This window comes from Orcinus orca, chromosome 9, assembly GCF_937001465.1.
Source record: "Orcinus orca chromosome 9, mOrcOrc1.1, whole genome shotgun sequence".
Taxonomy (NCBI): domain Eukaryota; kingdom Metazoa; phylum Chordata; class Mammalia; order Artiodactyla; family Delphinidae; genus Orcinus; species Orcinus orca.
Window position 1 is genome coordinate 24,144,163 of NC_064567.1, and position 207,115 is coordinate 24,351,277.

The 207,115-nt window shown below is 39.4% G+C and overlaps 2 protein-coding genes, 2 long non-coding RNA genes, 1 other non-coding gene and 1 pseudogene across 9 annotated transcripts; all 6 read left to right on the top strand.

Moving 5' to 3' along the window:
- The first annotated feature begins 322 nt into the window (after positions 1 to 322).
- On the top strand, positions 323 to 5,746 carry GCC1 (GRIP and coiled-coil domain containing 1). Its single transcript, XM_004265479.4, has 2 exons — positions 323 to 1,752; positions 2,929 to 5,746. The coding sequence occupies exons 1-2, from the start codon at positions 721 to 723 to the stop codon at positions 4,222 to 4,224; spliced, it is 2,328 nt and encodes a 775-aa protein (XP_004265527.1). The 5' UTR covers positions 323 to 720; the 3' UTR covers positions 4,225 to 5,746.
- A 23,830-nt stretch (positions 5,747 to 29,576) lies between these two features.
- Positions 29,577 to 126,426, top strand: LOC117199768 (uncharacterized). 2 transcript variants are annotated; one of them, XR_004481100.2, is made up of 3 exons: positions 29,611 to 32,359; positions 32,566 to 32,865; positions 122,061 to 126,426. It is a non-coding gene; the product is annotated as an uncharacterized LOC117199768 (long non-coding RNA). The 2 variants fall into 2 exon arrangements; XR_007479065.1 differs by lacking the exon at positions 122,061 to 126,426 and having other exon boundaries at positions 29,577 to 32,359; positions 32,566 to 37,744.
- LOC125965322 (uncharacterized) lies at positions 75,611 to 79,309 on the top strand. Its single transcript, XR_007479067.1, has 2 exons — positions 75,611 to 77,506; positions 77,561 to 79,309. It is a non-coding gene; the product is annotated as an uncharacterized LOC125965322 (long non-coding RNA).
- On the top strand, positions 114,636 to 114,742 carry LOC117199778 (U6 spliceosomal RNA). Its single transcript, XR_004481117.1, has one exon. It is a non-coding gene; the product is annotated as a U6 spliceosomal RNA (small nuclear RNA).
- A 13,501-nt stretch (positions 126,427 to 139,927) lies between the features above and the next one.
- Positions 139,928 to 192,412, top strand: ZNF800 (zinc finger protein 800). 4 transcript variants are annotated; one of them, XR_007479057.1, is made up of 8 exons: positions 139,928 to 140,610; positions 141,100 to 141,218; positions 146,286 to 146,381; positions 159,610 to 159,753; positions 161,942 to 163,634; positions 164,863 to 164,952; positions 172,019 to 172,096; positions 189,017 to 189,128. XR_007479057.1 is itself a non-coding variant. In XM_049714483.1 (6 exons), the coding sequence occupies exons 2-6, from the start codon at positions 141,158 to 141,160 to the stop codon at positions 189,201 to 189,203; spliced, it is 2,181 nt and encodes a 726-aa protein (XP_049570440.1). In that variant the 5' UTR covers positions 139,928 to 140,610; positions 141,100 to 141,157; the 3' UTR covers positions 189,204 to 192,412. The 4 variants fall into 4 exon arrangements, 2 of the variants coding, with proteins under 2 accessions (XP_049570440.1, XP_004265529.1); XR_007479058.1 differs by lacking the exons at positions 172,019 to 172,096; positions 189,017 to 189,128 and adding an exon at positions 171,980 to 171,998; XM_049714483.1 differs by lacking the exons at positions 164,863 to 164,952; positions 172,019 to 172,096 and having other exon boundaries at positions 189,017 to 192,412.
- Positions 149,422 to 156,242, top strand: LOC125965319 (tubulin alpha-1A chain-like; annotated as a pseudogene).
- Positions 192,413 to 207,115: the final 14,703 nt, after the last annotated feature.

Below are 207,115 nucleotides of genomic sequence, written 5' to 3' on the forward strand. Positions count from 1 at the left end.
GTCTTAATTGTTGCTCTTTAGGGACACAAATGCACTGAGCCCCCAAACAGTGGGGTCGTGTCGCTCACCTGGGTCTTTGGTAAGGACACAGTGCGACGTCACCCCCGTCCCTCGCTGATCGTAGCGCTAGGGCAAGATCAGGCGCCCTCACCAAACCAGCATTACTTCCGTGTACTCGACTTTGCTTGCTCTGCTCTGGTGGAGAGTGACCGACTCGTGGCCCAGCGGGGCTCGCAACAGGCTGCTTCTCACCCTTCGACTGAAGTAGCTCCGCCCACCTCGCGCCCACGGGGGGCGGGGCCTGAGGCGTCGTGCTGTCGTCACTTCCAGTGGCCCCGGAAGCGCGGTTGTCTAACCGCTAGAGTTAGGAAGTCGGAATGGGGCTAAGCTCAGCTTGAAGCTTTGGCCGGGGGGCCGGCCGGTGCTGCTGTGGCCCGGGCGAGCTGGGAGCGCGGAGCGGCTTTTGGGACAGTGCGGGCGAGCCCTGGCAGTGTGCTCCTCTCGTGCCAGCGTCGCTCCGCCATAGGACCCGCCCCTGCCCTGCTGCCTGGGACCTGGCGGGCGCTTCTGTCAGGCTGCCCCGCTGCCCTGCATCCGGTCACGAATAGCTGTGAGGAGCGGGTGTGCGGCCTTAGGGACAACTCTCTCCCCGCCAGCATCTTCGTGACCCTCTCCCAGGCTGTCCGAACACTGACGTGGAACAACCCGTTCTGAACCCTCATGGAGAAGTTTGGGATGAATTTCGGGGGCGGCCCAAGCAAGAAGGACCTGCTGGAGACCATTGAGACCCAGAAGAAGCAGCTCCTCCAGTACCAGGCACGTCTCAAGGATGTAGTCCGCGCCTATAAAAGTCTGCTGAAAGAGAAAGAGGCGCTGGAGGCCAGCATTAAGGTGCTGTCGGTATCCCACGAGGCGGATGTGGGCCTTGCAGGTGTCCATCCTCAAGGCCTCACCTTTCCTGACTCTGTGGATGACCTATGCTCCACTCACAGCGAGGATAGCACTGGGACCGCCACCAGCTTAGAGACTGCGGCCAGTCTCACCAGCACCAAGGGTGAGTTTGGGGTAGAAGATGACAGACTGGCCCGTGGACCACCACCTCTAAAGTCCGAAGAGGCCAGTGGATCGGAGAGCGGCGTTAGCAGTAGTAGTGGGGATGGACCGTCTGGGAGTGGGGAGGTGGACAAACGACTGCACCAGCTGAAGACTCAGTTGGCGACTTTGACCAGCTCTTTGGCTACAGTCACCCAGGAGAAGTCCCGCATGGAAGCTTCTTACCTGGCTGACAAAAAGAAGATGAAACAGGACTTAGATAATGCCAGTAAAAAAGCAGAGGAGGAGAGGGGCCGGCTGGAGGGAGAATTGAAGGGGCTGCAGGAGCAGATAGCAGAAACCAAAGCCCGACTTATCACGCAGCAGCACGATCGGGCCCAAGAGCAGAGTGACCATGCCTTGATGCTGCGTGAGCTCCAGAAGCTGCTGCAGGAGGAGAGGACCCAGCGCCAGGACTTGGAGCTTCGATTGGAAGAGACCCGAGAAGCTCTGGCTGGGCGGGCCTATGCAGCTGGTCAGATGGAAGGGTTTGAACTGCAAACCAAGCAGCTGACCCGTGAGGTAGAGGAGCTGAAAGGTGAGCTGCAGGCTCTTCGAGATGAGAAGAATCGGCCTGACCCCCGGCTGCAGGAGCTTCAGGAAGAGGCCGCCTGCCTTAAAAGCCATTTCCAGGCTCAGCTGCAGCAGGAAATGAGGAAGGTAATTATCTTCATCTCCTTCAAACATTAGTCATTTAACCTGAAATGGGGAAATATTAGGGCTTTTTTTTCTCTTTTGATAGTTAGAACTAAGTGGCTGCACTGTCAATTTTATTTTTAAATTATTTATTTATTTATTTATTCTTTATTTTTGGTTGCATTGGGTCTTTGTTGCTGTGCGCGGGCTTTCTCTAGTTGCGGCCAGTGGGGGCTACTCTTCGTTGTGGTGCGCAGGCTTCTCATTGCGGTGGCTTCTCTTGTTGTGGAGCATGGGCTCTAGGTGCTCGGGCTTCAGTAGTTGTGGCTCACAGGCTTAGTTGCTCCGCGGCATGTGGGATCTTCCCGGACCAGGGCTCGAACCCGTGTCCCCTGCATTGGCAGGCAGGTTCTTAACCACTGTGCCACCAGGGAAGCCCTGCACTGTCGATTTTTGATGCTATTCAAAAAGTTTCATTTGTGAGTCCTGGGAAATCCTTTTCTGTGTGGTGTTGACAGTATCCACAGAGTGTGCTTCCAATAGGATGTGGAGTTTCTGAGTGTAGGCCGGGTTGGAGCCAGACAGCTCTGAGCATCTGGGCATTGGCATCTTCCTAGCTGTGCTCTGTGAAGCAGTGTAGTGGCGGCTGTGCAGTGAAAGGTGGAGTGTATGCTTGTAGGAATATGCCTATATATAGGTAACAGTGTATTCCTATAGGTAGTGTGGCTGAAGGGGGCAAAGGGAATTTTCTCAGAAGAAATAACCTGTTGTATTGCTTGCAGTCAACATTTGCCTTGTGTGGAAAGGTATGCTATTTTACAGCGCCACCTTTCAGTGTGGGGAGAGATCCAAGTCAATTTTGAACTTCCAGGAATATTGGAAGTGGAAAAGAATGTCATATGGTTAAGAGCACACTTCACATGTGAGGTTGGCGTATGAGAACAGAGCGCAGAAACGCTAAAGCCGAACAACAGCAGATCTACAGAGGTTCTTAATGTTGTTTGGTGTAATGTGTGTCTGGGAGCAGGTTACAGGAGCTTGGGTTAGCTCCCAAACGAACAGAAAAATTCCCAGTTCCCGTTTTTGCCAGGCCACCTCCGTCCCGTAACCCTGTTGCTCCCCTCTCTTGCTTTCTCAAAGTTTGCCATCGGGCCTTGTGGCTTTTCTGGATGCATCTCCACCTGTTCCCTTGTTTTCCAGACAGCCGTTGCCGAAGATCAGCTACGACAGCAATCGCAGTTGGAAGAGCAGAGGGTGGCGGCCCTGGAGAATCAAATATCTGAGGTGTCGGAACTGCTGGGCACCTATGAGAAAGCCAAGCAGAAGGACCAGCTGGCCATCCAGAAGCTGAAGGAGCGCATTCTTCAGCTGGACCTGGAGAACAAGACACTGGCACTAGCGGCCTCTAGCCGGTCCCCTCTGGACAGCCATGGAGAGGAGTCCAGTCTGGATGTCAATGTCCTGAAGGACAAGATGGAGAAGCTGAAGAGGCTGCTTCAGGTTGCGGCCAGGAAGAGCCAGGTGACCTTGGATGTGGAGAAGCTCTGCAACCTGGAGATAATGCCCAGCTCAGAGGCTGCTGACGGGGAGAAGGCCAGTGCACTCTACTACCAGCAGGAGCTGAAACAGCTGAAGGAGGAGTTTGAGAGGTACAAGATGCGGGCCCAGGTCGTCCTCAAGAGCAAGAACGTCAAAGACGGGAACCTGGGCAAGGAGCTGGAGGAAGCCCGGGAGCAGCTGGCGGAGCTGAAGGAGAAGTACATCTCGCTGCGGCTGTCCTGCGAGGAGCTCGACTGCCAGCACCAGCAGGAGGCTGAGGGCTGGAAGCAGGAGCTGGCCCGGCTGCAGCACATCCACCGGCAGGAACTGGAGCGGAGCCAGCTGGACTTCAGGGACCGCACGCTGAAACTGGAGGAGGAGCTGCACAAGCAGCGGGACCGGGCCCTGGCCGTGCTGGCCGAGAAGGACCTGGAGCTGGAGCAGCTGCGTTCTGTGGCCTTGTCCTCTGGGCTGCCGGGACGCAGAAGCCCTGTGGGCAGTGTGGGCCCCGGGGATCCAGCGGACACATCTGCTCCGGACAGCCTGACCCAAGCCCTGCAGCTAGCTGCGGCCAATGAGCCCACTTTCTTCCTTTACGCCGAGCAGTTGGCCCGCAAGGAGGTGGAGATCACGTCACTGAGGAAGCAGAAGCACAGGCTGGAGGGGGAGGTGCATCAGCTGCAGGATCGGCTGCTGGAGGAGGGGGAGCGGCATCGGGAGGAGGTGGGAGCCCTGCAGAGCCACATTGCAAAGAACATCAGGGACCAGAGTCGGGAGGGAGCCAACCTGGAGTACCTCAAGAACATCATCTACCGCTTCCTGACCTTGCCGGACACCGTGGGCCGCCAGCAGACGCTCACCGCCATCCTCACCATCTTGCACTTCAGTCCGGAGGAGAAACAAGTGATCATGCGGCTCCCAGCCGGTGGTAGTTGGTGGCCTTCTGGCAAGAGATGATGCCATTTTCACTAACTCCTCAATTTTCTGTGCCTCTTCTGTGAGAAGGGGCAGGCTCTGGTTTCTCCTGCCTCTTCTCTTACATTATCATTTATTTCTTCACTGTGTTGACATGGGAGGAATCCTCAGTGTGGGTTGGGATTTTCTGCCAAATGCCATTAATGCCATTTTATCCTTGGGCCCTAGAGGTACTAAAAGTGTTGGGACAGCATCTTCTGGTGGTGTGTGTGAGGGGAAGCGGGGGGAGAGGTTAGGACTCAGAGGTGCAAAAGTTGGGGAAGTGAGAGTCTTTTAAAATAAGGTGTTTTTGGTTTTAATATCATACTCCTAGTGCAGAGCTAGGAGTACATATGACTCCAAAGGGAGTTCAGTTAATTTCTAAACATGCACAAGGACCAGCTATTTACTCCATCTCATCGAAATCTTGAATCTGGTCAACTGCTGCCCCAATTCTCTGGGGACAGAAATTCAGGCTGGAGAGGGACCAGGAAGTTTGAAATAGTGACAGATTGTCCCCTACTCCAAACGGCCAAGGAATAGTGAACTTGCGAAGTTCATCTTGGAACTGGGAAGCTTGGAATACTTAGGGCTAGGTATGACCTAATCAATCTGGACAAAACACACCACTTGTGACCATCCTAGAGAGAACCCTGAGCACCAGTTGGATCTTAGGGGTTTCCTGAGTGACCTGCTTTTGGCCTGGATAGGGTTCTAGGCCTCTCACATTTGTCCCTGCCTTAACCTGTCTGCCCAGGGTTGGCCTGAGATTGTGAGTGAATGACTTTGCTAGCTTTCCCTCAATGTTGAACTTCCATTAAGAAAAAAATTCTACCTTCTTACAGAGAGGGGTCTGATCAGGAAGCTCTGATCCTGCCTGGATATAAGGAGTTAGCTCAGAGATTTACACCCTTCCCCCCCCCAAGCTGTTTCTGCCTTTGTAGGGGCAGGGAAGAGGAAGAAGATCTGCTGCAGAGGATTCCAGAAGGATGCTATGACCCTCACAGGAAAATGGTGGGAATTCAGCTGAGGCCGGGCTGGGGTACTTGCTGCTCCGTGGATAGCATTCTGGCTAAATCTCCACGTCCCTGCAGCCAGGGTGTTCATGCATTACTGTCACCAGAGCACTTTGCCCGCTCACTTAGGGAGGTCATAGAGTTTCAGTCCGAAAGCGTCATCTTCCCACACATGTTACTACTAAATGAGGAGCTCAGAAAAGTTGGGTTCAAACAGTATCACTTCCCTATTCTTTGCTTTCCCCCATCTGCTCTCGCTGGTTGTAAAGATCTTTGGATCCTAAAGACCAGTGCTTTGCCACTGACTGGGCTGATGTGTATCTTTCTGTTATTTCATCATAGTAGTCTGTTTTGTGAGGGTTTGGGGGTGCAGAGACTGTGATTAAATGTTCTGATTGGGAGGCTGGGTGACCTGGACTGTTTACAGTAAGCAGACTTAGCGGAACAGAAGTGATGTGTTCAAATGATAATAACAATAACCACGGAATCATTAAACCTGACCAACTTGACCTGTGTGCTTCCTTAATGGTATATATACACACACACACACACACACACACACACACACACACACACACACACACACACACATATAGAGAGAGAGAGACATAAATGGAGTGTGAATGTAAATGGGAAGTGAAAAGGATGTAAGAAATATTTCATCATATTAATCCATGAGCTTGAATCTAGGGAGGAATACCTCAATGCTTTAACTGCCTCAATTACAGCCCAAATTTCTTAGCCTGGAATTGTGTATGAGTGTTTGTGTATAGGCAACTACACTGGAAAAAGCCTTCTCATGGGTTTAGTGGGTGAGATTGAAACTTCCATCATTACTGCTTTAAACTCGATTTTATTTATTTATTTTTTGAAATTAATTTATTTTTGGCTGCGTTGGGTCTTCGTTGCTTTGCACGGGCTTTCTTTAGTTGCGGCGAGCGGGAGCTACTCTTTGTTGTGGTGCGCGGGCTTCTCATTGCGGTGGCTTCTCGTTGCGGAGTACGGGCTCTAGGCGCGTGGGCTTCAGTAGTTGTGACACACGGACTTAGTTGCTCTGTGGCATGTGGGATCTTCCTGGACCAGGGCTCGAACCCATGTGCCCTGCATTGGCAGGCAGGTTCTTAACCACTGTGCCACCAGGGAAGCCCTGCTTTAAACTTTAGAAGTAATCTGCTTATGAATGCTTTATTATACTTCAAACCAGGATTCATGGTATCCTGGAAAATTTCTCAGGATATCAAGCTAAACTAAATGATGATGATGATGATGATCATGGTGGTGGTGGTGGTGGTGGTGGTGGTGGTGGTGGTTATCATCTCTTAATTTTCTTACCTGATCCCCTTAAATGTAGGCTATACTATGATTGTTGTTATTCCTAGGTGGTTTTGGACAGAATAGAAAGATCCATAGTCACAGCTGCTTTCCTAGGACTAATAATTCTGTGCTTTTGACTTTTGAGGAGATATTAAACGAGCAAAGAAGCAAGACAGTTTCAGATTAATAATTTTAAGTATTGATATACATAAGGCTGCGCGAATGCGCCCAACTGAAAGGAAAAGACTTGGTCCCTTCCTACCCTTAAGGACACAAGTTCCTTGTCTTCCCTCCCCTTTCCCCCGGATAAGTTTTCCAGTTATTTGACTGGTATTCCTGTTCTAGATACTCTAAGAAAGGAAAGGGAGAGAGAGAGAGAAAGAATTTAGATGAGACACAAAGAAAAAAATTTATAGTTTATTACAAGATACTGAATATCTTGAATATAGTTCCCTGTGCTATAGAGCAGGCCCTTGTTGTTTATTTTATATATAGTAGTTTGTATCTGCTAATCCCAAACTGCTAATTTATCCCTCACCCCCTTCCCCTTTGGTAATCATAAGTTTGTTTTCTGTGTCTGTGAGTCTGTTTCAGTTTTGTAAATAAGTTCATTTGTATCATTTTTTAGATTTTACATATAAGTGATACCATATTTGTTTTTCTCTGACTTCACTTAGTATGATAATCTCTAGGTCCATGCATGTTGCTACAAATGGCATTATTTCATTCTTTTTTATGGCTGAGTAGTAGTCCATTCTATGTATGTATGTGTGTGTATATATATATATATATATATATATGTATGTATATACCACATCTTCTTTATCCATTCATCTGTCAGTGGACATTTAGGTTGTTTCCATGTCTTGGCTATCATAAATAGTGCTGCAGTGAACATTGGGGTACATGTATCTTTTCAAATTACAGTTTTCTGTAGATATATGCCCAGGCGTGGGATTGCTGGATCATATGGCAACTCTATTTTTAGTTTTTTGAGGAACCTCCATACTGTTCTTCATAGTGGCTACACCAATTTACATTCCCACCAACAGTGTATGAGGGTTCCCTTTTCTCCACACCCTCTCCAGCCTTTATTATTTGTAGACTTTTTGATGATGGCCATTCTGACTGGTGTGAGGTGATACCTCACTGTAGTTTTTGTTCGCATTTTTCTAAATAATTAGCAATGTTGAATATCTTTTCATGTACCTATTGGCCATCTGTATGTCTTTTTTGGAGAAATGTCTATTCAGGTCTTCTGACCATTTTTTGATTGGGTTGTTTGTTTTTTGTTATTGCGTTATATGAGCTGTCTGTATATTTTGGAAATTAAGCCGTTTGTTGCATCATTTGCAAATATTTTCTCCCAGTCCATAGGTTGTCTTTTTGTTTCTTATATGGTTTCCTTTGCTGTGAAAAAGCTTATAAGTTTGATTAGGACCCATTTGTTTATTTTTGTTTTTATTTCTGTTGTCTTGGGATACTGACCTAAGAAAACATTGCTGCGATTTATGCCAGAGAATGTTTTGCCTATGTTCTCTTCTAGGAGTTTTGTGGTGTCATGTCTTATATTTAAGTCTTTAAGCCACTTTTTACTTTTGTGTTTGGTGAGAGGGTATGTTCTAACTTCATTGATTTACATGTGGCTGTCCAGCTTTCCCAGCACCACTTGCTGAAGAGACTGTCTTTTCTCCATTGTATATTCTTGCCTCCTTTGTCAAAGATTAATTGACCGTAGGTGCGTGGGTTTCTGGGCTCTCTATCATGTTCCACTGATCCATATGTCTGTTTTTGTGCCAGTACCTCTCTGTTTTGATTACTGCAGCTTTATAGTATTGTCTGAAGTCTGGGAGGGTTATGCATCCAGCTTTGTTCTTTTTCCTCAGGATTGCTTTGGCAATTCTGGTGTTTTGTGGTTCCATATAAATTTTAGGATTATTTAGAACTGGGGTCATTTTAACTAAGTGAGAGGAGGATATCAGCTCTTACTATACTGTGTTCCAATAATAACCTCCAGTAAAGCTGGGGAAACAGCTTTGGGAATTGGAAATAGAACTGTAATGAATTGGTCACCTTACCCAACCTTCAACCACCTCTACTCTCTCCCCTCCACTCTCTTCCTCTGCCTCTCCCAGGCAGCCTGGCTTACTGGGATTGATGGTTTTTGGAGCAAGGAACTAGATTCAGATATTTTGGGCTAAAATCTCAGTCCAATCTCCTGACAACTGTATAACCTTGATTAATTACTTAATCTCTCTGAATTTAATTTTCTTATAATGGGAATAATGATAGCTATTTCAGGGTTATATTCTCAGGTTATAAAGAAATTAAGTACAGAAAGAACCAGCACAGTATCTGAAACAAAGTAGGTGCTAAACCACATTAGTTTTTTTTCCCAAGAATTGGCAGAATTGGAAGTTAGACTGAGCTTTTCTTGATATCTTAGCCACAAATATTTCCATAAACAAAAGGAAAAATGACTGTCTTTTATCAAGTGCTTGCTCTGAAGCTGACTGCGTTATTTTACTTAATCCTCACAGCAGTCTTGTGAAGCATATCTGTTTTGCAAATGAGGAAATGGAGGCTTGGCAGGATGAATTGCCCAAGGCCCAGAGCCAGGGATGGTAGAACCTGGATTCAAACCCATTTATCTGAACTGAGCGGCCCAGCTCTTTCTGCCGTCTATGCCACCAGAGGGCAAAGTGGAATCCTGAGGACGCGGTGCTTGCCCAGGAGTTCAGGCGGCTGTGTTTCTGGCCTGGGCTGGGGAGGAAGGAGTCCTTGTCCAGGTGGTCCTCTCTTCAGTGGCAACAAACTGCCTTATAATTTCTCTGAAGCCTCATTTCTTCGTAACAGCAGAAAAACAGCAGAGCTCTTTCACACTGAAAGTTCTGAAATGGACTCGTTGTTACCGCTCGGTTTTATGTGAGTTTGAGTAGTAACAGCCTGTTTTTTCCTGGGACCCGGATCTGTGAATAACCTAAATATCAAAGCTTCTGACAAACCCACAGGTCAGGGAACCCAGAAAAGTGAAGGTCACCTGCAAGCTAGTGACCCTCATGGGTAAACCCTGTCCATTGACTTCAGCAAGGAGACCATCTCTGGTTCAGTGTAAATTTGTCCATCCCTATGGGCTGCCGCTGAGGGACCACACTGTCTTTCTTATTTGAGAGAATGAATCTAAAGGCTGATACCACTTTACTTGAACATGAGTTTTTTAATGCAGATCACATGCAAATTTTTTATTAGCTGACACTGTGCTGTCCATACAGTCAAAATATTTTGGGGGTTAATATTTAGAGTAGGGTCCATTGTCTTTCCTTTAGTTCAACAGCTATCAGGTTTTAAAAATGAAGCCTCAGCCTGGGGAATTTCCTGCCCCTTTGGGTGGATATCTTTGCTCTGGCATCCTGTATAGTCCACTGGGATATCTGCCCAACTTGGAGCCTTAGCCAGCTGAAAGGAGCTTTGAAGGAGTCTGGAAGCCAAGCTTGTTTGTGTTGGTTTTGAACACTTACATTGTATCACCTGGTTGGATTACATTTCCCAAACCTGGGATCCTTAGGCACACTGTTTCCTCCACCTTCAAAATCCACCCCCCAACCCTATCCTAGCCACGTGCAGTATGGTCCTATCCTTTCAGACTCAGCTGAAACATCACTCCATCCATGCTGATTTTTCCGATACCCAGGGACGCTCAGGTACTTCCCTGAGGTCCTTTAGCACTTTGTTCATACAACCTTGGGCACAGTCATTTCTTGTACTTTCATTTTAAATTTACTTCTTGTCTCTTTGACTACTCTATAAACCTCTCATGGTCATGTCCCAGGCCTCATTCATCTTTGCACTCTCAGGACTTTTCATAATTTGGCACATACTAAATGTTCAATAAACAGCTGAATGAATGAACAAGAGACTGAAAATACCAATCTTGTACATTCAGAGTGAGAGATTTAATTTTTTGCTAGTGTTGCTTTCTCCCACGGTGCTGTTTACCTGCTAGTTGTCTCTTCGGCCATTTTAGTGGCTGTGCTGTTTCTCTCGGTCTCTGGGAATATGACTAGAATTGAGTTTAGGTAAATTAGCTTCCTTTGGTTGTTAGAGGATTTGGGGAGTTCTCTTCAGAGCTATGAGGAAGATGGCTGAGAAAAGGAGGATATAGGATGTGGCGAGTGCTCTGAGGCTCAGGTGCTGAGCCAAACTTTGGGCCTGAGGTCTTGCTCCTGATGAGGACCCCTGCAGGAAGCTTCTGGCAGCGTGTCCCTGTATTTAAGAGACCCCTGTACTTGAGGGGTATGTAGAACAGGCATCGCCATTCCCTTATCTCTCAAGGGGATTAGGGACTTCCTTTTCTTCTATCGTCATATCCTTTTATGGTTGTGGCAAAGTTCTTGTAAATGAAACTTTCTCTGCTGCCTAGGTTTAGTCAGGAACAAAAAAAGTTGATTTCTTTCTGTGAGTTGACACTTGGTCCTTCAGACCGGCACCTAACTTCTGGAGAGGGAGTAACCAAGATAATGCTTGTCTGGAAGGAGGTAAGAGTCGAGAGTGGCACTATCTTTCTTTCTCTTTAGCATCTTCCCAGGGAGCTTTCCGGGAGCCTCTTCAGCACCTTGGTCAGCACTTGTGCATGGCTCATGGTCAGTGAGTCAGCCAGCCCCATGGGTACAGAAGGAAACAGAATTTTCGACAATTTGTGAACCATGATTTGGAGACACCTGGGGCCAAAATCGTTCACATTAGCAATCCCTGGTCATTCAGCCATCAGATGATTCAGGCCGTATCTGGATGCTGTACAAACCACAGAGGTGACTCTTGGGATCTTTCCCAAGTTATGGTGGCAGACTTGGCCAAGAAGCTGGATCAGAGGCTGATCCAGCACCTAGCATGGGTTCACTAACCACCTCTGTCTCCTCTCTCCATTTCAGACCTGTTGCTCCTCCAATAAAAATGATTCCTGCCTTGAAGTTGCTTAGAGTCTGTTGGGGTTCATATAGCATGTTTATCCAAACTGCAATAGCAGGAGGACTCTGTACACCAAGAGTGGGTTGGTCAATGGATGATGATGGTGAAGAGTCAGGGAGTGATCCAGAGTGATGAGGGAAGGCTTCAGGATATGAGCCTGGCCATGAGTGATGATCTGCCCTTCTTTGGTGGCTTAGGTGGGGAAGTGCATCCCACACAGGATGAAAGCATGGACCAAAGGCCTGGACTGTGCAAGTCCATCAGAGCATTTATGGAATCACAGAATGTTCATTCCGTAAGGGATATTGGAGCTTGCTTGGTATGCTGCTCCCTTAAGAGAAGAGGAAACCAAGACCCACACAGGACAAATTGGCTCTATCACAGGTTGTGGCTTAAGAGTGAAGTAGAGGCTCTCGTCCAGAGTAGTGGCTGATGGGTAGCGGCTGGGTGGCAGGCAGAGTGGGGCATCGGGTGCACGGTGGGTTCATGCAGTGTGGGTCTGGGTGAGCACAGCAGCGGCCGACGCTGAGGACAGGGGGCAGTGAGAACTGCAGGCAGCAGCTCTACTGGTGTCTGAGGCTGAGTCTTCCCTCTCTTCTCCGGCTCCTGCTCTGGGCCTCTTAAAGAGATGCAAGAAGGGAAAAGGGAGAGATCCAGGAGGATGATGCTATTGGTTCAGCTGACTAAGGGTAACTTACCCAGTAACTCCCACCCATGGGTGCTAGTGTTTATGGACCTAAATTTTAACCCACTTGTAGGTGAAGTCTGCAACGTGGAGGTTATATCACTGTTTATTCATCAGTTCAGCACACACATAGTGAACTTTTACTCTATCCCAGGCACTTTGCTGGGCATTCAAAATATACTCAATGTTCAGCACAGGATATAGGTTCAGAGTTGAATGATTATAATTCGGTGTGGCAAGTGCTGTAATGGAGGGGTAGAAGGGGAAGACAGGACATTGAACTCAGTCTGCAAAGAATCAAAGAACTAAAGTGAAGGTGACACTTCAATTGAGCTTTGCAAGACTAAGACAACTGGCATTATCCACATGGACAGACAGTGGTGGTGAGAGTGGGCATGGGGGCATGTGGTAGATATAGGAGATTAGCTCATTCAGTGTCCTTCTAATCCCCTTTTGATTCAATCTTCCTGAACTGCAGAGATGAAAAAGCTAAAAACGATGTTTGTCAGTTTCTTTTGCAACTAGGATTCCAGAGGTACTTGAGGCTCCATTTGAGGTTGGAGCTAGGAACGGACTGAGTGGGTGGCATGCAAAGTTTCTGTTTTTCTGGCCTGGCTGTAACAGAAACGTGACTCCAGAGCCAGCAGCTGCTGTGTCTTCCTGTTGCCCAGATCCTGGCAAAGGGGGTTTGATTTCCAGCTTCCAACCTGAGCAGCTGGGAAGGACATGGTGCTCAGCTTAGAGAAGAAAGAAGATGACTTCAGGGAGAAGAGTAGAAGAAAATATCAATGTTAATGTAAATATAGCCATGCAAATAAAAACTTCTAAGTCAGAGGTTATTCAGAAAAGGAAAACACTTCTGTATTCACGGGTTATCATAGTAGGTGCATAATTTAAGAATTAAAATGCAGAGCTCTCAAACTTTCCATTATCCAAGTCATCTCAAATTATGTTAACTGCTCCCACTAGTTAGTTAGAGGCCCCCTCGACTGTCATAGAGTTTGGGACCTCAGGAGCACAGTGTGGAGTAGAGATGAAGATTTGGGAGTCTGCGGCGTGACACAGGCACTAGTGTGCGTGCGATTACTCGGGGGATGTGTAGACTTTGGAGAGAAGTGGACCAGGGGTGGCACCCACCCCCTTTAAAAAGATCTTTTTCGAAATAACCTCATATTTACTGAAAAGTTTCTGGAACAGTACAGAGAACAATCATACCCTTTACCCAGACTTGTCTATTGTTCACCTTGTGTTCCACTAGCTTTATCCATTGCTCTCTCTATGTATGCATCTATATTTTTTCTGGACCATCTGAGGGTAAATTGCATGCATCATGGCCCTTTACCTTTTACCAGTGACTATTTCCTAAGATGTTCTCTTACATAACTACAATATAATAACAACCTTCAGTAAATTTTAACGTCCATACAATTCTATAATCAAATCCATCATCAGCATTCCAATTTGTCAACTAATGCAATAATATCCTTTATAGGATTTCCCCCACTCTAGTATAGGATCCTCTCTAGGATCACATATTGCCTTTAGTTGTCATGTCTCTAATGTCCTTTAATTTGGAATAGTTCCTTACCTTTTACTGTCCTGTATGACAGTGACATTTTAAGAGAATACAGCCCTCCCCCACTTTTTAAAATAGAAGAGTCCTCATTTTGAGTTTGACGTTTCTTCACAATTAGACTAAGGTTATACATTCCCTGCCAGAATATCGGATCAGTGATGTGATTGTTGAATGAAAGAAAATTGTACAACGTAAGAGCTCTGAGTTTAAATTTTATTCAGGGTCTTACTGAGGACTGTAGCCTGGGAGACAGTCTCACAGTAGCTCTGAGGTGACTTCTCTAAAGGGGTAGGGGAGGAGCCAGTATATTTATGATTTTTGGCTAGAGAGTACATGCAATCAAGCGTACACCTTGGTAAAAGGTTACTGCTAGTCACAGGGAAAAGATACATCAGTTAATGATTTTAATGCTTTACCATGCATGGGAAGATCCAAGAATCTGGCTTCATTAAGGTTCTTCCTGAGATAAACATCTATCTAAGGGGCCTATTTTCCCGAAGCACAGAGCACCTCATCCTGTTTTTCATCCTGAATTCCTCCCAGGGTACACTGTTGGTCAGCGACTGCAGTGGCTAATGACTTAATCCTTGTACAACTGGATGGTGAGCAACATTCTTTGTTTTACATGCTTTTCTCAGGGTATCACTCCCAGAGGCAAGTTATCATTTGCTCCTCATTGGTGATGTTAATTTTGATACTCAGACAAGGTGTCTGATTTCTTAACTGTATAGTTAATATTTTATTTTGCTACTAATAAACAATCTATGGGGAGATACTCTAAGTCCATGCAGATATCCTGCTTCTTTTCAAAATTTTCCCCCTAAAGTTAACATCAACTGATGATAATCCAATCTTTGCTATGATGGTTGAAAAATAATGATTTTTCAACTCCAGCACTGCTGCCGCATTTATCTTTTGGTCCTTGGCATTTTCTAAGCAAGAGCCCTGCCTTCTCCATCACTTATTTAACATTTATTTATCTATTTATTATTAGACTGATGGATTCCTATTTTTCAATGGTTTATTATTTACTATTTTACTTAATTGTTTTGGCTCAAATTTCCCCAGATTGGTAAGAGCCCTTCAAACTCCCATGTTCTTGTGACATGCTCCCATCATTTTTTGGAGTACTTCCTTACTTTCTGGCTGGAAAACATGTTTTTGGCTCATCTTATGGTTTCTGTGCCCTAGTCCTGGAATCAACTATTTCTCTGGGGATGCCTGGTTCTTTTTTGTGGAGGCTGGTATTAGAAACCAATATCTGGGAGCTATGCGAGCTCATTGCTACTGGGGTGTCTTTGCTTCTAGGTCCTTACAGCAGACAGACTTAGAAAATATTATGTATTATATATACATGTATACATACATGTGTGCACATGTAGCTATTCATGCATAAATACACACTTTAAAAATTCCAAATTTGGGGACTGCCCTGGTGGCGCAGTGGATAACTCTGCGCTCCCAATGCAGGGGGCCCAGGTTCAATCCCTGGTCAGGGAACTAGATCCCACATGCATGCTGCAACTAAGAGTTTGCATGCCGCAACTCAGGAGCCCGCCTGCCGCAACTAAGACCCAATGCAACCAAATAAATAAATATTTAAAAAAGATAACTCAAAATGGATCATAGACCGAAAATGTAAAAACACAAAAACTGCAAAAAAAAAAAAAAATTGCAAGTTTGCACCAATATCTCTATTCCAATCCCTTTCCACTCAGTTTTTCTCTACCATCTCCTATCCCATATATATTTCTTCTACAGCAAGAACACAAGGATGGAGCCCTTTAGTATTTCATTAATGTTAAATGTTTCTTTAACATTTAAAAGGTAGGCAGAATAAAAGAGCACACAGAGACAGATGAGGAACAACCAGAAAAGAAGTGGAAAACTAGCAGAGAAGGTGTCAAAGAATTCAAAGGAGAAATAAGTTTTATCATGGAGAGAGTGTTCGGCCCTGTCGAATTTAAATCACTTTTCAACAAGATTTTTAAAAGCTTTTAAACATCCATGCATATCCCGGCTATGTAACTCAGCAGCTGTTTTCGTTTTGATGCTCCCTTCCAATATCTGTCCATAGGAATTCTATCCTTTATTGAAATTATAACATGATGCATTATAATTTTGTGTTTGCTTTTTGCTTGAGATAATCTTACAGCATCTGTTCATTCTCCATGTGTCCTCCCACCCTTCATTCTGACCTGTTTTAATGGCTGTACTGATTAAAGTGGAAAGAGGCCTCCTTTCTTCCATCTTCTGTGGCTTCCAGAACCACTCCTTTGCCCCTTCATCTGCTCACTCTCCCACCACTCTGCTGGAAAGACAGTGACAACACTTATGTAACGTTTGCTAAGATGAAAACATATGGAGTTGCTGATATCCAACCTATAACAACAGCAATTTCATATGGTCTAATATATGCCAGGTACTATATTTACATGTATCAAAAGACCTGATTTAAGAGTGTCTCTGTGCTATTAATTTAATTAATCATACCTTATGAGGTATTATTATCATCATCCTTGTTACATCTGAGGAAATTGAGGCAAAGAAAGGTTAAATAACTTGCCCATAGCTAGCAAGCAGCAGGTGCAGGATTTGGGCCCAGGAAGTCTGGCTTTGGAGCCTAGGTTCTTAATCATTACACTATGATGCCCCTCTAGAATGGCATCAGTAAACTGAAAATAACCAAATCCAAGCTTATGAAGGGAGCTGGAGCCAGTCTCCTTGTTAACTGAGTGCGGGTGCCCTGTGTTTCCCCCTTTTTAGGGTTTGTTATTTAATGTATGTGTGCATTTCCCAATAAGTGGCAGGGCCAGAGGCTAGGGAGTGGGCCTGCTCTTCACTACTTCATCCCAAGTGTCTTGTGCAGTATGCAGAGTAGATGTGCCCTTAATACTTACTGAAGGAAAAAAGGAAGGAAGGAAGGGAGGGAGGGTGGAAGGTGGAAGTGGGGGCATAGATTGGAGACTGGGAAGGCTGGTGAGATGAACTGTAGAATATGTCTGACTTGTGTAGAGATTTGGGCTTTCAGGGGCCACAAACAGGGTAGAATTTTCTACTTCTGGCATCCAGAGTAGGACGGGCCAGAGGGATGAGTTCAAGCCAGAGATTCATAGTGTCAGTCAATGGTGAACCCCTGGCCAGCACGGCTGCTGCCAGGCTTCAGAGGATGGTGGAGGCTGGGTGGGAGGGGAGAGCCAGTGAGGAGTGAACCGTTGAAGGAGGAGCCTACAGTCCGAGAGTCCCTTTATGCTCTGGGAACCATAAGTCGTACAACATAAGGTCTGAAATACCTAGACCTGCCTGCCTACCAGGCTTCACGTCATTGTAAGCCCAAGGTAGAAACTTTCAATTAATGTCTTTGAACTCTTTCCCTAAGTGCTAGATATGGTGGAAGAATGGCTGCAAACATACAGATGTCCTTAGGAAAGTGGGCTTTTGGTTTCTAGCACCCAGGACCCTAGTCCTTTGAAAGAGTAAGATATTAAAGGCCAAGGACCACCCTGGAAGAGATGAAAACAAAATGCTGATTCTGTCCTTACCTCTCTCTGGGACCTTCTTCGTGACTCATTGTTTTTAATCTGTCAAAAAGGGAAGCAATGCATTTGCATAGCTTCTCAAAGTTATTGTGAGGACTTTTTGTTTGTTTACTGATCAAATCAGACAATGTATTGAAAGTTCTTAGAAAAGTGTAAAGTACTGTAAAATGTAATTATTATTAATGTCTGACATCACATATACTAGACAACATAATACAATGATAAATAACTCTGTGTGGGTCAACTATTACCTAACTCCTACTTTGGCTCCCACATCCCACTGTCTTCCTAAGAAGTAGATTCCTACTTTTTAAAAAAATTTTAATTTTTGGCTGCGTTGGGTCTTCATTGCTGCGTGCAGGCTTTTCTCTAGTTGTGGCGAGCAGGGGCTTCTCTTTTTGCGGAGCATGGGCTCTAGGTGCGCGGGCTTCAGTAACTGTGGTATGTAGGCTCCGTAGTTGTGGCTCGCGGGCTCTGTAGTTGTGGCTTGTGGGCTCAGTAGTTGTGGCACACGGGCTTAGTTGCTCCACGGCATGTGGGATCTTCTTGGACCAGGGCTCGAACCCGTGTCCCCTGCATTGGCAGGTGGATTCTTAACCACTGCGCCACCAGGGAAGTCCCAAGATTCCTACTTTTAAAAAGATGAGGTGGGGAAAAATAGTATTAGGATATGTATTGACTTTCTATTGCTACCAGAACAAATTACCCCAAACTTGGTGACTTTAAAACAACACAAATTAATCATCCTACAGTTCTGGAGGTCAGAAGTCTGAAAGGGGGTCTCACTGGGCTAAAATCCAAGGTGTTCCATTCTGGAGGCTCAACAGGAGAACCTGTTTCCTTGCCTTTTTTCCTTTTCTAGAGGCTGCCTGCGTTGCTTTTCTCACGGTCCCCTTCCTCCATCCACAAAGCCAGCAATGTCAGATCTCTCTGCGCCTTCTCTATTGTCACATCTCCCTCTGACTCTCTTCTGCCTCTCTCTTCCACTCTTAAGGACCCTTGTGATTAGGGTTAGGCCCACCTGGATAATCCAGGATAATCTCCCTATCTTAAATTCAGTCAATTAGCAACTTTAATTCCCCTTTGCCATGTAACCTAACAGGTTCCGGAGATTAGGACATGAAAATCTGCGGGGGCGGGGGGGGGGGCGGGATATTATTCTTCCTACCACATTATATACTTTGTAAGTATTTCATCTGGAAAGAACTTTGGCAAAAGTGAAAATGGAAAATCAAAATTCTTCCTAACTTGTTGATAATAAGGGCTTCCAGTATTACTGGATAATTCCTAGCAAGATTCTTTTTCATGGGAAACTAGCAACACCTAGTGTCTCTCCAAATAAATTTCAGCAGAAAACTTACAGTGTCCTGTAATTAAAAACGTAGACTAGAAGGTACAGCTCAGTGACTGATGGTGGAAAAAGGAAATTCTCACCATTCATAGAAGGAGAAGACTGATTCTGTCTTCTGTATGTTCTTTAGACAGTGTGAACCCCTACACCCATGTGTACATCCAGAAGTATTTAAATCAATTCTGTTTTGGGCCTGGCACCATGCTGGACTCTGTGATAGATGCAGAAAGATAAGAACATGACCCTCATCCTCAGATTGCACCCAGTCTTATTGGCAGTCAAGACACACCCTGGCAATTAAAGCATATGTACCCATTTACAAAACACTGAAGACTTAATGGCCAAGGGTACCAGTTATAATTAGGCTCAGTTGTACATACATCAAAACCCCAAAGAACACTGGCTTAAACAACAGAGAGGTTTATTTCTCATTCTTGTGAAAGAATTGGTATAGCCCTGGTTTGGCAGTTCCTCAAAAAGTTAAACAGAGTTACTATATGACCCAGTAATTTTACTCCTAGGTATATACCCAAGAGAATTGAAAACATACTTCTATAGAAAAACTTGTACACTAATGTTCATAGTAGCATTATTCATAAGAGCCAGAAAGTGGAAACAACCCAAATGTTCATCAACTGATAAATGGATAAACAAAATGTGGCATAGCCATACAACAGAATATCACTCAACCATAAAAAGGAATGAAGTACTGATACATTCTACAACATGGAAGAACCTGAAAAACATTATGTTAAGTAAAGAAGCCAGACACAAAAGGCCACATATTGTATGATTCTATTTATATGAAATATCCAGAACAGGCAATTCCATAGAGACAGAAAGCAGATTAGCGGTTGCCAGGGTCTGGGAAGTGGGGAGGGAAGGATGGGGAGTGACTGCTAATGGTACAGGATTTATTTGGGGAGTGATGAAAATGTTCTGGAATTAGTGGTGATAGTTGAACAACTTTGTGAATATACTAAAACCCCTAAAAACCATTGAATTGTACACTTTAACTGTGAATTATATCTCAATAAAGTTACTAAAAAAATACTAGGAAGGTCAAGGAGGCAAAAATGGGTGATGACTAATTAGAGGCCATGAAGAAGAGATGGGAAAAGTACTTTCCATTAGTTTTTTGCCCCCTTCCCCCCTGTTCCTTCTCCAGGCCTCAGAGAGGTTTACCCTTTTCTTTCCCATATATTAGGTCACCTCTTCCCCCACCACCACTGCAGTCAGCAAGCTGTTTACCGTGTGAGGCTGACCTGGCCCCAGACAAGGAGAGAGATGGCAGTTCTGTTCCCTACAGAGATAAAATGGTGAATAAGCTGATGGAAATAGAGCACGGAATAGAACTCACGCCCCATCCCTCCTGAGGGTGTCCGCCCATGACAGGCACCTCTGATTCTGGGGAACAAATATCCTTTGGGGGGTCCCTGGTCCTGATGGCACAGGGGAGGGGCTCTGTGAGCCTGTGGCCCACCACACAGTTTACCCATCTATCTGGAGAATGAAGAATCTTGGGGCAGAACACTTGAGGCTGCCTGTGTCCCTGCTCCCCACGGGAGGTGTGAACTAGCAGCGTCTGCATCTGCTCCCGTGGCGGCCTTGCTCTGGGTCCTCAAGCTACTCACCCTCCTGTCTGTTCCACTGATAGAGCAGTTCCTCATGTTCTGATGTTTCCTTCACAGCCATGTGACTTTATTCTTGATCTGTTCCCTGTTCCTCCTCTTGTGCTGTACAAGTACAAGATAGTACAAACCGAGGTACTATTTCTTCCAGGACAAGATACCACTCCTCACACCACTGTAAGAGTTATTTTACTTATTTTGTGGTCATCTGTAGACAGTGCAGGTTGGCTCAGGCTCCGTGCGTTAGCCTGAGTGACCCATGTTTGCCCCAAGAACTTCCTCCCCGTGCTCGTGGGTTCTGGGGATCTAGATAGTGGGAGATGCATGGATGTCGAGTCTGAGACAGCAGAGCCATTGTAAAAGATAGTAGCCCAACTATCACACCCAGGAGAATTAATCAGGAGAAGTGGGGGGAGACATGATGACTAAATGTAATAAGGTATTCAGATGGGATCCTGAGACAGAAAAAGGAAATTAAGTAAAAATTAAGGAAAAAAAAAAGTATGGACCTTAGTTAATAATAAGAAATCAATATTGGTTCATTAATTGTGACAAATGTGACATACCAATGTAAGAAGTTCATCAGAGGGAAAACTAGGTTTGGAATATATAGGAACACTTTACATTGTCTTTAAAATTTTTCTGTAAATCTAAAATGATTCTAAAGTTAAAGCTTTATTAAATCCTCCAAAAGTATATTGTCTCCACCTCCACGAGAGCACTCAGTTCTGACCTGGCCAGACCATTTTAAAAGAATAGTGTCATCCAATATGCCCTCTTTGAAGGGTAGTTATCAGATATCACCTGTATCATCAGTGCAGCCTGGAAGAGTTCCATTTACCTGTGTATAAAAGATAGACTTTTAAAGTCCTGGCTGAGTGGACAGGAAGATGAGAGCATTGGAGCAGAAGTACACATTCTGGTCTTAGGCTGAGTGAGGCCTTCCAGGGCAATGAGTGACAATGAGTGAGCCTGTGGTAGCCCTGGGCCATGTCCCAGTGGCCTTTAGGGAAGGACCAGCCCACGAAGACATCATCTCAGGGGGTCGAGGTAAGTTTTGCATCCAGGGCAGAGCTAAAAGTCAGGAGCTGAAAGTGTAGCCACATCCATGATCTGCTTGATCATTATGACCTCTGACACCATGAGCCATCCCTTCCTGAAACGTCTCTCCTTGGGAGCTATACCTGTTTCTTCTTTCTCCTGTGACTTCCTCTCTTCTTAGCTGTGTGACTTGTCTCTTCTTCCTCCACCCATTAGAAAATGTTGCTGTGCACTCGGGTTCTGTATTTGATATTCTCGCATCACTCTGAAACTCTCTTGGGTATCCATCCAGTTTCCTCACTGTCACTGCCACCGCTCGTGACTCCTGAATCTGTGTTCTGGTCGGGAGCGCATCCTTGTGCTCCAGCTGCATGCGGTCAATGCAGGGTTTCCAGGGGAGGGACGGACACCTGAGACTCAGTGTGTTCTAAGCCCTGTATTGATTTGCCTCTTCCCTCAGCTAGAATCACAGACCCTCCTCTTTCCAAATGATGGTTTCATGCAGAGTTTTTATTTTTTCTTATTTTTAAACTTTTATTATTATTATTATTTTGGCCACACTGAGTGGCTTGCAGGATCTTAGTTCCCTGACCAGGGATTGAACCTGGGGTCCGGTAGTGAGAGCACTGAGTCCTAACCACTGGACCGCCAGGGAATTCCCACATGCAGAGTTTTTAATTAAGATAAAAAAGATAGATATTGAGCAGTTTGGGAGGAAGTAAAACACCCCCCCCACACACACACATAGAATTATGGTTGGTGGCAGTGTAGGAATTACCCAATCAATACACTATCAAAGCTTGTTTACACGAACTTTTTATACAATACAAGGGGACACAAAATATACATTTAAGGAAATTACAGGTGAAAGCATAATACATTTCCCAGCTCCTTCCAGCTCCCTTAGTCTCTCTCCTTTCTGGTTCTCAGCCTCAACATAGGGGCCACTCTTCCTGGTCACCTTATTTTGTCTTCAGGCCGGGCTGAGTCCTTTGAAGTCTCCTAAGTAGATGGAAAAATTGGCTTTTCTTGTCTCCATCCTCCCCGTGCAGCTAGGTTCTGTCCTTGCTCTCTGTGATGACACCCTCCTGGCCTTGCCCTTCATCCGATCCAGCAGGCTGATGAGCCTAGAGCCTCCCATGTGACCCGAGTCCTGAGTCCTTAGCCTGGAGGCCATGGCACTCCTCTCTTCGCCCCCTGGCTGCTCGCAGAAACTGCCTTGCGTCAGAGTACAGGCCAGCAAACACCTCCATGAAATCATAAGAAAGACCAAAATTCTGCAGTGGCCCAAGGGCCATTTCTTTTCAAAATTTAAAATCTTTATGGATCCAGAAATGGACTGAGGGGTTTAGAGGTGGAATGAGAATCCACATAATAAGATTTATGTTCAAAAGTGGTGTCAGGGCTTCCCTGGTGGCGCAGTGGTTGAGAGTCCACCTGCCGATGCAGGGGATGCGGGTTTGTGCCCCGGTGTCACACCCTCTCATGACAGTGAGAGGCCCACGTACCGCAAAAAAAAAAAAGTGGTGTCAAATTGTCTAATTTCAGCACTCTATTGCTTACAGTGTTAAAGTCCTGACACCAGAGGCTCAGGGAGATGTACTGATGAAGATACTTGGATGGATAATACTGGCTATTTCCCTTGGTACATTAATGCACAGTTGGTTTTTGAGACATCCAACAATGATGAGAAGTGTGCCCGTAAGCAGTTCTGGGCTCAGCTCTGGCACTCACATCTTAATTAGGTGGGTTTTGACTCATCATTATTTAGTTGCCCATTTTTCCTTAACACAGTGCTTTAGTTGTTTTATGCAATTAGAAGGAGGAAGCTTGCAAAAGTCATCACATTACAGAAGAGATATGACAGAAAAAATCATTAACTCCATCTTACTGTACGAATCCCAGCAGTAGTTAGGGACTTACGTAAATAGCACAGCTTAAATTATTTAGCTGACAATCCCTAGCAACAATACCAGCACTTGATTCTTCATAAAAGCAAAAGTGATTAGTTGCTATATAACCTCATCGTCGGAAAAATGTATTTCCCATTATAACATTTGTCATGATTTCCTTGGGAATGGACAAATTAAAAACAGAATTTTGACACGTCAAATTGTCCTGCAGCACGAAAGCCAAAATGAGTGTCTCTTCCACTAGAGGCCTGGGGTCCATGCTGCCTTGGGGAATTTTTTGCCTGGGTGGCAGGCAGTGTGGAAGAAGTTGGGCAGAACCTAATTTTCAGCAAGTTCTTATTTTTTCACAATCTTGATGAGTTCTAGGAATAATGCTGCAGAAGCTACTTCTTTCAGGAGAAGAGTGGTTCTAGAAAGATGATTGAGGTTCACGCGGGAGATCTGGGCGAATTTTAAAACTTCCCCTTTGGCAAACAGTTTAACTTAAACAGTTAGCAGACTCCTTAGGTGTGTGAGGATGTGGGCCAGATGCCAGATGCCAAGGTAGTGAGACACTGCTTCTGGCCTCAAAAGCTTCTTTCTAAACCCTGGACCATCAGCCATTGATGTTTCCAATTCTCCCGAGCACTTAGTTACCTGCTAGAAGGTAGGCGTGGTCATGTCCCTTTCTTTGACCTATAGGAACTCTTGTGTGATTCCTTCACTTCCCTGTCCCCTTCCCAACAAGTGACAAGGAGTTTTCTCTTTAACTGCACCCAATCTAGCCCATCCTGACTATTACAGAAAGTAAGATTTCCTACCACACCTGATGGTGGACAATCAATGAGATGGCAGATGCAAAGGCACTGTGGTTGGCACATAGTAGGCCTTGGTAAAGGGTATTTTTCTTCCCCCCTTTCCCTTTAAAAGTCTGATGAAAAATGTGAATTCTTATTCCTCAAAAGAAAGCTGATTCCATGTACATTTTTACTACAGCAATGTCTAGAAATGTTTACGTAAGTGATTTCTTCATTTGGGGGTTGGGTAATGGCAGGTATGATTTTACAATTACAATGTGTGATAAAATTGGCTCATTGTCTCCCAATATTTATTCTCTTCTTCTCCCTTAGTAATATCTGAGTGGGCACATTGTGCCTTAAGCTAAAAGACATTTGCCAGCTCCCTTGCAGCTGTGAAAAACTATGTGACTACTGGATAATGAGATGTTAAAAGGAAGTGTTGTGTGGGATTTCTGTGAAGGCTCCTTTTAAGGGAGGGAGTACCCATGTCATTTCCTTTACTCGATGCTGCTGCCTGGGATGTAGATGCAGTGGCTGTCTAGCAGCCCACTTGGACCATGAGGACAGGGGTCCCACACTAGGGATGGTGGAGAGTGAGGCAAAAGGCACTTGCGTCCTTGGTCACTTACTAGAGGACCATACAGGTCATGAGCTCTCTGTTTCTGCATTTGTTCTAGATGAAAGAAAAATAAATTTCTAATTTGCTCAAGCCACTCTTTTTTTTTTTTTTTGCCTGCGCCTCGTGGCTTGCGGGATCTTAGCTCTCTGACCAGGGATTGAACCCGGGCCCAGCAGTGAAAGCACTGAGTCTTAACCACTAGACCTCCAGGGAATTCTAAGCCTCTGTATTTTAAATTTAAAAATTTTTTTAATTTATTTTTAATTCTGGTAAAAAAAAACACAAATTCACCATCTTAACAATTTTTAAGTGTACAGTTCAGTAATGTTAACTATATTTACACAAACTATTGTTGTTTTACATTTTTTGTTTATATAAAGTCAAACCTAATCCCAACAAACACAGTAGAGTGCTTCCCTGGTGGCACAGTGGTTGGGAGTCTGCCTGCCAATGCAGGGGTCACGGGTTTGAGCCCTGGTCTTGGAAGATCCCACATGCCGTGGAGCAACTAAGCCCGTGTGCCACAACTACTGTAGAGCACAGGCTCTAGGCGTGTGGGCTTCAGTAGTTGTGGCTCGCAGGCTCTAGAGCGCAGGCTCAGTAGTTGTGGTTTGTGGGCTCTAGAGCGCAGGCTCAGTAGCTGTGGCGCATGGGCTTAGTTGCTTCGCGGCATGTGGGATCTTCCTGTACCAGGGCTCGAACCCGTGTCCCCTGCATTGGCAGGTGGATTCGTAACCACTGTGCCACCAGGGAATGTTTTGTCCTGTTTTGTTTTGTTTTGCTTTTTTGCTGTTGTTTTTGGCTGCACCAAGCGGCACGTGGGATCTTAGTTCCCCAACTAGGGATCAAACTTGTGCCCCCTGCCGTGGAAGCATGGAGTCTTAACTACTGGACCCCCAGGGAATTCCCAAGTGAACCCAATCTTTAAAAAACAAACAAAAAAAACCTTTGGAAAATTGGCAAACAAGTGCATGCTTAAACATTTTAAATTAAAATAGCATTATAAACTAAAATAAAACATTTAAATAAAAATAAACTCTTTAAAGTATCTTCCCTGTTTCCTTGCTTTTTTAGTTAACTGATGGTCTTACCCTAGTTTACCCAAAATTCAGAGCCTGTGGAAAAGGCTTATATGCTATTACTTTAATCGGGATACAACCCAAGCAGGATGAAGAAAAGGAGAGTAAGTCCAGGAAGGAGAGAGAGCTAGTATGAAAATGCCCAACTGAGCCAGCCTGCACTTGGAATCAAGTGGGACTGATTTCTTATAGGACAGTTTTCCGAGAAACTACTCTTCAGGACAGTATGTCTGGATTAAGGAGGGAGAAGAATTTACTTGTCTCCCATCTCCCATTGGTTAACAGTTTGCTCCACAGGGTGTTAATTGTGTTAATTCTTTTACACTCCCATTTGGGCACGCATGGGCACCAGGGCCGGCTTCCTGGGCTCGTGACCAGTGAAGTCATAACAGAGCTCAGAAGGGGGCCCACTCTGGAGGTTTAATGCTCTGTAGTCACTGCCTGGAAAGTCTTAATAATTTTATTTCTGAATTTGTGTTTTGTAAGTGAAGTCTGAGGGACAATGCAGCCTGCGCTGAGGGACTTAGAGCTTCTGCTCATGGTGGGCTCTTCTTTTCCCTGCCTCTCTGAGATGGGTTCTCAGTGCCCAGCTTTGTGCCACTGAGTCATTGGCAGTGCCCTGGATACTTGAAAGGGTCTGCACTCACCTGGTGAGTACCTCTCTGCCTGAGGGAGTACAACATGAAGTAGCAGGTAAAATATACCTTGACAGGTCAAGAGAGAGACTGTGGAAGAAAGAAAAAAGCTTCTTTCCTGTTTTTGAACAAGCAACTTCACATTTTCATTTTGTACTGCGAATTCTGCAGCTGGCCCTGAGGGGCACTGAGTGGGTCTGTGTGTACCGTGCCTTGGTGTCAGTAGGGATGCCGCAGGGCAAAGGATGGGAGTGTGAACCATAGTGTGGAGCAAGGTGCTACTAGGTTTTCTCTGCCTGAAGTGGGTCAGAGGCCATATGGATGAGGTCACTACAATTGCAGCTATGTCTTGAACAACTGGCCAGAGGCCCTGTGGATGGTGAGACCATGAAGATCTGGACTGGCACATGAGAGGTGCTGAAACAGTTCTCCTCCTGCATTTCTCAAATCAGCTCCACCCTCCCACTGTATCTGGCTCTCACACTGTGATCTGTGGCCTTCATTTTTGTGACGTGAAGATGTTTCCATGTCTTCCCTGAGAAAGGAGGGACACGTTCAATAATTGACAACTTGATGGCCAGCCATAATTTCTGAAAAGATTTAAGGTAGCAGAGTTAGCAGAATGGTCTACAGTCCCTGATGCTGCAACCTGTCCCTTGGCTGTAATAGATATTCATCATCATTTCCCTCCACCACTCTACATCCCTCTCTCCCTTGGCCAGCACTTGGCTGGTCTGAGTTCCTTTGCTGGTAGACTGACCTAGACCTTCATCTTTGAGGGATCTGAATCCTTAGTTGCCTTAACTTGGTCAGGTACTGGTTGCTCAATTGTCCATCCATTGTTATCAAAGGGCAAGGAAGCACCAAGAGATACTACAGCAAGCCCCCTGGGTTTCAGACATATTCCCTCCTGACCCCATGTGTAGCATCAATGCTAGCTCATAATGGTAATTAGAAATAAATTCATGTATTTGCCTGTTGGTCTACTGGAATGAGGAGATGAAAGTGACCAAGTAGGAGTTGGGGCCTCGAGGTTAGTAGAACTCTTACTGTGTTCCCTGGTGGAAGTATCCTCACCCAGGATCAGGACTGCTAATGCATCAGAGCCTAGGGCTAAAGAAACGGGAAGCACAAATTCTGTGAGTGAGTCACTGGGAGTGATAGTGAGAAGGGTTAACCCTACCTCCACTCGTTGGTTCTTGGTCTTGGGTCTTCTAGCTGTTGGACACACAGAACCAGGTTCTGCCTGTTGATTCAGTACGTACAGCAAATCCTGGAATAGAGCATAATAATTCCAGCACCTTAAATGAGTCCTAACAGGCCGTTTCACTCACTACCAGCCTGAATGTTTCAGGGTGATGAGGCATAAGGCAGCGGAGTCTGGTTATGTGTCCCTTGTCACACTTCCTCTGCTGTAAAATTGATCCCTTGGACCGAGGCAGTATCATGTGTGATATTATGTTTTTAAAAGAGGCATTTGTAAACCTTAAATGGCGGTGCTGTTGGAGGCATTATGAAAAGGAAAGGCAAATCTCATCTAAAGCAGGTGTCAAATCTGGAAAGAACACCTACTTTTCCATGTAGGGTGGAAGGTGATATAAGTGTAATTCCTGAGCCATAGCACCATATCAATAGCTCAATGTCAGACTCTGCTCTTGGCAGTTTGGGCATTCAGCACTGGTAGTTGCTACATCAGTCTTAGTGAGGGCAATTCATGCTGTTTAGCCCATCCATAGCATGGTAGCACGAATGAAGACTATGGATATAGCATGGGTCTATTGCACAAGCACTGAGGTAGCCAAGAAAGAAAGGCTGGCTCATGTCCATAAGACATGTCATCCTGTCCATCTGGTTGGTGAGAGCCTTAACTGGGAAGAACACCCCCTGTGGGCATTAACGTGAGATTCAAAGATCTAAACACTTAGGGTCTACTTCCACAGATCCACCCACATACCTCCTCCCCAGACTGCCTTCTTTCTTCCTTCCCTCCTTCCTCCTTCCCCTCCTTCTCTTCTTTCCTTCCTTCCTGCATGCCTTTCTTTCTTTTTCATTGACGTATAGTTGATTTACAACGTTGTGTTACTTTCTGGCGTACACCAAAGTGATTCATATATATATATATACATACATATATACACACACACATATACATATAAGTATATTCTTTTTCAGATTCTTTTCCATTATAGGTTATTACAAGATATTGAATATAGTTCCCCGTGCTATGAGGTAGGACCTTGTTGTTTATCTGGACCTCCTTATTTCTGATATTCCAATCTTGTTCCTTTCAGGACTTGACCTTTAAGCCATTCTTTGAAACTGTTTAGGAATCTATGTATATCTGTAGTTCAGGCCACTTCGTATGGAGTGGATGACCAAGTATACTGCTCAGAGCTCTGCCTACAGGGAGAATTTGCCATCATCATCGCACATTAGACCCACTCCTGAGTAATGCAGCTGCAGTATTTATTTATTTTTTATATTTTTAATTTTATTTGTTTTATTTTATTTTTGTACCAATATACTGTTATTGACCCATCTATGAACCAGGCCTGAGTCTCTTCCTCTTCTGTTAATTGGTGTCAAGGAGTCCTCTATGAAGCTGTGGGAGTGCGTTGAGGAAGAGGTGTTAATGCAGTAGAGAGAGGTGTAGGGGAATCTGGACCACCTGTTCAGGTGGCTTACTCATACCTTCTGGACTTGCTCAGGCCCAATCCTGAATACACCATTTTCCATCATATGGTGGATTGCTGCACTTTCCTGACCTTATAGTCATTTGCATGGTCAATTCATGCAGCAAGATCAGTCAATCTCTACTAGGTCTCAGTGGTACCAGGAGCTGTTTTTTCAAATGGAAAATAGTTGTTGGCCACAGAAGGTCTGGCCTTGCTCCATAACCATCGTGTTTTGTGCTAACTCTCCCACTGAGGCTTTCCAGAGACTCTGCACAGTGTTCTTATCCACTGCAGATACTTCCAGCACCGCCAGAGCTGCTGAGCAGTACGATGGCAGAGCAGCTGCACCTCTGCTTGGACTCCTGCCTTCTGAACCCAATCCCAGGGAGAAGAGTGAGGGCAAAGGGGGAGTGATGCAGGAGAGGAGAGTGAGGGAACATGAGTGCGTGTTAGTCAATGGGCCACCACTTGGATTTAAAAATATCTGATTTCGGGCTTCCCTGGTGGCACAGTGGTTGAGAGTCCGCCTGCCGATGCAGGGGACGTGGGTTCGTGCCCCGGTCTGGGAAGATCCCACATGCCGCGGAGCGGCTGGGCCCGTGAGCCATGGCCACTGAGCCTGCGCATCCGGAGACTGTGCTCCGCAACGGGAGAGGCCACAGCAGTGAGAGGCCCGCGTACCGCAAATAAATAAATAAATAAAATAACTAACTAACTAAATAAAAATGTCTGATTTCTCACAAGGAAAATATTTTTTCTATTTCTTTAATTTGTTGTTATATCTATGGATGATGGATGTTCACTAAACCTATTGTGATAATCATTTCATTATGTATGTAAGTCAAACCATTATGCTGTACTCCTTAAACTTATACATCGCTGTTATGTCAATTACATCTCAATGAAACTGGAAGGACAAAAAAGAATGATTGATTTCTCAATCTTGTGAGGTCATTTCCTGGCTTTGATTTTTTTTTTTTTTTCAGAGCAGTCCATATGGAGGTGGAAGGGAGATGAATTTATCTGTCAGCTGCCATCTTGCCTTAGTCAAAGACTCACCCATGGGGCATTAATTGCCTCACATATGTGGGAGCTGAGGAAGTCTGCCTCAAAACGGAGGTCCTCAGGCAAAACCTGGAGGTTGGACATGAGAGATGTGGGATGTGGGCACAAAGGAAGGCAGCTGGGTCACTACCCTGCATAAAACTTCCTGTGTGCTCCATCCTATAATTAACATAAAGTCCAGTGATGTACCTGGTCTGGTTCCTGCTCACCTCTCTGACTTTATCTTACACCACTCACTCCCTCCACCACTGCATTCTAGCCACACTGGCTTTCTTTGTGTTTTTTGTTTTGTTTTGTTTTTTTGCGGTGCGCGGACCTCTCACTGTTGTGGCCTCTCCCGTTGCGGAGCACAGGCTCCGGACGCGCAGGCTCAGTGGCCATGGCTCACGGGACCAGCCGCTCCGCGGCATGTGGGATCCTCCCGGACCGGGGCACGAACCCGTGTCGCCTGCATCGGCAGGCGGACTCTCAACCACTGCGCCACCAGGGAAGCCCCTGGCTTTCTTTCTGTCCCAAGTTTTCAGGATTTTGCCCTTGCTGTTCCCTCTGCCCAGAGTGCTCGTCTCCCTGATCTATGCTGGCTAGTTCTTTTAAAGAGTTCACTCAATCCAGTGTAGCCCACCAATTTCTGTCCCACCACTCTACTTCTAATTCTGTTTTTGCTTGTGTATGATCTTTCCCTGGTCCTGCGCTAGGGTTTGAGCTCCATGAGAGCAGAGAACTTGTCATTCTTTTTCACTCTTGTATTTACTGCACCTGGACTAGTGCTTGGTGCAAAGTAGGCACTAAATAAATATTTCTTGAATGAATGCTTGGATAGTGATACTAGTAATGGAAGCATTTATGACTAAACCAAGACTTCCTCTTTATAAATACAAAATACCTAAGAGATATTTGTCAGATAATTTTTAAAAATGGTATCCTGTTTTCCCATTTGACTGAAGAAAAACATAGAGGCTGTTTCTAGAGGACTAAAAGTTGGGGCAGCTAACTGCCAGAAACTTCATGGCTAATTTCCTATTGACCATGCTGAAGTTCATTCATATGTGTATCATAGAGATGACCAGAGCCTCTAATAGGCAAAAAGAAAGCCTTCCAAGCCCTATCCTGTGCCAGTGAAGCTATTCTGTCATGTAGAAAGCACATAACATGAGACTTATTTTAGAACCTTTGTATTACTAGTATTGTCTGCAGTCTCCAGAGGAATCTTCACATCACTCTTTGGTGTTACATCTGGAATGGTCCTTGGAAATCATCTAGTTTAGTCTTCTCATTTTATAGATGAGGAAAGTAAGGTCCAGAGAGGGAAAGGGACTAGCCCAAGATCATTCTGTTAGTTAGAGGAAGAGCCAGGACCAGAATTCAGATCTCCTGACAAAGAGTTGAGGATTTTACAAGGTACTGTGACAAATTCTCCCTTATTCCTCTGCTTCCCTAAAACAAAAACAAAAACAAAAACAAAAAACTCAAAGGATTTGCCTTAAACAATGTGCTTGTGAGTCCTGATGGGATCACCATGGGTCTCTGGATCCTGGCAGTGGTGGTAATGATGAAGTGCTGATCTTCCTTTCTTATTTTGCTTGGAATATTTTTTGAATTATCATCAAACATTACCCATCAAGGGAAGTAATTGTGTTTTCATTTAGGGCTCCAGTGAGACCTACATAAAAAGTCACAGGAACATTTCCATTGCAACTAGGTAACAAACGGTCTATTGAAATTCACTAGAAATAAATTACTGTGGACATGTTTTCTCCCAGTGACAGTTTTCTCCTAAGGAATCAGTAGACATGCCTGTCTTTTCCCTTTTGCTTTACAGGTGAAGGTTTGCAGAATTTCAGAAACTTTATCCAGGTCTCAGAAAACCAGAACCATTTTTCTTTGTACTATGATGCTGTAGTTAAAATTTAGAACTATCAGGAAAGGACTCCAACTAATTTGGAAAATCTGGGGGGAAAAAAACCCCTGAATGTTTACCTCGGCTGAAAGCAATTTGAGTCTATAGTCCCTTTTCTGTAAGACTTCTTTCCCTGTCTTCCTGCCTTCAGAGATGGGAGGTAGGTAACATTTCCAATTTGCAGAGTTTTCTATCCACGTTTGTTTTCTCTAGATAATTCTCAGGATGATTATGAGGATTTAGTTGTTGCGGGGTGGTGCACACCTATGTGCAGTTTGAATAACTTAGTCCTGTGCATTTCTGGCTGAGCATGTGACCAAGAAGTTCTGGACCAGTGCTTTATGGTTGGAGCCCCTTGGTAAGCGTGCCCTTTCTAAACATTACGTGGGATGTGACCAGAGCAGCATGATGCTCTTTTGTTTTAAGGGTGGGTTTGAGGAACAACAGGACTTTGAGTTCATCCTTCCGGGTGGGGGGGTGGCGCAAAAGATTGAACTGAAACTACCGGCTGGAATTGCCCCTGTTTCTCCTCCCTCGTGCAAATCACTTTCACATTTGTTGCAGCTGGCCCTGCTCGGTCCCTGAAGAGGCAATTGCACAACTTGCTGCAGATCTCTTGTAGCCCTATCTTTGTGCCTCCGATCCCTCTTCGGTAAAATGTTCTCAGCGCACAAAAGCGGCGGCTGAAGGGAACAGCTCTGGGCACAGAGGGAGGAGGGAGCTGGCCAGCTGAAGCGGCGCTGCACCGTCTCCAGTGGAAACGGACGCTGCTAACCCTGCCTAGGAAACTAATGGAGCGTCCCTAAGAAACCCAAACTCCAGCTTGGCTCACCCCAGCTATCTCCCCCACCTCCAGACCCCCAGGTGAGACTAAATCCAACCAACCAACCCCGCGGCCGGCAGTCCAATCAGCCTGCCTGTAGAAGGCGGGCTTGCAGCATGCTTTCTCATCCTTGAATTCGACCTGAATCTTAGCATGTTTTGTTTTCTGCAAAGAAAGGCCGTCACCCCCGCTTTCCTTTGTTTTCCAGCAATTTCTTGTCTTGTAGTAACTTAAAACATTTCCTCTGGGGATGGGGTGAAAAAAACTGGATATAAGTGTTTATAGTGCAAAGTCCTCGGGCTTATTTAGTGTGTGAGACATCAGAGATGCCTGCTAACTAACCGGGTTACCCACACGAGGCTTCCAACTGCCTCCCGAGAACGATGGCCGAAAGGCAAGGGTACGAGTGTGATGCTGCCATTTGCGGGCATCCGTGTCAGCATTTATATTTAAATATATTTCCCTGTAAGAATTTTAATTGGAGATTTCGGCTCGAGGTGCTCCAATAAAACAGAGAAGGAGCCAAACCGAGTTAGTTCGCTTCATAACCAAGCTTTATTTCGAGGCTTTCTTTCCCCTGCGGTTCTTGCCCCGAAGCGATCTGTAAAGCGAACCCACTCTGATACAGTTTGAAAAGTGCATTTTGTACTTGGCTCTTTCTTTGATCGAATTAATCTGGGCTTTTTTGTAGTTCTAAATGAGGCCTATGGGCTGACAATGTAGCTGTTTAAAGGGGATTTTAGGGGATAATAATAGCCAATGCAAATAGTGCCATGAGAATGGCAACTTGCTTTTGCACTTTCAATCACATAATAACTGCAAAGAAAGCTTTTAAAATGAATTGAAATTTTGTGGCATGCCATCTGGGATTATTTGGGGAAACAGTTCTGAATACTTCAGTTGGGCGAAAGAATGGTGGTACGTCTGCTCTTAAGCTGACATGTTTCAGATGGCAACCTTATGCTAACTGGTGCAAAGTTGGCTAGCATTATTTTTTTTAATTTTATTATTTTCTTTCTTTCGGATTATCTGCAAAAATTCTCTTTGATTGCTGGTATTTGGGTCTGAAAAACTTTTCCATTGTTGAAGAGTTCAATTCAACCCCTTGCAGCTGCTGATCCCTTCATTGTTCCTCTCGTTATGTGTACGCGTCTCAGATGAATGTAGCCAAGCCTTTTAGTGCCTTAATGGGTGTCTACATAAAGGTCATTTTTTCTGCGGCACTTGTTTTAACAAAAGTTTATACACAAACAACAACCACAGCTAAAACATTCACATTAATCAATTTCCTCCTGATTGCAAAATGCAAAAACTGCCTTAGGCCAGAGCCCGGGCATGAAAAATGTTTTCTGTGTAAGATGTTTTCTGTGTATGATGTCATAAAGCAGAAAATAGTTTAAGCAGTTTCATCAAGGGCAAAAGCAGGACAAAACATCATTGTGGCAACACAGTTTCTGAGATCTCCCCTTCTGGTGTTTCTGTGTCTATGTAGTTATGTCAGGTTACTTCGAGGGCAGAGAGGCTCTTAGGATGGAGTGAGTTGAGGTTTTAGCTCTGCCTTTGATGTTCACCCTGGTTTGGAAGCTGTTCTCTGTGAACTTCTGGTGGGTGTCAGGTATTGCCTCTGTGGGAAAGTGTAGGTGTTAATCAGAATCTGGAGAAAACTGCATAAACTGTATCTATAGTTTGCAAAAAATAAATCATTTCCTTGCTGGTATAAAATTCCCCCCCCCCCCGTTATACAAAAGAAAAGATGACCACAGCCATCCCTTTCCACCTGCAAACCCCACAGAAGGCTGCTTTTAGGATGAAGTAAATGATGAAAATAACAGCCACCAGTCGTAAACGCTGGTAAGGATGCTGCCATGCTAACTAAACTGCTAGATGCGCAGACAGACAAGCAAGGGTTTCTAAGGGATCTTGGTGCTTATCTTTGGTGCTGTGAGGGGACTGCCCAGCACGGTGGACGTCATGTGGGAATTAGAGAACTCTGGCCACGTGGGGGAGGAAGCGAGGAGCCCCACCCACCCCGCCTCCCTGAGCAAACCCTGAAGTGTTTGCCTCAGCCTCTGCTGCCGTAATTCAGAGATGTGACCACATTCCTCAGTCCATCTCAGGATGATACCCAGTACCTGTTCATGGCTCTGCCTTCATCCAGATCCTTCAGGAAGTAAAAATAAACACACTATAGGGTGTCCATAGGTTATTCTCCTTTGCTGTATCGGTTTGCCTGCTCATTGATCTTTTTAGCTCAAGACTTACACTTGCGAAGTTAAGGATTCAAGTCCTTAGATTCTTTGGAGGTTTTATGAAGGTCAAAAAGCTCTGTGACTTGGTCTCTGGGTGTGGCTCCACTGCTCCCCCCAGCCTCATCTGAGGGTCTCTTCCCTTCCCCGTATACATCTCCTGGACTGAGGACCTTCCCAGTGGAGCCAGCTGGTTCTCTCAGCCATTTGGGTTAGATGGGTACTTCTCAAACTTTAAAGAGCATGTGAATGACCTGAAATATTGTTAAAATGCACATTCTGATTCTGTTGTTTTGGGATGGGGCCTGAAAATCAGCATTCCTGCTGATGCTGATGCTGCCAGGGGCTCGAGATTCTAACTTACCCAGAGATGAGATGTAGCTCTCACTGTCCGAGAGCCAAAGTATCTATCTGTAAAATGATGGTAATAAAAATGGCCATTGGGGGCTTCCCTGGTGGCGCAGTGGTTGAGAGTCCGCCTGCCGATGTAGGGGACACGGGTTCGTGCCCCGGTCCGGGAAGATCCCACATGCCACGGAGCGGCTGGGCCCGTGAACCATGGCCGCTGAGCCTGCGCGTCTGGAGCCTGTGCTCCGCAGCGGGAGAGGCCACAACAGTGAGAGGCCTGTGTACCGCAAAAAAAAAAGAAAAAATGGCCATTGATGCAATCTTGGATTTCTTGACTTTTCAACAATAGCTTTTGGGAGATTGGGAAGGGTTTGGGGACAGACTGGTTATAGGGAGGCTTATCTTGCAGTTTATCTTGTACCTCATTTGATTCTTTGGTTCCAAGTAGGAAAGACAAAGTAAGTGATATTTGGTCCCAATCTATGATCACTTCTATTTTAGTCACTCATTTTAAAAATTACCAAATATATATCAGATGCCTACTATATGCAGGCATCATGCTAGATGCTGTGGGTACAGTGCTGGCAAACAGATTCCATCCCTGTCCTCAAGTGGTTTATACTCTTAGAGTCTCCAGCAGGCAGCCTCAACCTTGGCTGCACACTGGAATCACCTGGGGAGTTTTTATAACTAATCGATGCCTGAGCCCCACTCCCAGAGAGTCACATTTAATTGGTTTGGGATGGGGCCTAGTCATCACTATTTTTGAAGAGCTCCTGAGGGGAATCTATTGTGCAGCCAGGACTGAGGACTCCTGGCCCAAAGGGTTGAACTAGATGAAGAAGGATGTGGGTGGGCATTGTGAGAATTGCTGCCTCAGTACAGACTCCAGAGTCAGGGGAGGACAGTGGGATGACCATGCAGGTGGAGCTCTCTTTCCCCGTTAGCCTGCCTTTCTAGAGCATCATGCTCATCGTAGTGAGAGAGGAAACGGCAAACGTACCATGTGTGCACATCACGACTTTGTAGCATCACAGCTACTTATGTGTCAATGACTTCACGTCCTGACTGTAAGTCATAGGATGTGGTGTCTCCCTGGCACTAGCCCTGCTACCATTCAGCCGAGGCTACTTTGGTCCAAAAGAGGGACAGAATTCCATTGGTTTTAGTTATGGTGACCAACTGTCCTGGTTTGTCTGGGACTGAGGGGATTCCCAGGATGCGGGACTTTCAAAGCTAAAACCAGGAAAGTCCCAGGCCACCCTGGACGTGTTGGTTACCATAGTTCTAGTGCAATGGCTCCTGCTGTGGGGTTCTCTAGCTTGACACAAAAAAGCATGATTCATAAAAGAAAAAATTGAGAAATTGGACCTCACCACATTGAAAACTTTTGCTTCTTGAAAGACTATGTGAAGAGGATGAAAAGGTAAGTACAGACTGGGAGAAAATATTTGCAAACCATATATCTGATAAAGGACTAGTATCTAGAATATATAAAGAATTTTTAGAGCGCAACAGTAAAGACTAAACAGTGCAACTAGGAAATGGGCAAAAGATATGAACAGGCATTTCACTAAAGAGGATATACAGATGGCAAATAAGCCCATGGAAAATGTTCAGTAGCCATTAGAGATATGCAAATTAAAACCACGATAAGATATTACTACATGCCTGTCAGAATGGCTACAATGAAAAATAATGACATTTCCAAATGCTGGTGAGGATGTAGATAAAATGGATCAGCCTTACACTGACAACGGGAATGTGAAATGTTCCAGCCACCCTGGAAGACAGTTTAGCAGCTTCTTATAAACCTAAACATGCAACTACCATACACCCAAGCAGTTGTACTCTTGGACATTTATCTCGGAGAAATGAAACTTTATCTTCACAGAAAAACCTGAAAGTGAATATTCATAACAGCTTTACTTGCAATAGCTAAAAATTGGAAACAACCTAGGTATCCTTCAACAAGTAAATGGTTAACCGATGATTGTATTTCAGTAGATAAAATCTTTTAAGACATGTTTGTGGGGAAAGAAAATAAAAGGAGTTCTTAGAGGTGAAAATGTTGGGAGCTACTTTTTCAGTGCTGACTAGGTCCGGATGTTTGATTTTGGGATGCTACATTCAGAGAGTAATTGGTCTGTGTGGTGTGATGCGGAGCTGGGTAAATAATGCATTCTCACAGAAAAAGAGGAAATGATGAAGTCCTCATTGCCCAGAGTCCAAGCAACTGGAAAATAAAAAAAGTAGAAAGACACAGAAGTGGTGAGTAAATATACTCATCTCAAGGATATTTAGTAAAAAAAAAAAAAAAAAAAAAGACTACTTCCAGGATATAGTTGAGGCAAGTTCAACTTTGTTATTCTTCTCTGTCTGCACCTCTACAGTATAGTAATAACTGATGTTCATAATAATGATTCTGAAATATTATTGGATCTTGAAGTGCTTTCTGAGTTACCAAAATTTGTTTTATAAATGTTATTATAGGTAGACTGTACAGTATCACAAATTTTCTGCAAGTTGGTAATACACGGATGGTCTCCTTATGGCGTCTCTTAGTTAACGTTGCGGATCCAGTGCGTGCTCTTCCCCATCCCCTAGATGTTTAGGAGTTGGAGGTACCTGGATAAAAGAGAACTCATGAGCTCTGCCTTAAATTAATAATAGAGGGGCTCATCTATTGGTTCAGATCATCAGTCAGGTTGGATTTTTGGGTTCAAGCGTCCAGAAGTGCCAAGCCAAGGGGCTCATTTTGGGTTGGTTGTGCTAACATGGCACTCTACTGCTACCCCACCTCTAGTCTCATAGAGACAATGACAGCTGACTCCTATGTAATGCTTCCCATGTACCACACACTATTCTAAGTATTTTACACATGTTAACTTATTAATTCTCCTTGCAACCCTACAAGATAGGTACTATTCCCGTCCCCATCTTACTGATGAGAAAACTGAGGCACAGAGAAGTTAAATTGCCCAAGGTCATACAGCTTAGCAGAACCAAAATTCCAACCCAGCTTATCTGGCTCTGGAGTCCATTGCCTTTCAGAAAAGCATGCAAATGCGTAGCCTTTATCCTTCTATTTGAATGCTAAATATTTTTATTTTAATATGTCCCAAATTTTCTAGAATTTGTTTTGGTTCCCTTTACTGAATCAATTTACCAATGAAGTGTCTATGTCACAAAGCCTGTGGCTCTACATGACATATTCCAGTTTGATGAAATGGTAAGTCACGAAGGTAGGATGCATTAACTGTGGAGCCTCACAGATGGCAAAGCAAGGTCAAGATGGAGTAATGTTATTCTAAATGTCATTGTGCATGTCAGCTGTTTTGATGAGGCCTGCGTAAGTTACTAGCTACTGGTACTATGGAATAATTTGTTGAATGGTATTCTTTTCATTTAGTCAAGATTGTGATTCAACATAATGTGTCATTTGTTTGTGTTCACGAGTTGCTCTTTCCTATGGGCACCTTCGAAGATGAAGGACAAGCTTCCTATAGAAACCCTAATAAGTTTTAAGGGATTATCTGAAGTATATCTGTTCTCTCCCTCCCCCAGGTTGTCAAATTACTACAGATGGGCTGACCTATGGACACCAGAATGTTTTTTATTTTATGGTGTATGTTCACAGGCTTGGAGGGATTCGGTTGGCTCTAGATTTAATCACAGGCTGCTGTTTCTTGGTGTAGTACGTATTCATTTAAAAATGAAATGAGACCTCATTATCTTACAACTAGGTCTAAGGGAGTTTGCTTGCAGGAGTTTGTTGTTGTCGTTGTTATTATTATTATTAGTAGTAGTATTGCCAAGACTCTTTTTTTTTTTTTTTACATCTTTATTGGAGTATAATTGCTTTACAATGGTGTGTTAGTTTCTGCTTTATAACAAAGTGAATCAGTTATACATATACATATGTTCCCATGTCTCTTCCCTCTTGCATCTCCCTCCCTCCCACCCTCCCTATCCCACCCCTCCAGGCGGTCACAAAGTACCGAGCTGATCTCCCTGGGCTATGCGGCTGCTTCCCACTAGCTATCTACCTTACGTTTGGTAGTGTATATATGTCCATGCCTCTCTCTCGCTTTGTCACAGCTTACCCTTCCCCCTCCCCGTGTCCTCAAGTCCATTCTCTAGTAGGCTGAGACTCTTTTTTAAGTATTATTTCTGTTTCTCTATTTTTTGAGAAAAATCAGTGGCTGTACTTACGTAAGTTATATGATTTCCCCCTTTTATTCACTCTGAACTTAGAATGCTGGGCTAGCTCAGTGGGGGAGCTAATGGCTGATAATTATCTCTTCGATAAATTACTGCTAGAAGAAAATGGAAGACACCTTGAGAGCTAGAAGTCAGTCTATTGAATAGTTAGTGGAGATATCCCTGTAATTTTGTCATTTTGCAAATGATGTCAATAATGTTTGCTTGGCAATCTAAGAAATAGCCTCTCAAGCATGTGGGCATCAAAATTAGTAGGAAAAAACCCCTGAGCCATCATCAAATTGTCTTCTCTTTGACTCAGAAATAAGGGGCAGCGAGAACAGCACCTGTCCCTGTGGCTTACCATAGACTTACCTCGTACATCATCAATTATGTGATCCGCCAGAGCAGTCTTAAGTATGATAAGAAAGTCACGCCCCAGCATCTAGCCAGATTATGGAAAGAAAATCTTTGTGTATTCAGAAACAACTGAACTATCATTGGATACTCTATTTTATCTGAGAAATCAGGCAACTGACAGAAGATGGGAAAAAACATTTAAGGACACATTGTTGTAATGGAAGTGTTTGTGCAGAATGACAAGAGGACTTCAACTTTTTCTTATTATTTTAAGCTCTGTGTCAAGTCAACTTAAGCTATTATTCTGTGTTTGTTACTATTTTTATGATATATACTACTTAAAGCTATTTTTCTATGTCTGTTACTATTTTTATGATATATACTATTTAAACTGTAATTCTATTAGGCATCTTAGAGATTTTAGAACTGGAAGGAGATTTGAGCTAATAATAGTTGCAATTACAGAGTGCTTCCTCCCTATCAAGGACCCCAATAAATGCTATGTATACTTTTTTCATTCTCTACAATCTAAGTTGGGTACAATTATGCCCACTTTACAGTGAGGATAAATGAGGCCTGGCAAGGTTAAATAACATGACCAAGGTTTAATTCCAGCTCTAAGAAGGTAGAGCTGGGATGAAAATAGTAACTGCACTGACCCTCCCGGACCAGGGGCACGAACCCGTGTCCCCTGCATCAGCAGGCGGACTCTCAACCACTGCGCCACCAGGGAAGCCCTCTAACGTATACTCTTAACACTTGGGTTCTAACTCCCTTGGGTGAATACCTGAGAAAACTGAGGTCAGGAGAAGTTAATTTACATAAAGTAACATCAACACATGGTCTATTTTCTGAATTAATTCAGTAGAGGAAAAAGGGGAAGGCCAGGGAGAAGCCCCTGGATCTCTGGAACAGAACTCTATCCCCTCCAGGTCTTAGACACCAACCAGTCCCCATCACTGGGAACTCCTTTGCTGATCAGAGCACAAAGCACTTCCTAGCAATAAGCACTTATAAAGGAATAACAGTTTATTGAGGTATAATTTATACTTTATAATATTCGCTCTTTAAAAGTATACAATTCAGTGATTTTTAATATATTCACAAAGTTGTACAAGCATCACCACTAACTAATTCCAAAATATTTTAATCACTCATCTACGGCCATACCACCCTGAATGTGCCCGATCTCATCAGAATATTTTAATCACTCCAAAAAGAAATCCCACACCTACTGGGAGTCACTCTCCATTTTTCGCTGCCTCAGCCCCTGGCAACCATTAATCTGCTTTCTGCCTCTGTGGATTTGCCTATGCTAGATATTTCATATAAATGGAATCATACAATATGTGACCTTTTGTTTCTGGCTTCTTTCATTTAGTATAATGTTTTCAAGTTTCATCCATGTTGTAGTATGAATCAGTTGCTTTTTATGGCTGATAATATTCCATTGTAATGAAAATACCACATTTTGCTTATCTATTCATTAATCATTAATGGACATTGGAGTTGTTTCTACTTTTTGGTTATTGTGAATAATGCTGCTATGAACATTCATGTACAAGTTTTTGTGTGGATGAATATTTTCAAATTTTTTGGATGTATGCTTTCAAACTTTTAGAAGTGGAATTGATGGGTCATGTGGTAACTCTAGGTTTAACTTTTTGAGCAACTGCCAAACTGGTCTCCAAAGTGACTATACCATTTTACATTCCATTTGCATGTTTGAGGGTTCCAATTTTTCCACATCCTTGCCAACACTTGTTATTGTCTATCTTTTTGATTGTAGCCGTCTTAGTAGGTATGAAGTAGTATCTCCTAGTGGCTTTGATTTGTATTTCCCTAATGACTAATGATGTTGAGCATCTTTTCATGGGCTTATTGGTCATCTGTATATCATCTTTTGAGAAATCTATTCATATCCTTTGCTCATTTTTAATTAGGTTGAGTGGTGAGAGTTCTTTATATATTCTGAATACTAGACCCTTATCAGATATATAATTTGCATTTATTTCTTCCATTTTGTCAATGGTCTTTTCTTTCTTGATGGTGTCCTCCAAAGCACAAAGTTTTTAATATTGATGAAGTCCAATTGACCTATTTTTCTCTTTTATCACATGTTCTTTTTGTGTCATATCTAAGAAACCATTGCCTAATCCAAGGTCACAAAGATTTACTCCTATGTTTCCTTCTAAGAGTTTTGTTGTTTTAGTTCTTATTAATCATAGTAAGAACTATAATCTTAGGTCTATAATCCATTGTGAGTTAATTTTTGTATTTGGTATGAGGTAATAAGCATATTTCTGTACAAATTTATGGGAGTTAATCAAGTTGGCACTTTGGTTACTGAACTAATGTGTACTAGAACAATAGAGTCAATTACTTGAAATTATGTTACTACATTAATCTGACTGGGAAGACATTAGAATTTTGGCTCCACATTTAAGATCGATTCTACCCCATCTTTTCTAACTTTAATTTTCTTAAAGCTAATAATAGTTAAATATTCTATGATTCTTTAATTCATATCTGTTAAGCCATTATAGTGGGGATGGGAAATAATTTTTTTTGAAGGGACTTTTGCTAACTCACAGGAAAAAATAGCAATTCATGAGCCACAGGAGTAAAATTAGCTTTAATTATTATTTTAAAGAAAGTCATAAGGTTAAGAAAAAGAGCCCATGAATCTAGTTCTCGCATTAGGAGCTGGCAATTGAAAGGACTATTTAAGCCCTTCAGTATTAAGTATTTAAGTGCCAACTGCTGAGGAAGAGAAAAAAGATAGATGGGACTGGAGGGAAGGATAAGGGAAAATGAAGACGGGAGAGAGATGAATAGTTAGGAAAGCCACACCCAGATGGCTGGTAGGACCTGGCAGTTCATTTGGGGTGTGAACAATGGGGACCGGGGGACTGTAGCAGAGGGGAGACCCGCTCAGATGAATGGCCTCAGTTACAAACATGTAAAACTTCCTGTGCTCTTAAAGATACAAAGGTAGGCAGAATAAAAGAGGAGAGAGAGACTGGCATAAACATAGGAATTGTTCACAGGAGTGAAGAGAAAACCAGGTTTCATAAGTAAGAAGCGTCTGGGAGACAGTGGTTAAGTCATTTAAAAGTGGGGGTGGGAGGGCTTCCCTGGTGGCGCAGTGGTTAAGAGCACGCCTGCCAATGCAGCGAACATGGGTTCGAGCCCTGGTCCGGGAAGATCCCACATGCCGTGGAACAAATAAGCCTGGGCACCACAACTACTGAGCCTGCGCTCTAGAGCCTGCGAGCCTCAACTACTGAGCCTGCGTGGCACACCTACCAAAGCCCGTGTGCCTAGAGCCCGTGCTCCGCAATGAGGAGCCACCACAATGAGAAGCCCACGCACTGCAGTGAAGAGTAGCCCCCGCTCACCGGAACTAGAGAAAGCCTGCTCACAGCAATGAAGACCCAACGAAGCCAAAGATAAATAAAATAAATAAATAAATTAAAAAAAAAGTTAAGTGTTAAAAAAAAAAGTGGGGGTGGGAGGGTTCCGTTTATACAATCCAAAGCATTTAACAAAAGGTATCTTATCTTGGTACCATTACCCTGGGTAGGATGACTTTAAGTTAAGGGCCAGAGTCAGCTTCACAGCTATGTCTTTTACCCTGGGAGGTCTCGCTCCTGCATCACAGCTAGACCACAGTGCAGAAGATGGAATTTCTTCTAGGGAGTTCATAGGCATCATTGTTGTATATTATTCTGCTTATTTAATATATTTCATGCAGCCTGAGCACACCAGGCACTTATTAGGATCAAATATAAATGACTGCTTTTTTATTTTTTGCTTTCAAGGAACTCACAGCTCTAACACCCGTCAGTACGCAAAAGATTCTAGGTCTTCAACACAGCATTAAACATGTAATATTACTACTGCAAGCTTGAATTCAGATTATAGACTTACTAGAATTCAGTTGTACTGAATTGACAGGAGCTACAGGCTCTGCAACTTGATAAAGGGGTTTGAAATGATTAAAACGAAATGTTAATAAATGGCCAACAATGGGAGACTACTCTATCAGTGTGTGACAAGCTTTAAATTTAAGAACATTACATTCGTTTGTATCAATTCCTTCAATAATGTTAATTTTCAAGAACATTAAATTCTGTCTAGTGTACTGAAGCTGGTAATTATAATGTATAAAAATAGCTGAATAACCAGGGTAGTGCCAATTACTCTGTCACTTATGAGTAATCAATTATTTTTGTGCAGCACAATATATATATAGTGCCTTCACACAGAGTGATAATGTACAGCACATAAATGAAAAATAATTTTTCAAAAGCGTGGTGAGGCACGCCTGAAAGCCTTAGCAGATTTCCTTGAGAGCTAGGTTATGTCTCTCCGAGGAGTGCTCAGTCAAATGGTTTGAAGAGATTTTGGTCCTGGGCTGGCTAATGTGTCAGCATCCCAGGGATCCTGGATACACAGCTTCCCCATGCTTTAGATGACCCACGATGATTGGCCGACCAAATGTCGGCTATTGAGTTTCTGTGTGATGAGTAGACTGTGTGATGGAATGGGTAAACTACAGTGGGGATGATGGTGTCTGTATTAGGAATAGTCATTGTACCTCCAGGATTTCCCTGTAACTTCCCAGCAGCCACGCTATGAAGATAGGAGATTCTTGTCTGAGGCTGGTCATCCCCGGTGCATCTTTTTTATCTATATTCTTTTTTTTTTAATTTGTTTGTTTTTCTTTATTTTATTTTTGGCTGCGTCTTCATTGCTGCATGCGGGCTTTCTCTAGTTGCAGCGAGCAGGGGCTACTCTTCCTTGTGGTGTGCAGGCTTCTCATTGTGGTGGCTTCTCTTGTTGTGGATCATGGGCTCTAGGCATGTGGGCTTCAGTAGTTGTGGCACGTGGGCTCAGTAGTTGTGGCTTACGGGCTCTAGAGCACAGGCTCAGTAGCTGTGGTGCATGGGCTTAGTTGCTCTGTGGCATGTGGAATCTTCCCAGACCAGAGCTCGAACCCGTGACCCTGCATTGGCAGGCAGATTCTTAACCAGGGAAGCCCTCACCTATATTCTGGTGTACTCACCAAACCCTTGACTTTTGGAAGCCCTCAGCAGGGAGCCTTTCAGATGTCTCAACACAGTCCCCTTCCTCAGTTACAGGCTCTTTAAGAAAGGAAGCTCAGGAAGAAACTGATACAATTCAGAAACAACAGGAGGACCACTTTATAGTGTTGTTGTTAGAATTAAGTAAGATGTTTATAGAGCATTTACTATGTGCCAAGCACTGGTTTAATAGACATTAAATTATTATTATTACTATTACTTGTTATGAATGATAATTATACACTGGACCTAATTGCTTATTTCATGCTCTAACAATCGATTTCCCCTTTATGGAAAACTATGTAGTCACAAAGGAGGTAATAGAGAGATACTTCTTTTTGTAAGTGCTGTGTTTCATTTTCGTTTTATGCATAATTTCCATTAAAACCCCTCAAATTGAAGTACACACACAAAAAGTTGGACCCAGAGGTGCCCTAGAGGATGCTAGGTAGAGGATTATACAAAGCAAATTATTGGATTCAGTGAGTGGTATTTATTTTTTGTGTTTTTTTTTTTTTTTTTTTTTTTTTTGCGGTACGAGAGCCTCTCACTGTTGTGGCCTCTCCCGTTGTGGAGCACAGGCTCCGGACGCGCAGGCTCAGCGGCCATGGCTCACGGGCCCAGCTGCTCCGCGGCATGTGGGATCTTCCCAGACCAGGGCACGAACCTGTGTCCCCTGCATCGGCAGGCGGACTCTCAACCACTGCACCACCAGGGAAGCCCCAGTGGGTGGTATTTATTGAACATTCACTAAGGAGCTCTAATAAAAGAGTGAACCTCTATTCTTCCCTGTGGGAGTGTGTACTATAGCACAGGGGAGGGGAAAGAGTGTATGTCAGATACAAAGGATTTATTGCAAATGCAAGCAGAGGTCTAGGACAAGGTACACAGAACAACGGGATAACTAATGTTGGGATAATCCGTCCTAGATGAAGCTAGACAAAAATTCGCAGAAGCTGAGCTATAAGCAACTTGAAAGGGGGCGTGGGTAGGAGGGAACGGGAGGGCCTGGGACGAGGGAATTGTCAGCATGAGGACTGGGACGAGGGCTCAAGTCAACCCTCTGTGAGTGTAAGTATGAGTGTGTGTGTGTTGGTGTAAGAGAGAGAGAGGCATTGGGTATTAAAAACCAGGAGAGGAGATTATGAGCTAGGGAGTAATTGGGAGGAAAGGCTCCTGGTTGTTTTTATTGCCCGGTAAGCACTGAGCAACATGATGGGGATCCATGACGTGAACAAGCAGAGCCAGACTCTGCCTTCATGGAGCTTACAATCTAGAGGGCACCCAGACATGACTAAAGGCACAGAGATCAGCTGAGAGTCACCTGCAGTAATCTGATTGAACTAGGCGGTGTCAGAGGGCACTTTAGGCACTGTAAAAGATAAGCCCAGAATTCCCAGTGGCTTGACACAATAATAGTTTGTTTCACACTGGGTCACAGCCCAATAGGTCTCTTCCTGGAAGACAGCTTTCCAAGTGCTCATTCAGAGACCTAGGCTCCTCTGTCTCGTGGCCCCATTACCCTCTGAGACCTAAGAGCCTACTCCATTCAGCTGGCGGATGGGGAAAGAGCCTTGGGAATGTACATCTGCTTCGTAAGTACTAAGTGGCACAAGTAACATCAGCTTACATTCCACGGGCAAGAACTAATCATATGCCTTCTTCCGCAGCCCAGATGCTAGGGGCTTAGGAAGTAATTTCTGTCTGGACAGCTCCTCCCCTGTGACAATTGCACACTACAGAGGAGGAGCTCAGATCTTGGGTTGTCAGACAGTGGTCTCTGCTACAGTTGGGTTGGTGAGACATGAATGAAATAGAGAGTAACCCAGGGGCTGGAATCCACAGGGCAGTTAATTAAGCTTCTGTGATGGATTGGATAGGATATCTGAGGGGAAGGTGGGAGTTCTGGATGACTCCCAGGTTTTTGACTTGGACAAAAAAGTCAACGGTCTTTACATGTACAGAGATGAGAAACAGAGGAGAGGGAGGCAGGTTGTTGGGGGGAGAAAGGAAAGAACAGAAATTTGATTTTGGATACGTAGAGTTTCAGGTACCTGGTGATATCCAAGTGAAGGTGACCAATTATGGATTCTGAAGTTTAGGGGAGATATCTAGGCTGGAGAAGGGGATGTCTTTAGAACGTAGAACGTAGATGGTGGTTGGTGTTATGGAAGAGGTTGAGCATTCTACTGTCTTTGTCCAAGTGAGAGGCAGTGGGGTCGGGGATCAGGGCCCCTGCTGTGGGGATGGATAGGGAATGTTGTAGGGGAGAAGAGGCAGGAGCCAAGCCACAGCACCACATCCAAAATTGCAATTAAAAGGCCGGAAGGATAGCACTGCATTTGATAGAAATGGGGGAATTGGAAAGGAGTGGTGATTCAGAAGCGGGGTGATTCATTAAATTAAATTTAATGCTTTAATCCATAGCATTAAAGAAGGGACGTTGCAAGTAATCCCTCTTATTCTAAGTCATTGAAACCTCAGGAGATACAGGAGAGGAAAGGTCAGGGAGTGCTTCTTCTATGGAATATTGAACCATGTGCTTAGATACAGTCCCCTTGATACTGAGTGTTAGAAGGAGGGCTCTGGAAGACCACACAGGGAGTCTTCGTGGATGCTCATAGTTCATGGGTAGAGGAAGAAAAAGAGTGTGTAGGACCACAGAGAAGAGAGGAACACAGTGGAGGATGGCGTCAAGAACGGAGGATTAAAAAGGAGAGTCAAGTGAGAGAATAGTTAGCAGGGTGAATGGCAGGAGGCATTTACATGGGGGACACGTGACACATCAATAAACGTGTAATCTTCATAATTTGCGTTTCAAAATTGTATCAGTAAAACGACAGTTCTCATTTATGGAGCTTGGGCATGGATTAATGGGGCTGTTGTATACACGGATGTTTGATTTTTGTTTTAGAAAAGAATTAAAATGGCCTAAAGTCTTGTTTCATAAGAGAGTTAAAGGCTAACACGAGAAGCCATGAACATGAGTTTGCAATCTGTTAGAAGTGAAGGACATAACATACCTCAAATGGCTCAGGGCCAGTAAGAGATTTGGTTTAGGAGTTGTTCTGCAGCTGCAGAGAAGGGAGATAGATTCAGTACACTTGTAGCCAACAGATGTCAGTGTTGTGATGCGCTACACAGCCTGGTTTTGGCGTCTCCTCTCATGTCATACTTCAGGCTTTGATTTAATATTATGAATATTGTTAGCTACCTCTCCCCCTTAAAATACACCAGCAAAAGTACATTATAATGAAAGCTCTTCTGTATACAGAGAACTGCTTCTCACACTCTGGAAGTGTCATCAGATCTTGAGAATGAACAAGACTTAGTGTCATTTCAATGCATCTCTTTGCAACAACTGCAAAATGATGGCACTCGGGTGACACTGTATCTGATAATGAACGTCTTGGAATGAACAGGGGAAATAGTCAATGGTGAGGAATATATTGGCTAAATGTTAACACAGATCTTCTTTCTTTTGACACAGTCACCGGCTCTAAAGAGTATCAACTTTATTGTTTCATCAGGCTCCATTGTATCCTTTGAAAAATTATGCTTGTTTAAGAGATGCAACAGCTACATAGCATATGCTCCATCCTTCTCACTGCATGCCTAGGTGTCATGGAGGCTGGGATCCAGTTGTTTTGTGGGTTCAAGCAACCCTGAGAAGACTATGAGTTGGGCAGGCAGTTGATTTCTCCTTATTCTTTGGGGAGCCTGACACTGTGACCAAAAGCACATGTTGTCAGAGGCTGGACAGAGCTACATGTCTCACCAGGCTGCTTGTTTGTTTTTAGACCTTTTCCCAAAGTGGTGGCTTGGATATTAAACTTTTAACCCAATGATGTTGAGCTCACAGATGGAATTCTTTTTGTCCCAGTCTAATTTCTTTTTTCCCTGTGGGTGTGACAGAGTTGCTGAAAGTGTAAACAACTGTCTGGTGACAGCACAGGTAAGGAGAGGGGATGACACAGGGGTCAAAGTCACAAGAAGAGAAGCTATACTCCTGAAAAGCTGCAGCTGCCTAGCCATCTTGTATTTTCAAGTCTATTCAGGGATTTGGCCTTCCGTGTCGTCTGGCTTCCTAGATATGATCGTCTGCTCTTTTGAGCAACGTTCTGCCGAAAGGAAGGAAACTTGAACTCTGACTGTTGGTACTGGAGAAAAGAATTCTGATTTCCAGGACTCAGTTTACCTAGTTCTAATACAGAGGTAATAGTGACTTCTCAGCAGTTGGAAAGATGCACACTTAATCATGATGACTATGAAACTGCAGAATGTAGTGGGAAGATTCAGCCTTAGAGAGTAAGGAAGCTAAAGGTGGATGCTGATGACAGCATGGTGCTTTCTGAGATATTTTATTGGATGTGGCATTGGGTCTCACTCTCTCATTTTCACTGTTAATGGCTGAGCTTGTGATAGAAACCAGAAATCTGGTTTTGGCTTTGAGTCATAATCAGAATTTGGGCACTTCTTCCACAACTTCTGGCAAATTGCTGGACTTTCTAGTATTATCCCAGCAAAATTCCTGGTGCTGAGTGTGGGCAGTTGTAACTTTAAGGTCTATCTTCAGAGTCTGTTATGAGGTTCCTGGTGCTGAGTGTGGGCAGTTGTAACTTTAAGGTCTATCTTCAGCGTCTGTTACGAAATTCCTGGTGCTGAGTGTGGGCAGTTGTAACTTTGAGGTCTATCTTCAGCGTCTGTTATGAGGTTCCTGGTGCTGAGTGTGGGCAGTTGTAACTTTAAGGTCTATCTTCAGCGTCTGTTATGAGATTCCTGGTTTTGCCCTTTTACAACCCCCAGCCACCCCTTTCCCTCCTGCCGCACCTTCTGTCCCTAATATGTGCTCCATGAACAAACCTACACAAACCTACACACGATGCAACTGTACAGAATCCAGTACACACACACATAGTAGATATAAAGCTTTCAGTAGAGTAGGGCATTCAGAAATGCATATGTGGCAAAAATAAAAGCAAATACTTAGAGTATTAAATCATATCTGACTTAAGAATAGTTTTCTTCTATTACTAAAAACTCTACATTCCAATATATAATTATTTATAATAAATGCAAAAGTAGTTTTTCGAAAATACTGATAGTATTTGGTTGTATGAGGGATATAAATGCATATTAAAGAGGAAGATATTATTTTAGTATACGGATTATAATAAATGCCTTTTTAATTGAAATTTTATTGAGTTAATTGTAGATTCGCATGCAGTTGCAAGAAATAATACAGAGAAGTCCCACGTACCGTTTACTCATTTTTTCCCCAATGGTAGCATCTTGCAAAACTGTAGTATACTATCACAACTAAGATATTGACATGGATAAAATCTACCTTTCTTATTCAGATTTCCCCAGTTTTATTTGTGTGTGTGTGTGTGTATTGGGTTCTATATCGTTTTATCACATCTGTGTATCCATCACTACCGTCAAGACCCTAAACAATTCCATCACAACGATCCTTCCAGCTGCCCTTTTGTAATCACACCGACCTCCTTCCCTTCTACCACACTTTCCGTTTCTAATTTGTTCTCCATTGTCATTATTTGGTCATTTCAAGAATGACAAATGGAATTATACAGTCTGTAACCTTTTGGGATTGGGTTTTTTCACTCAGTGTAATTCCCCTGAGACTCATCCAAATTGTTTTGTGCATCAATGGTTCATTCCTTTGTATTGCTGAGTAGTGAGTGTTCTGTGGTATGTATGTACCACTGTTTGTTTAACCTACCTATGGACGGGCATCTGGACCATTTCCAGCTTTTGACTGTTACAAAGCAGGTTGCTTTGACCCTTTGTGTACAGGTTTTTGTGTGAATACAAGTTTTTCCCTTCTCTGGGATAAACACCTAAGAGTACAACTGTTGTGTCATATGGTAGTTGTCTGTTTAATTTTATAAGAAACTGCATGTATTAGTTTCCTATTGCTGCTGCAAATTTAGTGGCCTAAAACAACACAAATGTATTCTCTTATAATTTCTGAGGTCAGACCTCTGAAATCAGTCTTACAGGGCTGGCAGTGTTAATTCCTTCTGAAGGCTCCAGGGGAGGATCTATTCCTTGCCTCCACCAGCTTCTAGAGGCTCATCATGGTCCCTCCTTCTATGTTTAAAGCCTCTGCAGCACCTTCTCTTCTCTCTGATGTTTGGCTTTCCTCTTATAAGGACCCTTGTGTTTACATTGCACTCACTAGATAATCCAGGATAATCTCCCCATCTCAAGATTTTAACTTAATTACATCTGCAAAGTCTCTTTTGTCATATAAGGTAACATTTCCAAAGTTTCTGGAGATTAAGACATGGACACCTTTTGCGGGCCATCATTCAGCCTGCCATATTGTCACAGTGTTTTCCAGAATGACCATGATTTTACATTCCCACCAGTCATGTATGAGTGATCCATTTTTCCCTGCAGCCTCAGCAGTATTTGATGTTGCTACTATTTTTCGTTTTAGTCATTCTGGTAGGTGTGTAGTGATATCTCTTTGTGGTTGGTTTTAATTTGTATTTCCCTGAGGGCTGATGATGTTGAATACCTTTTCATGTGCTTTCATGTCTTTTGCCCATTTTCTAATGGATTGTTCATTTTTTTAACTGTTAAATTTGGAGAGTTTAAAAATATTGTTTTACGTACTAGTCTTTTGTTAGATATGTCATTTGCAAATATTTTCTCCCAGTCTGCACCTTGCTCTCTGTCCTTGTCAAATGTTTTTTTGCAAAGCAAAAGTTCTCAATTTGATATGGTCTGATTTTGTCAACTTTTCCTTTTACGGATTATGCTTTTTGTGTCAAATCTAAGAACTTGTTGCCTACTCCTGGACCCGAAGTTTTTCTCCTTTTTTATTGTGTTATGTTTTTTGTTTTACACTTAAGTCCGTGATCCATTTTGAGTTAATTTTTGTAGGAGTAAATTCTTGTAATAGAAAAAAATGGAATGATATGAACAGATTTCAGAGTCTTTTGGTTCCTGAAGCTTGTATTCGTCTTGTCACTACTTTAGTAAGACTGTCACTTGGTGCCAAAATAAGCATCCACTTTGCAGATAAACTGTGCCTGATGGTAGGTTTTTTTTTTTTTAAACAAATTAATTAATTTTTGGTTGCGTTGGGTCTTCGTTGCTGTGCACGGGCTTCTCATTGTGGTGGCTTCTCTTGTTGCGGAGCGTGGGCTCTAGGTGTGCGGGCTTCAGCAGTTGTGGCACGCGGGCTCAGTAGTTGTGGCTCGTGGGCTCTAGAGCGCAGGCTCAGTAGTTGTGGTGCATGGGCTTAGTTGCTCCACAGCATGTGGGATCTTCCGAACCCGTGTTCTCTGCGTTGGCAGGCAGATTCTTAACCACTGCGCCACCAGGGAAGTCCCCTGATGGCAGGTTTTAATAACTAAACAAATCTAAACCATTTCTGATTCCCCTGAGCAGAGCCCTGGGCTCTTTTTCATGTATACATCAAAAAAAGGAATGCAGGCTTTGTAGTCTTTTTCTGAAGAAAAATAACAACAACAGAAAAAGATTCTATGACATCCTGCTAAGTTTATTTTGTTATGGGCCTGAGTCATTTTTAACTGTTGCCTTATTAGGAAAGAGCTTTGTGAACTGGTTTAATTTTCTCGGCACTCGTTGTTTCATTACGTATTCTCCTGGCTTTGGAAGTGGGAAGTGCCTTTTTCAGTGGTTAAGCATCCAGTTACGTTTCATGTTATATTGTTGGACTATGGCTGGAGGGTACTGCTGAGGCAGGTAGAAGAGGGAATTTTGGAAAGGGATTAGGGAGAAACTGGTAAAAGCTTAAAATAAGTATTTCGAAGGTTGGGACAAAAACCTCAGTGTTATCAGTATTATTGGTGAAGAAGAGATCCGGTGAGGGTCTTTTACTCCACTGTGGATTTTTTTACTAAAGAAGTAAGTATAAACTTGTATCTCCCTTGGAGACATTCAGGAGTGTTCACTGTCATCATAAATCCTTGTTCTGGTAATTTTATATTACCAATTCCATGATGGATTTCATACTCTGCCTATGGAAGGAAGAAATTCAGAATATAATGTATGCATTCTGAGTTTCAAACAGTCAGTATGGGAAATGAAGTTGCTTTTGTAATAAATATAGTAACTGGATTGGTAAAGATAATTATGGAATGATTCTACCCTTGGCCCTTGAAGACAGATTCCACTGAAATCAATGAAATTACATGCATGGATCAAAGATCGAACATTGATTAATTTTCACACGTCAAATTAAATCAGCTCACAAACTAGTTGCTACATGTGCTAGGAGAGCTATTTTTAAAATATATAATCAGATCTTTATACTCTTGCAAAAATTATTAGTTTTAAAGAGAATATTTTATACATGTTATTTTGTTGTCAAAAATGTGATAAAATAATATGAATATTAGTACTGCACACATATCTTGAAAATGATGAATGCATAATTTCAAGGACCTTGGTGATGTACTTAGTCTCCTCAATTGTAGCTTGGATTGTAGATCATCAAGTGAAGGGAATAAGCCTCTAAAAATAAAGATGACACTGTTGTAGTCTTTCTTCTTTCAAAGCAAAGAAGGAAGTGAATATACTAAAGGAAGGCAGAAACCCTGGATCTTCCTGAGCTCACAGTATCATCTCCTCCAGCCACCTGTACTCAACTTATGTTGTCGTTGCTCCACGTTCTCAGCATGAGAGAGAGCATGGAAGTGTCATGCATATCATGACCTGCAGTCTCCTCCCTACGTGGCTGGATCACACCTCCTCAAATATCCTGTTTCAGACTTGAATCTGGAGACAAAGAGGCCCCATGTGACAAGCTAACCTCTTGACCAGAGTCTCTGCTTTTTTTTTTTTTTTTTTGGTTGCTCCGCAAGGTGTGCGGGATCTTAGTTCCCCAACCAGGGATTGAACCCATGCTCCCTGGAGTGGAAGCGTTGAGTCTTGCCACTGGACCACCAGGGAAGTCCCCAGAGTCCCTACTTTTATCTTTTTGGATTACCTGATCATAGTTTCTGACTTTGCCTCATTTTCTTTTGCTTACAGACATTTCTATGATAGGTATACCATTCTTTTATTTTTGTATAATTTGTGCAAAACTTGGTATGAAAGAGGTGGGACTGCATTCCTGCCCAGTGAATGAGTGTGACAAATGTTCTCTTTGGCTCAAAAGGGCCCCTCTTGAGGTCCACACACTTTCATGTCTTTCCTTGGCCTTATGTTTGAGGGCTGTGTTTGTCTTCCCTGGTCTCTCCTTGCAGAAGTACTAGCTCCCTCCTGTGAATTTCCTCAGCACCCTGTCTGATTCCATCTTAGAGAATGTCCAACTCTTTACCTTCCTCTAATTACCTATGTGGCAGTCATATCTCTCAATAGACTGGAGGCCTCTAGAGGGCCCAGGTCATGTCACAGCTACTTTTGTGGTTTCACGTGGCATGTGTTTGCGGCCCAGAGCAGACTAGGCACAGGATAACAGTGGACAGGTTGTGTTAATACTTTCCATATATTCTAAAGTCTGAGTGAGGCATATCGTGATACTTAGCTGAGCTACATATGTTATAACATTTAATGACAAGAATTTTGTTGTTCTGGATTAGAGCTTTCAGATCAGTTGGTCTACTGTCCTTATGATCAAATTTTCTGTATTTACGTCTTCAGAAGATATAAATTATCTCCTCTCTTTGCTCCTGGTTTTTATCTTCTAGGATGAGAAACATGCATATACATGCCCTTCTTGCTAATCACTACTTTGTGACTAATCATCAGGGACCTTAAATTTAGAAGAAAATGTGTAAAATTCATGCCCTGAATTTGTTTCTAGGGAGCCACTGGGGTATTTTCTTGAAAAAAGAAAATCACAGTCTCAATCCTCTTATTATTAATATGAGGTGATCCTTAGAATCAACACGTTATATAACGAGCATGAAAAACAACATGATATTCTTACAGAGGAGTTATCGCCCATAAAAGAATGCCTCCAGTTTTCAGGCAGAAGTATCGTATAAATCCAAAGTACAATTATTATTTTATGTGTTTAATTATTATTAAAAGTAGGTCTGTAAAGCGAGGAAGATATGTTTTCCAAGAAAACAGGAAACAAATTTGCTTTCACTAGTCATACCTAGTAGAAAGCTATGAATTTTCTTCCAAGAATAAAACAGGATTGCAAGCGGGTGTTTAAAAAATGCATTAAAATGGCAATGTGCATATAATTTAAATGAGCCAAGAGCTGCTAATTATTCTGGCTTGTGTTCAGTTACTTTTGTACTATTACTCCTCTGATGTAAACAAGAGAAATCCTCTTTAATTGTCAAAAATAGCTTTTAGTAGATGTTGCTTTTTTCTATTTTTGCTGTTCTTTTAGTGCCGTTTGCATATCTAAGAATTAGTCACAAAGTGTGATTATGCAGAATATTAAAAAAAAGAATGCACATTACTTATATTTTTCGGCTCTTAAAATCAAATTAAAGAGCTAATTAAGCTATTCATTTACTAGAGCGGAAAATAATCATGCAATGTGTATCTGGAGGGAAAAACGGCCTCATGTGCATCCAAATGAGGTAGAAGTGGGCTGAGACATACTTGTGTAACAGGGAACTTGGAACTCGACGCATAATGAAGAAGACAGGTCCTTCACTGTAGTGTATGTGATCATTCTTTTCCAGAAATGACATTGATTTGGGGGTGTGACAGCAGTATTCTTCACAGCTCAGGGCCTTCAGAATATGACTAAATACTGCAGACTTACTTTTTTTTAACTTTTTATTTTATATTGGAGTATAGCCGATTAACAATGTTGTGATAGTTTCAGGGGCACAGCAAAGGGACTCAGCCATACATATACGTGTATCCATTCTCCCCCAAACTCCCCTCCCATCCAGGCACTGCAGCCTTATTTTTAAGGCATTTTATCGTACATTTACAACATTTAAATGAGTTAAGTTTATTAGCACAGGCTCCTGCTTCCTCCGGCATGGTGTACTAAATACTCAGCTAGTTCCCGGATAAAGCATGCTCACTGATGAGTCACAGGGTGTTGGACTGAAATTCTTTCCTCTGGGTTTTGACTCAAACACCAATATGGTGGCTACCAAAGAGCGTTTGAATATTCTGTGAACAATGTGCATGAAGTAGTAGGTCAAGGATATGAAAAGGGCTTATTGCATGGAGCGAGGAAAAGGTTAGTGAGGAGGATCCCTTTGGAGAAACCTGGGAATCCATTGCACTGCCCACCCCCACCCCCTAGGTGGAGACACTTCCTTTTTTATTTCAGGTCTGTAGCACCACCTGGAGGGCTTTGATGCCTGTGGGCTGGAGTCTGATTCTGATGTCGGAAATCTGGCGGGCAGGAGAAGGGCTGACTAACCACTCTTGTGGCAGATGTGGGGAGGGATTGGCTTTTTCTTTTTCCCCATATGCTGTCTCACTGTTTCAAAAAATCTAGATGTGGGCATTGGGAAAATGAGCCAGTGTGGTTTCTCTCAGAGCCTGCCATCTGCGAGAGGTGAGAAATCAGAAGATAGAGGCTGGTAATGTACCACTGGTGTACAAAGTCTAGGTGGGGAATTATAAAGACCACTCAGGTTAGAAATGCACCCACCTGGAGCCAGAAGTTGCAAGAGAAAGATGTCCATTGATAATAACCTCTGAAGAGCTCATTGACCCTCAGATCATGAGGATATCAGTTAAGTGAGAACATTTTGTCCCATTCCTCTTCTCCATCCTCCTACTTTGACCCTGAAGGCATCAAAACTTCAGCTTGGAAGAGGGAAGACAGAAGAAGAAGGATGAGAAGAGAAGCACAAGGCAGTGAATTAGGGAAGAAGCCAATCAGCCCCTCTTTCTCATGGGAGGCTTGTAGCCTGAAGCAGAAGCAAGCTGGGAGAGGAAGAGATTGACTGCTGAGTCACACCCAGAGTTATAATTATTATACAGAATCGGACATTCTAGTTACTGAATCAAGACTGTGTTTTAATCCAGGTGCAGGGAAACATTACCCCTACTAAATAAAACTTGTAGGAACAGTAGTAGGCAAAAATAAAGTTGGGTTTTGATTCTATTATGATATATTATATATGTACTTAAGTAACATCACAACTTCAAATGCAGGGCTAGGTTGGTAGGAAATGAGGGAAATGTCCAATGGTGAAAAAAAGAGAATAGTTTGTTGAAATGTGAGTAGGAGATGCAGTGAGCAGTAAACAAATGTGATCAGGAGACTAAGTTTTGTACCCAAAGCAAGGTGAATGAGTGGAATCTGAGACTATTATGTTAGTGAAACCCTGGGAGGGGGATAAGGTAGCCCAAGGTCTAGAGTCCTGGGCCTCCAGCAGAAGAAGGGGAAACCTGCTCTGGACGAGGGCAACCTCAGTGGGCCTTCGGGATTCCTATAGGTTAAGATCTACCAAATATAAACTCACAACCAAAGATCACCAAAATGGCAGAAGAGAAAACATCCGTCTCACCATGAGGAAAGTCAGCAGAAACAACGAACGAAGGATTCAGAGCATTAATGAACTCAGATTTTGGAATTATCAGATGTAGAATATCAAATGATAAGGTATGAAATGTTTAAAGAAATAACCTGGCATCTTATAGAAATGAGAAAGCAATAAGGAACTACCCAAAATAAGTGGGAAGATTTGAGAAGAAACCAAATAGAAATTTCCAAATGGAAAAATATAATGGTTGAAATTTTAAAAATCGAGGAGTTGGTTAAATAGCAGATTAAACAATTGAAGAGAGAATTATTGACAGGATTAAAAGAAATTATCCAGAATATAGCACAGAAAGACAGGGAGATGGAAAATATGCAAGAGTTTATCACAACAAGCCCTCAATCAAGGAACTTCTAAAACAAACATTTTGATCTCAGATCCCCTTTACATTTTTAAACATTATTGAGGACCCCAAAGTGCTTTTGTATATGTAGGTTATATCTATTGATATCTACCATATTAAAAGATAAAACAGAATTTTAAAATATTTTATTAATTCATTCAAAAATCATAAATCCATTTGATGTTAACATAAATAACATAGTTTAAGAAAAATAGCTTATTTTCCAAAACAAAAATATTACTGAGAAACTGTGTTATGTTTTTGAAAATCTATTGTCTGGGTAAATAGAAGACAGCTAGATTCTGATATCTGCTTCTGCATTCATTCTGTTGCTATATGTTGTTTGGTTGAAACGTATGAAAAAAATCTGGCCTCACACAGATATGTAGCAGGAAAAGGGAGAAGTATTTTAATACCCTTTTCAGATAATGGTGGATATTACTGTTGATATTACACCAAAACTCAACCAATGGTAGTTTTCTAATGGTTAGTTGCAATGTGGAATTTGAAAGCCATATCGGTAAACATTTCATATTCTTGTTACCTCAAAATTTATTTGCCTATGTTAAACTTTAAATGGATATTTCACTTATGTATGGCTTTGTAACATCGTGGACTGGTGATTTGGAAAATATTGGTTCATTGAATAATGCAGATCTTCCAAATATTGGCGCAAAAATCACACTCATTAACATCACCGCCGATCTTGATAGAAAAGTCCCTCCACTGAGAAGCTGTCATGCTCATGGTGGGAAATACAAGCTTTCTAAAATTCTAACTTTTGCGTGTAAACTTGAATTTTATCATTGGCAAAAAATTGTGTCAGTTGTTTTCCTTGAAGTAACAGGCTCAACTTCGTTCAATTTTGAGAAAATGTCTGGCAGTTATCCAAGTCTGAATAGCCATAGTTCATCTGTCAGTCATCCTTTTAAGTAAAGATGGGGTTCCATGAAAAAACTGGTTACGTCAGCTTGAAACTCAATCACACAAGTGTTTTTCCTTGAGACAACCACCATACTTCGGTATTCAGCAGAAGTGCTTTTTGTACTTGCCCTTTGGTCACAGAGACTATTAAAAAGACATTGCTTACCGGTCAAGACTTAATAACATTAATATTATTTTTCCTGCTTCACCAAGCACACTGGTAAGTGAAACTGGCATTTTAGAAAATTTACTGTGAGGGCGTGACAGTGACAACACAGTGATTCCTAGCCTAGTTTGGTGACACTGCCTTGATTCGTGCTAAGGCACCAGCACTTTTAACCATTGTTGCTTTTGCACCATCAGCGTGTGTGTCAACGCAGTAGAAAAGACAAATAACACCTCAGTATTATTATGGAAGTAGTTTTGACCTTTCGGACCCCTAAAAGTGTCTCGGGGACCCTATATGTCCATAAATCACACTTTGAGGTTGCTGTTCAAAAGGAATGAAAAAAATGTCTCCAGAAGTAAGGTCTGAAATAGAAGAAGGTCTGATGAGAAGAAAACGGTAATCTAACAAATCTTAGCTATATAAAATAATAATGTTTTATTTGTGGGGATTAAAATATTAGAGTTAAATTATAGGCAGCAGAGCCGTACAAATTGGGAGGGGTAAAAATCGTATGTGAACTGGGAAGGATGAAGGATATTCAGGAGGGAATGTTACGGTATTGGTTAACTTTTGGATTTTGTTTAAATATGAAGGAAAAAATTTTAAGGATGGGATGTCTAGTTAACCTTATGGATTGATTGAATGCATTTATTTTCACTCTCTTCTCAAAATCACAAGCATGACAATAAATGGATGTTTTTAAAAGATACAAGCCTATAGGAACAAGTGAGAAGCCAAATTTAGGAAGGTGGGAAGCAGTTGGGTGCGTGGTAACTGTCTTAGAGAACCTGGGGAAGCCGAGTTCCAAGCTGCTTGAGGAATCAGCGGCAACGATGAAAAATGATTTAGATTCCTAAGAACTTCAGATTTTAGAATTGCGAGATGCATAATAGAAACTGTATGAAATTGCTTAAAGAAATAACATATGATCACTTCATGATGTGTTTAAGTCAAATCATGACACAGTACATCTTAAACTTATACAGTGCTGTATATCAATTGTATCTCAATAAAACTGGAAGGGAATAAAGGACATAACATATGTATTCACATAAAAGGAAAGCAACAAGAAACACAATGTGGACCTGGAAGAGAGAAATGGAATCGTGTGCGTCCAGATGGAGAAAGCTGAGGAGCACCTTATTTGTGCTGAGGGATTCACAAAAGGTCCAGGAGTGGGTGTCATTAGGAACTTCCTGGAGGTGGAGGTTTGGTGAGGGTGCAAAAGGAAGAGTGGTTGAGAGGTTTTCTACGAAGAGGCTAGCCTACCAGCTTTCCTTCCCACCCTAAAGATTTCCTCTGGATGGGATAATTCCTGTGACTTTTGGGATGGGCAGTGGTAGGCATAGTTGGGAGTGGAGTCTATTAAACTCTATATACTGAAGTGTAGGTACTGAATACGTGTAAAACAGCAACCCCTATCTAAAATTCAAATAGGGACCTACCTGGTGGCTCAGTGGTTAAGAATCCACCTGCCAATGCAGGGGACATTGGTTCGAGCCCTGGTCTGGGAAGATCCCACATGCTGCGAAGAAACTAAGCTCGTGCGCCACAGCTACTGAGCCTTCACTCTGGGGCCCTCAAGCCACAACTACTGAGCCCACGAGCCACAACTACTGAGCCCACATGCCACAACTACTGAAGCCCATGCACCTAGAGCCTGTGCTCGGCAACAAGAGAAGCCACTGCAATGAGAAGCCCACACGCTGCAACGAACAGTAGCCCCCACTCACCGCAACCAGAGAAAGCCCATGTGCAGCAACGAAGACCCAACACAGACAAAAATTAATTAATTAATTAAAAAAAATTCAAATAGCTATATTGTGAAGATTGAAGGGTAGTGTTTGTGTGTATATGGTAGGTTTATGAGGATATAGAGTATGTGTGAGAGTGTATTAAGTTCTTGTTTTCCAAGGTGGGAAGGTAATAGGTAATGCCTAAAACAGAAAAACCAAGAAGTAATAATATAAGCATGTTATGTAGAGCTATGGATATAAATATCAAAAGAATCAATGAAAAAATTGAGAGAATTTACCCCTGGGAATCAGGAAATGGGGCTGCATGTAGGGGTTAGGGAACTGCTGTTTTACATAACGAATTCATAGAACTATTTGACACTAAGCTATATCCACATGTATCTTTGATAAAAATAAAAATAAAATCTAAAAATTACAAAGGTTACTACTAAAAGAATAGAAATAGATTCTATAATTTCAAACTCATCAGAGGAAAGAGATAGAAAAAGGAAATGAAATAAGTAGTTAAAATCTTCCCATAAAAAAATACCAGGCCCAGATTTTATACCAAACTTTAATGAACAAGTCATTTCACTCTTATACTAATGCTTCCAGAATATAGAAAAGGAGACAATACTTCCTCAGTTATTCTGTGCACCTGTTATAAACGTAAAACCCCCAAATTTGACAAGGATAGTACAGGAAGGAAAATTACAGGCCAATCTCATTCCTGAACATTCAAAAATTCTACACTAAATATTAACAAGCCAAAATCCAGCAGTGTATAAAAAAGATAATATATTATGATTTAATTGGGTTTATCTTAGAGATGCAAGCGTGGTTTAACATTCAAATATTTATAAATATCATTCATAATATCAAGAAATTAAATGAGAAAAAATCAATTCAATAGATTCAGGAAAAATATTTGATAAATTCAAAACCTGTTTATGATTTTATTTAAAAATCTCATGAAGTTAAATATGGAAAGATATTCCCTTAACCAGATAAAAGGTATTAAAAGAACAGCAACACACTTCAGTGAACATTATTCTTATTTTTAAAAACTTTTATTTATTTATGTATTGAACTATAGTTGATTTACAATATTGTATTAGTTTCAGGTGTATAGCAAAGTGATTCAGTTATACATACGCACACATATATATATATATATATATATATATATATATTTAAAGATTATTTTCCACTATAGGTTTTACAAGATATTGTATAGTTCCCTGTGGTATACGGTAAATTCTTGTTGTTTATCTATTTTATATATAGTTGTATGTATCTGTTAATCCCTTACTCCTAATGTATCTCTCCCCCTCCTTTTCCCTTTGGTAACTGTAAATTTGTTTTCTATGTCTATGGGTCTGTTTCTGTTTTGCAAATAAATTCATTTGTATTATTTTTTAGATTCCACATATATGTGATATCATATATTTGTCTTTGTCTGATTTTCTCCACTTAGTATGATAATCTCTAGATCATCATGTTGCTGCAAATGGCAATATTTCAGTCTTTTTCATGGCTGAGTAGTATTCCATTGTAAATACACTCTGCTTCTTCTTTATCCATTCATCTGTTGATGGACACTTAGGTTGCTTCCGTGTTTTGGCTATTGTAAATAGTGCTGCAGTGAACATTGCAGTGCATGTGTCTTTTTAAAGTATGGTTTTCTCTGGATATATGCCCAAGAGTGGGAATGCTGGATCATATGGTAGTTCTGTGTTTGGTTTTTTAAGGAACCTCCATACTGTTCTCCATAGTGGCTGCACCAGTTTACATTCCCACCAACAGCACACCCTATTCTCCACACCCTCTATAGCATTTATTATTTGTAGACTTTTTGATGATGGCCATTCTGACAGGTGTGAAGTGATACCTCATTGTAGTTTTAATTTGCATTTCTCTAGTAATGATGCAGTGAACATGATTCTTAATGTTCAAATCTTAGAAACATTCTTTTTAAGACCTGGCAATGACAGTTGGCAAAGCCAGTGACATTCACCATTGTCAGTTCTCATCAACATTTTATTGGATTTTTAGTAAGGCAAGAAATAAGTAAGCAAATTAGTCATTATTTGCAGATAATATGATTCTCTACCCAGAAAGTTCAAAGAATCTATAGGCTTGTTACAGAATTAATAAGAAGGTGGTTGGATCTAATGTTATTGTACAAACTATTTGCCATCAACAAATAGAAAATATAACAGAAGAAAGAATATCCCATTTATGATAGCAACAAAAATATGGTACTTATGAATAAATCTTCCAAAAGATACATGTGACCTTTATGAAGTAAATTATAAGACTTCATAGAAAGACATTAAAAGAGATCTAAAAAAATGGAGAGGTATACTACGTGATATAAGATTCAGTGTCGTGAGACATTGATTCTTCCCCAAATAATTCATAAATTCAATGCAATTCTAATCAAAATCTCAAAGGGATTTTTTCATTTTTGGTGGAACTTGAAAAACTGATTGTAAAATTTATATGGAAGAGCCCTAAACCAAAGAGAGCCACAGTACTCTTGAAGAAGGGCAAGATGGGAGACTCGTCCTACCAGATATCAGGACCATTTATAAAGCTACAGTACAATTAAAATTATTTAGAACAGTAGCTGACCCAGAGTAAGTGCTCAATAAATGTTAGTTGTTATTATTATATTGTTCATACATTTTTGAGGTTTATTTTCTTTGCCATATTGCAAGGATGACTTCTTTCACCCAGTACTGGAATTTCAAAACTTATGCCCTGGGGTAATTTTGACTGTTTGTTAAGGCCTGGGTTATAGCTGTAGTCCAAATCGTGTGGCTCCTGACATTATGGAAATGAGTTCTCTATTTCTTTTGCTTCTTCTTCCTCCTCTGACTTGAGTCTGGATAAAAATGGAGCATTTTGGGAACATTGTATGTCTGCAAGGGACTAAGGAGGTGAGAAGTAGTATCCAGAAAGCTAGTAACATAACAGTGGAAGAGGTATATACTTAGTGGACAAGGCAGGAGTTGGTCAAAAGTGGTAAACTGCTGAATGAAAGTCACACCATTCGTTCATTCATTCAACAAAACTCTACATATAACCTATGTATCAAGCACTGCGGCTGGCACAAGAGCTATACAGATGCATCAGAGAGGTCCTTGTCTATGTGGCATGCACAGAGAAAAGGGCAAGACATATCTGGAAAACATTAAAAGATAGCATTCCAACTACTAGACTATAGGAGGTACCAAACAGAGTGCTTTCAGACCAAGGAGGCTGAAGGACTAACTGTACAGGGGAGTACAGGCAGTTTTCTCAAAGGAGGTAACGTTTATGCTCGGCCTTGGTTATTATCTGTGTTGCTGGGGTAGGAGATGGCTGAGGTGTAGACATAAAGACTCAGAGAATTTTCCAAATGTGTTTTAGTAATCACAATCAACCTCCGTCCCCCAAGCATCATCAAAAATTTTCTAAAATTTGTTCACACCGTACAGTACATTGCTTATGAATTTTAAACTCCTGCCTTTCTTTCTTCCTACCTATATTTTGAGTAATGACTAGCCAAATGGCCAAAAATTGGGCAGTAGTGGGGAGGAGGTAGAGAACCAGGATTCGGGGTAATAGGTTGACTCCTGGGTATGAAGTAAAGGAGAATTCAGCATTACAACTTCACTGATCTGCACTATGTAAATGTCTAGAGAATGAAGTAATTTTGTAATTCTATGGTACCTGTGATTTAGTGTGTGGTTTCTTTCTTAAACTGTAAACAGCAAGTCATAGCAAGCTGAAAATTAGCACACATTTTATGTCACCTTTCATTTTATTTATTTTTATTTTGTTTTTTTTTTGGCTGTGTTGGGTCTTTGTTGCTGCACGTGGGCTTTCTTTAGTTGCGGCGAGTGGGGGCTACTCAGCAACTCTTTGTTGCAGTGCACAGGCTTCTCATTGCAGTAGCTTCTCTTGCTGTGGAGCATGGGCTCTAGGCGTGTGGGCTCAGTAGTTGTGGCACGTGGCCTTCAGTAACTGTGGCTCATGGGCTCTAGAGCACAGGCTCAGTAGTTGTGGCACACGGCTTTAGTTGCTCCACGGCACGTGGGATGTTCCCGGACCAGAGCTTGAACCCGTGTCCACTGCATTGGCAGGCGGATTCTTAACCACTGCGCCACCAGGGAAGCCCTTGCCTATTTTTAAAGTGTGTTGTTGGTCTTTTTCTTACTGATTTGCAGGAGCTCATTCAAATATTTTCTCCCAGTCTGTTGCTGTGTTTTTTTTCTTTGTTTGCTTGCTTGTTTGTTTGTTTTTATCTTTTAAAAGGTACCTTTTATTATTTAAAAGTTAAAAATTTTTATATAGTGAAATGGTCAATATATGGCCTCTGGTTCATAAAAAAAACTTTTCACCCCAAGATTATATTAAAATAATCTGTACTTTCTTAGGATGCTTTTATAGTTTTGTTTTTACATTTAGCTCTGTATGTGGAATTTATTTTTGTTGCAACACAGGAAATAGGGATCTAATTTTGTTTCCAAATGGTTAGCCAGTTGTACCAATGCCATTTAATGTAAAATGCTGCCTTTGTCATAACAGAAATTATGAATATGTGGCTGCTGCTAGATTCTCTCATGTCCTCTGTAGACTATACCACGTTTTAATCATTAAGGCTCTGTTTTGAAACCTGGTATGGTAAATGCTCCCTCATGTTTTCAAATGTATTATTATACGTTTTTCTTTTCCAGATGAACTTTATAAAAAGTTTGTAAGTTCCGTAAAATCTATGCTTGGATTTGATTTGTGTTATAGGTTGAGTGGCTTCATAATTTTGAGTTTTCCCATTCTGAAATATGGTATATTTTTTCATTTTCTCAGGTCTTCTTCAATATATCTTTCAGAAAAATTTTATATTTTTATTTAATGAGTTTTATCCATTTCTCATTAGGGTTGTTTGGATATCTCAGTTTTTGCTATTTCTGTGAATGGATATTTTTTCTTTACATTTTCTAATTGGTTATTGCAACTGGCTAGGAAATTTGTTGATTTTTTTGTGTTGATAGTGTATTTAGCCACCTTCATGAATTTGTATTAATTACAAGTTGTAATTAATTACAAATATAATAATATATAAAAATAATATATTAATACTTTTCAGTTGATTCTCTTGAATTTTCTAGCTTGACAATATCATCTCCAAATAATGAGTGTTTACTTTTTCCTTTTGAGATCTTTACCACTTATTTCCTTTTTCTTAAAAAAAAATATAGTTTTTTGTCTTATTACATTGACTAGGATGTTGTGGTAGAATTATATTTTCCTGGCATCCGTTTCTCCTTCTGACAGCACCTTGATTGATTGATTGATTGATTTTGTGGAATTACCTCTCCCCCACTGTGGGCAGTCATAGAAGAATGGTAAATCCTGGGATCCTGCTCTCCTATTATGGACATAGAAGGGGCCCTTGGACATTTTTTTTTATTAGATCTTTCCCATCAGTGCACCTGCATAGTCAAGGGGCAAGTTCATGACCGGAGCTTAGCCATTTGGATTTACTGTCCTAGGACTTCGGCTCCTGAAGAAGTGACCCATGTGTAAGCAAGCGAGAAAAACTGTAATTCATTGATTCCAGAGACCAAGTAATTCCTGTCTGTTTTGGAGCTAGGTTCTCCAGGCTTCTGGTTGATTTTGAGAACTTTCTAAAAGCTTTCCAATAAATTCTCCCTCCCTTTGTACCAAGTTAGTTAGAATTGCTTTCAGGCAATTTCTTTCAACCCAAGAACTTTTATGTGATACATTTTCTTGGTCTTGTCCTCAATGAGAATGCCTCTAGTAGTTCACCATCAAAAGTAATTTGCATGTTTCTGATGGTTAACTTCTATCTCGGAAAAGGAATTTTTTTCTGTTCTTACCTCATAAAAGCTTTTTTAAAATTTAGAGTGGGATTTTTATTTCAAAAAGCTTGCTGTATTCTATCAAATGCATTTTTTACATCTATCAAAATGGAGAAACTCCGGATATTTTCTCCTTTGGTAATGAGGTTTCCTAATGTTGAATCATCCTAGCATTCCTGCCATAAGCCTTATTTGGTCATTACATATATATATTTAATATACTGCTGTGTTTGATTTACTAATACTTGGTTTAGGATTTTTGGATCTACAGTTTTGAATCATATTGTCAGTAACTGTCTTATTCAGCATGCAATTTTTGTCCAGTTTTGGTAACATGGTTATATTTAATTTGTACAATGAAGTGGGAAAACTTTTCACCTTTTCTATACTCGATCTGGCGTTGTTTGTCTAAAACAGAAATCACATTTTTTTCCCCCCAAATTTTTCTAGAACTCGCTAGTAAAGCCATCTGGACCTTCTTGATGCCTTTTCAGGGATAGATTTTTAAAATTACATTTCTGTTTTCTCCAGTGGTTATTGATCTCGTGTTTTGTGTCTTCTCTTGAGTCAATTATTTCATGTTTTCTTTGAAAATATCCATTTACTCTAAGTTTTCAGATTTATTGATAATAACCTGTATGTAATATTATTTTAAAAATAAGAATTCTATCTATAGTCATGTTCCTTTTCTTAGCCTAAAAGGTGTCTGTGTTTCTTTTTTCTCTCTCTCTCCTTAATCAAGTATGATAAAAGCTTGTCTATCTTTTAAAAAATCAAGTCTATCTGGTTTTTGTTTTCCATTTTGTTAATTTTTCTATTCGTTAATTGCTTTCTACTACTTTCTTTGGGCTTATTTTGTTCTTGAGTTGATAAGTCTTAGTGGGAGGCAAAGCCTGACTTTTCTATAAAAGCTGAAAATGTTGTTCTGTCTTGCAGCATGAACACAGGCACATGATCTAGGCTCCAAGCATAGGTATGCTATCCTGGTTTTGCAGTGAGAGTTAGCAGTGCACAGAAGTGACAGCAGTAGCACTGGCAGCAAGACCAAGTTCTTGGGGCAGGACCACCAGGGCAGTCTCAGCATCCATGGCTGTCAGATTCAGTGGTGCAAGAAGCAGCTGCTGGCACCTGGTGGTGGCAGGAGCATTGTCCTCTCCAGATTGCTTCAGTGGCACTGTGGTGGGCATTGTTCTAACTGTATAGCCCTGAGTCTAGTTCTGCTGCCAAGCCAGTGATTCTGTGGGCTAATCAATGTCCTGTTAATAAATTCATTTTCTGCCGAAGTCAGCCAGAGTTGGTTTCTATTGCTTCCAACTCAGAATCTTTTTAAAAATTTTTGCTTTTTATTTATTTTTAATTAAAAAATTTTTTAACATCTTTATTGGAGTATAATTGCTTTACAATGGTGTGTTAGTTTCTGCTGTATAACAAAGTGAATCAGCTATACGTATACATGTATCCCCATATCCCCTCCCTCTTGAGCCTCCCTCCCACACTCCCTACCCCACCCCTCTAGGGGGTCACAAAGCACCGAGCTGATCTCCCTGTGTTACCCAGCTGCTTCCCACTAGCTATCTGTTTTACATTTGGTAGTGTATATATGTTAGTATCACTCTCTCACTTCGTCCCAGCTTACCCTTCCCCCTCCCCGTGTCCTCAAGTCCATTCTCTACATCTGCGGTTTTATTCCTGTCCTGCCCCTAGGTTCATCAGAACCATTTTTTTGGGTTAAGATTCCATATATATGTGTTAGCATAGGCCAACTCAGAATCTTGACTGAATACATGCTTTCATTGTCGTTCCTTTCTAAATAGTGTTTCCTAAGTAATGTTCCTAAATAACATAAATAAATAGTGTTTCTAAAAAACATTTTGAGTTCCTCTTTATTCCAGGAACTATTTAGAAGCATGTTCAAAATATGTCCCAGTTGATAAATATTTTGGTTCCCTCTTTTCACTAATTTCTCTTTTTATTGTGATGTGGTCAGTTTTATGGCTTGTAAGACTTCTGACTTCCAGAATTTATTGAAATTTTACCTGTGATCTAATATATGTCAAATCTTGTTACTGATCCAAGAGTATATTTTCCTTCTGTGAGTATGAAGTTTCCACTCTGAATGTAGCCATTCATGGATTTGACAGTTTTACCTTACATTTCGAAGAGTTATCAATCTTTGTGATAGATTGCACCGTTTTTTAATATAAAATATTCTTTTTTGTTCCAGCTACTGTCTTTTGGACTTGAATCCTATTTTGTTTAAAATTAATATTGCTACATTTTCTTTTTGTTACCAATTGTATATTTTCCATACCTCTATTTTTAATTTTACTTCATAATTTCTTCCCTTCCTCCTTTCCTCCCTCCCTCTCTTCCTTCTCTACCCAAAGTGCAATTTGTCTTTTAAAGGTGGAATTTAATATATTTATGCTTATTATGATTATTGATATGGTCGGTTATATTCCCACTACTTTATTTTATTGGTGTTTCATCCTTTTGGGTCTTTTGTTAGATTTATTATGTTTTCGTCATTTAATTTTTATTTCTCTCTTTCTAATCATTAACCTTTAAGTTTTTATTTTTAGAAATTTATTCATTTATTTTATTTATTTTGGCTGCGTTGGGTCTTTGTTGCTGCGTGTGGGCTTACTCTAGTTGCGGTGGCTTCTCTTGTTGTGCAGCACGGGCTCTAGAGCGCAGGCTCAGTAGTTGTGGCGCATGGGCTTAGTTGCTCCGCGGCATGTGGGATCTTCCTGGACTAGGGCTTGAACCCGTGTCCCCTGCATTGGCAGGCGGACTCTTAACCACTGCGCCACCAGTGAAGCCCATCCTTTAAGTTTTTATCCCCTATATTTAAATTTAAAATTTGACTTCAACCTCTAGAGCAGTACTGTGCAATAAAAAATTCTGTGATGAAGGAAATGTCTTATATCTCTAACACTGGCTAGTAGGGTAACCACTAGCTACATGGGCTATTGATTACTTGAAATGTGGCTAGTGTGACTGAGGAACTGAAGTTTTAACTTATTTAATTTCTTTTTTTCGGTATGCGGGCCTCTCACTGTTGTGGCCTCTCCCGTTGCAGAGCACAGGCTCCGGACGCGCAGGCTCAGTGGCCATGGCTCACGGGCCCAGCCGCTCCACGGCATGTGGGATCTTCCCGGACCGGGGCACGAACCCGTGTCCCCTGCATCGGCAGGCGGACTCTCAACCACTGCGCCACCAGGGAAGCCCAACTTATTTAATTTTAATGAATGTAAATTTGAATAGCCATATGTAGCCAGCAAGTACCATCATATTAGTTTGCTCAGGCTGCCATAACAGAATACCACAGCATAGGTGGCTTAAATGACAGAAATGTATTATCTCACAGTTCTGGAGCCTGGAAGTCCAAGATCAAGGTGTTGCCAGGTTTGGTTTCTCCTGAGGTCTCTCTCCTTGACTTGTAGATGGTTGTCTTCTTGCCGTGTCCTCACAGGGCCTTGCCACTGTGTGCACACATCCCTGGTGTCACTTGTGTATCCACACTTCCTCTTCTTACAAGGCCACCAGTCAGATTAGATTAGGATTCACCCTAACAATGTCATTTAAACTTACTTGTCTCTTTAAAGGCCCTATCTCCAAATACAGTCACATTCTGAGCTACTGAGGGTTAGGGCTTTAATTTATGAATTTTGCGGGGACACAAATCAGCCCATAACAACCATGCTGGAGAACACAGGCCCAGAGTTAATTTGTGTTTATTTCTTCCTCTCCAGATACACTGCTACTCACCTTAGGATACTTTGATTTTTCTGTTCCTCATCCTACACCACTATCTGCCTTACGGTAATCATCTGGAATTCTACTTCAGGTTTTTTTTTTGTTTTTTGGTTTCTGCATTAAGAATTATTAGAATTAACTTGACATTTTATGTATTCCTTTGTTTGTATTTTTTCTTGTATACCATGCATTTCTCTTTCTTGAACTCATTTATCTTGCTGCTCCAATATTGCTCTCAAGTAATTCTTTCATAGAGAGGCTAGAGGGCCAGGTATAGGGTTCTAGGTTCAAAATAAATTTCTCTTAATGATTTGAAAACATTGTTTACACTGCTGGTGTCCCTCTGAGATCCCTATTAACAGGCAAGGGCATCCATCCCACAGCTGCCAGAATCATTGGCTGCTAACAGCTCACTCCTGCTCCCTTGTCTGGAGAATTGCCCTTTGCTCAAAGAGAGCTAACTCATTTGGTAAACTACCTACCCACTTTTCCTGGGGGCAGCCTCCAGCCCTTGCCTGGTAAGGGTGTACAAAAGGCTTTCTCACTGCCTCAAGGTGAGACCAATTCTGTGGGAAATGGTCATGCTCCAGAGCTCTCCAAGGGATCAAGCTAGTCCCTTGCTAACACCACATCTTAATTCCTTCTCCAGCCTTATTCTGTTTCTCTTATTCTCTCTCTTTCTAAGGAACTCCCTTAATAAATCACGTGCACCCAAACTCCGCTTCTAGGGAACCTGATCCAAGACACATTGTTTCAGTATTTTCTGTTGTCCCATGCCCTCTTGCTTAGCCCAGGACCCAATGCCAATTAGACCTTCAAAAAATGTTCACCGAATGAACAAATGAAGTCATCTTCCCTGGGCAGCAAGCTGATCACATTACACTTTCTTTCCAAACCTAACTTCTAATTATGAAATTAAAATTCCTGATTTTGGGGACTTCCCTGGTGGTGCAATGGTTAAGAATCTGCCTACCAATGCAGAGGACTTGGGTTCGAGCCCTGGTCCGGGAAGATCCCGCATGCCGCAGAGCAACAAATCCCGTGTGCCGCAACTACTGAGCCTGCGTTCTAGAGCCTGCGAACCACAACCGCCAAAGCCCACGTGCCTGGAGCCGGTGCTCTGCAACAAGAGAAGCCACTGCAATGAAAAGCCTGCGCAGTGCAATGAAGAGTAGCCCCCGCTCTCTGCAACTAGAGAAAGCCCACGTGCAGCAATGAAGACCCAACGTAGCCAAATAAATAAATTTTTGAAAATGACTGATTTTGGCCTTAAAGCCTTGCACTAGTGGCTCATTCACATCAAGCCCATCTACCTTTATTTGTTAGTCTACTGTGATTTTTTTTTTTTTACTGCTTTTATGATCCCAAATGTATTTTTTTTATCTCTGAATTATAAACAGTCTTACATTGCTTATACATGTGTCCTATTTCCTCAGCTGGAACACAATTTTATGGACTTTCTTTTTCTTTATTGCTTAGGACTTAGCACCTTGCTAGATATATAGTGCTTAATTAATAATTGTATAATGTTTTTATGACAGCTTAGTTTAAAGGGATTGTATTTGAACACAAATTTTTTCTTAGAAAAATCCTTTTTTTCTGTCTTTAGTACTCCTGGATCATTTAATCCCTGTTTGGGAACTCTATTTCCATAGCAACAGATTATCCTAACAGAAAGAGGACAGTATAATCTTTACTTTGAATGACCAGAAAGAGAAGGATTATGAGAAGAAAACTTGAAGTTACAAAATTGTGGATAAAATGAATGAATCAAGCAGAGGAAACAGTTAATGCAAAGAAGGATAAATCATTTCTAACAGCATTAATAGTATTATTGTACTTCAAGGTGATTAAACTAGCCAGCAGAATCCAGAAGCTCAAACATTAGTAACATGATAAACTTGAGAAGCTGAAGGCAAAAGCATTAAGTCAGTCCCAGGGGTCCTTGCTGGCTTCAAAGCAGTGCCCTCTATTTGATCAGTGAGGGCAGTGGAACAGAACCTAAGCTCTTTAATGATTTGCAGTATCATCAAGTCTCCACTAAGCCCGTATTTGAGAGTTGCCTGAGGTGACTTTCTCTTTAATTTGCAAAAAGTGTTCAATATCTAAGTAGTGACAAATTGAATCTGGCCCACAAAGAGGAGAGAAATATAATGCGGCACAAAATAAGCTGCTCTTTGGAGAACATAAATAGAGTTCAGGACAAACTCCAGCAGCTGAAATTCTGTGGATGTTTCTTTGGCTTTACATGGCTGGATATTGAAAAATATTCTAGGTGGCTGCTGCCATCAACCAGACTCTCTCGTCATTGAGCATGCTCTCTTATTCTTGAAGTGAAGAATTGTTGATTGGAAAAAAAGACTGCTACAGAGATGAGACCACACCTAAGTTTCAACACTGAACCGGTCTTGGGAGTGCCGAGATTCAGAAGAGGAAGCAGCATGGACACAGGACATGCCACCCAGCCAGCCCTCTGCTCCCTGGGTCTTGGTGACCACCTGAGAAATAGGAGATTCAGTAGTTGGGATGATGATCTCTGAGGATCCCTGAGCTCAACAAGTCTACAGTTTTAAAATAAGAACAAAAGCTATTTGTATTCTCTGCATTGTTAGTGGGAATTTCTTTCTTAACCTCACTATTCTTTGTGTTAACTATAGTACTTTGTATGTTGTATATTCTGGACATTAGTCCTTTGCTGATTATACATACATGTTGTAAATATTTTTCCTACTCTGTGGCTTGTCTTTTCATTGTTTTTTTTTGGACACAAATTCTTATTTAATGTAGTATAACTTATCAATCTTTATTATTACAGTTATGTTTTTTATGTCTTATTTAAGAAATACTTCTCTGAGTATACCTTGAAGTCATAAATGTATTTGCCTTTATCATTTTTTAAGGTTTTATGTCTTTTTCTTATTGTGTTTAGATTTTTAGTCCATCTGGAATTGATCCTTACATATAATGCGATATAGGGATACAATTTAATTTTTTCATTTGAATAGCTAACTGTCCCAGGACCGTTTATTGAAAACACACTTGTCTTTTCCTAATTGATCTGCCATGCTCTCTCTGTCTCGCTCTCTCTCTTTTTTTGCATAAGATGTGAAGTTTAGATCAAAGTTCACTTTATTGCGTATGGAGGCCCAGTTGTTTCAACACCATTTGTTGAAAATACTTGATTTGCCCATTTTCCTATGCCAAATTTCCTTTCCTACCTCGCTTAACTATTTATATATGGGTGTATCCTTTTCTGGACTCTCTCATTTGTTCTATTTCACTGTTTCTGTACAAAAACCAAACAATCTTATTTGCTATAGCTTAATAATAGGTCAATATCCATCAGAGCAAACTTTTCTATTGCTAATTTTTTTAACAGTCATGAATGGATGTTAAATTTTATCAAATGCTTTTTTTATATGCTTACTGAGCATATAGTCAATTATACCAGTTGATTTTCCTAATGTTAAAATAACCTTTCTTCCTAGAATAATCTCATTGTGTTACTGTATAAGTTACCCATTGCAGCAAGACAAATACCCCCAAATCTCGATGGCATCCAACAATAAACATTTATTCCCAGGCATCTTGGGTCATCTGGGTTTTGGGTGATCTAGGCCGCATGGCTTTGTTTGATGCTGTGGCAGTGGGGGCAGCTCATATTTTCTGAGGGCTGTGGTTGGGTTGAGACAACTGTGCTCTGCATGCCCCTCCCCCTTCTTGGATTAGCAGACTAGACAGGACATGTGCTTTTCACGGTAGAGGCATTATCAGGTAATCAACAGTGATCCAGTACTGTTGTCTACTCTGTGTACTTTATTCAAATATCACCATCTGTCTCACTAATATTCTATACAGCAAAGGAGAAAAACAATTTCTGGTCCAGGGTCCAATTCAGGACCACACATTGTATTTACTTGTCATATTTCTTTAGTCTCTTTGACCAGAAACATTTTCTCAGTCTTTCTTTCATGTTCTTGATATTTATGAAGGGTAGAGGCCATTTCTTTTGTAGATACTTTTGTATTTTAGATGTGTTTTCTTAAACAGTCCTTAAGTGGATTTTGTTTATTGTTTTATACAGTTGGAAAACATATTTCTTCCACTAGATACTTATCTATTTACATTTATTACTGATAGTAGTTATTGATATACTTGGATATATTTCTACATCTTATCATGGATTTTCTATTTGTCCTACCTTTTTAATGTCATTTTTCTCTTTTTTTTCTTGCATTCTTTTGAATTGAGTTTTTTTCTCATTCCATTTTCTTCTTTATTATATGCTTTGTTTCTATTCTTTTACTTGTTATCCTAGATATTTTAATATACATATTTGGCTTATCAAATCCTAAAGTTAATCATATCATCACCCTCTTCTCTAGTAATACAGTTATTGTAAAACATTTAATCATGACAGTCCTGAAATGTATTAATCTTGGCATCCATTTTAGGTTTATTTTGTTTTCTTTTAACTCCATAAGACAATATTATTATTATTTATAAAATCAATGTTTATTTAGTTTTGTCCACATATTTACTACTTTCTTTCTTGATGATTTCTTTTTGCATCTTGGATCTTCCATCTGGGATCAATTTCCTTCTGCATAAAATATATATCTTTTAGAATTTCCCTTATTGAGAGTCTGTTGGTAGCAGTCTGTCAGGCTATTTGTGTTTGAAAATATCTTCCTTTGTCCCTTTTTTAAAAGACATTTTGAGTTTACAGTTCTAGAGTGTCAGCTATTTTTTTCTCAGCCCTTTGAAAATATTGTTCCATGGTCTTTTGATTTTCACTGTGTCTGTCTTTGTGCTTTATCTGAAGGTAGCTGTCTTTTCTCTCTGGCTGCTTTTAGGAGACTTTCCTTGTCCTTGTTATTCTGTGCTTTCTCCAGGATGTATCCAGGCATAGGTTCCTTTTTATTATCAAGCTTGGGATTCATTAGGCTTCTTCAACTTGTGGAGAGGTGTCCTATCACTTCTGAAAAATTTTTAGTCATCAATCCAAATATTCTTTTTTCCTATTTTTTTCTCTGTTGTCCTTTTAGAGCTCTGATGTCACATATCTCTTAGTCTCTCTTTTGTGATTTCTATCACGAGCTCTCTATGCTGCCTTTGGGATGATTTATTTGATCTATTTTCCCATTTCACACTTCAGCTTTTTCTAGTCTGTCTGTTAGGCTTTAATTTTTTTTGTTCCAGGAGTTATATGTGTTTTAGCATATGTGCTGCCAAAATGAGTACTACATATATATATATATATAAAATATATGTATTAATATGCTTCATCATTTCTACAGTGGCTTTTTTTTCCCCCTCATAATTTTAAACCATTCTTTAATTTATTTAGACAGAAAGCCTTTTAGACATTTTTTTCAGGTCTGTTCTGATGCCTTGGGCTTGGGCTTCATGGTACTGTTTTTGTCCTGTTATGTTTTGTGTCTTTTTTTTTTTTTACTGTGACTTCATATTTCATTTTTTCTTTTGCATGAATTCTTTGAAACTGATAAAGCAGACTCCAGAGAGGATTTGAATTTGTTTCTGTCAGGAACCTGGAGGAACTACCAGCCCAGGACAACTTTAAACTGACTTCTTAGCTTGTGATTTATGGGAACTCCCCCACCCCGCCACCGTGCCCCTGCCCTGGTAGTATGACTTTGGCATGACCGGCTTGTGGTTAAAAATTTTGGGGGAAGTGTCCTGCCCTCTCCAAGACTAAATTTCTAGGTAAATAATTTTGCTTTCAATTCCTTCTTTTTCTAGTTCCCTCTTACACTGGTGCTGTGGCCCTTTGCAGTCTCAGCTTTATGAAGTGGGCTCTCCAATTAAACCTCCCACGTTGGGTGAATCGTGGGCTTTGTGACCTCTGTTCTGTGGCTTTATGGGACTGAGAAAACCATTCATTTTGGCAAATGCTCCCCAAGGCAAAAAAAAGAAAAAAAAAATCATTTCTCTGATTACCTCTCTGGCTTCCTACTTTCACTGAGTTCTCCTTACTAAATAGCTAGATAATTGATGTATTAAAATTTTTTTATTGTATTTTTCCAGTATTATGTTTTCTGCAAGAGGGCCAAGCAGGGTACTTTGTTAACCAAATTGTTGGAAATAGAAATCTAGATATCAACTTGAAATTATAGTTGGCCCTTGAACAACAAGAGTTTGAACTGGGCAGGTCCATTTATATAGGGATTTTTTTCAATAGTAACTGCTACAGTACTGAACCATCCAGGTTGTTTGAATATGTGGATGAAAAACTGCAGATATGAAGGAGCTGACTCTAAGTTGTATGAGGATTTTCCACTGTGGGGGCCAGGGAGGGGGACAGGTGGTGCCCTAACATCTGCATTGTTCAAGAGTCAACTGTATATTGGGGAAAACTTTCTTAATACTGAATAACTGGATAGCATTTGACTATCACAAGGTAAAATGTATGACAGTACTTTTCATAGAAAGCTAATAAAAGTATAGCCAGCAATAATATTGTAAATACATAAATAAAACAGTCAAGCAGTATTTGATCAGGATTTTAATGCAAACATGTACATTTGATTTTATCATTTAATACATTATTTATGTAATGATTGTGTAATAGAAAGAGCTGGCGTTTTGTGGGAGTGAAATATCATATTTTCCTGACTTCCACTCTCAAAGATTCTCTCGGGCTTCCCTGGTGGTGCAGTGGTTGAGAGTCCGCCTGCCGCTGCAGGGGACACGGGTTCGTGCCCCGGTCCGGGAAGATCCCACATGCCGCGGAGCGGCTGGGCGCGTGAGCCATGGTCACTGAGCCTGCGCGTCCGTAGCCTGTGCTCCGCAACGGGAGAGGCCACAGCAGTGAGAGGCCCGCGTACCACAAAAAAAAAAAAAAAAAAAAAAAAAGATTCTCTCATACCCTGAATGCTGGCCTGGCAATGAAGGTTCTTCAAAATAAGCAGAGCTAATTTTGCTTCATTTTTCCTCTCCTCTCCTTGTAGAGACTTGTACCCTGAACTCCACCAGATTCCACCACCACTGGATCCTGACCAGGCTCTTTGCTTTGCCACCTCAAAGCCTTTCAACTTGTCCTTCCTTCATCTCCCACCTAGGCCTTGATTATTTTTGCAGACAAAGAGTGCATCTTGTGTTTTCTATCTCTGTTTCTACTTTGAGGTTTTTTTGGCAAAGAGTACATCTTGTGTTTTCTATCTCTGTTTCTACTTTGAGGTTTCTTTTTTAGAAAGCAACCTCTTGAAACCTCACCCTGACAAGACAAGATGTGATCTCTTTTTTTGCTGCCCACAGCCTTTTAAACATCTCTTAAAGCTCTTCTATTCTGCCTTGTGTTATCATTTTTTTCTTTTTTGGTTCGAATGGAAACTTCTCAGATGCAGAGAATCTTATTCATAAGTGTGTTCCTCCCCAAATGCCAAAACCAGTGTCAAATACATGTGGTGTAGATACAAGAAAAGTACTAGATGTAATACAATCAAAAAACATCTATTTAATTGGATGAAATAGACTAGTTTGAACACAGAGCATTCTTTTATTTCAGTATTAGTGCATGCGAAGTTATGTATGGAGATAATAAAATGGTATGGAAAAATGTGTGTCTGTATGTAAACGGGATTTGGAAACCTTGTGCTATGCGGAAGAAAGAAAATCATTTTTCAGAATGTAGGTGAAAGAAAGAGAAATGATTGATTTGTTATTATTAACCTTGTGTATACGTCTTTGTAAGTGGGTCTTTATTAAATTTTGCAGGATTATTGTCATGAATGAGAATTAGAGGAATTCTTCTAGGATATAATTAAGCATGGGCTAAATGCAAATTGCATAGTTTGAAGTCACACAAGGGTAGCTTAAGTTTAACGTGACAATATTTCAAAATACTATTTTCTTATGTGAGGACTCCAGAATAACCGTGATCATTTTTTTTTTAGGTGGCAGACCTTTATTTCTGCTCCCTGTTAGATTTCTTGTGTTTTAAAAAGCCTCTGCTTTTAAGTGAGATGTCACCTGCAGCCTCGTGGTTTCCCCTTTTCATACTCTTCACCAGATACAAAGCACTTTGGCTTTGCTCAGCATTTTTAACTTTTTCAAAGTATGTTTACATTTTTTTATGCTTGCAACTCTGTGAAGTAGGAAGGATGAGTCTTTCTACTCACCTTTTACCGACGACAACCACGAGCCACAGAGCGGTTAAACTGTGGCTTAAAGGCAGTGGCGCTTCCCCAGCAGCCCACGCTGCTTCCCCTTCCTGAGTGAAATTACGTGGGCCCACGAGTTCTACTGGAACAAACACGGGGCCAGGCTAGGCAGTGCTGCTTGACACACCTGTGTGATTGTGCACTCCATTGTGTGGACAGAAGACTGCAGGAAAATTAATGGGTCAGAGAAAGCTTGTTTATGAATTCACATGTTTTATCTACACCGTCGTTTGAACCGGCTTTCATAATGACCTCACATCATCACACTAAGAGTTATTCTCCAACTGACTTGGAGATCAGTTCACTTAATTTATGTCACCTGCTTTCTAACTGTTTTACATTCAGATGTGAAAATTTTAATTTTAAAATTAAGTTTTGGGCTCCCAAGCCCCAAACTTGGAAGACCAGTTAACATGCCTTTTGTTAATAGCCGCGTAAACACATCTCCAGCTGAGAAGCAGGGGCTGCTTTCAAATCATTTGCTTCAGCTGGAACTAAATCCATGAATTAGCCCAACGGGGATGATGATGTTATTCAAGAATCTGGGGAAGAAATGAAGGATGAAACTGTTCATATCTTCTTACTCTTTCGGTAATTCATGTACAACTTCCCAAAAGGTGAGATTTTTCATAATACTTCTGTCAGAGGCTTATTTACCCCAAGATTTCCATTTTAAAGTTGTGTTCAGCTTTGTGGCCTGTTTTCACAGTTTTGTCATTTAACTTCATTTCATTCTTCTGTTTTGCATTAAAGAATTAATTTATAATGTTCTCTGTGAATAAGACCTTCGATTCCAAAATGTGTTTTTCACTAATGAATTTCTTTAATCCTTAGATAGTTGTCATTTTCCTCCAGACCAAATAAGTTTTTCTTTTTTCTCCATTATGATGACCTAAGTCAGGACTGCAGGCCAGAATATGCATTTTGCAAGTAAAGTAACCTCAACTTTTACTGTTTCCATTAGCTGTATTCAAGTGGTTCCCTTAAAATAATTCCTGGCCTTAGTTTTTGCATAATGAAAGTAATGAGGTGAGGTCACCAGCAGGCCGAGAGGGAGGTGGGATGACTCTTATCCTCAATAAAGGGCTGCTGGATGTCGGTAACTAGGTCAGCAAATGGGGTCTGGGGAGGACTAGGGTCATCAATGGTGCTTTACTAGTTGAATGGAGGTTGTGTAGATGCAGTTTAGAGTGGGGCAAAGGTGCTGAACTTGGGGACAGACTGAAGTTCTACACCCTCTTCTGCTGCTTTCTAGCTCCAAGACCTTAGATAAATTACCTAATGTCTCTGAAGCTCATATTCCTAACTTATAAAATAGGAACAAAAACAATATCTCCTAGGGTCATTCTGTGTATCAGTTATCTGTCGCTAAGGAAAAAGCTATCTCAAAACTCGGTGGCCTAAAACACAATAATTTATTTGCTCACACTGGGGGCTCAGTTCTGCTGGGCAGTTCTTCTGTTGGTCTTTTCTGGAGTCACTCATGCAGCTACAGTGACCTGGGGTTTCCCCGGTGGATCCAGGATTGGCCTCACCCTGATCTGGCAGTCATCTGGGACTGTCAACAGAATGCCTCATTTCTCTACGTGGCTGCTTTAGCAGCCAAGTCCAGGTGTCTTACATGGCAATGGCAGTAATTCCAAGAAGGCAAGTCCCAATGTGCAAATGCTTACCACGTCTCTGCTTATGTCGCATTTGCTAAATGTCTTTGGCCAAAGTAAGTCACATGACCAAGCCCAGGGTCAGTGAGGGTGGGAACTTTGCCACAGTATGGAGGCTTGATACATGTGGGACTATTAGTGTAGCAATCTGTACATTCTCTTGGTCAAACGTGACAATGCATGGGAAATTATTTTTAAAGTGTTGTATCAGTGTAAGTTTTGTGTGGTATGTATGCACGTGTAGTGGCAGGTGGGGAGAAGACATAGTACCTGAAAACTTTAACAGATATTGAATTTACAGTCCTGAAAATAATTATTTAGCTTTTAATCTCTGACTTCCATTATTAAATTAAAATTAGTTAACTCAGGTGGGCTCAGAGGTATAGCATGCTGGAACCTGGATCATGTGATCAGTATATGAAGCTTGGAGAAAAGGACTCAGCTACAGAGAATTGGCACTGCAAGAGAATTGGTTCAAGGATATATCAAATTTATGGATGAATGAGTCATTCATCAGAACCTGAAGGTCTATTCTAAGTGAGTTCAACTTGAAGGTCAGGATAGTCGTCAATGTCATGAGAGCTCACCGCACATCCTGCCTGTGGATGGAGATTGTAAAGATGAGGATTCATCTGAGACAGACTGGTGGTAACTAGGAAAGCACCATCCCTATACTAGAGGGGATTGGGGCAGGGCAGGGGACCTAAGGAGGCAGAACTCCAGCCTACTTCTCTGGACTAGACAAAAATACATGGGGAGGGAGGGCAAATAGCATATGAATTTGGGAGTACTGTGACTCACGGCAGGGTGAGGCAGGTGCTTAGAGTTTGTGTGTCATGAGTGCCCTTAAAGTTGGTCTTTAAGGAATCTTGGGATGCAGAGGGAGGTCAGCAACCATCCTGAACCACTGGGTCCATTGTGCAGGCAGGGCTGACTGTGAGGCTGAGGCTCTTAAACTTCCTAAGTCAAGACCAACTTAGGAACTGAAGTGAAAGTGGCAGGTATCAATGGACCCAAATGAAAAGTTTGAGGAGACTGGTGCAGATGCCCTGCAGGATAGTGGGTCTCAAATGTCAGTGAGCACAGGAATTTGATGGTTAAAAGTACACATCCCTGGACTCATCCCAGATATTGTGACTTAGTATATCTGACATGGTGCCAAGGAGTTTGCATTTTCAGGAAACAGCGTAGTGCTAATGATCTAACCTGTGCTCTACAATATGGTACACTTGTGGCTATTTAAATTTAAATTAGTTAAAATTAAATAAAATTAAAAATTTAGTTACTCATCTACTAGCCACATTTCAAGTGCCCAATAGCCACATGTAGCTAATGGCAACAATATTGAACAGTGCAGAATTGGAACATTACCATCACTGCAGAAAGTTGTATTGGATGTGCTGGTTAAGCCACTTACTCAGTAATTCCTTTTCTTTGGACCACATCTGGGTCTGCTAGGCCTTCCTGGTTTTGTGCCCCATCCCACGTCCATAACCACTACTTCCCAGATGAACAACCCTAACCTGAACAATGGTTCAGGACCATGGACAACAGCACACAGGGCCGTCTCTCCCCTCTCCCCTCCCCTACTAGTTTTAGTCACACAGTACTTAAGTCTAAGCAGGTGAAGAGCCAGGAATGGGAGTCTAAAGTTAAGGAATCCAATGGGGCAGCAAGCCATGTTGACATCAGAGTCTTTGAACCATACTGAAATCTTCAACCCCTAATCCCTTAGCTCAGTGGTAGTGACTCTGGCTTCTGGCCACATCAGCTCTTCTCAAGGAGAGACAGGGGGAAGAGAGCCTTGAGCTGCTGCTATTTAGAATGTATCATTAACAAGCACCAAACCTCTAGGGCAGTGAAGTAGGAGATAAGAATAGAAAGAGTCCAGTGGGACTCTCTAAATTCTGGACTACCACTTACTTGTGATGCAACCATGGGGATGTTACTTAACTTCTTTGAGTCTCAGTTTTCCAATCTGTAAAATGGCTATAATAATATTAATGTTATGAAATGATAAAATACTTGTAATGCACCTCATGAAAGGCCTAGCACACAGTAGGCATTCAATAAATATTAGTTCTATTTCCCTTCATGGTGATTTGGACTTTATACTCTTTCATGTGGCAGTCCCCAATTTACAGTACAGAGTCTCTGCTTTCTGGCAGCAGCGTCAAAATTTAGGGACAGAGGTGACTTGGTAGGCTATCATTTTTTTGTCTGTCCCCAAGTAGGATCTTGTAGAGCTATGTAATTCAAGTACCCAGAATTTCAAATAATGATCTGGAATTAGGCTATCATGGCAGATTCTCTTTCTCCCCTCCCCTCCTCTTCCTCTCCTCCCATCTCTTCTCCCATCTCTTCTTTCCTTTCTCTCTTCTTCTTTCACCTGTATCTCTTCGTCTTGCTTCTTCCTCCTACTTTTTCTCCTCTTTCTTCTATTTCCTTCTTCCTCCTTTTCTTCTTTTTCTTCCTTTTCCTCCTTCTTCAGCTGCTGCTATGAGAACTGCCGTACGTACGTATGTACAGAATCACAATCTCATTATCCACTGGAGCTTAGTGAGTTTTGTTAATGCAGTTTTTTTCCCCAAAATTTCAAACTATTAGTGTGCTGATGTATTTGAGAACATAGGTATATCATTTTCCAAAGATCTCTCTTTTACATAGGAATCAGGTGGTTTAAACTCATCAATTAAGATTAGTTTGAGGGCTTCCCTGGTGGTGCAGTGGTTAAGAATCCGCCTGCCAATGGAGGGCACACATGTTCGAGCCCTGGTCCGGAAGATCCCACATGCCGTGGAGCAACTAAGCTCTTGTGCCACAACTACTGAGCCTGCACTCTAGAGCCCATGAGCCACAACTGCTGAGCCCGTGTGCCACAACTACTGAAGCCTGCGTGCCTAGAGCCCGTGCTCCGCAACAAGAGAAGCCACTGCAATGAGAAGCCTGTGCACTGCTATGAAGAGTAACCCCCACTCGCTGCAACTAGAGAAAGCCTGCATGCAGCAATGAAGACCCAACACAGCCAAAAATAAAATAAATAAATAAGTTTATTAAAAAAAAGATTAGTTTGAAATTATGCTTTCTTTTTTTAGCTTTATTAAAGTATAATTGACAAATAAATTGTTTAAGACATTTAAAGTATTCAATATGATGACTTGATATATGTATATGTTGTGAAAGGATTTCCCGCATCTAGTTAATCCACACATCCATCACCTCACCTATTCCCTGCCCCCTTTATTGGTGAGAACATGTAAATTCTACTCTCTAGCAAGTTTTGATTATATAATACAGTGCTATGAACTATAGTCACCATGTTATATGTTAGATCCTCTTATGGACCTTACTCAACTTATAATGATAGGTTGTGCCCTATTACCAACTACTCCCTACCCTATTCCCCCTCCCCCACCAAGCCAGTGGCAATCACTTTTCTACTCTCTGGTTTCTATGCCTTGACTATTGTGAATAATGCTGCAGTGAACATGGGAGTACAGATATCTCTTTGAGATAATTGTTTATTTTCTTTGGATATATATCCAGAAATGGGATTTCTGGATCATATGGTAGTTATATTTTCAATTTCTTTAGGAACCTCCATACATTTTTCCACAGTGGTTGTATCAGTTTACATTCCCACTAACAGTACACAAGGGTTCTCTTTTTTCTACATCCTCCACAGTGTTTGTTATATCTTGTCTTTTTGATAATAGCCATCCTAACAGGTGTGAGATGATATCTCATTGTGGTTTTGACTTGTATTTCCATGATAATTAGGGATATTGAACACCTTTTCCTGTACTTGTTGGCCATTTGTATGTCTTCTTTGGAAAAATATCTATTCAGGTCTTTTGTCTATTTTAAAATTGGGTTATTTGGTTTTCTGCTATTGAGTTGTATGAGTTCCTTGTATATTTTGGATATTAACCCCTTATTAAATATGTGGTTTGCAAATATTTCCTCCCAGTCCATAGGTTGCCTTTTCATTTTGTTCATGCTCTCCTTTGCTGAGCAGAGCCTTTTAGTTTGATGCAGTCCTACATGTTTATTTTGTTTTTGTTGCCTTTGCTTTTGCTGTCAAATCCAAAATATCATTGCTAAGACTGATGTCAAGGAGCTTACCTCTATGTTTTCTTCTAAAAGTTTTATGGTTTCAGGTCTTATGCTCAAGTTGTAATCCATTCTGAGTTGATTTTTGTGGATGGTGAAGATAGGGGTCCAATTTCATCCTTTTGCATGTGGCTGTTGAGTTCTCCCAACATCATTTATTGAAGAGACTGTTTCCTTTCTCTATTTTTGGCTCCTTTGTTGTAATTAACAACTATATATGGATGGGCTTATTTCTGGTCTCTCTATTCTTTTCCACTGATCCATGTGTCTGTTTTTAATGCTTATACCATACTGTTTTGATTACTATAGCTTTGAATATAATTTGAAATCAGGAAATGTGATGTCTTCAGCTTTGTTCTTTCTCAAGATTGGTTTGGCTCAAAGTTATGCATTGATTCTTAATGGATATATTATCTTTATTGAATATTTCTTTTCTGAAATATTATAGTTAACTGTAAACAATAATATTTGGAAATGCCTGCTACTCCAGAACATTTGCCTTCATCACCCTTTGTAATATTGTGAGGGTAGTATCTATATAATTTGGAATGAATCTACATTCTAATTAAATTTAAATAACAGAAAAACATTCTTTTAGAATAGAACATTTAAAAAAAATGATGGTGTTTGGGGGACATAACAAATTGTTTGTCCCCTAGCAGGCACTGCTGTATTAAAGTTGTTAAAATCCAAAGGCCATGTGTTAACTGACATAGTATAAGTATGCATAATAACATGGAAGCAGTGGAAGATCTAGATTCCAATCCCCATCTGGCCATTTGCCAGGAATGCAGTGCTGAGCAAGTTGCTCAACTTCTCTAAGCCTCAGTGTCTTCATATGTAAAATGGGGATAATAACAACCTGCACGGATTTTTAAGGATCAGAGATAATATACAATGCTAGGCACAAAAATGCCAGAATTTATTTTATGTTACTTATATTTACTCTTGTCCAGGAAAAATTTAGAGAATCTAGTATTATATTCATAATGACAATGAGCATTACTAGGGAATCCTATTAATTTTATTAAAAGCAAACATAAACTTGCATCATATAATGTTGATTTCATTCCTTGCATTGAAGATAGTTATTTTAAATATACATAATAGAAGATCACATGATTCTGGAGTGTGTTGCTTGTAAAATTAAAAAGAAATAGAATAGGTCAAACTACCAATTTTTAAAAATAAATAGTTATGAAGTTTCACAACTGGAGAAAAGTATTTCCCTTTCAAATTGCTCTGAAAGCATGGTTTTACTTACCTGATGCATAACTTACTGTCTCATTTTAATCGGATAAAAATGTGCCCTCCAGTGCATGAATTTTAATTTACTTTGTTTTGACTTAATATGTTACCTGTTAAAATAACTAGGAGTAAAACCTTGGCTTTGATATGAAGGGAGAAAGGATCATGATTTGAAGTTCTTTTTCTTCAATTATTTTGACATCACCTTATAGTGAAAGGGAAGAAAAAACCCTAAGAAGTCTTTCTGCTTTGCATTTATGCCAAGTAGAAATCAAATATACTTCTCTTGGATTTTTCTAATTATCGTATTTACTTTCTTTGTGAAGGTGGAGAACTTGATAATTTTAGAACGCTTTACTCTCTTTTGCTCTAGGATATCTATATTACAAAATAGAATGTACTACTTAAAAGAACTATTTACTTTTCTGATGATTTCCTGTTTCCACATGGGAGCAGTGAAATTTTCCTTCCCTTTTCATTACACCTGTCTTCAGTATCAAGCTACAAACACATTTTTGCTGGCCTTTGTACACAACAAATATAGACAGATTTGCTCATAATGGAGCCTGTGGTTACCCTTTCTACACAGATATGGTGAGTCTTTTGCTTTTATTTATTTATTTATATTTATTTTTTACTGAAGTATAGTTGATGTATAACATTATATGTCATAGGTGTACAATATAGTGATTCACAATTTTTAAAGGTTATACACCATTTATAGTTATTATAAAATATTGGCTATATTCCCTGTGTTGTACAATATATCTTGTAGCTTATTTTATACATAATAGTTTGTACCTCTTAATACCCTACCCCTATATTGCCCCTCTCCCTTCCCTCTCCCCACTGGTATCCACTAGTTTGTTCTCTGTATCTGTGAGTCTGCTTTCTTTTTTGTTATATTCACTAGTTGGTTGTATTTTTCAGATTCCACATATAAGTGATGTCATACGGTATTTGTCTTTCTCTGTCTGACTTATTTCACTTAGCATTATACCCTCCAAGTCCATCCATGTTGCTGCAAATGGCACAATTTCATTCTTTTTAATGGCTGAGTAGTATCCCATTGTATGTATATACCACATCTTCTTTATCTATTCATATGTTGATGGATGTTTAGGTTGCTTCCACATCTTGACAATTGTAAATAACACTGCTATGAACATTGGGGTACATGTATCTTTTCGAATTAGTGTTTTTGTTTTTTTGGGGATATATACCCAGGAGTGGAATTGCTGGGTCATATGGTAGTTGTATTTTTAACTGTTTTCCACAGTGGCTGCACCAATTTACATTCCCACCAACAGTGTACAAGGGTTCCCTTTTCTCCACATCCTCGCCAACATTTGTTATTTGTGTTCTTTTTGATGATAGCCATTCTGACAGGTGTGAGGTGATAGCCCATTGTGATTTTGATTTGCATTTCCCTGATGATTAGTGATGTTGAATATCTTTTCATGTGCCTGTTGGCCATCTGCATTTCCTCTTCGGAAAAATGTTTATTCAGTTATTCTGCCCATTTTTGTTTTACATTTTTATTGGAGTATAATTGCTTTACAATGGTGTGTTAGTTTCTGCTTTATGACAAAGTGAATCAGTTATACATATACATATGTTCCCATATCTCCTCCCTCTTGCATCTTCCTCCCTCCCACCCTCCCTATCCCACCCATCCAGGTGGTCACAAAGCACCGAGCTGATCTCCCTATGCTATGTGGCTGCTTCCCAGCAATCCCACTACTGGGCATATACCCTGAGAAAACCACAATTCAAAAAGAGTCATGTACCAAAATGTTCATTGCAGCTCCATTTACCATAGCCAGGAGATGGAATCAACCTAAGTGTCCATCATCAGATGAATGGATAAAGAAGATATGGCACATATATACAATGGAATATTACTCAGCCATAAAAAGAAACGAAATTGAGTTATTTGTAGTGAGGTGGATGGACCTGGAGTCTGTCATACAGAGTGAAGTAAGTCAGAAAGAGAAAGACAAATACCGTATGCTAACACATATATATGGAATCTAAGAAAAAAAAATGTCATGAAGAACCTAGGGGTAAGACGGGAATAAAGTCACAGACCTACTAGCGAATGGACTTGAGGATATGGGGAGGGAGAAGGGTAAGCTGTGAGACAAAGTGACAAAGTGAGAGAGTGGCATGGACATATATACACTTCTGCCCATTTTTTAATCGGTTGTTTTTTTGATTTTGGGGTATATGAACTATTTACATATGTTGGCTGTTAACCCCTTACTGGTCATATCATTTGCAAATATTTTCTCCCAGTCAGTAGGCTGTCTTTTCATTTCGTCAATGGTTTCTTTTGCTGTGCAAAACTTTCAAGTTTAATTCGGTCCCATTTGTTTATTTTTGTTTTTGTTTCCTTTGCTTTAGGAGACATCAAAAAGAATATTGCTGCGATTTATGTCAAAGAGTGTTTTGCCTATGTTTTCCTCTGGGAGTTTTATGGTATCCGGTCTTACATTTAGGTCTTTAATCCATTTCGAATTTATTTTTGTATATGTTGTTAGAGAATGTTCTAATTTTACTCTTTTACATGTAGCTGTCCAGTTTTCCCAGCACCACTTATTGAAGAGACTGTCTTTTCTCCACTGTATATTCTTTCCTCCTTTGTGGTAGATTAATTGACCACAAGTGTGTGGGTTTAATGAGTCTTTTGCTTTTAAAGCAATGTATCTCATAGTAGCATGTGGTGGTGATTTTTTAAAAACCACTTAATTAAGGTATGACTGATACACAAAACACTGTATGTACTTATTGTATACAACTTGATGAATTTGGAAATATGTATACACCTATGAAATTATCACCATAATCTATACCATAAACATATCTATCACGTCCAAATGTTTCCTCTCACCCTCTTTATTATTATTATTGTGTGTGAATAAGAACATTTAACATGGATCTACTGTTTTAGCAAATTTTAAAATATACAATACAGTATTATTAACGATGGGCACTCTGCTGTATAGTTGATCTGTGATGCTGATTTAAAAAATAATATGCCAAGTAAAACTGGAGAATCATATATTTCACCTAAATAAGTTAAAATAGTAATGTTATTTCATAGACATTCTTTAGAAATGCAATAACCTAATTTTTGTATAACAGATTTTCAAACACTTATTAAAGCCAATTACCCAATGGGTTTCAGTGTTAGCTGCTCAGGGTGAGGGCAGGAGCATTAATCAGCTTACTTCACCCTGCCCGGCCATGCTAGGATGGATGACGGGAAAGCAGTTAACAGATAACTGCAGTGTGTCAGACTAGCTACAGGCACTGAAATATGCTAGGAAGACCACTGATATGGTTAGCTGTGTAAATGATACATTTTTAGTTTAAAAAAAAATAACAAAATGAACTCCCACCCAGGCCAAGAAATAGAATTTTGTTCTGTACCAGGTACCCACTGTGTATTTCTACCAGATCATATTCCTCTCCCTCCTGGCTGAATTTTGTGTGATATTGCCTTATTTCATCATAGTTTTATCCCTCTGTATGCATTTTATTGAACATATTGTTCAGTGGTTTCTGCTTTATATAAATAGAATCATACTTAGGTATTCATCTGTGACTTACTCCTTTGCTTCAGTTTTGGATTTCTGAGATTCATCCTTGTTGATGCATGGTGTTCCAGATATTCATTTTCACTAGTGCAGGTTATCCCAGTATATGAACACACTACCACTTCGCTATCTGTTCTACTGTTGATTGACATTTGTGCTGTTTCCTCTTTCTTTGGTATTACTTACAGTGAATTATAAATATATTTGTATTCTCATGTACATGTGAATGAGTTTCTCTAGGGGATTTAACTAGTAGTGGGACTGGGTCATGCAATATATGTTTTCAACTAAGTGTTTTCCAAATTGGTTGTAATAATTGTAACAACTAACAATCCTATCAGCTGTGTATGAGAGCCCCTGTTTCTTCACTTCTTTGCCAACACTTGTTATTTCTCTACTACATTTGTAGTGTGGCTATAGGCTTTAGAACTGTAGCAAACCTGGCTTCAAATCCTGGTTATAGCATGTGACCTTGAACTAATAATATCAGCTTGCTGACTTCTTGTAACGAATAAATGATACAATGTATTAAAAGATGCCTATATCGTGCCCCGGTCCGGGAAGATCCCACATGCCACGGAGTGGCTGGGCCCGTGAGCCATGGCCGCTGAGCCTGCACGTCCGGAGCCTGTGTTCCGCAATGGGAGAAGCCACAGCAGGGAGAGGCCCGCGTACTGCAAAAGAAAAAAAGATGCCTATGCATCTTTACACTTGTAACCATGAATTATTATTGCTATTATTACATATTCCTTGTGGTAAGCTTTAGGACTCTTTAAGAAAATTAAAAATAAAAAGATTCATTCTCTATTATATGTTATTTAGAACAATCCCAACTTCCTTCCTAACAATGTCATTTGACCAATGCATATATAGTATGATGCATACATATTTTACACACATTCACCTACATATACAGGTAAATTGAGGAACAAGGCACTTCTATATGTGGTGGAAAATATTCTGTTGGTCTGGCTAAAAACAGAAATATTGAGATATGTAGAACTATTTATCTTTCTTATTGAATAAACATTTAGTCAAGGAAAATTACTTTCTGGTTCTCCTTAAAGGCAGACAAGTGTAGTTTTCCATTCCTGACAGTTTTCTGAGGGCATCTGTGATGGATTAAAGATAGCTTCAAGTTGTTTGACACTTCTTACATTGAGAAGTCCATTTCTCCTCCCCTTGAATCAGGGCTGGCCTGGATTGTTTTGATCAACAGAGCACAACAGAAGTGATGCTGCCAGTTCTGGGGCTAGACTCCAAGAGGTCAGACAGGGTTCTCCTTTGTCTCTTGGAGTCCTGATCACAAGTCAACCATCGGGTAAGAACTCTAACAACCCTGCCGGAGAAAACATGTGGAGAAGTCCTGAGATTATACAGTGAGGCAGAGGAGCTCAAGTAAACCCAGCCATCTGCAGCACTGTTAAGACATTGGGCTAGTGAGGGAAGCAGCTGCAACTAACGTCCAGCCTAGCCCAGCCACTGGCTGAATAGCACACGTGACCCCACTGGATGCCATATGGAGCAGAAAAATCACCTAGCCCAGCCCTTCCCAAATCATAAATATAATAAAAAGGTGCTGTTTTAAGCCACTGGGTTTTGGTAGTTTGTTACACAGCAGTAAGTAACTGAAAGAGTAAGTTTTCAAGGATGGTGCCCAGGGTGGTGGAATGCTGCATTATTCCGTTTCTGGCCAACGTGAGTTCCCATGTCTGACTCTAGAAATGGAGATTCCTTGTATATGTGAAGGACCAACAGCTATTCTGACAGTGACTCAAGGGTTTTAATCAAATCTCAAAAAACTAAGAACTGCAGTATTTGGCAACACAGATTTGTCCAACTCAGCCTCTGAAGTAGTACCAATGGGTAGATTGTAAAAAGCTTAGATGACTTCCATGGTGTTGGTCTCAAAATGTTTAAGATTTTTCTCTCAGATATCCTACTTTCCTTTAATTATACTTTTTTATTTGCTAAATATGCATAAGCTTATTTGTGTTCTTAGCTAAAACATTCTTATAAAGTATACTTCCTTTTGTTGGAATTAAATTACATCTTTTAAGCTTTAAGTGGCATCTTCTAGTTCTAGCATTCTAGGGTTTAGTGAAAAGTCCCTACAACACTATTTATACGTCTAAGGATTTACAACCTTCAAGTCTCCAGTGTTACCATCTTTTGGTCTCTTGTTTTCATACAGTTTCCTTGAGTATCTAAAAAAATAATTAATTACCCTTCTCTGGATTTTTTGAATTTCTAATAGTACTTTTTTTTGCAATTAGTATATAGAATGGAAAATTCTAATCTTCTATACTCTGTCTGTTCCTAGCATTCTGTTGGATTTATAATTCAGAGCAGCCTATTGGGATGGTGTGGTGAAACTTCACCTTCACAGTGATTATAGATATTCCCCAAATGATTTCTCATTGGCAGGAATCCTGGAAGCTCACCTTTTCTTTTCCTCTACTTCTCCCCAGCATATTGAACACTATCTCTTATACCCTCAGTTTCTGCCTGGGGTCCTAGTTCAAATAGCACAGAACCAAATTAGCTCAGAATCATAACCCTGTATCCACCAGACTTTGGGCATCACCTCTGCCCAGTGATACCCACTAAACTTACCATCCAAGCACATCAAATCCTCCAGAGAGGCCCTTGGCATAGAACGGATGAGCACCCTTGGTGATTCCGCCATACCACATCCCCTTGACTTGAAGGATGTGTTTTCAACTTTTCTTCTCGCCCTTATGGAACATGTAGCATAGTTCAGGACGACTCCAGACCAAGATTTTTCCCCAGGAAACTTAAAAAGAAAAAACCTCTTTATTATGGAAACGTTCAAACATACACAAAATAAAGTAGAAAAGTAAATCCCCTGTACTTACTTAGTTACTCACTTGGCTTCAACAATTATCAGTATGTGTCCAATCTTGTTTCCTCTATGTTCCTAACTATTCTTACCTCTTACTTCTTCTAACTCCGCTGGATTATTTTAAAGCAAATACCAGATGTCATATTACTTCATTGTAAAATCTTTAGTATTTACCTCTAAAAGATAAAGAATGTTTTTAAACCATAATACCATTATCATGTCTACAATACTTATCAATAATTTCAGGTAACAGTGTATCCTGGGAAAATATCTTGAGCCTATACAATATTATTAATGTAGGTTTGAATTGCTTTTCTTAAAATGCATTACCTATCCTTATTCACACAGTATAAAATCATCCAACAATTCATCTTCATTCATTTGGCATGCACTACTGAAAGAAATTTAAGGATAATCTACAAACTCTGCTTCCTATGCAATCACCTTCTTTATTTTAGCATTGAATCAGATTGATTTGAGTACAAATCACTCAGGGAAGAAATCCTGTTGTTGACACATCTCCACCCAAGGAAAGGGATATTTAGTATTTGCCCCTTTATCTCCCATCTTTTTGAAGTCAGTTCCCCATCCACGTCAAAATATTACTTTTAGGGACTTCCCTCGTGGCGCAGTGGTTAAGAATCTGCCTGACAATGCAGGGGACATGGGTTCAATCCCTGGTCTGGGAAGATCCCACATGCCGCAGAGCAGCTAAGCCCATGCGCCACAACTACTGAGCCTGCGCCCTAGAGCCCACAGCCACAACTACTGAGCCTGCATTGCCACAACTACTGAAGCCCACACACCTAGAGCCTATGCTCTGCAGCAAGAGAAGCCTGCACACTGCAACTAAGAGTAGCTCCCGCTCGCCGTAACTAGAGAAAGCCTGCACGCAGGAATGAAGACCCAATGCAGCCATAATAAATAATACTACTTTTAGCCCCTGTTTTTAAAAATGAAAAGAAGATATTATCAAAAGGGTTTCTAATCAGCTTTATTGAGGTATAATTTACATACAATAAAATTCACTTATTTTAAGTGGATAATTCAATGAGTTTTGAAAAATGCATGCAATCATGTAACAGACACCACGATCAAGATATAGAACAACTATGTCATCCCCAGAAGTCCCCCTATGTCTCCACCAACACTCTACTGCTTGGCCCATGGCAATGACCAACCTATTTTCTACCACTATAGTTTTATCTTTTTTAGAATTTCATGTAATGTAATCTTTTGTATCTGGCTACTTTCACTTAGCATAATGTTTTTGCAAATCATTGCCTGTAACACTAATTATTCTTTTTGTTGCTGTGTGTTACTCCATCATACAATATGCCAAAATTTGTTTAGCCATTCATAGTTGATGGATATTTAGATGGTTTCCAGTTTTTGGCTGTTGTGAATAAAGCTTCTATGAAAATTTGAGTATAAGAAGTCTTTGTATAGATTTATGTTTTCATTTCTCTTAGGTAAGTACCTGAGAGTGGACGTACTGGATCATATGCTAAGTGTGTGTTAACTTACTACCAAACTGTTTTCTATAGTGGCTGAACCAATTTGCATTTCCAGCAGAAAACTATGAAAGTTCCAGTTTCTCCACATCGTGGGAAACTGTCAGTATTTAACTTTAGCCATTCTAGGGATTGTGTAGTGGTATCTCTTGGTTTCCCTAATGACTAACAATGTTGGACATCTTTTCATGTATTACTTATTTGCTATTCATGTACCTTCTTTTACGGACTTTCTGTTTTTTTTTGGTTGTTGTTGTTGTTTTGCAGTACGCGGGCCTCTCACTGCTGTGGCCTCTCCCGTTGCGGAGCACAGGCTCCGGACGCACAGCCTCAGCCGCCATGGCTCATGGGCCCAGCCGCTCCGTGGCATGTGGGATCCTCCCGGACCGGGGCACAAACCCATGTCCCCTGCATCAGCAGGCAGACTCTCAACCACTGCGCCACCAGGGAAGCCCCAAGTTATAAATTTTGACAAAGTTCAAGTTATCAATCTTTTTCTTTAGAATTTGTGTTTATCCTGTTAAAAATTACTTGCCTAACCCAAGGTCACTAAGATTTTCTCCTATGTTTTCTCCTAGAAGTTTCATAGCTTTAGTTTTACATTTAGGCCCATGATCCATTTTGAGTTAATTTTTGTGTATGATGTGAGGTAAGGGTTTAGAATCATTTTATTTTTGCATATGGATATTCAGTTTTTACAAGCTCATTTTTGAAAAGGTTATCATTTCCCTATTTAATTGTCTTGGCATCCTTGATGAAAGTCAGTTGATCATATATATGTGAGTCTATTTCTGGACTGTATTCTGTTTCATTGTTGATCTTTATGTTTATCTTTATTGCCTATATTCTCATTCTATATGTCTGTCTTTAGTCAGTACCACACTATCTTGATTACTGTAGCTTTACAGTGAAATGTGCAAAACTTTTGCCAGGATTTTCACTGGAATTGCATTGAGTCTATAGATCAATTGAGGAGCAAGGACAGTAGATTGGAGCAGCCGTCTTGAAGGCTGCCATCGCCAGCTTGTTGCTATAATTCTACTATCTCTTTTAAAATGGAAAATAGAATGACTGGGCACATCTGTCCAAATTTCGTATCTGTACTTGGTATGCCTTGACCAAATGCTAGTGAGCCTCCAGCCTTCCTTAATAAGACAGTGTGGGATGTCTTCCCAGAAGTTTACAAGGGCAAATGCCAACATTTGGATGTATGCAAATGTTATTCAGTCATTCATTCTACAAATGTTTATTAAGGGTGTACTATGTGCCAGGTACAGTTCTAGGTGCTGGGGGTATAGCATTTAACAATGCAGACAAGCATCCCTGCCCTAAAAGGGCTGTCTTCTAGCCTAAAGAACCATAAGTATATAGGATTGATTAAAAGTAGAACCTTGAAAAGTATTTTACTTCTTGATCTAGTACTATCTCTTCTAAGAATTTATCTGAAGAAAATAATGAGATGTCAAAAGTTATGTAAAAATGTTCATTGCATCATTTGTAATAGAACCATCCCCCCTCCAAAAACTACATAGTTAATATAGGCTAATGATTAAATAACTGGTGATATATGCATTTGATGAAATATTATGTAATCATTAAAACTTTAAATTTTAGAAGACTGTAAGACCACGGGATAGATAATTTAATCATTTCCTAGTAAGACTGAACCAAGTTACATCTACCAGCAGTGTTTGAGCGTATCCATCTAATTTTACCCTTGCTGCCGTGAGTACTTTGAAAAAACAGAATGTGGAATAATCTTGTGTGTGTGTGTGTGTGTGTGTGTGTCTAATTACACAATAAAGCCAGAGCCAGTTTGGATGGCAAAAATGGTATCTTATTTTAATTGACAATTCTTTATTCCTAGTGACAATGAATATTTTTGGTCATCTGTTTAGGCTATTTTTGTATTTCTTTTGTCAACTGTTTTTCTTTTTAAAAGGAATTTGGATAAATTCTTCAGGTTTAATTTGTTGAGAAGGCACCTGGTTAGTGAGGTTTTTGTTCTTTTATTGAGAAATCTATTTATTGTGCTACAATGTGGCTTATGAAAGATGCTTTAAAAATTTAAAGTATTCTTTAGGTTTACTTGGAAAGGCAGTAATTTAATGATACTTTAAATTGGAAAAAGCTCACACCAAACTAATTTGAGCAGTAAATACTCATCATTCTTTTCCCATATTTCTTTGCTATTTAAAAAGCTTACTGATAGGTAGGGCAGAACTTGATGTGTTGTTGATTTTGCCTATTGTTTTAGATATTTTAAAATATGTATTTCTTGCATACTTGAGCACTATATATTCAACTGCTCTACTCTTCCTGTTTTTGGAAACATCTGTTTCTATAACTTTTGACGTTAAATTTTAATTTGAGGGAATTTCCTGGTGCTTCCACTGATGGGCTGGGTTCAATCACTGGTTGGTGAACTAAGATCCCACAAGCCACGTGGTGTGGCCAAAATAATAATAATAATAAATTTTAATATGAGAAATAAAAAATAAAACTAATAGCCTAGGGCCAAAAGAAAATTGTTAAATGTACATCTAAGAAATGGAAAGCACTCAACATCTGTCACTGAATTGCTTTTCTAAAATACAATGAGAGGACTTCCCTGGTTGCTCAGTGGTTAAGAATCCACCTGCCAATGGAGGGGGCATGGCTTGGAGCCCTGGCCGGGAAGATCCCACATGCTGTGGAGCAACTAAGCCCGTGTGCCATAACTACTGAGCATGTGTTCTAGAGCCCATGAGCCACAACTACTGAGCCCAGGTGCCACAACTACTGAAGCCTGTGCGCCTAGAGCCCGTGCTCCGCAACGAGAGAAGCCACTGCAGTGAGAAGCCTGCACACTGCAACAAAGAGTAGCCCCAGCTCACCACAAAAAAAGAGAGAAAGCCTGCGTGCAGCAACAAAGACCCAACGCAGCAAAAAAATAAATAAAGAAAAAAGAGGTGAGAAGATGTAGACACATATTACATTATTGTGTTCAAGCAAATGCAAAGAGTTGGAGTTAGTATGCCATGTTTGGAAGACTTGAGAGATGGTTCACGGAGAGAAGGGTGTTGGCAGAGAAGAAAGGCGAGGAAAAGCTGGGTGGACGAGGTGGGACCAGATCATGGGAACTGTAGGTGCCATGCTGAGAAGATAGAAATTCTTTGTATTTTTTTAACATCTTTATTGGAGTATAATTGCTTTACAATGTTGTGTTAGTTTCTGCTGTATAACACAGTGAATCAGCTATATGTATGCATATATCCCCATATCCCCTCCCTCTTGCGTCTCCCTCCCACCCTACATATCCCGCCCCTCTAGGTGGTCACAGAGCACCTAGCTGATCTCCCTGTGCTATGCGGCTTCTTCCCACTAGCTATCTATTTTACATTTGGTAGTGTATATATGTCCATACCACTCTCTTACTATGTCCCAGCTTACCCTTCCCCCTCCCCGTGTCCTCAAGTCCATTCTCTACATCTGCGTCTTTATTCCTGTCCTGCCCCTAGGTACTTCAGACCTTTTTTTTCTTTTTTTTTTAGATTCCATATATTTGTGTTAGCATATGGTATTTGTTTTTCTCTTTCTGACTTACTTCACTGTATGACAGTCTCTAGGTCCATCCACCTCACTACAAATAACTCAATTTCGTTTCTTTTATGGCTGAGTAATATTCCACTGTATATATGTGCCACATCTTCTTTATCCATTCATCCGATGATGGGCTCTTAGGTTGCTTCCATGTCCTGGCTACTGTAAATAGAGCTGCAATGAATATTGTGGTACATGACTCTTTTCGAATTATGGTTTTCTCAGGGTATATGCCCAGTAGTGGCGTTACTGGGTCGTACGGTAGTTCTATTTTTAGCTTTTTAAGGAGCCTCCATAGTGGCTGTATCAGTTTACATTCCCACCAACAGTGCAAGAGGGTTCCCTTTTCTCCACACCCTCGCCAGCATTTATTGTTTGTAGATTTTCTGATGACGACCATTCTGACTGGTGTGAGGTGATATCTCATTGTAGTTTTGATCTGCATTTCTCTAATGATGAATGATGTTGAGCATCCTTTCGTGTGTTTGTTGGCAATCTGTATATCTTCTTTGGAGAAATGTCTATTTAGGTCTTCTGCCCATTTTTGGATTGGGTTGTTTGTTTTTTTGATATTGAGCTGCATGAGCTGCCTGTATATTTTGGAGATTAATCCTTTGTCAGTTGCTTCATTTGCAAATATAGTCTCCCATTCTGAGAGTTGTCTTTTCATCTTGTTTATGGTTTCCTTTGCTGTGCAAACACTTTTAAGTTTCATTAGGTCCCATTTGTTTATTTTTGTTTTTATTTCCATTTCTCTAGGAGGTGGGCCAAAAAGGATCTTGCTGTGATTTATGTCATAGAGTATTTTGCCTATGTTTTCCTCTAAGAGTTTTACAGTGTCTGGCCTTATATTTAGATATTTAATCCATTTTTTTTTTTTTGGCGGTATGCAGGCCTCTCACTGTTGTGGCCTCTCCCGTTGCGGAGCACAGGCTCTGGCCACGCAGGCTCAGTGGCCATGGCTCACGGGCCCACCCGCTCCGCGGCATGTGGGATATTCCCTGACCGGGGCAGGAACCTGTGTCCCCTGCATCGGCAGGCAGACTCTCAACCACTGCGCCACCAGGGAAGCCCTCTTTAATCCATTTTGAGTTTATTTTTGTGTATGGTGTTAGGTAATACCATACACAAGAATTTCATTCTTTTACATGTAGCTGTCCAGTTTTCCCAGCACCACTTATTGAAGAAGGTGTCTTTTCTCCATTGTATATTCTTGCCTCCTTTATCAAAGATAAGGTGACCATATGTGCATGGATGTATCTCTGGGCTTTCTATCCTGTTCCATTGATCTATATGTCTGTTTTTGTGCCAGTCCCATACTGTCTTGATTACTGTAGCTTTGTAGTATAGTCTGAAGTCAGGGAGCCTGACTCCTCCAGCTCCGTTTTTCTTTCTTAAGAGTGTTTTAGCTATTCAGGGTCTTTGTGTTTCCATAGAAATTGTGCAAATTTTTTGTTGTCGTTCTGTGAAAAATGCCACTGGTAGTTTGATAGGGATTGCACTGAATCTGTAGATTGATTAAGGTAGTATAGTCATTTTCACAATGTTGATTCTTCCAATCCAAGAACTTGATATATCTCTCCATCTGTTTGTATCATCTTTAATTTCTTTCATCAGTGTCTTATAGTTTTCTGCATACAGGTCTCTTGTCTCCTTAGGGAGGTTTATTCCTAGGTATTTTATTCTTTTTGTTGCAAAGGTAAATGGGAGTGTTTCCTTAATTTCTCTTTCAGATTTTCCATCATTAGTGTATAGGTATGCAAGAGATTTCTGGGCATTAATTTTGTATCCTGCTACTTTACCAAATTCATTGATTAGCTCTAGTAGTTTTCTGGTAGCATCTTTAGGATTCTTTATGTATCATGTCATCTGCAAACAGTGACAATTTTGCTTCTTCTTTTCTGATTTGTATTCCTTTTATTTCTTTTTCTTCTCTGATTGCTCTGGCTAAAACTTCCAAAACTATGTTGAATATTAGTGGTGAAAGTGGGCAACCTTGTCTTGTTCTTGATCTTAGTGGAAATATTTTCAATTTTTCACCATTGAGAATGATGTTGGCTGTGCGTTTGTTATATATGGCCTTTATTATGTTGAGGTAAGATCCCTCTATGCCTACTTTTTGGAGGATTTTTCTCATAAATTGGTGTTGAAATTTGTCAAAAGCTTTTCCTGCGTCTATTGAGATGAACATATGGTTTTTATCCCTCAATTTGTTAATATGGTGCATCACATTGATTGATTTGTGTATATTGAAGAATCCTTACATTCCTGGGATAAACCCCACTTGATCATGGTGTATAATCCTTTTAATGTGCTGTTGGATTCTGTTTGCTAGTATTTTGTTGAGGATTTTTGCATCTATGTTCATCAGTGATATTGGCCTGTAGTTTTCTTTCTTTGTGACATCTTTGATTTTAGTATCAGGGTGATGGTGGCCTAGTCGAATGAGTTTGGGAGTTCCTCTCTCTGCTATATTTTGGAAGAGTTTGAGAAGGATAGGTGTTAGCTCTTCTCTAAATGTTTGACAGAATTCTCCTGTGAAGGCATTTGTTCCTGGGCTTTTGTTTGTTGGAAGATTTTTAATCACAGTTTCAATTTCGGTGCTTGTGATTGGTCTGTTTATATTTTCTATTTCTTCCTGGTTCAGTCTTGGAAGATTGTGCTTTTCTAAGAATTTGTCCATTTCTTCCAGGTTGTCCATTTTATTGACATATAGTTGCTTGCAGTAATTTCTTATGTTCCTTGTATTTCTGCAGTGTCAGTTGTTACTTCTCCTTTTTCACTTCTAATTCTGTTGATTTGAGTTTTTCCTTTTTTTTTCTTGATGAGTCTGGCTAATGGTTTATCAATTTTGTTTATCTTCTCAAAGAACCAGCTTTTACTTTTATTGATCTTTGCTATTGTGTCCCTCATTCCTTTTTCATTTATTTCTGATCTGATTTTTATGATTTCTTTCCTTCTGGTAACTTTGGGTTTTTTTGTTCTTCTTTCTCTAATTGCTTTAGGTGTAAGGTTAGGTTGTGTATTTGAGATTTTTCTTGTTTCTTGAGGTAGGATTTTATTGCTATAGACTTCCGTCTTAGAACTGCTTTTGCTGCATCCCATAGGTTTTGGGTCATCATGTTTTCATTATCATTTGTTTCTAGGTATTTTTTGATTTCCTCTTTTACTTCTTCAGTGATCTCTTGGTTATTTAGTAGTGTATTGTTTCTTCTCCATGTGTTTGTTTTTTTTACAGTTTTTTTCTGTAATTGATATCTAGTCTCATGGCATTTTGGTTGGAAAAGATACTTGATATGATTTCAATATTCTTAAATTTACCAAGGCTTGATTGGTGACTCAAGATGTGATCTATCATGGAGAATGTTCCATGAGCACTTGAGAAGAAAGTGTATTCTGTGTTTTTGGATGGAATGTTCTATAAATATCAATTAAGTTCATCTTGTTTAATGTATCATTTAAAGCTTGTGTTTCTTTCTTTATTTTCATTTTGGATGATCTGTCCATTGGTGAAAGTGGGATGTTAAAGTTCCCTAATATGATTGTGTTACTGTTGATTTCCCCTTTTATGGCTGTTAGCATTTACCTTATGTCTTGAGGTGCTTCTATGTTGGGTGCTGAAATTCTTTCTGTAGTTAATTGATAGCAATGAAGAATATGAATTTAGAAAAGTGAAGTAATGAGGGCATTCCCTGGTGGTCCAATGGTTAGGGCTCTACACTTCTGCTGCAGGGGGCCTGGGATCAATCCCTGGTTAGGGAACTAAGATCCCACATGCAGCATTGATGTAATGAGAATAACATAAAAAATATTTTGTTGATAGTCTTGAGTCTGTCTATTCATAGCCAGGCTGTGAAGGGTCTGTATCTTAGTATTGGAGTTATTCCTTTTCCCTCCAGATTGCTTGTGTTTGCTCCAGTGAGTTTGACCAAAGCAAACTGAATGATTCCAATCATCACTCACTTAAGCAAAAGGAGACTTAATGCTTTTAACAAAAAGGATGCCTATTACAGCCCAAAATATTACTGAGGCCAGGAAACATGAGTTCTGAGGTGGCTTGTCTGGGCCTTTGTCACTCCAGTCCTGCCATAGCTGCATGATTCTTGATGGACTGGCATCCATTCTCAGTGTCCACCCAAGGAAGGACATGGAAGTGCCCCTCTGATGGTGTGGTGATAAGGGCCCTATACACCCTTATCCCAGTGACTCAGTTTCTTCGAAACACTAAAAATTAGCTTCTGTAGAACTAGAAGACTCTCACTTAAAATGATAAGAGAATTCAACCATGTGTATAATTGTCCCTTGAAGGGCAAGCAAGGAGGGACCACTGAAGTCCATTCTTGGTTGTAGTTTATGCAGCAGGGAAAGGTCTAAGATGAGCTGTTCCTTTGCTGCACTGATTAGCAACTCCTCTGTAAAAGGAGGGAGATAGTTAAGATTAAAGACTGGAAGAGATGTAGGTGATCCTGCTGTTTGTGTTTGACTGAGATATTCCTATAATATTCCACTGGACTGAGAACCAGGGGTCATTTCCCTGGTTTCAGAAGGCCACACTTAAATAAGATGGGACATACTCTCAGAAAGATAAAAATTTGAGTGTATGTGAATGTTATTCAATCATTTATTCAACAAATATTCATTGAGGGTATACTATATGCTGCATACTGTTTAAGAATCGCAGCATTTAATAAAACAAATGAGAATCACTGCTTTATTAAAAGCCTATATTCTAGGCTCTGTTTTTATTAAAAACCTTGTATAGAACCACCAGTATATAGGATTGGTTAAAAGGAGAAAGAGAGAGAGAAAAAAGAAACCAGCACGTAAAAACATTTGTGCTTCAGTGGACACCATCAAGAAGTGGAAAGATAACTCGCAGACTGGGAGAAAATATTTGCAAATTGTGTTTCTGATATATATATCAAGAGTAGGTCTTCCCTGGTGGCGCAGTGGTCGAGAGTCCGCCTGCCGATGCAGGGGACACGGGTTCGTGCCCCGGTCCAGGAGGATCCCACATGCCGCGGAGCGGCTGGGCCCGTGAGCCATGGCCGCTGAGCCTGTGCATCCGGAGCCTGTGCTCCGCAACGGGAGAGGCCACAACAGTGAGAGGCCCGCGTACCGCAAAAAAAAAAAAAAAAAAAAAAAAAAAAAAGGACACATAAAAGAAGACATACATTGTCCCAGAGAAGATATACAGATGGCCAGCAAGTACATCAAAAGATGCCCAATGTCATTAGCCATCAGGGAAATGCAAATCAAGACCACAATGAGATACTACTCCACACCCATTTGGATGACTATAATCAAAGGGAAACAATAACAAGTATTGGTGAGGATGTGGAGAAATTGGAACCCACATATATTGGTGGTGGGAATTTAAAATGCTACAGCTGCTGTGGGAAATAGTCTGGCAGTTTCTCAAAAGACTAAACAGAAGAGTTACTGTATGACCCAGAAATTCCACCCCTAGGTATATATCCCAATGGAATGAAAATATATGTCCATACAGAAACTTGTACATACACGTTTATAGTGGCATTATTCATAATATCCAAATGAAGAAACAACTAAATATCTATCAACTGATGAATGGATGAATAAAATGTGGTAAATCCACATAATGGAATATTTTTTTGGCAATAAAAGAGAATGAAGTACTGATACGTGCTACAACATGGATGGACCTTGAAAACATGTCAGGTGAAAGAAGTCAGACACAAAATATTGTATGATTCAATTTATAGGAAATTTCCAGAATAGACAAATCCACAGAGACAGGAAGTTTATTAGTGGTTGCCTAGGGCTGGGGGCAGGGGAATGGTGGTGTTGCTGTTGGGGAGAAATGGGAACTGACTGCTTATGGGCTCAGGGTTTCTTTTTGGGGTGATGAAAGTGTCCTAAAATTGTGGTGATAGTTGTACAACCCTATGAATATACTAAAACTATTAAATTGTGCAGTTTATATGGCTGAATTGTATTGTCTGTGAATTATAGCACAGTAAAGCTGATATACATATGAGTGGTAAGTGGTAAGAGATGTCCACAGGCAAGTGGTAAGAGATGGTCCAGTGACATCATTTAAATAATTTTTACTACAGTTGTTTTCACTTCTTAATTTTATTTCCTATCATTATTCTTAGCTGCAGGCTAAATGCTTGGATATATGTAAGGAGGCATAGAATGGGTCGTGGGTGAATGTATCAGACTCGCTGTGGGTTACTGGCAGCTACAAAAGCGAAACAGTTCTGGAAAGGAAATTCCCATCCCGTTTTGTTAGTGGGGATGGCAGCTCCATGTCAGACACACTTGAGTTAACAGCAACCCTAAGATCTAAGATCTGGATCTGTCCTCCATTCCCTAAGATAGATCAGGCTTGGCAGTCTGGGCTCGGCCATTTGTGGGAAACACCGACCTTACTTCCATCCCCGATTAGATGGCTAAATTCCCCCCTGTGGCCTGGGAAATTCCTTTTCACTGAGGGATGGGGACCAGGGTGAAGAGGGGGTTAGAGACAGGCTGGTGGACAATGGGATGCAAGCAGAGAAGAGTGCACCCAGGTTTTGTTTTGTTTGATGAAGGGACATATTTGAGAGAGAGGAGATAATCTTTCACCTCTTGTACAGAATATGGAAGCATAAATTACAAGTTTGCTTTCAAAAGCCACATAAACAATATAATTTATTATATGCTTTACAAGTGAAATAAACTTCATGTCATTTTCCAAGTCACTTCCAAATTCATATACTTATATATCACGTCATATATTTGTTTGGCCAAAAAGTTCGTTCAGGTTTTTCCAGACAGTGTTACAGAAAAACCCAAATGAACTTTTTGGCCAACCCGATATACATATACATATATATGTATATATATATATGTATATATATATGTATATACACATATATACACACATATGTATATATGTATATACATATATATGTATATATATATTTTTAAATTGAAGTATAGTTGATTTACAATGTTGTGCTAATTTCTGCTTACAGCAAAGTGACTCAGTTTTACACATATATACATTCTTTTTAAATATTCTTTTCCATTATTGTTTATTCCAGGAGATTGGATATTGTTCCCTGTGCTATACTGTAGGACCTTGTTGTTTATCCATTCTAAATGTAATAGTTTGCATCTACTAACCCCAAACTCCCAGTCCATCCCTCCCCCTCCCCCTCGGCAACTGCAAGTCTGTTCTCTACGTCTGTGAGTCTCTTTCTGTTTTGTAGATAGGTTCATTTGTGCCATATTTTAGATTCCACATATAAGTGGTATCATATGGTATTTTTCTTTCTCTTTCTGACTTACTTCACTTAGTATGATAATCTTCTAGTTGTATCCATGTTGCTGCATTATTTCATTCCTTTTTATGGCTGAGTAGTATCCCACTGTATATATGTACCACATCTCCTTTATCCATTTATCTTTCGATGGACATTTAGGTTGTTTCCATGTCTTGGCTACTTCGTATATTTTTTAAAAGTTACAGTGATTCAAGAAAGCTTCCAAATTGTTACATGAGGAGTATTAATAAACGCTCTATCAGAAAACAAAAAAGGAATGGAGACAATTCAGAATGGGTGAAATAAAACCAAAATCAGTTAGGGCTGAAAAAATTTTAAAGCAGTTGTTTTTAAATGGTAACAGAGTATATAGACTCTCGATTTCTATCCATAAAAAGGGGTGAAAAAAGACATCCCATTTATTTTCAGCTAGTCTGGAATCAGTTCTTACAACATTCTAGCCAAGCTGAACCTATGGGACAATTCACTAGCTTCCATTCCTGGTGGTTGACTCTCTCAGCTCTAGGCTTTACTGCCTATAGTATCACAATTCTTGCCTCTTCCTATGTAGACGGTATATGATTTGAGCTGTTAGCACTTGCGGGGGAGGTTTTGCCTAAAATATTTTAATCCGCTGTAATCGGTACGGCTCCCAGCATTTGCTTCTGCATACCACACCAGTATTTCCCAAACCCTGCTGCACGCTGGAATCTCCTGACAGTCTAAGTATACTGACACTTTGTTCCCACTCGCAGATGTTTTGGCTTAACAGGTATAGGATGCAGCCTGGATGCTGGAATTTAAAAAATTCTCCCAACGTTCCTCATGTGCAGCAAGAATTGGGCACCACTGTACTAGACTGTTACTTACGGACTCTCGGTGTAAGCCACTCTCTGGCTAAAAGGGAAAAGTGCTAAGCCACACACTGGTACAAGAGGCATGTGACTATTAAACTGCTTGGTTGAATCTAAAGGCAAGCGGTAAGAGATGGTCCAATGACATCATTTAAATAATTTTTACTACAATTTTTTTCAGTTCTTAATTTTATTTCATATCATTATTCTTAGCTCCAGGCTGAATGCTTTCTCTTTCTTCCTAACATTAATATCTTTTACATATTTTTGTAACTTTATCTCTTAACTCTGTCGTCTCTTGGCAAGTTCTGCATATTTCATTTCTTGCTCTTTTTTTGATGAATGAATCCCCGAAGGCTCCTAGTTATATGCTTTGCTAGACGAAGGTTTCTTGTGTTCCCAATTTGAATATTACCTGGGACTAGATGGTCTCAGCAAGCAGTGAGGAAAGGCAGTCTTGCCTCGATACCCAGTCCAAATCAGCACTGACCTGTTTCTCACTGACGTCATTGGAAACCAATCTCTAATTTGTTTTCCATTATCATTCCAAGATCTCCCCCATTTCTCCACTGCTGTTCTTGCCATTTGTTGCTTTCCAGGCTTCTCTATTATTGAAGAACTATGCAGAAAAGAATTTCCCCAGAGGTTTTGGATTGAATTTTTTCAAGGTTTAAAAAATGTCCTTCTTTATTAATGAGCTGTGTGGGCAGTTCGTGTCTGGGTTGGCCTGTTTTTGTGGCCCTCCCTATTGCTTTGCCAAGATACTATTTGAAATATGACTTAATATGCCTTGAACTTCCTTTTGGAAACTGCTGATATATATATAACGTCAGAACCAAAGCAACAGTAGCCCACATCACAGCTGCCTTAAATGGATAGACTTAGGGCTTTTTATTTTTTCAGACACAATTCTACCTAATGGCTGCGTTTCTTTGAAGTTACAGAATAATATTTTTTTAACTGAGAGGGACATCACCTATTATTATGCTGACATAACTACTGTCAATATTTTGGTATATTTCTTTTTAGTCTTTTTTCTATACATATTTTTTCAAGTTTTTATTATAAAAAATTTAAGCACATAGAAAAAATGAAAGGCTAGCATGAAGGACCATATACCTACCACCTAGATTCAATGGTTATTAGAATTTGCCATAAATAATTCCTTTCTCTGTCTCTTCTGGCTCTGTTTTTCTGTAGCTCTCTCCATCTCTGTCTATCTCTGTCTCTTAGGAGAGTGAGCCATGCTTCTTTACTTTCCAAAATATAAAACATTCTCTTATGTAACATAAATAACATGATCATCAAAATTAGTAATAGCTCCCCAATATAATCTAATACCCAATCTGTATTTAAAATGTCCTCAGTTTCCCCGAGATTGTTTTCCAAACCAGGATACAGTTAAGGGTGGCCATTGGGTTATTTATTACGTTTCTCTAGTTTCTTTTCATGACATCACCTTTTGAAGAGACCAATCTTGTAGAATGTCTCACATTTTGTTGAGGGATTGTTTCTTCCAAGTAATAGTTGACTTGCTCTGTTCCCTGTGTTTCCTACAGACTGGAAATTAGATCTAAGGCCATAGCTAACATTTTTGGCAAGACTGTTTCATAGGTGACGCTGTGTAGCTCATTAGTTCATGTCAAGAGGCATATAGTATCAGAGTATCTTACTAGGAGCCATGCTGTCTGATTCCCCAATTAAAGTGATACAGTCACATACTTGCATGTTTTTCCCCTTTGTGATCTGCAAGTAGTCTGTGGGGTGAAATTTCGGCACTTTCACATAGTATCCAGTCCCTCATTATCTTTTCACCTAATGGTGTTAGCATTCACTGAGATTCTTGCCTGAATTAATTATTTCACTGGGGATTTCAAAATGGTGATTTTTCTAATTCTATTCTTTCTATATTTATTAGCTGGAATTATTCTCTATAAAAGAACTTTCCCTCATAAATTATTTTCCTCCTAAAATGACAGGGTAAGTGCCTAATGATTTTCTTTATTTACTAATTTTCAGAGTAAATAATTAGTTTAATATTTCATAGTTTTTTAAGGTACAAAGTTGAGATCATAAAGCATATACAGTTTCTGTACTTTTGAGTTAGTGTACTAGTGTACTAGAGTTAGTATTTTCTCATAATGATTTGTAAATATCTCCTCTAATGGCTGTGTATAATTTTTCTGTGTAGTTGAATCAAAACTCTATTAAATATTTAGATCGTTTCCAGTTATTCAGTGGTGATGAATAATGTTTTAGAACATTCTGTGCCTGAAGTTTTGCTTAAATATTGGGTTATTTCCTTAGGATAGAGTCTATTATCTTAAAACTTAAATTAAGCATGTAACTATGTAGAGCACGCTGGTCAGTGATTGGCTTAGAGACATATAATGCACCTTAGTTAAATGCTGCTCCCCCTACCCATCCCTTTAGATTAAATGCTCATCTAGTGCTGTAGTTTTCCTCGTGCTACCTTGTATTTCACTTCACTTTAAAATGTCTGTGTTCTCTTTCTCAATTATCTTACAAACCCTTTGAGGTCAGATATTGTGTTCCATTTCTCTGTGTATCCCTAACATCATGCATTATGTTTTTATTCACCATAGACACTGAAGAAATATTTGTTGATGCTGGTGATTTCATGATATTTTGCCTTATTGGGGCAAATTTAGTAGCTTTAAAGTGATTAGAACTGTCTGTGATTTTGAAGGCTTATGTCTAATTGAAGACTCATTTTGGTCTATTCCTCCTATTAAAAAGCTCCATCATTTTGTTTGTGAAGTATGAGATTGGTGAGGGTGTTGCTAATGTGTTTCCTAAATTACTCCCAGGTCCAGAAGTGATTCTTTTATTTTAAAGCAAAATCTACTGCATCATCTGTGGTGTGCTGCTGAGAGGTCCTAGGTATGGACCAATTAGTGAGCAATGTGGCAGGATGTTCCTCTCCATAGTATGGCAGGAAGATTTCATTGACAGATGAGTCTGCATAAAAGTGGTGAACAGGGCTTCCCTGGTGGCGCAGTGGTTGAGAGTCTGCCTGCCGATGCAGGGGACACGGGTTCATGCCCCGGTGCGGGAAGATCCCACATGCCGCGGAGCGGCTGGGCCCGTGAGCTATGGCCCCTGGGCCTGTGCGTCCGGAACCTGTGCTCCGCACGGGAGAGGCCACAACAGTGACAGGCCCGCGTACATCAAAAAAAAAAAAAAAAAGTGGTGAACATTTAGCTTGGGACACCCATGTTAGGGAAGATAAAACCTTTATTACCTAGAGTGGTTGATATTTATTTGGTATTGCTAGACATCAATGATGGCCCTCGAACTACTGCTATTTTTCTTTATCAGTTTTTTTTAAAACATCTTTGTTGAAGTATAATTGCTTTACAATGTTGTGTTAGTTTCTGCTGTATAACAAAGTGAATTAGCTATATGTATACATATATCCCCATATCCCCTCCCGCTTGTGTCTCCCTCCCACCCTCTGTATCCCACCCCTCTAGGTGATCACAAAGCATGAGCTGATCTCCCCGTGTGATGCAGATGCTTCCCACTAGCTACCTCTTTTACATTTAGTAGTGTATATATTTCAGTGCTACTCTCTCACTTTGTCCCAGCTTACCCTTCCCCCTTCCCGTGTCCTCAAGTCCATTCTCTACGTCTGTGTCTTTATTCCTGTCCTGCCTCTAGGCTCTTCAGAACCTTTTTTTCCCCTTTTTTTAAGATTCCATATATATGTGTTAGCATATGGTATTTGTTTTCTTCTTTCTGACTTACTTCACTCTGTATGATAGACTCCAGGTCCATCCACCTCACTACAAATAACTCAATTTCGTTCCTTTTTATGGCTGAGTAATATTCCATTGTATATATGTGCCACATCTTCTTTATCCATTCATCTGTTGATGGACACTTAGGTTGCTTCCATGTCCTGGCTATTGTAAATAGAGCTGCAATGAACATTGTGGTACATGACTCTTTTCGAATTATGGTTTTCTCAGGGTATATGCCCAGTAGTGGCATTGCTGGGTCATAAGGTAGTTTTACTTTCAGTTTTTTAAGGAGCCTCCATAGTGGCTGTATCAATTTACATTCCCACCAACAGTGCCAGAGGGTTCCCTTTTCTCCACACCCTCTCCAGCATTTATTCTTTGTAGATTTTTTGTTGATGGCCATTCTGATTGGTGTGAGGTGATATCTCATTGTAGTTTTGATTTGCATTTCTCTAATGATTAATGATGTTGAGCATCCTTTCATGTGTTTGTTGGCAATCTGTATATCTTCTTTGGAGAAATGTCTATTTAGGTCTTCTGCCTGTTTTTGGATTGGGTTGTTTGTTTTTTTGATATTGAGCTGCATGAGCTGCCTGTATATTTTGGAGATTAATCCTTTGTCATTTGCTTCATTTACAAATATATTCTCCCATTCTGAGGGTTGTCTTTTCGTCTTGTTTATGGTTTCCTTTGCTGTGCAAATGCTTTTAAGTTTCATTAGGTTCCATTTCTCTATTTTTGTTTTTATTTCCATTTCTCTAGGAGGTGGGCCAAAAAGGATCTTGCTGTGATTTATGTCACAGAGTGTTTTGCCTATGTTTTCCTCTAAGAGTTTTATAGTGTCTGGCCTTACATTTAGGTCTTTAATCCATTTTGAGTTTATTTTTGTGTATGGTGTTAGGAAGTGTTCTAATTTCATTCTTTTACATGTAGCTGTCCAGTTTTCCCAGCACCACTTATTGAAGAGGCTGTCTTTTCTCCATTGTATATTCTTGCCTTCTTTATCAAAGATAAGGTGACCATATGTGCATGGATGTATCTCTGGGCTTTCTATCCTGTTCCATTGATCTATATTTCTGTTTTTGTGCCAGTCCCATACTGTCTTGGTTACTGTAGCTTTGTAGTATAGTCTGAAGTCAGGGAGCCTGATTCCTGCAGCTCTGTTTTTCTTTCTCAAGGTTGCTTTGGCTATTCAGGGTCTTTTGTGTTTCCATACCAATTGTGAAATTTTTTGTTCCAGTTCTGTGAAAAATGCCAAACTACAGACCAATATCTCTGATGAACATAGATGCAAAAATCCTCAACAAAATACTAGCAAACAGAATCCAACAGCACATTAAAAGGATCATACACCATGGGGATCAAGTGGGGATTAGCCCAGGAATGCAAGGATTCTTCAGTATACGCAAATCAATCAATGTGATACACCATATTAACAAATTGAAGAATAAAAACCATGTGATCATCTCAATAGATGCAGGAAAAGCTTTTGACAAAATTCAACACCGATTTATGTAAAAACTCTCCAGAAAATAGGCATAGAGGGAACTTACCTCAACATAATAAAGGCCGTATATGACAAACCCACAGCCAACATCATTCTCAATGGTGAAAAACTGAAAACATTTCCACTAAGATCAGGAACAAGACAAGGTTGTCCACTCTCACCACTATTATTCAACATAGTTTTGGAAGTTTTAGCCACAGCAATCAGAGAAGAAATAGATAAAAGGAATCCAAATCGGAAAAGAAGAAGTAAAACTGTCACTGTAGATGACATGATACTAAACATAGAGAATCCTACCAGAAAACTACTAGAGCTAATCAATGAATTTGGTAAAGTAGCAGGATACAAAATTAATGCCCAGAAATCTCTTGCATTCCTATACACTAATGATGAAAAATCTGAAAGAGAAATTAAGGAAACACTCCCATGTACCATTGCAACAAAAAGAATAAAATACCTAGGAATAAACCTACCTAAGGAGACAAAAGACCTGTATTCAGAAAACTATAAGACACTGATGAAAGAAATTAAAGATGATACAAACAGATGGAGAGATATACCATGTTCTTGGATTGGAAGAATCAACATTGTGTAAATGACTATACTACCCAAAGCAATCTACAGATTCAATGCAATGCCTATCAAACTACAACTTTTTAATGGCTCATTTTCATGAATGACAGTATCAGTGGCAAAATTTGTTCTCTGAGGATTCTTTGGTTTTATTTCAATAGCATTAAAGTTGAAATTTAATTCAACATTAATACTTATAATCTATTAAATTATCTCTCTTGGTGTACTTCACATACATTCTTTTTTTTTTTTAGAAAATCACATTAATTTTTTTTTTTAGTTTGAAACGTTTTATCTTCAGGAATGTTTAGATCTAGAAGTGTGATGTTTTTTAAACTAATAGTGGTAGAGGGACAGAATTATTCTTCTCTATGAGCAAACTATATCTCTATTGCATTGGCCACAGAATAAACTTTGAAATGCATGAGTACATTTTTTTCATTGTTTGAGATGAGAATTTCTTTATAGACTTCTCTCTATCAAGGATAGGAATCATTTCTTATTAAAAAAATCAAATCTCCAGAGCCCATTATAATGCCTAATGGGTGCTCAATAAATTTTTCCTGAGTCAAGGAATTAATTTTTCTCTATTGCTATTGGTGGGGCCTAATAAAAGAACAAATAGAGTAGCTCCATTAGTCTCTGAATAACATAAAACCCTTTGCAGTTCTTAGAATAGATGATAGTAAAGCTTCCTTATAACTTAAAAAAAAAAGAAGTAGTTTAATCTCTGTCTTTTGGTCCAACCAACTGGACATTCTCATTTTTCTTTACAAGGTGTTTTTCATAAAACACACACACATACACAAATATCATGGAAAAATGCATAAAATTAATTAGACTTCAGTATTTTCAGTGCTGTGTAAGCATTAGTCCCATTCACTATCATAACATCCTTATAAAATGAGTATTATTATCTTCTGCACATAGGTGGGTAAATTGAGGGACCGTGTTTGCAGTGACTGAGTTGAGTCTTTAATGTGATAGAGTTTTCTTACTCTTCTCTTAGGCAAACAGAATCCATCTGTACTTTTGCTGGAATGCTCTTTTCCATTGTTATTAATTGCAGTTAGTACAAAACAATTTCTTAATTCTGGGAAAACATCAAACAGATTTTTAACACAGAAAATAGAAGGTAACTGAAGTATCCTCTGGTTGACAAAGGTTTTAATTAGCAGAGGAAAGAACACAGTGAAATAGGAGAGACTAACCACTACATAGAAATCCGTCCTGTATCTATTCTTACCAGGGCCACCCTGTCATTGTCAGACCCATTTCAGATTCCCATGTTAGCGGCCTAGAGCTGTTACTTTTGTCCTCCTTCTCTGGTTACCGTAAGGGTCAGACCTTTCTGCACACATGGTCCTGTCTGACTTCTCAAGTCCAGAGGTTTCTCTGGGACTGTGTCTTTCATGCATTTCACAAGATCCATCTGTTCCTTACTTTTCAATACTTCATTTATTCCCAGGAAACTAAGTGACCCTATATATACCTAAATGTACACCTGCATAGCCATCCATCTCTTTTTACCCCGTTTCAGAAACCCTCTTATCCACAAAGTGGCTTGAGGAAAGGATGTACCAGTGATTTTTGGAGGGAGAATTTACAGGTTGAACAGATAGTTGAAGTGCTAAGGGAGTGTTTAGATTTTGTTTCCTTCTAGGATTTTTTTTTTAACCACCAGCCTCCAACCACACTCTAGAAACTCAGTATAGAAACTCCTCCCAGGCCTGGTTAAGAACCTTCCCAACCAAACCACCTGGAAAACACTGTGAGCTGATAAAAACCACGGAGTGTGTAAGTGAAGGGTGTGTATGTGGCAGAGAGGATGTGATCAAGAAAAGTTCTACGCTTAATTCTGAAGGCAAATTTTATTTCTTTTGAATTACACTCTTTCCATTCCCTTCTTTAGTTACTTCATGCTACCTGGGGCACTTCAGTCAGGACAGAAAACAATAACCATAATTACTCTAAAATTTTATGGTCTTACTATTATTTATTTTTAAATCCTTGTAATGTAGTTAATATCACTTCCATTTTATAGCTGAAAAATGTGGAATACAAAGAAGTTAAGTGATTGATAGAATTAGTAAGTGGCGGAAACTGAACTTAATCCAGGGCTTTTGATTCTAACTCTGTGCTTCCTCTACTAAACCACAGTGCGAAGATAATAGCACGGTATATGGGAAGTGACAAAAATGTACCTAAAGAAGAAAGACCGTACTTAGGATTTCAAAAAATTCGTTTAGCAACATTATATACAGAGTCATTATTTTGGTAGAAAATTGTAGAGAAATAAACTGCTAGATTTTCTTCTAGCTCACTAGATTGGTACATGTCAGCCCTATAAAAGGCTATGCTTCATTGATTTCAGAAATGACAGCTATAGCAATAATAAGAAAGGAGGCCCATAAAATTCACAGGAAGTACCTAAAGGAAATTTAAATGAAAAACATTTAAAAATGAAAAAAATAGATCTATGTTGAGGAAAACACATCTTAAAGAATCAAAGCGAGGAAAATAAAAAACTCCAATCTCAGTTGCTGCAATAAAGAGTGAGTAGCTAAAATATGAATCTCTTTTCATTACAGTATAACTGCCAATCAACCAAAGAGAGTAACAGCCCATGGAACTGAGGACCATTAAGCATGACAAGGGGTTATGTACAGTGACTCTCTGTATTATAAAAAGATTTTCTCTGTAGATTCCAAAGCATACTCTTTACTTAGAGTAGAAAACATTTCAACATTAAAAAAAACTCTTGTTACAATTAAGATAAATCTATTTTGACTTTTTCACGAGAATAATTCCTAATTGCCATGTAATATAGTCAGTCCATCTGTCACATGTTAGAAGGAAAAGAGAAAAGTGATAGGAAAAATGTCTCTGTTCAATCTTGTTTATTGAAAATACATTCTATGTCAATTTATAAAAATCTTTCTTTACCTATAAATGGTGGATCTGGCTGCAAACATTATAATAATGGATTTCTCTCAGGTTTACTAGAACCTCATATGCTTATCTAACTTTACCTTAATTTTTTTTAAAAAAATATTAATACGACAGTATAAAGACCAGAATAAAATTCATCCATAATTCCTCTGCCCAGAGAGAACCATTTTTAACATTTTGGTATATTCCTTATTTAGATTTGAGAATGCTAAATGGAATAGGTTATGGTTCAGGAGGATATTTTCATAGGAATGACAATCTTAATTTTAAGAGAATGGGAAATCAAAACTTTGTGAAAAACTGAAGTACCAATTATTTGTAGTTATGCAATTATTCAATCAGGAGATTGTTCTCTCTCAATGCTCACGGACTCTAGGTATTGAAAGGTACCTAAGAGGCCAGGTATCACTTCAATAGGTGGTGTTGAGTCTTTGACAGAACATGATTTAGTAATTACTTGGGTCATTCTGACAACTCTCCTTTTTAAATCATTTTACTGATTAAAGATTTTAGAGTTCAGTATTTAAGACTTTTTCAAAGTTTAAAAAATATTTATTAGTGCTCGCTTTGGCAGCACATATACTAAAATTGGAACGATACAGAGAAGATTAGCATGGCCCTTGTGCAAGGATGACATGCAAATTCGTGAAGCGTTCCATGTTTTTTGGGTCATTTATAGAGACATGGATGGACCTAGAGACTGCCATACAGAGTGAAGTAAGTCAGAAAGAGAAAAACAAATATCGTATATTAATGCATATATGTGGAATCTGAAAAAATTGGTATAGACAATCTTATTTACAAAGCAGAAATAGAGACACAGATGTAGAGAACAAACGTATAGATACCAAGCGGGAAAGGGGGTGTGGGTGGGAAGATTGGGAGATTGGGATGACATATATATATACTATTGATACTATGTATAAAATAGATAGCTAATGAGAACTTACTGCATAGCACAGGGAACTCTACTCAGTATTCTGTGGTGAAGGAAATCCAAAAAAGAGGGGATATATGTATATGTATAGCTGTACATTATAAACTAACATAATATTGTAAAGCAACTATACTCCAATAAAAAAAAATTATTATAGACCAGTGGTTGCAAAACATATGTACTCATCAGAATCACCTGGGCAGGCTTATAAACACAGATTTCTGAGTTTCTGATTCAGTACATCTGGGTTGGGGCTTGAGACTGCATTTCTAACAAGTCCCCACCCCAGGTGATGCTAGTGCCGCTGGCCTGGGGAACCACACTTGGAGAACCACTGATACAGAGCTACTTACGTGAAGACAGTTTAGAAAAGGCAGTTTTCCCTTAACACTGCAGAAAGAGTTTCATCCTTACAATTTAGCATCTTCCATTTGGGATATTTCACACTGCAGTGTTGAGCTCTAGGTTTTATTTAGGACTTTTAACATGAAATTTTGTAGTCTGATTTTGCGTATGTCAGAATGAGTACGTCAGAAACAAGCTCGAGTATAAACTACAGGAGTTCAACGTAGATCTCTACAGGCATGAGAGAGGAAAAGCAATTTCATCAAAAGAAAACCTCTGAAATTCTAGAATTTCCTATTTACATGCAGATTGCCTATAAAAGCTTATAAATCTGTTATGTATGGTGAAAATTTCTGTTTCTCATGTTCTAAACCCCAACTATTTTAGTTTTCCTCTTCAAACTCTAAATCTTGCATGTGAGGGCGATCTGGCGGCAACATCTGTCACCCCTTTGATTGCCAGGGTTGATTGGGCTGATCTGGCTGGCTAAGCAACTGTCCTCTTCCTCCCTGCCCGCTCCATCACGTGTGTCCCTCCTGAAGCTGCATGCTGGTGGAGGAGGGCAACCTTCCCTGATAGAGGTGGATCTTTCTTCCTTCAAGTGCAGGCAGTAGCTGTGCTCTCCTGCTAGGACCTCCAAGCAAGCTCTTATGGTCCATTTGTAGGACAACATAGGGCAGTCAACCTACCAGGACTCCAGATACATCCTAACGAGGGCTCTGCAAGTGGCAGTCTGCCTTTCTTAAAAAAATAAATAAACCCAACCCCCCTAAACCTCATCAGCGTGGCTCTCCCTCTTCTCTTACCCACGATCAGCATCCAGCCACCCTCACAGACGTTCCTAGTCCAGAAGCCTCACCCATTTTCCAATCTTCTGATGCTGTGTAGAGCATCTGCAGAGTATGAGACAGGAACAAGAGGTCCAGTGGGTCTCAGCCCTTTGCCAGGCCACCCTGCACTGATGCGAGAACTCTGTAAAATTTTGTGTTTCAAAATGTCTTGCAGTCATCAAGGCAGGATACTGGTTTGGGAGTCAGGTGACCTCCATTCCAGCTCTAGTTCTGCTGTGAGTCAGAACAGCAGGCAAATTGATTAACAGTAGGCAAATTGGTAAACTCATTCTGGTGTAATGTCCAAGAGTTTAGGACTTTGGTGTCAAGCAGACCTGGGTTTGAACCCGGGTTTCTGATAGTCACTGGCTCTGGGAATCTGTAAAAATGGGGACAATAGCAATGCATACACTGAACAGGGTTGATGTAAATATCAGAATATAGATATCCGTCCCAGTGTCCCACACTGTAGGCACCCAATACTGCTAGTTATTATTACTATACATAGAATGATAGGGTTGGCCTGGATAATTGGTACTGTGGCACTTAATTGATGCTTTAGGCACAGTGCTATGATTTTAAGTAAAATATATAGTTGAAAAATAATGATGGCTGTATTAGTCTGTCAGGGCTGCCATAACAAAGTACCACAGACTGGTGGCTGAAACAACAGAAATTAATTTTCTCATAGTTCTGGAGGCATCAGGGTGTCAGCAGGTTGGTTTCTTCTGAGGCCCTTCTCTTTCTCTTGTAGGTGGCTGTCTTCTCCCTGTATCTTCACGTGGTATTTTCCTCTGTGTGTGTTTGTGTCCAAATTTCCTCTTCTTGTAAGGAAACCAGTCGTATTGGATTAGGGCCCATCCTAATGACCTCATTTTAACTTAATTATCTCTTTAAAGACCCTATCTCCAAATACAGTCACATTCTGGGGTGCCAGGAATAACACAGGAATTTTGAAGGGAAACAGTTCAGCTCATAACAATGGCTAAGCATGCAATTTGGTCCTTTTTTTCCTACTGGGTTTGATGAAGAATTGTGATGAATTGATCTTTAATTTTGGGTTTTCAGTTTTTGTTTTGGTGAGTCATTTCATGGTGAACCTTGGGTAGTCAAAAACAAAAGAAATCAAAAACACTACCACCATCACCACCACTGAAACCCAGAGGGAAGTAGTAGCATCAATCATGTCAAAGAAAATAATTCTCAAACCACTATTTAACATGAGAATGTACATTTTATTTTTAAATTTTTTCCATGTTAAGAATATATTTCATTTAACCCGATATATTTAAAATCATTTCAACATGTAAACGATGTAAGGAAATTATTAATGAGATGAGAATGTACATTTTAAATGCTCACAGATTTACATAATCCTGTTTTGTTTTCTGAGAATTACTAGCCTGGCTTCATAATATCTGGCTTATTCAATGGTGTTAATATTGGTTGTGGCTTTGTTTTTTGTGCCAACATCTGCCTCAGAACTGATGGCCTCACTTTCTGCAAAGGGATACTGATCACCCACAGATTAAATACATTAGTGGCAAGAAACAATTTTCACATTCCGTATTTTCTGCTATGTGGGCATGTATTGACTGATAAATGAATGCCCTCGTGGGCAGTTGCCTGGCAAAGCTCTGAGATCCCTGATACCTTTTGTTTCTACCTCATGCTCTTAATTCATGACACACTAATGATTTCCAGATCAGTAAGTGTACTTGTTAAAATGTATTTAAACACAGTCTATTGCAAACCAATACTTTTGTCATTGGAGTTGGGAAGAATACGTCAGCTTACCTTGGCTTGGGAGCTATTTCAGCGAGGAAGTTCTCTTGGGTGTGAAAAAGATCATGTTTAATAAACAGTGCTTGGGATGTACTTGGTGCTCAAAAAATGTCAATTTATTATTCATTTTATCAAAAGTTTCAATTCATTGTGGGCATAATCATGAAATGATTTTACCTTCTCAAGTTATGCTCTGCCTCTGGGTAATGGGCTCCTTTGAGGCATTTCAGTGCAATTCCACAACTTCAAAGACACAGAGTTATTAGGCTAGTTCATCGATCGTGTTTTAAGGGCAGTACTATCCATTTAAAAATATTAAACTCATATATATTCAAACGTAAAAAATATATATGTATATAAAACTCATACTTGGCCCAAATCTCTAGCCATACCCCTGCCCATACAGGTAAGACTTTTGGCTCTAGCTGCTTGCTACTGGTCGTGATGGTGGTGGGCAGAGTGGTGGTAAGGGGAATAGTAGTGGTTGGTGGTGGTGGTAGAAGCTGGAGCAGTGGTTTGTAGGCCGGCCGACTGGAGCAGGCTGAGAGCACATGGTGGACACTCTCTGAGGCACCTGCCTTCACTCCTACCTTCTCACTGCTTCCCCTATGGTGCTGGGGTGGGGAGCAAGTAGGAAAGGCAGAGGCAGGGGTCTCCTTATAGAATGGCCTGTAATGAAGTAGCAGCTACTACTGTGCCGATTGTGACTGGCACTCGTACATTTGCATTTTGTGGTAGCAACCAAATGCTATTCTCTCTGTGGTATGTTTGTTGATTCTTTGAAGGGTGCTGATAGGGGCCTCCTCTTTGCACGGTCCCTAGTTTTGGGGGGTCTGGCTTGGATTCCAGCCACCATGGCCACAGCCCCTGCCACTTCACTTGGGATCCACATCACTTGGAGTCCCATAACTGTTGGGTGATTGTTCAGTTCAGTAAAAGTGAGGTGGCTCAGACATATAGACCCCTTCATCAGTGTCGTCTTGACCCACAGGCACTCAAGAATCCTTGTTTCTCCAAAGAGTGGAAATTCAGGTTGCCTCTCCCAGACAAACCTTCTCTCAGATCTATCATCATTCTCTGACGTGGCATCAGGCACTTGGCCATTCTGGTCCTTGATCCACTCTTAGATAAGAGACTCATCTGTAGCCCCCACTGTAGTTGAGGATGAGAGTTTGGGAATCCTCTACTTTTATTATCACCTTTCTTTGGTTTGCAGGCGGTAAAGGAAGAGAATAGCCTCATTTCAATGAAGCTGTCGTCTCCCAAATCATGATCTCCTCTCTTCCAGTTCTTCCCTCAGTTCTTCCAGAACGGCAGCTCTCCACAAGCCCCATGGGATGCTGCCTCCTCCTCAATAGCTGTGGCTTTGACTCAGAATGTGGGGTCTTTCTGGACCTTTTCTTTCATCTCTGGGTCTTAGTTGCCAATTCTGTGTCTCAGAGCCTAAAGCTATACTGTTACTTTAGTTTTGTTCCCCTAAGCGGAAATAGGAAGCAAAAGGAATGGGTTACATGGTCTTGAACATCCCATCTAATTATGAGATCTGAAAGTCACTTGCTAAAGAGGGGGGCCTACATTGCAAGAAATAGCTTTGCAAAGGAAAGTGTAATGCTAGATTTTGTAGGGCTGGGACTACAAATGCATTGGGTAGTGCTCCAAACACAATCAGAATAGGTGACTACTTAACAGTTCTTCATTTATTGGGTGCTCTAGGCTAAGGTCTGTATTGTTTCTCATCTTCACAACATAATGCAAGGGGGTATAATCAATCTATCCATTCCATGATGAAGAAATTAAAGTTCAGAGAAGTCAAGTGATTGTCCAAATTTTGCAAAACCTCCGAAGTAACATCGTGGGGACTTGCACTCAAATATTCTCATTCCAACATTTGTATTATGTGTTACAGTGTAGCAAATACTTATACTAAATGTGTCAGGGTGGTCTAAACTGTGGTAACAAATAGGCCCAAGCCTGGACTCAACACAATAGAAGTTTCTTTCTCTCTCACAGGACAGCCCTGGGCAGTTGTACGGGCCAGTGGGTGACTCTCCTCCAATGTCTTCATGAAGGCTCCTTTCCTCTGTGGCTCTGCTGTCCTCTAGCAGGGTTTGGTTTTTTTTTTTAAGTCAGGTTTATTTAGGTATAATTTACATATAGTGAATTTCTCCCTTCTTAGGTGTACAGTTCAGTGGGTTTTGATGAATACATACAGTTGCATAACCACTGTCACATTTGAGATCTAGAACATGTCCATCAATCCAGAAGTACCCTTGTGCCCCTTTGTAGTCAATCTCCTCCCCTTCCCCACTGATTTCTATCCTTATAAATTTGCGTTTTCCAGAATGTCTCATAGATGGGATCACATAGTAAATAGCCTTTCATGTTTAGATTTTTTTTTTTCCTCCTTAGCATAATCCTACCAGGGTCCTAAATTTTTTGTGTCATGGGCCACTTAGACAGTCTGGTTGAGCCTGCAAACTTCTTTCTTGGAATAATGTTACAAATGCATCAAATAAAATATTTAAGATTACATAATGAAATTTATATGTTGAAATATCATTATTAAAGTATTAAAAGAGCTAATTTGTGATGGAGTAGTATATGTGCTTTTAATTAATGCATTAAATAAGAAGATCTAGCAGTGGGTCTAAGGATGACTATACTATCAAAGTAGTGATGAGCATACATTGTATTTCAGATTTCTCCAACAACTGTAGTATTGGTGACTTTTATTGGTGAAAGGGTCAGTTACAGCTCATAGTACTGTGCTTTGTTGCCTACATTAACAGTGAAAGGAAATGCAGTATTTCAAATAGAGGTTAGTGGAAATAAAGATTTAAAGATATTCCTCATCTAAATCAGATTCCCTGAGTTCTATCCGTGGATCCTTTGGGGCTCCACGGACCCCAGGTTAAAAATTCCTGCTTCTAGGATCTCACCATCGTTTACAACCAGCCTACAGGATGGGAAGGGTGTAGAGAAACAGCTGTGGGAGATTTTCAGGACCTGGCTGGGAGTGGCATATATCACTTCTGCTCACATTCTGTTGGAGAGAACTTAGTCAGATGGCTCCAGCTATCTGTAAGAAAGACAAGGAAATGTCATCTAGCTGTGTACCCAAAGATGGATTTTGGTGGCTAGCTGATCGTCTCTGTCACACAAACCTTATTGAATTTAACCCTTGTAGGATACCACTTTACAATACCATCATACGTGATAAAAGCATGGTTTTGAAAAGTTCAATAATAATAATCTCCTTTGGTTAGTAAACCAGCAACTCAGGACACAAATCTGGATCTTTTCATTCCAAATCCTACGCTGTTTGCACTATGTCTTGGTGTCCTTATAATGCCATGTGATTAAGGACCACTACAAAGATCTACTTGCATGAAAATACTGCTCCCTTGTCTATGGAGCCACTGCATTTAGGGTTTAATGCTCTGTGGCTACTGTCTTGAAACTCTTTAATAATTTTATCTTTGAATTTGTGGTTTCTAAGTGAAGTCTGCTGGGACAATGAACTATTCTCTGGGGACTCGGAGCCTTGGCTCACACACCTGCCCCCCTCTGACCTGGCGGAGGTTCTTGGCTGCCTGCTTCCTGCCCACTGGTGCCTTGGGCATGCTTTTCCTCCTCCCCACTCTCACCCCATGACCACTGTCACCCTCTACATGACCTAGCAACCAGGTGGTGGCAGCAGAGTGGGGAAACCTGCATTCTGTTGCCCACTTCTGCCCCTGGTGGTGGCCTAGGTGCAGGCGCAAGGAAGGTCAGAGTCTGGAGCGTGACCTGTAGTGTCCTGGGGCGGCAGCACCCTGTACATTTGGCAGGTGACTCGGAGGGCCCTCTTGAACATCCCTAATCCAGGTGCTGAGCATGTACTGGTGTGGAAGTTATAATCCTTTGGAACTTGCCTGTCCCCTGTGAGCTGGGACTGGTTCTGGGGCCCTGCATTTTCAGTTTGCACTGGATCATGCAAATTATGTAGCTCTCTCTGCCTGAGAATCCTGATAGAAGCCACTATGCTGAATTATACAACAGAGGCATCTGCCATTGTTTCAAAGGTGTTTTTCTTTTTCAATATAGATTTACCTACAAGGGATGGAAAGATTCTTCATCTGTCTCCCATGACCACATTATCCTGGATCAAATTCATTAGTTTTGCAAATTGTGATCAGAGATGGCATTTTAAAGAGCCTGATCCTGGGGCTTCTCTGGTGGTGCAGTGGTTAAGAATCTGCCTGCCAATGCAGGGGACACGGGTTCAAGCCCTGGTCTAGGAAGATCCCACATGCCTTGGAGCAACTAAGCCCATGCGCCACAACTACTGAGCCTGCGTTCTAGAGCCCGTGAGCCACAACTACTGAGCCTGCATGCCACAGCTACTGAAGCCCGTGCACCTAGAGCCCATGCTCTGCAACAAGAGAAACCACTACAATGAGAAGCCCATGCACCACAACGAAGAGTAGTCCCTGCTCGCTGCAACTAGAGAAAAGCCTGTGCACAGCAACAAAGACCCAATGCAGCCAAAATAAAATAAAATAAATAAACAAATTTTAAAAAGAAGATATATATTTTGATAAAAATAAAAATAAGAGTCTGATCCTGAGGAGATTCAGAACTGGCAGATTTCTGCAGGTAAATTCATCATAACAAATCCTGAATGGTCGTGGCAGGACGGGCCAAACAGCGAAGATGGCAGAATGTCTACGGGACCCTAGACAATCCTGGCCAGGAAAGGCAAATACGACACAGTGAAGTGCCTGAAAGGGAGGAAACAGGGGAGGAAGAGAAGGGAATGGCCAAAAGGCAAGTCTCCTTTACTTCGTAATTTTGCTTAGGTTGGGTTTTGCTTTGAAGATTCTTTATCTTGAGGAAAATGGCAGCAGGAAGCTGAGGTGTATATCAGCAGTGTTTATATGCTCAAATCTAAAAGTAACAATTTCTTGTCACTGTAAAGTTTGGCTGGTAATTTTGCATGTTCTTCTATGACAAGTAGTTGTATCTCTATTGCTATTATATTATTTCGCATGAAAAGCCCTCAAGATGACTTAAGGGCACTTACAGTTGTCCAAGATTTCTGGTATTTTTCTCCCTCAAAATCAAGAAGAAAAATAAGCAGGAGGACTTAGAAATTGAAGCTAGAAGTCGTACCACTCATCAGTACCACTATTTTACTTCCTTTCCCACAGCCGTAATTTCACAGGCAAAGCATTATTGCTTTAAGAAAAAAGGTAAACGTTATGGGTTGAATTGCATCCCCCCCCCCCACTCCAGAATTATATGTTGAAGTCCTAACCCCTAGTACCTCAGAATGTGACTATTTATTTATTTATTTTTTGAGTTTTTTAAAAAACTGAAGTATAGTTGATTTACAATGTTGCGTTAATTTCTGCTGTACAGCAAAGTGATTCAGTTATACATATATATACAGTTTTTATATTCTTTTCCATTATGGTTTATCATAGGATAGCTATACAGTAGGACCTTGTTGTTTATCCATTCTATATAAAATAGCTTACATCTGTTAACCTCAGCTTCCCACTCCATCCCTCCCCCAACCCCCTCCCCCTTGACAACCACAAGTCTGTTCTATATATGAGAATGTGACCTTACTTAGAAATAGAGTTTTGCCGAGTAACGGTAAAGATGAGGTCCTACTGGAGCATGGTGGATCCCTAATACATTATACTCTTTCTTTTGGCAATCTTGACTTACGTATTCCATCCTGCACAATTTATACTCACCTCCTCTGCCAAATAATTTAAGGCAGTTGATGACTCTTTCCTTCTCTCCAGTCTGGAATGTCATAGCTATATTGGTGGCTGGATCAATGATACAAGGTTCATTAAACAATTCACGTGGACCAATGTGACTCTCGTTGCTATAATGCCCCATGATAATATGAGATGTCTTGATATTGGATCTAACTCAACTTCATGAAATCATAGATTAAAATTAAAATAAAATGGGAGACTTCAGAGAGAGAAAGCAAGAATGCATTAAGCCTCCATGTTTTCCAGTTCATGAAGCAGCACCTGGACTCCTATTCTAAGACCTGCCTTTATTAGCTAGAAGCTGCAGGGACCAAGACCACAGCTGAGCAACCACGCTACTTGGAGACAATCAATACATAAAGTTAAGATATAAAGGAATTAGATTCTGAAGATATTAAGCCACTCCCCAACTATATGTTTGACATCTTTGTACATTACACTATTATGCTGTGGTCCTGTAAGGTCCCAGAAGACTTTAAGTGATAAAGGATTAATTTAATGATACCCGGCACCATGGGAGAGCATGGGGGAACACTGGCCACATTTGCACTAGATTTCAAAGAAAACCAGAAAAGCTGTTGTGTTTCTCTTGAGTCAGTAGATGAGCTTCTCACAGTCAATTATCTGCACAGCATCTGGAGTTTATAGAACCCAAACATCATTATGTTACCTCCTATCTTGCTTTAAATATTTATAGTTAACAATAATTAAAATAGCACATTTTAATTTGTCCTTTAAATCATGAGTTTTATCATCTTCTGCGTTTGGGGATGAGGCTTGAGGTTTACTGCTCTGGGGATGAGAGGGAAGTTACCTGACTTCTTTAATCTTGAAACCAGGCTTGGGCTAGAGATGATCATCTAAATTCTTTTAGCATTATCAAGAACCAAGCCTACTCACTTGAGAGCATAGAGCCTGCCGTAGTGTAGAGAAGCTAGCCAGGCCTCGGATGATAGCCAGGCCGTGAGGCTTGCTGCCCTGGGTGGAGGAGGATATGATGTAGAGCAGTGGGTCTCAACCCTCTCAGATCCAGTGTCCCATTTCCATAACGAATACTGTGTAATTCCTCCTTCATTATCCTGAAATGAAAGTCATAGGTAATATAAATTTATCCACATAGAATTCCAAAAAAATCAATATAATAACCTATACCTAATATAAAGGGGAAACAAAGGGGAAGTAATTTACTATAAAATAATAAATCTTTCAATGTGTAAATGCCTGGGCATGTCTAGACTAGAAGATATCATGTAGGGGTCAGATGCTTGAGTCTTGTTACAATGAAAAAGTTTGAATTTGAGAGAAGTAAGAAATTCCTCTGTACAAGAAATACAGGAAAATGAAAGAGCAGAAGTACAGGTGGAAATGAAAGTATAAACTAGAATTAGGATACGTATTATGGATCAGACTTATTTGTATATGATAAGAGAAAGAGGGAAATAACCATGACTGAAGTGTAGTTAACAGCCAAGACAAATTACAGACAGTGGAAACGGAGAAAATGAGGAAGTACTATAGGATATTTGTACACGCGAGTTTGGTCTTATTTGTTAGTACAATGTAGAATAATTCCCTTTATTATGATATCAGATAGACAGTGATGAAATATCACACACACACACACACACACACACACACACACACACAACATGTCTCCTGTCTTAAAATCCCAGTGCACTCAATCTTTGGTATTTAAAAAGACCTTGGACACTACACCCTTAGGCGAAGAGGAAGAAGGTAGACTGGAAATAATACCGTATTAGAAGAGACTACCAAGAGGGTTGTTTGACAGGCTTCTGGGAACATGAAGTAAGATTGAAAAACAACAGAACATTATGAATTATATAATTTTAATATGTAATTTTCACAGCATAGATAACACTGTGTTACACAACATTAAAATACATAAGTTAGAAATAACATAGAATATTTACAAACAACCCTTATTGTTAACATGCATTGAGATGCCTATGTTTCTAAATCTATTAAAAGGAGTCTCAAATTCCCTTGAATACTTATTTGCATGTCACAGCAACAAGCGCAGACTGATACAGAAAGGCATGTTACACCAGCAATTCAAATGCCATGAGGGCACTGCCACTGATCATGTGCTCTGAAATAATGAACAGATCTTGCTAAGCTTCTGAATATAACATGGTATAATCGATACTCAATTTACATGGTAGTTGCGTTCCTTGAATTCACCATATATTAAAACCATGCAAAAATATTTCACGATTGTATGTGACCTGGAGTTAAATTCTAGGCTCAGATAATTATAAACAATATTTTACCTTTATGAAAGTCTAGTAGGATATTCAAAAGTCAGGCATGGTATTTCTTCAGAGAAGATACACAAATGGCCAATAAACCCATGAAAATATGCTCAACATCATTAGCTATCGGGGAAATGCAAATCAAAACCACAATGAGATACCACTGCACTCCAACTAAGATGTTTATAATAATAATAATAAAAAAAGACAGTAGGACTTCCCTGGTGGCACAGTGGTTGTGAGTCCGCCTGCCGACGCAGGGGACACGGGTTCGTCCCCTGGTCCGGGAAGATCCCATGTGCCGCGGAGTGGCTGGGCCCGTGAGCCATGGCCGCTGAGCCTGCACGTCCGGAGCCTGTGCTCTGCAATGGGAGAGGCCACAGCACTGAGAGGCCCGCGTAACGCAAAAAAAAATAAAAAATTAAAAAAAATAAATATATATATATGTATATGTATATATACACACATTGTATATAGACACACACGTAACATGATGACACCATGTTTTGTGTGCATGTTTGAGTGTAATGATTAAACCCTAATCTTGTTACACACTGGGATGCTTTTACTTGCTTTTAAGACTAAAAGACCACCACTCATGGCCTACAGGGGTCTTTCCAGCCTCATCTCACACCATGCCTCCTGTGCAAAGGCGTACTGGCCCTCATTCTTCCATGAGACCTTTGCACCTGCCAGACCCTGTGACTGGAACGCTCCTTCAGCCTCACTTCATCTGGGTAATTATTTGTCATCATGTCCTTTAGCAAGGCTTCCCTGACCTCCCTGACAAGGTCAGACCCCTCTGTTAGACCCTCTCGTAGCACCATACATCTTATCATGCCACTTCTCATATTATGCATATTATATTTGCATTTTAATGGGGGGCTTTTGATTAGTATCTGTCTTTTCAGTTAGACTAAACTTCTTGAGGGGTAGTACGATCATGTCTGGTCTTGCTTACACCTATATACCTTGGAAGAGTATCTGACGTACAGTGCCCCATTTAATTATAGAGATGAGAAAATATTTATTGAATGAGTTAATGAGTGGGTCACTTTCTCTTTTTTTAACCCGTGTTATGCTAATTCTGCGTTTACTTCCACTTCTGCCCATTTGTTCATTCATTTAAAAATGTTCATCGGGTGCCTAGTGTGTGCCAGACTGTATAATGTTGCCTGTGACTCGTGAAATGATGACTGGTTTAATCAACCACGATTACAAAGGCAGGAGTCGTTTTACCTGCAAACAATTCTGAATAGGCCTGCAAGAATATAGGAATTCATCTCCTCATCATGTGGCTTTGTATATGGCAGGAACTTAAGGCTTCATAGATTCTGTCTTCAGAGTTTTCGTATGTTATTCTTGGTAACGTCAGTCAACTAAATCACATGACTTAATCTTCTAAAATTTTTTTCCAGCTCCTAACCTAAATCCTACTACCAAACTTCCAGCTCAACTGTAAATTTAATTTTGCAGCAAATCAAACTACTGGGGTATGTAAGAACCAGACTACTAACCACAAATGTTTCTAATGCTGATCTAGACCATAGTATCTATCTGAAAACTGCAAAACGCCAGCTAATTAACGTTCATAAATAATTTTTGATTATTCAAGTAATTATATTCTCTTAATGAGTCACATTTCATGCAAATTAATTTGTCTATATAAATTAATCATAGCAAAGAACATTCTTACATATTATGTATACTTGTACTAACTCCATAAATATAAGCAGTGATGTATTTTGGTAGAACATGGTTTCTCAGATTATGTAAATTGAGTCCTTCTAAGCTGAGAATCATGATATTTCTGATGAATGTTTAATAGAAGGAAAATGTTTTTTCTGTTTTAATTATTTTGACATTTTTAATCAGAAAGTAAATTAATGAAGGCACATGCATGGAAACAGTAGATTTCATGTGATCTGTAGGGAGACAGCAACTGTACTAGACTGTAAACTCCTTGAGGGCAGAGGTCATGTTTTTTGTTCATGATTATATCTCCCATCCCAATCCCTAGCACTGTTATTGGCATATAATAGGTGCTCAATAAATAGCTGTTACATGAATGAATCAAAATACTCTAATTCCATCCTTGATATTTATAGAGGATAAACCAATGATGCCTGATCCCAGTGTTGGCATTAACAGGTCAAGTTGTTGGTTTGTGTCTCAATTTATGAAAAAACCAGCGAGTAAAATTGTATATTCTAACTTTGAATTATGAAGGGTAGGAAAATTCTGATTTCTTATTGTATGGTTCATGTGAGAAAAGTTTATTCCGATTTATTGTATTTTGAACTATGAGTTCCGAGGCACGAAGGTTTGGTTCAATCACCAGTCATTTGTGAACAATGTCTGGGTTGGAAATAACTTCAGAGTCATCTTTTTAAACCCAGTCTTCCATTTGAAGTTTGAATCTCCTTTACAATATTTCTGCCAAGGGCCCAGTCAAAGTTTGCACATTTCCAAGTGATAGAGAACTTATCACCTCCTGAGGCAATCCATTCCATTTAAGGACAGTTTGGTTAGAAAATTCTTTATTCTATCATATTAAGATTGGCCTTCCTGCACTTCTTGCACCCAGCAAGGATGGGCATATAGAACACATATTTTTCCTCTTCCATCTGACACCTCATGTATTTTTGAAGTCTTCAGTGGCTAGGCGAAATTTCCCCAGTTTGTACGAACACTCCAGGTAGGACATGATTTCCTATCTCTTCCCTTTTCTGGTCATTCTCCCAGTGAATGTGCCTCTGTTTGTTTGTATCTCTTTTAAAAGTGTAGTGTCCAGACAGAGCCCAGTATTTTAAGTGTGGTTTATGTGCAGCAACTATGCTCCTGCCAAATACTGGATTTGTAGATAGCCAGGAGTTTCCGCACACATTTTCTCCTGGTAGTGTAGTGACAATTCCTATGAATCGGCAGCAACCTTTCTGTCTCCCTCGTGAAAGTATCAGAGCTAGAGCATTTTAGACTGGGCAAAGTGATTTTTTTCATAGGTCACATCAGGAGAGAATATCTCCATGCTCAGTGAACATATGAAGGCTAGTATAAAGCTATTTAATACTGCTTGGTAAGTGAGATAATGAATGTATGTAAAGTGCCTAGGCTGGTGTCTGGTCCAGAGTAGTGACTCAGCTAATGTTCATTAACTTTTCCTTTCCCCTCGCCATCTCTTTATATTTTTTCTCAGAATTTTTTCCCCTCTCTTTTAACACAAGGATGATGTAGGGATGAACACGTAGACTATAAAATACCTTCTGTAGACTCTTTTTGTAATTCCCAGAAGACATGAGTTCTCTGTTTTCTTTAACTAAAATCCTAAGGGAGAGTTAGATGAGATACAAATGTCTCAGACGTTTTCCACATAAAATATAGCACTTAAGTTGAACAATCTTTAGGCATTCATTTTATTAATCTAGTTGACTTGTGCATTATTTTGCATCTTCATTCATCTGGCTGGGTTGTGTGTTTAAAATGAACTTCTAGCTATTTGTTTTCTTTAAAATTATGGATACAAAGTCAAATAAAATTAGTGTATTTGAACACCAAATAAAATAAAATAAAATAAAATAAAATGAGCTTCTTAAGACTAGAAAGACAAGGATTAAAAAATGAGAAGTTTCAATTCTCTCACTTTATTGTATTACAGTTTCCAGTTTCACAAGAGATTAAGAAAAGAGAACTAACATGGATAGGGGAATTCTTGAATATCCTATAGCAATTGTTTCTTTAAAAATAAGGTTCTGAGAAATGTAAAGCAACTTTGTTCCCATAAATGAAACTGCCATTCCTAACAGTTGGCACACCATCTCTTTTAGCAATAAGATGCCTAGAAACACACTGAACTTTGACTCACTTTTTTACAAAGACATTTGTTTTAGAAAAGAGAGTGACACTACTTTAGGTACTCCCCCACAAATTACTAAGGAGAAAGCATCATTCTATGGCATTGAAAATAGTGATATTAACTCCAGCATCTAGGTGTTACTGGATGACGTAGTACTGCCCAGCAACACAGGTCTTACCAAGGATCTCGACACCCTGGATCCTGAGGGGCTTTCTTCTAACTTGAAACGTCTCTTCTTGAGTGGAGAGAGTAATTCCTTGATGCTCTTTTTCAAAATTTGCACCGATCTAACTTTTTTCGTTACTCCACATATGATCATTACAACACTGAAATTGCTTTAACTGTTTGCTGACTGACAATAACTGATGACTTGAAGTAGAAGAAACACCCAAGCAAGCTTCCTGACTTTTTATAAGGTACCTTCTACCTGCAGAGGCTCTAATTCTAGAGATTTCTCAGATGTAAAATATGCAACTTTCATTTGAGAAAATTAGACCGTTTGAATGGGAAAAATTAATGCCAATTTAAGATAAAAATGTGATCATTTTGTAGAAATTATTTTAGAAATTACTTAAAATCTCAGATCAATATAATAAGTGCAGACACAATTTATTTACTTAAAATGTTCCGTTAATACAGTATTTTGTTGTAGGTTATAGTCTGGTACATAGTAGTCTATGTATTCAACTGGAATTAAGACCTAAGGCACATGTGTTGACTCAGTTCTCATAAGTCAAAAATGTACATTTCTTCTGATACTTTGTTGTTAGAGATCTCACTTTTCCAGAGAAGATTTTGGATTTGGTATTTTAGATCAAGATACTAATGAAGTTAGAGTTACATAAAAGACATTCTGTTCTACAGTCCTGAACTGCAGCCTTATTTTCAGTCATTCAAATAAACCTTCTTGGCCATAAGGAGGAGCAGTTAGGAGAATGAATGAAAAACTCAGACTGTCCCTTTTTCTTTTTTTTTTTTTTTTAGCGGTACTCGGGCATCTCACTGTATCTCACTGTTGTGGCCTCTCCCGTTGCGGAGCACAGGCTCCGGACGCGCAGGCTCAGCGGCCACGGCTCACGGGCCCAGCCGCTCCGCGGCATGTGGGATCTTCGCGGACCGGGGCACGAAGCCGTGTCCCCTGCATCGGCAGGTGGACTCTCAACCACTGCACCACCAGGGAATCCCCCAGACTGTCTTTTTGATGGTACAATATCAAATACAAAGCCCTTCATGACTGTTGTTCAACCTGAATCACAAAACATTTACAACTTCCGATTTAGGATGAATGATTCTGTTAATATATAATAATAGGTAATCTGTTAGTCAGCTGGCCTAAAGAAATAGGTCTTAGTAACATTTTAATATTTACTTGGAAAAAAACAACATATTATTATTCATCATCTATTATTATGGCTTTCTAACTCGAGATGAAAACATGCTGCAAACACCCCCTCCCCCCTGCCCCCCTGCTTCTGTTGCGAATAGACCTTATAAGTCCATGGTTTCAGTCATCTCTCATGTGCTTGTCTTATGTGATTATCATGAAACAATACAGGTTTTTACTGCGTCACAGTTACTAGATTGGGAGCTCCTCAATAATTAGACTATAAACTCCAAGTAGGTAAGAACTTCCCAAATTATTCATGGTTGTATTCCTAGAACCCAGTGCATAGGCACTAAGGAAATTTTTGTTTACTAAAGGGAAGAGACCTGGTCTTACTCATCAATGTATTCTAAGCTTGACATGATGTTTGGAATATTACAGATACTCAGCAAATGTTGGTTGAATGGATTTACTGATAATAAATTAACACCCAGGGTAATAACAAATACTTTTCTAACTTTTTATCATATAAGAGTAAACCAAAAAACAGCTTCCAGTTACATAATTGACCATAGTTTCTAATTATATTACAGTCAGTTCAATTAACTTTTACTCTCTTTAATTTTGCTTTGATAGTTTCTAAAACCTAAGTAAGATTACTGAGATCACTAGTTGAAAGGAGTCTCTATAATAAAACCATTGTTATCTACACACAAATTACTTATTCGTAACAACAGGAAAAACAGTAACTATACGGTGGAGAAGCTGAATAACGTCTTAAACCTGTGATCAAGATTAATATCAAACATATATGCACCACCGTGTTCATTGTAGCATTATTAACAATACCCAAGACATGCAAACAACGTAAGTCTCCATTGATGTGCATATATATATATACACACAGTGGAATATTATCCAGCCATGAAAAGAAAGAAATCTTGCCATTTGTGACAACATGATGGACCTAGAGGGCATTATGCTAAGTGAAATAAGTCAGACAAAGACAAATACCATATGATCTAACTTATATATGGAATCTTAAAAAAAACAAAACCAAAACAAAACTGAACTCATAGATACAGAGAACAGATTGGTGGTTGCTGCAGGCGGGGGGTTGTGGGGGTGGGAAGGAGTGAGTGAAATGTGTGAAGGGGGTCAAAAGTACAAACTTCCAGTTATAAAATAATAAGTCCTGGGGTTGTAACGTATCGCATTTTGACTATAGTTAATAATACTGTATTATATATTTTAAAGTTGATAAGGAGTAGATCTTAGAAGTTCTCATAAGAAAAAAAGTTTCATAATTCTGTGGTGATGGATATTAACTAGACTTATTGTGGGGATCATTTTGCAGTATATACGAATATATTTGAATCGTTGTGCTGTACACCTGAAACTAATATAGTGTTATATGTCAATTATATCTCAACTTAAGAAAAAGGATTACTGGGAGTTCTCTGGTGGCCTAATGGTTAGGGCAAGCCAGGTGGCTAGGTGCAAAAAAAAAAAAAAAGCCTATCAACCAGGCATTCCATGCCTTGAGAAAGACACCACATCAAGTATTACATACCATTCAAAAAAGGTAAAACTTCAATCTAATCATGAAGTAACATCAGACAAGTCCAAATTGACTCATTCTGTAAAACAACTGGCCCGTATTGAACAAAATGTCATTGTCATGAAAGACGAAGAAAGGCTGAGGAACTATTGCAGGTTAAAGGAAAGCAAAGAGACACGACAACTAAATGCAATATGTGATCCTGGATAGGGTCTTAGATTGGAGGGAAAAAAATCCATAAAAGGCATTATCAGGATAACTGACAAAATTATAACATAGACCTTAGTCTAAATAAAAGTATCGTATCAGTGTTAAACTTGCTGAATATGATAACTGTATTGCACTTATGTAAGATAATAAAATCCTTGCTTTCAGAAAATACACACTGAGGTAATTAAAGATAAAGGGGCAGGATGTACATTTGAATCTACCCTCAGATGGTTCAAAAAATCAGATATGTATATGGATTGAGAGAGAGAGCAAGTGAGCAAATATGACGAAATGTTAAAAATTGGTGAATCTGAGTAGAGTATGGGAATTATTTGTGTTCTTTCCATTTGCTTTTAAATTTGAAACTATTTCAAAATTAAAAGTCAAAAAAGTCAAAGATGATATCTAAAAAAGGCAGAAATTACTTAAAATACAATCCCATTTATTTGCAAGTTAAAAAAAAAAGTTAAAAAAACCAACCAAACCAAAATAACCACCCCTCATAAAAACAAAAACACAATCCTGATGAATGGTTTTACATGATGAATGGTTAGTAGTTTCAAGTGTCCAGCTATGGCATATAGTCTACAGCATTACTAATTCTATACAATAGTGGTTCCTTTAATTGTCCTCGTATGGTTGTTCTCTACATTGAAAATGAGTGTCCTATTAGGCCAGGGGCCTAATTAAACTAAACCAGTAAAATTGATTTTCCCCACTAAACTTTTTCTTATGATGTTTATTGCAAAGAATGAACGTTGTCATTATTTCTTCTTTAGCCCAATTGAAATGAAAATTTGTTCACTCAAGCCCATCTAGTAACTTTTAATTGTTGCCTATCATGTGCCATGTAGTGGGCTAGGTGATGGCAAAACAAAAGAGGAATAAGTTATGATGTGTTTCTTGACGAATTCAGACTAATGGGAGAGTCAGCCATTTAATCAGAATGATTTATTACAGGAGCAGGAAAATGGAGCAGTTATTTGTCTGTGGGAGCTAGTTTCTCAGAAGAAGTGACATCTGAAGGATGAATAGGAGCTTCCCAGGTAGAGGGGAAGGATATTTATTTCCAGGTGTAAGGAGTAGCATGTGCAAAGGCTCAAAGCCTTGAAAAGTTCAATACTCATTTCTGATTTATGCCAGATGTAGTTCAGAGGCATTAAAACCTACATCAGCTGCTTTAAAAAATTTTTTTATTGTGAAATATTATACACGTTCATAAAAGTGCATAAAACATGACTATCAGCTTGCTGAATTATTACAAGGCAAATATACATGTAACGATCATTAGGTCAAAATCTATAAAATGGCCAGTAGCCCCCAAATTGGCACCCCTCCCCTCCCAGTACACTTCCCAACCTTCTACCCAAACCACTGTTCTATTATTTAACAGTTGCTTTAGCTAATGGATACAGCCACATAACCTACAACTCTATCATCTCTCTCTAAAATTCCCTCGTGTCCCACACTCCCTCCCCACCCAGTTAAACTACTGTTTGCTTTGTTGATTTCTGCAAAGGGTGAGAAATCCAGCAAGTTTCTTTGGAGCATAAAGTTGTGAAGTTGTGGGAGGGACAAGTATAATAGTAAGTATTTATTATTGCTATACCTGAACTGTGTTCCAGGTCCTTCTGGGCACTTTATTCATTCACTGATTTCCCACAACACTGAAAGTAGCAGACAGCCGTCTGAGTTTCAAGACAGGTTCTCACTTTTTAGAGACACAAAACTCATGAATGGTGGAGATGGGACTAAGACCTAGATTTTTCTGGTTCCAAAACAAATGCTTTTTTTTTTTTTCCAACACAGCTTGTGGGATCTTAGTTCCCCAACCGGGGATCGAACCCTGGCCCCCTGCAGTGGAAGCGTAGAGCCCTAACCACTGGACCACCAGGGATTCCCCATGTGCTCTTTCTACTAATGGTTTTTGTTGAGATTTGACTTCTTCATATGGAAAATGAGTAGTCAACAGAAATTTTAAATTGGGAAGTAATATTATATTTGTTTGGACTATAATTCTGTTGATAGTGTGGAATAATGGAGAGAGGGAGAGATGGTGGTAGGGAGACCATGGAGGTAGTTATTGAAATGGTTCAGAGATGAGGTTTTGGACTAGAAGATTGATGGTGCCCATGGAGAGAGGACACTATTTTCTAGACTTTTCTGAGGTATAACCAATGGTGCTAGGTTAGACGCTGGGGATAAGTGAGATGAGAAACCTTGTACACAGGTAACTTGCATTATTTGCATCTCTGCATGTGCTCCTCTCTATGACTCCAAGGCCTCTACCTTGATAGCCTGAATAGATAGCAACACTGTTGATTAAAATTTGGAAGAGGAAGAACAGGTTTCGTGAGAAGGTAGGTTCAGTTTGGACCCTGCTAATTTTGAGATGCCTGGGAAAATTCAGATTATCTGCCTCCTGGGTAGTTAGAAATAGAGCTTAGAGGCTTCAGGGACAGGTCTGAGCTGAAGATAAAATTTTAGAAATAATCAGAATATATAATCCGAACGCATGTAACTTGAGGTACAGGACCTGGACTCAGACCTACGTTTAAATCTTAGGTCAAACACAAATTATCTGTGTCCTAATTTGTAAAATGGGATAATATCTAACCCAGGAACTTGGTAAGGATTCAGTGAAAAACCAGAAAGCACTTAGCACCTTGTCTGAGTTCAATAAGTGACAAAATTATCTTTAGCTATTATTATTAGATTATAATACAGACTTACATATGAACATACTCCCCTATAACAAAAAACATTTTTAAAAATGGAATTCACTTAAATGCTATCTGAAATGCATTTGAATGGAAGACCTGTAAGGCATGGTTTGGTGCCGTGTCACATGGCACCATGGTACATGCTCTGTGTCACCTGGCCAGGAAGACCTAAGTGTGCTTTTAGCACCAGGAATGGAAACTTTAAGTCCATGTTCGGGGTGTGGGGTGGGGGGGTGGTTCCTAGTAGGTGACTTACCTCCAGGGCAGCAGGTACAACCTACTCCCTACTGTCCTTAAAATAAACATCTTAGGGAAAGCATTATCATCCCTTTTCATATTATGTTGCTTGCTTAGATGTTAAGTTCTAGAATTGATAATAGATCAACAGTTTAATATTTGCCCTTCTAAATCAATTTTCCATGACCCTTTCTAAACTTTCAGCCTCTATTTTGGTCCATAATTTGATTTGTAAATAATTATGAATTTAATTATTTCTGTTGTAAAATGCCACATCATAAAGCTGGAAAAATCTGGACCGGAATATGTATGTCCTATAGGAACTATAAGTGCTTCTACTTGTTGTTAGGTTTTTATACTGTGTTTTAGAGAGATTTGTTTAGAACACATGGGAAAATCTTAAAGAAAGCAACAAAATGATGAGGAAAGTAAAGGAATCACTAAAGTTTATTTATACAAGGCCAGCAAATTGACCCACTTAATTTAAAGAATTGGTCTGACTAGTGTTTCCTTGTTATGCTCTTCTTAAAGGCATCATCAGGCATTAAGAAAAAGAAAAGCAATCCAGCAGCTTTAGTTAGTATCATTCTTGAAATAATTGTATATTGTGATAGACTACATGCAAAGATCATCACAATAATTGCTTCCTTTCCTATATGCGTATCCCTTTGAAATGTGACTTGGCTACTCCTCCCATCAAGGAGGGAAATTTAAAATATGGCACAAGTGAACTTATCTACAAAACAGAGACTCACAGACATAGAGATCAGACTTGTAGTTGCCAAGGGGGAGGGAGGGAGGGAGAGGGGTGGACTGGGAATTTGGCGTTGGTAGATGCAAACTATTACATTTAGAATGCATAAACAACAAGGTCCTACTGTATAGCACAGGGAACTATATCCAGTCTCCTGGAATAAACCATAATGGAAAAGAATATTAAAAAAAGAATGTATATATGTATAAAACGGAGTCACTGCTATACAGCAGAGATTGGCACAATATTGTAAATCAACTATACTTCAATTAAAAAAATTTAAAAAGAAGGGAAATTTATCTCCCCAGTTTCTGAATATGTGCTGACCTTTTGACTTTCTTTGACCAATAGAGTGTGGTGGAAGTGATGCCAAGTTTCTGCTTCAAGAGGTCTTGCAGTTCCCACTCTGTATTTGCTTGGCATGCTGCCACAATGTGAAGATGCCCAGGATAATATTGAGGATGAAAGGCTACAAGGGGAGAGAGAGGTCCAGCCAATAGTCAGCACTAGCTGCCATCCATGAGTGCACCCAGTCAAGCTGCCAGATGACTGTAGCAGCTACATGCATGATCCCAGACAAGGCCAGAGAGCACATAAAATGGCTTTAAGGCACTGATTCTAGGGTGGTTTGCTACGCAGTAATAGTGTATATGTGTGTGTGTGTATGTGTATATGTAATATATACACATACACACACATATATATTCTCTAGCCTTGAAGATGAGGGAATATTTTTAAACTGTAAGAGGGTCTTAGGTTAATCATTAGGATGCACTTGCAGACTTTAAGGATCAAAAATTTCCTTAAAGCTGTAATGATGTGTCACCTAGGTTGCTGCAGTGAACAGCGAAAAGGGAAGACAAATAATTTTTCTGTGATGGTTTGTGCATAGTGTTTTTAGAGGTAGGGTGAAAATTCTAGAAGATGTTCAAAGTCTCTTTAAACTCTAGGGCCCTGTGAAATTCAGTTGTGATTTCAGCAACTCCATTCCCGCTTCGTGAACTTGTACGTGGCATTTTAATACCTTTCACAAATGACAGCATCTACCGGCTCATCTTTCACATACAATGTGATCTAAAACAGCTGTGGTACAGTGTAGGCAACACAGTATATAGCCAGCATAACATAGTGACTAAGGTCATGAGTTCCAGAGCCATACCGTTTGGGTTCAAATGCTGGTTCAGTTGCCTATCAGCTGTAACCTTGATGAGTTATTTAACCATTCTTTGCCTCAGTTTCTCCCCCTGAAGAATGGAATGATAACAAAATCTCATTGAATTGTTGTTAGGATTAGATGAGTTAATGCTTGAGCTTAAAACATATTACTCAAAACATGTCAGATACTAGCATTGTTATTTTATAAAGGGAATGATCTAGGTCCTAGACTCAGTTCTGTTAACTGTGTGACCTTCAGCAAATCAGTTAACCTATCTGGGTTTCAGTTTTCTGCCTATAAAGTAAGGTTTACTATGTAACTTCCATGGTTTCTTTTCCTCTTTAAAATTCTATGATTCAGGGTTCAATATTTGTTCTACCCACATGCACATTACAATCTTGTCTATAATTCTAATTTTTCAAAAATTGTTTAAAACTTATTCTATTAACAAGCAATTTTGAGGACCCTCTAGTAATGACCACTTTGAAGTACAATATAAATAATACTGCATTTACTCAGGAAACTAAACATTTTTTATTCACATCTGGTCAGCAAACATTTACAACTCTTACATATCCAAAGAGATGCCTTTTCAGGTTTATGAAAACTTAAAATTGTATATTCATTTTTTAAACCCATGATAAATTTGCTTATTAAAGTAGGAAAAGATCTTCCAAAAGTGAAGACAATATTTCACCTCAAATTTTACCAAAGATCTCCAGTGTTAAATAAAATCCACTGTTAAGGGTCACGTTTAAAATTTTTTTCTATTTTTTTGCTTAAGCATATTACACACAATATTATAAAAATGTGATTTTTTAAATTGGCTTCATAACACCATCATGTGGACGTAGTTTATTTTACACTGGTTTATAAATTGTGGCATTTCATTTTAGTTTGATGTTTTGTATTGCTTCTTGACAATGAGACAGATAAAGAGATCAAACGTACTAAGGTAACCAGTTAGTATGTAGAATGTACAGTACGTGGAATTCCTTTTAAAAAGTTTTTCATTTTCCTATCCTTTTCCTGTCACCCCTATAATCAAACTGCTACAATCCCTTAGGACCTATGCAAATGTTCCATTCAATATTTTTACAGTAATAAAATTATCAATTACTGGATCTACTACAAACTTAACTTTTAATTCTGAAAATAGATTTCAGTCACTCATTTGTTTTTCCAAAAGCCTATCTACGAAACTTTGTTTTTCAGGGATCCGAAAACTGGCACGCTAACTACGAAGTGGATCTTGGGGGTGGGGGGGGAGAGATGGAGATAAACAAAGCAAAGGGTCTTCTTCTGTCTTAAAATTTTCATATTTGCTTCTGGAGCAAGAATTCCATCCTAGACGTCGGGGAGAAGGCAGGGGAGGCGTCTCTCCTGCCCCCGAGCAGCGGCACACGGGTTTGCTGAATTTGACAGACCACTGCGATCTTGGGGGATTTTCCAAGCTGGAAGAGAGCGCCGATGAGAAAAAGTGCGTACAGCCCACGTGACCCAACTTCACTTTCAGGTGCCAGAAGCGGAGCGCAGCTGCAATCAATACCGATCTTCCACCAACTAGGTTGTATTCCTCCCAAGGACCTGCTAAAACCCCCGAAGTTCTGAGAGACACACTTCGGAAATTGTTGGGTTTAAAAAAAAAAAAAAGTTGTACCATTTATGACAACTTTTTCGGAATCACCACGATTTACGGCTTACGCATTTGCCAAGCCTTTTCCTACAGTTCCCTCCCTTGCTTTTCCAAGCCTCCCGTTTCGGTTCCACCGAAAAAAGAAAAGCGATAGCAACAGTTTGGTTGCCCAGCAGTCCGTCTCCCGGGCGCAATCACCGCACCAGGGGCCTCACACCTCTCGGCCCGCGAAGCCCAGGACTTCGGCTCCCAGTCCGCCGGGGACGTGCGGGAGTACGGCCGCTTCGAGACCCGGGCCGCGCCACCCGCCCCGGCTCCCTCCCCGCGCCCGGCCGCAGAGCGTCGCCACCCCACCGTCGGGGGCGCCGGGCTGGGCGCATGCGCGCGGCGCTCCCGGGCGTGCCGGCCACACTCCCCCCACCCACTCCGAGAGCTTGTCACTTCCTGCCCTCGCCCCATCTCCGTCCGGGGTCAGTCAGTCGCTCCCTGTCGCAGCCGGCGAGTCTCTGCTTCCCCCTTCCTACCCGCTCCGCGGCGGCAGCTCAGGCTCTTCGTGGAGGGGCAGACAGAGAAAGAGAGAGACTGACTTAATAAAGTTTGCTGAAACAACAACTATTACCAAAAGGAGCCCAAGGCGGGGGAAACCCCCATCCTTCCCCGCCCCTCTCCAAAAGCCTGAAGGACCGTCGCAGGTGGAGCGGCGCTGAGGGGAGCCGGGCTCCGGCGGCAGCCGTTGCCCTGGCAAGGGGCGCCTCGGGTCCTGCCCGCTCCGGTTCCGGCTCCTTCGGTGGCGGCGGCAGCGGCTGCGGGGCGGTACCTCCTGTCAACTGCCTGCGCCCGCGCGCCGTCAGCCCGCCCGCCAGCTCCACAGCGCGGAGGGACGCCGTGAGCCGCCGCCACAGCCGTCGCCTCGGGCCGCGGAGGGACGTGGTGAGCTGCGGCGCTTCCGCGTCAGCGCCGGCGGGGAATCTCTGGGAGCGCGTCTGGCCCGAACCCCGGTCCCTTCGCGCGGTCCGGCGAGGCTGCGCCAGGTGGGGCCCGAAGCCGCCTCTCACGCCAGGCTGTCCCCGCGGCCGTCCGGCCTGCCTTCCTTCCTTCCGCCCGCCCGTCGGCCCGCCCTAAGAGTTCAGTAAGTTGGGCGCACTTGGTTGGGGGGACGGGGGTTCAGCCGGGGAGACCCTGGCGCACGTGCGTCGCGGGAGGGCGCGACGTGGGCCGGCCGCCGGCGGGAGCTACACCTCGGCCGCCCGGCCGCCGCGCCCCCCGCCCCACGGGCCCCGGCGCCGGCCGTGCCCGCTGCGCTCCGCGCCACCGTCTCCGCGCGCGCCCGCCCGGGAAGGCGAGGCCGCCACCAACGCCGCCGCCCGCGCAGCCGGCCAGGCCCTTGCTCTGCGCGCCCGGGGCTGCGTTTCCGGGTAGGGCGGTGAACCTGTGCGGGAGTTCGGGCTGAAGAAGCCTTCGTGCGTTTTTCTTTCTCAGTTCGAGAGGAGGGTGCAGGGCTGTGGAGGGCAAGCGGAGGGCAAGCGGAGGGCGGGTGAGGGGAACGTTTCTGGAAAATGCAGCCAGAACCCCCCCAGGAAGTTCAGGCTGAGTGACGGGTTTGTGCTTCTTTCAACAGCCAAGCCGCAATGAAGAGCTTCTTACAGTGAAAGGAAAGTAGGTCGCGCCCACTGAAAATGCCTTTAAGGGACAAATACTGTCAGACTGACCACCATCATCACGGATGCTGTGAACCAGGTATACGCCTTTCTTCAGTTACTTTGCCCTCCACCAGAGCCGCTCTGCCTTCTGTTTTCTTTTAGTTCTCCTTACCTCCTGCCCAAGAAGACATTCCTAACTAAGCAGGCTATAATTTCCCCCAGCATAAAACCAGTTATGAAGCTAAAAGCTTGTACAAACAAGAGATCTCCCCTGCTTGATCTCTTAAAAAAAGTACTGCAAGTGTCACCTTAAATCTTTTCCACAAGATCAATTACTCAATCCCCTTTCCTTTTCTTTCAAGGCAGCCTGCAGTTAGTAGTATACCCTCATGCTCTGTGAATGTTTAAAACTGAAGAGAAAGGAAAAAATGGGTAGTAGAATACTGGCATTATCTTCGAGGAAGCTGTTTCATGTAAATTTTTAAAAACAAAGTTTCTCATGCTTTGATAGTGCTTAGAGACAGAATAATGCTTAAACTTAAAAATGAGTTTAGTTTGGGCTAAGAAAAGTTTGCTGAAGTCAACTTGTTGGAAGAATCAGGTTTTGTTAAGTGGAACCTCTTAAAGAAATTTCTTGGACAGAGCACATTGTTGCAAAATCTGAATATTTAGATAGAATACATAAATATTTTTAGGATAGTTTGTTCAGTGGAACTCTTTTGAGTTGAATTTATGAAATGAAGAAGTTGCTTTTTGAAGGCTCATGAAGAGTATTACAACACTTTAATAAATGTGATATATAAACTCTTAATAGTTTCTCTGCTTATTAGAAGTATGATGTGCTTTGTCACAAACATTTAGAGATACAGCTTAAAAAGGGAATCCTTGAATACACAGTCACTAAACCAACTAAGGGCTCTTCTGTTACAGTTCAAAGGCAGTTGTTTATCATTATTTTTGACCTAAAAGTTATTAGGACTTTTTAATACTTTTGCTTGTTTTTTTGTTGGAGTATTTTAACTGCACTAATGTACTTGGTTTTGTCACAGTAGAGTTCATGTAAAGTAGAGTACTTTTTTTGTATAATGGGAAAAAATGGCAATGGTAAAAGGGGAAGAACTATTTTCGGAACACTTTGGTACACATGAGAATAAAATTTGTACTATGACCCTATCCCCACTGATTTGCTGAAAATAATACCTCTTCTAGTAAAACAGGCAATCCCAGGGTGGAATCCAGTGTTTATTCAACTGTTCCTGATCTACCTACCTTTCACCATCCTTTCTGCTGCATATTTTGTATCTTTGAAGTGATGATATATCACTTAACGTTTTGCCAAACGTTGAATGGATTTTTGCTAGTTTTGAAGTACAAAGCTGTGAATGACTTCTTATACTTGTGTTCCACTGTCTTTTTATTCCATTTTTTTTCTGAGAAGTCATTTGAGTTGCATTAGTTAATTAAATCATCATATTAAAACTTCTTATTTAGGAAGAAATTTATTTGGTCACTCATTTCTTTATCTCTTTGACAAATCTTTATGGAGCACCGGTTAGGGGCTAGGCACTATTCAAGGCAATGGGGATATAAGTGGTGAACAAAACAGATAAGCTCACCCCCTCATGGAACGTTTGAGTGGGAAGAGATAGACGTAAGTAAACAAGTAAGATAATTTGTGACCATACCTTATTTATAAAGTATATATTCTGGTAATTAAAGTTTTCTAGATACTTTAATGTCTTTTTAAAGAGGTTTTCCAGAGTTGAACTTTTAAATATGTGTTGGAACTTTTCTGCTTTTTCTCCCTCATTAACACAAATTCAGATAAGTTGCATTAATTGAAAAATTTCAACTTTATTTTGCCAGGAACTTTTCCCATGCAACTTATTTTTCAGACTGTCATGTCAAAAGTGGTTGGTATTTCTTCACTTTCTTAGTTAGAAGTAAACACTTCCTGAGGATTTAGTTCAGTGGAAAGCCAAAAGTTTAACTTACGGGGTAGTTAATTGTCATTATTTCAGAGGAAGGTATGGGCCATTATTGAGAGGAATATGTTATGGTAGTTTTAAAAAGAGGATGCCCTCAGATGGAGGAAAGACGGTGACATGATGTTTGAGAAGATCTTTTAATGAGCTGTCCCAAGAGGTCTGACCTCCTTTGGATTATGAACGATAGGTGAGTTCTGAATGAGAGCAGTGTGTTCCTGAGCAGGTTTTGATAGGATGGATCAATTTGTATTGAGGGGTGGTGTTATAAGTCTATCAGTGTATGTCAAATATTCTTAGTTATGTTTTAAGAAAGTTTTTTGTTAGAGAAATTTTCAGATGTTCAGAAGTAGAGAGAATGGTATAAGGAACCTGATGTAGCCATTACACAACTCCATCAGTTATCAATATGTGGACAAGCTCTTTTGATCTGTATTCTCCCCTCCCCACAGTTCCCTTCTCCATCCTCCAACTGCTCCCCTACTCTCTACTGTTTGAAAGCAAATCTCAGACATCATAGGTAGAAGGATATTTTAAGGGGCTTATTTTAAGGTAGGAGAGACTTAAAAAAGTGGGTGTTTTATTCTGGGAAGTGTGTTCTTGGAAGGATGTAAAGAAAGGTGTTAACTTCTGAGCGTTTGTGTTTTTTGGCTGGAGAGAGATGCTCTTTTTTTCCTGAATGGTCATGTAACCTGATCTTGGGAGGGATGTTAGGATATGTAAGAGGAAATTTTATAAAATACTAACATATAAAGTTTTTTTAGGATTGAGAGTATGTTTTCATGAAGAAAGAAAAGTTTCTTACAAGGGGACCTACACAGATGTGTATACCAAATGAATGTGTCCACTCATAACTGAACTAACCCTGGGGTTATTTTGAATGGTATCTCAGGATGTGTATGTATTCTGGTGGTACCAGTGATGGTTATGGGTAACAAAATTTTGCTCTAGCTTTAAAATCAGATGTTGTTATGTGGAAGTGGAAGTTAGTGTATTACAGGAAGTTTTCTGGAGCATATACCTAAATGAAGAAAGGGGGCTCTAAGGAGAAGTTTCCATTTTTTTCCCCCATATTTCTCCCTTATTCATTACTCTTTTTTTCATTCTTCCTTTCTAGAATTCTTGTCACTTAGAGAGCCAGGCCTTCAAGCTTTTTAGTTCTTTAAAATTGTATAACTTCTACCCTATCTTCTGTAGTTGTTATTTTTTATAATCAGTTATTGGTTGTTACAGTGTACAAATACTGGAAAGAACATCTAACCTAAATAAATGATATCATCAGTCTACTTACAAACTTCTACTGTTGTTTCTCTAAGGGGCTGCATTCTACTTCTCTTAGATTTTAGAAAAGATTTTTCAGTTTTTGGTGTCAGGAAGGCAGTTGATTTGTAGATTATGATGATGATGGTGCTAGAACATTTATTGAGCCTTTACTATATTCCAGGCTCTGATATAACCAGGTACCTGCATTAGCCAATTTAATCCTCGCACAGCCCTATGATTTGGGTACTTTTATTATCTGCATTTTAGAGATGAGAACAGAGAAATCAGAGAGTGTAATTTGCCCTAGTGGTATCTAGTTATTGGTAGCAAAAGAATTTCAGCGCAATCAGTCCAGGTCTGGAGTCTTCTGTTCTTAACCACTGCAGTTAGTGCCAATGTCAGATATTCCCAAAATGAGTTGTATTTGCGTGTATGTTCTTAAAAACACCTCAGAGTTTCTCTTAAAATTGGGAAAATTTTGCTTAATGGAATGATTTAGTCCTGAGACATAGTTCCTCCCCTTTGTGTACGCTGAACTTAAGAGTTGAAACCAAAATGAGAATCTAAGGCTGTGTCTCTACACATAGCCTAGCAGGCTTTATCAGACAGCTAAATGCTGTCCAAGCCTGGGCCCTGAAGCAGTAGCAGCACACATTACTGAAGTAACCCTCCTTATCTTCTCGCACTGAGCAGATGATGGTAAAATACCATCTGGGTTAAGACGGTAAAACATTATAACATATTGAAAAAAAAGAGGTAATTAAAATGGCCAATTTTTCTCCACCACAACTATCTCTTTATTTGATATCTGATGGGAAACTTCAGTTTTCTTTTCAGTTACCTTGTTTCTTATTACCATAATCTTATTTATATTATATATTTATACTGCTACTCTGGGAATTTTGGAAAGCAGGCATGATACAGACCTCTGTATATGAAAATTTTTACTTTTACAACGGGAATATTATTTTTACTTATTATAAAAATGCTTACTTTCTAAAGTGCACACTTCCAAAAGCCCAGGCTAGTGAAGTGTGAGGCAGAAAGTGAAAATCACCCCTATAAGCCCACCCTGATGGAAAGAACCATTGTTAAATTTCGTTGGTATCCCATCAGACTTTCTGTGTTTATATTAGCATTTATACATAGACACACATATACCTTAAATTTATTTCTTTCTGTAGCTCCTGAAATATATATTAATATAATTGAGGTCATATTCTATAACCTGTTTTTGTTGCTTAGCAATGTAGTATTGACATCCTTTGTTGTCAGTACATGTAGACCTAGCTCATGCTGTGTAAGAGCCGTGAGAGATTCTGTTGTATGGATATTTCATAGTTTATTTAGTCTGGTTCCTTTTGAGAGACTTCTAAGTTGTTTGAAATTTTTCTCAATTATTTACAGTACTGCAGAGTGCTGCAGTGAACTTTCTTGTACATCTGTCGTTGTGCACTTGACCAGTTCTTTCCTTAGGTAGTGGTTTTTGAGTTTTGCTCTCTTAATTGCCCAGAGAGCTGTACTAGATTGCAGAGTTTTGGAATGGTTTATGAGGTGTGGCTAGGTTATCATTGCCCTAGAATTTTGATTAAATATAGTGGTTCCTCTTCAAGGGGAATAAAAAGGCAAACATGACTAATATGTACTAACTAACACCAAAATAGTAAGATCTTTGCATTTGAACTTAATGCATAGTCTCAGTAGCCTTAGTTTCACCTTGAATTGAGAAAAATTTTAGTTACATTTTTCCCATTATTTCATTTTGCCTTACAAAGATAATGGTGGAGTACATACAAAAAAGTGTGATTGTCATTAACATGATTATAGCAAACCATTGTTTTACTTCAATAGTAAATGATTTAAATAAATAACCCTTTTTTTGTGGGGATTGGGTTGGGTGTTTGTCTTCCATGTAGTTTATATCCTGGAACCTGGAGATGCTCCTTTGTTACAGCAACCACTACAGACATCCAAATCTGGTATTCAGCAAATAATTGAGTGCTTTCGATCAGGTATGAATGTTTTAGGATGTATTTTCAATCTTCACATAGTAGCTAAAAACTACCTAGAAATCCTTAGAAATAATTTTTTAAAAATAAAATGTATACATTGGTTTTCTTTACAGAATACTTTTGATTGTCATTTTTAAAAAGTGGATGAGTAAATATTGACTTGATAGAGATTCCTTTTCAGTACTATATATTATATACTAATTTAAAAAGTATTTAGTATGGTTTAAAGAAATATGTGGTATATTTGCTGGCAAAGATTCATTGTTATTTTTTGGCATGTTCTTTATAAACTCTCAAAGGACGGTAGTAGATTATACAGGTAGTAGATTATACAGTAGATTACCCTGTATAATCTACTGAGTAGATTATTTACTCAGAATGTCTGAGATGTCCCTTGTTCTAGATTAATTACTTTATCATCTCTGTTTATGTGACTCACCATCTCCTACCTAACCCTGGAGTTTCAATATCTTTAGTAGAGCACAGATAGAAAAAAGATTATTCCAGCCCTGATATTTAGATATATTTGTTTAGCTTTTCTTTCCATTAGATTGCTATAATAATGGATATATAATAAGTATATTTGTGCAGTTACAATCCAGTGCTCTAAAGTAGGTGTTGCTCACTAAGTATAAATGGTTGAGAACTGTTAGAACTACAGTGTTTTGTAAAGTCTTAGGTTGCTGTGATTCTTATGATCCACTTGTCCACCTCTTGTGGATATGGCTTCTCTGACATTGCAGGCTATTAAATCAAATATGAACAAGCAAACATACATGACTGATGGACACCTAAGTGGTGGGCAATTAAAGGGTTAGACTATCTTTTGTTATTATTTTAAAGCTTATTATATCGTAATGAAAAATTTCTGAGATTCAAAGAAAAAGATAATTTATATGAAACCATTTGTTTTGTATTGAGAAATTTTTTGAGGTGCTTGTTTTTAAATCATTTTAAAGGGAAGTAGTATCTATTTGATTTACTTTAGGATTCTAAGAAATAGATTGTTCTTTAATCTAAAATAAATTTCTGAGTCTAAGATTCATTTCTTATACTTTTCATCTGTAGTCCTTATGGCATTGCTTTTATGTATATTTAAGTCAGTAAATATTTCGTGTATACCATATGCCTATGCTTAATGTTGGATGGTGGTATAACGTATTTTACTGTGTTTTTTGTTGTTGTTTTTTACTTTTGATAATTGCCCTTGGTTAACAGAAATAAATAATACGTCAAATTCTCCTGTGGTAAATACAATTTAAATTTTTCTAATTAGAGGCAGTATTTAAATACGTTTCTGGCATAACAGAAGAATGGTTAGTTTTTATTTGTAGTTAGAGTTTCTGTTAGCTACTTTTAGTATAGAGATAAAAATTCTTTTTGTTCTTTCTCATATCATGGAAATGAAGGTAATAGCTTCACATAGTCATATTCCTTGCTATATAGGTTTCTTTTTTAAAAATTCATAATTTGGGATTAACGAAGTTATTTTATACTGCTTCAGTTTATTACAGTGTTATTTGATTAAGAAGTTAGAATTGTTTCATTTATTTGTGCTTTCTCTTGTAAAAAATACCTTCTCAATAAGCTCCTGTATCCAAAATCTATATATTTTTTTAACTTTGGAAGGTGAATATTTAAAAAGGAAATTACGTGTTTTTCCATTGCACTGTGGTTGTATCTGTTTTCTGTGTTTATTGTTTCTTTACAAAGCTGAAGGAAAGGGACTGTGAAATGGGTAATATGTTCTTTCTTAAATGTCCCTGGTAAATTTGCCTTCTGAGTTTTTTTTTTCCCCCAAACAAATTTTGAAAATACTATAATTTAAATTCTCTAAGTACCCTATCATTTAAATTAGAGATGATTTAGAAATATGCTGAATGGTACAAAGAAACTAATTTTGGATTAAAAAAGGAATTCTTTTACTTCATTAGTGTATCTCATAGCTAAGTAATTCTAATTTCCTCAAGATGGTAATCTCTTACGTATCTGGATAATCTCAAGTCTCCTAAGGTAGCTCTTCTTTAGCACTGAGGTATATAAGCCTTGGCTGACTGAAACCTTGAGAGGATGAGCTGGAAGTTGGGGCCTCATGACTTAGGGTCTAAGATCCCTTCTCATCCTGAGACTCGTGTAAGTTTCTCCCGGTCTCACTCTACTCCCAAGCAGTCCCTCAATGACTCATCTCTTTCTAGGCTCTTTCCATTACAGCTGGGTCACACACATTGCATTTAAAGAACAATCTTGGTGGTGTTTTGTTTCTGACAGGTATTTGAAGACAGAACTTTGAAGTCTATGCTTTTGCTCTTGTTAACCTTCACAGGCTAAACCAGGTTGGGCAGTAGTAATGTGTTAGGATATCTGCCTTTGTCTTCAAGCTCAAGATAGTTGTCTTCAGCTCCAGTATCAGCTTTGCTTAAAGGATTCATGGTCTCCTGCCTAAACTGGGCTCTCTTTGACCTGGTATTAATTCCTACCCAAGCTGGAAGTTCGTAAAAGGCTGAGGAAGGAGTTGACTCATTTTTTAGGTCCACCAACCCCATGTGTGCTGTACTGACTGCTTGACCAGTTTTGACTCATTTTCTTTGCTTCACACTTCAGCTTTTGCTTTGGACTGTTTTCCTGGCTTTAAATTACAAATACTTCTTAACCTCTAATCTCTCTCTATTTCTATCTGCTTAACTTGTAATCTGAATAGACTTTTCTTTTTGGAATAAGTTGTTTAAAAAAATAATAAAGAGGTATAAAAGGGTATACAGAAATACAAAAGTAAGTGTCTTTGTTCAGACAGCACGGCTACATGGTTTATGTCTTCTTCTAGAGACCTTCTACACACATATGAGCATATATTCCTCACTTTCTTCCTAATACAAGGAGTAGCTGACTCTGCATAGTTAGGTATCTTTGGTTTTTTAACAGTACTTTCCACTGTTGTTTGACATCTGTCCATAGATAGATACCTCATTTTTTTTAGAAGGCTGCCTGTTTTGCCCCTACTTGCAGATTTTCTACTCTGAAATCCCTGATGGTTGAATCCTGGCTTCAGGTACTACCTTGACTGTGCCCTGCCCTTTGCTCGAGCCTTTCCTTAGTTGTGTCAGTCCTTCCAGGATCATGTCTGTGACTTTTCGTCTTCAAATTTCCCTCGTATCTATTAACTTTTTTAAAGAAATAGTTGATTTACAATGTTGTGTTAGTTTCTGGTGTACAGCAAAGTGATTCAGTTATATGTATATATTAATTCTTTTTCATATTCTTTTCCATTTTAATTTATTACCAGATACTGAATATAGTTCCCTGTGCTATACAATAGGATCTTGTTGTTTATCTGTCCTCTATATATTAGTTTGTATCTGCTAGTCCCAAACTCCCAATCCAACCCTCCCTCTATTAACTTTTATTTTAGCTTCCTTCTTTTCCCAACCTCTCTCCCCAAATGGAAACAAAATTTTAAATAACAAAAAAGGTGTACTTCCATGAGGTATTTATAAATAATTGATTAATTGAGCTTAATATTCTTTCTTAGTCGCTTAGTCTTCTGGTAGAGGCAAAGGAGCTGTGGAATGCCCTAAGGTTAGAAGCAGAAAAATGGGAAATTGTCCAGTATTCATAACTGGTCTTTAATATGAAGTTGACATCTTTTTTTGAATTCTTGAAATATATATTATCTCTTTTTACAATATTATACTGTTGATTCTTGAACATTCACCATGGGTGTGAACTGCGCAGGTCTATTTTTTGCGGAGTTTTTCAATAGTAAATATTACAGTATCAGACGATCCTTGATTGATTGAATCCAAGGATGCAGAAGTGAGGATATGGAGGAAGGGAGTATAAGGAGGACTGTAGGTTATATGCAGATTTTTGACTGTGCAGAGTGTTGGCATCCCTAACCCCTGTGTTTGTTCAAGGGTCAACTGTATTATAGAAAAAAGATTCTACCTATAGAACACATTACTACTATTTGCAAGTAGGATCTTTTTTGAATCTTAGGGAGGAATAAATTGCAGTGAAAAATGAGAATTGGCTTTGTGTGATGTTTGCTATTGTCATTAATTAAATTTAAGTTTGGTCATTTACTTTCTTAGAAGAGTTTTTGTTTATTTTTGATTGCTTAAAGCAACATTTCTTGGAGTTAGTGTAAGCTATGACTGGATGGTGATGCCTCTGTCCTGGAAGTGTGATTTATCAGAGATACATAAGATAGTGCCATATTATGTGATGGATTTTTTTGGGGTTTTTTTTGGTTGATACATAGCAACTGTAGGAAGTTTTAAATCAGAGTGCATATTTTGGGGATGAATAAGAAAAATGTAGATTTGTTTTATTGTTCTTACATTCATCTTCAAAGCATTTCATTTGGGGCTGTGTTCCTAGGAGAGCAGCCGTTTATATTAGGGAATTTCTCAAGGGTGCAGATCATATCCTTCACTTCTCATGTCTTCAGTGAATAACATTGTACCTGGTATTTAATAGGTGTTCAATAAATGTGTGTAAGACTAAACGAAAGAGTCACCAAGTAGGCACTAAAATCATTTTATTCTACTTATAAATTTATTGTAGTATGTGGCAGTGTTCCATAATTTAGTAATTTTTTTTTTAACCAACCTTTGTAGGTGGTGGTTTTAAGATAACAATTTCAATTTTCCTAAGTTTTCTTATGTTAAGGATGATCAGTACGAAATTCCCTTTGTACTGGTCTTGGAACTCAGGAGGTATGACACGAGTTACAGATTTGCTTGCAGTGTTGGGATGATATTGTGGTTAAACAGTCATCCTAAAGAAACTGAGCTCATGTGTGAGTCAGCAATAAATCATGCAGTATACTATTTAAAAATCATTATTGCTGCAACTTATCATTGATCAACATATCAGTATATTAAGGGAGAAAAGGAAAGTTTATCTTTGTCTAGCACTGAAGAGTTAGAATTAATATTATGTCATGTCAACTGACTGCCACCGAACCTAATGTAAAATTGAATATTGATTCCTTTTGAAAATAATTTTTTAAACATTTTTATCAGTGTATACAATGTGTTTGGCATTAATTGATAGCACAGGAGAAACCCTTGATGAGGTTTAACTAAATTTTATTGAGCATCCATTATGCGTGATAATCTGAAATATTCATTAATTAGTTAATTTCTAGGCATCAAAAGCTTTCCCTTTGGAGGGCTGGTTTTTTGAAAGATACTGATTGATGATCTATGTAAGCAGTATGTAAGCAGTATGTAGTGACTTCTAAGATAATTTAAAAACCTAAGGCAAGAAAAAGAGTTAAATATAGGAAAAAATAATTAGGGGTAAGGCAGCATGGCTCTCTCTCTCTCTCAGGGTTAGGAGTTGTGGAAGAACTTTTGTGGCTGTCTAGATGAACTTTTGCTGCTGTCTTGTCTCGTGTTTCAGGTTATAGAAAGTTTTAACTGTTGACAGAGGCACAGTTGGTTGCTGTGTCTAATTGTCAGTGAGCAAAGCAATCAGAAAAAGGTAGCTGATTAGAATAAAGCAGTTATGTCCCCTTGGGAAACCAACAAAACCTTAAATGGTAACTGAAACTAACTTAGGGAATAACTTTTGCCTGTATTTATGAAATGAGGGCACATCTTATTTTTCTCATTTGGAAAGTATGTAAGCAGAATTGGAAAATCATTCAGGTCCCTTTTTTGACTTTCTGGTCAACTTTACATAGACTTAATAGAAATCTTACTTATAGGGAAGTTTTCTGAAACATAGAGAAGGCTCTTCAGTATGTCATTTAACAAATGCCCATCAGGCCTGGTCCTGAAAGCTGGGAGTACAGTGGTGAGCATCAAAGATATCTTCTCTGTCTTCTTAAAGCCTCCAGTTTAATGGGGATACAGAAAAGTAACTAATTACAAGATAGCGGGGTTATGTAGTATAGATGTATAGGGTGCTCTGGGGAATATAGGAGAAGAATTTTTTTTTTTTTTTTTTTTTTTTGCGGTACGCGGGCCTCTCACTGTTGCGGCCGCTCCCGTTTTGCGGAGCACAGGCTCCGGACGCGCAGGCTTAGTGGCCATGGCTCACGGGCCCAGCCGCTCCGCGGCATGTAGCATCTTCCTGGACCGGGGCACAAATCCGTGTCCCCTGCATCGGCAGGCGGACTCTCAACCACTGTGCCACCAGGGAAGCCCGAGGGGAAGAATTCTTAACAAAAAACAGGAGGAGTCCGAGAAGGCTTCCTGGAGGAAATGACATCTAACCTGGAATCTGAAGGATTGCTAGAAGTGAGCCAGACCAGGGAAATGAGAGAATGTTATAGGCAGAGAGAAAAAAAACATAGGTGAAGGCCTGAAAAGTAAGTGAGAGAGAATTTGGTGAATCCAAGGACCTGAAAGAATTTTGGTATGCCTGGATCAAAACAACTGTGTTTGTATGTGTGTGTGTGCATAGGTGACGTGAGGGTGGTGGAGCATTTGTGATTGATAAGTCAGGCAGTTTCTCTTACATCGACCGCCTAAGAGTCGCGCTGTAAGAAGCAACAGCCTCTCCTCCTCCTGTCTGCCATCTGCTTGGCAGCCACAAAACAGCAGCTATCATCTCCATCCATGTCGTCCAGGCTGGTGTCCAGATCGGCAGTGTTTGCTGGGAGCTCTGCTACCTGGAACACGGCATCCAGCCCGATGGCCAGATGCCAAGTGACAAGACGATTGGGGGAGGAGATGACTCCTTTAACACCTTCTTCAGTGAGACAGGCACTGGCAATCATGTGCCCAGGGCAGTGTTTGTAGACCTGGAACCCACGGTCATTGATGAAGTTTGCATTGGCACCTACCACCAGCTCTTCCACCCTGAGCAGCTCATCACAGGCAAGGAAGATGCTGCCAATAACTATACCTGAGGTCACTACACCATTGGCAAGGAGATCATTGACCTCGTCTTAGACCCAATTCAGAAACCGGCTGACCAGTGCACAAGTCTTCAGGGCTTCTTGGTTTTCCACAGCTTTGGTGGGTGAACTGGTTCTGGGTTCACCTCCCTGCTGATGGAGCATCTGTCTGTCAATTATGGCAAGAAGTCCAAGCTGGAGTTCTCCATTTACCCAGCCCCTCAGGTTTCCACAGCTGTAGTTGAACCCTATAATTCCATCCTCACCACCCACACCACCCTGGAGCACTCTGATTGTGCCTTCACGGTAGACAGTGAGGCCATCTATCATCTGTTGTAGAAACCTTGATGTTGAGTGCCCAACCTATACTAACCTGAATAGGTTGATAGGTCAAATAGTGTGGAGCCCTGAATGTTGATCTGACAGAATTCCAGACCAACCTGGTACCCTATCCCCATATCCACTTCCCTCTGGCCACATATGCCCCTGTCACCTCTGCTGAGAAAGCCTACCATGAACAGCTTTCTGTAGCACACATCACCAATGCTTGCCTTGAGCCAGCCAACCAGATGGTGAAATGCGACCCTCTCCATGGTAAATACATGGCTTGCTGCCTGTTGTACCATGGTGGGACATGGTTCCCAAAGATGTCAGTGCTGCCATTGCCACCATCAAGACCAAGCATACCATCCAGTTTGTGGACTGGTGCCCCACTGGCTTCAAAGTTGGCATTAATTACCAGCCTTCCACTATGGTACCTGGTGGAGACCTGGCCAAAGTACAGCGAGCTATGTGCATGCTGAGCAATACCACAGCCATCACTGAGGCCTGGGCTCACCTGGACCACAAGTTTGACCTGATGTATGGCAAGTGTGCCTTTGTTCACTGGTACGTGGGTGAGGGCATGGAGGAAGGAGAGTTTTCTGAGGCCCGTGAGGACATGACTGCCCTTGGGAAGGATTATGAGGAGGTTGGTGTGGGTTCTGTTGAAGGAGAGGGAGAGGAAAAAGGAGAGGAGTACTAAAGTTAAAATGTCACAAAGGTGCTGCTTTTACAGGGAAGCTTACTCTGCTTTAAACATTGAAAAGTTGTGGTCTGACCAGTTGATTTGTTCAAACATTTAGAGAAGAACTAACACCTATCCTTCTCAAACTCTTCCAAAATATAGCAGAGGGAGGAACACTCCCAAACTCATTCTACGAGGTCACCATCACCCTGATACCAAAACCAGACAAAGATGTCACAAAAAAACCAAAACAACAGACCAATATCACTGATGAACATAGATACAAAAATCCTCAACAAAATACTAGCAAACAGAATCCAACAGCACATTAAAAGTATCGTAAACCATGATCAAGTGGAGTTTATTCCAGGGATGCAAGGATTCTTCGATACATGCAAGTCAATCAATGTGATACACCATATTAACAAATTGAAGGAGGAAAACCATATGATCATCTTAATAGATGCAGAGAAAGCTTTCAACAAAATTCAACACCCATTTATGATAAAAACTCTCCAGAAAGTAGGCATAGAGGGAACTTACCTCAACATAATAAAGGCCATATATGACAAACCCATAGCCAACATTGTTCTCAGTGGTGAAAAACTGAAACCATTTCCACTAAGATCAGGAACAAGACAAGGTTGCCCACTCTCACCACTATTATTCAACACAGTTTTGGAAGTCCTAGCCACAGCAATCAGAGAAGAAAAAGAAATAAAAGCAATCCAAGTCAGAAAAGAAGTAAAACTATCACTGTTTGCAGATGACATGATACTATACATAGAGAATCCCAAAGATGCTACCAGAAAACTACTAGAGCTAATCAGTGAATTTGGTAATTTAGCTATAAAATTTGGTAAAGTAGGATATAAAATTAATGCCCAGAAATCTCTTGCATTCCTATACACTAATGATGAAAAATCTGAAAGATAAATTAAGGAAACACTCCCATTTACCATTGCAACAAGAAGAATAAAATACCTAGGAATAAACCTCCCTAAGGAGACAAAAGACCTGTATGCAGAAAACTATACGACACTGATGGAAGAAATTAAAGATGATACAAACAGACGGAGAGATATACCATGTTCTTGGATTGGAAAAATCAACATTGTGAAAATGCCTATACTACCCAAAGCAATCTACAGATTCAATGCAATCCCTATGAAACTACCAATGGCATTTTTCACAGAACTAGAACAAAAATTTCACAATTTGTATAGAAACACAAAAGACCCCGAATAACCAAAGCAATCTTGAGAAAGAAAAACAGAGCTGCAGGAATCAGGCTCCCTGACTTCAGACTATACTACAAAGCTACAGTAATCAAGACAGTATGGTACTGGCACAGAAACAGAAAGATAGATCAATGGAACAGGATAGAAAGCCCAGAGATAAACCCACTCACATATGGTCACCTTATCTTTGATAAAGGAGGCAAGAATATACAATGGAGAAAAGACAGCCTCTTCAATAAGTGGTGCTGGGAAGACTGGACAGCTACATTTAAAAGAATGACATTAGAACACTCCCTAACACCATACACAAAAATAAACTCAAAATGGATTAAAGACCTAAATGTAAGGCCAGACACTATAAAACTCTTAGAGGAAAACATAGGCAGAACACTCTATGACATAAATCACAGCAAGATCCTTTTTGACCCACCTCCTAGAGAAATGAAAAATAAACAAATGGGACCTAATGAAATTTAAAAGCTTTTGCACAGCAAAGGAAACCATAAACAAGGCAAAAAGACAACCCTCAGAATGGGAGAAAATATTTGCAAATGAAGCAACTGACAAAGGATTAATCTCCAAAATATACAGGCAGCTCATGCAGCTCAATATCAAAAAACAGCCCAATCCAAAAATGGGCAGAAGATCTAAATAGACATTTCTCCAAAGAAAATATACAGATTGCCAACAAACACATGAAAGGATGCTCATCATCACTAATCATTAGAGAAATGCAAATCAAAACTACAATGAGGTATCACCTCACACCGTCAAAAAATCTACAAACAATAAATGCTGGAGAGGGTGTGGAGAAAAGGGAACCCTCTCGCACTGTTGGTGGGAATGTAAATTGATACAGCCACTATGGAGAACAGTGTGGAGTTTCCTTAAGAGACTAAAAATAGAACTACCATACGACCCAGTAATGCCACTACTGGGCATATACGCTGAGAAAACCATAATTCAAAAAGAGTCATGTACCACAATGTTCATTGCAGCTCTATTTACAATAGCCAGGACATGGAAGCAACCTAAGTGTCCATCGACAGATGAATGGATAAAGAAGATGTGCCACATATATACATGAAATATTACTCAGCCATAAAAAGAAATGAAATTGAGTTATTTGTAATGAGGTGGATGGACCTAGAGACTGTCACACAGAGTGAAGTAAGTCAGAAAGTGGAAAACAAATACTGTATGCTAACACATATATATGGAATCTAAAAAAAAAATGGTTCTGAAGAACCTAGGCCCGGACAGGAATAAAAACGCAGAAGTAGAGAATGGCCTTGAGGACATGAGGAGGGGGAAGGGTAAGCTGAGACAAAATGAGAGAGTGGCATGAACATATATACACTACCAAATGTAAAATAGATAGCTAATGGGAAGCAGCCGCATAGCACAGGGAGATCAGCTCCGTGCTTTGTGTCCACCTAGGGGGTGGGATAGGGTGGGGGGAGGGAGATGCAAGAGGAGGAGATATGGGGATATATGTTTATGTATAGCTGATTCACTTTGTTATACCGCAGAAACTAACACACCATTGTAAAGCAGTTATACTCCAATAAAGATGTTAAAAAAAAAAAAGATTGATGAGTCAAGGTTAGCCCCAACTCATTTTTTTTTTGGGGGGGGATGCTTACTGGGAATAAATATATACTCTCTACTGAATATAACTGTGTAACTGGGACTAAAGAAGAAATTGATACTGTTTTTGTTTTTTTATGGTTGATTGAGAGAACCTGATTTCGAGATGCAGTTTTACGTTTTTACAAATAACTTTATGTTGTACGTTCTAGTTATATCTTCAGTAGAATTCTTAAGCTAATCCTAGTTCAGATTATTTCTGTGTCCCTCTTCAATCCTTTTTAACTACCTTTAGAGGCAGAATTGAATTTGTAGTATGGGTCTAGCTGGTCTTTTAATTTATAATTAAAGTGCAGAATTTTCCCATGTTTTCTTCCGTCTGGTAACACACCCACCTACACTTACCGAGAACTATATGTAGATCAATTGGAGAGGTTTATCTAAAGTGTTTTTTTTATCATCAGCCTACCTCTCATAGTTTGTCAGTGACTTATGAGGTTAACTATGAACTAAATATATTAGCACTTTATTGCCAATATATTTTGTAATGTGAAATAAACTAGAGAAGTGTGTGCGTGTGTGTGTGAGTGTGAACTTACTTTTATACAAAGTAATACCCAAGCTATCCTCTGAATCTTTAAAAATGTGTGTTTTCTGATTTTGCAGTAGTATGGTCTAGTGGACCAAATTATACCTTGAGTTGGATTGGGAAATAGTGGAAGTTATTTTATATATATGAAGTTATTTTATATATATATATATATTTATTTTTTCTCAGTAGAAACCTGGATTTATAATTTAGTTCTTCTAGAATTTAGGTTCATATTTTCTTTCATAACTCTCCAAGATAGGTTTGGTTTGTTTGTTTTAAAAGATGAATAAACCAAGGTGCAAAGATTATATAGCCCTTTAAGGTCACACGACTAGGTGATAATCAAAATTGGAATCTCTGAAGACTTCGTAAAGTTCTGATAATGTGGTAATCTTGTTGCAGTAGAAATTTGAGGGCTGGCTTGTCTTCAAAATGATAAAATGCAACATGATGATTAATACAATAATTAAATATAAACAGATTGCAAAAGATTGAATCAGAAATGCTTAACCTTTATGGATCCTACAGTATTAATTATGCTACTGAGATGGTGTTTATTCTGTAGTAGTCTTGGAGCTTAATAGTCACGTGCTTGTTGAATGATGGAACACTGTGCACCTAGATAGTCTTAAGTATTTTTCAGGACGCTTTTTTGTCCCCTCCTTTTTTTTTTTTTTTTTTTTTGTGGTACTCGGGCCCCCCACCACCGCGGCCTCTCCCATTGCGGAGCACAGGCTCCGGACGTGCAGGCCCAGCAGCCATGGCTCACGGGCCCAGCTGCTCCGCAGCACGTGGGATCCTCCCGGACCGGGGCACGAACCCGTATCACCTGCATCATCAGGCGGACTCCCAACCACTGTGCCACCAGGGAAGCCCTCCCTTCTTTAATTTAAGTCAATATTATTATCATTTTTTGAGGAAACCAAAGGCTCCTTAATTAGTGAACACTGCAGATCACTTTTGTCAATTTACCTGCGTCAAAGACCTGTAGGAAGTAGTGACAGAAGATCTTCTATTTGTGTTTTATTTTGAAGATTTAAAGAGTGCTTGTTGCTGTTTATTTTTTCTCTGCCTTTTGATCTTCCATCATAATAATGCTTAGATTCCATAGATCGGTGGCAATTCTTCAACGAATATTTATTGAGCATTATTAGAGCTGAACACTTTTTAGCTGTAAATAAGGCAGGCTTGATCTTGGCTGCCTTGGAATTTATAATCTAGTGGAAAAGACGGGCTTTAAAGTAGTAATTATATCAATATTTAATTTATTGCAATTAGGGTGAGTTTTTGAGGGAGAAAGTCTTTGAATAAATTTCTAGTGGTATTAAGAGACCTAACCAAAATTCAAAACCGTGGACAAGGATTCTTTACTCTCACTGAATGGCCATAATCCCACGTTGGCCCAGAACCCGAAGTAATTTAAGCTGAATTTAAAAAGAAAGTCACAGACAATCCTGTGACACAGTTTTGACCTTCTTTAAGGAATCGGGGAAAGTGTATTACTCATGTTTACTTCCTAATGTGAAAGAGAGCTGGAAGAACCAGCCAAAAACTTGGGTTGGGGTGGCATTTAATTCTTCTGTTCACACTCCAGGTCTGTTGAATCAGAATCTCCAGGAGTGGGTCATGTACATCTTTATTCCTCGGTCATTGTGATGATCAACCAGATGTTGGAACCACTGTTAAGATAGCCCAGGAATTGATTGGCTGCTGAATTAGAAAAAGACCATCAATTTCAGCTGTCCTAATATCCAAATGATAGTAGAATTTTGCTTAAAACTTAGTTTATAACTTAGTTCTGAGTATAGTATGGTAGACATTGGCAATGCCCGTATTTTGTTTTTAAAGAGTAAAACTGCACCTTTGGATTGTCAACAGTGGTTGCCCAGTTTAAAACTGCATGTTAAAGTTACCTTTTGTGTTAAGTTTTCTTTTCTTTTTTCCTTCAGGAACTAAACAACTTAAGCATATTTTATTAAAAGATGTGGACACTATTTTTGAATGTAAATTATGCCGCAGTCTCTTCAGAGGATTACCAAATTTAATTACCCATAAAAAATTCTACTGCCCACCAAGTCTCCAGATGGATGACAGTAAGTTTTATTCATATATTCAATTATGCATTTTGCTATGTATTCTTATACTACGCTATACATTTATGTTAAAATAGTATCGATGTCTAGTTACAGATAATATATTGATAGAGAATAAGGTAAAATACTTGACTCAATGTTATATTCAGTTTCTTAAATAGATATTTTAATATCAGTGTTTTTCATTTGGATTTTGCTAAAAATATATGAGGTTAGATTTTTGAGTATATTTGTATTAAAGTATTGGATATATTTGAATGTTTATATGGACTATACAGTTTATATCCAGGATTTTTGTAATTTAAAATATTAATGCTTGATGAGGGTGTTGGTATTTTTCCTCCTTACTTCTTAAAAACTTGTTACCAGATATGACTCATCATTTACTTAGATTCTCCTTAAGTAAGTGAGAAAGTTGGAAATAGAGCAAAGAATGAGTAAATGAGTTGATTTTTTTGGTAATTGTAGAGAGCATTAAAAAATACTTGTTGATCTTTCTAGTGTTTTCTGGGTCTTGATTTGAAGATCAGTTTTATTCTCAGTGAAGTTTATTAGATAAGTCATTTTATCAGAAATTAGATTGTGTTATGGGCTAACCTGAGATCTGAAATAGCTTTATGTGGTAAAGGCAGGTAGTAGCCTAACAAAGTCTTTGTGGAACCAAATGTTTGTTGAATTAAGCATATTGTCTCTTCTCTGTATGATTAAGTTGCAGTATATATAATGGTATTATTTTCTTGCTTTAAAGAATAATGTAAATTCCTTAAAATATTTTAATAAGTAATAGGTTACTTTCATTATTTCTTGTTCAGGGATTTAACTCTTGTGGACTTACAAAATATAGAATTTATTTTGTTAGCTTGATATTACAGTTGCATTATGGATTTTGTGCATTTTTCCACTTAACCTTTTTGGGATGGAAATGGAATGCAGAGCTCCAAATATCGAAAGTACTGCTTTAATTATTAGCATGAAGCTGATTTAAAGTGTATTATAGGGACATAGATGAAACAGAAATTTCATATTTGTCTGGAAACTTTCCCTACCACTGTTAAATCTTATTACACTTCTTTTTATCCTTGAAATATAAATGAAAAGGTAGTCTATAGAGATTAGTTTCAAATCTAACCTTTTAATTAAAGAACTAGTAGGAATTTAATTTTCTGGTAGTCATTCTTTGTTACTTTTTGGTGTGAAATAAAGTTTAGTTGAATTTTAGAGGGAAATAGATAAATGGATTTGCTGTATTATTGTGCACTGCAATACTTATTCTAGAAATACTTCTGTGAAAGTATAATTCTTCTTATAGATACCACTTTATCCATTTTAAAAAAGAAAGATTAGTAGACTAGAAGAGCTATGATGAGTCATTTCTTGATTTATAATTAGATACCAGATTTGATGCTATACTTGTAGCTAGATTTTAACATTTTAGGTAGAAACATAACCAGTGTTAGACAGCTCTGTTACAATAGGAATATTAGGTTGCCTACAGATGGTGTAATTATTGCACAGATAAATAAAACTAGCTCTGTTTTTGGAGTTAATCTGTAGTTTTTAATCATTTGTTTTAATAGGTTGCCATGTTAAGAAGACATGTAATAGGACTGAATTTAGCAAACACTTCTATACATCCTGTCATTCATGTTTATGTATTTTCCTATAAATCGTCTTCATTTTCCATAAGATGTTCAAATGTCCCTATACAATTAGATGAGATTATTTATTATGGATTAAGTTAATAGGAATGCTGTTATATTTTCTAAAAAAATAATTATTTTTATATGTAGTAACATTCTTCATGGTGTTTTATCCATCTTGGGTTATGAGAACTTTGATTTGCCTTTGCTAGCCTAAAAATATGAAATACTATTTTTATTGTTTATTGTACCCATGTGCTTAAATATTTTATATTAAGGGCCCTTATTAGAAGTAACTCTTCAGATTGCATCTATTCCTTAACATTTGTGTACCATGATGAGATTGTAAATTAAAGCAAATTTTAATTTAATTAATACTTGTTTTTATACTCATAAAATACTGAGAAGTAGATAATGCTCTTGTAAAAATAAATGCAAACCAGTAATATAATAAATTTTAAAATAGAGGTTCATAATACATTTAAAAATATTAGAGGGCTAGAGCAGGCTAATTATTTCAGATTAAAATGTTGTTTTTTCCTTAACAGACCTTCCTGATGTAAATGATAAACAAAGCCAAGCCATAAGTGATCTCCTAGAAGCCATATATCCAAGTGTGGACAAGCGAGAATACATTATTAAGCTAGAACCCATAGAAACGAATCAGAATGCAGTTTTTCAATATATTTCAAGGACTGATAATCCTACTGAAGTCACAGAGTCAAGCAGTACTCCTGAACAGCCTGAAGTTCAAATACAGGAAACTAGCACTGAACAGTCTAAGACAGTTCCAGTTACAGACACAGAGGTGGAAACTGTAGAGCCCCCTCCTGTTGAAATTGTTGCAGATGAAGTTGCACCTGCATCTGATGAACAACTGCAGGAATCACAGGCTGACTTGGAAACTTCTGACAATTCTGATTTTGGTCACCAGTTGATATGTTGTCTTTGTAGAAAAGAATTCAATTCCAGACGAGGTGTTCGTCGTCACATTCGAAAAGTACACAAGAAAAAAATGGAAGAACTAAAAAAGTACATTGAAACACGAAAGAATCCAAACCAGTCCTCTAAAGGACGCAGTAAGAATGTTCTAGTTCCATTAAGTAGGAGTTGTCCAGTATGTTGTAAATCATTTGCTACAAAAGCGAATGTAAGGAGGCATTTTGATGAAGTTCATAGAGGACTAAGGAGGGATTCAATTACTCCTGATATAGCAACAAAGCCTGGGCAACCTTTGTTCCTGGATTCTGTTTCTCCTAAAAAATCTTTTAAGGCTCGAAAACAAAAGTCGTCTTCAAAGGCTGAATACAATTTAACTGCATGCAAATGCCTCCTTTGCAAGAGGAAATATAGTTCACAAATAATGCTTAAAAGACATATGCAAATTGTCCACAAGATAACTCTTTCTGGAACAAACTCTAAAAGAGAGAAAGGCCCCAATAATACTGCCAACAGTTCAGAAATAAAAGTTAAAGTTGAACCAGCAGATTCTGTAGAATCTTCACCCCCTTCCATTATCCATTCTCCACAGAATGAATTAAAGGGAACAAATCATTCAAATGAAAAAAAGAACGCACCGGCAGCACAGAAAAATAAAGTTAAACAAGACTCTGAAAGCCCTAAATCAACTAGTCCGTCTGCTGCAGGTGGCCAGCAAAAAACCAGGAAGCCAAAACTTTCAGCTGGCTTTGACTTTAAGCAACTTTACTGTAAACTTTGTAAACGTCAGTTTACTTCCAAACAGAACTTGACTAAACATATTGAATTGCACACAGATGGGAATAACATTTATGTTAAATTCTACAAGTGTCCTCTTTGCACTTATGAAACTCGTCGGAAGCGCGATGTGATACGACATATAACTGTGGTTCATAAAAAGTCATCCCGTTATCTTGGGAAAATAACAGCCAGTTTAGAGATCAGAGCTATAAAAAAGCCCATTGATTTTGTTCTAAATAAAGTGGCAAAAAGAGGCCCTTCAAGAGACGAAGCAAAACATAGTGATTCAAAACACGATGGCACTTCTAACTCTCCTAGTAAAAAGTATGAAGTAGCTGATGTTGGTATTGAAGTAAAAGTCACAAAAAACTTTTCTCTTCACAGATGCAATAAATGTGGAAAGGCATTTGCCAAAAAGACTTATCTTGAACATCATAAGAAAACTCATAAGGCAAATGCTTCCAATTCACCTGAAGGAAACAAAACCAAAGGCCGAAGTACAAGATCTAAGGCTCTTGTCTGGTGAGGAACAGTTACAGAGTTTTGCTTTTTTCCCCCCATCGAACTAAAAAAATCATTTGACCATAATTTATAGCTGGTTCCATTTTAACACATTTGCTTCCATATATCTTACGGCAGTGGGAACTGCAAGAGTAATGTGCATATCGCATTTACCTCTTCAGTGACCTTTATTCCAGTGGCTTGGGAACAAAAGTTAACTTCAGAACTTATCTTCCACAGGACAATGCAATATAGTTATAGGTAGATGGCACAGGGTCAGTGATTTCCTCTCAATGTTGTAAAATATATACATTTATATTGGCTTATGTTTACAATAGAAGTCTTCTGTTTAACTAACTTTGCACAGGTTTAATTTGATTCAGTGACTTAGTCTACTAATTAATACATTGTAGGAAGTTAAGTATATTAGAATGAATTTGTGAAGGCAATAATTATAGGAAAAAAGTCTTTTGAGGCACTGTAATTATTGTTAAATTAATCTGTGACGGCTAAATAAAGTGCTGCACTCAGAAAAAACAATCCCCAAATTGAATTTAGAACAATTAGCATTTATTATTTACGTTTAACATAGTGCTTCCAGGCAAAGGGGGAAACGATAAACAAAAGTTTGGGTTTATTTTTCCTTCTCCTTGGGAGTATGTGTTAGTTCCTGTTTTTTAGTTTTTACCTTTGGAAAAAGTGATTGTTTAGGTCCCTGATCCTCTTATTTTTACCTTTTTGTTTAAATAAAGTTTTGGTGATCATTTCAACATAGGTAATATTATTAAGGAGGTTTTTTTTTTTTTTTTTTCTCCTGTGGTTGTGTGTTGCAAGAAAAATAAAATTCCTATTGGGAAGAAAGAAAAAAATATTAGTTTTTTAGAGGGTTTTGGAACAAATGTAGATTTTTAAAATGCAATATGAACTAAGGAGTAGACTCCCTGTACTTGTTTTTGCAAGTCTCTCTATATTTTTAAAGTTTACCTTCAGTACCTGTGTCCCTTGTATTAATGCATTTAATATATTTAATTAGTATTAAATTAGTTTTGGATTCAGGTTCTAAAGCAGTATACTTAGTTTGAGTGCTCAGTAGGTTAAATGTTGTGGTTTGATTATCACACATTTTTTTATTTGTGTGGAAAACTTGAGATGAAACCATCCTTTAGAAGTCATTTACTATTGTATTATTTTGAAAATAAGGTTTTATTGGTAAACTCAAAAGTGTTCATTTATTCCCATTTCTCCTCAGATAACTTCAAGTGATGTACGAAAAGGTTTGGAGTTCATTTTTGTGGAAAGACTTTAAATTGGTGTTAGAACCACTAAACATCTTCAAATGGTACTATGAGGAAAAAAAAAGAAAAAAATTTGATAAATATATGACTGTAACTGCTGTTTTCTGACTAAAATAATAACCATCTAACCACTTGTTTCTAAGGCACTGCCTCTTCCAGCACTTTCAAGTAGCTGTGACATTTTGTATTGTCATCACAGTCCATCAGCTAACCACCCCTGTGCATTTGGTCTACAGTTTCTACAAAAATGTTGCAAATTTTGTTTTCCAGCAGTTTGTTGATTAAGTGATCAACAATCTGAAGAAAATACCACCACTGGTGATTTTTAATTATCAAAGACTTTATAAGTTAGCGATTTTAGTTTTGTTCCACTTTATTTGGCAGAATTTTTATTGGATTGTACAGATATATAATTTCCTAGTGAGCGTATGTTAGGACCAAAAGACAAATCTCAACACATTATAAATATTTAGCCTACTAAATATTTGTAATTATTTTTACATCCATTTATTTCTAACTTGTTCTATAGCACTTAAATGTTTGAAAATTTCATTCTAAAATATATACTATAGGAAACTTCCGGTTCATTTTCATCCATGGATCATCACATTCTTCATTTGTAAACATCTGAGGTTTTTATGAAAATTAAACATTCCCCTATTTTTCTTTAAGTTTCATACAAAGCACTTTAATGATAGATGCAACTTAATTTTTCAGTTTTTTTTTTAAAAGACCCCACATTTACTAATGTTAATATGAAGGTAATAAATAGCTTACTGCTATTTTATGGATGCAGACAATCCCTGCACAACCACTTCTTATAATACTAGTTTATTTCTTTACATATTGCTAAAAAAGGAAGATTGGGGTATAAACCCTGATTCTTTTTCTCTCCCAAGTAAAATCTTAAATGACCACTTTAGATAATATTTGATCCCTACTGTAAAATTTAGAAAATAATGAATTTTTGTCCATTTTTGTAATCAAGATTTTAGGGAAAACAGAAGTACATCTATCTTTAATGAAATACTGGACAGGTTTTTGTGTAATCAATATTTTGTACTTTTTAGGGAATATTTTATTTTTTAGTAATTTTTGTCAAATTATAATTTTAAAAGGTACAGCAGAGAATATACCATGTTTTTATATAGGTTCATCCCTGTACTTAGGAGGGACCCTGTCCATCTATATACTTTTTGTATAAAATTTTAAAATGTTGAAGATCCACAAGGTCATAATAAAATGCTTTCATAGCTAGAAAAACATTTACCCTTCCCAGTGCTTTGCACTAAAATATACTGTGAAAGGAAACTAGAAAGACTGTAACTGTTGCTGGAAATGTTCTATATTGAATGTACATGCTCTTGTTGGAAAAATGTACTATATGTGATGGAAATAAACCAGACTCGAAGTTATTTCAGCTAAATGTGCTTCAACGAAGGTGCATTGGTTGAAACTTAAATGTTTTATTATCAAATTTAAATTTATTCAGTGACTATGAGCAGCTACACTTGAAATTTATCCTGATAGTTTTATTTTTAAGAATTAGAGTAATAATTTCTCTTTAATTTAAAAACAGATTTACTTTTCCACATATGGAAAACTTGTACTTATAGGTCTAACTTTAATGATTAATAGTGTAATATATTTAGGGAACTAAATGTGTAGGTGTTATTTCATTTATAAACCATCTTCATTAGTTGCACGTTATTAAACCTGTATGTTTGACTTTTGCAAGGTGTTATCTTTTATGCATTCCTACACACAAGACATATTCCAAAGATATTTTCCAGACTTAGGTACCTATAACAAATGGAAAGATATGAGGATTCCTAAAAAGCTTGGGGTAGCTCTTTGCTGCAGCCTCTCTTGTGTATGCTGGCCTTTTCCTTTCTGCTTTACTTGTTAAATACTGTAGGGAAGAAAGAGAAATATCCTGATGGTGGTGGTGGAGAGCCCAATTGCTGCAGTTCCCTTACTTTACTCACCTGTTTCCACAGGACCTTTCACATACAGTTTGTCTCCACTGTCGTAACTTAGAGCCACAGAGCAGGAGTTTAGGAGGGGGCATCAAGGGTTCCAAGGACTATAAAAATATTTCATCTGGGTCATAGAGAAAAAAATAGCATTATGTCAGGACGTGTCTAAATTAGAAGGGCTTAGAGAGATTAAGAATATTTTATCATAATAGCCAAATTAATGGATCATGGGAAGCATAGAGACTAAACTAGGACCAGTTAAGTAGAATGAACAAGTAAGAAGTGATTAGAAATTCTTTGTTCTTCCTATTCCTTTCTGGTCTTCATCCTTTTTGGTTTTATTTTGACTCTTGAGGTTTGTCATCTCAGAGGATCAGGCTTGAGGGTCTTGAGAAGAGGCCTAAGAAATTTGTGCCAGAAGCTTTTCTACACACAGGCTGTATAAGCAAGTATTTATAGTACTTTTTGTTGTCGTTGGGGGGAGTAGTGAAGCAGGTAAAGAACCATCAGAAACTCCTTATTTTATATTAAGACCTATTTCTGGCTACAAATTACATCCACTTTTGCTGCAGTTTGATCAATTGAGAGTTCTTCTATAGAATTCAAATCATCTTCCTTCCTGAAGATACCTTTTATTCCTAAATTTGGTGGAAGAGGAGAAACAGTAAAAGGTATGGCTTGCGCTTCAACTTCATAAGTTTGTATAGTGCAAGCAAAAGCTGGATGAAGTATGGCTGATACTAAGCAGGTGGTTTTTTTTTTTTTTTATGGCCACGCTGCCCAGCTTGTGGGATTTTAGTTCCCCCATCAGGGATCGAACCCTGGCCTTCGGTAGTGAGAGTACGGAGTTCTAGCCACTGGACTGCCAGGGAATTCCCTAAGCAGGTGTTGATTATAACATGCAAATATACCTTGAATGCACAATAACCACTTGGGGGGTTCATGTCTTTTTCCCCTCTTTACTCCCTACTTCAAGAAGAAAACCTTGAATGTATACATTCTTGAGCAATATATAAATTATCCATCCTTAACTTTTAGCCTAGTTTTATATATATATATATATATGAGCCAAATTTTCGGTTGACACAGATTGCTTGTATTGTTGAAAAGTACCTTCACATTTTTTAGGAATATGTATTTGTTACATTGCCTTATGGTCAGTAGGCTGTTCTACTCAGTTTGCTTTAGAGAGCCTGTGGATGCAGTAGTGGGGAGTTTTGTGGTTTTGCTACGGTTTGAGGCTGCAGGTATAGAAAGAGGAGTTTCCCAGTAGGTATTATGGCAAGTAGGTATAGAGATAGAAGCACAAGTGAATATCATTTCCTGCTGTGAAGTTGTAAAAGATCTCTTTGAATAGCATGACCACTGAAAATGAGATTTGAAATGCTTCTAAAACTTCAGAAATTAGGTCTTCAGGTTTCCTGTAGTGGCCCTTGGAAATATTCTAGTTCCTTAGTTAGGAGTTTTAGAATTTACTTTTCTAATGGAATCCTTAGATTATCAGGATTATGATTCAGACACAGTCTCGTAGTTGATCAGTGGCCGAGCTCTAAGATATGGGCAGCATGATGTTGACTGTGGTGTTAGACAGAATCCTTCTGTACTCTATGCTATTCTTTTTCTCTTCTCTGACTTCAAGAGCTAGCGGAAGCCTCAAGATTGAAAAGGAGTAAGGATCAGCAATCTTAAGTACGGCTGTTAGTTGTTTGGTTTCTAAGGCATAAAGCACATGTTAGATGGCAGAATAAAATGTGTTTCACTTAAAGTCACCTACAATTATTTTGGCTTTTCTAACTTTCTAAATTCCTTCCTTCTCTCTTATAATTTGTTTTCTGTACCCTTTTTCTTTGACCTCAGTTCTGAGCTTCCAGCTCTTTCCTTTTTTCTCTTCTGGTTAATTAACAGATCATTAGTACCAAGATAGCTAAAACATTTTTTTGAGAAGGTAAGAGTGTGGAAAAACAGCTCATTTCTTCCTGAATCTTTATCATTCTACACTTGTCAGGTTTATTATTTATTTTGAAGTTCCTTTCTCTACATATGTTCACCACTATCATACCACAAACAGAGGGGAACATAATGAGCACCATAGGTGCATCTGGTTCAGAAAGTGCCCGGAGTTGGAGATTGTGCTGTTGTGCCCACCCAGCAGAATTAATTTGCTTGATTGTGTATTTTTGAGGTCAGGGACTATGTCTTGATAATTCTGTTTAGTGCCTAGCACGTTTTCATGTATATCCAGACACTAAATAAATGTTTGCTAATGATGTTGAAGTAAGTAGTAGCCTTTTCCATCTGAATTGTGCTGTCATATACTTTGAGGCTTTGGGTCTTACTTTCCTAAACTTTTATTATCTCAATATTGATAGATTTAATTTATTTTAGAAAGTGCCACCAGTACTAAAATGAGAGTTTATGATAATAAAGAGAATTCTTAGTATTAGTTGATAGTAATTAACATGTATAGAGTGCTTACTATATACCAAGTGCTTTGCTAATCCTTTATATGCATGATGCCCCTAATCCACCAACAGCCCTGTGGAGTAAGAACTGCTCCTTCATCATGCCCACTTTACAGAGTAGAAAAATTGAAGCTTAGGGAAGTTCAGTGGTTTACTCCAGTTCCCATAGCTAGTAAATTATAGAATTGAGACTTGACACTAAGTCTGACCACAAAGCATGTTCCCTTAATCAGTGCACCTTATATATGCAGATTTTATCATTTGCAAAGTACAGTCACTACATTACTTGCTGGCAGTTTGGTGTAATGATCTGGAGCTAGATTCGTTGGTGAAATTTTTGTATCCACCATTTATTTCCTGTGTGACCTTGGGCAAGTTCAGTTACTTAAGCATTCTGTATCCTAGTTAACCTCATTTATAAAATGAGAATAATATTTCTTACCTGATAGGGTTGTTCTGAGGAGAAAATGAAAAATACATGTAAAACAGGGTGGTCCTTGTCATGTTACAATAAATGTTAGATATGATTACTATAAGTCATTTTCACAGTATAAATGTGCAACTTTTTATTACCTTGTAAAGTTAAGTTTAAATGGAAATGTGTGCATTAGAAGAGAGTTTATTGCTACGCATCAGATTTTAACTGCTGCTTTTGTGTTTAACTGGGAAATGAGGACAACCAACTATATTATTATTTGCCACCAATTTTCTTCTAAGCAGCTATTACTAGTTTATCATTTCTACTCAAGTTTTTCATTTATCTTGAAAAGGTATTAGGTAGTTTTAAGCACATTCATTGTTTAGGCTTTGTTTTTATCATTACTCCTTAGGACAACCCATCTGTCTTAAAATTCTCTTAGTCTGTTCTATCACACAATATTTTGGTTTTGGTCATGTGTAAAGTATTGACATGGAGCAAATACTAACTGAGTAACATAGTTCAAATATTTCTATGAAACTAAAGTAGATATGCATTACTATTTGAAAGCAAGCATTTGGTTGTGGAAAGAGTGGATTCTTCAGGAGAGCATTATTTGGGCTAAGTCAGGAATTTCTTTGGTGAATGTGTCATGAAGAAATAAGAAATGGTACTTTTCAAAAGTCTTGCCAATAATAGGCATTAGTGACAGTACTCCACATTTCACTTGAGGCCCAAGTACTGTTAAATTATCTACCAACAGGGTTTAACCGTACATCTCCCTGTTCTTGATCTTGTTTTTTTTTAACCATAAGATGACGATTTTAGAAATTTTTGTGTCTAGGGTTAATTTGCAACACCAGAGAACCTTTGTCCCTAGGTTTGGATGAACTTTCATATCTTGATCTGCAGATCAAGTGCTGGGGTCCCAACACCTGGGTTGTGTGGTTTCTTAATGATTCTGATACTCAAATTCTTATGTCAGGTATCTGAGCATGTTTCTGGCACACAAAACATAGTAATGTTTAAACAGTAGAATGAGGTGGTTGAAAAAAATAGGCAAACCAAAACAAAAAAAAAACGCTTTGAATGCTTGAGCAATAATGACTTGCAGCCTCTCTGGGTGTCCTGCTCCTGTATAATCTGGTAACACTTTCGATGCAAGAGCATGTAATAATGTTATGTTCAGAGGAGAAATTATTACACAAAAATGAACCCTAAATGCATAGAACTCTCTTTACAACCCAGGTTTTGAATATTAGTTTTTAATTCCTTCTATCCGTGGAATTATCCTGAGAATAAATTAGCTCTGAGAAATGGAACTGTGGCTTTTAGTCAGTCTTTCTTTCTAAGCTGTGCAAAAATATATTTTTTTAAAAGTTGAGACTCTTCTTGGCTAAATTGATGCTTTGGTAGACTTAAACCCCAAAGTACTGGTTGTGTCTGGTAGTTTTTATTTTGGATGGGAAGAGAAAGTGAGGAATAGTTTTCTTCTAAGAAAAAAAAATAGCCAAGTACTAGGAACATTGTGTGCACAAGTGATTGAATTACATGAAAAGAAATTAACTTTTAGGGAAAAGATTTTTATATAGTGTTCTTGGGTTTTTGTCATATAAGTTGTTAGGGTCGTTCTGTATAAGCTTCTGCAGGAGAGTGGCCATGCCATTTTCATGCCTTTTGTTCATTAGATATTTACTAAGTTCCTTTACTAAGAATTAGTATTAGTTCCTTTACTAAGAATTACTAAGAATCCAACATGCTGGACATTTGTAGATGTTTGAGACTTTCTGAGCTTTATTCTCCTTTCCTTTGAATGGGCAGCCTTTGAGGACATAAGGTAGGCTCATGGGGCTGTCATAAAGATAGAGGGAACACGCTTAGTGAAATTTGTGAGTCGTCATCAATATTTATATCCTCAAGTTAAACTTTCCTCAAAACGTTTTCATGATTTTCCAGTTTGCCCTTTCTTTGCCTTGCTGTCTTGACTAGTCAGCTGTTGTTTCTTATGATTGTAAGTGAACACAATCACTTAGTTACCATGAAATTTGGATACAAACACACACCAGAGGAAGAAACTTTTCAAGGAAATGGTTTTGTTGCTGTAACTGCCCTGGATCTCTTTTCAGTTTCTAAGTGTATAATTGTAATGATATGAATTGTTATTTTTTAAGGTTTAAGATACTTCTTTGAAGGTCATTTCTTTCTAAAACAGTTAACTAGAGCTAAAGAACACAATGTCTTCAAACCACAGATTCTACAAGATGGAAGTAAGACCCACAGTACTTGGATTACCAGTCACCACCCAGCTTGCCATGCCATCTCATTGCAGGTGTGTGAGTGCATGTGTGCCCGTGATAGAGCATTGTGCTATGTGCTTGCTGCTGCGAGTGCAGGGTTTTAGTTGGTCTGTAGCTGGTCAAGAGAGGTTCGTTAGAGAGTGCTGTGTGGGGAACTGAGACAGAAGGGGCCAGGCCTTAAGGGAACCTAGCAGTAATTGTACAAACTGGCTTCACCATATGGATTTCAACCAGTTAAAGAAGCCGGAAAAAATAATGCTACTCTAGGGACTGGGTGTTGCCTTCTTAGGAGCAGGAGTATGGCTTCTCTGCTGCTATTAGGCTTCTCAGACTCTGCTTTTTTTTTTTTTTTTTTTTAACATCTTTATTGGAGTATAATCGCTTTACAATGGTGTGTTAGTTTCTGCTGTATAACAAAGTGAATCAGCTATACATATACATATATCCCCATATCCCCTCCCTCTTGTGTCTCCCTCCCACCCTCCCTATCCCAGCCCTCTAGGTGGTCACAAAGCACTGAGCTGATCTCCCTGTGCTGTGCGGTTGCTTACCACTAACTATTTTACATTTGGTGGTGTATATGTGTCCATGCCACTATATCACTTCGTCCCAGCTTACCCTTCCCCCTCCCCGTGTCAGACTCTGCTTTTACTTTAAAAAAAAAGACACTAATTACATCATTTGATATCTTCTCGGTGTGGTTATATAACTGCCTCATTATTTCCACTGCTTGCCTCTTCTGTGTCTTTCAAGTATTTTCTTTCTCCATATAGCTTGAATTTAGACTTCTGTAAGAGAAAATCTGATTGGTTCAGTTAGGTGCATTCTTGTTGGGCAAATCTCCCATGCTACGCCTCTTCGTAGGTTGCTGGTCATAGGTTGCTCTTCAGAGGTTGGCTGTTCCTGGGATAGGTGCTCTCTGTGGGTCCTGTCGTTGGTGATCATGGTAGCAGAGTCAGTGCCATAAAACATGGCCCTGGACCTAGTAAGAGGAATCTTTTGGTGCCAGTCTTTTAAAAGAGGGATCTGGATAGTTCTAGAATGTACTAATCTTTCCAGTACACATCATTTTCTTTCATTTTAAAGGTGATAGAATTAAAGGTAACCTGTGGGCTTGACTGTTCGTCAGTGCAGCACCAGTGATCCTTTCCATACTGAGAAAATGTGGGGAGGAGTTTTCTAATGAGCACCTGCAGTTCCTTTTCTGAACTGCCTGGTGCTGTTTCCGTCTTTGGCTTTGTAGATTCATAGGCAGCCTGAAGTTTTCACTCAAAAAGAGCCATTACATTTCCTGTAACAGCATATTAGGCCATTCTGTCAGTTGCTGTGATTTTCCAGACACCCACAATTATGCTGCACAATTTGAGTTGGTGATTTAGTGAAACCTTAAAGTATTGCTTCTGCTCTTGTATTTTCCGCATTTGGGCTTACTCTGCAATAGCTGCTTTATTCATTCCTTCAACGACAGGCACTATTGAGTGTTAATCATGTGTCTGGCACCATTCCATTCTTCTGGGAAAACAGAATCACACAGTGGTTAAAACATGGATTTTTAAGAATCATGCATACCTGAGTTCAGGTCCTGGCTCCTTTGCTTACTAACTGTGTATGTTGGGCAAGTTACTTAGTTTTTCTAAGCTTCAATTTTCTTGTCTGTATAATGATGGTATTAGGAAATGCGGTATAGGTCGGTTTATTGTGGGAATTTATAAAAGTTTAATGATATATTGTATGTAATATACTTAGCACAATGCCTGGCTCAAGAGCTCAATAAATATGTATTAATACTGTTACAGTGATCACTAAAATTGCTATCAGTTTGCTGCCAAAATACTTTCTGGCACTTGCCAAATAGTTTCTGGTTATCTTGCTTTGCCATTTGATGTTCGTTGCCTTTTTGTTGGTATTAATCCAGCCATTTAAGGAAAAGTCAGATGTAACGTCTGTGATAAAGCCAAGATGGACAGCAGTTTATTAAGTTAGAACATATTATTTTATGGGTACTTAACCTGCTGCCGTGTTTGGCAGCACCTTTTGCTAATTGTTCAAGAAGTTGTTGAACTTTTTATGATGTAATTGTGCTTCCTTGTGATTAATGTCTTATAGAACAATGCATAGTTTTGAGTAGCAAAACTCAGAACAGCTTTCAGTTTTATTATTATTTTTTGTAAAAATTAGGCTATGGGTACAAGAACATATTCTGAATTTATAAGCAAGAATTATGTCTTCTCTTTGTATCACTAATGCCTCACAATGTACCTGGCATAAAACAGCTAGGAGAATGTGGAAAGAAGGAGAGAAGGAAAGCAGCAACATTACATCAGTTATCTTTAGGCTTATATTAGTCCACAATATGTCTTTGCTTTTAAGCATCTTTTCCCATTACCTCATCTTCTAATGTATATAGCTTCTCTACCTGTGAATTCCTCTTCGTTTCTATTGCTGATGGCTTCTGTTTCCTGACTTTTTAATTTGAGGCTCCTAGCTTCTGCCATTGCTACTAAGTAGTGGTGACAGGTTCAAATTCATGGGAGTGCTGTACTGACTGTATACCCTGGTAAATAATCCATAATCAGTTATACACTGGGTGTACATTTAGTGATTTTTGATAATTCTTTTTTTTTAAGACTTACCTTTGTTTAATTCATCCCTATTCAATTCTATGAAATGCATCTCACATTTCACTTTCATATTCCACTCCCAGATCTAAACAAACTAAGCATACAATTGTTGATTGCCTCTTCTGTCATTTGTGTAATCTTAGGAATTAGAATTAGTTATTTCATTTATCCAATTCTCACATTGCTACTTCAGAACTTTTATACTGCCCTTAAAGCCTCCAGTCCTATTTTGCTTCCTTGATAAGAGGCAGCCTTGCCTATGTCATGACAAAGGGTAGAAGACATTTCTTTATGCTCCCCTTCTGCATCACAGTTTTGTCTTCGGTTCCTTCTTTGGTTCTTTGAAGGAAGAAGTCCAAGTCCAACACTTCTGCCGTTGCCAGTCTTCTTCCTCAGACCTTCCTCCAACCGTCCTCTCCTTCCTCCTCCTCATCTCTGTCTCCCTTTCCACAAACTTCTCCCCTCAAGACATGCTCAAATTCCTTTCAGCCAAAAGGTAAACTTCCCCTCCAGACTACCTTCAGTCTAGTTACTGCCATCTGTTCCTCCTTCCTTTCACTGTCAAACTTCATGTCCTCTTATACTGTGCTTTAGCACTAATTTCACTATACTGTAATTGTCTATTTTGTTGTCTCCTTTCTCCATTAAGCTCTTAGGAGACCTGTGCCTTGGTCACCGTTGATTCCCCAGGGCCTAGGGTCGTTCCTGGTACATGGTAGGCATTCAATAAATATTTGTTGAGTGAATGAACAATATTGAGCCATGCCTATACCATTCACATGTGAACCATATAGTTTTTCCCTACCCCTACATTTCTATTGAGAGTTCACTTGAAGGCCATCAGTGACCACAGAAATGCTAAATCTAGTGCCTTCTTGCTTCCCATCATGCTTGAACTCTCTATGACCATTAATGCTTACAAAAATATACCTTTCCAAGATTTTCATGGTTACTTGTAACTAAGTCACTTTGGGCTGGTCTCAGCATGGTATTGCATCCAAAAGAAACAGACAAGTTTCCAAATCTTTGGAAAATAATGAACTTTTTACTATTTTACAGAAATCTTCTAAGGAGATAGAAAGGTACAATTACGTTAAGCTCAGCAAGCTTCATACAAGTTCTCTTTGCCCATCTCTTCCCAGATCCTCATACAGCTTGGCAGCTTCCCTCAATCTCCCTTCTGTAACATTTCCCCCAGAATCTTCTGTAAACTTCCTACCAAAACCTCTTGTCTACTTTTTTCATCTTCTGGTTCTCTTAACTTTGTTCTTTCCAATTTAAATCACTTTAGCCTCTCAGCTTCTTCCAGTTCTTTTCTATAACCTGTTATCCTGTTCAGCATTCCAAAAGTCTAGGAGCATTCTCTTGATTTCATCTGGTTTGTCCTTACCAATTTTCTTTGCATGATTTTACTTAATTTTAGAGCCTTAGATCATACACTGTCTTCTCCAGTGAGTATTTCTTAATCTCCTGGGTTTGGCTGGGTTTCCCCCTTGTGTGTTTCTGTAGTGCCCCATCTATAACTATATTGAATTTATCTATTTGTGTCTCTCCCCATAGTCTGGAAGCATCTTGAGAACTCCTGTCTTTTCTTTATACCCCTAGCATCTAGCACAGTACCTGGAACATGGTGGATGTTGATAAATATTTCTTGAACTGATGGTCCTGTGAACTCTGATTCTTCCTCTCTTGCCACTGACTTTTATTTTGTTTCTACGTCTTTAAATATGATCAGAGTTTCCTTCCTCCTTTTTCTGTTCTTTTTTTAATACTCTTACTGATTCCTTCACTCCTAAAGCATCACTTATTACTTCTGTGAAGATGACCCCAGACCTATTTTCTAGCCTGGCGATTCTGATTATTAGACCATTTGTTTTCAAAGTTACATGTCAGACATCTCCACATGGATATTTCTCCATATCTTACCAGCAACGAAACTCAGTAAGCCAAACTTACCTTCTTTTTAAATTTGCTTCTCCTTTATTGTTCCCTGTTTCAATTATTCACACTCCTACCTTCTTGGTTACCTAGGCTAATTAGAATCCTAGGAAATACCTTGACTTCTTTCTCTCTCTTACACTCTTTACCTTATCAGCGATCAATGCCTGTTCATCCTGCAATTCAGTGTTTCTCACATTTGGGTCCTCCTTGCCATCTCCACCTTTAATAGTTTAGTTAGGACTATCTCTTATTTATACTACTGCAATAATCTGTTAACCGACCTCCTCTCTAATCTGTCTTCCATGCTGCTGTCAGAACTACCTACCTAAAACACAGATCTGTTGTTACTGTAGGTTCATTGCTTGACTAACTTACTCATTGTCAGGTCTCAGCTTAAATGTCACTTCTAAAGACAATCTAGAGTAGTCTCCCTTATAGTTCTGTTTCATGTTCCTTTCCATGTTGTCATTGAATACAGTTTTTAGTTATGTTTATATTTGTGCATTGATTTGTTTAATGTCTGTCTTCGCACTGGAGAGATTCATGTAACAGACTGGGGAGAGTTATGTAGACCCTGTGCCTAGCACAATGCTTAGGACATAGTAGTCCTTAAAAAATATTTGTTGAATGAGTGGATCGATAATAGATAGCTTATCAGTATAGGAAAACAGGAGATAGCAAAGGCAGAAAAGTTACGGGGTCCTAGAATCTTCCTACATTTTCACAGACCTTGGTCTGTAGTTCTGGCCTTTCTGAAATAGTAATGGGCTTCTGCCTTCTGTCGTTTGCATTTATTTCCCTAAGGATGAGAGTCAACAATTATATTACCCCACACTCACATTAACGCTGATGTGACTGTAGTTGATTTGGGGGCTGTAGAGTAGTGGCAGCTAGATTTGTTGACCTGTTGTTAATACATAGGTGGTACCCTAGCCATGCAGACAAACAGGTATTTGCTAAGTTGACTTAACCCAGATTCCTTTTTAGCCTCTTGAGTGATGCAGGCCTTTGTACCACATGTTAATTAATGTGTTCATTACTTGTAGGACTAGTTGTGTTTGACATGAGGAATTTATTTGCCTTTTAAAGATTAAAGATTTTAATTTAGCAAACTTTTATTGAATGGAAAATGAAAAAATTACTTAAAAATATTATCTAGAAACAGATCAGTGAGTAATAAGCAAATTAATCTCCCTCTCCCTGTGGAGCCTGCTCAGGTTTCAAAAGTCAGAATTTCATCAATATTCTTGAGATTTCACTGTCTTAGGTTGACTCGCTTCATCCATTCAGTAGACATTTTGAGCTCCTGCTTTGTGTGAGGCACTTAGTTAGGTGCTAGGGTTACAGAGATAAGAAATGCAGTTCCTTTTCTCAAATACTGTGAAAGAAGAACATGTTACAAGGATACACAGAAGTGGAATATTAAGGCACACTGAGGGTTTAGCGAAGGCTTTTCATCATTCATTCATTCATTTTTAAGTTGAGTTTTGAAAGAGTTAGCTAGGCAGACAAACTTTCCAAGTAGGTACAGAGGACATGAGACCACATGTAGACCAAGGGAAGGAATTATGGCCGAATCAAGAAAGGTCTTATATACCAAGTGAGTAGTTTGAATCATATTTTCAAAATTAGGAGTAGCTGTTGAAGGATTTTAAGCCAGGGGCATCTGATAGCATTGAGAAGACTGAATTGGAGATGGGATAAGGGTAAGATTTGTGGTGGGGAAATCAAACAGAAACCAGTTTCAGAAATTTAAGAAGTGATAAGGACCTAATTTTAGGTAATGGCACTGAGGCTATGGAGATGGATACAGATACTATAATTATTTCAGAAGTGGAATTTCTGAAGTGGAGTTGAAGATGGCGTCTAGTTTGGGCCTTCTGGTTGGGCAGGTAGGTGGTACCATTCTTCAAGGTAGGGATTAATTTGCTTATTACTCACAGGAGGAGGAACACTTTTCCGGGGAAGTGTTGAATTAAAGTTTAGACATGTTGAGTTTGAGGTGCTTGTGGGACATCATATTGGAGATGCTTAGTGTGAGTAGGATATACAGACTAGAGGTCAGGAGAGAGATTGCACAGGGGCTGGAGATTTAGGGATCATTCATGTACCTGTGGTGGTTGAAAATGTAGAGATTACTGGCAAGAATAGAGTCAACATACCATACTAATTCTCACATTCTTTTGGTTTATTTTACAGTTTAGGTCAGTGCCTTCCTATTTCAGTTTTTCATTTGGGAAATGATGTTTAGCTAGCACCGGTTCTCCTCCCCACTGCCACTCCCCACCCCCATTGCAACGTATGAAATCTATAATATAGCATGTATTTGATACTACTTTAAGAAGTGCTAGATAATTAAATTGTAATAGTATTAGGCAATGTGAACTAATCCGTCTTGTATTTTGAGGGCTTTTTCAAAACTCTGTAAGACCTATTTTTAAAAGATTATTTCTTTAAAAAGGAAATACCCTACTTTTAAAAATAAAACAATCAGTGTTCTTGGACTGAAGAAGATGTGTTTGTTGACTCCCATGGCTTTGGTCTATCCAGGAGTTGTTTGTGACTTAGTCCCTATGTCTCTGACTAAGGCAGAAACTATTTCTGAAAACTGGGAGGAAGCCATCTGGGTAAACTAATAGAATCTGACGTAATCCATATGATAAACTTAAGTAATTTAGTATCCATAGCCAGATTCTGAGGGCAAAAATATGCTATTAAACATTGAACAGATTATTGAAATAAATTACAGTAATTTTACTTTGCCAAGCTGCACTATTTGGACTGGTGAATATTTAAAATAACAATGAAATGAAAACTAGGCCCTGCATTGTCATGTATGTTCCTGTGTTCTGCACTCGTTTCTCTCTTTTTACCTCCTTTCTGAAGGGAGAACCTAAAATAAAACTTTAGGTCTTGCCATCTAGCTAACCACTAGAGTTCAAGTAGAGATTTTTGTCTTCTTGGAACTGAAATGAAGCAGCCTGTTTACCCTGCCCTGGCCAGCGTATACTTAGGAGGGTATGCAGAATGACTTTTAAGAAGTCAGTCCTGCTTGGGATCGAAACCAATGATTTAATACTGAAAGTGTAGGTCTGTATACCATTTAAGCTATCCAACTTTTGATTAACTTTTAAAATCTGCCTTTAAAGGGAAGAATTCCCAGGAGACTGTGTGTCAGGTTTCAATAGAGCAGATTTTATGGTTGAGTTATGAAACTTAAAACGGAAGTCAGTAATAGAAATGCTGACAGACTTGAACTAGAAGAGGATAACTATAATAAAACAACGTTTTATTATAATCTTATAATCTATAGTAAAATGAGAAAAAAAACTTAAAAGTTTTCTGTTTTAATGCTTTGAAAATGGTTTCATTTTCTTGTTATTTGAACTTTAAATTAATCAACAGTAGACATCAGCATAAACCTAACAACCATGTCAAAATAACACAGGGCACATTGCTATAGCACAGAATTATTTTAAATCATAAACTTTTAACTAACACCTGTTTCAGATCTTCCTTTTTAAATAAATTTGTTTCTAAACATTGATTTTTCCCTCCCCCCAGCAAGCCTCTGTATACTCATTCTCACATCAGTAAATCACTAAGAGATTACTAAAAAAAAGGTAATATGTGTATTTAGGTGTTTGAAGGATTGTAACAAAAATGAATGGTAGAGTAGAATTTTAGAATTTATATTTTCTGCACTGAGGACTTCATTTGTTTAATAACCTTCTTTATATTTGTTGATATTCTTTCTTGCCCAACATTTTAGAGATAAATTTTGTTTAGAAATTTCTTACAAGATTTATCAGTATGTCACCAATAACAACACACACACACACACACTTATACACATACATGCACACTCTTTATTCATAAGATAATACCTTGAATATGTATCTTGCCAAAAGTTATTACATGGTTCTATTATTATTCGTTTAGCTTCACAAGGTTACTAGATCGTTGAGAGAGAGGTTAGTTTTTTTGACATTGTTTTCATGTAGTAAAACACACAGAACTCTTTCGGCAGACCCAACTCACAATCTTAATCAATGGAAAGGTAGAACCGGCACCTCTTGATTTCCTCATTTTGTTGTATTTTGGGTGGAGCTGACTCTTGTGTATGAAGGTTGTGATAGGAAATAATACTAGGTACTTGCAAGAAAATACTGGAAGAGGGTTGCCAAGCCTCCTGTATAGGTATGATTTTCTCATACTTCAGAGCCCTGCCCTATTAAAAGTTGTATCTAGATGCATATTAATCTTATATTTGAGCCTGTTCGGTCACTTTTGATATATCTCTATCATGTCATCACTCCTGTATTCTATCAAGAAAACTTGGCAACCCAATATTTGAAAAATAATTTCTGACTTTTTTTTTTGCCAAGTTACTATTTAAAATCAAACTGTGACTAAAACTAAATTTATCATCCTACTACCAGCACTGATTCCCCTTGCTGACTTTATTTTGTCCATGCTATCATCATTTTGCTTATCACACAGATTTAAAGTGCTGTTTCTTCTATGAATCTATTCTTGGTAGCTCCAACCCATGGTTACCTCTTCCTCTGATGAACTCAGATTTACCAGTTTTTTTCACTTTCATCCTTTTTGTTATTAATGCATTATTATTTAATTACAGTGTCCCCATGATTAGACTGTAAGCCCTCTGAGTCTCAAGACTAACAGTTTTGCTCTACAGCATGTAAGGTCATGAATGAATGGAACATCAGGCCTGTCCCCATTTTCTGTTCTCCAGATGTCAGTATCCTCTTCATGTCCTGTTTTTACTGGTCTAAACCTTCTGTTGCTCTACCCTTGGCTACCCTGCCTGGTCTGCTAGTATCTTGTGTTTATGAAGATTATGGATGATTTTTAGGAGGTTCTTGGGCTAATTTTAGGGGAATACAGGGGTGATTTTTCAACTTTTTCCTTATCCAGGATCCATTTTTAAACTCTACCACAAGATTCTACCTCTTTATAATTATTTTTAATATTTACTCATGTATCAAAATACGTTTTGAGAGTCTGTATCTTAGAAGCAATAGTTTGTGTGTGTGTGTGTGTGTGTGTGTATAAAGAGGACTAGCCAGATTATTATTTATTTATTTATTTATTTATTGGCTGCGGCTTGTGGGATCTCAGTTCGCCAACCAGGGATTGAACCCAGGCCACAGCAGTGAAAGCCTGGAATCCTAACCAACTAGGCCATCAGGGAACTCCCAGGACTAACCAGATTTTTTACTTTTGATAAAGAATAAAAACAAAGAAGAGAAACATTGTCAAGTTCACAAACATGAATTTTCTTCCCAGATTCTTTTGCTTACTATGCTGCTTTTGTAGCCTGGTGGGAACAGAGCAGGCAGAGTATAAATAAGTATAATATCATGTATGTAAGTCACTGCAAAGTCAGGCTTATAGTTATTTTATTTAGCCATCTGGTATATACATTTTGTATATACCTTCTTTTGAGCCAAAATTCTGTTGAATTGTAGATGGGAACTATAGAGATGTAGTATAACCTCATTTTAAAATGGAGAAAATTGAGGTAAGTGATTGCACAAGGTCAGTGAAGAAGTCAGAAATAGAGACCAGCTATCTCTTAAAGATTATTTTAGTAGGTAATAACATGTACATGTTAACAAAATTAAACAGTACAGAGAGATGTACTGTGAAAGGTAAGTTTTCTTCCCACCCCATCTCTTGGTTTTCTCATTCTCTTCCCCAGAGTTACGAAGTTAGTTTCCAGTTTCTTGGGCTTTTGAGATCTGTTTTATGTATATATAATCATATAAATGTATATATTCCCCTTCACGCAAATGGTAGCATACTATACTGTACCTTGTTTTTTTTCACTTTTTAACATTATGTCTGAAAATTGTAGAACACAGATGTTTTTATCCCTTGGTCCATGAACTTTCCATTTTACTTCCTATCATTTAGACAACCAGTTTTAGTTAATGTGAACAAAGTGTTAAATTATTCTTTGCTTCTAGCATATCGTATTGAGTACCTCATGTGCAACATAATGTGGTATTTCATATTTCTTTCAGAAAGAGAGCATGGTCATGGATTTATTTTATGATAAATGCTAAAGTGAAATGTACATAATAATTATTACTACTAGTTACCCAAAATAGCTGATTGGGATATTTTCTTTAATATATGAAAAAGAAATGGCAGGTGAAATTTTCAGGGAAATCATTTACTTTTAAACTTGTGTAAAAACTTATATGTACAAAGCAGTTTAATATCTTAGTGCCAATGACAGGCAGTGGTGTTATAAATATTAAAGCACAAATGTTTATTTTCTAATCTCCAAACTCATATGCAAATCAGAAAAAATTTTCCTTTGTTTCTCAAAACAGGTTTTAACTATGTGCTTTAATCTTCTTGAGATGACTCATGGTCATCTGTATAAAAATACACCCTTAATTTTGATCATTCAGGGTTTATTTTGACTAGCTTCTCTGTCAATGCAATTATTGCTTTATTTTTCAGAGATTAATGGGGCCTATTAAAACTGCTTGATTTTACATCTTTTGGACCAGACTATATTACAAAGGACAAATCCATTAAAAAAAAATGTGAACCATACCAAATGTCCATGTTAAGAGTCATAGAGGCCAAGTACTTATACTTGAATTTTACTTTAGATAATTAGTAATCCTGCATTCTCCCTAAAGATGGCAGTACTTCTCCATGTATCATTTACTGAGTAATTCTGCTTGAAAATAGTATTAATTATAATTCCATTATTGATTGGAAAAAAGTTAATCAGACTAAAAGTATATTTTCATAATATCACAATAGTTAAAATTCAGTAGTAGAACAAATAAAATTGTATCCTTGAGGTTCATAGCATTAGCACAACTTTTATGTGTGTTATCCTTGACCCTGGACACAGGGTCTTAATGGTTCTTACTGCATTCTGACTTTGGAATTCTTGATGTGACATCATGAACTCAAGTCTTGTCAAGAATTGTGATAAGTCATGTTAGGACCTTGCTGTATTTATATAGATCTCGCCTGTAGAGTTATCATCAGAAAACAAAAACTGACAGAAAACCCCAAACAGAAACAAAACCCTTAAGTAACTGCGTATTGTGCATATTTTTGGACGTGAGAAATGTTTTAATCTTTATTCTTTGGTAAAAGTTTGTATGTCCAAGTTCTACTCGAACTTTTTCTTTTTTGCTTAGGTGACTAATTGTTTTAATAAATGAAATAATTACTTATTGGTGCCATAAACAAACAAACCAAAAAAAAAAAAAACCACACAAATCTTCAGCCTTCTCTGCTGTAGAAACTAAGCTCTAAATTCACAAGGTAGTGCTCTGGAACATGGAGAAACAACTCTGTATCTTGTTCCTCCATTTTCCATTATTCCTGTTTTGAATTAAATGGTTCTTCCTTGCATGCATGTGTTTGAAATCATGTGGCATTGTAGTTTGAAGATGGTGAACAGCAAGACAGAGGGCAGGCTAGCCTCCCTGCTAGGCCTCACAAGTAACTTTCACATGGTCACTACTTTCTAAGGCTGGCCCTATTGGTTCATCTAGGGGCATTACTGGTTCACCTAGCAAGGTGACTAGGTGCTTGAGGACTGTGTCACTCTGACCAGCCTCATAGATACTGGTGTATAAATACAATACTACTTTTTAAATTTGTCATGAGATGTATCAGGGACACTGGCTTTTCATGTTTATGGTTCAGTGTATTTTCTCCCAGTAGGCAGATATACTAAATTATAATGAGAAGGTTTCTTGATGAGCATTGAATCAGCTCTTAGTGACCAGTATCAGCAAGCTCTGGTAGTATGATACATTCATCTTTCCCATAGGAATATACTTGCCACTCAGACCAGATATTCATCAATTTTCAGAGAATCCTTTCTCGTAGACCAGGATGCAGACAGATGGCCAGCTTTTGCTTTCTTGATTTCTTTTCTTACAGATACTATAGATTGTCTCCTTTAGCACATTTTTTTCCCCATTAGAGTTTAATAAAATTGCACCAATGTATGTAAAACACTTAGCCCAGTGCCTGGCATACAGTAAATAAATGATAACTAATATTAATAAATGTAACTGGTATTAAGTTCAGGTTACCTTGGTACTTGTAATGTCAAAGACAGTCTTTTAAAGGGCCATTTCTTTAGATGACTGATCAATCTCATCTTTCACATTTTGAGTTATTTTCATTGTTTAATTCCTGATTCTTTTAACTTAATTGCATTTATCATTCATGTTGAATCCCTTTTGACTCTGCATGATTTTGCTACCATTTTGTTGAGATTTTGATACTTCTAAAGTTTAAGTTTCTTGCTCCAAAATACCCCATTCCCCACAGTTCTTCCGTCTGTAATGTGAATCTGTTGGAAGAGATAATCTTCAAGTTACTGCTCAGCTCTAGGATATAGGTAATTTTATATCTTATTTGAGTGGATGATGTCGATTGTAGGCCTTTCCATCTAATCAGCTTACCTTAACTTCAAATCTGCTTAACTTCTTTCTCATAGAGTGTAAAGTTATTTTGAAAATGGTCTGAATCCTTAGAATAGCAGGTGGCCACGGAACTGGGAGGCAATGATTGAACAATCCAGGGGTAGAGTTATGATGGTGGTAAATTCAGCAGTCAACAATGGCATTACCGATCTGGTGAACACACACTTGACAAATCAAACTTCTTGTGTGAAAATGAGTACAGAAAGGAATAATTGAGATGAGTTGATCTGTCACTCGGGCAACAATAAGCATTGTTGTCAGCCTTCTCCTCTCCATCCATCTGGGGATAAGTTATTTTTTTTAAGAATGGCAAAATAGGTTTAGGAAAACAGTGGAGAAATTGCTACAGCTCTTTCTGGTGTTTGTAAAAATACAGATTATGGTGCATTTTTGAAGCTGGTGGTCTCATAACCACACTTCGAGGACAGTTATAAATAGTAAACATTGTGGGAGTTCATAAAAATGGATAGATCATTTCAGACTGCAGTAATCAGGGAAAGCTAATTAGAATGGCTGAGGGTCTTGAGGGATGGGCAGTGTTTGAATACATGAGAGGAGGGAGAAGACATTTTTTGATGGATGAAATGCCAAGAACAAAAGCATAGAGGTGGGAAATAATAGTGTATGTTAGGGGAGTGGAGAGTCAAGTAGTTTGGTGCAAAGTTTCTTAAATATGGCCCATGAAAGAGAATTGAGGCAGTGTTTGTCAAATGGTATCATTCATTCCAGGGTTGGAAAAAAATGGGCGCCATGCCATTTCCGTTCGTCATGCAACTGGATAACTGATGCCTCTCAGTGCATCAACCTTCACGTTTTCATGGGCTCTCTGGTGTCATCAACAAAGAATTTCATTTTAGGACTCTCTTTGGAAACTGGAAAGGCTGTCAATATCTTCAAGATAATATCTCTCCGTCTCTCTCTGATAATTATTCAGATGGCAGGAAAAAAATGATAGCACTCTGAGGTCAGATGTACACTTGTGATGTCAGGCATACATCATGGTTTTCCTGCTTTGATGAGGGATAGCCACATGTCATTGTGCCTCATTACTTTCCATGTCAGCAGCTGTCACCACCTTTCCAAGAGGTATTGCCAAGAAATGGGAACAGAACATGATGTTTTTCTCTACTAGACAGAAAGAAATGTGCTGCCTTTCCAGAGGTCTTAATTGAACTTGAAGGCAGAGGAAATAATGTGACTTGACTTCAACTTGAAAGCCTTAGAGGAATTTAGTGTTCTAGTACACAGGCTACCTTAACCTGACAAAGCATTCTATGAAATTCTGCTTTGGTTCTGTGTACCTTTGTGAGTCAAGGATTTCAACAATTGTTGCCATGGAGAAAAAGTTATAATTGATTATCCAAGATTATGTATGTGTTGCTGTGTCAAAGTCCATATTACAATTTCAACTCAAGCCAAATCTCAGATCTACTACTAAGCAGTTAGAATTTTAAAATTTCTTTCAGGAAGTCACCAGTTTTCTTTCATGAAAAATAACAATGTGAGGGAGGGATTCCTTTCTTTGTAAATATTTGTTTTTGTATATTGCTTATGTTGAAGAAATCAGTTTCTAGTGCAGTGAAATAAAGTATATGGTGTATGCATTTCTGTGCATGCTTCTGGAGGACAAAGTCCATGTCTAAGCAGAATCTCGGACTATTATTTGATTCCCCTAAAAGGTTAAGAACTAATAATTTTGCTAGTGTGGAGACAATGGGATGCTCTGGATGAATTTGAGCAAAGGAATGACAGGAAATTAGAAAGTGCTCATTTGAAGGATATGAGAAGGAAAGCTTTGGCAGGACTGCAGTGTGATTTAGGGATTCAGGTTAGCCTTAGGGTTGGAGTTATCTGAATAATCTGAAGGTAATTTTCTAGATAGAGCTTCTCAAAGGAAGGAATCTCATGTCTTTTTTTTGGTTCTTAGTGTCTGAGCACAGTGCCTGAGACATAATAGGCACTCAAAAATGTTGAATTAAATTGAAATTGCTGTGTGGACATGATACACCAAATGAAAGTTAGATGATAGCGCTCCAAAAATGTTCTTCTGTCTTATGCATTTAATACTGTTATGTTAAATCATTTGGTGTAAAATAAGGGTTTTGGAGAGACACTGCTTTATAAAAACCTCATGCACACTTTCTGTTTGAGCAGTTGGTTAACACAAAGTTTTGACCACTTAGGATTTGTTTTTTTTGTATATTTTATTTCTGATAATTTTTTTTACTACAGGTATGTCTCTAGACATGATCATTTTATCCAGTACCTGCAGAGGGAAGGAAACTTGCAGGATGGTGTGGTTGATTAGGTCATCATCTGTTTAAGCAGCATTCTAATAAACATCTAAGCTTGGATTTACTCATCATTAAGGAAAATCAGTCTGACAACTCTGAGGTCACTTTGGCTTAAAATATCATTGGAACTTACGTATTAAATGGATCTTCTATCAGTTTAATAACAAAGCCCTGGAATCCCATCCCTACGTTACATTAGTATAATTTTATTGTCATCGTACACATTTTTCTGGAACAAGGTTTAGCAAAACAGATTCCCTTGGTATTAATGAGTGCTAAAAATTTAAATTTGTTATGACTGGAAGACCAAGATGTAAAGTTTAGACTCTCGTTTATTGCAGTATTTTAGTTTTGCTCCCACTAAGTTCTTTCAACTTAAAGAGCAAATTATTGAATACATTGTGAAAACATTGGTATTATCTAAAACATTTGTTCCAAAAGTATGGTAATTTTTTTTCGGAAAACTTTGTGTTCCTAAGTCTGTGGAGATTACAAATCAAATTAGGTTCGTTAGCAGCCCAGAAAGCTTTTTTTTTTTTCTTCCTGAAGTAGAAATGCTTAATAGAGTGAAATAAGGTATAACTTCACAGAAGACAGTGGTTTTGATTAACTGCATAACGTTTAAGGCATAAACTGCTCTGAAATACTGTGATTTACTCAGAACTTTTGAGGAAGATAAACTACTTCTGTGGACCATTCATTCATTCTTAAAATCTTTTGATGTCCACCACTTTGCTACACAATATAAAATATAATTTTGAATTGGTAGAAAGTTAGAATGGGTACATAAGAATGAACTAAAATGCCTTTTATTAAGTTACTTGACTTTTTTATTATAAAGATATGCTTATTGTATACAATTTGGGAAATATATAAATAAAGATTACCTGCAGCCTCATCACCTGAAGATAACCACTTAACATTTTGGAGTGTTTCTCTCCATTGTTTTATACATGTGTGGTGTGTTGTGTGTGTATACACATGTACGCACATAAAGTATACACACATCCCACCACTACAAATGGGGAGGAACCTAATTTTTTTCATTCTATTTAGTATGCCTTTCCATATGAATAGTTATATCCCAGCATTGTTTTAATAGCAGGTTAGTATCAACTATAAGAGAAAGACTATAATTGTATTTTGGGATATAGGATATTCCCGGTTTCTCCTTAAATTTTTTTTTTTCCATTTTCTTTACCTGTTGTTTTTTGCTGTTACAGATACTGCACTGAATACCCCATACGAAATTTTTGCATGTGTTCATAATTACTCCTTAAGGGAAAACTCTAAAATTAGAATTTCTGGGTCAAAGAGTATTAAAAAATTTAAGGGTTTTGGTACATTTCCCTAAATTGCTAAAAACGTGTATAATGACACTTCAATCGGATGCTGTTTTCCTCTGATCAACACAGGTTTATCTCCTGTGTTTACGTGACAGACAACCTGTTGGGCGGAAATGGCATCGCGCCGAGTTTGGGTTGGCGGCTCCTTGATTAGCTGGGAGGCGCCGGCGCGTTCGGCCCGTTTCTAACCGGCGTGTCTTTGTCTCTCTCCCTGGGGACCGCTGCCGCCCGTGCGGGCCGAAGCCTCGGGAAGCCGTCGCCCCGCAGTGCCGCCGCCCTGCGCCCGGCCGCCCCGGGGAGCCGCTGCCCTCCCGCGGGCGCCGTCACCACGCGCCAGGCCGCCGCCAGCTGCCGCGCCAAGCTCCGCGGCGGCGCCGCCCGGGAGCGCCAGCACGCCGCCCGCGGCCTGGGGAAGCCCGCGCCCCCGTGAGCGCCGCCGCCCGGCCGCCGGCGGACGCTGCCGCGCCCGGCACAGCCCAAGCCTCGCCCGTCGCGCCTCTCCTTCCCGCCGCACCCGCCGGAGCTCTCGAAGTCCACTCGGGCGTCGGCGATCTCCCTGGGGTCTTCAGCCATCGCAGACCTGCCGTCCCCCGCGCTTTACCGAACTCTGTCCCACGCAGCCCCGCAGGCGGACCGTGTGCCTTAGGGCCGGCGGGTGGGGAGGAAGGCCTCCCTGCTAGTCGCTGCTACTTGCTGAGCAGCACTTCCTCATCCCGTCTGCCACAATCCCGGCTTCTCTGAGAATCTTGCCACTGGACAATACCATCCTCTTTCCCTCCTCCTCGTAATTTGTCAGGTTCCTAGTCAGCTTCTTTCATTATTAGTTCTTAAAAGACTAGCTCCCACATGAGTCTTCATCTCAAATCCCATCATCGGCAAGCTGGTGATCCGCACTGTCTGGAGTCGTGTGACGCATAACTGTGGTTAAACTTGAACTCCAACCTCCAGTCCACTCCTTGTAGCTTCATCCCCAATGACCATTTCTTCCCTTCGGAATCAGCCCTTGCTCCCACGTTCTAGACTGCCATCCCAGGGCATCCTCAACTGGGTTTGCGCTGAGGCTGGTGCGTCTCCTGGGCTACCCTTAGTCCATGACTGAGCACAGTCGGGGTATTAGTGAGACGTCGGGACTCCTCTCACGAGCAGCTTGGGCATGGGGACTCCTCAGCAGCCTGGCTGAAACTTTCTTAGAACCCTGCTGCATGCAGTCTAAGGCTCTTCTTGCCCAATCTCCCTCTCCTTTCCTAGGTGCCAGACTTGAATTATGATATGAAGACCCCGCCCTGCTCCTGATTCCTTTCCTTTGTCCTTCACAGATGTTCCCTCAATAAAACTCTTCTAAGTTGAACCCTGCCTTGGTGTCTGCTTCTAGGAGGACCTGAGCTAACACATTATCAGACATTCCACTCTGATTACCATCTTCCTATCCTCCTGGATCCCTTGTTCACTGACAGCTAATTCATTAACCTCATTTTTTCCAGTATTTATCAGCCTATGTTTTGGATTCACTTCCTTTCTTGTCTAGCCTAGATCCCATGATCCATCACTGTTATCATCATCCTTGAAATACAGTGCCCTCGGTAGTCTTGAGCCTCAGTTTCTTCCAGTTTACTTTCCTGGTAAAATCCCCACTCCAGATGAACCTTACCATCTCCTTCCACTGGCCTGACTGGGACAATTGGACATTTTCTTTAAGAAAAATCACACAACACAGTCAACTAGTTTTACTTTAAATCAATTATCTCAAACCTCAAATTGGTGCTATTGTTCCTACTGTAGTCTTAGTTTCCCACTTCTAAAATGACTGTTTATACCTTTTCAACTCTCCTCAAATTTTCGGATCCCCTCCTCCCTGTTTACTTTAAATTTCCCTTGGAAAATAGAAGATGTTACATACAAACTTCATCTTCCTAGCACAAGACCCCTCCACCCTCAACCCAGCTAGCTTGGCAACCACCAACTTCCTTTTTGTGACTATGGAGGAAGTTGCAAAGTCCAGCCCCTCCTCTTGTGCTCTGGATCCCAACCCTTCCTGCCTTTTCATGGACTTTTCTCCTTAGCTTTTCCCTTTTCTTCTGCATTATTAATCTGTGTCTTGAATGGATCATTCTCATCAGCCTGCAAACATGCTGCAGTGTTCTCCATCTTAACCAAAGCTTCCCTTGTGCACATCTTTCCCATCTATTAGCCATTTCTCAGCTGTCCTTCATAACCAGACTTCTTTATGGAGTTATCCTTATAGACTGTCTTCATTTTCTAATCTTCTATTCACTTTTCAATTCACAATGTGACTTCCCCACGACCACTACTGAAAGTGCCCATTTCAAAGTCACCAGGCACTTCCATATTACCCTGTCCAAAAGGATACTTTCCTGTCCTCATCTTGACCACTTCCTGATTCTTTAAAGATTATCTCTTCATATCCAAGACACTATTCTGTCCAGGTTTTCTTCCTGCTTCACTGTTCACTCCTAATGTTATGCTCTATCTCCCACCTAACTTTGAAAAGTTGAGGTTTTTCACCTCCACTGGGTTCCTCTTTTTTTCTATGTGCTTTCCCAGGAGGATCTTTTCCATTTCCATGGATTTAGATACTGGCTTTATGCTAATGAGTTACAAATTTATGTTTCCCACTTTGACCTTTCCTCTAAGTTTTAGACTCACATATCTAATTGCTTGCTTGGTATCTTCCTTTGAATGACTCAGATCTTTCAAACTTAACATGGCCAAAATCGAATTCCTCATTCTCACCCCAAACCTGTTTACCACATCTTCCCTATTACAGTAAAGAGTACCACCATACAACCAATTGCTCAAGCCAGAAACCTACGCATCATCCTAGATTCTTTTCATCTCTCCCCTACATCAGATAGACTGGCATAATATATCCATTTTGTCCCCCAAATAAATCTTTAATCTGTCTGCTTCTTTCCATCTTCAATGCCAACACTTACTTCTAATCACTATTTTTTCTCACCTGTTTATTATGACAGCCAGCCTACCTGTTTTCTCTGCTTCCACTCTTGACCCATGACCCACTTCAATACATTCTTCATAGAGTTGCAGCAGTGACCTTACTCCTAAATTGAATTGAGTAAATTGTAAGATAAAATCTAAACCCTTTACCGTGACTCACAGAGTTCTGCACAATCTGATCCCTACCTATCTCTCCAAACCTATGTTCCTCTCTTTATTGCTCACCATGATGTAGCCACACTGGTTCCTCCAACATGCCAAGATCTTTTCTGCACTTCAGGGGCTTAGTAAATGCTGTTATCTTTGCTTAAGCTGCTCTCCTTGGCTATCCTCTCCCCAACCACAACCCTTTAGATAACTTCTTAAATACAACATCTTAAAAAAGGCCTGCCCAGAGCATTGTTTGCAAATAGTCCTCACCTCTCTCCTATTTGCTATCTCACTTTTTTGTTTCTTTGAATTCCTTATCTCAATTTGTAACATTATTTATTTGTTTATTTACTTTTTATGTCTGTGTTTCCCATATTGGAAAGAATGAAAGAGACTGTATCTGGATGTCTAGGTTCTTCCACATTGTATTCCTAGCCCCTAGCACAATACCTAACACATACTAGTTGAACAATAAATATCTGTTAAAGGAATAAATGAACACATTTGCTCATTTTTCTGTTGGGAGTTCACTTTTTATTGATTTGTAAGAACTCTTTATACATTAAAACCACTAACCACTAATAATTTGTTTATTCCATTTGCTGCAGATATTTTGCCCCTTGTCATATATGTGCCAATTTAATTCATGATGTCTTTGATATATAGAAATATTACATTTTTTATTTAGGTGAATCTATCTTTTCTTTCATGATTTCTACTTTTGGTGATATGTTTGAAAAACTCTTCTTCCAGCTCAATGTTATATAAATAGTTGTCTATTTTTTTTATTTTAATTTTTTTAGATTTAAATCTTTACTCCAAATGGAATTTATTTTTGATATAGATGTGATTAAGGCTCTAAATATTTATTTAGTTGCTGCATCATCACTTATTGAAAAAGCCCTCTTCCACTGTTTTAAAAATTCCACATTTATCAAAATTAAATTCTTACATGTACTTGGAGTGGTTTCTGGATTTATTAGTTATTTGTTTATTTGTTTTGTTTTGGTATCCTCTATTCCTGAACCATGTTGTTTTAATTATTGTCATTTTATAATTTGCTTTATTGTGTGATTAACTTTTTTATGGGGTAAACATTACTCTTCTTTTTCAAAATGTTTTCAGCTATATTTGTGCATTTATTCTCCCAGGTAAACTTTAGTTATAGTTTGGCCAGTTTCCAAAAGAAATTGGCATTTCGTTTAGAATTGCTTTAACATTATAGATTAATTGGGGGAAAATTGCCATCTTTGTAATAATAATTTTCCCATTCAGGAACTTGTCGCATGTCGAGGTTATTGAAGGCTTCCTATATATTTTTCAGTAATTTTGTAGGTCCTGCATATTTCTTGTTAATTATATTATTAGATATTTTATATCTTTGTTGGGATCATTTTCACATTATGTTTTATAACTGGTTGCTCCTTGTTGGGTCAAGCTATTGATTTCTGTAATTGGTAACTTTTCTGAACTCTTTCATTAATTTTTCTAGGTGATTCTCTTCTAAGTAGACAATCATTTGAAGTATAATTAATAGTAATTTTCTCTCTTCCTTTACAATATTAATACGTCATATGTTTAATATATGATGGTATTAATTTTGTTCTTATTCCTGACTTTTTAGGAATACCAGTAATATTTCACCAGCTTTTAATATTAGCTGTTTGATTGAAATAGAGTTCTTTATCAGGCTAAAGAAGTGGTCTCCTTGTTCAAGTACACTAAGCATTTTATTAAAAGTTGTTGTTGAATTACGTTAAACATATTCTGGGCACTAGAGAAGATCATGTGGGCTATTTTTATAATAAATTATATTACTAGATATCTCAATATTGGATTATTTTCTGCATGAGATGTATCCTATTTCATCATGGGTTTTTTTGTTTTCTTTTTCCTCTTTTAGTACAATCATGTTGAATTCAGTTCCTTACATTTTATTTAGGATAATTGCATTTATATTCATGAATAAGATTGGACTATAGTTTTACATTTTTAAATTCTATCTTAAACAGCTTCAAAAAAATGTTGTTCTGTATCCTAGATTAGTATAGAGTGTAGAAATTGCCTGTTCTTTGAAGGTTTGGAGGAACTCACCCATAGCACAGTTTAGGCCCCAAGCTTTTTTCAGGGTAAGTGAGTGGAAGATAATTATCTGAAAAAATTTAAATTTTCTTCTATGGTTTTGGCTTAGACAGGTTAACTACTATTTCTTGAGTATCAATTTAAAAAAATAACAGTTTTAAAGAAAATCATGCATTTTCATAGAATTTAAAAATTTGGGGCTTCCCTAGTGGCACAGGGGTTGAGAGTCTGCCTGCAGATGCAGGGGACACGGGTTCGTGCCCCGGTCCAGGAAGATCCCACATGCCGCGGAGCGGCTGGGCCCATGAGCCATGGCCACTGGGCCTGCGCGTCTGGAGCCTGTGCTCTGCGGCAGGAGAGGCCACAACAGTGAGAGGCCCACGTACCACCAAAAAAAAAAAAAAAGAAAAAATTTGTTAGCAGTCCTCAACATATAATCTTATAATTGGAAATATTTTTCTCTATATTAATAGTTATAGCTCTTTTCTCACTTCTAATATTTTTAGTTGCATTTTTCTTTCTTTTATTAGAGTTGGTAGTCTAAAGGAACCAACATTTAACTATTTTTTCTGTTTTGTACATCATTAATATAACTTTTAATCATTTAAAATTCCTTCTTTATTTTCTTAAGTTTGTTTTGTGTTTTCTGAATATTTCTTTGTAATTAATGATTTAGTTCATTGATTTTTACTTCTTTCTTATTTAATAATAGGACACATAAGGCTATACATTTACCTCTGAGCACAATTTTGACTGCATCTCCAAAGTTTTTGTATGTAGTCTCTTAATTGTTGCTATTTTTAAAATAATGGATTATAATTGCTGTTTTTATTTCATTTTGACTGGTGTTATTTAGGGTAGTGTTGTGAGGTTTTTTCCCTTGTTAATTCTTATTTCTTTTTAATAAAGAATAAATTTATTAATATTTATGTTGCTATTTTAATAAAGAGGTAATTTTGATTGGAAAAAGTGAAATTATGTGTGAAGTTGAATTATCCCAAGTTATATGCAAGCATTATCTAGAGTTCCTCATTATGAGATCCTATCAATAGTGTTGACTAGTGGTGACTATACTAGTTACTGACAACAGGGATTTGGTATACCATTAGTGTCAATAATTTACTGGAATTGTGATTTCTATATAATATCCTAGTTACTCATGTAAAAGGCGTAAAAAGAGCTTTAATACTGTTTACTGCTTCAAAAATCCTCAGGTAATATGGAACTTAAATGATCATCTAATAATTAGAAAAACTCATTATCAAAGTTTATGAAATCCAGAAGGATTTGAAAATTGTGAACAGGGAGTTTGAAAATTTTGGCCTTGGGACAAGTTTTCTTTTATATTTGGGAAGGTTCATTTTAAAAATATTTATTTTTATACTTACAAATGTAATTCATGTACCTAAATAAAATTAAAATTACCTATAAGCTATCAAGCAGTAAAAAAAGCACTGTTAACATTTTGTTGTATTTCCTTCTAGGACTTTCTGTACATCTCTTTTTTCTTTCTTTCTTTTTTTTTTTTTTTTGGTGGAGAGGGACTCATGTTCTTTTGCATCTTGGTTTTGCTTTTTTACTTATTATTTGTTAGCATTTCCCTATGACATAAGGAAGTAGTGATGGTTGGGAATTAATTTATTTCAGTATTAGTAGCATAAGGATTGGGTTCTTCCTGCTGTGGTTTCTACTGCCCAGACTACTTGCTTTCCAAGCCTGGTTCTTGAAGACTTCCCTGATAATCTTCCATTTAATTATTTTATTTCTGTCACTTGCACTCAAGAACTCTGGCTGTTATAGTGATTTTGTTTTATTTGATTCATAGCATTTTCAGAATGCCAAGAGATATATTATGCATGTGTGTACAGGTGTGTGCTTGAGCACACACATACCTAGGCATACACACACCCATACAAGTTTGGAAAATGTCACCTACTTTATTTGCCTACTTGAAGATTCACAGGCCACATTCTTACATTAAAGCCTCTGAGAAGTTCTGCATTAAAGAAAAAATTTGCTTTAAAATATGTATTTCAAACATTTCATTACAGAATACTGTACTTTTTCCTGGTAAAACTGGTAATATTTTTTTATGAAATTTCATGAAACACTGATTTTGTTTCTTAGCTTAGCAACAGCTTGGTGGCCCTTCCTCTTGGTTTCCACACATCAGTATTAGTTGAACTAATACTGATTTAGCATATTGAATAAGTTTATTTTCTGGTGTCTCGTCTTGTGTGCTGACATGTTAGTCCCAGCAAGGCCTAAGGATCTGATCTCAGGATTGCCCTCAGACCCAGGTAAGAGAGGCCCTTGCTTGGGCCCCACGCTTTGCAGAGCCCTGCTCTGGCTCTCTTTCGGTCACTCTTGAAGAGTCTGTGGATCTGAGGGAATATGCCCACCTAGACCCTGAGCACTCTTCTTTAGACTGCATTCTGGGTGCCTGGGATCCAGCATTCTCAATCCAAACAGCCTCACCTTCTAGAGCATCTTCTGGTCCATCCTATCCTGCTAGTTGAGTACCTTAGTCCTGAAGGGTGGCCAAAGGATGGCTATTTGCAGGGGTGTGATACAGCTTGGTTCTGCAGGCTGGGGAGTCCACATAGTTGCATGTGAGGCCCCTCACAGTGTGGGATGCAGCTGGGGGTATGGGATAAGGACCAATTATGATTAGGCCACCATGTTCCAGTATGGGACACTGAGGAATCCAAGGATTCTTAACTTGAATGTGGCCTTCCAGGAAATTATGAAGGTATATATGTTATCATAGAACAATAGAACTCATTGAATAGTTTGTTGGCTTGGTTTGTAACTTTGAAAATATTTGGATGTATGATACATAAGCCTCTACTCTTCTCTTGTTCTGGCCCCTGTGAATATTAGGGGTGAGATTGGTGCTCAGAGGGCTAGAAGCAAAAGTTACAGTCCTGGGGGCAGTGGCACATTGGAAAGTCTTGGGGCCTCGGAGGAAGGTGGCTGTAGGGGGCCACTTGGGTGATAGAGCCCTGGATGTCATGAGATAGGTAGATAGATAGATAGGAAGAACTCTAGGGCCTCACGGAGCCCAGAAGCTTGGCGTGAAGCACCAGGGCCTTCTGTATTTGAATGAACCACAAACTGGATGATGAGTATCTTAGCAGTGATCGTGGGTCACAGTGGATTAAAGACTAGAGGCCCTTACTCCAAGTCCTAGGCATTCCAGAGGCCTTCAGAATTCTGTACTCTGAACAGTCTTACAAAAACATGACTGACTTTGATATTTCCTCCCCACACACTGGTGAGTGGGAAGTTCAGAATCAGATTTAATTTTACTTAGAAAATTAAATAATAGCACATCTCTTATACCTGAGTGAGGTGGTATGAGTCACACGATTGCAATAAGTGCAAAATGGTGCAGGAAGAAGCACAGAATGTCTTGGAAGAGTAAAACAGAGGGACCTCCCTTGGTCTGGAAGTTCAGATTAAGTTTTTGGAAGAAGTAACATTTAGCTGAGGGACAGACAAAGAGCAGAGTTTTCAGGGACAGCGTTCAAGGGGGTAAAAAAGGGCATTGCAAGCAGGAGGGAAGACTGTATGGGGAGGTTGGAAGTGGGCGAGCACATGATGAATTGGAACTGAATAAAGGTCTGTGTGGTATGGGAGTTGAAACCAAGATGCACAGTGTGGCCAGATAAGACAGGAGAGGAATACAGAGGCCTGATCACACAGGGCTCTGTAAACCATGCTGTGAATTTCAGGAAAACAACAGACCATGGTTTCTACCTTCAACGAACTCATGGTCTAGAGGAGAAAAAAGTCTAGTAAAACGATAATTAAACACAAAGAGGTAAGTGCTACGCTAAAGATATGCTCACTGTTATCTGGGATCCTGGGAAAAGGAGCAACTTAATTATTGCTGAGTGGATCAGAGAAGGATTTTTCAAGGACTTGAGTGCTTGAGTTGAAACTGCAGGTTTGAGTGGGAGTTTTCCAGTAAACAAAGAAATGTGAAAGAAAGAGAAAGAGAAAGGGAACGGCAAGGGTAAAGACATGGGGGTTAGAAATCATTCACATGGATGGAAGTAGGGTGCATGCCTTGTTAAAAGCTTGGATGTTTTCCTTTGGATGATAGCAAGTCTTTAAAGACTTATGAGTTAGGACATGGCATGATTAGAAAGATCATTCCAAGGACAATGCAGAAGATGAGTTTGAGGGACATGAAACTGGTGCAGGAGGACATGGTAAAAATTTATTGCCATAATACAGGTGAGAAGCGGAGTTCCTGAAAGAGAGAATTGGTAGTGGGGGTAGGGAGAAGATCAGAGGATGTTTGGGAAATGGAAGGAACAAACTGGTTTTCCCAGATCTTTGTGCCTTACTCTCACCTTGGCTTCAGACAACCAGTATAAAAATGGGCCAATCTGTGAAAGAAAGGAGTCTGATGACCCAATTACGGTAATGCATCAATGACTGATAACAGCTAGATGTCCTTTCTCAGAGGACTTTGAATTTAAAATTATACGTCTGGGAGTTCCCTGGCGGTCGTCTAGTGGTTAGGATCCGGCATTTTCCCTGCCAAGGCTGGGTTCAGTATCTGGTCGGGGAACTGAGATTCCTGAAAGCTGCTCAGTGTGGCAAAAAAAAAAAAAGTCTGAAAAAGAATGAAAACTGAATATATAAATATAACTGAATCACTTTGCTGTACACCTGAAGGTAACACAACATTGTAAATCAACTATACTCCAATAAAATTTTAAAAAAAATGCCTGGAATGGGCAATGAAGGTGGAATGATGGAATTTAGATGCTTTGGATCTTGGTAGGGAGGTATTTACTGGGTGGGAAAAGGAAACAGAATCTCATTGCTCCTCTTAACATCAGTGGTTTTCAACTGGGGGCAATTTTGCCCTCTCAGCAGACATTTGGTTGTCTGGAGACATTTTTGGTTTTCACAACTTGGGGTGGGAGTGCTAAGGGTTAGAGATAAGGTATAGATGCCGCTAAACATCCTGTAATGCACAGGACAGATCCCCTTCCCGCTCCTAAAACAAAAAATTATCCAGCTTAATAGGCAATATTGCCAGGGTTGAGAAACCCTGCCTTAAACCATGGCATGAGTGGCTCTATATTGAGACTTGCCCTATCTCTAAGAGTTACATAATTATTAGATTGAACAATCATGACTTGAGGGATGAAACCATAAAGTGACTTCTTGTCTTTAAACTCTTCCTTTAAAATGGTCTGCGGGGCTTGTTCTGGCCCTGACCCTGGATGAAAACGGGCCGATCTCATGAATTTTCTGGTCACTGTTATACAATGAAAAATGTCCTTTATTCATTTTAAACCACAGAGCACATTCTCAGTTCAGTAATTAAAATGTCTAGTCCCTTGTAATAATCAAAACTCCAAGCTTGACTTAAGAGGACTACGGTGTGGCAAGCTTCTTTCCCCTTTCCTGGTAGTGGTCCCACCCCTCTCCTAGCTTGTCCAACCTTGGGGTTGGAACATAGGGTGGAGAAAGGGAATGGGGCCGGGACAGTTCTTAGTGAGCTGATAGTGTTGTGAGTTGGTGTGGAACTCGCTGGAGTGCCTGGCAAGTGTTTACAGCTGATTCTAGCTCCTTGGAGATTTCCAGGGGACCTCTCACCTGGAATTCCCTTCTGTAAGTTATGCACTTTCCTCTAGCTCAGGGCTTCTTGAAAAATCATCAGTAGTGGGACTTTCCTGGTAGTGCAGTGGTTGAGAGTCCGCCTGCCGATGCAGGGGACACGGGCTCGTGCCCCGGTCCGGGAAGATCCCACATGCCGTGGAGCCTGCACGTCTGGAGCCTGTGCTCCGCAATGGGAGCGGCCACAACAGTGAGAGTACCGCAAAAAAAAAAAAGAATTGCTAATAAAATGAAATGGAAAGAAAAGACATTCAAAAAATAAAACTGCATTTTAAATAATCACATTCTACAACAGAAAATTACTCTGTCAAACTGCTCTAAAATTTTCCTAAGGCTTATTCTCAATTTCTGTCCTTTTTCAACATTGTAGATTGGTCACAGTGTGTGCACCAGCACCAGTCCTGACCTCGCTCATTGAGCACTGATCTAGCTCACTGTTTGCTCCTTCCCTCATGCCTGAGAGATGTTGACGTTTGGCTTCTTTCTTCTGAGGCCTGTCGCCCCTTAGGCTGCCTGAATATCCTTTCTCTCTCACTTGCGTTGCCCACATCATTTGGTCAATGGAAAACACTAGGAATCCTTTGCTCTGACTTGGTCTTGGAGCACAGACTGCCCAGTGGGGCTGCTTCTTCTGGCTCACCTCACAGCTGCTAGCCCGCAGGTATTCCCCAGGTGGGGCTGACAGAATTATGAGCCCTCCATCCCCAGCCCCCTGTAAGACATTCATGCCTAATCCCCAGAACTTATGTATATAATTGCTTTACATGGCAAGAAGGACTGTGCGAAAGGGAAGTGATTAAGTTAAGGATCTTAACATGGAGAGATTAGCTTGCATTTCCCAGGTGGGCCTAATGTAATCAGAGGGGGTCCTTATAAGTAAAAGAGGAGACAGGAGAGTCAGAGGTGTGATGACAGAGGCAGAGGTTGGAGTGATACACCAAAGAACGTGGGAAGCCTCTAGAAGCTGGAACAGGCAAGGAACTTGGTTCTCCTTTAGAGTCTCCAGAAGGAACACAGTCCTGCTGGCACCTCGATTTTAGCCTATTGAGACTTCTTACCTCCAGAACGGTAAGATAATAAATTTGTGTTGTTTTAAGCCACTAAGTTTGTGATGATTTGTTACAGCAGCACTGGAAACTAATACAAGCAAGAGTCGGACCCAAAGCAAGAGTAGCCCAAAACTTGAAGAGACAAATAATAACTGGGTGCTCTCTCTTTTTTTTGTGGTATGCGGGCCTCTCAGTGTTGTGGCCTCTCCTGGTGCGGAGCACAGGCTCCGGACGCGCAGGCTCAGCGGCCATGGCTCACGGGCCCAGCCGCTCCGTGGCATGTTGGATCCTCCCGGATCAGGGCGCGAACCCGCGTCCCCTGCATCGGCAGGCGGACCCTCAACCACTGTGCCACCAGGGAAGCCCTGGGTGCTCTCTTTAAAGTTCCTCTACTTTGACTTATCAGTCAGATTTCATTTTCATTTTTTAAACAGCGTGGTGCTTAAATGCTTGACATAACTCCCTTTTAAGCAGCTTCATTTCTTGTTTGTGGGGGAAAAAGAAAGGACTAAAGCCTCAACTTTAACGGCAGTGCTTAATGACCAGTTTATCAGCTTTGAGCTGAAGGAAAAACATTCCCCAAATTACAAGCCTTAAATTTTGTAATTTTACTTCTATGCCGTTTTTTGGCAGAGTGAATTATTTCTAACTAAAAGGGATGTGCAATTAGCAATTTAATTTATTTGATTGCTTTGATGATTTTCTCTGACACTTTTCTTTCATCCAAATACTGTAAAGTGCTTTGTAGAAATCAGATTTCATGCAAATAGTGTAATTAATCCTTCTTTGTAGGCTTTTGCTTGTAATGTTAGCAGAAATCTGAAAACGATATATGCAAACCCAAGTTTCCTACGATAAAACAACACTTAAGAGCAGTTTGCTGTTGTTTTACTTACCTGACTTTTCACTATCCTGTGGTATATGATTGTTTATCATTGTGCATAATAAGTCAAACACCATGGCCTAATGCTAATCTTCTGAAAGTACTTCAGCTATTGTATGGTTCTGTTTCTTTGTTTTGTTTTGTTTTTCTCAGTAGAAGCTCTGTTACTTAATGAAGGTAGACAGGTTCAGAAAGAAAGGACAGTGAGGGAAAGACAAGTTCACAGCCCTCAAATGTTCCCATTCATCCTTTATAAGGTAGATATTTGCTGACTACTTAAAATGTAAGATGGCATATTAAATTCCATGGAATGTCAGAAATTATTTCTCTTGATTAATTGCCCAGGAAATATCTCTAAGTAATTGGGTGATCATCCCCTTGAATATAACTATTACCAGTAGTTGCCCACATCAGCACCATATCATATACATAGAATCAAAGAAACCGAATGAAGAATGAGAGATGTGTAACTTGAGAAAATCCATGATGAAAGGACTGATTTTCTGGCTGAAGCAAATGATTTAGAATAGTCAAACTTAAAAAAAAATGTCATGCTTTCTTTAAAATTTTCTCTTTTAGTCCTCTGGGTTCTCATGTAAGTTGAAAAGATGATAAAGGAACTCAAAGAAGAGAAATGGTTTGCTTTTTTGAGCTGTCTCTGTTCTGGGGCCCCCATCAAAGAAACTCAGTTCATTTTGATCAAATAAGCTAACAGAAATGAATGGAAAGAACTGAATTGAAGTACAAATGGAACGAGAGTGTTAATAGGATGAGCAAAAGACTGGGGCATGGATTGGATACATAATAGTTTTTGGCTACTGACACTAATCTTTTAATGCTGACTTCTTGGTTGTAAATAAAGTGGAATCCATGGAACTCATTTAACTCATTGTTCTTGGAAAACGTAAGTCAATAAAAGTGAAGCATTCATAACGAGGCATAGAAAGTCCAACTACAATATACATTGTGGTTGAAAATGGAAAGAAGGCTAATGTTGACAATTGGGAAAAACAGAATGAAACCTTGAATTCATCAGTTAGGATACTGTTTATACTCTTTTCAAGACTAATCTTTCATTTGTTTTAGGTAAGATTTTTTCTTAATTACTTGGAAACTTGGCGTAATTGGTAACATATCTGAATATCTACTAGTAGATTTGTATTTCACATCTTTTTATTGCAGATATGCAAGTCATTAATACTTTTCTAGGCTGCCACCAGAAACCATATTTTAAGTTGTCCCTTAAATTAAAAAAAAAAATTTCTCTTTCTCATTAGAAGAGTAAACATAACTCTAAATAAGGTCCACTGTTATTTCCAGCAATGTACATTGGTGTTGTCTTTAAGCTTCAACCTACATTAAATGTATTCCCATTTTAGCTGTATAACAGGAAAGAGAAAATTTTAAAGATAATTTTCACATATTTATAACCATGACACCTGAAATGACAGCTGAATCTGCTCTTTTCAGGGAGCATGGAGACTCACAGGAGGTGAGCCCTGGTACTTCCTGAAATCAAGGCAGTTCTCTCCAGAGTTCATTCATTTCTAGGTGAGTTGTTCCACTTTTGTTTGTTTAATTTACATTTTACAACCTGACATTGGTGGCAGTAGTGATGTAGTGTCCTTGGCTTTGCAGCACATACATGGTCACTGCTCTTCATACAGTTTCCTCATCAATCACGTGATGTACATTGTTGGCGCTACATGCTGAGTTTAATTTAAACAAAAGACAGTTAAAATTATCTTCAAAAACCTTGTCCTTTGTAGTATTGCAAAGCCTTCAGGTCTGTATCAAGTCATGAATATGGAAGGATAGGCTTATTACAGTTGTTAAGAAATACAACGTGAAACTTAGAAGGAAGAGGAGGGGAAAAGTATGATTTCCATGCTTGAGCACTTGGTAGTCCAGGCTAAAAACAAGTACACCTCACCCAAATGAAGGATGAGACTTTGTGTCTCCATCAGAGGCTTACTCTGCCAGATTGCTTACACCTGAATAAAAGAGGATATGTTAGTCTATGCAGCTTCTGCTCACAAACTTCCATGCTTGTGAAGGTTGGTTTCCAAGTCACACTGCAGCAGAGTTCACTGGTGTGGACAAGTTCTGTGAAGGCCCAGTGAGGTGCAGGAGAGCGGAGAGGAATGGAATGTGGAAAGCACTGGTGGTCAGCCTGCGCCTTCACGTGCCTTTCAGATGTGGGCCTTGCCAGACTCCTTTGGGAACAAAGTTTTTGGGGCTCTGAGGGAGCTGAGGATTGGCGAGGGGCGAGGGGGGAGTTGTTCTAGCCCCCACAGGTACCAAATGATTCCTTGGTTACGATTGAGAACGCAAAAAATTCCATGTGGCAGTACATGATCAACATATGGGTTGGATGCTTATAAGAAATAATTATTTCAATAGTTAAAGAAAAATGTAACTCCAGGCGTGATGGAAGAGGTATATTGGAAAGCTCATGTTGCTACAGAGAGAGTCCAGTCTGTAAAAGAAACTTGACAGAGTTTAAAAGAAAAGGTAGGATTGTCCTAAAATCTGTCTTGTCTGGAAGAAAGATGAGGTTGCTCAGAAGGTGGCCAGCTTCCTTAGGGCTCAGGAATAGACCTAAACTGAACAATACGCTCTCAATTCTCCATCAAGTTATTTTGGTTAAGACAATACATTTATTGATGAAGAAAAAAGATGTTACTCTCCGATTCAGCATTGAAAAGTCATTATGTTCAAAGAAAGGCACAGAAACAGAGCAATAGGACATACATTTGATATTAATGAATCAGGTATTCATTGTTGGAGGAATAACTGCAATTCCATACTTTCTTGCAAAGCAAAACCAAATGCTCTATGGTACCTAAGAGAGGAAGTCCCCACAAACAGATGAAGCTGTGGTATATTTCTTCCTCAGATATGTGCAGAAGAACTCTGTTTGCAGGCCAAGCAAAATCCCTGGAGGCAGAAGAATCACATCCTTTAGATGAGTGATAGAATTTTAAAGCAATGAGAGAAGCTGCTGGGGTCAGTTATGCCTGGTGCAGGCCTACCATTAAGGCATCAAACATGAATTTATCAGAAACTTCTTGCTACCTTTGAATAGAAACTCCTTAACTTCCAGCAACATGTGATTTTTGTTGAGGGAGAAAATCAAACTATGAGTTTAGTCAAAGTGGCAATGCTAATAAAATCCAGGTGCTCTTTGACCATCTTGAAATTACACTGTCAAAGCAAAGGCGCTGTAAAATATCAAGATCCAGTGACCACAGCTTATTTGACACCTGCCTCTAAATATAAAAATAATTCTTTTAATAAGTATAAGGTAAAAATTCCAAATGATAAGAAAGCAGTGTTATTTATTTCTTAGTAATACAGAAAAGAGTGGCATCTTAGGTTTTGTGAAATGCACTCATTTTTCTGGAATCCTGAGTCTAGTACAGTATCGGGCACCTTGGGGCACCCAGTAAGAGGCTTTTGATTGACTGGACGAATGAATGGTGCAGTGGCCCCCGGAAATGGATGCACTTCTCATGGGCACTCAGGTGGGTTCCCTGTGGCTCGATGGATTCCTGTTAAGCTTTGAATTTGCTCCAGTTATTTCACATTCTAACCTAAGAGGACTTGTGTGTCTCATGGGAGGAGACTTAATTATGCAGAAGAAAGGAGAGGCCGTAGCGCCAAAGTGAAATCACTTTCTGTCCTAGCACCAGCCTTGGGATGTGGTGCACCAGAAAGGTTAAAACCATGGCCTTCAGAGTCAGGCAAGTGTGGGGGTACTGATGGCTTGGTGTGTGGCCTTGATGGAGCTACTGTCTTAAGTCTCAGTAGCTTCATCTATAAAATGATAATAATAAAGGAGTGCCTATACAATGGGGTCATGTGCTTAGCACAGCATCGGGCACATAATAAGCGTCCAGTGAATAATGCTATAATGAGCGTTAAAGACAGAAAGAATGACTGTTTCCCCCTCTAAATTATAGGAGGGGGAAATGGGTAGAAAATTATGTGAATAAATTTTAGTCACCGGAGTGGCCAAAACTATAAAAACTGGCAGTACCAAAGGTCGGCGAGCCTGTGGAACCACCAGAACTCTTTTATGTTCAGTGTCGCTGGGGGCATAAAGTGGTTCAATTACTTTGGGAAAAAATCCGGCAGTTTCTTTTAAAATTAAACATACATCTACCCAATGACCCAGAAATTTCATTCCTAAGTATTTACCTAAGGGAAATTAATATACCTACCCCAAGACACGTAACTTGTACAAGTATCTTCATAACAGCTTTATGCATAATAGCTAAATACTGGAAACATCTGAGGTGTTCTTTAAGAGGAGAGGGGTCAAACTGTGATATATAACATACAACGAGATATTACTCAGCAATATAAAGGAATGAATTTCTGGTACTCACAAAAACATGCATGAATCTCAAAAACACTGTACTGAGTAAAAGAAGAAGGCTTACATGAAAGAATACATAAAGTATGATGCCATTTTTAAAAAGTTTTAGAACGGGCCAAACTGATCTATGGTGAAAAAAACTCAGAGCAGTGGTTGCCTCTGGTGTGGAGGATGGGTTTTGACTGGAGTGGAGCCTGAGGCAACTTTCTGGGATGATGGAGTGTCCTGTACCTTGATAGGGGTTTGGGTTAGACAGGTGCATGCATTTGTCAACATACAACAAATGAATTAAAATTTGTGCCTTTCACTGAATGTAAACTTTATATCAAAAAGAGAAAATAACTATGAATATTGAACTCTAGTTGATGGTATGCCTGCTGATGTGTTAAGGAGTGAAGTGTACTGATGTCTGCAGCTTACTTTGAAATGCATCAGAAATAACACGGACTGATGGATGGGTAGAAGGATGGAGAGAGGGATCAATATCTTATAATGCAAATGTAGTAAAACATGAATTGTCAAATTTAGGTGGGAGTATACAGGTGTGTATTGTACAGTTATTTCACCTTTTCTGTATGTTTGAAAAGTTTGAGAACAAAATGATAGGAAACTACAGCATCTTTACAGTTGTTCCCCTCCCTGGAGGTGGGAGATCAGGGCATTCATCCCCCGGTTAGGCCTGCTACTCTTCCGTTTTCCTTCTTCCCACAAAGTTCTATTCTAATTCCGGTTTTCTGCTTTCAGGGTTTGATTTCTGGTATTTCCTATGCACTCTGCAGCATTTGAATGCTCTAGATGGTCTGGCCTCTCAGCTTCTCAGGAACTGACGGCAGCTGTTTGGGTCACTTAAATTCCTGCCCTCGGCCCATCCCCCCTGTGTTTCCTGTGTCTCCGGAATTCTCCCAGAGCTGCCCTGCGCGGATGGGTCCTCTGTCCACAGACATCGCCTGAAAGGGCAGGTGGAGGGGAGAAGCCGGTACCCCCGGTTGCTGAGCCTATTCAATGCCCCTTCTTAACGATCGCGTGAAAGTGAGTGCTTGATGCTGTTATACGTGGCAGCATCTCTCTTTTTACTCTAGGGATTGGAATATGCAACCTATCTCACAAGGGGTATGGGCTGGGCTATTATACTGGCTTTGTATAGTATAAAGAACGCTGATCTGGAAGAGAGG

Bases quoted from the DNA above. Each gene is read 5' to 3' on its own strand.
- GCC1 (XM_004265479.4), top strand. From the start codon at position 721: ATGGAGAAGTTTGGGATGAATTTCGGGGGCGGCCCAAGCAAGAAGGAC. The intron at 1,753-2,928 runs GTAATTATCTTC...CTTGTTTTCCAG, and splicing joins TGCAGCAGGAAATGAGGAAG to ACAGCCGTTGCCGAAGATCA.
- ZNF800 (XM_049714483.1), top strand. From the start codon at position 141,158: ATGCCTTTAAGGGACAAATACTGTCAGACTGACCACCATCATCACGGA. The intron at 159,754-161,941 runs GTAAGTTTTATT...TTTCCTTAACAG, and splicing joins AAGTCTCCAGATGGATGACA to ACCTTCCTGATGTAAATGAT. The intron at 163,635-189,016 runs GTGAGGAACAGT...TGCGGGCCGAAG, and splicing joins AGATCTAAGGCTCTTGTCTG to CCTCGGGAAGCCGTCGCCCC.